Genomic DNA, 241,119 nt, shown 5'->3' on the forward strand with positions numbered 1-241,119 from the left:
TCCCAGCCGATTCTCCGCATTACTCCAAGAAGGCTTCCAGCAGCAGTGACGTAGAGGACAGTCGACATGCGTGGACAGAGAAAGGGGGACGGCGCATGATCACGGCCAGCTTTCTTTCATTTCAGAGGTTCTCTCAGAGCACAGGAGTAATTACTGCTGACATTTCAGAGGGACGTATTGCTATTTGTCAGGAGGTTGCTGTGGGAATGACACAACATGAAAACTGGGGTCAGCCATTCAATGGTCCTGAGTTATTAAAGTGAGTCACCACTGTTACCAAGCCCCCTTCTCATCTTTCTATTTTTTTCATCCAGCTTTCCACTCCTCAGTAATTAAGAATGAGAAGCTTTGCTGCCATCTTTGCACATGCACATTTCATAAAGTAGCGCTGGGTGCTTGAAATCCATGACAATGACACCAAAAATCCAGCTTCAATGTGAATGTCTTGTGCAAAATTTTCATTGTTCCACAGAAGGGCAAAATTTCCCTCTGAAGTTGAAACATCTTTGAAACAGATTTAAGCTGGGCAGAGAGGAAAAGGGAAGGGAAATCATGCAACGTACCTCTGTGCACCAGGCAGACATTTTGACAGCTTTTAAATGAAAACGTGATGACATTTTTCAGGCGGTTGGCTTGTTTTGCCACCGAATCCAATTAAACCGCACCCACACACTCAAGGTTTTTCTTCCCGATAGACGGTTTTTTTTTTTGTGCCATCTGTCAGAAAGGTGAATAGAACTGCTTTGACAAAGTTTTCAGACGCTTTGATAAAAACTTTAACGGATGAGGCTCATACAAACATAAAAGAAACTTTTTTTTTTTTTTAAACACCTTTTGGCTTCTACTACCACGAAGATCACCAAGTCCAGTTTTTTTTCTTCTTTTTTTGCAAGAGGGATACAAAACAATTTAGATTAGAAAAAAATACAAATATGTGGTGAGTAGAGATCTCACTCTTGTGCCATCCAGAATTGGTATACTTTTGTGGCAGAGAGCCAGTTGATCCCTTGTGCAAGCCTTCCCCCTGCTGGACGTCACATTAACACATAAGAAGCTTTTCCATAATTACTGTATAGCAATGTTATCTATCATACAAAACACTGACTGTACATACAATGCAAAATATGTGCATGTACTAAACTCCATAAAATATAAATTCGAGTCGGAGCACATCAGGCCACCAACTCATGTCACTGATTTCATATAAATTCAGCCCGTAGCACACGTTCTTCCATTTCTAATTTTTTGGAACAATAATGGATCCATTCACAAAGAAATATGCTGTGTATGTGTGTTAAGTCTTCAACAGAGGGAACTTGTACAGTAAAAAAAATAAAATACTGGGAGCATAATTTTGGGACGACAGTCACAACACATTCAGCCATTAGAGCAGACTGTCTGGAAGTAAAAGAAAGTCTCCAACAATGCCAGAATCTGCAGGTAACTCTTGGAGCTATTAGTGTCAAAGTGCTGCACCTGTGATCAGAAAGAAATGGACATTATTTGATCTGTATGTGAAGTGTGTGTGTGTGTGTGTGGAAAGAATCTTTTCGGACTGATAAAGAAATGAACATGCAGACAAGAACCAGGCCTTTTGGAGGAATGCCCCCTAAAGAGATTGATCAAAGGCAAAGTTGTATGGCCACAGTAACAAAGGGCCTATCTGGCGCAGACAAAGTCATCTTTTTGGGAGAAGAACCTCATTGTGGAAGCATGATGGTGGAGATGTTATGCCTTGGGGTTGCTTTGCTGCTTCGGGTACTTTGCAGGCTTTTTGTTTGTTTTGTTTTTTTTTAACTTTTCTTTTCTCTTATGCTATAGTGGGCAAACACTTGCCTCTAGACCATAGTGTTCTTATATTTTAAAAAGAAAAAGCCTCTTTTCTATTTTTGTTGAAGAAGTTGCTTTCAAGTACACCACCGACATCAGTGGGTGCTGTTTCTGAGACGATCAAATGTTTGTTCATCCACGGAAAGCCAAGAATCTCAAAGCCCTTCAGCTAAAATGTCAGGATGTACAGTGTAAGGTTGATCAATAGATATAGAAAAAACAAAGTGTTAGCTCGTGAACCTTTTAGAATTTGCTGTATTTATGCATGAATGTGACCCAAAACATCACTGGATTTTCAGAGAAGCCCTCCAAACTAAGAAACAAATGTACACGTGTTTTAAATTTCCTTTATTCAGCAGCTTTCAATGTGCATTAGTCTTTTTTTTTAATCTGGTATTATATCCTCTGTTTTCATCAATATCCTGCAAAGCTCTTTGAATTGCATTTATTTGACATTAAATATGCTACATAGATAGACTTTTATTGGATGATATGAGCCTCCAGGGTTAGCAGTTTATTTGACAATTAAAACAAGAATCTGGTGTTTTCAATTAATAGGATGACAATCAGTTGGGTAGCTGTTAGGATGTAACATAGTAGTTATTTTTGGTTTTAATTCAGCTGCATGTGCATATGTTTAAATTATTAATGTGTTGATATGAGATAATTGTTTTAGTGTACACAATGGGATGTAAAAATGTAGCTTAAAAAAGTGGAGACGGCTTCTGTGGCCCTTCTATCACTGACATCTTAAAAAAAAGAAAGAAATCCGGATTAAATTATAGTGAATTCTAACTTTTTAAATGATTCAGTCATTTCAGTGTTTTTATTGCATGTTTGTCATGATTTTATTTGATTTTTTTAACCGAATGAGGTGTGATCTATTCCTAAATGAACTCTTTGGGTCTGTTTTGGTTCATTCTTTAAGCGGAAACAGTTCCAGACATGACCAGTAGATGGCGCGAGTCACACAGCTCAGGTTACAGAGAACAGGGAAACTGGCTGTATGACGGAGCCTCAATCAAAACAGCTGACCTTTACTGTTGTGGTTGTATCCGGGAGACTTTCCCTTTGCCTCGTGGAGCTTTCCTCAGAGTTACGAAAACTTAAACCACTTTTTATGGACACATCGAAAAAAAAACAATAAGCAGAGTCCGTCTAATTGTAGATTTGCTCCAAAACTTTGTCTTTTGCAAACATATATCGCAATTATCGGGCAAAATAGGTTGTAAACATGGCCTATGATAAACCTGTTTTTTTAAAATTATTATTATCATATTAGGTTCATATTATTTTCCATGTTACTGTCTGTGTTTTGGTTATTGATGACCTACATTTCGCTTTAAGTTGGACCGCCGTCATTCCTTGATGACCCACCGTCTGCTCATTTCCGAAAGCTTACGGAGATTCACCGAGCAGCGACCTAGCCCCTCCCGCTCCCCCCCATCTCATCGGCGCTCCACCGACTCTCCCCTCGGCTTCATTCCGAGGAGGAACCCGGTGCCCCCGGCTGATCGTTTCCAATTACGTTACCCCAAGATGGAGGTCTGCAGATGGCAATGCTAACGTTTACGAGTCATCTCAACCATCCCCGTGGCTTTCATGACGCTTTTGACAGGATAGGAGTGATCCAGGGCCATCTTTTTGTCGATTTATTGGGGAATATACTTGGGAGACAGTGAGCTCCAGGTTTGGGTTGTGGCAGCCATGAGCTCCGGGGAAGGAGCGGAAGAGACGAAGAGGGACGCAAGCGATATAGAGGCGTTCTTCAAGACCGGTAAGCCCAAAAAAGAGTGGGAGAGGTCGGGCTGGGCTCCACTGAGAGCCTTTCCCCTTTGGTCCTGTTAGTGAGGGACATTGTTCCCATCCGTGTATTCAGGTTTGGGGCTCACACAGAGGGGATTGTTGTAGGTTTCAAGCCATGTCTTTTAGCATTGTTGTCCTCAGTGAAACACACGGTAAATAACACTGGGTAACGCAACTGTGCAAATCTTTAAAATGTGTTTCTGGAATCCATTTCTCTAACTAGCTGCACTAAGTAGCTGATCTAGCCTGTTCAGCCAATCAACGTTAGCTAGAACGCTAACGCTGATAGTTCCATCTCCGGACAACACCTTGATTTTTGCAGCGCTTGACTAGCTTTCCTATTGTGTTTTTTTTTTTTTTTCACCACAAAAGTAATCGTTTTTTCGTTTCGGCTTCAATTCCAACTACTTAATTTCACGTAAAAAAAAATTATCAACTGCTAAAACGAGAATATGGGATGTAGGTTTGAGCTAGGCGAATTAAAAAAAAATAAAAAAAATTAGCAAACTCATGTGTTCTTCCGTTCAGCTCTAGACACAGTTGTACCACAGTGAGTTGTTATTTGAATTAACAAAATTGTACATTGTATATGGGTAATTTGGTTTCGTCTGGAGATAGGGGAGTGTTTGTTGATAATATTCGCACGAGAAAGGACCCGCTTATACTTGTCCGATAATGGACTAGTCAGGGTTTCAACGTGTGCTTTCAGTGCTAGCCCGTGAGCTAATGAATCCTGGATAAGATTTGGTGAATCCTGTCTGCTAGCTAACGAATGCTAGGCATTGCTAGCTTGGCAGTGAGTTGACAAAGCTGGCTCATACCTTCACAGCTTATCTGTACATTAAGAGGAAATACGGATAATTGGTGTCTGTTTATATTAAGCATTCCGGTAACTCTTTATCTGTCGTTTTCAACGCTGTCAAAAATAACACAACCGTGCATGCTATGTAAACAATACATGGCGTGGCACATATAGCTTTGGGTGTGCACTGTGCAATATAAGCTAGCTTTGTAACAGCTATCAAGGCCAAGGGTTGCTTTTTCTCATTTTGCCCTCTGCCTCGATGTGTTGGAAAACCAGAATATCAGTGAAACTGGTTTAGTGATATACTACAAAGTTTTCTTCACACCTTGTGAAATACTCACCAGATGTATACATAATTGCTAACATTAGCCAAACAGGCTAATTTATAAGTCAGGACTGTTTTGAAGTCCCAACCATAGAGGGCCTACAGTGATTTTACTGGCTGGCTGCAACAATGGCTCATAAACGGTTAATTCCAGAGTTCCTAGTGGAGATTTAAGCGGTTGCATATATATATAGGGTTAACATTTATTTATTTTTTTTACTTAAACCTGCATACTTTGCATAAAGAAAACGAAAGATGATGGCACATGTTAGTAGTCTCCAAGCGCCCATTTAGTGTGCATATAGTGTCCAGATAGATGTTACATTTTTATCATAGATCATAGAATTAATTAGGGCTTATTGGAAGAAGGAATGTCTGCATGCATGTTGATCTTTGTCATGAAAAAGCTAGTAAGGGCAACTTGCTGTGGAAAGTGAGATAGATCCAATGCCTGATGTCATGTTAGTCTCATCCTCTAAATCCACTTGCTTTCATTGCTTATAAGAATTAAGTATGATACTTTTGGACTTTTGTGATGTAAGTCAGATTTTGAAGAACAGTCAGGGCGGCGTAAACAACAAGGAGAGTGCGGCGTATTGACACGAAGCCTCCAGCTCCTGCAGTTTAGAGTCTTGTGAGATAATAAGCCACAGAGGGAAGTTCAGCAGCCGTATTGAGCTGATCTGACGGCTTCTCTTAAAGAGAGAGGCGAGAAGCATCCTGCATCTCTCGTGCTACCACACTTTGTATCTTCTAATGATCCTAAACGCAGCTGCTGTCATTTCTGCTGTATCGCTCATCAGATCTGTTGTTAATTTTGCTGCAGGATTAAACTTTTTTATGTACGCTATCGTTGTCTTTTCACAAGCCCGTCTACAGTCCTGTTTGGCGGTTTAGAAATGGCTCTTTATGCATCAATAGCGCACTAAAAACCATTTACCAACTGCATTTCATTGAGATGAACAATAACACGGATGATTATCTTTTGTTTAATTTATGTCACCGCCACTGCTGAAGCAATTAAAGGAAACTTTGGCAACAAAGAAAACAAATTGGTGTCTTCAGATGGCAAAAAAAAAAAACACACTTTTGGGATCATGAATGAACATTTCGTGCCGCTATCTGCAGCTGGCATTGTTAATTCTAAGAATATATTAACACCAGTATCATTTAAATTTCAGCCCAATCTGTGCTTGGTGCAATCTCTTAATCATCACAGTTGTGGGCAGTCAACAAACTCGGCTACTGTCTGTGCCTTATTTTGTTTTAATGAGTTCTCCAATGCTTATGCCTTTAAAGCTAAAGATGGGCTACAGCTTTGTCACTTTTGTCATAACTAAAGATCCCTCGGAGGCATGTGTTTCTGTTTTCTTCTCACAAAAAGCTACCTGGGTGTACCTCATAATGATTAGAAACTGCAAGGTATATCCACTGTGTTGCGGCTGTTAATGGGTAACAGTAATGGTAACTACTAACTTCTGTTTTTGCCGAAAGCGTTAACATTTGTTGAGCCTGTGTCTTTGTTCCTCGGGTTTATCAAGCTTTCTCGGCCTCTGCTGTTACGGAATGAATTGTATGCATACTATCACACAATTTGTAGGTGGAGCATTCTCGTCTTCTCGTAAATCAGTCATCTCTGTATCTTCGAAGTGCCTTGAGAGGACAGTGGTTGTGATTTGGCGCTACAGAAATAAAAGCAAATTGAATTTAAATGAGTCTCTGTGGTGAACCCGACGTAGGCCCAATTATAGATACCCCGCCACTGTAGAGGCGAGTTGGGAGGCTTGAGTGTCGCCCCTCCTCTTTGTTTTGCTCGTGAACTTCTTCCTCGTAGATCTGGGCGTCTTGTTCTAACATGCACAGGTTTGAGTGTCTTGCCACAGGCAACACTTTTTTTTCCCCCCCCGTCCCCAGCTTCGTCCGCATCTCTTTTTCCGTCCTTTCAGCATTTGGTCGCTTTGTTTTTCCCGTATCTTCTGTCCTTGCTTCAGTCCCCGCTGTCTTTGCTTGCCGCAGCATTCATTTACCTAAATCTGTTTCGTGGTTTCCTCTCCCCTCATTCTAGCATTAGCTCGGGCTTCTTTGTCCTGATGCGAAATGACAACTTATGAGAAGAAAAAAAAAGAAAAAGTATGATTCCCTTTGTCTCTTTCCTGTGTCTCCCAGACTGGAATTAATACCCAGGCCTCAGAGCTCTGGAACAGGGAGTTTGTTCTGGTATGCTGTCAATCATCAACTTGTAGCATATCTTTGGCTACACAGACAATGACTAAGAGACTTAACTTAATGTTTGTGTCACGTATTACTTGTTGGTGTTATTCATAGCGTACAGTATTTAATCCTTTCCCACAGGCCTTTGTTGAATGGACGTTAAAGGGGCTCCAGCACGTCATTTTCTGCACGTTTTGAATGGGCACCATGTGTGTATGTGTGTTTGTGCAAGAAAACAAGTGAAACAGACAAGCAGGAGGGAGGGAAGTAGAAATCTGATCCAGAGCTGGCGTTTATGGCTCGGACCCATTCACACAGGATGAGGTCTGCACACAGGCACATGTGCGCATACATGCACTCAAAGACTAATGGATATTGATCCAGGAGATGGAGACTGATTGAGCTGAGCTCCCTCGGTTATAGGTTTCCTCCAGGCTTAAAGCTGCCAAGTCAGATGCAGAGCAGAGGCTACAGCCTAATGCTGTACAAAGCAGATTTCTGTTATCATCCTGTCTCCGTGAGATGGAAGTTTACAGATGGTTGGTACGTCACTGAACAATTCAGCTGAAGGAAGGGAAAGTAACCTGACACAATGTTTTGTTCCTTTTTTGGTAACAGATTCAGTCAGAATCCGTAATTATAGAGAAACTGTTCACAACATGACTACGGAGCTTGGTATTTGAGCCCAAACCTCCAACCAGCATGTCAAAGGGGTTTTATTGCAGTTGTACAAATTTTTTATAATACAGTGTGTTTAGATGAATAAATCAACTTGGCAGATTGGTTTGTAGAATTGGCAATAAAGGGACACGCTAGCAGTAAAATGAGACTCTTTAGCACATCATGACAAACATATTCATTCCGTGAGGTTTATGTAATTAGCCAGATAGATGCATTAACATTCTATTGATTTAGCAGAGGCTTTTATTTAAAGCAACTTACAAGCGAGGGGGACGTTGAGACTCAAATGTCGAGTTCAGTTTCTTTCCCAAGGGTACTTCGACAAGGAGACTTGGGAATTTGGGAATGAACCAGCAACCTTCTGTTTGACGAATGAATATAGCTACCGCTCTACCTACTGAGCTCCAACTGCATCTGTTAACGTGTGCTGATATGAGATTGGTTCTTAGCGTGAGCAGATGCAAATATTAGGCATACCGCTTATTGTTCACGTGATCAATTATGTGGGTAAGATGTCTTTCTATCAACTTGTAGCTAAGTGCACCTTAAAAAACCTTGATGGAAATGTCCATAATTTAAAATTTGGCGCAGCTAGTGTATAAAGCAATAAGTGATCAGATGTTGGCATCAGAAATGTTTTTGAACACAGTACCGGTGCTTTGGAAAGAGGAATTGTGCAGGCTCAGGCTGAGTGACTTGAGAGGAAGTCTTCTCTGCTCTCAATGATGATGGTTTTTTTTTTTCGCAGTGCAACAGGCTGTGTGAAACCAGTGTTCTTTGCCAACGGCTTTTCACACACACACACACACACACACACACACACACACACACACACACACACACACACCCACAGGACCACTTTATCCTATTTGCTGTTCTCACTGACACTGTTCTCTGTTTTTTAATGGTCACAATGTACCACTTTTACTCTTGCTTGCTTCTTTACGGTGAGCGGCTAGGAAATGGAAGCCAGCTCGAGGGACAGATGATGGGACTTTAGCCTTTTATTTAGCAACGCAGCTTCAATTGAAAGCAAATGGAGGACCGGGTGAAAGCTTTTTATGCAAGGGCTGCAGATGAGGCTAAAACACTGATGTAAAAAAAAAAAAGCTCCATCTGCTTGAACTGTTCCCATTATTGTGCCATTAAATTGTAATATTTTAGTCAGAGAGGCATTTATCCTTTAAAATGAAGCACAAATGTTGCAACTAAGCGCATGATAACTAGAACAGCTGCATGTGCAAGCAGAAGCCATTCATGGCACAAAGAAAACCATTTGATTTATATACGTGGATAAGGATAGAAACGGTTTTCTGCTTTTTGTAATATGCTTGTGTTTTCTGCTGGGAAAATGCTAAAATGTCAGTCTGTTAGCAAAATGTTGATCGAATAAATTGCTCTCATATCCCCCACGGCAAGTTAAGCAAGCACATGACCTCCCTCACTCACAAACAGGTGCAGGTACATTAAATTTTAAAGGCAGATTAGCAGAGCAGGCCGGGCCTTTTCAACCCGCTGTTGAGTCAGTCTGTGAGTGGGAGGATAGTAGTGTTTTTTTTATTTTTTATCTCTGTGTTTGAATTATCGTCTGTAGAAGAGCCCGGCACTATTATCAAAGATTCAGTCAATCATTAGCTTTGAAACGCAAACTTTCCCAGTCTCCTCATTCAGAGAGTGATCAGTTCGACAGCGAGGATTAGACTGCAGAACCTGTGACAGAAATTCTGGATTAGAAAGAAAACCAAATTTGCATTTGACAAAAAGTGACCCGGTATCTGCCACGTGGTCTCTTTAATCTTACACTGAAAAATGGAAGGGTCTCCAAAAAAAAGCAGTCACAGCGATCTCAACAGAGGCGAATTAACACCCGCCACTATCGGGTTTGAGTACTTCAAAAAATCTTGTTAGCATAGTTTCCTTGTACTTAGTAGTTAATGCAACAACGTTAATGTTGACGTGTGTTTCTGGTCAACTGGTTTCCCTGAGCCCTTTATTTGCTCTCCTGTTTAGTTTTGGTTTCCACTGACTCCCAGATTTTCTCTGCTAAATCCTCCACTGTCTTTGCCGACTTGCTGTTACCCACTGTGGGAAACGTTGTCGAGCTGGCACAGCACGTCATCTAGCCGAAGGCGTTTGCTGCCGATCTCCATATCACATCACTGATTTGTACCGGTCATCAGGGTTAGGTTTACTTTGACACTGCAGGGATGTATTCCACTGTAGAGTCTCGAGTGTTCCCTCTTAGCTTTATTCTTGGCGAAACTTGCTGTTGAATCATCATCATCGAGAGGTCAGCCGATTTTTTTTCCAAGGTGGCAGTAAAAGTTTCCCGTCTTAACTGCACCAAGTTAAGCTGAAGACAAACAGAGGATGAATGGGAACCATTTTACAAGGTCATTGATACTGATAAACCAACTAACACATACATACTTGAAAGGAATTGAGTAAAAGATTAACTTGCACAACATAAATAAATCTCTCTATATATGTAGCTTCTGTGCAAATGAAAAACACATGAATTTAGATAAAAGGCTTTGGAGACTATGATAGTCACAAAGATGGATTTGGGTCCACAGCATAAATGTTCTGTAGACCAGACTCGTTGGTACCCAGCCAGACTTCACGTGATTTTTTTTTTTTTTTAGATCAGAACACAGTGAGTGAAGCTATCTAAAGCCACGATGGAAAATGATCAGCAGCACTGGATTTGTTTGTAACCCAAAGCTCTTATGATGTCAGTCCCATACTCGCCAAAAAAGTAGCAGATTCAGTTTCAGCCGGAACAACGTGCACTTCTGATGGTTAGATGGTTGTAAACAGTTTTTGTCCCTCTCTCTGGATGCGCCGTACATGGCCGTGCTTAAAGCGGTCTGCGACCGCTCACTAATGAAGTGGGAGGGGTTTTACAAAAGCGAGACGTATGCCTGTTATGCTGCAGTGAAGTCATGTACAGAAAAGGTTTTCGTGTGATATTCTTGATGTGCGTGTTGTTATTGAAACTAGAATGTGATTGATCATGATCCTCAGAGAAATGGCACAGAGTGTGTGGGGAAGCAGAGTGGATCCGCGTGGCAAAAGTTCCTGTCCATGTTTTTGTGTGCGTGTCTGAGTGATGGTGGGATGCAGTCGCCTCTAACAGCATTAGGCATGTTTAGAGGTGAGAAATCATTGGATTACAAACGCCGACCTAATCTAATCTGGCGTTTATTTGTAAGGATTACCTTGTGTGTGCCTTTTTTTTTTTTTTCCTTCACTGTAAGGGCGAATAAAGGCAATTGAGGTGGTTTTGATGTATGTCACACTCATACTTGCACACACATAAACACACGAACACACGTCTGGTTTATATGCCCGTGGAAAGTGCCTTGACACTGTGCAATCCCTAACCCTAATCCTAAACCTAAACCTAAGCCCAAACTAATTCTAACCCTTAAAAAAAATGTACGTCAGGTCAAAATTGTAGACCTTATGTTTACAGGAAGTCCCCATAAGTTGGCGTCCAGTTGGGGTTTGGTCCCCATTATGAAATGTAAACAAGTACACACACACACACACATATATGTATATACACACACATTGACATTTGGTTGTTTCATAGATGGTATGTTTTGGAGGTGGCTGAAATCTTTATGGTAGTTTTTAAATTGGTTTGAAGCGACAATGTCAGCATTTCTAACCTGGAATTTACAAGTGATAAGAGAACCTCATAAACAACACACAGTCATTGTAGAGCGGCATGTCAGTGTCGGCTTAAGTATCGCTGTAGCACTCTGAAAGGAACCCTGTTAACATCTGTCTGCATCGAGGAATGCATGCAACTGGTGTTTGGGATCGTAAACTCATCAGAAAACACGTACAGGAAAAGTCAATTGAAATCTGAGCTTTGTTTTTTAGACTGGAGGTTACGTAGAGGTTCGATGTTGCAATCAAAGGGAGGATATGACTAAGAACTGCTCATATGGTGGCAGATTATGGCTCATTAGGTGCTCCTGCTGAAAGCATAGATTATTTTACGGTCTCTTTTACTCTAAAATGTGACAATAATCGACAATAACATTTATATTACATAAGAGTGGCTGCAGCTCAGAAGGTAGAAGGATCATCCTTCAGTCGGAAGATAAGGTAAGATACTAAACCCCAATTTGCCCCCAGAGTTCTTCACGTATACTTTGCTTTGAATATAAACTAAATGAATGTTATGGAAATGTTATTTAATGTGACAATGATTTATGCTGTTTTGACGACTTGCAACCAGCCATAGAGGACAACAAATCACAGAACACCCCCCCACACACCCCACTGGTCGTTTGATAGAATTAAAGTTTAAGGCACTTGGCATTGGGTTCATTTCTGGAGTCGATATTCCATCTTTTATATTCAGTATGTGGGTGGAATCAACCTTTTCCTCTAACCAGGGTTAAGTAATTGAAAAAGGTTATTTCCTAAAATGCCAGTTTTCCTTTTTTAAATTTATTCAAAAAACACAAGCAGATTTACAGACACTTAACTTTATTAAAAGTTGGCAATAATACAAATTTGACCTGCCCCCAAAAGAGCACTGAGAGACCGTTCCAAACTGTGCACCAGGACACCATGTGTCATTTTTATATTGCAGCATTTGTGTAAGAAACATACGGGGGAAAGAGCACCTTTGTTCATATAGCTGTGTTTCTTGGACCAGACCATGCTTTCAGACTGCCACAGCAACAACAGCTACCATGTCAGTCGGCGTCTGACCCGTGTTATTTCTTCAGAAACAGTCATGAGGCTTTACTGCTCACACAAACAGACACACAACGTGCCGCCTAGATACCGGCCAGATAAGACCAAAGGCCAGCTGATAAGAGCGGGTGATAGTCAGTTTCTATGGTCTTGGTGTAGACCACAGAGTTCAAGGGTGGATGACACGCTGCACTTGGCTGCATTATGAACCAGGTTTCATGGGTAGTGTAAACAAACACATGTGGTAACCGAGTCGTCAATCAGAACGCTTGTGAACTGGTGCAAACAAAACAAGGCAATTGGAGTCGTATTCAAAGTAGGTAACAAGGAGTTGGTCTTTGCTTTTCCTATTTTTCCATGTAGTATTAAAGCGAGTTAGAATTGTATTTAACATGTCAGCATGATCTGTGAGCCTACCAGCAAGGGAATTGAAACATTAGGATTTATAAGATTTGAAAGGAAAGCTTCTTGGCTTTTTTTCTTCTTCACTTTTTTAAATCCATACTCCGTCGTAACTCAAACACACATGCAACATACACGTGCACGCACACACACATATGCAAACCTCTCGCCTCCCTGTGTGTTTATAAAAAGGATCTTGTCCCACTTTTCCCTCTCTCCGCCGTGCTCCCGTTCTGTAATTTCTCCGGCGTGATAGCTAATTGGTGTGAGCTCGGGGAAAATTTGCCTCCCCGTCGGTGTCTTCTTAAAACAAACTGGAACGAGAGAGGGAAAAGAGTCGAGGCGGCAAAGAGAAAAATGGAGAGAAGATGGAAAAGAGGGAGAAGACAGGAGGTATGTCGGAGGGGGTGCATGTTGCAGGCGGCCGTGAGATCGCGCTTGCAGATAGCGATTTTTCTTTACATACTGAGGAGCGTAAACAAGAAGCCTCGGAGAGTGCGAACGGGGATGCTGTCCCATAGAGTGAAATTAGTCTGCTCGGTGCAGGTGAAACGGAAAGGACACAAAGAGCTGGGAAATTCAAAGACTGAGAGAAGGAGCCAGCGATGGGGGGGGGAAATGACGTGGGGAGGAATAGCGTAGTGTTAACAAAGTTCCAACTGGTTAATGAAAAGATTCACTAAAAGAATCTTTCAGGCTCATCTCTCAATTGATTAGGATCAGTGTGAAAGATTTGCCAGAAGGGTCTCTGCTCCTATTTTTGAGAGAAAAGAGATGGCGAGAGATTGAACCAAAGTAGGACAAGTCCTGAAAGACCATTGTACTCCTTTTTCTTTGGGTCTCTCCAGTGCATTCAAAACTGCTTTCTCACTGTTGCCCTCCCCATCATGCTCACTTTCTCGTTCCATCTCTTCCTCTCACCACTTTTCAACCCCCTTTTCTTTCCCTCATGCTAAGGGTCAGTAACCAAGAGAAATTGATCCACTGTAAATAGTCGCAGTCAGTGGCCTTTTGTGTCTTAAAGCAAAGGCTATGGAACGCTGAGGTCCTTGAGATTGTCCCAGAGGTCCTCGGGTAGAAAGAGGAGCACTTAAACGCAGTGGCCTTCGGTTCTGATCAGGGCAGAGATGGGCCTTTTCATCTCGGTTATCCAACAGGGACTCTTGTACACGTGGGATCCCACGTGAAGGCAGATAACGTGATTGGATCGAAAAGTTGCATCGGGACCAAAGAGTAATAGTTTAATGAGATGCTAAATAAAATATAGATCCCCTATAGTCATCCTGGACCACTTTTTTTTTTTTTTTTTCCCTACTAGTTAGATATAATTAGACGTACTGATGTTCTCTATATGCCTCACATAGAGGCAGTGAATGGCAGACAAGTGGGTGTGTTGCTGCTAATTACCACAAAACATATTAGGGGGGTATCAGACTAGCACGGCTAATGACAGTATATAGAAATTTTATCGTTATCTCATTGTCAACGTGTACAATGTCAGTGTCCCAGAAGACTGATTGGAATACAATAAACAGTACGGATGTAGGCTTTTTCCAGAATAGACCTTTTCACTGGAAATAGTTGGTTGGTCGACAGATTGAGAACGTGTGTGCAGCGGTGGGTGATGTGGCGAAAATTGTATTAAGAAGTATTATTACACAGATATCAGGCTCATACTATGATTGTGACATAAAATGAAGAGAAAAAGGCGTATTGTTATCGCTGTAGTCATTTGTAGCAGAACTAACTGTCAACTGAAATTACACGATTGGAACTGCTAAAGTACCAGAGCAGAAGCTGGTTTTCAAAACGTTTCCAGGTGAGAGCCTCAGTTTGAGTGATGCTTGGGATGTTTAAACCTTTGATGGGCTCCCCTCTCGTTCACTCCATACATTTGACTGCACAGAAGCATTCACAAGTTTGGACACAAGTGGGATACTTTTGGCTGGTACGTGAATGCCAACCTGTGCACTCAGGGTTTCTCTGAGCATCTGACCACGTGCACTTTCGATACCTCCACTTTGCATGCGAGCATGTACACAGCGAGGCCAGTGAGTCAGCGTTTGAAGCACCTGCAGACTGAATAGCTCAAACATGGAAACATTAACAAATGACTAACTTCACTATTTTTTCCTATAAATTTTATTGTATTTAGAAAACAAACGTGTAGCCCTGATGCGTTCTATTCAGCTCTGTTTCTTTTTTATTTTCTTTTTTAAATCTTTCAAGTACATAAACTATATACAAATTTTTACTTTCTTGATGCAAATTCCTGTTTCTCAAAACTTTGTTGATACATTGCACAACACCCGATCAGCAATCTTTTTTTTTTTTCAGTGTTTTGTAGAATGTACTATGTGTCGTGTTGTGTGCCAGCCAACAGAAAATGCTCTCGGATGTGCAATCCTTTGTTTATCATGCTGTCCATTGCCCATAACATTTAAACTTCAGTTCGACCTGTGCAGCTGCACTCTTATGAGGGCTCCGACAGCAGGTTCCTGCTCGCTGTTTTTGTGCCTCACATCTCAGTTCAGGGAGCGTGAGCCACACAAGAGGTATTTTTCAAATGAGAGGGGTCTTTCCTATTTGTGTGTGAGTCAAACGATGAGTGTGCCTGACGAGAAGGGGAAGGCAGAGGCCCACAGAAAGGGTGGTCTCGTGTTAATGCGGGCTCCGAGACAGAAAGTGTGTGTCGGGACAAGGGAGAGCTGTCTGTGGAAAGGAGCTTATTTTAGGATACTGTACGGTCAGTGTTCAGCAGCGCTGAAGTCTTGGTGAGTTAACCGTTGGAGAGTGGAGAGTTTGGATGCTTTATGGGATTGGGCCCGTTGAACCTCTGCTTTGTCGCTTCCTCGACGGCAGTTTTAATGTGCGAGAGATCTGTTGAACTTTATCCAAACAGTTCGGCTGACGTTTCAGCGGTTGGCTTATGTAGTCTCTTAACAAAGCTGGCTCAGTGTGCGTGTGTGTGTACACGTCTGTTTGTGTGGCTGGATTAACCCACTGCTCGACCGGCCCCATCTCAGTAGAGAAGGCCTCCACTCAAGGCTCCACGTGTCTCTTTATGCACACATTCATTATGTTTTATGTTCTGTTTTACCGTGCATGTTTGACTTCTGGCTCAACTGTAGGTCTTATTGTTTAGATTATGATAAGTTGTGGACAGACTCTACTGTATTTTGGTATTACATTGTTGCACACAGTGGCTTAAGCGGACATCTCTGGCATTGCAAATATGTGAAGTATGCGGGGTGTTTGATCTTTCTCCTGCCTTCCTCTTTTCCATTCTTTGCTCTTTCATCCCATTGATTCTCTGAAGTTTTCCCAGGTACAGGGCTTTGGAGAGCATTCCCATGAGATCTTAGTGCCTCTCTCAAGCTATGTTTTCCAATATTGTGTGTGTGTGCCTGTTGCACTGGCTCATGTTGCCAGCAGGTTTGCTCTTGTGTAGTTCTTAAATGTCTCATCTGCTGTATGTTCATCAATAGAAACAGCCACCATCAAAATGTGTTGCCTACTGGAGCAGTCAGGGGGGAACATCCATTGCATTATTAAGACTAATAAATGCAACCGGCAGACTGATTTGATATGCCACATTCCTGTGGGAGATTACTTTACGTTGTAATGGAGATGTACCCATAACGATTTATTTGGTTTTCTTTTTTCTACTCAATTTGGACCTACCCATTTTGGGTTTTGGCGATTTGGATTTTCTTTTGAAGATGATGACCAAATCTTTTTCCTACTTTTTGTTGCAATTGTAACTTTTACATTTAATCCCAACACGCAGCAGGTCACAGCGCTTCCTCCAGGTGCTCCGGTGTTCTGAGTAAAGTCATTTGTTCAAAATCTAAAAGAATAGAAATTACAGTATATCCCCCTCTATGCTTCAGATTGTAGGTCCTTGAACTTTTTTTAGCTTCTCCTAAAATATTGAATAATATTTGTGTCCTTCTTCTGTCTGCCTGATGTATTTCATTCACCTTGATACCTGAACATGACTTCTACCCTGAAGCTGTCTGCGTTATGTTGACAAATAGCTGTACTGTGCCGCAATGCTTGATCCTGAAGCTTATTGTTCTAAGTGGTTAACCCCATTGTTTGAGCATATGTGATGGTATTTTAACCCCACCAAGCCATAAACGCATCTATGGTGGGAATCTTCCTCGAGTTGATTCATTGTCTTGTTTTTTCATAAGTGCACACTAGCACAGATGTTCGAGTGTAATCCAGAGGTGAGGGATTTCCTGGTCAAGAAAACACTTTAGTAACACCCTTGGTTTGTATGCTTTCAGAGGAAATGCCACTTTCTTTTGAAATCATTCTCAACTGATCCTTTTGATTAATGTGTGAAGTTAAATTTAGCTTTTTTTTCCTTCGCTTTCGTGCACTTTAGCTTACAAGTAGCCACATTGTAGAGGAAAGAAAATGCTGCAATGTGTTTGCATGTACTGGAAATGGCTTGTGTTACAGTTTTATATCAATACCAGTCCATGTATAGCCTAGTACACATTGTTGGTTGTGTGATGATACAGATCCTGCATTGATATCAGTGTCTCTCCGTCTCTGCGCTGAACTCTGTACGATTAAAAAGGGAAGAAGTAATCCTTAGTTGGAGCCGAGGGAGCGTGTGTCGCTGACTCAGCCGGCGGAGCGTCCAGCCCGTTTACACGTTGACAGCACATGACACTGACTGTATCTTCCCCTCAGTCACAGCAGCAGCTTCTTTCACACAAGCTATAGGCTCCATCAATGGACCAATTGTTGTGTTGGCTGAGAAACCACTGGGCCTTGGTCATGAGTTATAGGGTGATGAGAAGATGAGTCCTGCATGTTCTGGTCCAGGCTGAGACGAGCAGAGGAATTTTTCTCACACCACTGGGTTCCAGCGTCCTCCTGTTTCTCAGAATGAACTGTGTTTCCTGCAACATAGACTATCCATCTACTGTTTTTTTTCCCCCTTTTCCTAACTGAAGGTGTTTTCTGTCATCCTAACTCATACAAACACGCTTCTTTTAAAGCTCCATTTACTCTGGGGGGGAGGAGCACACTCTTCCCTTCTTTGTTGCTGTACAACTCTGCAGCAGACTTCTATGTCCAGCTTGGTTTATTCAGTCATGTCTCAGGACAGTTTCAGCCATACTGACACTGCCTTTCATGAGGCGTCATCATCAGGACATCATTTCAGCTCTTCTGTTTGTAGTTGTGCATGGCATTTAATTGTAATCCACATGTTGGTGCGCTAATTTGCTAAACTAAAGTGGTAAACAAGCTGTTGCATGACTCCTGTACTTGTCATGGCATTTTGATCCCACCATGTCTTTGTTGGTAATGTCTCTTTCTCTTTTCTGTGTGTGTCCCCAGATGGATCCCTCCCTAAAGAGCCAAAAGGAGATGTGTCAAGCCAGATAGCAGGTAAAAAGCAATCCTCCATACTGACAAATACACTGTATTGTTACTTTTTGCCACCCATGCCATGTTTATGTGTCCGTCTGTGGCGTTGGTAGGAGAGAGGTGTGTATTTTATTGATGGCGGAGGTTAAAACGCATTAATGCAATAAACAATATTGATAATTTAGTGCGAAAGTGTCCGGTCGTTGTCATCGTAACGCCTCACATCTCCTTGATGTCCTTCCGTCCTCCCCCTACGTTCCCAAGAATCTGATTGGCTTTTCACATCTAGCAGCTATCTCCGTAGCGACAGCAGGCTTTACTTGATGGGTTCAGATGGACGGTGGAGTTGTCTCTTTCTGTTATGATTTGTTCCCACTGTCTGCCACTGTCTCATCCTGAAACAACCTTTCTTTTGTTTCCTTTTTATTTATTTATTTATTTTTTATTAGTTACTTTCTTTTTAAATATCACAGTACAGCTCAATACCTGCCAGACTGCGATGTGACATATTGGAATGACATTCGGCCAGGTTGATATTTAAGATTATTACTTCCCCGTACTTCAGTAAGAACTTTTATTGCTTCAATAATAGGGGGGGAGGTTAGACTTTGGAATATCAGAAGCGGAGTTGTTGTGATGCAGCCTTGAAAAGACAAAAACCCTTCAAACTGTAGCTATAAAGGAGGACAATGGGTTGGCAGGTTGCTTCAGAGCCTCAGGGGCCTTGATGGTGGCGGCCCCGGCACATACAGAAAGATGACGGCAACACGAATGCATTAGTATCCAGGGAATACTTGAATTCAAAGCTGTGCTTTTCTTATTACTTTCATTTATTTATTAGTGATGTATTTCTTAGTTTTGGAAGGGGATTATATAAAGGATTTGAATGGTTTTTGATCATTACAGTTGTGACGTAGAGTGCTATCCTGTTTATTTTTTCTCCATTGGTTTCTTTCCCGTGTAAAATACCAATGTAGAAGAGCCAAAAATGTTTTGGAAAGTGACTACAGTTGAAATCTTCTGTACTTGAGTGAATTGTGCATCACCTCTAGATGGCACGTTGGAGCAGAAAGGAGAGGCTGAGGCAGAACCTTTTCTGGGTTTCCGCAGGCAGACCTGGACGTGGCTGTTCACGGGGACATGCCGCCGAACACATGACTGCTTTGTTTAACGTATCGCAATCTGTTGCACGGATTATCAGCGACGGACGGAAGGAAGTCTTTAAGTAAAAATCTGTGCTTTTGGCTGTTTATAGATTGAAACTTCGTGTTGCAAACAGAGTTCCTTCTCTGTCTCGTCACGGTTTTTCTGAATGGGATTAGGTGGCACCAAAAGGTCCCGGAAAAATGAACGCTTGGCACCAATAACAAGCCGTCTTTCTCTTCTCTCTCTCTCTCTCTCTTGTCTTGCTTTCCTCCGTCTCCCCTCCTCCCCTGCTGTGTTTGGGTCGCTGGGGTAACCCTGGCCCGTTTCTCACTCGGTTAGCCTACCCTGCTATTAGAGGTCTGGATGGATGGAGAGAACGGAGAGAAGTGGGGGTAAAGGAAAGATGGTGTGCCGTCTCCTTCTCGGTCTTCCAGGCCAAGTGTCAGATTTGGGGACAAAAAGAGGAGAATTGGGACGGACGCAGAGAGTCTGAGTGGAACGGAAACGCCGGACTGGGCCGGTTGATAGCATTTGCTGTGAGCTCTGTGTCTTTCGTGTGTTTTTTTAGCTCTTGATTTTAAATGCGGCGTGAAATATTCGCCACACAAAAATACTTTTTTTTTTTCTTTCTTTTTCACTCTTTTAGTCCACATTCTCCCTCTTGGATCAGAACAGGCCTGTGAAATCTTTCTAGCAGTCACAGGAAAAGTTTTACGCAACAACCCCAAAGCTGTCAAGCTGTAAAAAAACACAGTGAAACTTCAATCTCAGCCATTAGAGAGTGAAGAGGGGGAGTTCCAATCTCCACTAAAACTTTTGCTACATACGAAACAATAGGTTGTAAATACACGTCCTTCCTTGTTAATTAGTCACCTGCTTGTTTGTGTGGGCACGGTCCCGGGTGCCAGCTGTACCCGAAGTAGGTTCATTGTTATAGTGGCACAGCTGTGTGTCATCGCAGCAGCCAATCAGATTGGCTCTGTGCATTCCAGTAAGGTCACCTGTGCGCCAACCAATCGGATTCTCTTCAGTAGGACTGAGAAGTAGGGCAGAAGAAGACTAATGACAGTTCAGGAGGAGTAGGATTAAAAAAAAAGACAACATTACTGAGCGTGAAAACGCTTGTGAAGAGAAATATTTGATTTTGATGAGTAGAAGAAGATGGAAGGTTTTCGGATGAAACCAAAATTGCAGACAGAAAGTCAAACAGACGGTGCTTTGGTCTCTTAAAGGGTTATGGAGACTAGGGAGTCTCCCAAAGGAGAGCATACTTTCAGGAGCGCTTTTTTTCTCTGCTTGTGTTGCACCTCAGATTGAACCGCTGATGATATGTTGCAGCCAGCTGGCACTTAGTTATTCCTCAACCACATGTAGGTTCTGTAAACCCGGTCTGTCCATTCCTCTGTTTTGTTCACACGTTTTAAAGACTTGTTGCTAATATGGGCAGTATTTTGATCTTTTAGTGATATTTGCAAGGTTTTTTTTTCTCTTCTTTTTTGTATTTGTAATGACGGGTTTTGTTGCGACATTCGTGTCTTAAACAAGTCAAACTTACACCCATGTTTTGTTTAGACCAGTCACCGTGTAGTTACGTCACATACGCTTCCCCTCCAGGAGCTGCAGGGGCCTGCAGTTCCTGCTGTTTGCACAGGAAAAAAGAGGGAGCGCTACTTCCAGCAGTTCCCCTGTTACAATGTTGCACACCTCACTTTCCAGGTTTCCATTGGCCTGCAAAAGAAAATCTGAAACAATCTTTTGAAAAGTCCCAATAATTAAATGTGAATAAGACGCAGCTGCTTTGCCTGGTTTGAGGTGGATAAACTGGGCTGTAGAGTGTTGCCAGAAGGTGGAGGATACAGGTTGTAATTCAGTGTGAGAAGTAGTTTTTCTCACAAAAACAAGCCCTCGAGGAGGAGAAAAAACTACAACCGCTGTGGACATCCACAAGAGGAAAATGGAGAGTTGGACATTTTTTTGATATCTGAGAATATCTGGGATACTTTCTTCATATCTGGGAAGACATTTGGGTTGATTTCTTCAACTGATGTGGCAAACCTTCTGCTCTTGTGAATTGTAAAGTGAGCAGATCAGTTGTTTTGCATGATGGGATTGTACAAAATGAAGCTAAAAATAAAGTCTGGGCACCACAAGTGCTTTGACTTCTTGTAACTTTTAATAAAGGCTCAGGCCTTAAAGGAGCAGAATGTGGGCTTTAGTAATGTCTAGTAGTAAAGTTATAGATTAGAACCAGCTGAACACGCCTGGCCTCACCCTCCCTTCTGTGTGTGAGTGAGAAGCTACAGTGGCTGCAAACAAATGTGAAAAGCCTGCTTCAGAGTCAGTGTTGTCCTTATTTCTCTTTGTTATGTTGAAACTGTAACAGTACAGTGTTTTCCGTCGTCCATTTGGCTTTGTAGCTCAGGAAATGCCACAGAGTCAACATTTGGACCTTGGGAACTATAAAACACCTCCCTGTTGAGGGAAATCATTCTCAACTGTCAAAATGAAATGAATCTCTCTCAGATGTTTCCCCACATTGAAACAAACTGTATTCATTGAGAAATACTACCCCTGCCCGGTGTCTATTCTTTCTAGGCAGGCGTCGGTGTCCGTGAGTAGGTCAGAGGGTCTATGTCATGGGCGCACTATTCCTGTCCACTGCCTCGGCCTCAAGAAATTCCTGCCATTCCCACACATCCCTCTGCAAGGAATGTCTGGCACGATGTGAACGTGGGAAGTCCAGCAATGTGGGGATGCACACATATGTACGCGGTTCTGGTTTCTCTTGATTTACAACAACTGGCTGAGAACCAGTGTGACCAAGTCAGCTGCTCGGGAGCCATTCTGAGCCTGAGCCTGTGTGTAACTGCTCTTTAATGAAATAGAGAAGATGCAGTGAGTGTCTCCTTTTGTTGGCATCTTTTCCCCTCCTTCCCTCAGCTGACTGCACCACCCTTCCCATCTGTCCTTGTCCAGACAGCTGTTACATTCTCAATCTTTTTTTTTTTTCTTTTCCTTAAGGCACTTATGCCCCCCCCCCCCCCCTTCCCTGAGGCATTTGTCACAATCCCTCTTGGGCAATCTTGTAGTGGTGTTGTTTGGGTAAACTGCTTTGTTGTATCGGCGAGTTTAATGCCCCCTTGACCTCTCAGAGGAAGTCTCTTAGGTGTGTGCTGAGTGTTGACATATTCTGACACACAAACATGACCCAGCAACAGGCACGACCCGGACCGATGAGCTGACTGCGTGGTGGTCGTCTCAGCGAGGGATGATGGACATCTTTGGCATTTCCCTCTCATCCCTTGCCCTTTCTTACTCATGGGTGTAGCCTCGTCAGCGATAACTATGCTTCATCCACTTCACACTGGACCAGTCAGCCAGGAAATCTGAGGACCTGTGCTCAGGGGAAATATTGTTCACGTCAACATTTGGAGAGCTAATTCTCTGGAATGTAGGCCTGGCAGTGGACACTAGTTTCTCTGAATTCCTGATTTTACACATCCTCATCAAGGTAATGATAATCTCTTAAGTGGTAGCTAATACTTTAAGCCACGTTCAGATTACAAGATTTTCAATGCCGTCAGATTGTTGTATTGTTCACACTATGCAGCGTGCTTCTCTTGTGAAGGTTAGTAGGTTTATGCTATGGTACACGGGTGATCTGCAGCAGAAAGCCACATGACAAGATTTTCCACCCACGACTCATGTGTTAGATCTTTATCAAGCAGCTCCAGCTGTCACACAGACGAGTATCTCTCTCTCATCACTGACATTACAAGTCGACACAAGACGCTCCTGGTGATCCAGTCTGTTTTGATCACCTGGTTGTTGAAGGGAACTGTTCCTCGCCTTCTTTAGGCCTTCGTGATATTGTGAGCTGAATGCATCAAAGGCTACCTTTACACGGAAACGATCTGAAACCAAAAACGCAAAAGTGGCGTTTCGTTTTCACTTTTAAATCTGCATTTAGACGAGCGTTTTAGGGTGAAAATCTGCGTGCATACGGAAACGCAAAAGTGTGTGACGTTTCATATTTATCGATGCAGTAAACACGCCAGATGGCTAGGTGGCAACACTACCAAGACCAAGTCTTTCTACTTTCTATGTGACAAGAAACGCAGTTTTGCGTTTTCATCCTTTACACGGTGGCGCGACAGTGGAGCGTTTTCAAGATTTCCACTCTGGAGGGCGGTGTCACTTTTTTGCGTTTTCATGCCCCCAAAACGCCGTTACCATCTAAACGATATAGTGCATCCGCAAAAAGGTTTTGCGTTTTTAACCCATTTTCGTTTCCGTGTAAAGTGCCCCAAAGACACGAGGGCGTCCTCGCCAACATTTGAGCAGATTCTGTTCAGTATCCTGAACAGACAGTAGTTTCTGTGCCATGCGTTCCGTCACGTTTGTTCCCCTCAAGTCACCAGAGTCCGTCGAGAGAAGCGCAGCTTGTTGCACGTCCTTCAGAAACGGTTTTCCATGTAACGCACAGTAAACTGCAGGGTAGTAAAATGTGCTCGCACTATTTTCTTAGCGGTGGCGGAGTAATATCAACGAACATCCAGTACAAAATGTCAAATAAAACACGACAGAAGCAACTTTTCGCAACGAAATTTGATATGGATTACCAGTGCACACCAGTAACCACTCCGGTGAGTTGATGATTTTAAAAACGGACGTTTATTGTGCTTTTACGGACCTTTTAGGACATGCACATGACTTGCCATTCTGAAGCAGGTTGAGAAGAATCAAAATTAGGTAAATACCGGAGACGGCAGTAAACATCAAAAAAGCGGTGAGGGGGGTTCTAAAACATTGCAGACGACTGAGATATAAATACCGCAGTTCCCCTTTAATCTGTCGGTGGGGAGCGATGAAGAGGGCCCGCCCACTAAGAGGACAAGTGGACCTAAAGCATACTGATAAAATGGCCCCCACAACATAAAAGAACCTCTGGATCCCCTCACTGCGGGCTTCCAGGGCTCAGGTTTTTCATCTTGTACACCTTTTGTATCTTCACACAAATTACAGTGAATGCACACAGATGTGCCCCGAACAGCTGTAGTTTGAAACTGTTGGCTGCTGAGTAAGGAAAGACCGGGGAGGAAAGGCTCTAATGGGTATTTGTAGCAAAGCCTGCCCGTTACTGTAAGCGTTTTCCCATCATTCTAAGTTCTCTCTTCTTGAGCTAAGCAGCTTCTCAGGGTTCATAAACGCAGTGCAGGCATAATATAATTGCTGCCCCTCCTACACAATGAGGATTACCTCCGGGAACCTGCCTTTCCAAAAGACGAGCAGATTAGCAGCTCACCTTATGCCACATGAGATGCACACAGATCCACAGAGTATGCTTGTGTGTGGTGAAACCGTCCACAGTGGTAACCCAGTTTCAGCGCGGAAATGTTTGCTCCAGCTTTTTTTTTCCACACGGACATGTAGACAGCACCAAAATGGGCGGTTTTGGTTGTCTGAAGGATTGGAATATCTCCCCTCAGGAATCCCAGGATTAGCCTTAATTGCTGCAACTCTGCCCACCGTGGATCGGGATCCCTTCAGCACATCGGCACTCCAATCTATCATTAGCTGACGGTGGCAGTGGACTGCATTTCTCCATCAACAAACAAGGCCAAATCCACAGCAATTCATGGATTCTTTTCTTGTATTTTATTTTTGTTGGAATAATTATCGAGCATGACTTGCTGGACAGGCACTCGCAAGTGGCAGTACGCACATACTGGCCCCGTCCTCATCCAGCTGACAGGTACAGTGCTGCCTTTGGGGTGTTGGGTGGGTGGCGGTTATTGATCTACCATGAGGTCATCACCACCCTCTCCTTTTTTTTCTTCAACCTTCACTCGATCTCAGTGGAAACGGAATGTGACTGCGCTGGCTTCAAATGACGTGAAAATAAAAGCCACAGTAAAACAGATGGGAGGAAAGAAGTTTGAGGAAAAGAGGACAGGAAAACCAAGAGACCAATTTGCCATGCTTTTCCCCGGGCTCACTCACTTTTCCCGCTCATTCGACTCTCACACGTTTTTTTTACCCTCAGCCTAGTTATGACTGAAAGATTTATCTCATGAGCTCACAGCTTTTCCAATTTCTTCTCTTCTGAGTTGGTTTTGCTCATCATTTATCCAGAAACCCCTCCTCGCCCTGTGCGTGTGCCACTGTGCTTGTGTGGGTGTGACCTGGCCACTCTATATTTAGCTGCTGTGCCACTTCCGTGGGTCCCAAAGAGCTGCAGAGTACTGGAAAGTGATGGGTGTGTGTCTCTAAACTTACCTTTTTTTTTTTTGTTGGGTGGAGGAGAAAATTTCCCCCAGAAAATACTCCAGTGCAATACCTCTGAGGTTGTTGCATGTTTCTCTGGTGCTTACCGAGGCATGAGCTTGGAAGTCGTAGGAAATCGCTCACGGAAGCTGAAGAAACGAGATGCTGACTCGCGGAACGCTTTGAAGATTCCCAGATTGAGCTTGGCATCTTAGATCATTATAGGATCGTTGTGAACGAATGTTTTTCTCTGTCAGATTAAGTACGTGCATTAAAATGATCAGAGTCTGGCAACGAAAAGTGAGGTTAACGTGTGTGTGTGTGTGTGTGTGTGTGTGTGTGTGTGTGTTTTCAGAGGGTGGTGTGTGTCTGGGCAAACCCTAATCCAGCGAGTGTTAAGTTTTACTGTACAGCAGAAAATTCACAGCTACAGAGCACTCGTTGTGCAATGCTTTGTACACACACACACAATTTAATTCAATAATTTTTTCCACGTGTCCCATTGTCAACATTAGGTTTTTCCTTGACCTTTGGTTTTCCTCCTGCTCGGTGGCAGCCGGCCAAGCAGACAGCAGCTTGGCATAATCAAAGATTGTCGCTGCTTTAGAAGATGAATCACTCTGTGGCGAAAGTATGCTGACTTATCGATTTGTGTCATCCGCACGAATATGTACGCCTCTGACGTTTCAAGTATCAGGTCGTATTTGCATAAAGCTGCTATAAATTATGAAATAAAATAATGACGTAGGTAAAGGTAAATAACAAAGCCACAAAGAGTTGTTTTTCGAACAAATGTTTTATCTGCAGAGCGACATTTTATTTTATTTTTTACGTTATCAGTTAACAGTTTAAGGTGTCTGATGCCATGATAAATACTCACGTCAGCAGTCAATAATGAAAACCCAGCCCAAACGGCCATCCTCACTCTTTCCATTGAAGGTGAAATCTGGCCCATGTGTGGCCCCCAGAACTGTTTGCAGCGGCCGTCATCATCTGTAAAGAACCACAAGCCCAGTCTCTACTGAGGCGCAGTGGGAGACATAGTCAGTCGTGTTAATTGTTATATATATTCAATTTTTTTTGCCCGAGGGGGGGGCAGGTAGGTGGTAAATGAACTGGAAAAGAAGAGCAAAAATAGAGCCAGGTCCTGATTCTCATCCATCTCCTCCGATGGTGGAAGAGAATAAACGTCTCTCTGTTGCGTTTCACTTGTAAATATGACGGCGTGCTGAAAGCAGAGAATGGAACATAATTCCCAGTCGTAGACTGGCATGTATGGTTGGTTGGTTCATAACGATTGTAAAACAACTAATACATAGTAACAAATTGTGTTTACGAGCGTCTCTCCAGTGGAGTGTGAGTGGAGAAGGAGCCCCTGCTCTGCATTATCCTGATGGCAGCTGAACATGTTGGCGTCGCGTCTGAGCGAGCACGCCGTTCCCTTATCTGTAAAAGCACAGGCAGCACATGACATGTAACATGATGTATCTGTTAGTACGGCACAAGTCTAAAGCACCTGCAGTCAGTCAGTGGGGGCTGGGGGTGGGGGGGTGCTTCATTTAAAGTCGGGATATTTTTTTCCAACTGTTTCCACCCACCGCCGCTATTTCTTTGTACAGAAGCACGGTGCATTTATTAGGCTGAAACGAAGGACAACGAGCTGTGCTGCATTTAGTGAAGTCTGACCTCGTGCTTTATACCTCACTTGATTTACTGTCCTGTCCCCCGTGAACGACAATTATCACCCACGATTGACAGCTTTTGCTGTCACCGCCTTTGGTATTTGTGAATGAAGATGTCACTGACATTGACGCTAAAGTGACACGGTGTCGACACGACTAAATCTTGGAGCTCCTAATGTTGGCTGGGCCGTGTCTATGAAGGGCTTTAGAATAGAATAGAAAAATACTTTGTTCTTTACTCCGATATCCAAGAAAAGGGAGAAGTCTGAAATACTCAGAATGTCAAAGACCGAACAAGAGAAACAGATACACGTCTGGGTCATCTGTCACATAAACCGGACCACCCTCTGTCTCAAGGACACAATCTGAACCCATCCCGTCCCCCCTGTGTGTGCGCGCTGAAGCTTCCATGTGAGTTCAGTCTCTTTAGGGATTCCTGTGTCAGTGTAAAGGACTTTTTTTTCTTCTTTTTTAAACATTTGTGCACTTATTGAATACCCCCTGACAGCCGTTCATTCGCTTCTGATAGAAGCTTTGCACAGGAGGCTCTTTGACACCATTGCACCCGAGGGATCCAGCGTGACATTTATAGGGCGCAAATTAATCGTGCGGGTTATAGCAGCAAGTCTTTTTTTGGCAATAAGTTTGATTATTTATTCCAGATAAAGCTGTATGTAAAACACATCTGTCCTTAAAGCGCTGCGTGCCAGAGGAGTTTCCTCCGAGGAAGAGTTGCAGTGTCGGAGAGCAACCAGTCAGGTTAAGTTCAGCCGCTGTTGTGTGATTTATAACACATCGGTGAATATAAGCGAGTAGTTTTTAATCTAACAGATGAGAGAAAGCGAACGGAGTCTAAAGAGGTGAAGAACTGGATTTCTGTCATGTTTGTGCTGACAGTTTGTTCAGGTTCACTAAAACAATGTCTCCTCTTCCTGAGGTTTCCCCAGAAAGCTGAGATGCTTCACTTTCTGAACTTATTCCACTCGTTCAGTTGGACATGTCCAGACTTTATTAAGGTGTGGTGGAAATGTATGCAAATACAACTTCAGCTACGAGTATATAAGATGCCTCTCTGGGTCAAGGATGCTTCCTCAGTAGAACAGGTCCTTCTAAGTCCCAATTTCTTCAGCTGGCCCTTCTTTTTATTATAAAAACACACGATGAAACAGTCATAACAAGCCGTCAGAGAGCCCTTCGTGTTGGCTGATCTTTGATGGAATGCATTACAACGCTAACAGCTGTGTGACCAAAACTAACGCAGTGAAAGAAGCTCCATTTGAATGCGTACTGTGCCAGCATTGATTCCCTCTTCTGTCTGCTGCACTGTGGATGTGCAAAAAGGGTTTTGAGGAGGCCATGGATAAACGGAAGTATCGCGATATTTGGAAAACGTGATATGCGCAGCCCTGTTGAATATTACCACAAAGACATGAAATGACAGCTACTGTCTCGTGTGTGTGTGTGAGTGTGAGAGAGGGAATATAAATGTGTCTCATTCCCGTGTGGTTAAAAGTTGCAGATCTCTACACCAAGACAGAGGGAGCCTCGTCTCATTTAGGACGAAGGGTCGAAGAAGGGCCTTTTATTCTCCCATTCAAAGCCTCATGTCCTTTTTTTTTTTCTTCTCTCCTTTCTTCTCCCTCTATTCAGGATTTAGGAGAAATGAGGAGATGAGAGCGATGGAGGTGCTGCCCATCCTCAAAGAGAAAGTTGCCTTTCTGTCAGGTAAGATTGTGTATTTGTGTGCCAGAGTCACAAATTGATCAGCCCCGACTGTCTGATCCCTGTAGATAAAAGTCCTAAGCTTCTGTACACACACACACACACACACACACACACACATATCCGTACAGTTCCCATGTATTAAACCATAGACGGTGTGCTGCAGCTTTTATCACAAGCGCTTTCTCAGTTTCTTATGATCACAAACACACACTCTCTGACTGTGAAAAATCGGGCTGAGGTCCAGACACTTAACCCTTGACCCATCTTCAAACACATTTGTGCACATGCAGACTACACAGAAGACACACACTGACACGCATACAGATATTCTTTGTATAATCAGTGTCAACCACACTTGAAAACACAGAGTTGCAGCTGCCTGCGTCTTTGCCCCTGTCCAAGAGAAGCTCAGCCATGTCCGACACGCACACACACACACACACATTAACACTCGCACACACACTTGAGTCATGCCAGAGAAAACTCACAGCAGGCTGAGCTGGAGCTGTGGACTGCCAAGAACATCCAGCAGGATTATTTGTACAACACACAAAAACATTGTTCATCCGGTTCGTATGTGTGTGAGAGAGAGCGGGTGTGTTATCACATATATCTATATGCATGTAAATGTTTCAGACAAACACTCATGCAGGAGATTAGCGGAGGTAATAACACAGGGAAATGCATTACTTTTGGTGTGCAAGACTCCACTTTTAGTCCTTTTGTGTTTGCTGCGACGGTCACAGGTAGCTACAGAGATGAGCACAATGACAAAAATGCCAAGACTGTGAGAGGGGAGATGCAGGGCAGCGTTGCCATGGAAATGACTCGCTGTCAGCTACTACATCCCATAGTAGTCGCTGGCACAGTAATTGGCTTTGAAATGAAGGAGGGAGGGATGTCGAGGAGGGGCCGCTGGTAAAGAGGAGGGTAAATGAGCTAAGCCTGTTATCCTGGATCTGGCCCCTTGATTAATCGGCCACGCTCGCCGTCTCTCATGTTTGCATGTCACCACGTGAACGTTTGATTTTTCTCCACTGAGGAGACTGGTGGAGCCCACAGGCACACAACAACCAGAGTGAACTCACTAATTTGCAGGCTGAACTCAGTCGGCCTGTGTTTACGAGTTCCCATGTGAGCGAAACAGCTCTCTGCTTCTGTGCGAGGTTATAAAGCCAGATACTCATCACTCAAGTCACATGACCGCGCGCGCTACTGTGTCCAAAGACATTATACTTAGAGTGCTGCATCCAGGCTAGAAAACTTTGGAGGTTGTACTACAGTGTTGTACAGATTTTCTTTTTTATCCCTTGATCCTTTTCACATCTCTCGACTGTTTAGACCCGTCATCCCGACCTCGCCGAATGTCTCTGAATAAGTTTTTACAGACATTTAGTGACTGTTTGGCCTTTCATCTAAGAATCGTCTAAATTCCCTGCAGTGGATAACCAGCTAATTTCCACAGACAAAGATGGAGATTCACCTCGTCCCATAGCAGCAGTCGGTTTTCCTACAGACAACTGGGAAACGTAGTGTTGTTTTCTTTTAAGTTGGATTTCATCTGCACGGATTTGGAGCACTTTGCTCTCGGACTCGTCGCACGGAGCAGTTTTGGAGAAAAGTAAACCTTCTTTCACTAAGAACACAGCTCAATGTTCAATTAAGACAAAAACAGCTACAAGAAAGATTTATTGTACTTTGATTTCTGGTTTATTATAGAGAAACTCTAAATTTACCAAAATCAGATTCTGCAGGTCGGACCGTTAAAGATGATTTAGAGAATGGAACTGGCAGACAGCTACATCTGTACATCGCTGGTTTCTATACTTTATTTCCTTCAATACTGGTAAACTATTTTGTGTCTCCATTAAGGTATTTAGATTGTAAATTTAAGAAAAAAAAAAAAGATGCATACAATGGGCAGAAAATGTGGAAATGATTTGCATTTTCACAAAAATATTACTTTCAATATTTTTGTGTTTCCATTTCTAGGAAAGAAACATGGCCGCTGCAGCTAACACGGCCAAGGCAACTGTGTTGCAATCTTTTGCCCGACACTATTTTCCAGCTCTCTGTCATCTGTCTCGCAGGACTTTGTAATGTTCTTTCACACCAATGACACGTCTTCGCCTAATTTCTTCCCTCTAAACAAGTTAACCCAGTGAGACCTTCCGTGCCCTCCTCATATGTTGCCTCGGGTCCTGAAGGGTTTGCAAAAATGTGTCGCAAAACATGTTGTTTTGTGTTAATAAGATGACGTGTGAAACTAAAAGCTGCGGCTACAAATGACAAATGTGCTAAACATCAGAAATGCATTAAAACTCTTCGCGTTTGGATGCATTTCAGGTGGAGATATTCCTGTTTCTTTTGCCTTTCCGTCTACAAGCACGTCGTTTCCTGATAAAGTTCAGCCTATCACTCATTTATTGGATCGCCTGCCTTCTTACTGTGATGCCTTTTACACTGCAGTAGACCTGCAGCTCTGTGCGTTCCAGATGTGTTTGAATTATTCTGCATGTATGTATGTTTCTCCTCAGGTGGAAGAGACAGACGTGGTGGTCCAGTGTTAACGTTTCCATCACGCAGCAACCACGACAGAATACGAGCGGATGATCTGAGGAGACTGATCGCCTACCTCGCCGGCATCCCCAGGTTACACATTGATCCCCCATCTTCTGCGACGTGTGTGTGTTTTGAGTCTGAATAGGAAAACGAGTGCCTCAGAACAGCGCAACGAAGCTGTTGGAAGCGAACATGTGACGGGGATGAGACGAGCATGTGAGCGGCGAGTCAGAAGTGGTTAGCTCGCAGCTTCTTTTCCTGCCAGAAGTCTGTTATAGAGACACAATAATGCTGAGGCTGAGGGGGAGAGCCTGAGTCAAGAGACGGGGTGGGGGAGGGACTATAAGAGAAATCAAATGCCAGAAGGAGAGAGATATCAACGGAGGGAGAAAGCAAGAGGGGGAGGGGAGGGGAGAGTAGGGATTTAAACCAATGGAGACTGAGAGCGCATGTGTGAGGAGGTGTGTGCAAGTAAGCGAGGGAGCGAGCAAGAGTGTGTGAAAGCACAACAAAGTGTCGCAGTAGCCGAGGCAGTGCAGCAGCAGCAGCAGCAGCAGCAGCGGCGGTTACTGTTGGCAAGTAGCTCCTCACCTCTCAGGTAAAACATCTGTCCTCTCTGTTCTCTTCATTTACCCTGTAACCCCCCCCTCCATGCCTTTGACCACCCATCACCGTCCGCTTTCATCTCCATTTGGCAGATGATCCTTTTTGGACCCCTCCATCTCCCCTTGCACATTATCTTCATCATCTTTCTGTGTGGTTTTTGGTGACCAGAGATGTTTCTATTCTGGGAAAGGCAACATCTGTGCACCGCTGCCTGCTGGCCATCTGCTGACAGGCTGGCACATAGAGGAAAGGAGGGCGGTGAGGGAGGGAAATAGCGGGAAAACGAGGAAGTTTATTTTGCAGATTCACAAAATAAGCAGGCATCGTGCAGTGATGAAGTAGCATTGTTGGAAACTGACAGCAGTTTGTATGTGTGGGAAGATTTTAGATGGTTTTCTGCTGATTTGAGTGTTGGGTGTGCAGATTTTGAGTGTGTGTGTTGGGTTTTGCTATAATAACGTTATCATCCAGGACATGGCACCACAGGGAGAAGAGGTTGCCGATGCACAAATGTGCTGATCTGTGCTTTTATATCAAAGTATATATTTGTGACTCATTTGTCACAGGTCTGTGTGTGTTGGGCTGTGCGGGCGGCTGTGTGGGATGCGTGTTTGCTGCGTAGGCTTCTCACAGTATAGAAAATGCGTCATCTCACTGTTTGTTTGTTTCTCTCTTCTTCCCTCCCGTTTTCTCTCGTGCTCTCCCATCTCCATCTTCCTCTCTCTCCCCTCCATTATCCCTCGCTCATCCTTTCCCACGCCTGTCATCTGTCTCCTCTTTTCTCTCGCTGGATTATATTTTCCAATCTCTCCCCATCCCTCCTCGTTAATTCCTCCCACTCCCGCTGACCTCCATCCCAGCGAGGAGGTGTGCAAACATGGCTTCACGGTCATCGTTGACATGCGTGGCTCCAAGTGGGACAGCATCAAGCCTCTGCTGAAGATCCTGCAGGAGTCGTTCCCGTCCTGCATCCACGTCGCACTCATCATCAAACCGGACAATTTCTGGCAGAAGCAGAGGACCAACTTTGGCAGCTCGAAGTTTGAATTCGAGGTAGGCTCACTCTCTTCAGGTAGCTTCTGTTACGTTAGCTTGTGGCACATTTGTAGTGCATGCCATATTGATATTTTCCAGCACCCCAGACTCTGTTTTATATATTTTCCATCTTTAATTAATACACCTAATAAAGCAGGAATAAACCCTTCTCTCCCAGTTTTAGCCCCCCGCCCCCCTTTTCTCGCTTAGCTGCTCACTGTCAGCACATTTTGCTATTTTCTTCTCTTCGCTGCTTTGCATGTGCACATCACCACCCAGTTGTCTGCCAGAGGAAAACTGTCATCATGTTCAACCTAAAAATGTCCCACGGCGGCGAGCATTTGTGACGCTGTCAGTCAAGCGTTAAACACATTTTCACAGCTCATTTCGTGAGGCAGTCTCAAAAGCAAGGCGTGTTTTTCACGGCCCCGCCTGTTCTATAGTCATGAACTGATGGCGGAATGTGCATCCATGTGCTCTTACATCAGAAGTTAGCCTCCATGTAGATGCCCCGTGATGAGGATTAAGTAACATCGTACCACCAGGTTGATCTGCCAATAAACAGCCTCTCCTACTATGGTAGCTTCATAACGGTGGAAGATTAGTTGTCATAATCTCATACGCAGCACCGTAAGTCGAGAACGTTTTTGTTTGTTTGTTTCTTTGCTTGGGTTCTCGTACAGTACGTTTGTGTTGGTCTGAGTGGATTTTTTTAAATTCTTATTTTTCCACTGGCTAAACCTTTGGACGCAGCGGTGTGGAAAGGACTTGCTCACATGCTCTTACGTACACAGATCCACTGTAGTCTGATGACATCGCATTGATCGTTTGTTAGGAAGAGGAGCCTCAGGCCAGGGTGCAATTATCCACAAGCTGTGCTGCCGTGCAGCGTGAGCGTTGACTGGATGCACTGCATGTGCCTGTCCAGAACTACAGGTGCTGAAAACAGAAGAATATTACAAATTATGAGAATCTTTAGAAATAAAACCATACGAATCAATTTGGCATAATAAGAATGTTTAAAAAGTTATTGAACTGCAGCAACAAAAAAGCTTTTATATAGTTTATAAAGGCGTCACTGCACTCTTTAAAATTCTTCTGCTTAATCTTTATTGTTTTAATTCAGAAGGCTGAGAGACTATTGCCAAAGGAGCTTGAAATCCCCGGTTCAGCAGTTTATAATGTTAAGAAGTTTCACTGTCAGAAAAATGTAAAGATGCTCTGAGAGAAGTCTGAAGTGTGGCGCAGATTTATTTTTTTTCCGGGAGAGAAGGAACCACCTTAAGAAGACCTCTGAAGAGCTTCAGCCATGTGGAGTGTCGGCTAGTACCAAACTGCACGCTCAACCATGTGCGAAGGCGAAGGATTACTCAGTGAAAGCACAAAAAGGCCAGATTAATGTTTGTAGAAACCTCCACGTATGGGCAACAATCTGTTTGGGGCACTGTTGTATGGACAGGAATCCACAGAGGAGCTCTGTTGGGACTGCAGTGTTTTTTCACAGGTGACTAAATGAAACACAGTGGAGGGTTTATCATGCTGTGGCACTGCTCCTGGATGGACTAAAAGTATCAAAGGAATGATTAAATTAGAGGATTACTAGGGAATGTGTTACCCAGTGTCAGAAATTTAGGTCTGAGTTGTTGGCGTTGGGTCTCTGTGCGGGACAGCAAGCACACATCGAACAGCACGAAAAAAACGCTGGTTGAAAATAAGAATATGGATTACCAACAGGACCTCCGTGGACATAACAAAGCTCGAACATAAAGCAGTGGAAGGGTGGCAGGAATGGCCAGCAGGACAGAAGCTTCTAGATGGCTGCCGCTGTCTGCAGCTGAATATCAGTGGAGAGCGCCAATAATTGTGCCCGGTGTACATTTGGTCCTTGTATTATTGCAAGTTTTTATTTCCTTTGCCTTGATTTTAAATTCAGGGATGACTCTGAAGAGGACAAACTGATCAGGACTGTTACTAGGACAACAGCTGCTTTGAACACATGTATATCAGCATGTTCCCTTCAGTGTGTGTGTTTGTTTGTGTGTGTTTGCCTCTACGTTTCAGGGTTTGTTTTTTTCTCGCTCGCCACATTTAAAAATAGTTACGTCGCTCCATTCCTCTCTCCTCCCCTTGTGTTAAATTCATACTGCTAGCCGAATCCCAGAGAGTCGAATTCAAGTTGAAACGAGGGAAAGAAATGTGCCCCGGCTTGCTCACCGTTCAACAGCTCGCGAACGAAGCAACACCAGCAGCGAATCTGACAGTGTCTGTGTTTTCGCCCGGTAAGAGCCGCCTCGGTGCTTCATTACCGAGGGAAGACTGTGCATCTCTGCATTGTTTAGCCTACACAAAGCCTTTCCATGCTATCACTTTGCCTCCATCCATCTCTGGCCATGTGTGTGGGGGTGTTGTGCGGAGGTGGCTCAGCAGAAACACAGAAGCAATGAAACCGAGCAAGGAGACATTGTAATATGCGGTTTTTTGGATAGAATTTTGATGTGTTGCATGTTTTTTCCTTTGAAGTTTTTGGGAACTCGGGCTCTGTCTTGTCTGTGAGTGTGAGACACTGAGCAGCACTGGAATATAGCAAAGACCCACATAGGCAGGGGGCGGAAGATGAGATCCACTTACCTCTGAAGTGGCAGCCATCACCTTCAGTCGAGCTAAACACCCATTAATCTGTCTTTCTGAATTTTCTCTCCTCCACCAGACCACCATGGTGTCACTAGAGGGCCTGACGAAAGTTGTGGACCCCTCCCAGCTGACAGCAGACTTTGACGGCAGCCTGGACTATAACCACGAAGAGTGGATCGAGGTAAAACGGGCCCAGCCAGAATTTTTTTTTTTTTGTCCAAAGACTGTCGGGGATTTAGCATAAGAAGTAACCGACAGTTAACTTGGGTGTTTTGTTCGTGGCTTTTTCCAGGTGCGGGTGGCGTTTGAGGAGTTCTCCGGTCATGCCACTCAGATGTTGTCTCGACTAGAGGAGATGCAGGAAACTGTGTCAAGGAAAGACTTTCCCCAAGATCTGGAGGGGGCCAGGCGGATGATAGAGGAGCATGCTACACTAAAGAAGAAGGTCATAAAAGCTCCAATAGAAGAGCTGGACACTGAGGGACAGAGGTAAAAACTATCGGCCTAAATGAGCATGCACATGTCCTTTTTTTACTCTTTTCCTACTTCAATTGTACTTGCTTGAAGGCTTTTAAAAAGTAAAGCTTTATGATGGTCTTTTTGCTTTGACTATCACACCTTTCATTCATTGTCTCGCCTTAAGTTATTTGCATTATTAAGGCGTATTTTCTAGAAATATGACATTGAAAAACACAGGTTCAGGAGTAGGAACCCAGAGCAGTAAATGTGACGCATGTCCATAAAGCTGAGATCACTGAAAACAAAGCGGAATACACTCGCCTTTCATGAAGACTTGGTCAGAGTTGGACCCGGGGGGCGTTTCTTTGCAGGTTCGCATTGTCGCACCACATGAAAGCGGTATTCCTTTCTCTCCCTCAGCTGTTTCTGTGACAGCTGAGGGAGAGAAAGGAATACCGCGTGACATCTGCTGCTGTGGAGGGAGTGCAAAAGGAAAAAAAAAACCCTGCCAGATGAAACTTTGGTAAAGAACATCAAAGGAAGCCTAATGAATAATTCAGTGTGCGTTCCTCAGTCAGATGAGATGTGACGGGAAATCCGTCCAGGACAGCGGATGTGTTGCTGTGACGGCACGGGGGCTGCAATAGTTCAAAGGGTGGAGGGGAGGCAGCAGTCGGAGATACCGCTCCAACTTTGACTTATTTGACACTTAAGATATATTTCAGCCTTTTGTTGTGTGCTGTAAATTAGAAATACACATTAAAAGCATTATATGTATATGGAAGTGTTAATTCAAGGAGAGCAGGTTGGCAAACAAAAAAACCCACGATGCTGTAAAGATTCTAATGCAGCAGCTTGTTAGGACTCCTGTTTCACTGCAACATTACAGCAACTAACAGGGTGAAATGCTCTAAGGATCGGCTGGAATAGTTTCTGGAATAGATCCCTTTCGTTAGGAATGGAATGACATTTTCTTTTTTCGCGCCGTGCTTCTGGTCACGTATCGACATCTCTCAGGCAGGTTGAAAAAAAGCTCACAAATAAAAACCAATAAAAGTGGATTGCAAATTCTGGCTCAGCAGCCGAGACGTTAACAAACACGTTCAATCCGTTTTTTCCAGGTTGCTTCAGCGCATTCAGAGCAGCGAGTCCTTCTCCAACCGCAATGGCAGCGGCGGCGGCGGCGGGGGCAGCGGCGGCGTTTGTAACGCCGACACCCAGGGCCTGGTGCCACGGATCACCCAGCTGCTGGACAAGCTGCACTCCACCCGGCAGCATCTCCACCAGGCCTGGCACGTCCGCAAGGTCCAGCTGGATCAGTGCTTCCAGCTCCGCCTGTTCGAGCAGGATGCAGAGAAGGTCGGTGCATTGTGGGAGTCGGGGGCGTCGTTAGGCGGGAGCTGTGATGTAGTGGTAATCTATAAGTACAGCTGGTGATCACTGTGGGGCAGGCATCTGCCAATAATAAGCAAAAGTTAATTACACCCACAGAGAAGCATTGATTGATGCTGCTTGTGGAGATGACATGAACTGGTGTCCTTTTTTTTTTTTTTTTTTTTTTTTTGTAAATTGTGGTCCTCAAACAGTGCATTAAACTTTATTATGCAAATACGATGCGAGGTTAAAAACCAAACGGCTTCATCCTCCACAACATCCCTGAATAAGAGGCTGGAAGATGGAGGAGAGGTTGTGCAGGTACGCGGGCGCCCTCCCCGCCTGCCAGCCTGACGGCTCAGGCGATGACAGCTGCGGCACAAAATAGAAAGAGACGAGGAGAGAAATTCAGAGATGGAGTGAGTGGAATGAAATAGCGGGCTGCAGCAGCACAGAGCGAGCTGCAGTCTTGGATACACTGCAGTAGTAGGAGCTTGTTGCTAGGACACCACAGGCCACAAGTCTTTCTCTCGGAGAGCCTGAGAGGATACTCTCTATAGAGGCAGTCCGTTTCTCTGTATCCTGGTCTGTAAAGATGACAACTGCGAGAACACTGCGGTAGTGCACAAACGCACACGTTTACCCACATGGCCGAGTCCCAGCTGTGTGTGTTTGTACCTGCTCTTGCAGTGAACTGTGAAAGTTACTGATGAGCCAGTACTTTGCGTGTGTGTCTGTTTTCACGAGGCCGGCTAACCGCTTCTGTTTTTTTTTCTCTGTGTGTGTGTGTGTGTGTGTGTGTGTGTGTGTGTGTGTGTGTGTGTGCGCGTGCACGCTCTGACATCCTCATGCCTCAGATGTTTGACTGGATCATGCACAACAAGGGTCTGTTCCTGGCAGGCTACACAGAGATCGGCAACAACCACCCCCACGCCGTGGAGCTGCAAACCCAGCACAACCACTTTGCAATGAACTGCATGGTAATACACACACACACACACACACACACACACACACACACACACACACACACATGCAGATGTGTAGCCGGAGGTAATGCTTTTCCACCCATTTGGATTGGAGCCATGCTCCGAACCGCAGAATCGTACAGTTAATGCACTCAGCATCAAACTGTCGCCCTGTTTGTTTCGAGCAGTCTGTGCTTCTGTGCACATTTTCTGCATAATCGCAGAAGCACAGCTAGGTATTAAGTAATCCTTTTCTCCAGCCACTGTCAGCCTTATATAACTATTATGAAACTGTTGAGGTGAGGAATCTATCTCGCTGCTCGATTCTGCTCATGGGTGCGACACAATGACTGATACCCTGACTGTAAAGCCACCCGTTTGCAATTTTCTGAAACCCATCTTTTCTGTCATTTTCTTTTTTTAATAGATTCTTACACAACCTCCCCCCCAAACTTACTGTCTAACCACCCCTCTTTTCTTTTCTTTTCCCCCCTACATCCTCGCCTTCAGAACGTGTACGTGAACATCAACCGGATCGTGTCAGTCGGCCAGCGGCTGCTGGATTCGGGTCACTACGCCTCGCAGCAGATCAAGCAGATCTCGGGCCAGTTGGAGCAGGAGTGGAAGGCGTTCGCAGCGGCGCTGGATGAACGCAGCACGTTACTGGAGATGTCAGCCAGCTTCCATCAGAAATGCGACCAGGTATCGTTGAGTTGCGGAAACCAAACAAATCTGAGGAGCTGAGATAACTTGAGCAGCTGCTGGCTTTAGCTTGTTATTGACAGTACAAATATGACCGCAGTGCTGATCGTTCCCTGTACCTGCTGTTTATTCACTTCCCCCTTTAACCTGGAGGAGCTCTTTGCTCTCAGACTCTTGGCTCACTTGTGTTGCCCAGAGTTTCCGGGGCTGGAATAGGTGGCAGAGCTTTTTGGCTCCTCTCCCGTGGACACGGATCTTAAATCTGTGGACGGGAAGCAGACACAAGCTGGAAGTTGCCGAAATCTTTTCCTGTATTTGCTTTTATGTGTGTATTGATAAGCTCTCTGTAAGGTAAACTTATTTTTGCACACGCAAATATTTTTCAGCTTTCTCATTTTTTTATTTATTTTTTTGTTTTGTTTTTGTTTCAGTTCCACATATGTTTTTCCAATTTTCGCGTGTCTGGGTGTTGCCGTACGTAATGGAATCACATTAAATGAAAAAAGACTATTAATCCCAAAGAGATGTGGTCGAATAGAGGAGAATTTGTTCTTTGCTGTAACTCAGACACAGTAAATCTACTTTCAAATCGCTTCTTGAAAACTTTCTTTTGCTTGTTACAGAAATGCCTGCTTTGGTTCATATTTGTTCAGCCAATCGTTACTTCCTGCTTTTACTTTTTTGTATTTTGCTGTTCTTTTCGCATGAAGAAAAGTGCTGTAGAAACAAAGTTGATGGAAGCTGCATTGAGAGTTGGATTCAGGCGAACTCACCCGGCTGAGCCGTTGACCTTTGCTTTCCTCATAGTCTGTGAAGCAGAGTATCTGTTATCTGCTGTTATTTCTGTGTCGGGCCACCGTGGAATGATTCATGGCCTGAAAAACACACACAAGCAGAATCGCAGCACGGAAATATGGGTGATGCAACTTTTTCCAACCTGGAATGCTGCCGTCATTAGACCAACGCTTCATGTTGGTGAGCTGTAATAGAAACGTTCCCTGAGGTGTCACTCAAACTTCTCCTTTCTTTTCTTTTTTGCGCTCCTCCCTTTGAAAGAAGCTTATTCAAAAACCTTTATTCAGCGCACGAATGTTGCTCCAGTTGTTGAGGCAGAGATGTTAAAGAGGCCGAAATCTCTTCAACTTTCTGTTCTGTTTTCTTTGAGGCCGGTCGGTCTGGTGGTTTTATTTTCCATCCCTCCTGCAGAGGGAGGTGCGGAGAGCTCTCGGTAGTCACCACAAGGCCAATAAACGGCACACTAGGCCACACAGGATTCCTCTGAAAACGTCTGAGTGCCCATGACTGCGAGCGGACGCTTTCTCGTCTTAAAGCTCGGGAATGACGAAGAAAGTTTTCTCCAGGCGATGCCTTGTCCACTTTGCAATGTCTGACTAAAGTGTGACTCGTGCAGAGAGCACCCCTGTCTGAAAACTCTGTGTGTGCTTCTCCCCCTGCAGTACATGAGCAACGTGGACTCGTGGTGTAAAGCGTGCGGTGAGGTGGATTTGCCCTCCGAGCTGCAGGACCTTGAGGACGCTATCCACCATCATCAAGGCCTGTACGATCACATCACTGCTGCCTACTCTGAGGTAACGCCACAGATGGTCCCGTGGAAACGCATGTGGTGCCCGGTGTCGGTGCTTTAAGGTTCTAGGATGATGCCTTAAAGAGGGAACACGGTTTTTAACAACAGCGTCAGTCTTTTAAACCACAGCTATTGGGAACAGCTGCATAGAAAATACAAAAGCTAAATATGAACCATACACCAAGTTAACAATAAGCTCTGCGGAGGCAATGAGGTTTAAGCATTGTTTACCTTTTTGTTTTGTTGAATTTTGTTGTCATGTTGACCAGGAATCCCCAAACACCAGGCTGGGAATATTTTGTCTGTCAAAAAAAACAAAAAAAACAAAACTAACCCTCTGAAATAAGCACACTGTACCAAACTGTAATTGTTCCACGGTGAAGTTGAACGCAGCGTTTTGTGCCCTAATGACACTGAACTCGGCATCGCTTTGGAGTTTGACTGGAACTTATTGTGCTGTTGATGCCGCCAGGTCCCTACTCATTTAGTTATTTTAGTAGAATGCAGTAGTTTCTGTGCTGTGTGAATATTATCAATGACACGTACATACAGCTGCAGCAGTTGAGAAACAGCTTGAGGAATGCTGTCTGCATCCATATGCTAATTAGCCATGTGCTAGTTACTCTACATTCAACATCTATCTCAAGATCCTGGCTAGATGTGTTTTAAAAATGCAAATACACCCCAGCTGTCGGACCTGAGGCGCCATGTCCGCCCTTTGCAGGTTTTAGAAACCTCTCTCTAAGTGGCGCTATCACGAGTACTCGGCTGAGTTTATTTCTGCTGCCTCGCTGTACTCTGGATATCTCCCTGCTGCTTGTGATATTGACATTATCACATCAGCGCAGTGTTTTTTGTTTCTATGACTTACTCGTGCACGTAATCTGACCTGGATAATAAACCCCTAATAGCTCAAAATAAAGACTGGTTACTTGACTTGAGTCCAGTTCAGAGTTCCCCTTTAACAGACTCTGCTTGAGACGAAAATCAACCCAGATTATTTGGGACATATAACGATCAGCGCCCAAACCGTTGGAGCACTCTTACTTGTGCATTAGCACAATAAGGGCTTTTTAGAATTCACATCCAAATTTTTTCCAAAAATTGTGGTGGTTTAATTTGCATACACATGTCAGAAGTGTCCGAACACAGCGAGCATATGTTTGTAGTACTGAGTAGTTCTCAGTTAAGATGGAAGGAAATGAAAATGTCTGTGAAATCCTTCAGGTGAGCCAAGATGGAAAAGCCCTCTTGGACAAGCTGCAGCGACCTTTGACCCCGGGCAGCGCAGATTCACTCACAGCATCGGCAAACTACTCCAAAGCCGTGCACCATGTCCTGGATATCATCCACGAGGTGCTGCACCACCAGAGACAGCTGGAAAACATCTGGCAGCACCGTAAAGTCCGGCTGCACCAGCGTCTGCAGCTCTGTGTGTTTCAACAGGACGTCCAACAGGTAAACACAAACGTTTACAGCATGTATCTTTTTTATTTTTATTTATTTATTTTTTCCCCCACACACACTCGCACGCTGGAACGCCAGCTTTCTACATCATTGTCAGGTTTTTTCACTATAACACAAGGGGCTGGGTGGTAATATGAAAATGACAGGTTTGCACGCTGTGTAGCAGCTTAATAAAGGCTTTGTTTGCAGCCACAGTCATGACTCCCGCAGAGATGTCCTTGAGCGCGTTGCTGGAACTTGCCGTGTTCCCTCGCCACGCGTTGCATCGGCTAATTGCTCGAAATTGTAAATGTTCTCTGCAGATTAAAGCGTCGAAAACGGGTTCAAGGAGCACGTCGTAATCAAATGGTGCGCTATAATAGTACAGTTGCTGTCCAAATATCATGGGCATTCTTGACTGTGTTGACATGGCAACTGTTGCTGTGGTAACGGAACTGGGTCATATGTCCATGCAGATGGTGTGCATCCATTCATGCCACGAAGGACAAAGTGCAGGGAAGGGAGTGTGTGAGGACAGGCCCAGTGCAGTGCCTCCTGCAAGGCTAAACATCGTCTCTGTCCCTTTGCTCTCACACACACTTTTAATTATCACCAACACTCGAGGCTCCGAGCTCCCCCTTGTGGTTTCCCCATTTCCCAGTGCCCGTCTCGCCTTTAAGGGAATGTGGTCTTTCTTCGCAGGTCTTGGACTGGATCGAAAACCACGGCGAGGCCTTCCTCAGTAAACACACGGGCGTAGGAAAGTCCCTCCACCGAGCGCGAGCTCTCCAGAAGCGCCACGAGGACTTTGAGGAAGTGGCCCAGGTATCTCGGCTCCCGTCGCTCTCTGAGAGGGAAGGTTCATACGGCTGTGCTGAAAGTGAAATTTGGATTTGATAGATATTCACAACTGCTAGAGAAAAACTGTAAAAATCTGCAAAGTAACTGTGTTTTGCCTGTATTGTTAGGTGATATATTGTTAAATAATGCCTTTGAGTTTTCCTCTCTATGTGACACTGATGGGTACGAAATGTAATGTAATTCAGTACAACCGATGGACCATTAAACATTCAGTCGATCTTGAACTAAAAGCAATTAGAAAATTCTGCTTTATATGTTATTGAAGTCGCAGTTGGAAGTTTTATTCTTCTTATTATGAACATTTTGTGACAGTAAAGGCAGAGCAGTTGTGTTCCATGACATTAAACCACTGAATGAAACATTCTACCTAATAAAATGACGATTTTATGAAAACACTCTCCCATAAAAAAGCGCTAAATAATCCTTTTTGGGAAGATAAATCATTTCTTCGAAGTATTTATGTAAGAACCAGCTGATGCTGCTGTTCAGTAAAAGTTATTTACCCTCCTCAGTCTCCTCTAAAGTTTGAGACTTTGTGAACAAATCTAATCTACTTGATACTACTTCTTCATCACATTCTGTTTATTTCTACATCTTTCTGTTCACCTTCATGTCACCTCAGCCATCTTTGTGCCTATTTGCTTTCACCACCCGTCTCTCTCTGCTGCTCCGCTATCGCTGACTCCATCAGCTCACTGTGTGCTCTGCATATCCTGTTCTTCATCTGCCGCCGTCTCTACAGTTTCCCTTTCTCTGCTCTTCTTTGTGATACATGTTGCTCGCTTTACATTGCCCTCTTGATCTAATCCATCGTGCTCTGCGTCTCTGGCCTCTGTGTAGAATACCTACACCAATGCGGACAAGCTGCTGGAGGCGGCCGAGCAGCTGGCCCAGACGGGAGAGTGCGACCCAGAGGAGATCTACCAGGCCGCCCACCAGCTTGAAGACAGAATCCAAGACTTTGTTCGCCGCGTGGAGCAGCGCAAAGTCCTGCTGGACATGTCTGTCGCCTTCCACACGCACGTCAAAGAGGTGGGCGGAGAGGATGACGTAATGCTGAAGTGGATGGTGGGCTGTGTGCTTCTGTGTTTGAGAGCTTTCACAGAGCGCTCGAAACATCAGGGAAATAATTACCAGATGAAATGGACTATTGTGTAGATGTTATATTTAATCCAATTAGTTAGTGAAAGATGCTCCAACCGCTCCGTGCTGTTAGGCTTACTACGAGCCACACTTGGGTTAGGGTATGTATTAAAGTAAGCCTGTGGCGGCGGCTGTCACAGGAGCGTCCTCTGGAAGATGATCGGCTTTTATATCTGCAAACACAGAGGCTTTGTTATGTCCTCACTCTGAATGAGACCCCGTCATGTAAACAGCAGTTTGCGTTTACCTTAAAATAAGTAAGGTCATGTTGAGAGTAAGCAACAGTGGAATCGAGCTATTTGGTGTATGTCAAACACCCCAGAATAATCTATTGGAGCTTACACAGCTCACATTGATTTGTGCTTGTTCTAAGAAGACTAAGTTCATTTTCCTGGGCTTGTGTTAATAGATTGGGTTGCTTGTGAGATGGCAACACCCTTATTTTGGGCAAACTGTGGGGAAGCCTTCTCACATCTGGAAATGTGAGGGAGGGAGCAGCGCTGTCTGTCTACAGGAGATCTGTGGAGATGTGCCCGTTGTTGTTATCAACAGCACATGCATCCCAGCATGTCCACAACAGCACGTACACTCACTCGTCCCGCTCAGCGCTGATGTTTCTGAAGTTGTGTTTGTGCAGGTGTGAAAAAGGGCCGGTGTGATGAGAGCTTTGAATTCACGCAAATATTGCAATTGCATAGGGGTGTGAACCATTAATCAGAATATGTCCTGTGACGTCTTCACGGGAATATGTGTGGAATATCCTGTCTGTAACTCATGGAAACATTACTATGGTCTTACTTGGATAAAGGTCAATAATCAGAAGATTGCTTTGAATAGAAGCGATGATATCATTGATATTTATTCTGTTTGCATGCTAACGATTTGCCGCTGTGCATTTGTGGGTATTCTAGCTTCAGACCAACAAACATGTACACTGTGTTTTTATTATGAACAGAGTGGATTTCAAATAAGCCTAAAGATCTAAAGAGAGACTGATATCAGAAAACTGCCATCGGAACGTCAGCACGCTGCATGTCGTAACTCGTCTAAATAAGTTGGCGGAAAGCCCTGACACCTCTCTCCCACTGCTCCCCCTCCAGTTGTGGACGTGGCTGGAGGAGCTCCAGAAGGAGCTGCTGGACGATGTTTACGCCGAGTCTGTGGAAGCCGTCCAGGATCTCATCAAGCGCTTCGGCCAACAGCAGCAGACCACGCTGCAGGTCACTGTCAACGTCATCAAGGAGGGAGAGGACCTCATCCAGCAGCTCAGGTGCACATTTATGTTCTCAGAACAGAAAAGACTTGCTCACATGTCCCCTTCAACTGTTCAGTGATTGAAGAGTGATTACACAAAGAGCTCTGTAGATGTCTTCATGTGGTTTGCATCCATTTGCGGGGGGGTACAAAGATGTGAGGATTCGTTTTATGATGAAACTGCTCTTCCAGGATGGCAGCATCCCCGTCCACAGGACACAAGGGAGGCGTTGAATAGTTTAATGATTGTGAAGCATGGTTTTCACCGGATCTCTACCAAGTGAATTCCCTAGAATCATGTTCTAGGCAGCACTATCCACAACAAATCATCTAAGCTACAAATACTGGAACTTTTCTTTTGTAAAGAAAGATGTTTCACTGCAGCAGCATTGTTCCAGATGATTGTTAAGGTGAGACATGGCGGCCCAACACCAAAGACACCTGTCAGGTTTAAGATGTTTAATGAGCCTGAGAGGGATTCCTCCTCTTTCCTGCTTGGTTTATTTGTTTTGCTGTTATAACCGTAGATGTGTTTATTTCAGCCGTGGATGCCTACGCTTTAATCTTCAGTAAAGGTCTTTATTCTTCAACAGACTTCTGACACTGAGTTTCAGGAAAAAGACACAAACACTTCATGTAGTCGCTCTGAAGTTGTGTTGCTACAGCATACCACTGTGTAATAACAATTCTGGCTTCCTGTAAGTGACGATGGTGATCTGCTACACAGAATTGATAAGATCAGTAAAATGTGGTTGAGAAAACCAAACGCATCATATGTCTGGTTACATAATCGCCTTTTTCTGGTCTTTTAGAGGAGCTCAGGCAGGGTAATTTAGACAGGCATGCATTTGGAATTTGAATCGATGTGTAAAGAATGAAGGGAGCTAAATATATGCAATGAAAGAAACGGGCATGTCATTCTGAAGACATCAGTGAGGTGCAGAAAAACCTTAAAAGAAGAGAGGTGGATGCAGTTGACCGGCTTTATTTTTATGCAGAGGATGTTCCAGCCCCTCTTTTTGCTCCCCCTTCGCACAGCCCCCTTTTTTCTTTTTTTCTTTTTTCTTTGTCTCCATCGCTCCATCCCTGGTGTCCTGGCCCCAGAGGGAATTCTCACGTAAGGCTGCCTTCACGAACACGTGTCTAATTGTTCGGCAGTCACTCTGGGAGCCAACTGGAGCTCCGCTCTCCCCCTGCTTAAGTCTGCAGGACTGTAATGTATGGGGGCACACGTGCACCCATCGGCCTGCGCTCGAGTGTGAGGGGGTGCATCCGTCACACTGATTAGTGAACCTGAAACCAATCAGGAGCCCACCCACCTCACCTGCGCTGTCGGCACTTACTCATTGTTAGCCTTGTGCGAACTCGCTGATGTCTGAGTGTGGACGCATCATGCATGTGTGCGGCGCTCACAGCGGTGAATCAGATTCTGTGCAGCCTGCTTCTCTTTTTTTTTTACTCTTGAAGTGCCCTTGCTCATGTTATGTGTACCAGAGTTAGAATTATGTGGGCTTTAATTCATTTCCGACGGAAGGAGCTTCGACTGCTTTTCACAAGTCTTCTCCTACATCAGGGTGGAGTATGATTGATTTTTGTTAATTCATTTAATGCATCTAAGACAGCTAAGCACACGTTTAGCAATGTGGGACTATTGACTCAAAAGAAAACCTTAAATGTGAAGGAGTAAAAATGAATAAGTTGTCTTAATCTTTTTTTTTTAAATGGGGGGGGGAATCCAGCCAATCGAAATGTGTTTGCCTCCTGAGCGGATCTCTTCTGTTTTGAACCACCGGCTCGCTGCTGCAGGATACACTACCGCAGCTTTTAGAGCAGCTAAAGCTGGCTGGCACAGAGCCCAACACTATCTTAGTAGCTGTGCTTTTTTGTTTTTTTGTAAAAAGTGCACAGCACAGCATCCCACGGCTTATAGCTTAATTGTGCGTTTCTGTTTCAGGGATTCTGCCATCTCCAGCAACAAGACGCCCCACAACAGCTCCATCAACCACATCGAGAGCGTCCTCCAGCAGCTGGATGAGGCCCAGGCACAGATGGAGGAGCTCTTCCAGGAGAGGAAGATCAAACTGGAGCTCTTCCTGCAGCTCCGCATCTTCGAAAGAGACGCCATTGATGTAAGCGTATAGTCGAAGCTACGGACCCTGCTGATTTGTTGGCTGCTGTCTTCAAGCTTCTGGGGTTGCATTTGGAGGTTGTTGTCCAATGTATGAAGGAGAGGAAGACGTTCTATGTTATCAGCTAATTGACTTGGTTGGCAGGATGGATCTGTGATTCACTTAATGTGGAATATTTCTACTTATGTCTCCCAGTTTGGGCAAAATATTTAAGAAGAACACACGAATATTTAGGGTGTGTTTGCACACATTCTGTTTAGTGCTAAAATTTCCCATGGAGATGTGGGAATCATCTGAGGTTTGTTAGTCCAGTATGATGGAGGATGAAACAGAATTCTAGTGAACAGCTTGCTGCTAACTGCTGAATGGTATCTGACATGAGTATTTAGTGAATGAACCTAGTGGGGCCCCAAACGTACATCTTTGAAAGCTACCTTAGGAACTAGGTGGGGTTGTGATTGGCGAGCCTTAAGACCCCTCCTCTCTGGCCCCCCTTTTTATGCTGGGTGACTGTGTCCTTCTTTTATCTTTTCTATGGTCAAAATTTGCATTTACATGGAATTGAGAGGTATCTATCTTTCAGTGCTGAAGGGACATTCTCAGTATGTTAACAAATGCAACAATGTGCATCCTGTAACGTGCCAACTGCTACGGCTGGGCGCTATACGGACTTTTTCATTTATACTGAAAAATATTTTTTTCAAAGGAGGTGAGAAAACAGGCCGGAACACACGCTGAGCTGGACTTATTTAACTTCATACTGATACATAATGTATATTGCCTTTCAGCCAGTTAATACCGGGAAATGAATTTTGGTTCATGTCATAAGCTTCTATCTTCATTAGCGCTTTAAAACCTTTCTGTGACACTAGAAACCTTATTTTTCTAAACTTGCCTGTCCTCAGATCATCTCTGACCTGGAGTCCTGGAACGAGGAGCTGACGGGTCAGATGAACGATTTTGACACAGAGGACCTTACGCTGGCCGAGCAGAGGCTGCAGCACCACGCCGACAAAGCCCTGACCATGAACAACCTGACCTTCGATGTCATCCACCAGGGACAGGAGCTGCTGCAGTATGTTAACGAAGTCCAGGCCTCTGGTGAGCCCACTCCTCTGTTCATCATCCAGCTGTGGGGCTAAAGCACACGGCTCATGTTCACTGCCACTGCTCACACTTCTGTGTTCTGTGTTCGGTACACAAGTTTTTCTGTGTAGGTGTCGCAGGTCAGAGTTTGTGATGAGAGGCACCTACTCACTATCCATAATAACTCACCTGTGAACTCGCATGCTAATAGGTGCTCTGTGAAACCACACAGGGAACGGTTACCTCTGCAGCGTGTGTTGAACACAGAGCAGTTATTAACGTGGAGATGAATATGCTTTTCAAAATGAGTCCAAAGGTGACAAATAGCACTCTGTGGAGTCTGTGTCTACCCAGAAGTAATACAACTTTGTGTCCTCTCTCCAGGAGTGGAGCTGCTGTGTGATCGGGATGTTGACATGGCAACACGGGTGCAGGACTTGCTGGAGTTCCTCCATGAAAAGCAGCGAGAGCTGGACTTAGCGGCTGAGCAGCACCGCAGGCGACTGGAGCAGTGCGTCCAGCTGAGACATCTGCAGGCTGAGGTCAAGCAGGTAGGACGCACAGCGCCATCTGCAGGCTGTACCTTCCACCTGCACGCGAAAGGTCAAAAAGAGATTAGAATAAAGTCTTGATTTCAGCGCCATCTGATGACAGCTTTCCTTTCTTTTTGAAGGTTTTGGGTTGGATTCGGAACGGTGAATCGATGCTGAACGCTGGTCTGATCACAGCCAGCTCCCTGCAGGAAGCTGAGCAACTCCAGAGAGAACACGAACAGTTTCAGCATGCCATTGAGGTGATGCAGTGTTTGATTCTAACTTCATCCGATTCGCTCTCCTGCTCAAAGTCTAAAGTTGGATTTTACTGTAATGGCTCACTAGTATGGTCATTGAATTTTTTTCCCCTCTCTGCCTCTTTCCCCGCTGCAGAAGACGCACCAGAGTGCTCTGCAGGTTCAGCAGAAGGCGGAGGCTCTGCTCCAGGCCAACCACTATGACATGGACCTGATCAGAGACTGTGCAGAGAGAGTGGCTTCCCACTGGCAGCAGCTCATGCTGAAGATGGAGGACCGACTCAAGTTAGTCAATGCTTCTGTGGCCTTCTACAAGACGTCTGAACAGGTAGAACATCCAATCCAGTTGTGTCCCAAATATTCCATTAAAAAAACACAAACTGTGCAACTTAGTGACTTGGTTTCTGCGTGCAGGTATGCAGTGTGCTTGAGAGCCTTGAGCAAGAGTATAAGAGAGAAGAGGACTGGTGCGGAGGAGCTGACAAACTGGGACCCAACTGTGAAACGGACCACGTCAGCCCCATGATCAGTAAGCACCTGGAGCAGAAGGAGGCTTTCCTCAAGGTATGTGAGAAAGGTCACATCACACACGAGGTCAGAGTCCAATCAGAGCAAAGCTGCAAGTCAGACATCTGATCTGAGGGTGTGTTAATGTTCCAATCAGGCATGCACTCTGGCCAGAAGAAACGCGGATGTTTTCCTCAAGTACATGCACAGAAACAGCGTCAACATGCCTGGGATGCTGAGCCATGTCAAGGCACCAGAACAGCAGGTTAAAAGTGAGTATCAGGAAATACGCCCAACGTTTTGTTGGTCAGTGGTGTTGAACTTAAAGTTGGGCCCCCCTTTGGAGGCAGGGTAGGGTGAATCACAAAGTGAACTGCTTTCTTGAAATCTTTTTAAAGTGGTCTTAAGCAGTAGTTCTCCAGGCTTTCTGGAGCTCAGACTTTGGCTGCTTTTTCAGTCGTTTTAAGTGCAGACCTTTTACATGACCATTTTCAGAGGAATGTGTTCTTTTTGTCTTAGCCACTCAACACTGACAAACAAGTTTAACCTAAAACTTGGCATATCTGAGCATGGGGTGCAGTGTATTCATAAAAAAATTGAAACTTTGGGAAGTCCTTCAAGAAGCCTGGAGAACTATTCCTGAATACTACTTAAAGAAATGACAGAAAGCTGGTCTGAGAGGGTTCAGGCTGTGCTGAAGAATTAAGGGTCTCGTACTAAAAATTGACTTTCAAGTTGATTTTGGAGCTTTATGTCTGAATTTTGAGTGTTTCTTTTGTGTGTAGACATCCTCAATGAGCTACTGCAGAGAGAGAACCGGGTTCTCCACTTCTGGACTATGAGAAAACGGCGGCTGGACCAGTGTCAGCAGTATGTGGTGTTTGAACGCAGCGCCAAACAGGTACATGAAACGCAACTAAACAGCTTCATTTAGGGCAAGAAAGATCCCACTTGTTTAAAAGACACACGCACGGAACTGAAATAATATATGACGACGTGTGTATTATTAAGGCTCTGGAGTGGATTCATGACACTGGGGAGTTTTACCTGTCTACACACATGTCCACCGGCTCGAGTATCCATCACACACAGGAACTTCTGAAGGAGCACGAGGACTTCCACATCACAGCCAAGGTTTGCCTTGCACACGCACACGCACGCACACACACACGCACACACACACGTTTCATGTGCGCATGCATGTGTAGGACTACGAGACTCAGTCTGTTCCTCTGCTGCAGCAAACCAAGGAGCGTGTGAAGCTGCTTATCCAGCTGGCTGATGGCTTCTGTGAGAAAGGTCACAGTCACGCTGGTGAGATCAAAAAATGGGTGACAGCTGTGGACAAACGCTACAGAGACTTCTCCCTGCGCATGGACAAATACCGCTCCAGCCTGGAGAAAGCCCTAGGCATCTCCTCAGACTCCAACAAGGCAGTAAGTGGTCTACAGACGAATCGTCTAATTCGCACCAACACCGTCTTGGACTGCCTCCTCTAACCCCCACTTTCTCTGTCAGAGTAAGGACCTCCAGTTGGACATCATTCCAGCTACTGCTCCAGGGTCAGAGGTCAAGCTCAGAGATGCTGCTGCACACGAGCTGAATGAGGAGAAACGCAAGTCGGCACGCAGGAAAGAGTATGTAACTCTTTCTGTCAAAAAGTATCAGCACTCTAAAGCACAAGTGAAAAATGGTTGTATTGGTTCCCAAAATGCACAACAGAGAAGCTTTTGTAAGATGGTTAACCACAAAGGGCTCCTTCATTGTCCTTGCCAACACTGAACTCTGTGAAGAAGACAGTTCAGTTTAATCGTACATAATGGATTAGCATGATTTAAAACTTCCCTCTTCTGCCATCATCCTCTCTGCTGTGCCAGCACAAGAACTGCAGACGCAACAGTCCAGCTCTAACAAATGGCTACATGTAGTGTGCAGGAAGAGGAGACTTTGTCATTTTATATGAGCACCACAAATCACGAGCATGATTTCAGTCACTCATGGCTGGTTTATGACCGAGTTTTATGGCCCGCAACGCTTTCATTATTCATTAGTGTAAATGGATGAAGCTGACAGGCTGAAAGGGAGCGATTGGCATGCAGGTTAATCATTGTGTGAAGAAGGAGAGCATGCCAACTGCAGCTTTGTGTGTCTGTTCATGCAGGTTCATCATGGCAGAGCTGATTCAGACAGAAAAAACCTACGTGCGAGACCTGCAGGAGTGCTTGGAAGTAAGCTCAACTCGACCCGCCGCTGTTCAGCACTGTCATGCTGCAGTTTGGCAGTGGCTCTCACACATCCTTTAGAACACAACGAGAATCGGATTTATGATTTGAGGTGTTTTTGCATAATTGAGCTCGTCTTCTTTTCTTCACGCAGACCTACCTTTGGGAGATGACCAGTGGAGTTGAGGAGATTCCTCCAGGAATCATCAACAAGGAGCGCATCATCTTTGGAAACATGCAGGACCTCCTCGAGTTCCACCAAAAGTACGAAAGGCACCATATGGTGTAACAGGCACAACTCAGAAATAAATAAAAATAATCATATGTAATTTGACAATGAATACTAATCAACCAAACTTTAAAATTATATGTTTAGATGCTACTTAATCTGCAGCACTTAGTGTTTAACAAAGCTTTTTTTCCCCCTTACATTTGAATCTTTCCTTCCTTGTTTTGTCAGCATCTTTCTCAAAGAACTGGAGAAATATGAGCAGCTACCAGAGGATGTTGGGCATTGCTTTGTCACGTGGGTATGTGTCATTTTTCCACGGGCATTTGTAGTGTGAAGTCAGACATCAGGAAAAAAAATATCTTGTACTTTTTCTGTGACCAATTAGATTTGTAGATTAAAATTCATCATGTTTCCAGAATTAGAGACTTTTCTTTTTACATATTAAGCTTTGCAGCAGTAGATTTGACATTTGTCACAATCACATGTTTCTCTCTCCTTTTAAGGCTGATAAGTTCCAGATGTATGTGAACTACTGTAAGAACAAACCTGACTCCACCCAGCTCATATTAGAGCATGCTGGGAACTATTTTGATGTGAGTAACTCCATCTGTTTTTACAGTGATACAGCTGCTTTTTGTCTGTTGCATCCAGTCACATCTGTGTGTGTGTGTGTGTGTGATGACAGGAAATCCAACAACGGCACCAGCTGGTCAACTCCATTTCTTCCTATCTAATCAAGCCAGTACAGAGAATCACCAAGTATCAGCTCCTGCTGAAGGTAACCCACCACTCCACAGCAGATCTCTGTGCTGCAGCAGCCGTCTCCACTGTTCCTGTTGTCATGGTTTCTGTGTGTGTGTGTTTAGGAGCTGCTGACGTGCTGTGAAGAAGGTAAAGGAGAGATCAAGGACGGCCTGGAAGTGATGCTCAGTGTTCCCAAGAAAGCCAATGATGCCATGCATCTCTCTATGCTGGAAGGTGGACATCACATTACTTGTTATTTAGCTGTCACACACATGTATCTAGATTTTTTAAATTTTTTAAAAGCTTACTTTTTGTCTAATGACAACTCGTTATATAAATACATAATCAGACAGTGTCATTCCTAATCTTAACTCCCACTGTATTATCCCCTTCTTCCTCCAGGATTTGATGAAAACATCGACTCGCAGGGCGAGCTCATTCTCCAAGATTCATTCCAGGTTTGGGATCCAAAGACTCTGATCCGTAAGGGTCGAGAGCGCCACCTCTTCCTCTTTGAAATGTCTCTCGTCTTCAGCAAGGAGGTCAAGGACTCAAATGGCAGAAGCAAATACATCTACAAGAGCAAACTCTTTGTAAGTAGACAGTGGTGAAATCCACACGTTGACATTTCCATTAAACGTTTTTTAATTTTATGTGCACTATTACCTGAAGAAATGTGTGACTGGTTAGATTGTTTGAGTGAACAGCTCATGTGGGCTTACAAGAAACTTTTAAATTGAATACTTCAGAGCGTTCTCTAGCAGGATCTTGCTACAACAAATAAAGGTTCTTCAGTTGGTCCAAAGGGCAGAAAAATGAAATTCATCCTTTACAACACAGAAGCACAAGTATTACTAATTAGGAATACCGTTATATCAACCTGACTCAGTTGTAATACACTAGTTTTTTCCTTCCCTGTAGGTTTCTGTACAGCGAAATGATCTAAGTAGCAGCTTCTTGGAATGAAATGTCCTCCTTCTATTGTTCCTTGAGGTTATTTCATCCTTTCTGTGGGCTGTACTACTATTCCACTGCAAGTTACTCTGATGAAGGAAATTATTGTATTCTTTCCTCCCAGACGTCAGAGTTGGGGGTGACGGAGCATGTCGAAGGAGATCCTTGTAAGTTTGCTCTATGGGTCGGACGCACCCCAACCTCGGACAACAAGATTGTGCTCAAGGTAAAAGAAACAAACAAAAAACTGATAAAGGCCAGTGGTCAACTAATGTATCTGAATCATCTATATGATCTGACCTGCTTGTCTCTTCTTCTCATTTTCAAACCTCTCCTATATTTCCTCTAACACTCTGTACTCTCTGGCATCTTGTTTGACTGCATGAGCTGCAAAGCTTTCTGTAGGCACTCTGTCTCTCGGATTTTTTTTTTTTCATCCCTCTCTCTGCCCTCTGCCCGTGTCTCTCTGCCAGCCTGTGTCCTCTGGTCTGATCCTGCTTTGTTCCATGTGTTAACAAACACGGGCACATCTGTGTATCTGGGGCTGTGTTTTCTGTGGATGTTTGTATCTCTAATTCTCTGTGTGGGCTGATATGCTTCCACCAACGCTGGTGACACTTTATCAGCTCCTGAACGCCCACGATCCACATCTTGGCTCTGTGCCACTTCATCAAAGTGATGAGTTTCCATCTTCATGTACCAGAGAGAAAACGCCCATTTCCAGACTTCTTCTGTGTGTTCTGCTGTTGAACTCGCAGATGGATTTAAGTTTGTCAGCCGTTGGAACAGCATGAAGCCAAAATCCTAACACGTTCGATACTGAGTGTTACAACTCTTTGATACATGTTGACTACTAAACTAACCAGTGAAAAGGAGTCATGCAATGTGTATATTGTAAATTGTCTCATTACTAACTCCACACATACACACACAGTTACCATTCATTACAATCTGATACGTATTTAATTGGCCATCGTTACACTGTCAAGACAAATTCTAAGTGTTGTTCGTTTTTGTCATTTCAAACCATTTTGTCAGCATTAAAAAAATGTCCCATATATCCTCTAAAGCCAAACCAGTGAAATTCTCTATTTTATATTTTGAATTCAAAGCTAAGTCAGGGATCCAAACATGGAGCGACGGTGAGTACAAACTATTCCACAACACAGCCCTAAACCATTTCACACAAGTCTGAAGCACTTCTTATCCTCACTCCCTTTAGATGGGTAAATGTAGCACGGGTGGGGACAACTTGAAACACTCTTTGTGACAATGCTGTTCCTGCCAAAGCACAAACTCACTGTCCCTGTTGTTTTGGTAGTCAATCTACATGTTTGCATATTAGTGTATACGAGTCACTGCTATGTAGTCCAGAACTGCAGAATTCAGATTTTCCTCCATTGAATCAACCACATTCTTCTGCTAAGAGAGGAATAAAACGCGAGCTAACCCAGAGATGGAGTAATCGGTGAGCTGCTTAAACAGTTCCAAGTTAGGTTTCACTTCCACTCTTGGCTGAGTTTGTTTTGGAACGGTCGTTATATAACTCTAAAAAGTCCAACGCAGCCTTACTGAACTTCAGCACAAGAGCATGGAGATCCGAACAATTTGCAGAGGGCCACATTTAATCATAAAGGCCAACTTGGCATGTTGCCATTTTATTTTTATTTTTTTTCAACCATACAAGTTTCATTAAAATGTGCCGTTACAGGGCAGCGTGTAAAGAATCCATTTCAAGATGGAAGCTGAGGCTCATAAAATCTGACCGATGGCCAAAATTTGACTCAAAACCAGACGTTGAATACTGCATTGGATCACCATCATCCCTTGAAGCAGCTTGCAGATATTTGTACAGCAGTAGAAAGTTAATAGTGGGTGTTGCTAAAGAAATGTGATAGGGCAGGTGGCTGTAGTACATCTGACAAACAACCGCTTCTGGAGAGAGACATTGATGTGAAAAATTAAGTTGTTAAGTGGGGAGAGGTCATTTCAGACTTGTGTGAAATAAGATTTTCAAAAGATGTTAGATTCTTCTTTCTTCTTTATTCTTTTTGGACAACTCCAAGTCTCGTCTCATTGAACGTTTTCCATTACTGCCCTTTCACAGGCTTCTAATATAGAGAACAAGCAAGACTGGATCAAGCACATCAGGGAGGTGATCCAGGAGCGCACTATTCACCTGAGAGGAGCACTGAAAGAGCCAATTCACATCCCCAAACCAACCACAGCCAGACATCACAAGGGACGCAGGTAAACATGTCAACTCCTGCTGCAAAGTCATTAAGGGAACAACTAAAACATGTTTCCACAAATATCTAGATCTCTAGAGTTTGTTTGTTTTATATCTTAATTGTCTCAGGATTATAAGAACAACTGACACTTTGAGTTTTTCTTGATCGTGTGTGCTTCTGTTAGTAATGTGGGAGAGGACTTGGACAGCCAGGGTGAAGGCAGCAGCCAACCGGACACCATCTCTCTGGCATCTCGCACCTCTCAAAACACACTGGACAGCGATAAGGTGAGAACACACACGCACACTTTCATGACTGGAAATGATGCCCTACCTGCAGGTTTCGAGCAGTTAAAATGAAAGAATGCGCTCAGCTTCTGTAAATTCAGGGGAATATTGAACATCAGTGTCCCGTGGAGGCCAGGTCTTTATGAGTTTCTTGTCCTCAGCTATCCGGAGGCTGTGAGCTGACTGTGGTGATACACGACTACATGGCCTGCAACAACAATGAGCTGACGGTGCGTCGCGGTCAGACAGTGGAGGTTCTGGAACGCTGTCATGACAAACCAGACTGGTGCCTGGTCCGCACCACAGACCGCTCTCCCGCCCAGGAGGGCCTGGTTCCTTGCTCCATTCTCTGCATCGCCCATTCCAGGTCGTCCATGGAGATGGAGGGCATCTTCAACCACAAAGGTATTAAATGTGGTGGGAACTGTGCCTCTAACGGAGTGTGGAGTATGTGTTCTGTATTTCTAAAGCATGGTTTTGTCTTTCAAAGACACTCTATCAGTGTGCAGCAATGACTCCATCATGCCAGGGTCATCTGCTACGCTCCAGCCGGGTCATGGAATCGGCTCCCACACCTCACCAGGACCCAAACGACCAGGTAGGGTCATCTGTGCCGTTGTGTTGGTTTGTATCTAAATCCTGTTAAATAGTTCTCCCAACCACCTCAATTCTAAAATTAGGACTTGGATCAGATTGGTGTACAAGTACATCCTTTGTTTCACAATGAGAAATCATATAGTGGTGAAACCCTGTTCTGTAGGCAAAATGTTGTATTCAGGACTAGGGATGTCCCGATCCAGGTTTTTGCACTTCCTATCCGATACCGATATTGTATTTGCACTTCCGATCCGATACCGATACCGACCGATACCGGCCTATCCAAGCATGTGTAAAGTTTAAAATTATTTAGCCTACTAACTTAGTTTTCAGACTCATGTTGAAAAGGGTTTTCCTGTTTATTCAGGGATAAACACAAAATTGACAAAATTATAAATAACAAACAGAAATGGCATCAGTTAACAGTAAAAAGTGCAAATAATACTGTCAACTGTATTAAAAAAGCAAATCACACAAACAACCTGAGTAGAAAATAGTCTATTAACTCAGCATCAGTACTCTGCTCTTGAACAAGTGTAAACCAAGGCTTTTAAAAAAATCAGTGCAAATAGTATTGTGAACTATTTAAAAACAAAAATGACTTCTACTCCCCAACTCCTCCACACTTTGCACTCCACCTCTTCATCTGTTTAGTCTTTTAGGGTAAAATAATCCCACACAGCTGACATTTTTACGTGTTGAAGGTGTGCTGGAAAATGCGGACCGGATATTAGGGAACAAACCAGAAAAAAGTGGAATGGATTATTTAAATCGGTGCGCTAAACACGGACCGGACTTGAAAAAAAACTGGATCGGGAGTCTGGATCGGCATTTTTCCATGCCGGCCGATACGCATTTTTTTGCAAATATCGGCGGCCGATCCAAATATCGGATCGGGACAAGCCTATTCAGGACGCTTTACTTTTAACACCATGTGGTATTAACCCATTGAGGCCGGGAAAGCGTTCTACCTTTAAAGCCGGGGGCGCTGTTGCGTTATTCTACCTTTAAAGCAATACTATGTAACATTTCTACCTTAAAATAACAGCTTGAAAAAATTTGTGCGGCTAGAATGAGTTTTAATATTACGATTGGCCTGTCTCCTATGCCCTTCGGGGGTCTGAGTTGGAAAAACTGCGCTATGTAACTTTGCTGGACACGCCCGGGAGCTGAGCGGAAGTACTTCGACTTGCTTTCTGGCACACCTACCGCAAAAACAAATAGACCCCTCTCACGCTCCCAGGTACATTTGATTACTCTTACCTTCTCGGTCGACATAGCTTGCACCTTCTGACTCCTCGCCGGTTCGTCAACAAACGTGAAAAGTGAAAGTGAAAGGGTGTTGTATTTACGACAGTGTAACCGTACATTACCTCCAAGCCTGTAGGGGGAGCTCCAGAGTGGGCTTTTTGAGAAGTTACATTGTATCGCTTTAAGGCCGGGAAAGCGTACACGTCTTTTTTCATATATAAGGTTGTTTTGCACCAATTATTGATCTCTGCGCCAATTAAATGCATTATAATAGACACGTGAGAGTGTCGTCATGTTCCTCGTGTCATTGTTTTGAAGTTAAGTTATATCGAACAAGCATGGAGGACTTTCAGTGGGAAGACATTTCAGACGGGAGCGATTGTGAGGAGTTTCTTGGCTTTGATGATGCTGCTGAACGTGCTGACCCAATTGATCGAGATTTATGGCTAGCACATATGTTTGAAGATGACGATAACGACGAGGAGAGATTTCAACCGCACACCAGGGGTGAAAGTGGATTTACCTGCAGATGCCACACCGTTGCAGGCATTTAATCAAATTTTTAGTGAGGAGCTTTGGGCGCATCTCGTTTCCGAGACGAATAGATACAGTGAGCAGGTACTTCTGACTCCAGCTCGAGCAAAGATGGCAAGGTGGTCCCACGTAACTGTGCCGGAGATGAAAACGTTTATTGGAATGTGTATGGGCTCCTTGTGCTGCCAGTACGAAGAGATTACTGGCGATAAAATAAATAGATAAATAAATAATTTAGACATAAAATTTAATTTAATTTTATTTTATTACTGTTTTCTAATTGAAAATAGCACTGTTCCTGCACTTTACTTTTTATTTGATTACTGTTTTTTTTATTGAAAATAGTGCTGTTCCTGCACTTTACTTTTTACTTTTTCTATTTTCGTGAAGGTGTATGTAAATAAACTCAATTTCCAAAGAAAGCCACAGGTGTAAACTCTCAAATACTTTTTGAATTTTGCTTCTATCTGCTACAGAGGCTGAGAAATCAATCGTTTAGTAGGCGTTGACACAATTGCTGAATTTCCAGAAAAACTTCAGGCTTTAGGGGGTCTCTCTGAAATCGGCCATAGGTTTTACAGGCATTCTTTTCCAGGCGTCTTAGGCCTAAATGGGTTAAAAGGATCCATTTCTATACTGTTTCAATCTGAGTTGGTTGTGACCATCTCATTTCTAAGGAAACACACTACGGAAGTGGCTTACCAGTCCAGTTCGTCGGCTAAGCAGCGGCAAGGCAGACGGCCACGTGAAGAAACTTGCCCACAAGCACAAGAAGAGCCGTGAGGTGAGGAAGAGCGGGGAGATGACGATGGGCTCCCAGAAAGACTCAGATGACAGTGCTGCAACTCCTCAGGATGAAACTCTGGAGGAGGTGGGTGGTTACAGGGATACTTTCTTCATCTAGAAGCTTTCTACAGCGATTGTGAAGTAATCTTTGCTTGCTCGTTGCAGAGGGTTCGTAACGAGGGCCTGTCGAGCGGTACGTTATCCAAGTCGAGTTCTTCAGGCATGCAAAGCTGCGGAGAAGAGGAGGGCGAGGAGGGTGCTGACTCAGTACCTCTGCCTCCACCTATGGCCATCCAGCAACACAGCCTGTTGCAGCCGGACTCACAGGACGACAAGGTGAGGAGAGTTGGGACATCACAGAGAGCGTCAGAGAAAAGGCAGGTTGTCCGGTAAAGCCGAACAGGAGGAGTGGGAGAAAGTATGTTACAGATCAAGACATGAACTGCATCCCAGTTTTGGGTTCTACAAAGAAAGTCACAGTTATCTGTAAAGTCATCGGTTATTAATACTTTTTGATGTATTATTTCCTATACAATGTGGTTATTTAATTGCGTATTAAATGCAGTGATTGTTAATACTCATTCCTCTAGTTTCCTACCTGTTTTTGATAGTATTATCAACTTTATCTTCAAATACAGGCAGTGTTTTGTGGCTACTATAGCTCCGTCATTAAGAAAAGTCAACAGACCGATACAAAATTGAACAGAAAGGTACATACAGGAAAATGTGCACAAAATAAAAAGTCAAGCTGTAAAGCTTCATGTGAAATCCATCAACAAAATCAAAACCATATTTGGTCTGTTACTAAAGTTGGTAAGAGGTTTTTTGTTTGTTTGTTTCCTTATGAGTTGAGTCTTTGATCAACTTGAAAATAAATCGACTCTTTCACCGTTTTCTTCCTTCTGACAGTTTTTGGTTTCTGGATTACTCTTTTGCTCATCTCAGTCTTGCTGTCTCTTTCTTTTTAAAGGGCGTTTACCGACGCAGTTTGAGTAGCTCTTTAGTTTCAGTTAAGCATAACATCTTAGCTTGGCATGTTGAATTATATTCTCCCGTCTCGTAAAGAAAGACTTTCACGCAGCAGCTAAAGCATAAACTCCTCTGACACTAATTTCTGTTTCTCTTTTGTTTTGTTTCCTGGTTGTTTTGTTTGCCATTCTGTAGCATTACCTTGATTTATGTCCTGTCTTTGCTTTGTCTCAGTTTCCATACCTCTCCATCTGAAAAAGCCCTTCTCTTTCCCGTCTGTTTCTTCCCCAGGTCTAATTTTTCAAATCTTTTTTCCCTTCCTCTTCAACTTTAAATGCTACATTCTAAAGCCTGTTTCTTTCTTTTTTTTTTTTTTTTAGACTTAAACAAAGAGAAGCTTACAGCTTTTTATAGACTTAGTTTTCTTCTTATAAAAAGCCATTCCTCCTAACTTTTGTATTTTAATTAACTCTTACATTCCTGAATTTCTTTAGTCAAGTTTTCCTCACCATCTCTCTTGTTTTGTTTTTCCTGTTTTAGTTGTTTTGACCTCTGCCCTGTTTCTTAAACACACTACTGAGATGGAGGGTCACCTGGCGTATGAGCAGGTTATTAACACAGTGTACTGTACATAAAGAGAGGACGCATGTAGCTCTTAACTCTAAATGGAGGTTTCTTTTCTGCAGTGTCAGTGCAGATCAGAAGGTTGCCTAACTTGGGCCAGCATCATAATACCGTGACCCTGCTTGGATTACTCACAAATGCAACATTTTTCTGCATGTTTTATAAGTCGTTGATTGGGATGATACTGATTGCTGAGTGAGGATTAAAAGAAACGAGTAGAGTGGAAAGAAGAAAAAAAGGTGTCTAGGTTCCCTGTCAGCTGAGCAGGCAGCTCCTCGGGATAATCTAAATATGACCCGCACCGAGAGAAGAGTCAAACCCCAACCCCCCCCCTTTTCCCCATCATCCCCTGACCTTTTACCACCCCCTCCGTTACCCACCCCTTCCCACTCGTCCTCATCTTCTTTTACCCTCTGTGCGTGAACCTCATTACCCATGCGAGTAATTGGCATCTAAATGCTGGCGAGGCCAGAAGGGCACGCAGCCTCACCCAGAAAACCTAATTGGGGAAAGTCTTGAAGCACAGCACAGCAAGGGTGAGAGTCTCTCCTGAACTATATTTACACACATACATGTACCGCTTTCATTCTCGCTGTTAGCAACCTTTATATCAGAGGCTGATCATCCCCATCCCAGAAAGCAACAGAATCTTTCAGTCAGATCACCTTTTTTCAACCTTCTTCCTATCACAATTTGAATGACTCTTCAGTTCCATTTTTTTCACTCAGCCTCATGTTTTTACCTTTCCATCAGTAGCTTTCTTTTCACTTTGTTCAACCTTTAGATGTAAACCCAGCAGTGCTGGTGTTTTCACCACTGGAAACATACCTTTGATGAACCTATTAAGGTTACAGCATTAAACATTTTTACTAAGTCATTGCTTGCACCGGTAACTAAAATAAAACATTCACATGAGAAAACTAATTATTAAATCAGAAAATTAAAAGCTGGTCTTGGAAATTGATCTCGATCAAAACTATGGCATGACTCTTAACCACAATATATTCTTTTTATTTGCGCTCTATTTTTGGAGTTGTATCAGTTCAAATCGGCTTGAGTGACACTATTTGAATCTATAGCAGAGCTATACCACATTTAGCAGAATAGATTAAGTTGAACTTGAATTGTGTACATCGTCATTTTCTCACACCTGTTTTTCCTTCCTACTCTGGTCTCTCCGTTTCTGCCCAGACGTCTTCTCGTCTGTCAGTCCGTCCATCTAGTTCAGAGACACCCAGTGCTGCCGAGTTGGTGAGCGCCATCGAGGAGTTGGTCAAAAGCAAGATGGTAGGACACAATTACTCATACCTAGATGTAGCCAAGGCTGCCTCGATAGCTATTTCGTAATGATAAATTTGAGTGAAAGTTTGAGCTTTATTTTAAAAGTTATCTGATAAAATCAGTTATCAGATAAAAGTTTATCTGAAAAGTTATGGTATATGTTCCTAAAACCATATTAGAAGGAGGAAATGTCAGCATCGCTGGTGAATAAATATAGTTTATACTAACGAGTCATTTCAGTCAAACAATTCTAATTTTGCCTTGATGCAGGCTCTGGAGGACAGACCCAGCTCTCTGTCAGTAGAACAGGGAGACAGCAGCTCTCCTTCCTTCAACCCCTCTGACAACTCTCTCCTGTCCTCCTCCTCCCCCACTGAAGAGATGGACGAACGCCGGACTAGTAGCCTGAAGAAAAGACAGTACGTACGCTATCAGCTGACACAAATTTTACACCCCAAAATCTGTTTTAGAAAGGACAAACACGGATTCTTATATTTACTTTGACTTGTACGTCATTGCAGACCATTTGAACCCCAGATGTTTTCTCCTTTCTCTTCAATTGTACTTTATTTTTTAGAAATTCATAAAAAACATTTTGATGAAGGCAATTTAGGGCTATTAATAAGGTTATTTAAAAATAAGTTTTGCAATTAGTTGATGTTAACAGATGAGTACATTTATAATTTGGTACAAAAGCAGTATCCACTGAAGGCTGAGTCTTAGAGTAGCAGAGGATCTCTATTTTGTCAACAAATATGTGAGAAATCTATTGAAATGTTTACTCAAAAGAAGGATTGGAAGGGATTTGCATATTTCCCCTTTACAGTGCATATTTAAACAGGGCATGGGCACAGGCCTAAAGTGGACACCAGAGCTCTTTGATCCTTCAGACAGCACTGCATCTAAGCGGTCATTCATCAATAGCTGCTGTGTAACCACAGTTAGACAGGATTACTGTGGGAGGCCTTTGTCAAGCACTACATTATGGAGTTTTATTCACAAATGTCAGTTAAAACTTCTCTGGTATGGATCAGAACACAAAATGTGTTTTGTTGTCAGGCCAATCGGTATTCCAGATCATCTCCAGGCTCTGTGGTGATGTGAGATTGTATCAGTGCCTTCATTTACACTTCCACAGCAGTAAAGTTCATCGACATTTTAGAGTCACTGCTTTTCCAGTGGACGTCCATTTTTCCAACAAGACTATGCAAAACCACATTCTGCGCCCAGTACAGAGGCACAGCTGAGAAATAAGAGGGTGCGGGGACTGGACTCTCTCCTGCTTACAGCCCAGATCTGTCCCTAATGAGGAATGTTGGACAATTTAAAAGGAAAAATGCAACAACGATGACTCCACACTCACTTAGTATCCCCGGTGCTGGTATATCTTGCGTGTTGTGAGAAGGAATGGCAACATTACAAAGTGGTGAAAGCTTTACTGTCCCAAGTCTGCAATAAAGTACAAGTCAAAGTGAATTAAAAAAAACTTTCAAAACTTTCAGATTTAGACTTGTACAAGAATGTTTAGTGAGTTAAAGATCTGATTTAAACTTAAACTTTCTGTGTGTCTCCCCTTTGATTAGTTACATTCTGCTGGAGTTGGTGGAGACGGAGCGAGATTACGTCAGAGATCTCAGCCTGGTGGTGGAGGTGAGTTCATGCTGCATCAGCGCTAACTGATAATTAGAGGAATATTTGCTTGTTTTCTGCCTCATAGCTGAACTTCTCTCCCATCATTAGGGCTACATGACCAGGATGAAGGAGGAGGGCGTCCCTGATGATATGAAGGGCAAAGACAAAATTGTGTTTGGCAATATCCATCAAATCTATGACTGGCACAAAGAGTATGTGGCACACTCATATGGGGAATACAGATGTTCCTTGTTTAGAATCGCCAGCAGCGTAACTTACTTCTCATTTGTTTCCGTCTCTCTCAGGTTCTTTCTCAGGGAGCTGGAGAAGTGTTTGGAAGACCCTGACAAACTGGGGCCACTCTTTCTCAAACAGGTTTGTCCACACTGAGTTTCATATTACTTCTTCTATGTATTCATTATTGAAAATTTGCTGAAACTATTATTTATTTAATTAGGAACGGAGGTTACACATGTATGTAGTGTACTGTCAAAACAAGCCCAAGTCGGAGCACATCGTCTCCGAGTACATTGACACCTACTTTGAGGTACGTGGCTGTTTTTTTTTTAATATATTTTTACTCTTTGAGTAACATTAGATATTTGCAGTTGTCATTACCTTTCAAGATACACTGTTGATTTTTGTAGGACCTAAAGCAGCAGCTCGGACACAGGCTTCAGATCACAGACCTGCTCATCAAGCCTGTCCAAAGGATCATGAAGTACCAGCTGCTGTTAAAGGTTAGTCTTGTACAGCAGAGGGCGCCAGAGCTCCAGCTATTCATTTCCCCCTGTCCTTTTATATGGACTTTAAGGGTATTTCTGCATAAGCTACAACAGTTTAAAAAAAAAAAGTAAATAGTTGAGTCTGATTTCTAATATGTATCGTTTTGCCTGCGTGTGATTCTAGGATTTCCTCAAACACTCTAAAAAGGCTGGGCTAGATTCTGTAGATTTAGAGGTAAGATAAGAAACATGACGCTTCTCTTAAATCCGTAAAAAGATCATCAGCATCTAACCTTTTCCTGTCTGGCTCTTACAGAAAGCAGTGGAGGTCATGTGCATCGTGCCAAAGAGATGTAATGACATGATTAATGTCGGCCGGCTTCAGGGATTTGATGTAGGCTTTGTTACGTTTCTTAATTATTCGATTAATAAAAAATAAAAAATAAAAAAAACGGCTTGTATTGATGTCTTTCCCTCACCTGCACCTCTCATCTCCATATCCAGGGGAAGATTGTAGCTCAGGGCCGCCTTCTGCTTCAAGACACATTTATGGTGTCTGGCCCAGACAGCGGTCTGCACAGCCCAATGAAGGAGAGGAGAGTGTTCCTGTTTGAGCAGCTCCTCATCTTCAGTGAGCCCCTGGATAAGAAGAAAGGTTTCTCTCTGCCAGGCTTCCTCTACAAGAACAGCATCAAGGTGATAATGAAGAGCAAGTGTGCAGTTAACATATCAACTTAAAGGGATAATCCGGAGTAAAATGCACTTTAGATCAATTTACGGGATGTTGGGAGTACATACGTTGAGTTGACATCAAAATCATGTCATTCGGATGTGTTTTGAGAATTTCGATTTGACCGTTTTTAGCCAAAAGTCGTTAGCCTGGAAGTGATGAGGGCATCGAGTATCGCCGCTACAAAATGCTATTTTTATACCTCTTCTACAGCTCCAAACAACATAACACTTACGTGGTAGTGAGTAGAGGGTCCCTAAAGCCAAACCGAAGTGTCCCGAGGTCTTCATGTGGTCGGATATAGAGTCCAGAATGAATTTAATCAAGCCTGTACTTTTCCGGAAATGTTGCTGCTGCAGCTGCCGCTACAGACTGTGGTGAAGTTGGTTTGAAAAAAAAGACACCTTATTTCCTTATTGTGAATATCTGTTGAATATCCAATATCAAACCAACTTCACCACAGTCTGTAGCGGCAGCTGCAGCAGACACATTTCCGGAAAGGTACTGGCTTGATTAAATTAATTCTGGACTCTATATCCGACCACATGAAGACCTCGGGACACTTCGGTTTGGCTTTAGGGACCCTTTACTCACTACCACGTAAGTGTTATGTTGTTTGGAGCTGTAGAAGAGGTATAAAAATAGCGTTTTGTAGCGGTGACATGATATGCCCTCATCACTTCCAGGCTAACGACTTTTAGCTAAAAACGGTCAAATCGAAATTCTCAAAACACATCCGAATGACATGATTTTGATGTCAACTCAACGTATGTACTCCCAACATCCCGTAAATTGATCTAAAGTGCATTTTACTCCGGATTATCCATTTAAGTACACTTTAAAGTGTTTTGATTATTATTATTTATTTATTTTTTTTTTTAATTGAGTCACTCATTGCCACCTAAAACTAAACATTTGTGGTTCCCGGTTTTCCTTTAACCTTTTTGCACACTAGATAAGCTGTTTGGGTCTGGAAGAGAATGTGGAAGGCGATCCCTGTAAATTCATTCTCACTTCTCGGTCGACCAGCGGCACTGCGGAGTCCTTCGTGCTTCACTCCTCCCACCCAGGGGTGCGTGAGGTTTGGACCCTTCAGATCAGCCAGATACTTGAGAGTCAACGCAACTTCCTCAATGGTAGGATATCAAATACATACAAGAAACAGACAGTTTTGTAGAGCAGGCGTTTTTGTACATGGCCACCCTTTGTTTAATACCTTATCACAGCTCTGACCTCACCAATAGAGTATCAGAGGAACCATGTAGGGGCGAACAGTGGTCCATGTGTACCCAGCATGGGAGCTCCAGGTGGAAGCAGTAGTTCGAGCGTATCCACTGGAGTCAGCGGTGGAAACTCCCAGAGTAGCTCCATCGCCTCAGGACCTCAGAGTGGCTCTCGTCGACCTTCCAGGATCCCACAACCCTCCCGTTTGCCCCAGCCCCAACGTCATCTCCAAGGGGGTGATGCAGATAGCCCTAACAAGATGTCAGGTACAGAAAATTAATCTCTATTAAATTAGCTTTGAATAGCACAATGAAAGATGTGACTGAGGTGTGAGTTTTGCTCGGTTATGATCCAGGTTTGTCCCCTCGTCCTGTTCCTGCTCCCCTGATTCCTCCCGGGGGTAGTCCACAGGGCAAGCATCCCATCCAGACCCCAGAGGACCAAGCACAGACCCCCACTTCTGCCGGCACTGTAAACTCTATCCCCCGTGCCACAGTTGGGCCTATGCCCTCCACACCAGCTTCCAAACCACGGCCTGGAGCCATGTCCCCTTTGGCCACACCCCTTGCCACTGGCAAGGATGCCCTTCCTCCCCCCCCTCCAAGCCCCGGCCAAAAGTCCGGATCTGGATTCTGGAGCTCCATCCCGGGCTCTCCAGCCAGCCGGCCTGGCTCATTTACCTTTCCCGCGGAGGTAGGAGAGACTCCAGTCCGTCAGAGCTCAAACCAGATCCAAACTGGTTCTGGGAGCCAAACCCACAGACACTCCACGCACAGCAAGGAAGCCGATCGCATGAGTACGTGCTCATCGGCCAGTGAGCAGTCCATCCAGTCCACCCAGAGTAACGGGGTAAGACTACTACCTGCTGCCTAATGCAGATTCAACTAACACGAAGGCAGCGGGAGGCCTGGTCTGTTCTGTCTGCCTATTGTCCTGCTGCAGCCGGCGCTACTAATCTGTTCCCTACTACGCATCTCTGAAAACCTTCACTGCTCTCCAAAGTCATCCTTTCTAGCTTTAGACCATTTCTGACGACAAAATCTTGCAAAGGTTTCAACTGTCAATGTTTTCAGAATCAGCCTTCCCAGGGGATCTTTTTCACCTCTTCACTGAATAATCTTTTAAGGCTTCTTCTAGATTTCTTGATTCTAACAAAGCTTATACTAACACCCAAACTTCTCTTGGCTGTCTTTCACCACGTTCCGGTCTTCATGGTGTGGAACTGAAATGTACTTTTTCAGCAATTAACCTTCAGTTACAAATGTCCTTATAGAGCCTTCATTCAATTTCACCCTCCTCCTCTCGTCTTTGCCTGGAGCTGCAAAGACGACTAAAAGGAAAACCTTCATCTTATTTCAGCCTTTCTTCATCCAGTTGCCTCTTTTCAAAAAGAAAATGGCAAAATCCCTGCTTTTGTCTTCCTTCCACTTGAATCTAACCTTTTAACAAATCTTATTTCCAGTGGATAAGTCAGTTATTTCTCGTGTTTAGCCTATATGTTTTTCTACTTCTTTATTCTTCCAGTCTCTTTTTCTCACCAGCCATATTACACTTGTAAATTTCTTTCCACTTTCAATATTAGAAAGAAAATGATTTAATTTACTGATTGCACTTGCTTTCCTTATGCCATCATTTTCTCCCCTTTGGCATAGAGTGAAAGTAGCAGCAGCAGTAGCGTATCCACCATGTTGGTGACACAGGACTACATGGCTGTGAAGGAGGATGAGATCAGCGTCATTCAGGGAGAGGTGGTCCAGATCTTGGCCAGCAACCAACAAAACATGTTCCTGGTGTTCAGGGCATCAACTGAGCAGGGCCCCGCTGCCGAGGGCTGGATCCCCGGATTTGTGCTTGGACACACCTCAGCCATCGTCTCCGACTGCTCCGAGGGACCCATCAAGTAAGACCTCTGGAAAAGTGTTAAGAATTGGGTGTAAAAATTGTCTTTTTACAGTGCATGGCATTGATCTTCCTTTTGTGAGCAGTCACATATAAAATTCAACAAATAATTCTTGAGTATAAAATCTTTAACTTGCACTTACAGGAGTACAGCCCAAGTCAAATTTGAGCTGTTACACTGTATAGAGACTTGGGGCCAGATGCATAAAAAAATGCACATGCATAAGAACGGGGTATATGCTTTTTACTCCACACAATCTGTCCTTTGTAAAGGAATAACGTATAGCAGAAGTGTTCACTTTACACATTCTTCATGCCATACATTAATTTAATTAACAATTTAACCCTAATATCAGCTGGAAATGAAAAAAAAAAAAAAAAGAGGCCTCTATTTACCATTAAAAAACAAAGCATTTTCACTAAACTTCCTCTGTATGATGGTGACAAATTAGGGTAGAGTTCACAGGTTTGGCACATGAGTTTAGTCTCATGATAAGTGTGATTCTAAAAAAGAAAAAAAAAAGAGAGAACCAGCTGTACTTAAGGTTTTATAAATCTGGTGAAAAGAATACATTTAGCCCCTGGACTGTTTTGATTTAAAACAATGTTTTCTGTGTGGACACACCAAGTTGTGAAGGCTAAACCCATATAATTTATTTCCAATTCATCTCTGCAGTTTAGCTCATCATCAGCTTGTTTATCAGATACTGACCTACCTTCTTTGTGTCAGTAGGAAGTCTTCCTCCTGGCATACATCCCTGCGCATACGGAAGAAGTCTGAGAAAAAAGAGAAGGAGACAAAGCTGGAAAACGGGTACAGGAAGTCCAGAGATGGATTGGCCAATAAAGTTTCTGTAAAGGTTAGTTTCAGATGACTAACAATCTACAGCAGAGGTCTTCAACAGGGGGTCCGCGGAGGTACTGCAGGGGGGGTCGCTTTTTCTCACAAATTGTGTGCAAACGTGTGCCATCCACAGATGGTTTGAGGATTCATTGTCCCATCTACATGCATGTTTAAAGTTAAAATCTGTGGATTATTTGAATAGCTCAGTGTTGTATGCAAGATGTTTGTTTATAAATGGCAGTGGCACGGCCACCCTGTACCTTGCACGTGTTTAAAATAAAAACATGAATATATTAACCTGTGTATTATTTGAATAGCTTAGTATTGAATGTACAATAACAGAGTAGCTATGTTTATACACGGCACTAGGCCCCGTTAAATATAAAACACAATTGTATGCCATATAAATAGTAGGGGGGTCCCTGCTCCAACTCTCCATCAGTTTGGGGGTCCCTAGCCTGAAAAACGTTGAAGACCCCTGCTCTACAGTGATGTTTGTAATGCATCGCTCTTTTTCCATCTGACTTTTTACTCTCTGTCCCACAGCTTCTAAATCCAAACTACATCTATGATGGTAAGTTCAAACTTAGTGTCTTCAATTGCCAATTAACAGCTTGGCCATCACAACCCCATATCGTGAGTTTATGACCACTGGATTATAAAACATTTCTCCTGTCAGCTCCCCCAGAGTTTCTTGTACCTTTGAGTGACGTGACTTGTGACAACGGAGAAAGCGTCACCCTCAGGTGTAAGGTTTGTGGTCGACCCCGCGCAACCGTCACCTGGAAGGGACCCAACCAGAGCAACCTCTTAAACAACGGACACTTTAGCATCACCTACAGGTAAGAAAACAAATGTGATATGCAGTTTATTGCATATGACTGCGGAATTCTCCACAGTGATGTATTTAAATAAAGGATGAAAAAACAAGTGTCACCTTTTAGTCAAACAAGCAAAAAGCTTAAAGTTATTTTTAGTAGAAAAAAACATTAGTGAACAAGTTGTATGTTGGAAGTAGATGTAAATCTGCATTTGTGCATTTCAGTGATACGGGTGAAGCCACACTGCGGATAATCGGTGCAGCCTCTGAGGATGATGGCGTATACACTTGTGTTGCAACCAACGAACTGGGTAGTGTAACGTCATCAGCAAGCCTCAGAGTTTTGGGTAAGGATACAAATAGTTGGCAATATAAACCAGCAGTTGTTTAATAAACCTGGTGCTGAGCGTGGATTTGTGTTACTTGTTTTAGCCGTGTCTGCTGATGGGATCAGAGTGAGCTGGAAGGACAACTTTGAGTCTCACTATGCTGAAGTGGTTGAACTGGGAAGGTAACAGCCACAGACATATCCCAATGGACAGACTGTACACTGATCAGCCATAATGTTCAAACCAGCTGCCTAATGGCGCTTTTCCACCAGCTCGCTTCGGCTCGGCGCGCTATTGCGTGTTTCCACTAGCACGCCGTACCCGCAACCGGGATGATTTTCCGTACCACCTCAGCCCTGGTTCCAAGCGGGCCGAAGCGTTACTAAAACGTGACGTCAGCTGACTGCCTTCCACTGATTGGGCGATGAGTGTCGTCACTGGGAGCGTCATAACGCGGATAATAAAAGCTAGCGTTAGCAACCGTTAGCTTACCTCCAAACGTCGTCTTTTTGAAGCTCGTAACAAAACTCTCCGGTACTTTTCAATACTTTTTTGTCTGGCGGCCAGGAGTCTTCTCTGGCTCTCTTCTCTTGCCTTCTGTGCGACAAAAAGCCGCAGGGTGAGCAGCAACACGCGCAGCCGTGTTACGACCACCCCGCCCACGTCGAGGAGGCACGGAGTATACTCGTTTGTAATGGAAACACAACCAAACCCAGCCGTGTAGAGGTAGTGGAAAAGCGCCATAACATTGTGTAGATGCCACCAAAACAGCCCTGATCCATTTTGGCCACAGATGTTTCGATTGTAGGGTGCATCCTCCCAGCATGGGGCGTGTTCCCGTGCTTGATCCGGTCAGCCATGTCATTAGTTTGGAGGTCTCCTCAACGCTTTGCTCTTTGTGGGTTAATGTTGTGACTGATCAGTGGTGGTTTTGCCTGTTACATACCTTAACATGTTGGTGCATCCAACATATAATAGTCGACAGATTTTGGATCATCAGATCATTAAAGTGATATTCATCCAACTTCCTCCTCATCAGGGGTCGTTTCTCTGTTGTCAAGCGCTGTGACCACCAGGGCACCAAACGTACAGTAGCTGTTAAACAGGTAAACAAAAAGCTAATGAGAAGAGACAGAGTGACTGAAGAACTCAATCTGCTCCAGAGACTCCAACACCCCCACATAGTGAGCCTAATAGACACGTATGAAACCCCCAGCAGCTACGTCCTAGTCCTGGAGATGTGAGTATACCACAACAACATTTTCTTTTGGAATTAAACAAGTCTCCATTTTATTACCTCGATAAGCCTTGACAAACACTCCAGATCTCCTGATTGCAGTTTTTGCCTGTGTTTCAGGGCTGACCAGGGTCGTCTGCTTGACTACATCGTGAGCTGGGGGAATCTGACTGAAGATAAAGTGGCCTGCTACCTGAGGAATGTTTTAGAAGCTTTACAATACTTGCACAACTGCAGAATAGTACATCTGGATGTAAAAGTAAGTAGCTGCACCTGACTTTCTACACTTATAGCAGCTAAAGCGGATACTATGTACAGTCATGTGAAAAAGAAGGTACACCCTTTTTAAATTCTAATGAGGAATGGGTGTCATTGCCACTGTTTCCCGAACAGACTGTAGACTCTTTTTCTTGGTTTCACCATGTCTTGTCCCTTGTCTAACTGCTCAGAGATGGCTCGCAACTCCATTTCTGACTCCTTAAACATGTAAAACAGGATATTCAGTTGTGGTCTGAGGGCCATTTGTCTGCGATGTTAAAATCTGGTTCAAAGTCTTAGTGTAGTGTGTGCTGAGCTTTACTTGATATCTAGAGTTGGTCATCAGAGCTGGTTTGGCTCTGTGTTGATTTGAGGAAGCAGTTGGGTGGTTAAAGCTCAAGACGTTTATCTAGAGCCAATATTGGAATAAATGTGTTCCACACGATTCACCAGTCACACTTTCCTCACTCTCGTTCCAGCCCGAGAACTTGCTGGTTGCCCACAATGCCAACGGCCAGCCAACAGTCAAACTCACAGACTTCGGGGACGCTGTCCAGCTCAACAGTGCCCACTATGTTCACCCTCTGCTGGGCAACCCCGAGTTTGCCCCTCCAGAGTTGGTCCTGGGAGAGCCTGTGTCTCTAACCTCTGACTTGTGGAGTCTAGGTGTGGTGACCTATGTGCTGCTGAGCGGCGCTTCACCTTTCCTCGACGAGAGTGCAGAGGAGACCTGCCTAAACATCTGCAGGTTAGATTTCAGCTTCCCCAGGGATTACTTCCAGGGCGTCAGCCAAGGGGCTCGCGACTTTGTCTGCCTGCTTCTAAAGACTGACCCAGGCAGAAGACCTCCGGCTGGGCTCTGCCTCCAGGAACCATGGCTGCAGGATGGCCAGGGTGACAGCCGAGCCAGAGCAGAGGGCTGCCTGGACACCTCGCGCCTCATTTCTTTTATAGACAGGAGGAAACATCAGACTGATGCCCGGCCAATTGGAGGAGTAAGGAGCTTCATTCAAAGTCGCCTTCAGTCTCGAGTTTGAACACTTCCATGCCCTGTTGCCTCCTTGATCTGATCATCGCAGACAAAAGCTGAACAAACTCCTCAGTTTGTTGGCAAGTGCTAAATTGTAAGGGCTGCAGGGTCCTCTGTAATGATTGTCCCTTTGTCTCGATGTTATACGTAGGAGAAACAATGAATGCTGATCTTATCCTCTTTCACAAAGCTCCTGTAGTCCTGTTAGTACTTCAAAAGGAGAATTGCTGAGGATTTTTTCATAACAGTTCCTCACCAATCACATGAGTTAATGGATGCCCTCATCTACTGCTGCTTGCTGGTTTTAACTCTAAACAGATTTTATAGTTAAGTGAACAAATAAAAATCTTTAAAACAAATAAAATAAAAAAAAAGTAACTTATTTTCTGTTTAAAAGGGTAAAAGCTGATCAGTGGAGCCGTTTAATAGAGCCTTGACGCCACTGCACAAATGCAGAGCTTTCAGGAGAAAGTGATGTCAGCGGAGCTAGCGACAGCGCTGAGAGCAAACCGCCCTCCCTCTTGTTGCTAACAGTACAGACATTGCGCGTTTTTGCTCTTTTACACTAAAACTGTTACTCCGATACTTTGGGAGAAGCAACCCTTTCTACTAGAAACAATATATAGAAAAGTACTGTCTCAGTTTTCAAATAAGTGGGAATAAAAATGTAGAAAATGCTCATCAGTTGAAAGTTGCTGTCCTGCTTTGGACTCTGTAGACAAATGGAGACAGTGACTAAGCTTTTTGATGGCTGCGCTTACAAAATGTACATAATCTCAGATACCATGATGACCATGTCGTAAGTAACAATGCCGCATTGTCCAATCTGAGAAGGAATAGACATCCATCCTTTACTTTCCCTTAGAACAAAACTTGTGTTGCGAAGATATGACATGTTTAAGCCTTACCTTGTATATAGACTTCTGCTTTCTGTCGCTTCACATTCACATTGGACTTTTGCCTTTGGATGGTAGGACACTTGATGGCAGCAGTGATTGCCAATCAGGTGAACGTGAATGTGGAGGCCTGGGAAGACAAATTACTGTAAATGCACTCATTGTATTTTATGTTTGATTATCATGTGCAATGTTGCGGCTTTAACATTTTATGCAACTATTTATGAAGACATCTGTTGTATCTGTAATAAATCTAGAGAAAAGCATGTACTTGGTACTGCAAGCACTGCTGGTAGTTTGTGTTTATTTGATTGTGGAGTGTTACAACTGCCAGGCCACATTAGGGTCACAATCTACAATCATGGTTTGATCAAAAATAATTTAACACTTTTTGTACTGTATGCCTCTGTAGTATTGGTACACCAAAGTTGCTCTAGCTTTATAGTACTTTAATAAAAAAAGGTTTTATTGTGATTATTTCACTTGAGTTAGATCTATGACCATGTGAAATGATTGTTTACACAAATAAAAACACACAGAGGAACTCTTAGTTTAGTCTCTTTTACCTTTAGAAAAAGGCAGGAGACTGAAGACAGACAGACTTTTACTCTTGTAATTCACATAATGGATTAAGAGCTGAATGCAAGATTTTATGTACAGATACTTATTGCCAAATTGTTTCATTCAGAAAGGAAAAAAAGATTAAAGTGTATAGCTTTCTTGGAAATTGCGAGTTACAGAACAGCTATGATGAAAATGAAAAATTGAGTTTGGGGTTTAGATGCGTCATGTTTATACAAAAAAGAAAGAAATAGCCCCCCCCCCAACCCACCCATTAGCTTTTTATTTATTTCGAAAACTTGTGCACAGGCCATTAAAAACAAGGAAACTTGGACTGGATACCTCAGTTTGGGTTTTTTTGTTTTCCTCCCATTGTTTTGTCTTTTCTTGTATTTGTTAACTGTTTTATTTGTTTGATAAATTACATGTTTCCTACGTTTTTTTTGTTTGTTTTTTTATCTTTGCATGTATATTTCTTTGTACAGATCATACATATTCTCTCCTGTAAATATTCTCGTTTTGCCATCAGTTATTTGAAAATTAAACATAATGAACACATACCCTGCTTGACATTTTTTTTTTTTTTTTTTTTCCCCAAAAAAGGATTTTCTGTTCATTTCAAGAGTCAGTTTTAGATGGCCATTGGCAGCCTGGTAAATGGACATCTTTCATTGTATTTTCTTGACATTTGCTACTGAACTTTTTTCTGTGAAAATACCTATTTATTTATCCATTTTAAAACCTCTTATGATGCATAACCATGCCAAAGGGAAAGTGTTCACATGTGGAAGCAGCTGATTGAGATTTTCAAAACCCAAGTAATGCCTGGAATAAGACCCCTTAAGCTGCGATTATGCTGGTCGTATTTGGTCGTTCTGAGAGCAAACTGTGACATCAACATAGCTCCAAACCACTTACAAAGCGCTTCAGGCATGCTGGACTCACTGCAGTTTTTGTCCGAAACGGTAGGCATCAGTATTGAGATGATGGCACCCCAACACTACACAAATAGCTTCAGAAGTTGTTGTACGGGAGGCGCAATATGCACAAACACAACTACAGTTTCAAGTTCTCCATTTCATGTTTAAGCAGTTTGTTGTTGTTTTTTTTAAAGCAATTTTTTATTGTTTTTGTAACGTTTAAAATAGTTGTACTATCTCTACAGACCTGCTCAAACACTCTTCCCTGTAGCTATTCCTGTTTTTCAAAATGCACCCCTCATGCAACAAAGGCAGAAATCAAGAGAAGCATCATCCAAGCACCCGGAGTGCCAGCACACAGCGACACTGTGTGCAAGGCGGCAACAACAAGCCTAAATTAAGCATTACCCAGATGAGTTGCATATGAGATGTCTACGATGCACAACAGGAGCAAAACGGAAAAGAGGAGGAAGTTCAAACCATTTCGTCACTCAGTTATGGGAAATACTATACAGGCAGACAAGGACTGCTGGCAGGTAATACTGCATTAATCCCCCATTATATTGTTGTGGTATAAATTATAGATAACTAAATTCAAATTTTTAAAAAAATCTGTATTTTAAATTGGTTTTCAACATTGTAGTGTAATGGGAGAAGTTAGGTTGGACTCTTCAGAGATCAGCATGAATTGATTGGGGTGTTTTGTAACTTAGCCGATGAGTACACACTTAATGGCAAATAACATAAGCAACTTTCAGTGGAAAAACATGGACACACTCAGCCAAACGTTTCAACATCCTGGTTGCAGAGACACTCTTCTGTAACATGGCCGTTATCACTCCTTCTGTTGTTAAAAGGCACTGCAATCACTCTTCCTTTACTGTTACCTTATTGTCTGCGGTGTAGACGCTTTGGAGTCGTTTCTGCAGCCATATCTTGGTGAAATAAATAATATTGCTTTGCTGACATTCCCACTGAGTCATGCTCAATTATCCAAGCTTTTCCATTTGACCTGCCAGTGATTTCCCAAATCGACCAAGGGAAGAATTGGTTTAAATTTCTTCCTTCTCAGATTTGTTCCTGCCATGCATCCTTGACTTTTCCTCTTACAAGCATAGATTTGGGGTCTTCTTCCAGGCATTACTTGGGCTTTGGAAAGTTAAATATGCTGCTCCCACAGTAAAGGACGAGGTGGTGCAGTGCTTGTTAATAACCAATAATATAATCCTGGACATGTCACAGTGGAGGAGTGTTTCTGCACCCCAGATGCTGAATTGTTGGCCGAAGTTCTTTCCATGCTGTTAGTGAGAGAGTTCAGTGCTGTGTATGACATAATCAGCTAAGTAGTTAAAAAGCTTAAAAAGAAAAAACACTAATCCATTCATGATAATCTCTGAAGGTTTCAACCACACACTCTCTCTACTATACTTCAACTTTCTAAAAGTTTGATTTTTGTTGTCGATACTGCTAACGTCTCTATAGCAATGATTTGTACTGCAGCAATACTAAACTGAATTAAATAATTCATTATTTATCCCAAAATGGGAAAGTTTGAGTTCAACTACTTACTGTTGTACTGGTGTGTTACTGAATTTAACTGATGATGGAGAATTAACAGTTTTAGTCAGATTGTTATCTCAACAATTGGCCAAAGTGCAAAAATAAAGGCAAAAAGTTAACATACACCAATTATCCATAACATTATGGCCACCTGCCTAATATTGGGTATAGTATTAAGTGTAGGGGAATCTCAGCATGTAAAAAGGACAAACTTTTGGACTGTTATGACCTTCGAGCACTACATGAGAAACAAAATCTTGTATTTAGTATGAATGTATACAGATATTTATACATTGGAATAGTTTATGCCTTCACTCTGCACTGTTCCTACTCTTATAGTATTTTCATTTAATTCTCAATCATATTTAATTTTTAGAAAGTAATGACAACTTTTATCCAGGTCTTGGATAAAAAAATAATAATAATAAAACCCTAGGTAATTCAAATTAAGTGTTTTTTTTAATTATTTTTCATTATTTCTTGATGGTAGAAGAGCACAGTTTAACACATCACTCAGCTGAAGGTCACACCATATGATTTACATAATGATAAAGCCATAAAATAAAATAAACAGTTGGGTCCTATCGGAAAACATGCTTTTCAACTCTTATATTCACCTTTTTTTCCCTTTAATCCGACACCAGCAGGCAGAACAAAACTCTTCCTGTACTATGCAGCACTGGACTGAATATCATTTGAATATTGCCTGCGACAGATTATGAAGTGGCCTATTTTTTCTTGATGGATTGGATGCGAGAAAAGTTTCTTCTCTAAATTACTCTAAAAGTGGCATCCTTTGTGAGATACAGTATACTACATGGTCTGCACTGCCCTCAAGTGGCTCATACCAACAAAAAGAAGGGGTTGCTTCACAAGCAATTTTATTTTACTTTGTCTTTAATATTTTAATAGAACCCATTTCAATTTTTTCCCAAACTTGTCTGGCATATTTAAACTTATACCCCATCACAAAGCCACAGTTAACAATAACGGCCAAGAACGTTTGCACAAGTGCTCATAACTGTAAAGAACTAGCCTACTGGGTGAAAAATGGGAGTTAATGAGTCAAATAGGAGTCATTAGAGCTCATCTACAAAGTGACTTGGGGTCCGCACCCAGCAATCTAAACTTATGCTCCATCCAAACCACTGCATTCCCCTCAGGAAGGTCGTCTGGCAATGTAGTCTCTAAAAACAATACCGTCTCAGTCCAGATAGTTTTCATTTGTGTTTCCATGATGGTGGAATGAGTGGCCACATGCTGTCAAAGCAGTGGTTTCCCACTTTACCTTCAGGAATCTCTTGTAAACTCATATCTTCTGAGAGCACTTTCTCCCAACACCCTAACCTGCACTTAGTTTGCACTTCTGTACCTGTTCTACTTGTACTTCTGTCATTTAGATAGAGTTGATACTCACTAATTACTAACAACTGGGTTTCTTACTGTACTGAAGGACTTTCTCAGTCCCTTTGGATAGGAGTGTCTGTTAAATGACTACATTTTATATGACTAAAACAATTTGCCACTACTGCTCCACTATATTTTGAAGGAATATTTTTTTACTGTTGTATTTTATGTGAATGTTTCAGTTAATACTAAAATAGGACTTTAAGTACAAAAACAATTAGTTAATCAAATATGAAGATTTGGTCAATCATGCTCATGTGACCGAAGTCAGAAATGGTCACAAACGCTCGTGGAGCTAGCTATCAACCGCAAGCATTGCAGTCTTTAAGCAACCTAATGTAAGCGCTTTTAAAGACATGCTATGCAACTTTTTCATGGTCATAAAATTGCTTGGCAATCATCAGTTTGCTTGGCTGACCCGTTCCGATGAAAACGGTGACATTTCCATCTCCATCTGGTGGCCCTAGCCCGTAGCCTGACTACGTCATACTCACGATTCTAGTCAGAATGTGAGTCTGATACCGCTCAATAGAGATTTGGGTATGGGGCGTGTTTCAACCGAACCAGATGAAAAAATGCCTCTTCACTCAATTGGATAGACCTACAACCAATCAGAGCAACGTAGTATGTGACGTAGATTAAGCAACACACACTTGTTGTAGGAAGGACGGCAAAAACATCTTTTCTATCGATAAAAGCCTTTATCACGTTCCTCTGTTCGTCTTTCAAAATGAATGCAATGTGGAGATCCTGTAGAACAGACTCGATGGCAGAATCTACACACCCTAGCTCTCCAGCGGCAGCCATGTTCAGCTCTTTAGTGACGTAGTCGATAATGTCCCTGTTGATCATCTGTCCATCATCGTATAAAGCCCGCCCTGGCAATCTGATTGGTCCGACCAATTCTTGGTCGGGCATAATGATTTCCCAACTGAGCAGAGCCAGACCGAACTTCCCGACCAAAACTTTTATGGGCGGGGCTAAGTTCGGCTGGCACCCAGGCTACCCAGAGTGGTGTAAAAAGAGAGTGGCGACACTCCCATAGACTTCTATAGAAAGAAAGGAATGCGGAAGTCACGTGGGTCACGGAGACGCCACAGTTCCAAACAAGGGACGCAGCTCCGTTAACCTCAATTGCTCGTCAAGAACAATTACTGGTAAGTTAATAAAATGACAGCATTTTAAACGTTTTTTACATTTTTAAGCATTATCTATCAGAAGTATACTCTCAGACATCGTTATTTTTACATTTGGTTAGCATGAAATGTCGATGTTAAAAATGGAATGGATTTAGGGGCCTAGCTTAAAGCTTGGTAACGGAGGCTAACGTGAGGTAATTAACGTGATCATTTCACTAAAGTCCGTTAACTTTTTATTGTCAGGTGACATTGACATTGTGTAAAGTTGTTTTGATTGTTAGGTTTTAAACCATTACCAAAATACTTTATATTTAATACATTTTTCGTATTTCTGACGTATTTTCTCCGGTAAATTGATTAAATTACAACATTTTTGGCATGGTGAGGCATTAGCTGTCTGGTCTTTAATTAAGTAAGTTTTTTTCAGCATGACTTTGCAGCTGTGATAATGAATTTATGAATTTCTCTGTTGTTGTTGTCAGGGAGGTCAGCAGATGTGGTGCTCGCTGCTGTCATGGATCAACCCTCATTAGGGCTTCAGCCGATTTCTACAATGTCCAAACCCTTAAATTTGATCAAATACAGTTCATTGTTGCAGATTAATCTACCCAACAGTATAAATAGCAGTAAAATAACTTCTTTATTAAGGCTTGTTTTACATTTTCCATGATGACATTTTATAATAAAATGTTTGGTTTAAATCTGTTTTGTTTATTTTTTTTCACAAATGACACATTTATTTTGTCATTAATATGGTTTTAACCAGAAAAAAAGTTAAATTCATATTTTAATCCATCCATCCATTATACCCGCTGAATCCGTCGATCGGGTCGCGGGGGGGGGGCTCATTGTCCATCTGACACCAGAGAGAACAGACAGACTGTATGATATCTTCTACAGATGGAGTGTTTGGGACAACAGGAGTAAATCCTGGGAACAGACAGTAACATCATGCTCTGTTGAAGGATGTAGATCTGATGCTAAGCTGGACCACTGGCATGATTCAGTATAAAGGAGGACAAGGTAGCTGCCCCCTGCTAGCATGCAGGGGTACCCTCTACGATTTAAAATGGTGATAAATGTGTCTCTGCCGCTCCAAAAAAGAAAAACGTTGATCAAATACATCGTCGGTGAAGTGATCAATGCACATTATGGGTCAATATTTACCGAAAATTGCGTCGTAAATGTTAAAGTTATCGTTTTTGTGCTCCGTCCCGCTAAAACCCGTTCAAACTGACTGACAGCGCTGTGATGTTTGGAACTCCGGAGGCTCACATGAACCACGTGACAGTCCTAGCGGCGACTTCAAAGCGTGTCGCAACTCTGTATTACTCTATAGCTCTGAGGCTACCTAGCCCGAAACAGCGCTTGCAACTTTGCCTGTGGCGCCGCGTGCTTTGTTTAGCTCTGGAAGTCTCGCGACACACGAGAGCCGAGAACTACTGCTTCACGGCAGGTCGTAAAGGGCTCTGAGCCGAGCCAGGTAGCCTGATAGACACACCCCCTCTCCATTAGCTGTCGACGGCTAAATTGAATGCGGTTAGCTTCTAGAGTTGTAGTTTGTAATAGATATGCTTTTAAACTGCTTTGATAATTACTTTTACTACATACCTTTGAAGACATCGCGAACCTCCGTCGTCTTCTCCAACTCTCTGCCAGTGTCTTGAAAAATAAACCGTAAATTGCCTCTGGTGGGTTTACGACAGTCTGGCTAGACTGTCGCCTATTTTCTACGGAGCTCCCCCTACAGCTTTGGGGGGTGTATTGCATGGTAAACAAACCCCGTATTACTGAGCCCTGCTTTAATCATTTTAGTAGTACTAAAAGCGAAAATTCACCACTGAAGTGATATCGGCCTTTTTCGTTGAGAAACCGCTTTGTGTGCTAAGCTACACGAAGTAACGGCTCGTAAAATACTATGTCAGCGTTTGTCACAGCAGACAACAAACACCCAGGTGTTTTTAATAACATTAATTGCGGCCGTATTCCATTTAGTTGGGTCACAGTTTGGTTTAAATATGGGAACGGGAGAGAGTTTTTGGGACACGAACTGGAACGCAGCCAAACCCCCTCAAAAAAAAAAGAAGTTTGCTATGAATAATTTCGCTTAACAGAGTCCAATCCAGTTACTCCCAAATGAGATGGTTATTTTTTTTTTTTACTTTTTAACACTTGTTGAAAAGAGTTGGCAACAGTTTTCAAATGCGATGTTATTGGGCAAAAATATGAAAAGATGCAGCCTAATTTTACTTAAATGCATTTTGTGGTCATTGCTGTAGCATACTTCTCTTTAAGATGAACTACAAATAGGTGAGGACACTCACTTGAGTGTTTTTACTTTATTTTTGCTCAACTAAACACTGTACAATTAATTCAAAGTATTTTAGATCCTTCTCCATTCTTCTTTAAAATTTAAAATGGTCTTATGTTGCATCCTTATGCCAAAATCATTAAGAATATCTTCCCATTCATCAACAGGATTAGTTTCCCATACAATTAAGGAATGAAATAAGATTTTTAAGATATTTACAATTAAAAGAAAAATATAATGTATCACACTGACAAACTTAAATCCTTCAGATCTTTTATTCAGTACTTTTTTTAAGCAAATTTGACAGCGATTACAGCAAAGTCTTCGTGGATATAACAGGACAAGCTTTGTACATTTGGGTTGTCTCTCCTTTTTTTTTTCTTTCTGGGATTCAAGTTTAATGAAGGCCGAGGCCACTAAACCACCGTCCTGGCTGTGTTTGGGGTCTTGATCGAGAGAGACAATTCAGTCATGTCAAAGTTGCTGAGCTCTTTGATTCAGGCTTTCATTAAGAACTATTCTCCATCCATTTGTTATTCATTCAGGATAAGGTTTGCAATCCCAACAACACAGCACAATTCTGCCACGCTTGGGCACATATCTTTCATAGAGAGTTCTCCTCCAATAGATAAACTTTTGAAAAAGTAAAGTTCTACTTTTACACTCATTGCCTCTCAAATCAGTCAACTTAACGTACCACACGGGAAGTATTTTCAAAATGTACTGTAATTACTAAAAGTTTTATAACAACAATATGTTTTAACAACATGTCATGATGTTATTCCATCGTATAACAAAAGTCATCGAACTTGGCCTAACTAAACTTACCATCAGTCACGGCTCAAGCTAGGATTCAAATGAGCCATTTCCTTGTTTCTTAATATGAAAATTCAAATTTAACACTGCTCCATCATATCTTTATTTAGCCCAAGTTTTCTTGTCTGTAGTACTGAACAAAATAATGAAGTTGGGTTTGCAAAACTCAAGAACAACCAAGAATACAAACCCGCTGGGCCCATACGCTGTGGCTGATGAGTGACATTTCACCCTTAGATACTTGAAACTCTGAAGTGCTCCAGTTAATTTGTGTGTTTGTGAGCAGAGAAACAGAGCAGCAGGTCAGCCATATTTGGTTTATAGCAATGTTGTCTTTTATTCTAATTTCCAATAAACAGAGAATATATCAGTCCCTTATTTGTACAAAAATACCTGAACAGGATACAATGTAGATCCAAGAGCCACATAGACAGAATGAAGCAAAGCATAGTGGGCTTACGTGAAAAAAAAAAAGAGAGATTACGGTTCATTTGTTCTTTTTCTTTCCCTGAAATGTTTATTTGACTTCAGCTTATGATGACTTCAAACCAAACGATAAAACATAACCAACACTGTGAGTTCCACTTGCACCTACACAGTCAGTCACCAAACTCGTTGAGACTTGTATGTAATGTTGACCTGACATGAGGATTTACTTCCAGTAAAATTTCACATTCACAACCAACTGTAAATAAATGTAGAGCATGGACGGATAGCAACTAAGGACATGTTACTGTTTAAAAAGAGGCACCTGCTGCAAGTAAAAAGAAATTAACTATGAACCTTTAAATAAGAGTATATGAACATAAAGAAATGCACAATCCTCTTGAGCTACAGCGTATAATTGCACTACTTGTGATGAAAAAGTGTACAAAAGATACTATGAATATCCCCATGGGTTAAGCATTAGTATGTGTGCTCTCAATGCAAACTCACTGCAACAGGTGTGCATTGAGGCAGAAAGTCAATAAATCAGATGTGACAGAGAGGGGGGATATTCAATAAATGTGTTTTAAATGGCATCCGAATGGGATGCTGAAAACTCTGACAGCCTGTCAGCTTATGCACACAACTGATGTTCTGAAATTTGACATGTGCCAACAATCCAGTTTGATCTTTTGAAATAATCGTAGAAAAATGTTTGATTTAATACTGCAATATAACTATATATATATATATATATATATATATATATATATAACTATATATATATATATATATATAAAACTATATATATATATATATATATATATAGTTATTTTGTGGCAAACCAAAAGCAAACAAGCAAACAAACACACAAATAATGAAAAAAAAGGACAAAATAAATCATTCTCAATTTTACATGGTATTATGAGCAAAAGCACAACACCCCATACATAGTGATCTGTGACCTAGGTACAGTGTTAGATCTACTTCTTCTCCATAGCTTCACATACTTAGAAAATGGATTATACTTTATACTGGTATATTCAAATAATTGGACTTATGTAAAAGATTGCATTGTAGCACAGTGATTGAAAAGGGAGAGAGGAGAGTCCCTGCTGACTGAAAGCGACGTAGCGTGGAGCCTCGGCCGAGGACTGGGCATGCTGGGACAACCTCTAAATCTCAACCCCAAACTCCCATCTGCTCTAAATCCATGGCTTCACTCGACTTAACCCAACCAACAATCGGGGTTCTTTTTGCTGTCTCTGAAGGGGAAGGTTGAATATAACAGTCTGGTCATCCACACACGCCAACGCACACACATATTCACAACAGGGTCATAGCTTACAGGCTGGACACAGGTGGGGGAGGTGGGGGGGTTCAAGCATTATCCAATTTCTAGCACAGAGCTGGTGAGTCGGTTAAGTCGTGTATTTGTTTTGATTGGTGGCAGCAGTGATTTGTGTGTCAATGTTAGTACTTGGAGGGAGTTTAGTTAAACAGGCAGGGAGTTTAGTGACCTCATGCTAACCCTCTTTGCTGTAAATCTGGCAGAGGAGGACAAAGCTAAATATGTCTTATGCCACTTGTCTTTTTCCCCACCTGTATATTCCTACAGGTACACTTAAAGTCATGTACAAAATGGGGTGGGGTGGGATCAACTCATAATCTGAAAGCCACTTTAAGTAGAATTGTTAAGGTTTTGCAGCATCTGAAAATATTCACTAATAAACAGCATACATTTTTTTTTTTTTTATATGTGCTGCTTCTATTCAACTCATTCTTAGTGACTCAGCTACATTCTGTTTTTCAATGCCACCACTAGAGGGCGCCTAAGAGGGGTGGTTTTTGAGAGAGTGACAGAGGGGTTAAATTTGTGTCATTAAAATCAAACAAAAGTAAATAAACTGAATGTGAATAAAAAATAAACAAACAGGACATACAATAAAATTACACAAGCATGCTACATATCATTATGATCGTCTCACTGAATGGGATTTCTCTTCTGTAGTCACTTTTTCTAGTTCTGTCTTTTACTTTTAGTGTTGAGCGGGTTTTTTTGTCGTTGTTGTTTCTTTTGTTTGTTGTTTTTTATTTTGGTGCTTTATTTCTCAGTTTAAATTTAGGCAGACTGTATACCTGCTCATGTGGTGTTACCACATTGGCCATTTGTTTTGGAGCATACTTTACTAAAAGCATACTTTACAACAAAGTAGCAAATCATCATGTGGTAATTTGAAATTGCAAAATGGATGGATTTCTTGTTTCATGAGAGTTGTGAAATGGCTGTTCAGCTAAGTTTCAAGAAACAGCCCTTCGTGCTTGATAGTGTTGCACAGACATCACCGATGTTTAGCATGCATGCTAAAACAAACCTCCCATGAAGCTATTGGATAAATCTGGATATGATGCTACACTTTACCCAGATTGCCCCACCAGAAAATATTCTCTATATTATGTTGGATTTAAATTTTTAAGAGCTTTTAAGAAAGAACTTGATCATGTGTAAAATATTTGCTTTCTTGCTAAGTTAGACGAAATTATTAATAGATACCACTGTCAAATCTTTTCTTAATTTTATCGGACTCACTGAGTCCTACAAGATACAATTTTCATGGATATCACATCAGTTCAAGACATATGCCAGCATGATTGTCTGTATGTTAAATATGAAGCTGCTATACTGCCAGCTAGCTTAGCCTAGCTTAGCTAGTCACTGCACCAGGTCAAGAGAGACTATTATGGTGTACTGTGCAGTTATGCTTGCCGCATTGGTCATTGCGTGAGTGAACTGTGACGTCAGCACAGTGCTATAAACGTTCATTCCAGGTGTGCTGGACTCACTGCAGTTTTCTTCCTAAACAGTAGGCGTTGCCTCTGAGAAAATAGCGCTGCGGCACTGCAGGAACATCTCTAAACGAAGTTGTACTGGAAGTACAATAAGCATAATACAAACATAACTACACATTTTCAACTTCTGTTTAATTTTAAGCTATTTCGGATGTTTTTGCAACATTTACAGTAGTTGTACCCTCTTGGGTTTTGATGGGTCATACAGATTCCAGTAAGGCTGGACTTGCTGGCGCACACTTCCCTACAGCTCTCATTTTTTTCCAAACATGCCCTTTGTGCAGCATGTGCCAGGTTACTAAAATCAGGAGGTACATGACCAGTCGAAACGGCAAGCGTCCAGAGTGTCAGTGGGTGCCGCAAAGGACAGAATGGCGAGTATAAACCAGGCCTACTACAACCAAGAAAATGATCCCAGGGGAGAGGGAAGGGGGAATCACAATTTCCAAGGCTGAATTTTCTTCAAAAGAACGGCGATTCTTTTGAAAATTAAGTGAAAAATCTGTGATTAAACCTGCTCTCAATGACCTAATACAGTTATACTTTGAAACTGGATTCAGCAATAAAGGAAACACTTGTGATTTCATCCCAGAATAACCACTGTACCAACATCCTACTGTGAACATCCACACTTTCAGGAGACACTGATGGAAATTGGGCCAATTCAGAAGAAAACAACATAAATGATTTCAAGTGCAGATGCTGCCATGTTGCACCTCCTTACTAAAGTGCATATGCAATGTTCCCTGTTTACTTGCTGCAACTTTAGCATGATGAGGTTAATCCAACACTGCAAACCAAACCTTATGGTTTTTGTAAATATGTAAATAGGTGACTTCAATCTCAGAGAATTTGAATCTCTTCTTGTGAATTTAAGACGTCATAGTTTCAGAGAAAAGTTTCAAGTTTTGTTTTTCTTAGTTGTTAATTTGCTAAATACTAAATGTTATAAATTTAACCCTTCAGTGTCATAATAAGTATTTTAAATTTAGAAGAGTACATTTATTAGCTTCATATTTAGCATACAGATATAAAAGTGGTATTAGAAAGCAAATAGGATCATTTCACAAAACTTCGCACCATCCTTCAACATAATAGTTCATATTATCACCCTTGAAGTAAATCCATCTCTTTAAAATCCCGAATGTGTGACTGTATGTGCATTTTAAGATAGTTTCTTCAATTTCATAAACAAGGCTCACAATTTTCACTAAGGCGAGTGAAGCTCATTTGACCGTTTATGCACCGTCAAAAGAGTTCACATTTCAAGTCATTTGTTCAAATTCCATATTAAAAATCTAAATAAAACAAAACAAAAAGGTTATGAGAGTGCTTTTGTTGCTTTGTACGAGGGAACAGTGGTCAGAATCCGAACTTGACAGTTCCAACCCAAAATCAAGATGATTAAATGTGCAAGCACTAAGCTCAGATCAGACTTAGGAAAAGAAAACATTCAAAGACAAATTCACAAACAAATATAACCCTTTAGATTTAGAAAAAAAAAAAAAGAAAGAAAAATAACTGAAATGGTAGAAGCTTGGGGGTGGACACACTTTTCAGGAGCCTATTATACAGTCTTCCTCCTCTTCTGCAGGCGGTTCGAGAGCACATTCGTTATTTATGGTAGTGTAGCGTTGTTGGTACGAGCCATACAGAGGTCCAAGATGTTCCTAAACCTGTCTGAAAGGCACTGCATAATCAGCTGTAACTCTGTGCTCCCACACCACCCTAATCCAATCAGAGCTGGTGGATATTCACATGCATGCTTTTCCGAAAGGGAGTGCAGTAGGAAGAGGAGGCAGCTTCTTGTAGCTAAAGAGCTGTCATTTGTCCGCCCGGGAGGGAAAAACTAGTTCTGCATTGAATCAACAGTAATAAAACAGCATTAAAATGACATCAAGTAATCAACTCTACAAGAGAGGCTTGTTACGGCCTTCCTGATAAACATTCCTCTGTCCTTTCAGCGAACCCTCGCCACTGCTCTGCTCATCTTGCCTTTAGATACTTCTTTCGTCTCCCCAAACTGCTCTCTGAGCTTGTGTGGAGGCGGGATCCGGGTTGCACCAAGGGATTGTGAGTCAGGATGTGGCAGAGACGCCACGTCATGCCCGCTAAGTTGTAGGAGGGACAGGGTGTCAGCTTATCCAGACTGGACTGCACAGGTTGAGAAACTCCTGGATCGAGTTTGATAGGACCCAGAAAGGTTCCCGTCCATCCCTGATGATAAATGAGGAAGTCAAAAGGTGGCGCCTCCTGCCCGTCTCAGTAGCGAGGTTGGGGCAGGCACCACAGCTTATCAGGCCTGGAGGATTGGGGGAGGTTGATGGGGTTTGAAGGATGAGGGATTCTGAGGGATCTATCCAAAGAGACCCGCAGCATTCCGGCTGTAAAGATGTTACTGCAGGGGTCTTGTGTTTTGAGAAAATACCGTGTTTCTCCCAGGATCAGAACGACAATGACAAATCAACCGAATCTCTTGGACGACATCATAGGAGTTGGACAACTGCTGAGTCAACAATCCGCAACACTTTCCTAACCAGTCTCATTCAAATATCCAAACAGCGGTAAGGCGGAGAAAAGCACAGCGTATTGTGGACATCAAACCTCCAATGCCGGCTGCTGAGTTGGTCGCATTCCCAAAACTTATTTCCTCAACCCCATTGTGATGGCGAGGGTGGAGGCAACGGGGTAGAGGGGATCTCGGGGTGAGAGGTGTGCAAAAAAAGGGGAGGGTGTTGGGTACGTGGAGTGTCACAAGGCCACAGCGGTACATGGGTGTTTGAGCTTGCAGGGCAGCACTCCTCTGTTGAGCTGGTAGAACTCCACCAGGTGGATCAGGTCTGTGAATTTGGTGGCGCCATCGTCGAGGCTGAAGAACACTTGACCGTCCTCCTCACACTTTCAGCCAAAGCAAGCGGGAGGAAAGAGGATAGTTAGCCACCACATTACAAAAAGAATAGCCAAAAACAAGTTCGCCATTTTCATCAAGAGCTGCCAAAGTAGCTGGAACTCATGTTAAATGAATGTATGAGGCTTGTTGGCAGGAGATTGTCGTAGAGATTTTACAAACTATGACCTAAGCTGCATCTCAGACTGCAAATAAAGGTGGACCTGATGGCGATGCCAAAAAGCTGTGATGTGCCTCTGTTTTTTTATTTAAATGGATTTTAGCAGTGGCAGAAACGTATATATCATTGTATGATTTGACTGACCGGTAGGATCTGGAAGTGCTTGATCTTCTGGTGGTGGCACAAAGTGAGCACGAATGCCTTGGGATTACTCTGACTGTCCCGCAACAGGAACAACCTGATACAAAGGAAACACAGAGAGAAATGCAAAAGCCATTCATGAAATACTTATCAGCACTATGATTTTTACATGATTACATTTCAAATGTTTGATGAAAGAAGTGTGAGAGCTAATCTCCCAAGTGAAAGCTGAGATGTGATGTTGAAAAGCTAAAAACCCTTTCAATTCACCAGCATTTTTTAGACCAAAGCCATTCATGACAGCAGTTTCAGTACTTTGACAAGATAATCTCCCCCTGCAATTAGTTTTTTTTCCTTTCTGCATTGCTTAATATCACATATCATATAAAAAAAATCCTAAAATTAGCCTCCAGACGTTTTTCCCCACTCACCCATCCACTTGGCCTTGTTGCATGATCATTTTGTGGGCTTCCTCTCTCATGATGCGACCATGGAACCATACCTGCGTCCTGTGGATCACTGGAAAATAGACATGAGTTTATTTAGATGTATTTGGGAGCACACAGCATCAGCGTATCTATCAATGTGGGAAGGTTTACTGGTCAGGATGTATGTAAGTGGTTTAAAAGGGAGTACCTGTGCTCAGAGAGGATGGATGCAGGGGGCTCGGACTGCCAAGGACATTCATACGCTGGCTCCTTTTCTGTGAGAAAGATATTTATCATTACATATATTCATATATACATACACACACTCATATATATATATATATATATATATACACATACATATATACTGTATATATGCATCCATATAAACAAAAATAAATTAGTTTCCCAGCTTTTTTCCCACTGTTTGACTCATCAAATTAAGCTAAAACACGACTAATTAGATTTCGTTTAGTTCTTCATTCAGTTTTTTTTGTTTTCATCACAGCTTGACAAGAAACATGCCCACGTTAGACGTCTTTTTTTTTTTCTACGTCTGAAAGATCCTTTCATCCAGCAGAGAGAGTCTCAAGCTCCACCTACTTACCCTCCACGTCTGTCCCTCCTCCAGGGCGGCGCTCTGAGCCTCGACGGGGTTGTCGATGACCCGACCAGTCCGTCCCGAGAAGTCCATGGCAACCAGGGAGTTCTCGGATACACTCCGCTGTTAGGAGGGTGAGGATGGGTGGAGGGTGGGATTGGGTGGGGGAGGGGTTACACAAGAAATGGGGTTGAGTGGTAGTGATTGAAAAAGGGCGAGGGGGGGGTTTATAAGGGTCAGGGGTCAAATAAGCCAGACACAGTCACTGGAGCATGACAAATCCTGTCTGCACACAGACCCAGTTTAGGCAAACCACGAATGCTGCTCTGAGGAAAAGCACAAGTCTTTTCTGGCTTTCTGGTTCGGCCGCTGGAAGCATTCAGGTTACCTTTGGCTCTGATTGATTTCAACTAATTTCTCTTTAAAAAAAAAAAAAAACATTCAATGAAAACACAGCTTTTTAGCTATATACACACACACACACACATAAATATCTACATATAAAACTGCTGAAGTCGATGAAATAACTTGAAATATGTCAAACAAAATATCCACAGGTGAATTTTCTTTCAATCAAATCTCAAACCTGGTCTTCCTTCACCATTTTGGATCTTTTTTTTTTTTTTCTTTCCCAAAATGCTGCTTTTTCTATATTTTGTACCCCAGTGAGCTTCCTTACAACGGTAAACGGCTTCACTGGATATCACAGGCTCAGCAAAAATGAGTTGAACTATTTCATTGACTAATCCAAAAAAAAGAAAAAAGGAAAAGTAACTTTGAGTTGAAAGTCTAAACTACTGCTACTTTATACATTAAGAATTAGGATAACATAATGTTTCACCCCAAAGTTGACACAAAGGCCAAGTCACTGCACAAATCTGTAATATTCAAGCACAAAGTTTGTATAGATTCTAGAGACTTGTGACTTAATTTAATTCACAATCTTTCATAAGGAGCTTATGACACCTTTTCCAACACCTCATGGTGTGAGGGGATTAGACTTGGTGAAACGGCACACTTGTCCTGCGAGTTAACGTATGAGCAGATTTCTGCATGTGTGCGAGTGTGTGTGTGTGTGTGTGTACATGGGTTTGAGCATTATGTAAATCTACTCAGGAATAAGATGTTATGTGTCAGGTGTACACTGGTGACAAATCCCCGGTGCAAATGGGAAACAAGCACTTGTGGCTGCAGTTTTCCTCTCAAGAAAAATGAAGAAGTGAGGCTCACAGCAGCCGCAGAGTGAACTGGTTTCCAATTCACCATCAGCTAATTATTGGGTCAGTCTTGGATTGATGTCGGTTGAGAGGGTGTATGTGAGGAGATGTCAGAGAGCAGATCCTCACCACAGGCGCAGTGAAAGGCGAAACGTTAGACTTCCTCTGCTGAGGCACGTTGTAGTTCTGATACAGCACTATCCCGTACTGTGGAGGCAGGGGAGAGAGGATGGCATCAATTGAGTTTACATGGAGCAAATAATCATTTAAAAGGGAACATTTCATTAAAAAAATATATTTTGCATGCATTTATTTATTTATTTCACACAGTTCAGATTTGCAGGGTACTGATACATCCCAAAGCAGCTCTGAGCAGGATTATGTAACCTCCCCATTTCTATTTTCACCTAACCTTAACTTCAAATCATGCAGCAACCACTGTACTTAAGAAGTGGGAAGTCGAAACTTTGTTGCTCCGGCTATTGGCTTTGTTGTGACAACAGATTTTCATCTGCAATTATGGAGTTAACTTAAGTTTTATATCTCGACATGTAAATCTGACTTCCAAATTGTGTTGTTTACCCCCCCCCCCAGTCAGAAGGTGGCATTTCCAAATTCCCATTTGTTTCTGAAAGCAGCATCAGCAGCCTCACAAGAACCTATCATTACAAAGAAAAACATTGCTTATATGGGAGAAAGGTCACCCATATGAGCAACACTTCTTAATGTTAGCCTCTAAAAACTTAAAACACAGAAGAATGCACTGACAGTGAAGCCAAGGGTTTATGGTGCCTGTGCGTCACCATGGAATTACAAAGTATTTGACTTGTGTAATACGTGCTGTTATGCTACTTCAGCCTTTTTTTATCCGTGGTCCGGTGTTTTAACAACCTGGGTCAGTTCAAGACATGACTTTTGAAAAGCTTCTGGGCGAGGGTTTTTTTCAGTTTTCTGTGTTGGCCACTGTGAGCTCTCAGGGTAGTTACTCCTTGGCTTCTCATACAGTGATAACATGCTTTATGGGCTACTGAGTGGAACTAGCATCTACATTTTAATTTGCGTGGTTGCACAAAGCTGCACTACCAATTCCCTAACCTTTACCCTAACCCTAAGACATGGCAGAATATAGAGCTGTCACTCTGTCTCTGTGGCATTTTGACCAAAGCATGTAACAGATGTTAAAAAAAAAAGAAAAAAAAAAAAGAAAAGAAGGGCATAATTTCTCTCCTTTCGTGCTCTTCCTTCAAGAAAAAATAATCTGCTCATTAACTATTAACCCAAGTGCCATTTAACATCAAAAACTGTACTGTAATATGACTTAAAGCTATGGATTTAGAAAAAGTAGAGGCATTACTTTGAATAGTCTAAAGGCAGTCATCCAGCAGGTCCTGCTCTGTTCGTCCTCCGCACACAGCATCTTTAGCTCCTTACAGTCACTCCTCACTTTACTGGGCTGTCAACCAAACAGAAGACACAGCGGGGCACTAAATTAATGAGATACACATCATGAACACAAACACAGCAAGGCCTCATATTTCTTTGTACACAGAGACCTTCAAACGTGTGGCGCTGCAAGAGCAAGACTTCCAAGTCACAGTCTTGCTGACACCTGTGTCATATTTTGTAACACAGATTACTGCTCTACCGATCTAGATTTGACATTTTAGAGGCCTCTGGGATTTCGACAGTGTTGGTAATAGCCAATAATATTCAATGATTTAGTAGTTTTACTTTAAGTACTATCCCAGCAATTCTGTGGCTCCCAGATCATTGTTCTCAGACAGACTGAAACTAAAATTGCTAATCGTAAAGGCATCTTTATTGATCATTTGTAAATTGAAAGTATTATTATCAGGGAGAAATTACATTAAAACTACAAGTAGAACCACTAGTAAGAAGGACGTCAGACACACTTAAGTGCAACCCTAGCAGATAAATTCATTCATGTCGCCATGGCAACAGTCCTTGACCCCTGCCTTCCAAATCACCAAAAGAAATCTGTTACCCAATCCTGCACCGTCACCCCCGTTGACAGCATCTTACATGCTAGGCATCTAATGTGTGTGTGTGCGTCAAGCAGAGAGGTGAGGAGGTTAGTCGGGCCAGATTCCCTGTACCATCCCAGCTTATCCCACCAGGCTTATCCCAGATCAGCAGGTGACCACCGCAGATAACGCCCGGAGTGGGAAACACAGTGCTGAGTGTGTGTCTAAATACCCACTGGGCAGTTAACCCATGTAGAGATGCAATGTAAGTTGAGAGGGAGCAGGCGCCTCTGTTATGAAGTGGTTTTAATAAATATTGCACCTTGGGTGGGATGGGGCTATAATACGGTTTCTTTTTCTGGACGTTTCCCTTAGTAACAGTGAAGTTGTGAGTTTGAGTTCCCAGAGGATGTTGAAATGAACAACAATAAAATAATTTAAAAAAAGATTGCTATACCCTAAAAACAACCATCCCTGTACTCCATTGCAAAAAGTAAAAATGTGTCTTACCTTAATGCAGAACTGGTAGTCTGTGGGGGCGTTGTGAAGTTTTCTGCCGGTGATGATGGTGAAGATGTTACTATCCTCCAGATCTGACAGCAGCTGCAGGTGTCTGGGTTCCTGTTCAGTGGAGAGGGAGAGGAACAGGGGAGTCAACAAAAGAGTGAGACAAAAAAAAAGGACAGACAGTTTTCAAGAGCTGCATGTAAGATTTAAGATTTTAATTAAAGAAAATGCATTTATTCAAAATAAGAAGTTTTAATTAGAAAGAAAACAAAATAAAGTACATTGATTCACAAGCTACACTACAAATTCAGTTTATTTTTACACTTGTTTCAGAAGAGCAAATCTGTTCATCACCTTTGATGTTCCTTTTGCCGAGTAGTAGAACCCAGAGCGTCGCAGGAACATGTAAAGCTTCTTCCAGGACCTGCGTCCAGGCTCCTTCACATAGAGATAGCCTTGGATCTCTGGACAGCTGCTTGAGTTCAGAAAGTTCTAGAAAAAGAAAAAAAGACAAAAAGTACAAAACATTATATATGCGGAATACTGACGGAAATGAGCTGAATGCAACCAAAATGCTTTCAGTTCTGCCTCTGATCACCTGGAAATGGCATGTGCGTAGATACTGTAAATGAAAAGGTTCTTATGTAAATTAGCCAGGGAATTTTTTTTTCTCCCCAATATTCCCGAAAAATCTGCCAGCGACGTGACTGTGTGAACGAAATGATCAGATTCCACAATTACACACAGTATATAAAAGCGGGATAACTGAAGCAACAAGTGTGAGTATTCATTAACATATGGAAAGAAAATTTTTGATAAATAAAATGATAAAGAAGATGAGGAAGATAATGATAAATAAGAATTGGAGAAACACATGTAACATCGTCACCATTGAAATTACTGATCGTTCTGGGAAAAAAAAATAAAAAATTTAGCACTTCACTTGAAGCCAGCATTGCAGAGGTCAAGTCCCCACTGAATCAGCTTTGCTGGTTATTTTAGCAGGTTATTTTCTGCTTCTTAAACCAGCATATCCTCAGGAGCAGGGCACCATTTTACACTTGTCTGGGTTAAAACTGGGGTTTCGGTGTAGGGGGAGGGGTTCTGTTTTATGCTAATTAATTTACATTCCTTGCAATTAAACTTAGATTACAAAGAAATAATGTAACGCTATTGTGAATGCCCCGTAAATTCACAGCAATTTGTTGCAGAGCAGGGACTGACTGTGTTTGAGCATGTATGTGCATACAGATTTGGAGATGACCATAGAGATTAAAAAAGAAAAAAGAAAAAGAACTGTACTCCAGAGCTGACTGAAACGCCTGCTGTTCTGCCTTTTTTGTGTCCGTTTTAGTGGCCAATCAGATCTTCAGGTCAGGTCTTTTTGGGAGTGGAGGACCTTAAAGAAGCAGGTACTAAAATGGAGAATTTCTAAAAGAAAGTAATAACAGATGCTGCAGAAGTGTATTGTGTGACGAAAGTAATGTGCTTTAGCAACATGAAAATATGCAATCCTCTTCTAGCTTTCTGTCTAATATAAGCACTTTAACAGAAATTGAAACATTACAAATTAGATTTTTTTACGTTACCCGTTTTAAAAGGTACTTTTAGGAAAAATTACTAAAAAATAAGGTAAATACTTTATATAACAGATCATCTGCAGTTGATTTACACACATGAAAACAAGGTTTAAGCATGCAAATTAAGTATTTCCCAATTATCTGATTTGCATAACTTTGCAGATGATAAATGTGAAGACCCGATGCAGCCATGTTAAAAATTCCAGTTTCATTGACTGATATGTTTAAAGCTGCAGTCTGCAAGATTTGTTGTTGTCATACGTAAAGTCCTACTTTTTGGCATTTTAAGAGTTTACATGATCTATCAGAACGCTTGAAGTTGAAAACAGTGACCTCCGTAGTCGCAAAATGCAAGAAATGCTTATTTTTTAACCGAAAAATAAAAAGTTATTCAACTTCCTGTTCCGCCCCTTCAAAACACATGAGAACTCGTGCACGTAGACGTGCACGCCAGATGCGCCTACACGACTCCTCATTCATCAACTCACCTGTCATTTGCGATCATGGAAGACACAGTAAGTAGACTAGCCCGTAATGAAGTTCAATAGTCTAGATAAATAAGCGTGGGGACGAGCCTACCTTGTATCGCGCGTGCACAATCGGTGATTGACAGGCAGCAGAGCCCAGCTCGTAACCTGATTGGTTACCTTTTACCGGTCCGGTCTGCAATTTTGTAAACAAACCTGCTGGCTTTGGAGGGACCTAGCGGGACATATAGGGGACCTAGAGAACTCATTTTTTTTTGTATTGGGGTATTTAATGTACTACTTTCAGAATCCCCGGACAGTTCCAGGCATTATGCTTGAAAAAGAGTTGCAGACTGCAGCTTTAAGAGTGAAGGATTAGAGAAGTGTAAAAGTGTAAAATCAACAGATCAATTCATAACTTGGGTCTTATGTTATGTGATAATATTTATATTAGATCAATAATTTCAATATATCACCCATAGGATCCTGAGAAACGCAGAAATAACACTGAAACATGAATTAAAGGTTAATTGTCACAAACTACTGCGCAGTTTTATTACCAGCATGATGCGTGTCACTAGCAGCCTCACGTCGGCACTTGTGTGCCTGCCATTTATCATGTAATATTTCAGGTTGATTATGGAAACAGACAATCATGCAGGAGGATTGGTAATAATACAGGGGAATCATGTCAATTAAGATGGTTCGGGTTTTATTTTCAATTCTTGAATAATGTGGTGGCCATCAAGCATAAGAGAGCTAGAGGGATCAAGTGTAGGATTAAATTAAGAGAATTAAGAGGAAACAGGCATGTATGTACATGGATTCACCTCCTCACCTGTAAGAGCTGTGACTGAGGGATTGATCCATCAGACTCCTGACACCAAGCCACCATCTGCTCTGGAAAAAAGTTCTAAAAGGGGGGAAAAAAAAAAAGCATGCAGAGTGACAATGAGTGACAGAGAAAGAGACAGGCACTAGAAACCACTTAGTGTGTGTGTGCAAGCCAGGAATGGGGTAGCATCTCTCTTTGCAAAGTACATCTCTCCGACTGTGCTTGTGGGGCTGTGTGTGCATGTGTGTGTGTGTGTGTGTGTGTGTGTGTGTGTGTGTGTGTGTGATGAGCACTGGGACACAAAGACAAAGTGGTGGGGAGGAAGCGGGCACTCCTGCCCAGGAGTAGATGCAGTATGATCTCACCCGCTGATGTAATCCCCTTTAGCCAGCAGCGCCACTCTTAGCGTGATTGACAGGACACGGCCAGCACTCTGGTGTTTTACTGTGCTCATTACCACAGAGCTGAGGTCACCTGCTGGCTCTGACACACACCTAAATCACCACGGCAGTAATGTCATCGTATACCAAGCCAGCACGCAACAGCAGAGCCCCAAGCTGAGTCCACATCACCAAAAGATGCCACGCAAGACAAGCAAATGCTGACTAGTTCTGGCTTTCCCGATAAAGAAGAGCTACATTTTAGCCAATTACCTCATCCAAAGAGACTTGAAATGAGCAAAAAATACAATGACTGTTTGCCCCTACGTCATCAGAAAGAAGAAAAGCAGGGATTGTGTGAAAAAAAGAAATAAATTAAACACCGACATGCTTCCTTATTTTACAGAATATAATGTGCTTTGAAAATAACAACAATCCTTCACTTTCTTTCATTTCCTTCCCTCAACTTGTGTGACTTTGCGAATATCAAGTGTTACTGAAGCAGTACAGCTGAAATAAAACGTCAAAAGTTGAAAGATGTCCAGTAAATATTGTTATTTATAATCTAAACCCCATGAAGAAGTGTCTTACTAACTCACTGTTTAAAAACATAAGATGGTGGACACTGCCAGTTACAAAAATGTCTTTACGCTACTCAGTGTTTCCATTTTCATTTTATTCTGTTAAACAATATTTTTAATGTAACTGATCACACACTGATGATGTCATCTGATGGGCCTATAAGTGTAAAGTTTTTAACGCAACCTTTTTATTTCATTTTGGCATGTCTAAAGACTACAACAGGCATAAACAACGGAGAGAAAGAGGTGTTTAACAGAGCACTGTGGGATTCAAAACTCTGGAAGTTGTTCATCAAACGTGGTATCGCACATTTCCAAAGTGGAAACAGAAAACCAACAAAGGTTACCCAAGTTTACGCTTTAGAGCCTTACAATTATTCATTCATATTCAATTTAAACTGTCCCCACCTAGACTTCATCACCCCTGCATTTGACCCATCAGGTTTTTTAGCTTAGATCTTCAGTATGCTTACACAGAACAAAAGCTTTTCTATTATACATGCACATATATTCTTAATAGTTTGTATATAGATTTAAATAGTATTATATTGTTTCTTTAAATATGCTTCCTCCCTCCTACCATCTATATTTTTTTGTACTGGGGCCTTGGGAATTTGTTGTTGGTTAGCAAATGAATAATCTAAATGAATCAAAAGCTCCTTAATAGACATGCCTTTTCTGCCACAAGTCAGCTACACACATGCCAAAGGAAGCTGCGATGCAAAGATGACACGAAGCAGACAAACTCTGCTGATAAGGTCACATGATTTCCTGTCTGCTGCAGTCCTGGCCACCTCAATCCTCCTTACCATCTGCATCCAAGACCTTATTGATTTCTAAACATTTCTTCGCTTTTGACCCAATAATGTTTCACATAACAGAAGTGAGTCATGTGATGGTTTTTTTTTTAGGGATCTTGAAAGTGTATTTTTCCAACAGCTCCATCGGCCTGAGCTGTAGTTATTCATTTAGTGCTTAATGACAAATGTTAGTCTGCTGACACACTGACCTAAGATGGTGAAACTTTATGCCCAACATCAGCACGTTAGCATTGATTTATCGTCATCCGTGAGCATGTAACATGATGACAATAGCATTAGCTCAAAGGACCGTGGTGCTGAAGTACAGCTTCACAGAGCAGCTGGAGTGACTGGGGACCGTGCTTTGTGGCTATAAAAGATTTTAAGGGGAAAAGTGATATTTTCGAAGAGTTCATGGGGGAAAAAAATTACCTTTCAGCAGCTTGAAAAATAGTCTGAGCACCTGCTGGGGTGAGTGTGTGTGTGTATGAATGTGTATGTGTGTGTCAGGCTGCGTGCTAAGCCAAGGCAGTCCCAGAAAGGTCATTTCAGGGATGCGAGAGACTCACCAGGGGGTTCCTGAAGAATTCATATTTGGCATAGTTCTTCCTGAAGAGGAATTTACTGTCGCTGCTCAAGGAGGCCTGAACCTGAACCACCAGCTCGTGGTCCTCCAGACATCTCTCTGCATGAGAACACACAGACGCACCATGTCAGCCACCTCAACTGTGTTATCTTTGGGCCGTTTCCTCAGAGATAATGACTGAGGCAAACCTTTTCAGTACTTTTTCTTAAGCCAGAAAATTACATTTATTTGTTCACTGCTCTTTCTTAGATTCATATGAGGGACTCTACATCTCTCTCTTTTTCTCAATTTTTTGACCATTTCAAAGATTTTACTCAAACAATTACAACGTGAATTACTTAGTCTGTTTTAGTGCTGAAAATGTCCATGTGAGAATAGAACCAAGCATGGTTCTATTAATAAAAACAACCACCGGGGGTAGTTTACTTCTATATTTGCCAGCAGATCTCCAGCTGTAGTATTGCATACAATGACACAGCAAGAAAAATGGCCGGTTACTAAGAGACGAGCAAGGAAGCAAGAAGTTAAAGGGGAGGGGGGGCAGAAGAGGCACAGTGAGACAGGGAGGGAGGAAGTGAAGGTGGAGATGGAGAAGAAGGGAGACAAAGGAGGATGTGAGGTTTGGATGAGGGGGGGCATTGCAGGAAAATGATGTCATGTGTTTAGGCTGATTGCTGAGAGCAGCAAAGCCATAAGCAAAGTACAAGCCACAGACAATAACACAAGCACACATTAAGAGCTCACAGAGGCCTATCCTGCTCACTGTGCGCCACACTTTCTCTGAAAGTGTGTGCGTCTTCTCTTTCTTAAAGTTGTGGCCATACGATCTCAGAGTAAGAGAGATTGGAAACTGATAGTGTCAGGATGTTCCAGTTCAGTGTATTCATATACACTCCTGCACAAGATATCTGCACCAAGGATTCTCCTCCCTATATCAACTCATAAGTCTTTATCGAGGCAAAAAGCACACATACACACAAGCAAAACAACAAAAATTTGTACATATATTTTGCTGAAAATGTGGTTGCTGTTTTAGCTAAAAACAGTATTCTGGCTGCACTTTAGGGGGTGGAAATGTCTGGGCTCTGTCTGCGTGCATGCATGTGTGCATCTGTGTGTGTGTGTGTGTGTGTGTGTGTGTGTGTGTGTGTGTATACAACTGCGTTGGCTGCAACCAGGGGAATTTCCTGTGGAAGGTTAAGGATAGATCGATTGGTTAAGAAGGCTAGGGGCTCGTCCAACAGAGACCCGCGATTGGCTACTCGCTGCTCTGGTATGACGCTTTAGTCCATGCCTCTCCGCCCCATTCCTCCCCCCTTCTGTCGTTTTTTCTCTCCTCCCTTCATCTGTCCCTCTCTTTTTTAGCCTCCCTCTCTCTTTTCACCTCACATTCCATCTCTCCAGTGCACTTTTCCCCCCCCCCCTTTTTTTTTTCTTCCCAGAAACGCAGATCAAGCAGGAAAGCACAAAGCGATCCTTTGACTCTAAAAATACAACTCAGGAGTAGGACTGCCTCACAGAGGACAAAGACTGACCCAGAGAAGAAAAAAGAAAAAGAAGAAGAAATTAATAAAGCTTCAAAGGGAGTCTTGGCAAAAGTGAAGAGGCAAAGCACGAGTCTTTCATGCTTTTTCTTTTTTTTTTTTTTTAAACTCTCCTTCTCTCCACTCCCCCTCCTGCCCACTGAGCAAATTATTTGGGAGGGAGCAGCATTGTAAGTACAACATGGAAAACGCTTAATCCCACAACTACCACACCTCCTTCTCTGGCTCGCACAGGCATACATACACTTGCGCTACGCTCAAGTGAGCAAGCCATACACACATATACACACACACACACACACACACACACACACACACACACGCACACAGCAGAGTGTATCCACTTATAGACACATAAAAAGGAATTTAGACCTAGATGATACACATGTGCAGAAAAGACAAAGACTCCTAAAAACACTCAGTGGTCACATGGTTACTCTCCCATAACCCAGTTTGCACACTTTTAAACCGCCAGGCTCATATTAAACTTGATGACATAATTTCACGACGGATGAATAAAGCAGTGTGTTTGCTCCTAAAAGACGTGTCTTGTAATACAGAGCAAGTAATACTCAATGCTCTCTTGGAAAACATAACAGTTAAAGAGACAAACTTTAATTCTGGCAACCCACACAGAAAGTTAGTCACCTTTTCATACACTGCCCGTGTCACTGTATACACACAAAATCTAAGCATTAATGTAAGGTTTGATGTTCATCAAATTTTAGAATAGATATATACTGGAACGCACAATGGAAACACATTCTTACCAATGCCGAGAATGGGGTGGTGTTCCACGAGCGTCCAGGTGTTGTCGTCCAGGCAGTGGCTCTTGTACACCAGCAGCTGACACACATCTCTGGCCGTCATGTCTGCCGGAATCTCCACCACTTTGCCAGCTCCATCCTCACTCCACACCTTCACTATCTGAAGACACACACAAGGATTGATGTATGTAAGAGCAGAGGAGGCCATGTTCTTGCAAGCAGGAAAAGGAAGGAATGGTCTGAGGAATGGTGCGTCCCGAGCTGCTCCCAAGAATTTTAATATGCTGAGAAAACCGAGATTATAAAACAGGAGCAACTGCATTTACCTCCATGACCAGGTGCTGTGTTAAGTCCGCCCTTACAAAGTCCTGGTCACATTATTCTGTCACTCAGACATGAAAAGGTGATTTTGACAAAAAAAAAAAAAGAAAAAAAAAAAAAAAGGAAGAAAGATGACGGTCCAGGAAACGTTGGCCTGCCCCTGCGCTTCAGTTCAGCCCTTTTGTCCACAGCACGGGCAAAACTTACTCAAACGCACCTCCGCAATTACGCATCTGAACCCAAAATTACACGTTCCATCACGTGCAACAATATCTACATTCGGACAAGTGCAAAAAGCGCATATTCACACTTGGACGGAGGAATAACACGGTGCAATTATACGTGTTGCATTTTGTCATTAAAAATGTCACCGCTGAGAGCAGCAAGCGGGTAGGGTTCAAAGCTGGAGTACCTCCCATTGTTGCGCCATTTTGAACCATCCCAGCCAAGTGCCCAAAGCGACATCTAAACCGGGGGTAATCTAGCCTTCTTCAAGTGTGTTGCTGCACAGATAACCACGGACCAGCTGCTTCACACTCCTGTATGAGCAGATTGGCATGCATGCACGCACATACACACACCACAGAGAGCTTGCTCTCACATGCAGCGCATTACAGAAACACACATAAATATGAGCAAATCAATATCAGAAACTATAAAGACGACACAGATCATCTCCCAAGCAGAAGCAGTATGAGTGTGCATGTTTTTATGTGTTACTCTCACACACCCTCGTGAAAACATTTTCTGTCCGCAGCAGGGATTCTGCACAGAAAACCACCGGAGAGCAACTGTTGAAAATTACATGAAACCAGACGCAAAACTGGTGGAGGCCGAGCGGCTGGGGAGAGGGGGAGGGCATGGAAAATCAAGCTGGACAATGCATCACAAAGTAGAAAAACACACCAACACGTTACAAAAACAAACAAAAAAAAGGAGACAGCAGCGGTGTCCTAGAAAAGACACAAAACATTGAAAGCACCAGCACGCCAACATGAAAACTCCCAGTGCAACCAGAAATAACGTCACGGCACTTTTCTCCCCTGCAAAGTCCGAACTCTGCCTCGTCTTTTCCCACATGCCCCCAGAAAAGGGGGAAAAAAAAAAAAGTTAATCTATGACGCATGAGTTTTGTTTGAGAAAAGTTATAGAAATAAAGAGTTGAGGGGGGAAAAAAACACGTCATGGTCCTCATCCTTCCAAACTGACAGTCTCACACACAGACAGACACACACACCTCACGACAGACATCCGGAAAAGAAACACACAAGTCTCTTACCTCCACAGCTTGTAAGAGGCAACAGTCTGGTGAGCAGGATGGCATTTTCACACTGAGACGCTCTCCAGTGACAAAGAGGGACAGAGAGGGAGGGAGGAAATGGAGCAGGAGGAGAGGAAGTCAGGAAGAGGGAGAGAGAGAGACAGAGAGCGCGGGGGAGAGGGAGGAAGGGAGGGACAGATTGGTGAGGCCAAGGCAAGAGAGGTAACGGGGAAAGAGGGGAGGGGAGGGGAAGGTGGTGGGTGACAGAGGAAGGACAATAGTGAAGGAGAGACGGAGCGAACGAGAGACAGCCTGCCCCTTCTTCTCGTACTGGGCAGCATAAAGGCTGAGCTGCGAGGAGCGGTATGAGCAGTCACTCCTCTCCTCCTCCTCCTCTCCCTCCTCCTCCTCTCCCTCACTCTGGATTAACCCAGTGTGGGATTTTTAAACGGTGAGTTGCTACCTGTCACGTACTCTCTTATCACCAGGGTTGTGTTCCATCCACCTGATCCCCCGATCCAAAAAAAAGAAAAAAAAGAAAATCTCTGTCATCTCCTTTTACTGATGGCGCCACACCAGAAGTAACAGTCTTTCTCCATAAAACACGCCCACAACTCCTCAAACACACACATACAGATAAAGAACCAGCCCAAACTACTGAAACACACATACACGCACATAAACACACATCCCTTTTTCGTCGGCATCCTCTGACATTTTGAGCTGCCTGACGGTTTCAATTTCAGCCCCCTCCCTCTTGTCCTCCTCCTCTTCCTCTTCCTCCTCCTCAGCTGTATGTGAAATACTGTGCAAGAGTGTTAGGACCATAGCAACATGTGTAATGCACACTGAGGACTCGAGGTATGAAGAATGGAGAAAAAAAAAGCAAAAAAAAAAAGCAGAGTGATTTGATCTGGAGCCGTATGGATCACATGCCAGGCGTTTGGGCTTTGCTGAAGGGGTCAAAGGAAAACTGGGGAGGGAGGGATGGATTGGGGGGGAGGGGTTGCTCAGCAAATCTGCCTAGCCTCAAGAGGTAGACAGAGAGAGAAAGAAAGAAGAAAAAAGAAGGGAGGGCAGCAGAGAGGAGTAGAGAAGGAGAGAAGATCCATGGAGGAATGTCAGTAATGCAATACTGAGTCATAATCAGGCTCATGTGTAGCGCACAGGCCAACCAAGCTGGCCCTTAATACAGTGTGAGGCGCTTGCACACACAAGCACATTCTCAAAAGAGGAAGACAAAATGTAAACTATGAAGACCAGCTCCAGCAGTTTTTTTTTTTTCTTTACTTTACTGCTCAACTTTTCTTCCAGCCTCATGCTACAGCTCATAAGCCACCTGGTCAGTAGTGCAACAAGAGGCTCTTACAGTGTATATGCTCAAATGTGTGCACGGACATTTAAACATGTATGAGTTGAACGTGTTTAGCAAGAGATAACACTTATGTCATTCTGAGGCAAAGTTCCTCTTCTTCCATCCGTTTCATTTCCATGATTTTCCACTACTCTTGCTTATTTGTTTTATTTGTTTTTCTTACTCGTCTCTGATTGTTTGAGTATGTCTTTAAGTTTTTCGAAAATGTCACTACCCCCAACAGTATGGTAAGTCTTGAAATCCCTGGCCAAGTCTCTACTTAGCAAGCTTCACCTTTACATGATGAAATCTACCTCACCTTGCCTTTTTCCTCCCCCACTGTTTCTCCTCCCCCACTTCCCTCTCCAACAGAGGAGGGTGAGGAGTGGAAATGTACAGGGTAATTTGTCTTCTACGCCGCTTATGCCCCCTACCCCACACACATACATACATACATACATACATGCACACAAAGAGGGCTTGGAGTCGCACCATAATGGACTTAGAAGTCATGGACAGACACTTGTAGGTGCACACACACAAACACACATGCACACTATGATCAGGGTCGAAGGGCAAACACAATAATCTGCATCAGGGTCAGACCCACTTGACCAAGAGGTTTATTAGCCCTTAAACCTCATACATACACAAGCTAACGCACACACACACACACAAACACATACACCCACGCGCCCTTACACGCGCACACACAATTGATCTGGTTGTTTTAAACCAGAGATTGACCCTTCCACAGTAACATGACCCTCAGAGTGTAAAAGCAATTTTCACTCAGAGTGGATAGGGCTGCACTTACTATCTGGTTTTCAATGTATAAACAATGAGACCTTGAAATTTCTATTATATTTTATATCATATTATATATATATATATATATATATATATATATAAATAAATAAATAAATAAATATGTATGTATGTACATATAAATATACATTACACACTACATGTGGTTCCCTCTTATTTTCAGAACTAGGTTCTAAAAAAAGCTCAGGAACTTATCGTCTTCATACCTAGGACTTCTTTCTGTTATCAGTTTCCAGAATCAATGGGGGGGGGGGCATTCTATTATGCTTCTCCCTTTCTATGGAAACGACTTCAAAATTGCTTAAAAATCACTAAGAGACTAAATTAGTGAAATTTCATCCAGTGGGTTTTTGTGGCTCATATTGCAGCGCCCTCTATGATTAAGGCCTGAAATGCTTTTTTAGAATTTAGATCATAGAATAGATCATTTTTAATTATAAGGTCCCTCATCAACTTCCAGTTCTTTTATGATCATTGGTGTAACATATCTGGTCATTGCAAAATATGTTTAAAGACTCAAATATCTTAACAAATGGCTAAATTCTTGAAAGATCCCACACTCGAAATTTGAAACTGGCAGAAACAAACCTCCCCATGACAGCTGGCTGCGTGTTAGCGGCTGTTGGAATAGATCAGCAAACCCATCCCTAATGCCTGCTTTTGAATATTGGTCAATGGTGATTCCACCCTGGGCTTTTACAGCATCGTCCGTCTTTCCTGTCTGTGAGGGGTCGTCAGGTTTCAGGCCAGACAGAGCTGATTATCTCTGCTGACAAGCCAAACTCAATTTCACCTCACTGGAGCGCCAACACAAAACATCACCGAGTGGCTCGCCTCCGCACAACTCAACACTGACACGGCACGCTCTTGCTCGCAGCCACTGTATCCAAGCTGCCATTATTTTCTTGGATATTTGCTCAACTTTAAACACAAATACTGCTTGCCTAATTCTAACTTTACAATATCAAACTAACATTAAAACATGTTTTCACCTTGAAATTTAATGGTTGACATTATGGGGACTTTATGTTTGCCCTCACAGGCTAGATTTGTCCCACAATGTAATTATGAGAACAGACACAGGTTCCGGAGATGCAGACGAAGCTATTCGGTGTTGTTCGACTTTAATTTAGCCTACAATAGTCAGAAAACACATTTAAGCGTTTATGTGTTTAAGACGCTCCCAGAAAAATGATAAAGTTGCATCATCACATTGCAAAGCGATGCAAAATATCTTGTACTTGGTAAAAGTTCAAAGTCCTGTAAATCTTCATTGAGCCCAAACACACATTAACCATGCAGAAACAGTTACTCATGTGTGCTCTTCAATCTCTGCTGAATCCTTTCCTGAAGCATGATGGTCTATGTTGGAATATAATAATATCTAACAAGCAGGCTTTCTTGCACTGCCATCATATTCTTGCTGTCTTGAGCAAGCTCTCACAGCTTTATGCACATACAGACACGTCCATGCACCTTGTCTAATTGCAGTGGGTCAGCAGACCCTTGCGTGCAGAAGTACATCAGGTGACCCAAAAAGGAAAGGGGAGGTAGAAGAGCTAAATAGAGAGAGCGTGACTTAGAACCTTTTTCTTAAATTAGCTTTCGTGACACTGCCACAGGAGATCAATCAAAACTTCAAAATACGTCTTTTGGAGGCTAATTAAAAAAAAAAAAAATGTGTGAAAATTAATTGATACAAAAGAAAACGGTGTTCATTCACCATTACCAAACCCCTAAACCAGACCAGATGTTAGCTCTTAGAATTATTTTTAAATATTCATTAGAATGACGACAGTACACCCTTTAAAGCAACACAACCAGAGAGAATAAAGTTTAAAGAGAGGCAAGACCATCTCGTTTAGTGTGCGGCACAGTATGCATTTCTTTAACAACAACAATTCTTTGTAGTCCTAAGAAGAATCCAGCAATTTCAAGCAGGAAAGTTAAACCATACAAATCTGAAAAAAATCTTGACAACATTAGCTCCGGACATGCATTTGACATTAAAGACTTTCAAAATAAATCTACAATCACACTAGTAGCTGCAGTTGAAGACAGAGGTTCACATAGCTTGAAGGCAGTTAGCTAATTATTTTTATCCACTGGCTTCATGTCAGCAAACTACAATTAAAAAATTCTTTAGGACAGTTACTTTAGGAATACCATGAAGTCATTGTTTTGACAGTTGTTTAAAAGCAGATTATTTCTTTTTTTTTCAATTCCTGGGGGTAATGAGTTTACATACACTAAACTGATTGCCTTTTAACAGTATGGAACATTCCAGGAAAATTACGTCATGGCCATAGAAGCTCCTGATAGACCACTTGACATCATCTGGAGGCCCCGTAGATGTGTTGTAAGGCCAACCGTAAGATGTTCAAACTCATTTCCTCTTTTCTTGACATCAAAAGAAATCAGCCGAGTCCTTGGCATACAGAACTTCCACGGACATTTAGAAAGCAGAACTTAAAAACTGTGTGAGCAAGTAGTCCTACAAAGCTGACTGAGCTTCATTAGTTTCTAAAAGGACAAATGGACCAAAATTACAGCTACTTGGCTGAGTAGTGTATGGAAGGCTATCGAAAACATTTGACCCAGTTCCAGCAACTGAAAGGCAATGCTATCGACAGATCAAAACGACTCAGAATGAAGGAAATGCAAAAATGTTTAAATGTATTTAGCTAAAATGGAAGTGCACTTCAGCTTCAGATGAGGTTGTACTTTGAGCTAAAAGATAACAGAACACTAACACGATCACACAAGCATTTCATGCTAACATTTGCTAATTGCAAGAAGTATAAAGTACTACTCAGGCTAATCGGCATGAGAACTATAAATCTCATGAAATTTTGTTGCAGTTCAACCTGTAGTTGTTAGTTCTCGATTCAAAGGTGGTGGGTCAACATCACTGAGCAACAACCTTCCTATTACTGGAGCCCGACACCTTGGATGGGTAAAGACTGAAAACGACACAAAAATATGATTTTTCTTTGCACATATTATGGTTCAACTTTTGTCAAATTTCACAAGCAGCAACTATTTCAGTCATCAGACCACACGGTTAATAACAAACCATGAGAAACTGACTTTTTCACATCCCATCGCATCCTTCCACAGGGCAGTCAGGGGTCAGGCTGAGTTAAAAGAGGGGGCAAAGCCAAAGCTGGAAGAAGTTCAACGTCTTGCTCAAAGCTACTTCAGCAGAATGGAGGCTTGCCAACATATAGGGCATGAGCCCAAGTCCTACACTTGCGACTGAGAGACAGTATCTTTAACCACTGGGGCTCCCTGCTGTCCCTGATGTTCGTAATACTGTCTCTGGCCACAAATAAAAGCAGGAGTTGCGTTACAAACACAGCCATGGTGCCAAAACAAACTAAACTGCCCAGCGATGACAAATGGGATCTTACTGAATCCTTGTGAAAGCAGAGGGAGCATGGCTGAACTGAATGGTGTAAGACAACCACAACTTGCCCGTAAAATGGCCCTTATAAGAGTTAATTAAAGTACAGAGAGCCTGCTGAAACAACTTTGTAGCAGATGCCAAGATCCATTTAAAGAGTTAAATATCATTCATCCTACACCCGTTTCTAAAATCTGTCAGATATCTATTGTCATATTAACTGTTCATGGACGTCCACACAGTAGCCTGAGGAAAAATACATTACTGTCATCACAGGCAATGCGGGCCATAAAACTGTTAAGTTATATACAGTTTTACTGCCTCACGAGCCGTATATATCTTTGAGGAGGACTTAAACATTGTGAAGAATGCTCATACTTCAGCCGTCAGTTTGGTAAATATGACCATCCCGTCTGCATCCATCCTGTTGTATTTTCACAGCTCCTCAGACTGCATAATTCAACAGTCCAGTACATATTCATGCATACAATACATGTACTCCAACATGTACTCCAATTTCTCAAACAGCCTATCCTTGCCTTTCTGCAAGCTTACATATCAAATTACACAACATAGCGTAGCTGCAATAAAAGGCCTTGGCGGAGACAGTCTACCAGTCGTGCTGTATTTTCGTAATGTTATCAGTTATGGCTTTATTCAATTAGCTAAAGACTAGCCACAGCTCATTTAGAGCGTTAGCGTAATAAATTGCATGACTGTTGCAAAGGCATTAACCAAAGCAGGCCAGTTAATACAGGGGATGGTTCAGTAAGATGTTACACAATCTGAAGATCATCATACAAGTAAACAGCCATGCTAGTACAGTAGCACCATGTTCTGCTTACCATGCTCACAGTGACAATGCATATCAACATATTAAGCAACCATATTCACTATTCTAGTTTTACAAGTTACCATTCTGAATAGCACGCACAACAATATGTAAAATGATGTGAATAATTGAAGTCCTAAATTTATTTGAAAATATTTTTCAGACAGAAGCATGTTTACCCCTATTTTTAACCGCATCTGGAAACAACTTAGTGTCACTCAGCTCCTCAACAGGTCAGCTCTTCCGTTTGTCTTATTTTCTGTTTCAGAATGCACTACCGGGTTCCAGAGTGCTTAACTGTCTGCAGTCAAGACCCCTCACCCACTGGAGACTTCTACTACAGAGCCATACTGTTAAATACATGCAGAGTGCGGTTTGGTATCATTTTGCTTAAATAAGCAATACCTTCCCTGAAAAAGATATTGTTTGGGATGGTTGCATATCTTGTTTAAAAACCCGTCCCTCCTCTCTTTAGTCCAGTGTATGCTGCGTTTCCAATTAACGATGACGGCTTTCTTCACCGACTGAGCATAGTCCCAGAGAAAGTATTAGCAATATTGGATTTTGTTCATATAGGGTTTTTTTTCATCGCACAATGCAGTTTTAACTTGCACTTCGGAAGGCAGAGACAAACCAACCCTGAAAATGGTTTTCAGAAGTTATCCTGATCCCGTGTAGATTTCCACCACAAAGTCATTTCTTTTGTTAATGGAGTTCTGCCTTAGTAGTGTCCAAAAGATGAGGATCATTCAGTGGTGGTTTTCATCTTGTGACCTACAAACTGAGATTTCAAAAGATTCTTTGAATTATTATGAAACTTATATTGTAAATCTTCAGTTTCTTAAATGGTGGTGTAGTGTACTTCCCCCAATATTTTCTTCTGAAAGACTCTCTAGGATGTTTGAAACAAGTTATAACTAAATTAATTAGTTGTGGAATGCTCCACCATGTTTTTTTTGAGCATATTACACATCTTTTCAGGTGTTTTGTTGCTTCCGCTCAAATTTTGGAAATTGGCATCAATTTCTTTTTTAAAAAAAGCATGTATTTAAAAACACCATTTTATTATATGATGCTTTCTCTTTATACTATTTTCAATCAAATATAGGGTTTATTTATTCTACAAACCTGTGTTTCAATTATTTGGGTAATGTGGCTCTATGTATTTAAGAGCTAAAAGATTAATGGAAATCTTTACCAGTATATAATTTTTAACTCAAAAACACAAATTCATTGTAGGAGAAGTAAAGAGATCATTAAAGTGAGATTTTTTGCATGGGAACCTTGAATGTGTGCAAAATCCTATTACCATCCCATCTGACACTACCATCCCTTTATCAATCAGTCATGTTAACTCTGATTACAGTGGAGATGTTTCCTTAAATGGGTGGTTTCCAGTTCCCATGATCCCCATCACCTCTTGGCACACATTTATCAGTCTTGCTGCCACCTCTTCTGGTTCTTCAGCCGAGAGATTTTCCTCTTTTGCTCGCAGTGATAAACATGATGGAACACTGGAGGTGGTTGTTCCACGTGCCTTTAACTTCTTCCAGCATGAGCCTTACCTTCCTATTTCTGCACCAAATAAGTAGCGTTGAAGAATGTCCCGTCTGACTTAACCTGATTATACTGAGTGCAAACTCAACTAAAGAAGAAACGCTGCAGTCAGACATGTCCCTGGTGTTCCAAGAACAACAAAATACACATTTATCAATAAATGGCAGATAATTTGGATACACAGGACAACAGTGAAATGGAAAAACTGTGGAAATTAATGAAAATGATCCGAGAAGGAGACAAGGAACATTTAGTCAGCTCTCACAGACTCACGCTCACACAAAAGATCCTTTGTACAAACTGCAAACTTGCTTTGTGACTCCAGACCTTGTGAGATGATGTCAACGAAACCCAAAAAAAATAATGCTTTGCCTTATCACATGTCTGTCTGTGTGTGTGTGTGTGTGTGTGTGTGTGTGTGTGTGTGTGTGTGTGTACACACCTGTGCATGTATGTGTGTGCATCGATGTAGAGAGAAAAAGTGAGTGAGAATCTAAAATAACTGATAGTTCAGGGTGGGCGTCCTAAAAACAACTTAGAGAAGGATGGAACATTCCTGGAACAGGAGGCTTAAGAGGAGGAAGGAAGGGCAAGGCTGCGAGACACACACACAGTGACGTTAACAGCCTGGGCCGAAGCGTGTGAATCGGAAAGGATTGCCTGTCCTGCCAGAGCCAGCAGACGGATTCAGAAGGTTCAGAGAGATCCGACCTGAAGACGTTCCCAGCCGTATTCCCACCAATGGCACGGAAGTCTGCACTATGTCTGCAGCATCCTGGAAACCTTGCTCACCTCCTTCCACAGCAAAACATGAGTGCATGTGTACGTGCACATGTGATTGATAATGATGACTCCGCAACAGCGAACACACCAGATAACCCAGGGCGAGCTGTTGTGTAATGGAAGAAAAGGCTGCGCAGTACACGGCCAAAGTCAACACATGCTAATCTGACCTGAACATAACAGGCCAGTCAGCTGGTTTCAAAACACACGCATATGCAGTATGCACACACAAACTCACTCTCAAACAAAGTAACCCAAATGTTACATGGAATCTATCTCAACCACAACAAAACTAACTTAACAAAGGGGGGGTAGCAACCCAGTCAGCACTTACGATCTTTTCAGTGATTTCAGAAAGTGTGTAATGGTGTAGGTGGCATGGTTTAGGTGTACTTGCATGGCTGTCGTTGGTCTGTATGGGGCTGAGAACAGGGGATCCTGCTGGGCTGCAGAGCTCTGGGAAAGGGTTGGGGATGGCAGGCAGTGAGGCCGGACGCAAGTGCTGCTCTTCCTTCAAGCACCTGCAGAGGGAGACAGACTGCCTCAGCTGAACGGTGGGAGACTTAATCATTTGAATCATTTGTGCATGGAAAGGTACAGCAAGCATCTTCCTTTTTTTTTTTTTAACTAAAAACTTAGTCTGAACACTGATCTTTGGTCAAGCAAACGTTATTGCAGTTTAATGAGTACAAAGCTATTTATAGTGAGAAAAGGAATTGCTGACACAGATCAGAAGAAATCCTTAAAGTTAGTTATCATGCCGTTAAAAAAAAAACATGCAGCACCTGCAAGTGCTACTAAAAAAAAAAAGGTCTGACAACTTTTGTAAATTGGATATTTCAGTCTCAAATTCTGATTAATAAAAAAAAAAACTCTTAAAAACACTTTTTCCCATTAATGAAAAAAGAAACTGAACCCACATTAAGACAAGTCAAAAGAACGATGGTTATAGTGCCACTGCTGATTGTTACATGGTCTTTGTTGTTGTTTTCTTTATATATAACTGGGCCAGTTTTGAACAACAGCGAACAAGTGCAAATTACGCTTTAATGCCACTCTATGAAAAAAAAAATGTAATAAATAAAAATGATAAAAACCGTTAAGTTAGAAAAAAATAACTTAACTGGCTTGCAAAAGCATTCGCTCTTCCGGGCTTTTTTTCCTATTTCATTGCACTGAAAGCTGTTATTTAAATGGACATGTTTGGGGATTTTTTTGTACAGGACCTACAAACAAATAGTCTAATTTAATGAAGAGAAATTAGAGTGAGCCAATCATTTTTCAGAAGTCTCAAAATTTGTTTAACTGAGTCCACTGCTATGACATCAAAGTGTTATTATTTAAACACCTGTTGTGAGAAGGCCCAAAGACAAGCAGCTCAATGAGGATCAAGGAGCTTTCCAAACAGTTCAAAGACAACATTCCAGAGAAGTACAGATTAGGATTAGATCATTAAAGAAATTAACTTAGAAATTAGAGAGAAAATGGCTAGACATTGGCATTGGAACAAACCTGCCAAAATAGGGAAAACCATTTAACTCAAAGAGGAAATAAACCAAGAATTAGCTGCAAAGCTCCACAGTACAGGTTGGAGTGTTCAGCAGAGCTGTGCATCGAGGATGAGTTGCCGGGGGGGGGGGGAGCCATTGTTTTTAACAAAAAAAAGCAGGACAGAACAGAGAACACCATCTCCACAGCACGGTGGTGACAGCATCATACTGTGGGGATGCTTCCCTTCATCAGGGCCTGGAGAATTGGTCAGAATTAAAGAAGTTGCAGATGGTGCCAAGTACAGGCAAATTATCAGAAAACTGAGACTGCGATCGAGGTTCACTTTTCACAAAGACAATGACCCAAAGCATACTGCTGAGGCAAAACTCCAATGGTTTACAAAATTTGTTTAAAAACTACATGGTTAGGGTTAGAGAAGGTAAGAAGAGCTATGAGAGCACCATAGAAGGCCAGGTCATGTGTGTTTACCTAACAGCCTGGATGTGCATGGGTTGAGAGTGTCTCAGCCTTTCCCTGAAGGGGGAGACGGGGGGAAGGGGCGGAGTGTGACGGCGGTGAGCCTGGCTGTGTCCCACGGAGGCAGAAAGGGGCTGATGGTGGAGAGGGGTGTGTGCATGGCCGTTGTTTAGGAGAAGAGCTGTGTCTGCCTGTGTAGAGTGCACACTATCCATGGAGGAGTTCATGTCATTCACCAGTTGCTCCAGATCCACATCGTCGTCTGTAGAGGCAGCTGGGATGACGGGGTGTGAAATGGGGACAAAAGGTGGAGGAAGGAAGTGAGTGACAGTGGAAGCTGCGGCTGAAACCAGCTGATTGTCATTAAAATTTACCTTTATGGTACATGTAACTCTGTACATTTTATAACATTTCAAATGATCAGTCTGGTTTACTTGTAGCAGTCAAGTGGTGAAGAAAAACAAAGCCACAAAATCAGAAGTTTTCTCTGAGGAAACTAAGCATTTGCTACTTTACCCACAGAAATGACTATGTTAGGGAAAAAAACTACTGAAATTGTGAAAAGACAGAAAAAAATGCAGATATGAACTTTGGATTTGATGGGCAGGCCAGAAATAGGGAGGGGTGGGGATCAATGATGCACAGAAACACTTAAAATGATTCCACAACCGATACTTTAAAGCCACTTTTCCACCAAATGTACCCACAATCCCTGCTGGACATAAGGAGTGGCTCAATGGTACACAGAGCCACATAAATCTGCATTCTGACACCTTCCTACACATTTGCACTGAGATGTGGTTGTTTTATATGTGCTTCTGGGCCATGAAGTAAAGTCACTGACAAGTGGTCAGTCCTCCACACAACTGCTGCTCCCTCCTTTTCATTCAACCTCTTGCCCACTTAAACTGAGCTTTAATGCTGCGTTTACAAACAGTGACAACAATTCATCCATTTATATACATATACATATTTTTATTTTTTACTTTTTATTTATTCCAGGTTAAATATTCCAGGTTTACGGATTCTAAAAGCCACTGTGGTGATTGAAGCCGGAAATAAGACATGCCTATGTGCTTATTTGACAATCCTTTTATTTGGAAAAGTTTTGAAGTAATAACAAAAAATAAATAAATAAACCTGTACACATATTACATCATATATATATATATATATATTATATATATATGTGTGTGTGTGTGTGTGTGTGCATGTGCATGTGCGTGTGTTTGTGCATGTAAAGCCCTTTGGTCCTCTGTAAGTCCCACCCCAGCACCACAGAAAAAATTCCTAACATTCCTGTTGGAAGAAATTACAGCACTCTGGAACATTAATCAGCCTGTTCATGGCACATGGTGGCTAAATGATCAGCATAAAGTGGAACAGCAAAACAACATACATGTGCACACTTACAGACAAGGATGGGGCACCGCGTGCTCTCTGCAGTGCACACACGAAAATGTGAATTTGATAATACAATTAAAAATGAAAAACAAAACTGTGCTGTAAGTACAAACACACAAACCTTGAACAAGGAGAGCGGAAAAGTTGCTCATCTGAACACAAAGAGGCGTGCATGACATGCCAACGCACAGATGCAGGCACACATAGTCTGGGACACGGGATCAAGTGATGTTCAGTTTCATGTGTGGGACATGAATTGGGCGCGTAGGGGGCCACAAAGGAAAAGCAATAGTTTTTAGTGCAGGCTAACATACCGGTAACCATATTGTAGACATATGGCTTGTCATAGCAAAAGTTCACAACGATTCAATCCAATTCAGACATTAGTTTTATCATTTACATCTTTTTTTTCCCCCCAATCATTACATGTGAAAATGATTTACGTGAAGTAGACTCTCTGGTCGCCTTTCAATTGCTTTTACTTTTCAGGGCTTCATCACATTCAGAAATCATGTGGAAATCAAGAAAGATAAAAATCTCTTTTCCCACAGGTTCGGCATTCGGTAGCTATGATATATAAAAAATGCATGACTGGAAAACAGAGGGCGGATTCAGTGAAGGTACCAAAAGCTAACGCAATGTCAGTTTGTTGGCTGTCTTACTTCTTTGATACAAACTAAAATGTAAGAACAATCACCTAGACTGACATATAATTGTGATGGCGTTGTCTTAATCGGGTAGAAACCGACCAAAGCTGATTATATCTCCAACAGCCTTTTGAACACAACAAATATTATAGCTAGTAGATTTCTTTAAATTTAATTCCCATAAAGGTGCTGACATTAAATTTTACTTTAAAAACACGTGATTTTGTAAAGTAAAATTTAATGTCAGAACAGAATAGCTTCTACAACTTACTCTTGCCACAACTTCATGTTGCATTTGCTGCATCTCAGAAATGGGAAGTTCTTTTGCTGTTGCCGTTTGGCTTTGCTATAACTGACACATTCTCATCAGCACTTATATAGTTCACTACAGCCTAGAAATAAATTAGGCGATAATACTGTTGGAGTACTCCTTCAAATGTCTTACATCCTGACAAAGAAAATTGGACATCTTGTTGCCGTTTTCTTAGATTTTCTTTGTCCAAGTAGGAAGTTGGAAACTTTTCAACTTGTCTTTAAATGCACCATCACTTGAGTAATATTTCATTTTGCAATTACAAAAGAAAACAATATCGATGAAAAGTTGCTCATTTTCTAAACAGTAGCCCTTTTAAAAACTTAAAACAACAGAGAAGTTTAGAATTTATCAGGACCATATGCGATGAAAAAATTACTGTGATTTTTTTACTATTTTTTTTTTTGTTACCTCAGCATTCCTAACCTTGTTCAGTTAAAGACGACACTTGCTGTGAGCTTGTACCTAAAAGAAGAATCAATATAAATAATTCACAGTTAAACTACAGTTGAGGGTAGATATTTGAGAAAAGTGTCTTTTCAAGTATTTGGTGTGTGCTAGTGTGAGCTCTCATGCTGGGTCTTGTATGCTCTCTCTAGGGTAACAGCATGCTACAGGAGGTATTCTGTGTGATTTGTGTCCAAATTTAAGTTTGCATAGCCACGCAAAGCTGTAATACCCATCGTAAAGAAGGCACAACCCACAACCCTCCTTCACACTATCTCATGAAGCTGCTAAAATGTCTGTCAAAACTGAGTTTTATTTGCAAAGTGTTGAGCAAACTAACTTGACCGTCAGAGAGTAACCATGAACCACGAACAGAATGCATATCAATGCTCTAGCAATGGTGCCACATCTATCGTCAATCATGATGGGAAGGAGAGAAACCGGGGGCTAACCTAACACATCCCTGTTAAAAATCCAGTGACGTCAAGATGTACAAATGTGTTGTCATGTTAAAAATACCATTCAGTGGTCATCTCCAAGAATAACCACACTTATGTCTATTTTAGTGCACACACATGGGATAATACAAACCAATCCTAGTTAATCAGTCTGCAACATCAAAGAGCACCAGTTAATGTTTGTTCTCCATGACAAAAAATTCTAGTAGATCTTTATCGATTTAGTCCTGTTTGGAATGGCAAAAGTCCCAGTTCAAGATGGTCGTGTGTGACTTGAAAAAGCTCAAGAAACAAAACAAAACAGTTATCACTGACAAGTCCAGATTTCTGTGGACAGCCTGAAAATATGGAATTCATTGCTCTCTTGGCAAAGCTAAGTAACTACATTTAAAACAGCATTTCATGTCTACTAATAGGGAGATAGTCGATGAGTGAGTGTGTTGAATGAAGGTTTTCAGTTTTTCTCTTTCCTATTGCAGCAACCCTTTATCATTTAGGCTACTGGAATTATAGATAAAATGTAGCTTTGTGTAGCTTTAAGAGGATAATGATGGTTTCATTGGCATTCCTCTCCCTCCTCCTGTGGCTGGCTTGGCCCACACTGCGCTGTTGGCTTCAGACAGGGAACCCAGAGAACATATAGAAAGAAAATATCTTCTCGCTCTCATCCACTAAGTATGACTTGCAACGTCGAGGACCCACTGCAGCAGTTTGGTTAGCATATGACGGCAAAACATGCCATACAAAAGTGACAAGTTCATTCCTCTAAGATCCCAAAATACATTGAATGAGTGCTCTCTTTCCCTGGCAACAAAAACAAGCAATTATTGATCTCTAACAACCACCTAGAGGTCAGTGAAGAGAGCTGGATGTTCAGGCTTTCAAGGGCAAAGTGGTAGAATAGAGGCTGATGAATGTCTATGCCTCCAGAAGCCTCTGCTTATCACTCTATTGAAGAAAGGCAGGGTTAGGCTTAGCATTAATCCTGCAAGTTAAATAAGGGGGGGAAATGACAAAACATGGGATCTGGTACAGTGTACCGGCTGGCTAACATGAAAACAACAAGCTGTAGTTGGAATTTATAAAGAAAGAAAAAAATAAACCGGGCTAGCATAAATCAAGGGCATGCAACCTGAGCCTGCCATGATCTAAATATACATCACATCCATCAGTGAGGCTGATGTAAGGTTTCTCTGTGCTGCAAAGTCACAAAGAAACTGTAGCTGAGTGACTTTGACTCCTGCCTTTTCACTTAAGTCCTCCTTTTTAACATATGAAAGACTATCAAAGAAGCTTTAACTGTCTTTGTCCATCTACTGTATGTCTAAGTGCTTAAATAACAGGTGTGGAGAAAAGTAAATCAAGATTGAAACTTAGATTCCATGGAAGATTCTGAATCGATTCCCAAATGTCAATAAACAATTTGCTAAATTGATAAAGTAATGTTGTAAAGGGATAGTCTATACAGCATTCACTACAAGCTTTTTACTTGCACGTCACAGTTCAGGTTTTCCTTTCTTATTCAAATTCTCCAGGCACCGTGTGCCCATGGGAGATATGCGAGCATTTTAAAAGTGGAAGTTGTCACAACACAAGGAACAAGTGATCCACAAAAAACTTTCAGAGTACAATACTTACTGATGTACATTGTTCTGCTTCAGACATGTCTTCAAGGAAATGTGTTTTTCGTAGGGGCAAGTTGACCCATTTCAGCATTCTTGGATCAGTGGCTGTTTGGCTCAGACACGTATAAGCTGGATCTCATTTGTTGCCATGCTCAAAAACATAGTATGTTTCTTTAAAGGGGAAGTTCGGTTTTTTTAAACCTAGACCTTATTTCTGGCAAAAAATACATTCATCTACTCAACGATAACAGTTTGGTGAAAGTCGGCGTCCTTCGGACGATATTTAGATTACTCGAGAGCCGAGTATATCCATATAACGGGAGAGAACAGGGCAGACAATACAGCCCTCTAAATAAGACATTATCTGTCTTTATTTCCCCAATACTTTAAGACGACTGATTGAATGAACACTTATTATTGCACTGTTAGTTCAGAGCTTCCGTGTTGTTGTTTTTGTGGGCCATCGGGGGCTTACTACACACGGGCCTAGTGGGATGACGTCATCAAGGCGCGCCGCTGCAGCACAGCTCATTCACTCCGGTAAGGACGTCTATCGTACTCAAAGTGGTCAAAATCTGATAAATATCCTGCCATGTTGCACAAAACTAGAAGTAGCAAACTCTGTGTGAAGTTAGCTGACCGTCACAGAGCACGGAGTAAATAATCTGTGCTGCAGCGGCGCGTGTCGATGACGTCATCCCACTAGACCAGGGATGTCCAAAGTCGGTCCTCGAGGGCCGCTGTCCTGCAGGTTTTAGATTTTGCCCTGCTTCAACACACCTGATTCAGATCAACGCATCATTAACAGGCTTGTTTAGAACTTAACAATCTTTTGAAGTGATCCATTTCATCTGAATCAGGTGCGTTGAAGCAGGGAAACATCTAAAACCTGCAGGACAGCGGCCCTCGAGGACCGACTTTGGACATCCCTGCACTAGACGCATGTGTAGAAAGCCCCCATAAGCCCCCAATAAGCCCCCCGATAGTACGCGTTCATTCATTCGTTCATCTTAAAGTATTGGTGAAATAAAGACAGAGAATGCCTTATTTAGAGGCTGTATTGTCAATGCCCTGTTCTCTCCCGTTATGTATGGATATATGCAGATCTATCGATTTTCGGTTGTCACAGATGAAAGATGACAAACTTGAAGGATTCATGGCAATATCTGTGATCTCGGCTGAAAATGGTAGTCTTCAGGTGAGAGAGGTTAAACATCAATCTGACTCAAAGAGAAACACTTTAAAATCTGTTGCAATCCTGACGGGGACATAAAATGTTGTTCGTTAAGAGAACGGGTTGCCATCCATTTTTCCTGTTCCTCAATCATCGATACATACTGCAGTTAGTCCTTTTATATTTCACACAATTGCCTTTACAACTACCAAAAAGTGGATGTGAAACTGAAACAATCAGTTTGCACCACTTTATAACTTTTTCTTGATATGATGACAGATTTTAAAAGTAGATCTTTCCGTTTTTGTTTTAGATTGACTAGCTACGCAAATCCGATTATTATTACTGAACTTTTACATCACTTTAACACCGCATTTGAATGGAAAAGCAGTTAAACAAATCAACCTGCATGTAGAACATCGCTGGTTATCTGTGGGGACTAGAAACTGCTCTCAGCAGTAATAAACTCAGCCAAGAATTCTAAGGATCTGAAGCACATAAAGGCCAGGTGATTGGCGAAAACCTCTTATTCTAGTAATGTTAGTACAGACTTGCATTAGCCTTTACCATCTCTACTTCTGCCTCACAGACCTGTGCCCTACTTACTATAAACTCCTTTCTACCCTGCACCGGTTGACCCAGAAGCCTCTATAAAGCCCCCATCCACTATCTCCATTCATGTGAAGCTGTATTTATTTACAGTATCGTCACATGGGCATGACAGCCTCAAATCAGCAGAGTGGACCCATCCAATAAACTACCCAAAGTAGAGAAAAAAAAAAAAAAAAAGAGCTTTCACCTCAGGTTGGCTTCTTATAAGATTTTCCACAGTAGCTGGCAGGATTTATGATATATCAGTGTGTGTGTGTGGTGGAACAGGAGTTTAATACTCGTCAATAACCTCTCCATCTGGAGAGCAGAGCATGGAGATAGAGGGAGACAGTTTCTTTGATGGAGTGGAGGACAGAATAGCGAGGGGAGGAATATCTAAGCAGTAAGAAGAGTGTCAAGAGGGCCAGCAAATTGGTTTGGGCTTTGGAGGGATCCCACAAGAACAGGTATAAGAAGCAGAGATGATGTGTGACATATGAATAGAACTGGAGCTGCGCGATACTGGAAAAAACTGACAGAGCAAAAGATTTTCCTCGTCATTAATATATACTGCTCTATGAAAAAAAAAAAAAAAGAAGAAGCAGTTTTAACCAGATGACATGAACATTATTTGGAAAACATTAATAATTTACTATGAGTGTGTATGGGTTGGTGGGGGGCTTTAAGAGGATGGTTCCGTATGTTTTTTCTGGGAGCCATCGTTTCTTGAACTTTAAGACTAGTTTCATCGTACAAAATACCAGAAGTTAACTTAATATAGTCTATCAAGTGACAATCAAGTAGTTCTTTCAGAGAATCCAGAGAATAAGTTTTGTGTGATGCATCAAAAAATAGCTGTTGAGTAAATGTTTGAGTAAATTTGACACTTGGCATAATATGTGACTAAGGCTCACAGAGATGTTGCATTGTTAATGCCTTAACAATGCATATTCTATATATACACTAATGCATTTACTATATTCCATATGATTCTATTGAAATTACTGAATAAATCTGAAATCGTCTGGATAAGAATAAGGCAAGTGAGTTACCATGGTGATGTGGCAAAGCTTGACTGGCTGAGCGCTGAAAGCCTGAAACAATCAGCTCCTTAGGCCTGCGAGACGAAGTGCGCTCCATCCTTTCCTGTCAAGAAGAAAAGAAAAAGGTTAAGGCAAAATCCAAGTGGCAAAAAAAAAAAAGATGTCAGATATTTAAGCGAAGGGTGAGGCAGCATGTTACTTTCAAGGTTCAGATGGTCAGACAAAGGTTTTGCTTGTGCCTCTGCTTTCAAATAACGTCAAGTCATATGTTGATACTTTGTGACCCTGCTGGCCTCTCTCCCTTTCACTCACCCAAGATGTCTCTCTCTGTAACCAACACCCCCCCCCCACACACACACACACACACACACACACACACACACACACTCCTCTCATGGGAAACACATTTTATAGTGTTTTTTGTGCATCAATAATGTTTATGAAAAAAAGGCATAACTAAAAGGACTCTCTAGCACACTTAAACAACGACACACGTCTGGAGACACACTGTCAAATTCCTCACACATTGTCTAATTTGAAGCAGCCTCCAGGCAAGAAAGCTGCAGAGGAGAAAGGGAGGAAAAAAGCCAAATTCTAAATCTTTCCTTTTCCAGGAAAAAGAAGAACACGGAAGCATTGCTTCCAGGAACTGCTCATGGCCAGAGGTCCTGTTGTGCATGCATGCACATACACACCCACTCACAGCTCCCCTCTGTGCTTCGAAAACATCCATAAATGCCCAGAGTAAGATTTACAGCTCTGAGAAGAAGCAGCCAAAAGCTCTCCAAGGAAGGCAGCTTGGCTGCAGGGCCTGTGGGCTAACTGCAGGCCTCAGCTAGGGCTGCAAGCAAGTTAGAGTATTTACCCAAACATCCAACCATCTGAAGACACAAGGCATCCTGAAAATGCAGATAAAATGACCCACTGACGTGCCCAACGATATAGAACTTATGCTAATACTGATCACCTCCGTCTCATTACAGGTCTAAGATTGAATTTTCTTTGGCACAAGGGTAGAAGAGTCAGCATTGAATGAAAACATTGCCCATTAAGCCTTTCCACAAACTCAGATGGGCTTTCTTTGACTCTACAGTCTTAAAAAGTTCTTACGAAATCCAATTCAGCCTTCTGGGATACGTTTTCCGCTATGCCTCACAGAACCACCAGTTCTTGAATGACCAAAGTGTCTTTCAGCAGGTATTTAGTAGGCCGTAGTAGGTCTGACTCATTCCTAAGAGCTATGGCCCGTTATCTGAACAGATGGATCTATAGACAGACTGACAGGTGGATAGACAGATATTAGTTATGCAATAAAGTAATTATTTCACTGTCGGCGTAATGCCTCACTTCCGCATGTGTGTTTGTCGCATCAACCCAAATCTATTCATTCTCACGGTAATTCCCATAATCTCCCAACAGGTGTGTGAAACTCCACCTTCACTTTTTCTTCCCCCTCGAAAATTTGTCTCAAGTACGTTGAAAAGTTCTTGCGTCGTTGCGGATTTCAGTGAGAGACTGCACAGTATGCCAGGAAGTCGGATTGTCCAAGTAGCGAACAGGCCAACAAACTAGCAGCTCCACAGTTGACATGATCCCTACGTTTTTTAACGTTTTTCAAGTGAACACAACATCTTTCGAAAACCCAACTCAACAGCTGGACAAACCTCTTTTAACTTACCTCTACACTTGTATTGTTGCTGTTGTTAGGACATATTTTTTAACCCAATCTTTGTGGAAAAATTCCTCTGGTGACTTCCAGAATGCAACAGCTCCAAAAACAAGTGTGAAACATTGAAGCGCAGTCTCTTAAGCAGTTTTCACACAATTTACTCATTCAAATTTGAATTCTGTGCCTCACAGACTAACAGTTATACAGCATTTGAATGGACAAATGTGACGTGTCTTGACTCAGCAGAAATTGTGGAGGAAAACTTTGGCCTGGAGTTTCAATTACCCTAACGTACTGGGGTCGCTATGCACAGGCATCCTGTAACTTCCAAAGACTCCTCTTTCAATATCTGAAAACTTCTTCCCTTCCCCCTCCCACAACAGCCCACAGCATCATCTACATACTTTCAACATACCTTCTGTCAGAGTATCGGAGGCTACGCTTCCTCGAAAGCAGAAACACATCTTAGTGTGCCCACAGCCCCTAACCTCTGAAGACATGTAGATACAAGAAACTGCAGTCGATCCTCTCAGACTGAGCAGATATGTTCAAGAATAAATGATCCAAAAACTGACGTTGGGGAAGAGGAGTTGTTAAATACTTCATTCTTTCCGCTCTTCCGGACAGCTAAAGTCATGAGCCACAAGTCTGTGGACTGTGGTTTTTTTTAGTGCCGTGCTGTGTGTGCGCAAACACATTTATGTACGCATACTCATAAACGAGGAGATGGACGGGAAAAGAGAGAAGGAGAGCAAAAATTGTTGGCTGCTCAACATGAGACATCTTTGGCACAGATCCGCGGTTTTCAGTAAGATAGACGGAGGTGCACGCGCACAGACACACACACACAAATTGGAGACGAGCCTGAAATAACGCCCAGGTGCCCAAACGTGCGCCGCAATATGTACAGAGTAATGCAAGTACTCAGAAGAGAGGGCTCATTTGCTCTTATCTACACACACTGAACCTACAGAGAAACTCCAAGTTTGTGTGCGTGTGCCAATGCTGCCTCATGGCAAGCTTCACATAAGAACACACAGCAAAGCTGGAACCCACTTCTCTCCGTCTAACGATCAAACTGTTTTTTCTCCGCTTGATGCCGGGTGGAGGAATGTTGTTTTCTATGGGGATTCAATTCACTATTCACTGCAGTCTTACTGGTGCAAAACCCCTTCCTGGAAGCTAACGTGAGCCAATCCAACTTAATGTCAGCTCAACAGGGGCCCAACAGTCCCACGATTTTAGCAGGGAGCTTCGTGTTTTTACCTCCGCAAAGAGGAAAAAGGCAACTGAGGCTACGTCATCTCCATTGGTCCCAGTGAGAAGTCACGCCATCAATCCCATGCTTGTCACACAACAAAGTCCACAGCTTGTTATTGTTGTTTGTTTAGCGCCCTATTTATAGAGCTCCATGACGCTCTTTAGCCAAATTCTTTAGGTTACTGGAGAGTTGGAGAGGAGAAAATCCAAGCTGAGAAACAAAGGGCTCATTCTGCAGGAGTTGGACACTGGAAGTGGGTCTGTTGTGTTGCAGAGGCGCCATATATCACCTAACTTGGCTGGGAGTCACTCGTTCTGAAGCAAGTGAAATCACACAAGCAACTGCGCACATGTCTATGCACAGAGAGAGGCTTGTATATCTATAGCTATGAGGGATGTCCACTAACGAGGACATTTTTCTACTTTTTCAGGGTTAAAGATAATTCCAAACATTATACATGGCCAATGAAATGTGATGAGCACGTAAATAAAGTCCACAATGTGTTTTAAGTCTCTTTTAGCTTACCGTTTTGTTTTTTAAGCTTTATGATTCACTGTTGGATTCTTATCAAACTTGTGGCCAATCATAACAGGTTTGCATGAATAAACAGTGTCTGGAAGTCTACTGGAGGAATGAAACACTATTGTTGAAAAAGAAAAGTTCCCCCTTTTTTTCCTCCCTTCTTCTTTTTATGATAGTTGTGGAGAGTGGCATCTAACACCTTGGCCCAAAAATTGCCCAAAGGTGGTCAATTAGGTTGAACTCTAACCCATTCCAGCTCTCTCCAAAACTGTTGATAAAGAACTGAAACAAAAAAAAGAAGGGATGTTGCTGTTATCACCCACACAAGTCCAAATCAATGATAAATCAGCTTTGTGTCAACAGAGAATTAGCAGTTTGCTAACCCAAGATAACAAGGTTATCATTTGTTATACTGTTCCACTCTCTTTTTTGATAACACATGTCTTTATGAGAGGTTCTATCCATCAGGATAGAGTGGAGAACCTCACCTGCGAGGGAGTTTACAAGTTGTGAACAAAAGAGTTGGTTAACTGCATACTTCCTAATTATAGAGGGAAGTTTGCTAAAATTTGCTCCACAGCTGAATTCACATGTCAGTTTGTCTCGGTTATAGCCAATGTGACAACCTGAAAACAAATGCCAGCAGTTGAAGACCAAAGGTAGACTACCATTTTGGACAAACTATCTCTAATCACTGAGGCTATGGCTAGCACGTTGTATGCTAAGGCATTAGCATTCACAGAAAAAAAAGAAGTTTTTAAACTTGGAAAGATGCCTAAAAAAAAAAATGTTTTTTTTTAAAAACACTTTACAAGTTGTCAGTAGGCCTACCACAATTTTTGTTACGATTGAACAAAAAGTCAAGTAGTAAACAAATTCCTCAACGTTAACATTTTTGTTGACGACAAATCACTGCATTTTACACCAATGTTAGCCTAAAATGAATGAATTATGAAATTTACAGGCGCTTTGTCTACTGTGAGACCAGCTAAGTCTACATGCTCGTGTTCAAGTAAGCATTTTTCAGTCAGACAGACATTTAAAAAAATGCCTGTTATCACCGATTAAGATTTCGTAACTTTTCAACCAGGTCAAAAGTTAGCTTTAAGGACAGTATTTGCGTATATTGATTAAACATTTCCATGAGAACTTATGAGACACAAATTCAGACCTTCATATTGTCAGAGCCCATTGAAACCTGTTAAACCGTTCTGCTGCTTCTAAACTGCCAAGTTATTACTACTGTGCCCATCACAGCACAATATTATTCATACTAGCAAGATAAAGAGGGAGTGTTCTCCTAAAATTCGAAGATGTAATTCCTAAATTATACTAAAAGCACCACTTGCCATCTTATAGGTACAGGTAATAGACCAGCTTCAGCCCATAGAGATGTCAAAGTTCCATATTTTCCCAACAGAGCACTTTGCTGTCAAACTGCAGAGTTACATGCGGTTTCTAAGGTTCTTCCCAGAATGGAATGAAAAGCAGCCTTCTCTTATCAGCTCCCTCCCCTCTGGAACCGGCTCTCACCTCAGGTTCGGGAGGCAGCGACGCCTCTCTACTTTCATATTAGGCTTAAACCTTTTATTTTTGAAAAAGCTCATCGTTAAGGCAGGGTCAGGTGACCCTGAATCGTCACTTTAGTAATGTTACTATAGGCCTAGACTGCTGAGGGACCTCCCATTACACCCAGCTCTCTTCACTTTTTACCCTCCGAGCATGTACTGTATATGCCATGTTTGTTTGCAACTTGTTCTCTCTTTTTTCTCTATCCCGCAGCAGGTCTCCCTGATATTTTTGTGTTTGTTTGTGTCCATGTCCTGTCCTCTCATTCCACAACCAGTCGAGGCACATGGCCGCCCTTCCTGAGTTTCTGGCTTTCCAGGAGTTTCTACTGTTGCCCGCTGACCTATGCATACTCAGTACAGTGGACTGAACACATGGTACATAATCAGTTTCCTGATTCATGTGCTACCGCACACTTCTAACAGGCACACAAACACAGGGCGCATAAAATATTTACCTGATAGTTTGAGTGACGTAAGAAGTAGTCTGGGCATCCCGCTAAGGCCATGATGCTTTCTTAGAGTCCCCTCTTGCAGGGATCCCTCTGGTCTAACCAGCACCCTGCACATGAAGGAGGAACACAGCACAGAGATCAGGCAGAATAAAAAGGAGCACCTAGAATCCTTAAACCGAGTGGCTAAAGATTTTAAAAAGAACAGAAAACGGGTGAAAAGTGAATCATTTTTTCATTTCTAACATCTAACATGCAATCAAAGCTCATTAGCCATCCAACATGAGTGATCAAAACCGACATCCGACAAGGACAAAACCCTACACTCGTGTCTTACTTAAAGAGAAAACAAAGCGTCCATGCGCGGATGAATGTGCACGCTTCGACAAACATGTGCGCGCCGAATCCAGTGTAAACAGAGCTATTGTGTACAACACACACAAGTCAGCTCCCAAACAAAGCCTGGAGTTTAATGCTAAATAAGAAACCCTCCCCAAAGCATGAATCACATGACCGCTCACCACACGCAGCCTGACGTGGAAGAAATAAGGGGAGTCTTTCTTAAGCAACTTGAAATAGGAGTCAGCTATTTTCTTATCTGCTGAGTTAGCAGCTGGAAGTTGTGTGTACGTGTGTATTCAACTAGTGGACTCTCACATGGACAGTTTTAAAACCTCAAAGCTCAAAAACTATCCTTCAACCTTTTTGGCAGACCCAGCACGAGTTCCAGTCTCATAAATAGGGAAGATCTTCAGCCCAGCATAGTGTCATTTTGGAATCAGATTTCTATCTCTGCTTGTTTAATTGTTTTGGCTAGAAAGTCCCAATACTCCACTGTTAGTGGAAATCACAGATGACCATCAAAATCCACTCAAAGAAACCCATCCGACTGTCTGATTTCAAAGAAAGTTGCAATAATGTGGCAGAGTTATCCATCTCACAAACCGGTTCAAGAACAACATGTCTAAGGGAGACATGACTTGATGCAGCCTGCAAGTAAATTTCCAGAAAGTGCTGCCTGCACTGGACACTGCTTCCAGCTACAAGGTTCAGCAAACTCAATCCACACATACACAGTGAGCCTTAGATCCAACTAAACTGCTTCTCACACTTCTGTTGATTCTATTCCACCTTCTCTCCCAGCATGTCTCCTTTGTACAGATCATTATATAACAGATATCAGATGGTTCAAACAACATCTCTTCCACCACCTCCTCCTCCTCCTCCTCCTCCGCCTCCTCCTCGCTCTCCTCCTCTTTTCTCCCCCCCTCCTTCTCCTTTCACCCCACTAATTACTGTTTCCACTGGGGCTCTGCTATCTTTAGGCCGCTCTGCCGACTGAGAATGCGTGTCTAAATGTGTATGCACAGTTGGACACACATTGAAAAAGACACCCTGATAATTGCACACTTTTTTTTTCTCCCCCTTTTCCTTTTTTTTCAGTCAGGTTTTGTATCTCACATGTTCTTCTTGCATGGGCTGCCCGCATAGTGCTGGCCAAAAGGGCAAACCCTGCTGATTGTATGCACGGCTAATAAGCCTGAAAGCAAAGCCAAAGCTCAGAGTGCTTGACATTTACTGACATTTGTGGTTGATCCTGCAGAGAAAGGGAATAATTCAGCTTTACTGGTCATATGGGGAGATCTAGATGGGCTAAATGGGCTACAGCGCAACTTAATAATGCCACATGTGCGTGTGAGTCTTTTTTCCATATTGTACACACACTCCTACATATCCTCTTAAGTACAAATGGACTTTTAGATACAGCTTGATTTCTAGTGAATATGAATCCCCACCCTCCTATATGTTACTTGATCCAAAATGAAGCCTTCTTTATGGACCAGGAGGGAAGAAAGCAGCAGCATAAAGAGATTTGCCTACATTAAGTAACAGCCAACGGAACCATATGACAGACCATCATCACACACTCAGCCGGCTTATCCTCCATGATGCAGTGGCTCATTAACTGGTTCGCATAACTGTCTTTCTAATTCAGAGTTGGCATTAACAAAGAGTAATAACCACTGCAGACACTGATAGAGGATCTAGGCTGACTGATGTGTTGAGGTATTGTGTTGGCTTTCGGCCGTAAAAGTGAATCTCCTTCCACCATTACCAACCACCAACACATGTGACACGGTTCAGGTACTTTCACAGAACAACTTTGTGTAAAAGCTGGTTATCTCAATGAAGTGCGTCGTCTTCCAGAGATCAGTGCTTTGTATCTTTAAAATGTCTACATGGACTAGATTGCATAGATAAGTGTGACACTGTTAAAGGAGCATACAAAGATTGTGAGTCTAGAAAATAAATAAATAAATAAATGCCTTTAAAGTCTAATTTCTGACAATAGAATTGTTCCTAAAAAGGCGTCTCTGAGGCTCCTCTCCACGCCCGTGCATGACAAACAAGGCAACATGGTTGTTTAGTTCCTAAACAAATACACAAAGTGCTTACGGCAAGGAAAGGGCAGGACGCAGCTCAAGATCGTATCCAGGACGCACGACGTCGCAGCAGCAGGTACGCCTCGACTATCCTCGACTGAATGTCCGCACAAACTGCTTCCCCCAAAAACTCTGTCCGCGGCTGTGTTGTCTTCACCTTATCCCCCCGAAGTGCTTTCCTTGCACACGCACCCGCCGCACAATCACGCTCGCACACATTCAAACTCACGCACGTATTCACCACGCTCACCCAGCACTTACTTCGACCAGCTGACTCACCTCGGTCTCTCGCTACTCGCGCGCACCCACACACACACACACACACGCACGCACGCACGCACGCACACACGCACACGTACACGCAAGCGTGAGCGCGCGCTTTCTGACAGAAGGAAACCTCCTCTCTCTCCCCGCCCCGCCCTGTTCACAACGGCACACTGCAAAAAACTGAACGTATTCCACAATCAGGTGGTCAGTGTCACAATTGTCAAAATTATTGAAGACAAATCACAAGAGCTTTCTCCTGTCTTTCAGAAGTCGGAGTTGCCACTTTATTACGACAGAAATTACAACTAAGGGCACAAACTATTGACAATGAAGAACGTATAGCTGACGTCATGTGGCGGTTTCTTGCTCTGGGGGTGTTACATGAACAGACCCTAAATTCTAACATCAGGATAGTGCCTCCACACTCAAATCTTAATGACAACCTCTAAAATCATGTGTCAGTCCTTTTCTGCTATGTTAAACATATCTGTCCACTACATGCTTTTTTAAAAAAAGCAGAAATCAGATTTCGGCATATTTCCAGCCTGCTAAAAAGCAAATCTTGCATTCAGGGTCACGATTCAGTTCCTCTTGGTAAGGTCTATATTCTATCTTTTCCTTTCTCCATCTCTTCCCTTCTCCACTAGATTTGGTCGTTTTTTGCCAAACAATACAAAAAAAAAATAGCCAGGCAACATGTCTTTAACGTCTTTAAAAGATGTAACGGAAGACCAGTCCTTAAAAGAGGGCGCTCCCATCCCAGCATGCAACATGGCTGTATTTTCTCGTTGTCTATTTTTGTAGAGTGTGATAACTGCGTGTCACCCCTCAAGAAGTCAAACTTGTGCGCTAAAGTGTCTCAGTAATAAGTATCAAACCATCTATTTGTTGTTACATGCTGTAGCTTTATACTAAATAGCCTATAGCATACGCTGTAGATGTCAAATCTCATCACATGCCACCAGCGGTGGGGGAAATAAAAACAATGGAGGATACCTCTTTCCTTGTAGGCATTTCACACCCTTACCATAGTAGCTAAAAATAACAGCGCATCAAGGTCACTAACTGCTAAGTACAATAAACAGGCTGTAGGTCACGATGGGATTTAACAACGTGCTTATTAGCGCAACATAAGCAGACCTTTTGAAGTACATGGTTAAATCAGTTTTGAGCAAGGTATATGCTTTTTTTTTTTAAAGGGGCTGTAGAGCTATTTAGAATGATGCAGATGTGAGACCCCCGTCTCCAGAAAATGTTAAAAGCTGTAGGCCGCAGGGCACTACCCAGAAACAAGTGTGGGAGCGATCAACCTTGGCTGTGAGTCGTCTTTGTGAGAGCATCTGATTCTCGAAACACTTGATGACGCCAGGAAACATCAGCGATGACGTGTCCAGGCGTATCAAGGTAATGCATGGTACAGGGTTATCCCCTTCCTCGGGAGGCGTTTATCAGAAGTATTGCCTCGTTTGAATTTTGGTCTGTTGCACATTGTTTGTCCCTTCTTTAAGAATATCTTTGCTGAACCTATCAAGAAGTTACTCTACTCTCCTAATCTGCTGTTGAACCTGCTAGTTTTTCTGTCAGTCCTCTCAAAAATTCATTCTGACTTTTGCTCAGGAGACTTGCAACTTCTTTTAACCCTTGAACTGAGCATGGAACATAATGTTGAGGCGCATTTCCTTGAAGTCCTTTGGCTTGGATTGTCCCTGAGTGAATAATTTTGAGGGAAGTTCTTCATGGATTAACACACATAACTGACTTTGTGTCCTCTACGGTAGTGTAAATAGGCTACAACGGATAAACGTAAGGGTGAAATTAGCAGGTATTAGTTTGTAACCAAGCTATGGACATAACTCTACAGATGGCTTTGTTGGTTTGTCCACCATTGGCCCAGACTGAATTTAGCTCAACTACAGGTTATCCTTACACAAGCTTTCGTGGGGCCCTGTGATGGACTGGTGACCTGGCTAGAATGCACCCGGCCTCTCGCCCGATATCTTGTCAGTGCAGCAAATCGTGGTATAAAGCGCTGAGCTATGCACTTCGATGTGTCTCAGTGCGTCAGAGCCCATGAAATTGCCGTTGTCAGGCTTGGTGACAAGAGGAGTAATATTAATGAATTTCTTATTGATTGTTTACCTTGCAAGGTGGATTCTCACAAAAAAAAAAGCAAGCACAAGAGAATCTATAGGTATCCAATACTGACAGCTTTGGGCAGGCATTAAGCGTAATGACTTCATTACCTAATTACTGTCAGGGTTCATGAGTTGCAATTATTGATCTGCCTGAGAAAAGTTTGTTTGTGTTTGCCAGAAAGAAAGACGCTTCATCAAGTCAGTCCCCAGTTTTTGAAAGTGCCCACCCTGTTCAAAAAGGTTTCTGGGGAGGGTTTCCTGACTATTCTGTGTGAGGAACAAACTGGCACATCAGGTTAATCTGGCATCATCAAAATAAAAATGTGTTGAATAGCTAGTTGGGTTTATGACCATATAACTGCAGAACAAAATGCAATACAGCATTTAGTTTTCCTTTAATCTATGTGCTATTTAAAAAGCTACAACACCAGTTTGCATGCTAATACTCTGAGCTAACACAAAGACCACTTAACTACCCACATAATTAAGAATCATCAGCCCTTTAGCATTGATACAGTGAACATATTTGCACTCTGATATTAGCTTTTTAGCACAAAGCACCACTGTGCCTAAGTAGAATCACATAAAGTTGCCTATTCTTTTAATATTGTTAAGTTTCTGTGTAAGCTATGATCCTTTGTGTATGGCGGAAATCAAGTGAATATTAGGGTTATGTCATTCCAAAATGACCCTAGGGCCAAACAACTCCTCATTGCTAAACAAGTTTTCCAGATAAGATAAATTGTCAGTACTTGACCTAAGTGGTTCAACATCATTTCCACACAACCAAACCACAGCAAATGGAAATAGTTAGAGCAGCAGCAGCTACGACAGATGCTACAGATGCCAGCATTAACACAGCTTAACCTCTTTCACAGGCCATACATTCTTTGTGCTGCTAGATAATACTTCACACGTTCTCTAAAAATACGGGTTTCACCCACTGACAGGTTAGCTAAACCTTCCACCTTATCTGTTTCATGCCTTGAACACATGTTCAATGCTATGACAGCCGATTGCTTGTAGAGATATTTTATTTGAAAGTAGTTGTTCGTTTAAAAGCACATAATTCACTCTATTCCTCAAAGTCAGACATTTATGGACATCTAATGACACCTCCTGCACCACACATGCAAGCAAGCAACAGCACAGATGGGGCGGTGAAATGCTTTGCTGTCGCTCCAAGCAAACGCTCTCCTGTGGCTTGCCCAAAATCATGCATGAACCTGCATATGCATGATCCAAATGCCACATCTCTGTCAGACTTCACGTTTCAAGAGAAAAGGTCTGCTCTGTAAATAGATTATAGTGTGCAGGCTATTTTTAAAAAAAAAACAGGGCTCCATGTAGGCTTTTGTTTACAAAACCAACACCAGGAGCTCCATTGGGAAAACACATGGACCTCAAAATCACATGTGAGTGTTTATACTCAGTTGCAGAGGTTGGCTGAACTTCTCTGACATCTGTGGCAATTCTGTAGCAATTCAAGTACAGATTGCAAGTGCTTATCAGATCGAGCATTTCAAACAGTGTGTTGTAGTCTTTTTGAGGTCAGATATTACTCTGTGTTTACAGCATCTGGAGCAGAGTAGCTTCACTCACAGGAGCTAATAGTTGGCAGCACAATCAGTAACCTTAAACCCAGTCCAGAGTCTAGTCTGAAAGGGATTTGTGATAAAGATGACCCTGTGAGCTTTAAAGCAGGGCCTGAGACGTCAAAGGTCAGTGCACTGCATGGCCGCATATTTTAGCAAGACAATGATTGTTTGGAACATAATGGACAAATGGATGGATGGGAAAAGTTTACAGATTATGATGTATTATAATTTTAGGGATATTTTGATACAAGCCACTTGTATTGAAAGCCAAACAAATGATTCATTTTAATAGGTTAAGCTCTGCTGTTTCTCAATCATATCTATCATTATTCAAGTTTTTTGCAGTTCTCAGCTACTCTGTTCTGGAAATACTGCTTGAAGTGTGTCCTCCAAGGAGGAACCCATTACATATTACACATACAGTATTTCTATTGTTCATTTGACAAAAACTAAGCTAAAATGCAGAAACAGAACATGAAAAACTAAGTGCATCCCATGATTCAGCAGCCTATACAACCACATTTAACAGCAATAACTTGAAGTAATTGTTTTTTTAATGATGTTATCAGACTCTAACATCATCGTGGCGGAACACTGGCCCACTTTTACAACGTTGCTTCAGCTTCACAGAGGCCATTTGTCCGTGCACAGCTCTCTTAAGGTCCCACCACAGCACTTCAATCAGGCTGACGTCTGGACTTTGACTGGACCATTGTAACACATTTATTCTTTTCGTTTTCACACTCTGTTGTAGATCTGCTGCTGTATTTGGGATCATTGTCCCGTTTCATGACCCAGTTTCAGCCAAGCTTTAGCTGTGAGACAGACGGCCTCACATTTGACTCTCGAATACTTTGGTGTACAAAGGAGTTCATGATCATCTCAATGACTGCAAGGTGCTCAGGTCCTGTGGCTGCAGAACCAGCCCAAATCATCAGCCCTCCACCACAATGTTTGACAGTTGGTATGAGGTGTTTGTGCTGAAATGCTGCCTTTAATTTTCACCAAACACGGTGCTGTGCATCATGACCAAACATCTCCACTTTGGTCTCATCTGTCCAAGGCGCCTTGTTCCAGAAGTCTTGTGGTTTATTCAGAGCCATCCTTGCAAACCTAAGCCGTGCTACCATGTTCTTATTAGAGAGAAGAGGCTTTCTCCTGGCAACTTTGGCTAACATCATGCCAACTGATTGCTGTGGAGTCTGAGATGCAGCTCTTGGGTTTTTTGTAGTTTCTCAGAGCATTGCACAGCCTGAACTTGGGGTGAACTTGCTGAGACGTCCACTCCTAGGAAGATTGCCAATTGTATTGAATGTTTTCCACTTGTGAATATTTTTTTTCTCTGTAGAATGCTGGACTCCAAATAGTTTGAAATGGCCTCATAACCCTGCCCCGTCTGTTGGGCAGCAACAATTGCTTCTCTGAGATCGTTGCTGATGTCTCTCCTCCTTGGCGTAAACACACAACTCCAGACCAACAAACTGACAAAACTTCTGCATAAAGAGGTGCTCACACTTGTGGGTGATCAGTTTTCCCTTTTTATGGAAGTATTAAAGATGAACATAGTTTTTTTTTACACACTGATTATGCATTTTGGCGTAGTTTTTGTTAAATAAATGAGGTTGTGCGGATTCACCTGATTTCAGGACCTGATAAGGGCCTAATGATATTTCATTGTGTCTCATGTTTCTTTATTTATTCTATTTTGGGTATTTGACAGATTTTTTCTTTGTCCTGCATCATTTGATCAGCAAACAAGTTTCTTCTTTAATACTGGCACATAAATTAGCAGGTAATAGTAGATATTTTCAACACAATAGGAATCAATGTGTCTTGCTGAGCCTCTTGAATGGCAAAACAAATTGCCAAATGCTGTGTATTTAGACCAGTTTTGGTTGTACTGCTGTGTTATCCAAGTGTTCGTGATGAAATGAACACACAAATGTATAGCGGAGAACAAAGTTATACCGTAAGGACGCTGGATTTTTCTGTTCATCTTTAGTTATTTTACTGGATCAGGAGTGGAATTTACAGTGACTGGTTTCGAATCAAAGATGAAACTACTATACAAATGTAGTAAAACTACCTCTACCTTTCAAATCCACACTGGCAAAAATATAAATTTTGGTGTATTTTGGTTAAACTCTTTGGTAAAATGAACCCCATTTGTAGCTCCCTCTTTCTGATTAAAGAGCACTTTTCAGGATTGTATGACAGCAGAGATAAGTTTTCTCCACCCTGCTCAGGGCTCAGTGATCACAGACAAAACCCTGCACCTGTCCAGCCCCTCTAATCAGTAACACGAAACTGCTGAGCACATGCACACGTAGACACACTTGTTGCAACTTTTTAAAAGAGGTTAAGCAGTCAACTGGATAACTGAGATTTAAGTGTCAACTGGTTATCTCAAGGAGATTTACTCTGTATTTCACCCAGGAAGCTCTTAGTGTTTTCACTGAGGCACCATCTGTTGTAATGAGTATCTAAAAAAGGTACACACCACGAAAAATGCATTATGTAACAAAAGGATCTACAATTGTCTTGTTTCAGCAGCATTTTGTTGGTTTAAATGCAAATGACCTTCAAATTTGTAAAAACTGAGACTAACTCTGTGTTCAATATGGTTTTAGTGCTATTTGTGGTATAAATGAGTCACCCTGATTCACTGATGGATTCCACCATGGAGCCTTGTGTGTTGCTACAAATCTTGTCTTTTGACAAGGAGACCATCTCCCACTTCAAAGCACAAGAACTTCTAGGAAAGCCAACAAAACTTGAAAGGCTGAGGCCTGGCTTGGTCCAATGACCGCCGGGTTCCACAGCTCTGTTTGTTTGCGTTTATAGGTAAAAATGTAACGGGTTACGCAATCAGCTGTGGCAGCAGAAGCAGCTTGACGCTTCCCACCAAAATGGGTCAGCCGCACAAGCACATGGACGAGCCTAGTGTTTTGAAAACATAAAAGAAGCATGGCTGTTACATAAAAATTCCACAGACCTTTCTAGGAAAATCGTTATGCATCCCAGATGTGGTAGAATAAGAGTCTCTCAGGAGGTAATTTCATGCACATCCAACCCGCTACTTACAATAGCACCATGGGCTACATTTTCCTCAGTAGAGAGAGCAGTGTATGGATGTATATCTTATATATGTGAAAAAGCAACATCAAAGCATGTCCCCGTCTGAGTGTATTTTTTTCATGTGTGAGACAATTAACATTCCACGATGAGTTGTGTCACACACTCTGTGTGTTGTCCAAGCACATGGAACCAGGTCATCATGACACTGTGAGTCTTTGTATGTGTGTGTTTCTCCCAGAGTACAAGATGTATGCTTGTGTTCAGCGTGCTTTACTGGTGATTCATTGTGTGAGTGTGTTTGTGGGTGTGTCTGTGCGGACAACTTGTCTGTGGCTGGGTGGTCTGAGAGCTGTTGTTGACAACTTACTGGTTTTTATTGATGTTCACCTCTGAGCTGGAATGCTGCTACTTCTCCAAACATAATACAGCACAGAGGTGGGATTTGGTGCAGAGAGATGGAAAATGTGGCAGATAGGGCAAAGATCTGCACAAAGTAAAGTTGGAAAGATGTTCAGTTCTTTTTTGGGGATGGCAGTATGGTCTGTCACTCCACCAGATTGATCTAAAATGAAAATTTTCAGTTAACTGGATAGATTGATGTGTAATTTCACTCTAACGTTTTAGTTAAAACCCATTAATGGGGTCTTACATTCATAAAGACACACAGTCCGCTCAAAATTTCCGTCAGACCTTGCCTCTACTCCAAATGGTTCAAGAACAGCTTTAAATCTACTTTGGATAAATTTACGATAGAAGGTTGAAGCACCAAAAACAATAAATAGCAAAGAAGTATGGGTGAAAAGATCACAGATAAACCAGACTATTTATAATTTAAACATTTTATTTCACTCTATTATAAAGCAGATCTTTGTCCCCTTGGACATCTCTTTTCCACAGTGGAGCAAAGCTAAAGCACCAACAACAGCACAACAAAACTAAGAGTGGCCCACACCTCAGATTGTTCCACATACTTCAGAAACTGCCGCCAAGTGGCAGCAAAATGTGATAACATCTAGAAGTACATTTATGAAGCCCCAGTGCAAAGAGGTTGCAGAAGTGTGTTCAGAGCTGTGGAGGAAACAAGGCCACTGCAATGCTTTGGTAGTTGAGTAAGCACCAGAATATATTGGTAGAGCAGTAATTGTTATCAGAAAACAGAGAGTCAGAGCGATAAAACATTTTGCCTGTGCTTAGATTACGAGAAAATGTATGGCACATGTAAAAAACACCCATGACCTGAAGAAATATCGAGCATTATCTGATTTGTTGTGAATATAGCTGAAGCATACTTCCTCACTTTTAGGTTGCTATGTGACTGTCACAGGGGAGGAGCAACACACTTCTGGACTATGGTACCACCTTTATAACTCAATGGATATACAAAAGTCCCAAATGAATAATTAATCTTTTAGCTTTTCCAAAAAAGGCCTTCAAAGTTGAAGACAGTGAGCTTTCTCACAGACACATTTCAGAGTAAGGCAGGCTCCTTACTGGCAGTTAGTTTACTTGATTGGATTTGAATGCTTTTGGGATCAAGATTATGCTATTGGATTTTTACAGGCCCTCTGAAAGTAGCCAAATGTTGACTACACTATGAATACATAAAAACAATCTTTCCATAGGCATTTATTAGTGTCTCTGGAAAGTGAGAAAAATAACAAACTAACTAATCTCTTTGAAATCTCGAAATCTCTTCGACCAAATCTCCCACAGTTAGACAACTTGATAATTAATGTAATGATTAATGTAGTAAATCTTCACCTCCATTTACTGTGAAAAGGGACAAGTTGCATTGCATCTAGAGTATCGCTGCTTTGACTGATTCTCACAATCCTTTGTTGTGTATAACAGTGGATGAGTTGAAATTCATCAGTATCAAAATGAACATTATACTAATTATACTAATCCATAATGTCAATATGGTAGCATTCTGATATGACTACTTTTTTATTTTTGAGCGCAACCCATTAGATCTGTTAATCTTGTTTCAAATACCTTAATATAAGCACTTCATATCAAGCATGGGAAATATTTGTTTTTTTATCTGCAAAAACCAAAACTTTTATAATGTAAAATAACATTTTGGATTCCTTACATTTTGCCTTAAATGAACCAATATATTCTGATTTTCAGCAGTTCCCTGCTTACTAAGCATATCTGGAAAGGGCCCTCTTGACTTTACTTTTGCTTTACAAATTATCCTGCTGAGTGCTATAAATTGGAGCCTTAATAATCCCCAACACCTGGTTTTATCATCAAATCTATATTAGTCACAAAAAATGTTTTCCATCACATGGGATTGGGATATAATCAGGCATCTACATTACAACCTTAAATCTTATTAAGAGCTTGGAACACTGTGTCAGGTTTCCAAGATTTTGGTTCCTCTCGGTGCTAATAAGCCATTAATTGAGGGCATGCACATGCACATGCACACACACACACACACACGTACATTTTAATCATTGTATTAACAGTAAATCTATATCCAGTTCAAGCACTGAAAATAAAAAAAACTCTCGTAATCTCAATGTCAGGATCAATTGAGCATTTTCATTGCTTGGGTTTGGAACTATTTTAGCTCCATTTGTTTTTAGGCAGTTTAGAATAAGTGTCATTAGTGACAGGAGTATTACTGTAATCTCAATTTTTGTTGATTAATTAAACAACAAGAAATTGGACTTATTTAGACTCTTTTTGAAAGAATTGGCAGTGGTTTCAGCCGAGATTATGTTACTCATGATGGACATTGTTCTGAGCTTGTTCACTCTGTGTTTTTTCCGAAATGTGGGCAGGCCCCCGCTCCCCTCCAAAGTCGCTTAGACTAAGTTAGGAGATCAAAGTTAAAGCTGTTGATTAATCCACATAACAGGAGCTTTTCCACTAATAACAGAACATTCTTTTCATTCTGGCTGTTCTGTACGTCAGTCCCACGGTTGCACTAACAGTTTTTTTTTTTAAACCACACTTCAAGATTTTACTTTTAAACGACAACATACTGTAGTCTGTGACACTTACTGGGAAGTTTGGAGAAAACCTCTGATTCTGTGAGGAGAATCTAAAAGTTGACACAGCTTTGGAGGGCTTTCAAGTCATTTCAAGTTACAGTCAGGAGAAAATTCAACTTCCAAGGTTGTATGTATTAGGTCATTACAACTTCAGATGAACAACAACACATGACATATCACACCATGTCAATTTTCAACAGAAATCAGGTCTAAAAATAAAGAAGCATTCTAAAGTCCACCCTTACTGCTTCAATAGAAAATCGATTAATATAAAATGTACTTGATTTCATGATAATCTACGAGTGTGACCCCCTCTAAAAAAAAAAAAAAAGCCGTTTTGGCAGTTTGCTGGTCTGAAACATTTACAGTGATCTTGGAGAAGCAAGTGCTGCTGACCAACAGTCGGGGAAGGGTTATGAGGCCATTTCTTGTGTTTGTTGTTGTGTATCGTCCACCTGGCCCTTATTCTGAGTTTCTGTCTGAATTCTCAGAGTTTTTATCCCAGTTAGTGCTGAGTACAGATAAAGTCATTGTAGTGGGTGACTTTAATATTCATGTAGATGTTGAAAATGACAGCCTGAATATGAACTTTAATTCTATATTAGACTCTATTGGATTTTCTCAGAGTGTTCACAGACCGACTCACTGCCTTAATCACACCCTTGATCTTGTGCTGACTTATGGCATTGAGAGTGAACAGTTAACAGTGTTCCCTCATAACCCTGTCTTATCTGACCATTTTCTGATAACCTTTGAGTTTACATTACTTGACTATACAGTTTCTGAGAAGAAATTTACATATAGAAGGTGTTTATCAGAGGATGCTGTAACCAGATTTAAAGAATTAATTCCATCATCCTTTTCTTCACTGCCATGTGCAGATATGACAGAGGACGACTACCTAAACTTTACTCCAGCAGCACTTGACTCTCTTGTTGACAGCACTATAGTTTCAATGCGTACAGCACTGGACAATGTTGCCCCTCTGAAAAGGAAGGTAATCAGTCAGAAGAGGTTGGCTCCTTGGTATAATTCACAGCTGCGTGCTTTAAAGCAGACTGCAAGAAAGCTGGAGAGACAGTGGCGTTCCTCTAATTTAGAAGAGTCTCAGTTAGTCTGGAAAGATAGTTTAATAACGTATAAGAAAGCCCTTCGTAAAGCTAGAACTGCTTATTATTCATCATTGATAGAAGAGAATAAGAACAATCCCAGGTTTCTTTTCAGCACTGTAGCCAGTCTGACTAAGAGTCCGAGCTCTGCTGAGCCAGTTATTCCTTTAACGCTCAGCAGTGATGATTTCATGAGCTTCTTTATTAATAAAATTGTTTCTATTAGAGAGAAGATTGATGGAGTCCTTCCCACTATTGTCAGTGATGTATCATCAAGTACAGCAGCTTTAGAAGTATCTTTAGAACCTGATTTATATTTAGACGGCTTCTGTCCAGTTGATCTCTCTGAACTAACAACAGCAATAGTCTCTTCTAAACCATCAACTTGTGTTTTAGACCCAATCCCAACCAGACTGTTCAAGGAGGTTTTCCCCTTAATTGACACTTCCATATTGGATTTGATCAATCTGTCTTTGTTGACAGGATATGTACCTCAGACGTTTAAGGTTGCTGTAATTAAACCTTTACTTAAAAAACCTACTCTTGATTCAGAAGTGTTGGCTCATTATAGACCTATATCCAATCTCCCTTTTATGTCTAAAGTTCTTGAAAAAATAGTTGCAGCTCAGCTTTGTGATCACTTACACAGAAATAATCTGTTTGAAGAGTTTCAGTCAGGATTCAGAGTGCATCATAGCACAGAAACTGCACTGCTGAAAGTTACCAATGATCTCCTCTTAGCCTCTGATAGCGGACTTGTGTCTGTGCTTGTCCTGTTGGATCTCAGTGCTGCATTTGATACGGTCGATCACAGTATCTTATTACAGAGACTTGAACATGTTATTGGGATTAAAGGAACTGCATTAGGCTGGTTTAAGTCATATTTATCTGATAGATTTCAGTTTGTTCTTGTAAATGAAGAATCTTCCTCACACACCAGAGTAAGTCATGGAGTTCCCCAGGGTTCTGTGCTTGGACCGATTCTTTTTACTTTATACATGCTTCCATTAGGTAACATTATTAGACAGCATGGCATAAATTTCCATTGCTATGCTGATGATACTCAGCTGTACTTATCTATAAAACCAGATGAACCCAATAGGTTGGTCAGACTACAAGCATGTCTTAAAGACATAAAGACCTGGATGACTCAGAACTGTCTGCTTCTAAATTCAGACAAAACTGAAGTCGTTATCTTTGGACCTGAGCGTTTCAGGGAGAAATTATCTAGCTATATAGTTACTCTAGATGGTATTTCCTTGGCTTCTAGTTCTACAGTGAGGAACCTTGGAGTTATTTTTGACCAGAACTTATCATTTGACTCGCATATAAAACAGGTTTCTAGGACTGCCTTCTTTCATCTTCGTAATATTGTTAAAATCAGGAACATCTTGTCTCAGAGTGATGCAGAAAAACTTGTCCATGCATTTGTTACTTCAAGATTGGACTACTGTAATTCTTTATTATTGGGCTGTCCCACATATTCTCTGAAAAGCCTTCAGTTGATCCAAAATGCTGCAGCCAGAGTTCTGATGAGAACTAACAGGAGAGATCATATTTCTCCAGTTTTAGCTTCTCTTCATTGGCTCCCTGTTAAATTCAGAATAGAATTTAAGATTCTTCTCCTTACATATAAAGCTCTTAATGACCGAGCTCCATCATATCTTAAAGATCTCATTGTAAGATATTTTCCTAACAGAGCACTTCGTTCCCAAACTGCAGGTTTACTTGAGGTTCCCAGAGTTTCTAAAAGTAGAATGGGAGGCAGAGCCTTCAGTTATCAGGCCCCTCTCTTGTGGAATAAGCTGCCAGTAAATGTCCGGGAAGCAGACACCCTTTCCACTTTTAAGACCAGGCTTAAAACTTTCCTTTTTGATAAAGCTTATAGTTAGGTCTGTTGAATCTGATAGTGTGTCTGCTAGTGTGTCTTGTTCTGCCTCCACCTCTGGCACCCTCTATACTTTCATTACCCCCTACCCGAACCAGGGTTTGAATCCCATTCCCGCTTATCTTACCTCTTTTATTTCTCCCCCTACCCGAACCAGGGTTTGCATCCCCACCCCGCTGTGACTGGTGTGCAGTTGGTGAGAGTGAGTTGTATGGCTTTGTTTTTGCTGGTATTTTTTAGTGATTATAGGACTGTTTAGGTGAGTTTGTCTGCTGAATCTGCTAGTGTGTCTTGTCCTGCCTCCACCTCTGGCACCTTCTATACTTTCATTACCCCCTACCCGAACCAGGGTTTGAATCCCATTCCCGCTTATCTTACCTCTTTTATTTCTCCCCCTACCCGAACCAGGGTTTGCATCCCCACCCCGCTGTGACTGGTGTGCATTTGGTGAGAGGCTGAGGTAGCTTGTGGCTGTAAAAAGATGGTTGTTGTGGTGTGAGGAGCAGATCTATATAGGGAGTATAGGGAATTACTCACTGAGTCTGGTCCTTTATTTATTTATTTTTTCGTTAGCACAAGTTTCTTGTGTTTACCTTGAATAGGGATGGCTCAGGTGATCCTGAAACATCCCATAGTTAAGCTGCTATAGGCCCAGACTGCTGGGGGAGCTAATCTGTCACACCTTTCCTCACTTTACTCTCTTTATGTATATGTGACATTATTGTGGTCATTAACTCGTGTTTCCCTGTTCCAACAGATATCCTTTGAATGGTGTTACAGTGCCGCCGCCGCGGCCCCCTTCCCCCCCCCCCCCCCCCCTTTCTGTCTTCTCAAACCCCAGCTGGTCGAGGCGGATGGCCACCCCTCCTGAGTCTGGTTCTGCCAGAGGTTTCTTCCTGTTAAAAGGGAGTCGTTTCTCTCCACAGTCGCCTCAGGCACGTCGCTCAGGCTGGGAGATTGGACCGAAAAACAAAAAGTTTTCAGTGCAATCTGTTGGTTTTCTTAGCTAGGAAATTGTTTTTGAATTGGCTCTATATGAACGAATTGGATTATTTTATGAATTATGATTATTATTAATTAATTGAATTCCAATTGGCTTGAATTGGACTTACTATCTAAGTGCCTTGAGATGACATCTGTTGTATTTGGCGCTATATAAATAAAAATGAATTGAATTGAATTGAATTTCCAAACATTTTGGAGTCCATTATTCTACAGTGAAAAAGATTATGCACAAGTGGAAAACATTTAAGATAGTTGTCAATCTTCCCAAGAGTGGATGTCCCAGCGAATTCACCCCTAGATCAGACAGTGGAAAGCTCAGAGAAATTAGACAAAAAACAAGATATATGTCAGACTCTACAGGCCTCAGTAAGCATTTGTAAAAGTTCAATCAGAAAAATACTTAACAAGTTTGACTTGTTTGGATGGGTTTCAGGAGTAAGCAAAGAACATGGCAGCACATCTTGCAAAATTACATCTGAATAAACCACAAGACTTCTGGGACAATGTCGTTTGGAAAGCTGAGACCAAAGTAAAAGATAAATATCCACATTGGAGAAAACCAAACGCAGCATATCAGCACAAACACCTCATACCAACTGTCAAGCACGAGGGTGGAGGGCTGATGATCTGGGCTTGTTTGATAGTCACAGGACCTGGACACCTTGCTGTCATTGAGTCCGCCATGACCTTCACTGTATGCCAAAGTATGCTATAGACAAATTTGAGGCCATCAATCTGACAGCTAAAGCTTGGCTGAAACTGGGTCATGAAACCAGAAAATGATCCCAAACACAGCAGCAAATCTACATCAGATAAACCAAAGATCAAGGTGTTCCAATGGCCCAGTCAGAGTAAGATTTCAACCCGATGGAAGTGCTCTGGTGGGACCTAAAGAGAGCTGTGCATAAACCGATAGCCTGAAAACTTGTAAAGAAGAGTGGGCCAATATTCCGCCACAACAATGTGAGAGTTCTGATAACATTATACCAATAACAACTCCTTCAAGTTATTGCTGCTAAAGGTGGTTCTACAAGCTGTTGAATGACAGGGTGTACTTTGCTTTTCACCAACTGCTTCTGCATTTTGGCTTAGTTTTTGTAAAATGATTGACATCGAGTGATATGCCAAATATTGTTGTTAGTCTGAAGTTCTATTTACCAAATTTTAAGACTCGGTAAGGACCAGATATCCATTTATTCTTTTAATCATGTCCTTATATGTAAAACCTGAGAATTAAAAGAGGGTGTACTTTTTGTTTCGCATGACTATCTGGCTGAACTCTAATGGCAAGTGTTTTAGGGATTTTGTCCAAATCAAATAACTTGAGAATCCCTTTCTGGCAAGTTGATTTGTGGGTGAGGCCACAGAAGCTTCTATGCCCTTCTATGCTCTATAGAAAGCTGAATGACAGCTGATTGAGGGATGAGTTGAGGCTAGGGACTATTTGTCTGAGTTGAAACCTACTTCTCTCTGCCGGAAGCAGGGAAGAGCAGCTATTCTCCATCAAACAGGGAAATCATTTGTAATGGTATCACATAGAGCAGGCCTGTGTTTTGTCTCAGTGAGAAGGCCTCGGCCGTTGCCAGGCAGATGTTTGGGTTGGATCGCTGTGTGGTGAAACACCACCCTTGCATCTGGCTCGGGCTCTGTAGGCTACAGGAATAGAGTACTAAGAAAGCAGGGAACACAACTCCCCTTTCAATAGAGATTGCATGATAGAGGAATGTTCTTCCTGCATCTCCAACTATTTTATTTTATGAGCATACCAGAAGAAAAAAAAAAGAAAAAGAAAAAAAATCTTGAGGAATTTAATTTTGCTTTGGCTAAATCACTTGGAATGTTTGCATTGCACCTCAGAAACTGAGTCTGTTCCGGCTCCGGAGTTTTTTATTATGTGCAGAGCAAATGAAGCCTGAGAGTGAGGCTGGCAGGACATATCAGTTTAGCCAAGTAAAAGATAAATATAACAGCAAACACTCTCTGTGGAGTGTAAATGAGATCTCAAGGGGGAATAAACGCGGGTTTATATCTTCTGGTTAATCTTTCAGCACTCACATTCTTATGTAGTTAACATCTCTCTAGCTTGATACATAAACTGACACGATCATGACTGCCAAATAACTGCTAGTAATGGATACAAATCTACTCTTTGCTCTACTTTAGCAGAGACATACAGTTGTTTAAACTGTCTCTAAAGAGCCATCTAGACAATAAAAAATGAACTGAGGTTAGTGCTCATCAACTCTAACTGCGGCTAAACCCTTCATAACCCTGGAAATGCTGCTGTGTAATTGCAGATTCCTGATATATTAAGCGTCTGACTGTGAAAAAGATTAAAAGAATACTTTTCACCAGGCAAGCAGGCAGGGAGGCAGGCAGTTCCCTCCCATCATGCCTTGCCTCTCTCTTTAAGTATCAGCTATCTGCTGCCAGAAGACTGACTGGATATTAATAGCAACACACGCAGAATCTAAACCACATTTGTTTAGGTCAAGGCTGAGCTCAGTGTCCATTAAACGACAGTGAGAAAGTCAAACGACTCTGGGAGCGTAACGAGGAATAAGAGGTAAACTAGATAGATCTCCAATGTTCTGACCTTTTAAGACTAAAAAGTCAGCTGAAGAGGTTGAATCTTTAAACCTAGCTGGGGCGAGGGAGCTTTCCTGTTTCAGGCAAAACTATAAGATGAGGAAGCCAAGAGCTTTTTGAGCTAGTACAGGCACATGTGTTTCTATAGAAAACAGTACCATTTGCACAAGCCTAAGCAGTCATGAAAATGTCTGATTTGTCTGTGTTTCTATTAATTTCGGCCTCACCAACAACTCATTTTAATGCCAGATATTGATATAATTGAAGGGTACACATTGTTTGTCCTTTGCAGTTGGGCTCTGGAGCTGACTGTTGGCCAGGTGGGTCTGGGACTTCTCAGAGCCCTTACAAAGTAGCTGAACAGCCGCCTCTTTAGTTTTGGAACTAACGTTATTTCAGAAAAAAGTCAAGATTTATTGCTATGCCGGGGCCCAGCTGGACTTTTTTGTTTGAGGCAGCACAGAGAGTTTAAAGAGAGGCAAACCTTGAGAGTGTGATGTAACACATAAGACTGTGAGTTACCAGCTGACTGTGATGGGATGACTGGTACCAAAAACCTGCTGACAAGGACCAGAACATTGCCTTTTAAAATTCAAGCTTTATTCTTTTAAAACAGCAGGAAAAACTCCAACAGGAAGAGGGGGGAAGAAGGAGCAAACGAGATGTGTGTGTGTGTTTGAGTTCATATGTGTGTCTGTTCTGCTGGGTCCTGTCTGAACTTCTAATATCTGTGGAACTGGCTGTCTCCCAAACCTTGACACATCTGTTCAGAATCTGAAAGAAAAAAAAAAACAAGAGGAAAGCAAGGGCAAGCAACAAAAAGTCATAATGCGTGTGTTTATGTGTGTGCACGTTGACATGTCCCCATGAGTAAGAGTTTAAAAGTTCAGAGCATCCGACAGTACTCATACTCCGGTGATCGGTCCATACAATAACAATGATACACTTCATTGTACGCAGTAAGCAAAGCCCGCTGGAGCTGCGACCATGCGCACACACCCACAAGAGTTCAGTATCTGTGGTGAACAGGGTTAGGTAAACAGTAGCGCTGATAACCCTGAGGTTAACCTGGCCACTCTGATTGGCTTATCTCTTCATGATGGCTTCAGAAACCTAGTTTTCCAGCCAATAAAAATAGTGGAGGGAACATGCTGATCCAGTCAATGGCAAAAAAACATGTTGTGTTGAGACATGGTGAAGGAGTAAACGTGAGATGAGGGTGACATGCTGTGATCTTGGTTACTGTACAACAGATATGGCCTGTCAGGCCTGTCATTACTTGCTAGTCTTTTTCATTCCTTTTTGAGGTGTTTATTCATGCATAGACCTTTATTGTGACTGTTTTAACTTAAGCTGAAGTTGGGCGGACCTGTGCTGGAATCATGTTGGGGTCACATACATCCAACGTACAAATGGTGCAGTCACACAAAGGGGGAAGCAAAAGCGTGAGCACTCAAGCTCTCGTTACAGATTTACAGGCATGAAGGCATAAAGATGAAACATTTTTGTTATATCTTTATCATTTATAGCGACAAAGAATAACACAGGTAAAGCACCTGAGGCTAAAGTTTGGGCACCCTGCTTGGTCAGTACTTCAAAACACCCACTTTTTTAGGTATTTTTTAAGTAAGGGGGGCTTTGTTTTGCTAATTCTTCCTGCAGAAGGCTTTCAGTTCTGTGAGATTCTTGGGCTATCTTGCAAACTATGCTCTTGTAAGGCCTATCCACTGATCTTGTTTAATACAAGAGACTATGAGGGCCGTGGCTACACATACATATATACACCACACCCCCAGAAAACTTCAAAACTTGGTAGAACTGCAGCATCAGTATCACTGACTCCTTACATTCACTGTTTTAATGATTCAGGAATTTCTCATTCTGACACGTTGATAAAGATCTGTACTTCAGATTTCATACCATGTGTGTTTTATCCACAGAACCTAATTTTTGTCCAGCTTGGCCATATAGTGGAGCTTTTACTGACTGAGTTGGAATATGTCTAATAGGTGGGAGTGTAATGAAATAGCCAAAGATTTGAGGGACTAATTGAACTTTCACCCAAAACCAAGACATTCAGCCAGCACACAAAACACCAGGGTGCATTGAATTAAATTGCATTCATCATTACAATGTAAGAAATTATGCATTTGGTTTTCCCACTGGAACAACACAGCATTTGTGATCAAATTTAGTTTGTTTTTTTGTAGTCTACTGAAGCTCCTCTAGTACATAGTGACATTATGATGACTGCAGATTCTGTAGAGCTCATCGCTCGGATTTACTTGACCTTACCTCTGCTTTTGATCATGGAACACTAATCAATAGGCTTCATAATTTTTTTTAAGGACTTCTGGATTTCTTTTAGATCTGTTCATATCTTATCTTTCTGACAGGAGTTTTGGTGTTCACATAAATCAGATCAAGTCCGAAAACTCTTGGACTGTCATTAGGGGTCCCTCAGGGTTTCATTTTGGGCCCTATTCTCTTGTCATATATGCTCCCTCTTGGACAGATTGTTAGATTCCACAAATCACTCTTTAGGTTCCTCTCTCGAGCCTGAGAAATTTATTTGTTGTGTTTTTCAAATCCATGCCTTTAGTGTGTCATTCCAAACAGCTGGTTCAGAATTGCCCTTTCGTACATAAGGAATATTCCGAAATGAAGAAGGTTGGAGTCAAATGCTGAATTGAAGAAGATTGTTCATACTTTTATTTAATCTCGATGTCATGACTGCAACACACTTTTCACTTCACAAAAAGCAAAAGGAAACCCCGATTGTCTTCAGATTCTAAAAGACATTGCTGCAAGACCCTTTAAGGAACTGATGGAGAAGCACCCATGACTCCTGTTTTGTCGTCCCTTCACTGGTTACCTGTTCATTTTAGAAATAATATGAACTCTTGGTGCAAAATCCTCAGGCTCTGCATGGTCAAGCCCCTTTGTTTATTTCAGCTTCATTAAATCTGCACTCTTACAATCAGAGGCCATCAGAGGCCACTGTTTGTGTTTCAACTCAATTTTAATGAGCTTTCTTTGTTTTTACAGCAGCTGAAAACGTGTTTATTGAGACAAGTTTTTGTTTTTTGTCTTTTATGTCTGATTTATTACCTGTTTATCTATGTTATTGTTTTCTGGAGCACTTTGTGATTTTTACTTGAGAACGGTTCATTTTTAATCACCTCTGCTTAGTTGCTATAACATGATTATATTTCCCCTGTAATGTGTAGTGTACATTTACCTTTAAATTGAGTTTTGGTACATAGATTTCTTTCCTAATTCTGATTTAACAGGGGAAAAAAAGGGGGAAAACTGTGGTGTGGGTGGGGAAAAAAATGTTGGGGGCTTGTATTTGGAGTATAGAAAGAGAAAACAAAGTAGAAGAGCCATCTTGCACCTCCTGTTGATGCATCAGCTGGCCTCAGACATGAGTAAAAAATCCAGAGAAAAGTCATTATTCTGCTTTCAGGGCTGGAGATGTTTTTATTGGAAAAAAGGGCATGGTGGCAAGCTCTGGTGCTGGTTTAATGAGAGGTGTACTTTGGACTGAGAATGTAGGGGAAAGGCCACGATGTCCCTTTTACAGAAAGGTCAGCTTTAAAACCGTGAGAGGGAGTGTGTGTGTGTTTATAGGGCTGACAGTGATAGCAATCCGCCATACCCAGAATCAGATCGACACCTATTTGACATGAACGGTGTTATTCAATGCACGAAGATGGTTTTAAACGGGACAAGCTTGCAAATGAAGGTTTTGCTGTAAAATTAAACTACCCACCAATGTTTTTTTTATTTGACAGCACATATGTCTGTTGCAGAGGGAACTGCACACATTAGTGCATTTGAAAGTGATTTTACTGGCATGGTTAAATGATGAGCTGTTGTAGAGCTGCATAGCTCTGTGTTCTGGGCAGCCTGGTGCACGCTGCCACTGAAACACACACAAACACGCTCCTGTTTCCATCCCTTCAGAGGACATTGCACCGACTTATATTCATTTCTTTGAAATGTAGCCCGTACTTCTCACCACAGCTACTAATCGCCTTATCCTAACATAAACCCAAACACAGTCTCGCGCTAACCTTAAACCAACTCTTCAGCCTAAAATTTGGGTGAGCTGCAGCACTGCGATGTGACTATGGGAGGAGATTTGTGTCCCCACAACATGAACAATACAATCATACACACACGCAGCAAGCAATTTTATCAAAGAGTGCCCCTAAATATAGCCGTGGCAGTGTTATTATCGCAGCAGGGGCAGTGCTCTGTTATCTCTCACCCTTCACTCCCATTGTTTTACTACTCCAGCAGATGACAGCTTCACCAAGGCGGGGGCCTTTTTGCTCTGTATATGGCGTGTTATATAAGATGTAATGATGCTGGTTAGCTTGCTCTGTTTTCCCCAACAAAAACACTTTATAAATATTTGTAATGTTAGGTTTTATATGCAAAAAAAAAAAGACTTATTTCTCTCTGTCCCAAAAATGGAGAGAGGTTGGCCAATCATGAACCATTTTGAAAAATTTAAAAGATGAGGATGGGGTGGCTGTGGGGGGGTCCTACTCAGGAAACAGAACCCCCCCCCCCCCCCCAGCAAGTCTGTGTTGTTACTACAGTACAGCTGATTACGTTGCCTATAACTCCCTCTTTCTCTTTATTAGAGACAGTCTAAGCAACACCTGGACTCCGATTGTTGGCGAAGACCTGACTCCTTCCACCCACACAGAAAGGGGGAGCACTGTGTTTGTTTTCACCCTTTGTTACGAAGCAGTGTCATGAAAATCTCCAATCAGAGCTGGCAGAGTCACCTATTCAAAGCTAGCCACAACTGAATGGAATGACTGGAGGTGGTGCCTCAAACCCCCGACTGAGCAGCCTGGCCTGGGACTACCTGGCAAGTCTGGATACTCCTTCACACAAGCTATTGTTAGTCAAGCTGGATGTGTGAGGCAAGCACTGGGCTGATTCAAAATGTCCCCAAAACAACAAAAACAAATAACTTAATATGCAGCACACCGTACAGCACACCGTTCTAAGCTAATCAAAGTTTATGCCCAAACAGGGTTTTTTAGGGCGACTGGTACAAACCTGGAAGGGCTTAGCATTAGCACTGTGAACAGCAGTGTGGACAGAGAACGCAAACAGCAGCTGCATTTCTGAGAGAACAGGATTTGATGTGATGGCCTAGACTTTTTTTCAACAGGTTTATAGAGAGCTGTAGAAAAGATCCAAATTGCGTCGCATCAGACGCAAAGTGGTCATGTTTTGGAAAGCTGAAACAACACCAAACATAGTAATCACTTTAAAAAGCTAAAGATTAGAAGTTGGATTTGTTGCATTTTCTTGGGAAGTCAGTGAAGTTTTTTGCCATTCCGGTTTGCCTTCGCTTTTTAAAATTCCCCTCCTAATGGATGGAGTTAAAAGAACGACCGAATGAACTAAAAATTAGATCACTTTTTTAAAAAAATGAACAGGTACTCCCCCCCCCCCCCCCACGTTAATCATACACGGGCCCACATGCTGTATATGAACACAGTGATGGCGATGTGTGTTCATTTTCTGAGCGTTTGTTTTTTTCCTCACAAAAATGTCCGAATGCATTACAGGGTGATTAAAGAAAGCTTTCATCAGATCAGAGCTGATTTTTCAAATGAGCATGACTCAGATTTTCCAGACATGAAACACCACGGGCTACTTCAGTCAAAATATTACAGTCTAACTGTAACCATCTGTGTGTTTGTGTGCACGCGAGCATGATGCACAGTTCAATACTCCCGTTTTGAGAGTCCAGCCAGGGCATCCGATTCCAGGTATTCATATATCTGTTAAGCATCGAGGACTGTCTGTTTACCGTTCGCACACAGACAAGAGCCACAAATTAAATTTGGCTCAAAGGAAAATTCCCCATTATGCCTCTCTGACGTCACCAAGTGTCAGTGTTTTGATCAGCCCAGGCTCAGAGGTCAGACAGGATTTCCCTCTCTGGTAGCTGTTGGCTACACAAATATAGACCCGAAAACAAACATGTTATTGGAGAGAAGGTCACAGGAAAAGCCAGACAAAGCACCTGTGACGTAGCAGCTGAAAATAAATCTTATTTCCCATCACTCACCAGACGTGAGAGCTTTCCTCACCAATGGCATTTTGTTTGTTTCTCAAGACTTTGAGTTCAGAAATGCCATCGTTGGCACACAAGCACAAACCGGCTGGAGGTTAATAATTAGTTTGTTCTCCCCCTTATTACTTTGTACAGTAATCCATATTAGACTAGAATGCAGTTTTATTTTGTTTATGTGGTTTTACATCAGAGTCTTGGGTAAGTTGAATATTTTTGAAAGTTGCACTTTGCTCAGCAAAAACTTATAAGATCTCATAACAGGACACTTCTATGAGATCCCCCCCTTACAATATACAGCATCATTATGTACTGTCTCTGTTTGGTGTCAAAGAAACCTGGGGTCCGTTTCACGTAGCAGGTTCAACCAATTCTGAGTCTATTCCTGATCTCTGAGTTGATCTACTCTGAGATAGAAAACTCTGAGTTTTCGGTTCCAGAAACGCTGATTTGAGTGAGGTTAATCAACTCTGAGTAAGTTCACCTTGAGTTTAGCGCGTGCACCACAACTTTAAAAAGCCAGCATCAATGGAGCCCCGATTCGACGAGTCACCTTGGCAACGGGGAAGAGGAGGGGCTACGATTTTCACCAACCTGGAATTGGAAATCTTAATGCGCTCATACGGCGAGTTTCAATACGTTTTTAGAAATAAGTGCAACACCACTGCAGCAGCAAAAGTGTAAGTTTAAATGTAGTCCTTTGCAATCACAATAATATTACAGGGAAACTGCTTGAATGGTAGCCCATTCATTTATTTCATTTAGGTGCAATCCCGCAGGGGAGAAGCGCTCTTGGCAGCAGTTTAAGATGAAATATAAAAACATTGTTCAAACAGGTGAGACCTCGGCATGGAGGTACCTCATTTTGATCATGTTTTACACTGTAAAATAAATATTAAGTGGCTATTTGACTGTGCAGTTATTTTATTCCCAACATAATGCTGTTTTCACACACATAAACTATGTCTTCTCATCTATATCATCCATCCATCCATTATCTATTCCGCTGAATCCGTCAGTCAGGTCGCGGGGGGGCTGGAGCCTATCCCAGCGGTCAATGGGCAAGAGGCGGGGTACACCCTGGACAGGCCGCCAGTCCATCACAGGGCCACATAGAGACAAACGAGACAAACAACCATACACACTCACAGTCACTCCGAAGGACAATTTAGAGTCATCATCTATATCATGTTCTGTGAAATAATTAAACTAACACAGACTTCTACTGAGCCAACAGAAAGAAGGCAGATGCCCGTAAAACGGGTGGTGGCCACCACCTCTAACGGGAGGGCAGTGGCTGAGGGAGTCCACCCCCAAGACACGAGTGCCTTTATAAAATATAATAGGCCTATATATGTCTTTTTTTAAGCCTATTCATACAAATATTTATTTGTCTTTTATGTCTTTTTTTTTCTTTTGTCCCAACACATTCTGATGGTGCCGCTCAAAAAGATAATTGTCTGTCAATGCAAAAATCTATGCGCGGTCTGATAACCATCTCCGACGAATATTTATTTCTCTGCGCAGTAATGCTGCACCTTCATCCACGCGATTGTTGTCAAAAGGACACGTTCGTGAAAAAAGTCGTCTCCTACTATACCTAATGGACTTCTAGAAGTAGAAGAACTCGCTCTGCTGACTGAATGAATGAGGAAATCAAATGGCGTGTGTGGCTGAAAGAGGGCGGAGACAGAAAGAAACTCGAGGTTTCTTTAGGAAAACCTGGTCCCGACCAGGTTAGGTTCAGAGAGTCTGTTACTCCGGTAACTGACCGAGAGGTTAAGTTACCTCTCTTTGTGAAACAGGCTAGAGTTACCCCTCTTTCTCGGGGTTGAGTTACCTCCCTTTGTGAAACGGAAAACTCAGGGTTTCCCTCATTTCAGGGTTAACCTACTCAGAGTTTTCACTAAACCTGCTACGTGAAACGGACCTCAGGACTTTGAGATGAGAACAACTGAAGAGGTCAGCTGAAGATGAGCAGAGGGCCCAAACTAACACAAGACTGAGCTGTTAATTAGTTCTTCTCAATTTCCTCCGTCCAACCAAATCTAGGGTGTGATGAGATAATGTGATTGGACTCAGGCTGCCACAAAATGTATGGAATATAGTTTAGCAGCTGCTAGAATAATGACTGAGTCGTGTCTTTTGGCAGATCTCACCTGAATGTGGCTGTGCTGCCATCCAGTGGTACATCTGTACACAAACGCCACCACAGAGAAGCGACAATAATGGGTGCAAAAAAAAACTGTTTGCAGTAACAAAAATCAAAAGTAAATCACGAGTTTTGGTCAGCATCTCATTCTGGTTTTATTGTTAACAACATGAGCAACACAGTTTTCATTATGTCTTCACGAGTCACTTAAAATGTGGACATACAAGCAACTACTACATGCACAGCAGATTACAAAAAGGTTGAGCATAAACAGTTTGAAAGTGTAAAGCGTCTCAAGATGACTTTGTGATTGTAGCGATGCCATGCAACAGTGGAGCATCTTTTCTTAATGAAGAATCAGATGAAAACATCAGATTGTTAAAGACCACCAACACTGCAAAGTATCCTGCAGTCTTTCAAGACTACAGGTTACTGTGCTGTGTAGAATTCACCTTTCCATGTTTTAAACTGAATCATTTTTAGCACCTTCTTAAGCTCCTCATGGACACTAGCCATGGCTTTCTTCCTGTCGCCAGGGTTTTTGCTAGGTGTTGGATTTACTTTTTCATTGCTAAGCAAGTTGCTCAGACTCTCAACTTCAGCACAGTTGCCATAGGACCATTCTTTTTCATCAGGTGTTTGCAAGCCAAACAGATTCCCACATGATCTACAGGGGTTCATTTCTCTTCCACTGCTGATGTTATATGCCTGGCACGTGACTTCTGCAGGCAGTTGGATGGTTCCATCAAAGTATGGCTTCTTCTTATTCTCCGGATAGTAGGTCATCACTGCACCAGCGACGTAATATTCCCAGGCACTCAGACAGGAGCAACCAATCACAATTTTCCCAGGATTGGGACCCTTCGTGGACATGGAGACTCCATAGTACTTGTCTGATGTCTTGGAAGTTTGACCACATTTAGATTTCGGGGATTTGATAAATGTGGAGACACAGAGGGTTGAGGAGACCAAAAAACCTGGTTCCAGAGTGTTGACAAGATCTGATAAACTCTGCTTTATCTGGTTTTCATTCTCCGGTTTCTTCTGCAGGACAATCTGGAAGCAGTAAACAATCATTCAGTGGTGGAACGAACGCGAGTGCCTTCACTTAAGTACACATTTCAGGTACTTCAAGTACTTCAACTTTACTGGAGTCTTTTCCTTAAATGAGTATGTAAATGTCAACTTTACTGCATCTCAGGAGGCAACATGGGACCTAATACTTTACTACATTTATCTCTGAGCTTACGTTTTACTTTATAAATGACAACATTTGTTCATTAAATGCTTGAAAAGCATATGTTGTTATGGACTATTTCAATTTGATTTTTTTTTTTGTTAGTAAAAACATTTGCTGTTACTGTCCTTAAGTCAATTCTTCATAGAAGGCTAACTGTTAAACACACTTTTCAAACACATTAACTGCAGTTATGATTTCTAGCCTGTTGCTACAAAGAAACTTTTACTTAAATCTGCCTCAATCTGTACAATAAGCCTATAAAAAAAAACAACAACGTGTGAGCTTCCTCAGGGACCCTATTTAGAGAGCTTGCAGGGTCGTTTCTTGCTATAGGCGAACTAGGCGAATGCTTAGGGTCCCGTAGCCACCAGGAGGCCCCAAAGCTACATGTTCAGCCTCATCTGAGGAGAATTCAAATGTCCTGTATTAATCTGTAGCTATCTCATGTATTTATTACATCCCTGATATTCTTCAAAAATAAACATAGGATACAAATAAAATAAACTACAAAGATGAACTGTGTCTGGTGTTTTTGTGGCATTATTAGGTCATATTTGTTGGACAGCACTGTCACACATTGAGTGGTGTAGCGGGCCGCTGACAGGTATGACAGGTAGGCTACTGTAGACCACTTGGAGTACGGATTGCATCGCCTGACACAACATCTGCCATGCAGAAAGAAAGTGACACAAAGAGATTCTCACTGTTCTTAGGTCAAATATTTACATGATTAAAAATGCGATTCATTTCGATTAATTAATCACAAAGCCTCTAATTAATTAGATTAAATTTTTTATCGAATCCCGGCCCTAATAAAATGAATATGTCACATGTGAATGAACAGTCTGTCCTACCATGGGAATGACTGTTGTTGTCCTGCTCTGTCGTTTTTCAGTGGAAGTTGTGTCTCAGATATTCAACACTTAACATTATTTTAGCATTGCTTAGGATTAATTTACTAAGTTTGGTGTGTATTGTATAGGCCTCTAATTAGAAGTGTGCTACTGTTTATAATTTTAAAAATATATTTTAAGGTTTTACAGTGATATATAAATATTAGACATCATGCTGATTATTTTAGAATATTGTGGCAGTGGATAATCTTTCTTAGTTTTATTACTTTAACTAGTACAATGTGTAAATTAATGCAGAAACTTCTTAAAAGTGTTAAAGGGTCGCTGTACATTACAATGTTTAATATTTTTTTAAAAACACTCAAAATCTGTTTTATTTATATCTTGTTGTTTTCTTTGTATTATAGTTTTTTTTAATCGGTTTAACTTGCCTGAGTGGCTCAACTTAAGATGTTTAGTTTAAAGGAGTAAAATGCACTTTAGATCACGTGACATTTCTAAAATTCCAACCTGTTAGTAAGCTAGGCTTTGCTGTTGCATACAACTTCATTTCACTTTCGAAAGAAATACTGGACTATGTTTGTAAAAAAAACGGCAACGAAATTGTGAATTTCCAGAGAGTGTTACTCCATACTCGGCAATCAACTCCTACGGACTCACGTGACGTGATGTCTCGCGTGAGATAGCCTCATGTTGACGGAAGAGGCTTTGATTGAGTAGCAGAGAAGAGCAGGTACTGGCTTGATTAAATTAATTCTAGACTCTCTATCCGACCACATGAAGACCTCGGGACACTTCGGTTTGGCTTTAGGGACCCTCTACTCACTGCCACGTAAGTGTTATGTTGTTTGGAGCTGTAGAAGAGGTATAAAAAAAACGTTTTGTAGCGGCGAAAACGATATGCCCCTCTGACTTCCAGATTAACGACTTTTGGTTAAAAACGGTCAAATCGAAATTCTCAAAACACATCTGAATGACATGATTTTGATGTCAACTCAACGTATGTACTCCCAACATCCCGTAAATTGATCTAAAGTGCATTTTACTCCGGATTATCCCTTTAAACTGTAGCCTGTTTTTCTCATAAGGTGTAATAGATCCTAGTGTACCATCTAGTGTTAGGAATCTCTTCATTGTAGTTTGAAGAACTAGGGCCCCCCCAACAGCATCTTGCTTAGGGCCCCCACAAAGCTAGAAACGGCCCTGCTTTCTTGGTCCTTGGGTGCGTTCACCTCTCATCCGAAAGGCTGCTTCAGCAGAGGTTTATGCTTACCTCATGAATTTGTGTTAAAGATTCCTTTTAGAAAGCTTTTTAAAATGCACTAGAAATGTGTAGTTGCTCATTTCCCCTGTTTGTTTACTATACACACTATTCATTATGTGCAACTTAGATTTTTTTTCTTTTTAAACACATTTGCTTATTAATTCATTCATTTATTGCCAGCATGCTAACTGCAGTGCATTTACCATCTAACTTAGGCTAACATCTTACCATATCCAGCACCCATGAAAATGGACTTCGCTTGGGAAGGTGAGTCAGATAGCAGTCGAAAGCTTGGGAATATTTCTCCTTCAAGATGTTGAGCAATTCCTCATCAGGGATAATTTCACTTGGAGAAAACGGGACTTTGTTGATTTCCCCCAGGAAGAAGATGCTGTGAAGCATCTGTTGGGTGAAAACACGTTTAGGCAACCAAAAGAATGACTGAAGATGTCTGTTTAAAACGCCCCGTTGAACCTACCTCATCCACCAAGTGTTTGCTTCCACGGGTCTTATTGCACCAATCAACCATCTGGGTAATAATCTTTAGAGCGTTTATTTTAAAGGGCTCTTGACTTTTCAGGAATTCTTCTCTCCTGAATGAATAAATAAGGGAGGTTACGGGAGACACCAGTGCGCGACAGCGCCTTTACGCAGAATTATCACTTACCTTTTTAGCTCTTCTCCCTACATCAGTCATCGGACAAAAAAAGAAAAGTGCATGATAAGTCGATATTTTACTGACATTAGAGTTAAATGTATGAAGCTGAACATATTTAACAGTGTCTGAGAGTAAGAAAGCTAACTCACCGTTGCTGCCATGATTACTAAGAACAAAACTGAAAGCTGTTTTTTTTTATTATTCTTGAGTCACTTCCTTCTCAGAAATTGTCACGTGGTTTCCAGTAAATCCACTTGAACCCGTGGACTGACACCCACACCCTTAAATCGGACAGTTTCACAAATACCAGACCTCACTTAACGTTGGCAAACTTATAAAAGCAGTGTCGCACAATTCAATTTTCCAATTCTCAAATCTCATCACTTCCACCTCCAGAACCAGAGTTTGGCGCAAAGTGACAGCCTTTTGATGAAGTTCCCTGTTGGTAAACGTCTTCTTTAAAATTATTATCTCACCAGAGCTTTAGTCTTTGATGAAGTATTGTTATGTTGCTTCATAAATGGTTAACTTTGAGAATGAGGAAGCTCGGGTCAAAGGCCTTACTGCAGAGTGCAGAGACGCGAGCGTCTGTACGCAACAACAAAATGGCAGCAGCTGGAGAGGATATATGAGTACTTTATTAAGCCAGTATGAACAAGTGCGATGGTACAAGTGGTTGATGTGGCTTTAATCAAATGAGAGCAGGAGTTAAACACATCACTTCCTGATAAACCTGGTAGACAGTTACTTAGACATAACAATGACATTTTCAACTGGATGCAAGTGAAAATGAAATGTCTCTTTTGCTTGCGTGACAGGAGCCGACAAGAAAACCAGTACAGGCACAATCTCAGAGGTTTCATGTTACACATGCAGCTTTGCTTAAAACATTTAATTAAGTTGAAGGAGGAAGGTTCAGTAAAGTGTTGCTTTGGTGCATGTTTTCAAAATGGTGGATGCAAGACTTTTGGAAAGCACGTCTTTCTTCTGGGGCACACCAGCATCTGCGAGACAAAAAAAAAAGAAGAAAAAAAGCCATCAGGAAAGTCATCCCACTACAGATCAAGCTTCTAATCTTCCACAATAATTAACATTTAGAGACATTACAGCCGTAACTTTATGGTTTTGTCAAGATCCTCAAAGGCAGAATCTGTCTTTGGTCAGCGGCTGCATTTGCGCACGCTGGAACAGGTGGGACATCAAGATCCACCCCGCATGTAAGTCCACGTTAGACAAATACGCACCTATTTTTGGGATTTTAAGTTTTGCAAGAATGTTGACTTAATTGCTGCCGTCAGTTTTTGATGCTCTCGCTCCAAACTCCTCCCCACAGGTCCCTTCTTCACTTCAGCCCAGTCCTCCTCAGTCTACACAGATCAGACCACAGTTTAACAACAGAAAGAAAGAAACTGTTAGGTACCCCAGATCCTGCTGGTCCTCATTTAAGACTAACGTCTCACCAAATCTTGGAAGGCCTCTCCGTTGTAATAGCTCTTGTCTGCTGGATAGTCTATTTTCTTGTTACCGAGCTGCTCCAGACTTGAAGCCACCACATGCAGCTCATCTCCATCATAGGCGTACAGCTTTTTGTCTTCACATGTCATCAGCACGAGCTGGTCGCACGGGCACGATGTGCCTTCCACCACACCTAAAACCTGCATGTTTACCATCTTGGGGAGGTAAAATTTCCCCCAACCCTCCACCTCATCTAGCTTCGCTCCGTAAATGGTGTCCTCGAGCCCTGCTATCTTCAAAATGGCCCCAGACGGATACTTAAGGGCTAAATGTTTGTGTCTGTAGGTGGACACAAACTTTGAGATCCATTCCCGGTACTTTGCACCTGCAACACAGTAAAGACAACATGTAGAAATATGGATAAACATGTCACAAAGAATAAAAGGCTAAAAAATAAGGTTTTATTTTCATGTAGGACACAAATGTGTTGTTGACCTTCTGCTATTCTGCACTGCCCCATATCTGGCAAAACAAGCGGATCAGCCACACTGGAAGATGGAAAAGACGGGATGTTAGAAAAATTGGCAACGGTGACATTTCTTATGTGAGGTTGCAAAACATCAGCTAAGTTTCATCTTACAAATACATAATTCACTTCAGAAACGTGAAAACATCTCTTTCGTAGATACCTCATAAATGTAGCAGCCGCCATCCTGGCTCTCAGTCACCTAAAAAAAAAATGTTTAAAGAAGTTCAAGCAAATAAAGAAACAACTGTGCACATTCATGAACAGGTAGTACAGGATTTGACTACTTTTCCATACCACAGCAATGTGATGTTACAAAGAATCCCGCTGAAAACCAACAGCGATCCATACAAAAAGCTCTTAACGGCCTCGCCCCATCATATTTATCTGAGCTTTTAACAGTCTGCAATCCTGGTAGAGCTCTGACGTCAACAAATCAATTTTTGCTGGAAGTGCTCAGGTCAGAATACAAACACTGGGGTGAGCGAGCCTTTCCCAGCGCTGCCCCCAGGCTCTGGAATAAGCTCCCCGTTGAGCTGTGTCTCATTTCTGACCTCGGCATCTTCACATCTAGGCTAAAAACCTTCTTATTTAGGATTGCTTTTAATGCCCAGTAGTATGATGACACGTTATCTTATTTGATTTTGTTGTATTTTATTGCTTTCCCTGTTCTTTTATTGTTTTTATTTGTTTTTACTTATTCTTCTCTTTATTTTTTACCCGTTCTAAAGCATTTTGGTACATCGTAAGGATTGTCTGTAAAGGGCTGTATAAATAAAATACATTTACATTTACATGCAGACTGCAACACACTTTATAGCTATAAACGGATCTGTCTCATTCCCCTTTGTCTGTAATATAGATCAGTAAAGTAGTTCATGTGTTGACTGATTTGTGTTTAAAGCTTGCTAAAATGACAGGTGTCTGTATTAAGCCTGAAAGTGACAATTCTTTGTCAACATTTAGAAAGCACTTTGAGGCGCTTTTGGCAGAAAAATCAGCCTTTCTTTAATGTTTTTATGTTAGAAATGTCTGCTCTTTTCAAGTCTCTTAAGTTTGTAAATAATAAGAAAAATGAAAGACTTTTGAATGTTCTTTAATGTATTGCTCTAGTTTTGTTTATTGTTTGTTTTTCTTTTAGTTGTTTAATGTAGCCTAAGCTAATCTAAATTGTCCTTTACATTGTTATATCCTTGTTTTGCCTTATTGTCACACCATGTCTCTGTCATTGTTCTTTAATTGCAATAAAAAATAAAATGAAAAAAATGAGGCACTTTGAGGCGCTTTTAACTATTTGCTGCGACATGTCACGTGACCAGACCCTCGCTGCAGTTTTGATAACGAAACCAACATAAAGGCGACCGACAAAGTGCAGTTACCGTTTTCCATGACAAACAATGACAACAACTAACTATGAAACGGCAATAATGCCAGCACAGGGAACAAAAAAGAGCATTCATAATATCAACCCAATACTAACGTGATACACTGTGTCATGTCCGCGGCTAACGAAGCTCATTACATACCAGAGGTTTTTACGGAGCCCTCTGACAAGCCTACAGGCATTCAGCGTAAAAGACTACACGTAATATCAAACAAATTCAACTGAGAGTAGTTACCGCTTATACACACAGCTGCTTGAATCGGCGTGTCTTCTCAAGAACAAGTTTATCATCAGTAACAACGTCATTATATTTCATTTGACGTCTAGCTACTCCTCCCCTGTGCTGCCTTCACTTGCTCAGAAATTATTTAAACTTACGTGGTCGCTTTTTGTCAAACGTTGTGGACTGCAAGAGTAACATATGCTCTATAACAGCAAAAATGCACACAAATAACAGCGAGAAGAGATTTGTACAGTCACATGTGCTCACTTTTACCTTGTTAAAGAAAAAAAATGGTATATGGCGGCTTTTATAAGAAGTGGATTTATCAGTTGTAGACTGCAACAGTCTAAAATTACAACAGTCTTGTACGTCCTTCGTTTCCTGGGTTACATATGTTGGTAACTTGTGTAAATAGCAGCACGTGACTTTTTATTTAGTCATGTTTTGTGAACTGATTCTGACATTTCGGTATGCCTTTGAACGCAACAGGAGACCATAACCACACCGCTGGGCGGTGGAAGCTGTACTGTCTTCTTTTTCTTTTGGTCCGGGATTTACAGAAAATCAACGAAGTCGACCTCTTTATAAAGTTTAAACAAGCTAAAGCAAAACTAGAAAGAAGTGAAATAAAAAAATAAACGAGGATTTATCTACTATTGAAATTACATTAAACCAGAGAATAAACTAAAAAATAAAGAGGTGACAAAGTTTCTTTGACTTTTAAAAGATATATATATTTTTATGTTGTACTTTGTCAGGGAATCCAATTTTTTTGCATTTTTTTCAAACAAAAATTCAACAAGATGCTCATCAGAAGTTGATCCATCAGCAGCCGGTACTCAGAAGTTACTTTTCACTGCATTTATATTTGTGGATGGTATGCAGTGCGTTCATGAAACCTTGACATTTTTTTAAACAGTTATGTTGTTCAAAACTTGATTTGTCTCTGCTGGAAGATGAATTGAATGGCTGTTCAGAAGCAAAACAAACACTGTGCAAATACTCCTTTACATTCTATGCAATATTTAGATTAGATTAAACTTTATTGGCATTACACATGTATAAATACAAGGTAGCGAAATACAGTTTAGCATCTAATCAGAAGTGCAGAGTGCAGCAAGTGGGGTATATAGGCTGCTACAGTATATGCAATATCTAAGTAAGAGCAGTCACGTGCAGATGATGGCAATATAGAGATGTGGGAATAGTTTAGCAGTATTAAACCAATGGGAATGAATTAGCATTAATATACATAAGGGTAATATACAGATGTAGTATGAACAAGTATACAGATGTGCTATATTAATAAACAGAGGGTCAATATACATTATATAATGTAGACAAATATACAGGTGTGCTATATACATATATATATATACGGACAAACAGATATAGACTATGGCCAGATGTGAGGAATCCCTGAGAATACTGCGAGCCCGGCACAGACATCGCTCCTTCTGAACGTCCTCAATAGCAGGTAGTGGAGTCCCTGTGATGCGTTGGGCAGCTTTCGCCACCAAGTCAGTGCAGAAGTACTGAAATGGAGGCGCATTCACACATTTGTGGAACTGTGAAACTTCACACATTTACATGAATGACAAACAACTTAACAATAATCAATCATAGTTTATAATTTGGTGAAACACAACCATGCATTTCAGCTCTATTTCTATGGAAGGTTTAATCTCCAACAGATTACACAGTGCCTTATAAACTCCAGATATTTTGTGTGTCAAAATGTTATTTTGAATGTAACTAAAGCTCACAGTTGAACATGGTAAGGTAAAGAGTTAAAAAAAAAGGCAAATCAAATCAGATCGAAGTATAAAGCACAGGTACTTCCTACAAGAAGTAGCTTTCTATTCAGAAATCTCATGTATGCGATAAATAAATTAATCTGACCGTAGTTACCACTGAAGAAACACAAAGTGTGTTTTTATTTTGTCTTTATAGTTTTTACATACTCTGCGGCTGCGTTGACCCATACAAGTGATTGTTTTCCAAAGTGGTACAGGGTCGACAATACATAAACAAGGAGGAAGCAAACGAGGAACAACAATTCGCCAGCTATGCGCACATTATCATGAATGAAAATGAGTGCCGACAGTCTCTGTAACTAAATTGGATTTGTGGTCGAGCACTCGTAAAGGTTTGAAGATGAGTATGCTGAGTCTTAAGTTGATAAGCAGGTGCACCAGGAACTCGTATGGAATCAAGACTGGCTGTGAGGAGCAGGAGCATTCGGGGCTACATGGGAAGACATCAGGGGCCAAACAGACATGGTTTTCTAATACGGTTTTATTTAACACAAAATAGGAAATATTCAATCAGTTGAACAAGTCATAACCCTTTTTCACATTGAAACAGCCCCACACAGTGAAAAAGTTGCTTGGCTATAAAAGACTTTACATAAACATAATAATTTTTGTCACATATTTTTAGGCACCAAACAACCATGATCAGTTGCAGCGAATGTCCAGGAAGGCAAAATTGTACATTCATACATTCACCGCAAAAAATCAGGATCAAATATTGGAGACATTTGCAAGTCCTCTTGTGGAACATCGCTTGAAAATTTCATGACTGTAGGGTGAAAACAGCATGTGTAAAACTGTACCATAAACCTAACTGAGGCATGTGTGACCTCAACACAAGCTTGTGACTCGTGCCTCGGTCAAAATACCGCAGGGATAAAGTTTCACTGCTCTGTCTCAAAGGGGACATATTGTGAAAAAAAAAAATCACTTTTTTTTGTTTGTTTTATTTGGGTGTCTGAAGTCAGTATCAACCCAAAAAACACAGAAAAACACAATCCTGACATTTTTTATCATGTAAACATGCTGAGAGATGTTTGTAGACAAACAGAAACCACAGAAAAATGCCTGTCCCCCCTAAAATATCCTCTTTAAGAACTGCATCTATAGTCTAGGAGGCAGTGGGAAATAAAATAATATCACCGTAATATCACCATAATATCACAATAAGTTATATCACCATAATTTTTGCTTAAAACTTATTTTTTCAGACAGAAGGTGACATAAGGCTTTTTTTTTTTTAAACAAACATTTAAAACATTTAAAGCAATTAAAACCTTGATGAACAAGCAAATGAGTCTACTCAGTTTCCTCTTCCTCAGTTTCCTCTTCCTCAGTTTCCTCTTCCTCATCTCTTACACTTTCTGGGCAGTAGAAGACACCATCCCAGTTGAACTGGACTTGATTTTTCAGCAAATTTTTAAGATGCTTTGAAACCTCGTCTTTAGCCCTCTGCCTGTTCTCTTCAGGTCTCGGTTGTACATTTTCTCTAACGCGGTTTTCATTTTTAAGCAAGTTGCTGACACTCTCAACTTCAGCACAGTTGCCATAGGGCCAATGCTTTTCTTTTTCAGGTGATTGCAAGCCAAACAGATTCCCACATGATCTACAGGGGTCCATTTCTATTCCTTTCCTGATGTTATATGCCTGGCATGAGACTTCTGCATGTAGTTGGAAGGTTCCATCAAAGTATGGCTTCTTCGTCTTCTTCGGACAGTAGGTCATCACCGCATCGGCTACATAATCATCCCAGTAGCTGAAAGAGGAGGCAGCAACCATGATTTGCCCAGCAGGACGACCTTTAGTGGACATGGAGACTCCATAGTACCTCTTTGAACCTGGGATGTTGATTCTAGAGATACAGATTGTGGAGGAGACCAAAATCTGTAATTCTGCGTTTTGCATCAGCTGATGGCTGAGCGTTTGCAGCTTAAGTTTTATCTCATCTTCATTCTCTTGTCCGACCACTTGGACAATCTGCAAACAATCACAAATAATGTTATCATTACAACTCTATAGTTGGGGAATTATAAGTCAAATTAAAGACACTCTCACTAAAGGGTGAGTCAGATCAATGTTTTTTTTATCCAAACCATTGGGCACGCTTGGGGTTCAAATAGATTGAAATGACTTAGCATGCTGTTCATGGGGACAGATGTGAACGTGGTCTACAAGGTTTGACACATTTTAATCGTATTTCTGTCAGATACAAGCACCCAAAGTTTTTCCTGAACAGTTCGCTGACAGAAAAAGGTGCGTAATGATGGCTCTGCAATGCAAATTAGACATTTTACCTATAATAAAAAAGAGGGAAACATTTTTTTTTAAACAAACCTTTGTATAAGACTATCTGACTCATAAAAAAGGAAAAACTAAACATTCACTAATTTTAGCTTTATGAGGGAAATTATTGAGACTCCTGCATGTAATCAAATGTTATCAGTTATTTTACTACTGCTCATTTCCTTCTGTTAAATGTCCAGACAGCTTTCCACAGAGACGCTCAACAGCAGCACCGCTGCAAAAACATTTAGGTCAAGAGGAACAAAGTGTGTTGTGTTGTTTGTACAGATTGTGCATGTTTTTATTTGTACTTAAGAACATTAACAACCTGTCACGCCCATGGGATTTCTCCCCATGTTTTTAGTTTGGTGTTTTATGTGTTAATCATATCTTAGTTTTTAAGTCCATGTTTAGTTTTTAGTTTTGCCATGTTTTAGTTTTCCCTCATGCCTTAGTTTTCTAGTCCAGGTCCGGTATTTAGTTTAGCCATGTTTTCCCCATAGTTTCTGTTGCTTTGCCATCACCTTCATTCACTTCACCTGTTTTTCCCCTCAGCTGCACTCACTCACCTATCACTCACTCAGTATTTAGTTTCCAGGTTTCCTCATTGTTTTTGTGAGATCCTACCCGTCAATATCCTTCATGCCATGCCATGCCATGCCATGCCATGCCATGCCATGCCATGCCATGCCATGCCATGCCATGCCATGCCATGCCATGCCATGCCATGCCATGCCATGCCATGCCATGGCAAGTGGTTTTCCATGTTATGTCAAGTCTTTTGTTTTGTTTTGTCTAAAGTATTTATTCCACAGTTAAGGTTTTTTTTTTTTGTCATCTGGCTCAGCCGCACCTTTTGTTTGAACTTTGTTTTTTGTGTAATAAAACCCTGTTTGCTTTTCACATCTCTGAGTCCGCATCTGTGTCCTACCACCCCAACCTGACACAACCTCTCTGAAACAAAAAAAGAGGAAAAGGCCTCGTCTTTAACTGACTCGTCCATGCAATGTAAGAAGCTGACTAAAAATGTCTTCTTGTGGTGTTCAACCTAATGTAAAAGTGACAAACCAAAAATGTTTGTCTTCCTTTGTCTCTGCTGTGAAATAAGTGATCTGAAAGGTGTGCCACAGCCACACAACTTATTGTGCTCCTCTTGAGCTGAATGTGGTTGTAAAGAAGTTGCTAGCAGCAAACTGTTTAGAGATGTCGCAGATGGGTATAGAGTTTAGCTATCAGCACTGCTGTGATTGTAAACAGAAGTTTGTCAGGCCTTTGTTCAGATTTAAGTCACTTCTATTTACCTCATTGTATTCCTTTTGTGGTGTGCGCCACTTGCTACAGTACTGTTCTCAGTCAGTTTTTATGCCCCGAGGTGCTTTTTTTTTTTGCTATTAATCCCATTTATTTTGGACCTTAACTTGACCTAATTTAGCCACTGGGGAAAACTGAATCTACCATGGGCAAAGTTAAAGCAACAATATACGGGAATCACTAATGTCAGTGTAAAGATAATTCAAGCTGAAGCAGTAAGTCTGTACAACTTAACAAGAAAGGATTGCATCATCTTTTCACACAGCACACTCTTACCATGTCCAGCACACATGAAAATGGACTCCGTCTGGGTATTTGAGAGGAATAGAGGCTGAAAGGCTGCGGGTAACGGTCTCTCAAGTGATCATAGATCTCTTCATTATCATCCAAGAGACGTTTTGGGGAAAATTTCGGACGGTTGATCTCTCCCAAAAAGAAGATGCTGTGAAGGATCTGTAAGGTTCAAATACACACAACGATGTATGATATTCTATCTCGAATAAGAGGCATCATATGTTCAAATTACAATTAATGTTACACCTGATGTATCAGACATACCTCGTCCACTAACACTGAAGTGTCTTCTCGAGTCTGGTTACTCAGCTCCACCATTTCAATAATGATCTGGAAAGCATTCCTTCTGAAAACCTCTTCATTCGACAGATGTTCACTGTAATGATAAACATCTATTATTGTTAAAGAACTGTGAAGCAGAAAGTCATAACTAATGTGTCAGTAAATCGCTTCACTCACCTTTTGTTCGGCTCCTTATCCTGAAGGAATTGTAATGATAAATTAGTTATAAAGTTGTAAACTTTTCCTGCAATAGATACTTTTACAGCAATAACATTTAACATAGAAAACAAATCATCAAGATGTATCCGAAGAGGATGACAAAGAAAACCAGATAAACACTGCTACTCACCATTGTAGTTTCCAGATAAATGAAACTGAGAATCAAACGTAGCCCTTCCCTCTGACTCAAAGTGCCTCTCCCAAGATGATTCGCTTCAGTTTTGCTTCACAATCCAAACTCGTGGTTAAATAGCAAAGAGTTTTGTAGTTATCCTTCGATATGAGCACTACACTACACACAACACGCTTGTTTATGGTAATTCTCCCACTGAACACAACAGTGACAGCTTTATACAACACTATAAGTTTGCTCACGTCCGAACAGAGCAGGAAGTCTTCAGACTGTCAAATAACAGGCGCTGAAATGGAGAAACAGGAAGAGCACACACGAGCTCCAGCCTCTAAATTTCAGTGAGTAATGTGGCTCTGAAATTACAAGTTGCTCAACTCAAATACACACAGACCGCTTAGGAAAATATGTTAAACCATTAGAGTGAATTCAAACTACGGCAACTCTACATTAGCTGGAGAATGGTTTAACTCTTGTGTGGTTTACGGGACATCCTGGCACCGACAGTGCAAATAATGTAAGAGGTAATCTCCAAAGTATCTGCAGAGCATGAATAGTCCTTAACCCTTTACTTGTAGGCAACTGAACCCTGTTCTGTCGAAGCTGAAGTCAGATGATATCACCATCTGTGTAAAAGCTCGTTAATATCTCTCATAAGGTACATGTTTCTAAAATCTAGCCACAGATGCAAAGAATGACCAACAGCACTGAAGTATGAAAATGATTAATATAGCACACAGAACAGCCATAGCATTATAACCAACGATCCAACACAGATGTGTTCCTTCTCATGCCACTAACAGCTCTGTCCAGTCAGGGAATGGGCAAAGAACATCTGGGGGAGTGTCTCGTACTAGAAAGTTAGGAACGTTTGGGCCGTGTAGCTTGTGGGAGGGCTCTTTGTGGATTGACCTTGCATTTCAGAGCCCATCAGATTGGAATCTGGGGAACTTGGGTGCCAGGCAAACACCTCAAACTCGTGTCGTCTTTGAGCCCTTCCTGAGGAGTTTTTGTGAGTGACTGGATATCTAAGAACCGCAACAGGCAGCCCCGAGGTCAAGAGTCAGCACCACTGAACACCCCATGCAAATAGATGGAACGTGCTCCGGTTTGATCTCTTTGGGAAACTTTCCAAGTCCAAGTGTATTCTATTATGAGAAATCATACGCCTGCATGTACCCTGCACTAGCATGTAGGTGGAAAAAAAAAAAAAGGAAAAAAAAACACAGTAACATCTATGTGAATGTGAGGAAACAAGTTTTCCCAGCTGTGGTGGAAATTTTAGTAAGGCATAGAGTCAGTTATTTTCTTCTGAGGAGATAAGAGGCTTTTATAATAATATCTTGCAAGAGAGAACAACACAGTACAAAATACAGAGCTAAGGCAAAGACAGTTATATTGCCCATTGTCATGTCATCACTGATTGGGTATCTTTGTATCTTTCCTCCCCCAACTATAGTTGAGGTTAGCCAGATCTGTCCCCCTTAAAGTTCAGCTACCTGATTCTAACAAGCCCACCGCTGTAAAACAGGAATTAAAAGAGAACAGGACAGGGTGGTATCCTGCAGGGATGACTGTGTCATTTGCAGGTTATAACACTCAATACAATGCATATAAGAATTCATTTTCCATAACACCAGCAGAGCATTTTATTATATATACAAATAAATAAAAAAAGAAATGAGGAGTCATATTAATTTAATGTTTCATTTAGGATTTTTATTTTCATGTCATTCATTTCTTTATTTAGAAAACAAAATACAACACACAGGAACAAAGTGCTTTATTTTCCAAGTCTGATGTGTGAGACACACACACACACACACACACACACACACACACACACACACACACACACACACACACAGAGTTCAACTGTATATTAGAGGCATTAAGCAAATCTAAGGTTCTATTTTATAATATTCATATTTACAGTCTGAGAGCAACTTTTTAGGATTTTAGAATTTAACAAGTTTTGCTTTAAAATGTTTTATTTTGCTTTAAATGTAATCTTATAGTATATTAAAAAAGTAATATTTAGTCTTTAGCCCCTTGTATTGTACCTATTGTACCAAGCTAACTGCCACACAGAGCAGGATTACAAAACAATGAATTTCACCATCTGAACTCGGGCCTAAAAAAAAAAAAAAAAAAAAGTTTTCTGACTTTCTGAGTGAGCAAACGCTGTTTTGTGTCACTTTTGCATCAGACATATATTCACTTAAGGCTCTAGCATGGTTGCCGCATCTGCTCGCGCGAGCGGTGTTGATGACGTCACGAGTTCGTGCCCGCCATAGGACCCTATATAGTGGCGCAAGTCGTTGCGCGAGTAGTTGCAATTTTCTCCGTCACAGAGGTGTCGCTGCTACGTGAAGGTTACCGCTACTCTACAACCACGAAAGTGGAGAAGAAAACAATGCCGCTGTCAAGAGCAAGAAATTAGATTTAAAAAAATAGATTTCAGGAGAAACAGGGTCAGATCAAACCCTGTTTCCATCATGGGAGAAGAAGTGGAGGTGGTTGAGGAATATAAATACCTTGGTGTTCATGTGGACAACAGACTGGACTGGACACAACAGTGAAGCCATCTACAAGAAAGGACAGAGCAGACTGTACTTCTTGAGGAAGCTAAGGTCCTTCAAGGTTTGCAACAAGATGTTGCAGATATTCTACAAGTCTGTTGTTGAGAGCGTCATTTCCTCTTGCGTCATCTGTTGGGGCAGCAGCATCAGAACCAGGGACCTAAAAAGACTCAACAACCTGATAAAGAAGGCTGGTTCTGTTCTGGGGACGACTGTGGAACCTCTGGAGACAATAATGCAAAGAAGGATTTTGCATAAAATCAATAGAATTATGGACAACCCTGAACATCCTCTCCATGAGACTGTTATCAGAAAACAGAGTCTCTTCAGTCAAAGGCTTCTTCAGTTTGGATGCAAAACGGACCGCTACAGGAAATCTTTCCTGCCCACAGCCATCAGCATCTATAATAACTCTTTGATTTAATTGAGCTACATCAACATTTAATTTCCCTCTGGGATAAATAAAGTATTTTTGAATTGAATTGAATACTGTAATTAATGATACTGCTGCAGTTTTCAGATCATTTTAATTTTTTTAATTCAGTCAATAGAGGTAAAGGTCTGAAGCCCTCGGCATCAACAGAGTCTCTGCCCTCTTCTTTGCCTTCACGTATCTGTCCCGTAGCTTCTTCCACACATTCTTACAGAACTCTCCCTCTTTCCCCAAAGTTCTGCCCATCTCTGTGCACCAGTTTTGGGAGTTTACGTGCTCCCTGTGCTGTTTCACTGCAGTTTCGTACAGCTGTCTGTACAAACGCACCTCCTCACTGAGCCTGGTCTCACATCGGTCCATCCGGTTCGTTGTGCTCGGCGCCGCCAAGTTACAAAAAATCGACTGGTGCACGACACCGCGCTGCGCCGTCTTTTCAAGGGAAGCGCCATGCCTGAAACGTCATTTTGACGTCACGGTGCGACACCGCCGTGACAGACGCGGCAACCATGCTACCGCCTTAAGTCACCATTTTTTCCACAGCCTTAGCCTGCACAGGTGTGTATACACAGTATACGTAGCATTAACAGTTGCACGATATTAAACATGTTCAACTTCCACCTTTCTGCACAAACTGACTGAGGATGTTGTCAGGCAGGGATTTGCCATATTTCTGATGACACCTGGAGAGGAGATGAGAAAAGAAGGATCAGATGCCAACAAAGCACAATTCCGAACTGCAGCAGTCACATCAACAGACCACGTGCGGTACTGATGGCTCTGAAGTTCTGCCAGACTAATCTTACAGGCTGTTCCAACAGTTTGGAAATATTTTGGTTTTAAATGTCGAAAAGAAATACTGTAAACTAGAAAATTGTGATCAGAAGATACGATGTCTACCTCTTCTTTTGACTGCTGATTTTGAGATTGGCCAACAGCCTGGACTTCTGCGACTCCACCAGTTTGTGATGCTCCGCGTCCAACCTCTTCCCCACAGGGCCCTGCCTCACCTTCTCCCAGTCGTCGTCGGTCTGAACACAGTAGACGACAACAAAAATTGGCACGTGTTTCAAGATGATCCCTTAGGCAATCAATTACAAGGATAACAAACCAAGCCCAAGGTTGTGGAACCCTGAATGTGCCCAGCTGAAGACTCACCATGTCTTTGAAAGCCTCCCCTCTGTAAAAGCTCTCGGATGCTGGATAGCAAATTCCGTCACAGTGTAGTTTCTGCAGGCTGGAAGCAACCAAATGCAGCTCCTCGCCATCGTAGCCGTAAATCTTCTGCTCCTCAGATGTCATCAGAACCAGCTGATCACATGGGTACGGGGTGCCCTCCACGTAGCCGATAACTTGCATCTTCACCGTTGTGGGAAGATAGAATTTTCCACAGCCGTTCACCCTAGCCGGATTATCTTTGTACATGGTGTCCTCAAGAGGTCCCACTGTCAGCGTGGCACCATGTGGACTCACAAGGCCGAACTTCTTTCCTCTGAGCTCGGACAACTTGTCCGACACCCATTGTAGGTAGTTGGGACCTACGACACGTAGCACACAGAGAGGTTGTGGGAAAAAAATAAAATATATCAAGTTGTCTTTTGTTTAAGTTTTTTTTTCTAAAGATGAGGCACAAATGTTTAGCCTACCTCTTAATCCATTGCACTGAGGGAATTGAGACATATTAAATGTGCACCTGTGAGACAGAAAAGAGAATGCTGTTAATAAAAGAAAGTTTCAACTCTATTCTCACGGTTACTTCTGCACGTTTTACCATTATCCATCAAGTCTCAATGTACGATGTGTCAAAGTTACAGCAATCCATGTCTGTCCTGCCTATGAGTGTCGTTTTTAACTTCCTGAAATCCATGGCATCACAATTATTCTATTCGTGTTCAGTGGTGATATGCTGCTGTCTCCTCACACCCTGTTGTCAGTATCGATGTTCCTCCGCACTGAACCGTCTGGTCTTTCGGGTCCTCTCTCATCTCGTCTGAACGTGCCAGCTTCGGGTTTTTAAAAATCAGACAGCGTGCCAGTGTTTGCTTTGTCTTCGTTCTGAGCCGTTGTTGCTTTACCCGTATACGTCATCTGATCCAACCAGTGCTGGAAGTTGCACAACATCCGTCTTGTGGCAACATTCTTCAATCCATTTACTCCCTGAAACTTCAAATTTCCATCAATCCAGTTCTTTTTGACACGCAAGCACGACGTTCAGATTTTACAACCCTTCGACTGCAATTTCTCTTTTTGGATTATACTTGAATTAGCTTTGCTTGGTTTTTTTTGGTTCTGTAAGCAACACTCGCAAACATTCTTTCCAACCATTAGTTGAGGGCTTGGCTCCTCAGGCCTCAAAGGCAAATATCTCAAACAGTCACCACATTAAGTACCTACCTGTGTGGCCGGACGTCTCGTTTTTCAGTGCTCCCAACATAGAGAGCACCAAAAAACAAGACTAGAAACTCAGGCCGACGCTGCCTTTGCTAATGATGAGAAAAATAAATCAGAGATTCAAGACGTTTATTGTCATGTCAGTTATACAAGTGCAATCTTTATAAATTCTTCGGCTGTGGGTGTAAGTTGCACCTACCACACACACCGTAACACAATACAAAGAGTACAATATGAACCAATAAACACCACATATAACCAGACACACGTACGTACACAGATGTAAATGAACAATATTTACAATATTAACGGCTGCACGGTGATGTGATGGTTAGCGCTGTCGCCTCACAGCAAGAGGGTTCCTGGTTTGAATCCCGGCTGGGGCCTTTCTGTGCGGAGTGCAAGTATGCATCGTGCCTCGTCGTCCAACAGCAGCGGGGATAGGCTCCAGCATCCCCGCAAACTAAGTGGCAATAGCAATAATAGTAACAACACTGAGTACAACTATATACACACAGGCTCTGCAAGGCTATTAGTGTACTCATGTGTGTGTGTTTATCTGATAATTCTGTGGCTTTGGTAGGACAAAAGGAAAAAAAACAACTTCTCTGCTTGCGTGCGATGCATCTTCAACAAAATGGCACCAGGGGGAACAGGCCACAGCTTGCGCAAACACGTGTAGGCGGGTCCAACATTTTGACATAAGCAGCCAACTGAAGTGAAAATAAATGGCGACATTTTTTCTCTCCTCATTTTGTGAAAAATTGAAAGTAGTGAAAATTGTTAAGCTGTGCAAACTTAACGAGAACACGACAGCGATCCAGTGCGCTTGCTGCGCAAATCTTCATCCTCCGGGAGGCTCTTCACACGGCTCTCTCGTATCTCTTTAAATTTCGTGTGTATACAGCACACGTCGAGTGTCCTCGTGTTATGGAAGGCGTTTTGTGGGTTACGTGCAACCGGCGCTCGTCAGCCGCCGAAAAAATGCTCCACATCTTCTTGACTCGCATTCTTCACCCCAAACTTTGTCTGCAGGCACTCTGTTGACAGATTCTATTTTCACTGAATTCATTTTTAAAGTCTAAGTGTATTCTGTGAAAATGTATATTCCAGAAATACGTCAGGTTCTCTCTTTATTTACTCGATTTTGGACAACAAGCGGATTGTTGCTCACCTCATCGCCACATCTGTGCAAGTGTTGAAATATCTTGCTGCCGTTGCAGAACAGGACTGAAACAGAATTGGTGATGAGAGCAGGGCGTTCCTTTACACAGAATACACATAACTCAGGCATCCAGTCACTTCTGCTCACCTACGGTTTGCAGGTTATTCTAAATATTTCTCCTCAGCAACATTCTTTAGAGATCCTGGGGCATTCCCTGGCCAAATGGGTCAAACTCTGGGTCTCCCGAATGGGAATGTCTGGAAAAACCTCCAAAGGGTGTCATCTAGGAGACATCTGAATCAGATGCCTGAATCCCCTCAACTGACTTCTTTTGACATGACGAAGCAGAAGCTCTATTCCGAGCAAAACCGCATCCTATTCTCTAAGGGTGAAGCCAATCAGTTCATGGGGCAAAACTCTATTTCAGCCACTAGCGTCCACGATCTCGTTACTACCGATATCTTGGCCACTCTGTGAACCCACCGCCTCCAGGGATCGGAGTCACGTGAGGTGCTTTGGCAAAGGTGGGGGGCCTCCCCAACTAGAATTCAGGGCCAGCCCTGGTAAGATGACTGGCTGTGCAAATGAAACCAATTTCTCATCCAGTGTTTGATCAAACGGCAACATTTCCCACCACAACATAACATTGGGAACCATAATGTATCATCTTTACCTAATTTTAATTTACAGGGCTGCTGGTTGTGGGTGGAGCGCTCATCCTCAGTCAAAATAACAGCTGCTGAAATATTATTATTATTATTTTTTTTTTAAAATGCCCAACTTTTAAGTAAACGCATGAAATCCCCTCTCATCTCCATCATCCGGGTGTGGTTTCATACCGATTCTAAAACGATTCTTATGACTCACAACAGCTGACGAAGGTGAGAAAATAACTGGGGGATTTTATGTGACAAACATCTTTGAGTCAAATCCGGAAACTGGTACTTACGAGTTACACTCCACTTGATCTTTCGGCATCATGTTTCCCTGCAATCTAAAACAAAATAAATAGATTGTTAAAACTACTTGTCGATAGATATTTACATCTCTTTACTGAAGAATCGACGGCACTGAAATTACGATAAAGCTGGAAATTAGGAAAATGGAACGTTTTCGACAACTATTTTGTCACTGGTTTCCTATTCAGTTTTATTTCAATTCAGTTTTTTTTCTTATTTTTAAAATGATTATTTACGACATTGCTCGACAACATATTACGCAACTAAGGGATCGGCAGAAAAATAGTTCGCCCTTTGTTTCCTCTAAGCGCGAGTCGACACACTTCCGGTCCCCTAGGCCTTCTCGATTCGTGAAAGTAATCTTAAATGTTAAAAACAACGACCACATTTCCTCTTCACCTTAAAACATTTTAAAGAAAAGTTCTAACAAACCATCTTAGCACACTGATTATTTACGAAATCTTCCTAAATGTTATTAAATAGTTCCGACGCTAGCAAAGGCTTGAAACAGCCATGAACAAGTTAAACATAATATATAGGTATTCAATATCCTCTCTAAATAACGCTCATCGAATAAATTGAAATTAAAAAAGTTAGTTACCACAGCAGTAGGTTTGAAGCTCTTGCTGTCTTTTCGGAAAAGTCTGACTTCCGCAGTCAGGGTTTCAGTTAAATTTCCACTTGCGCCACACCCAGCCGCTGTGCTGCTTTCAAGGACCAATGAGAAGTTTTTTTTTTTTTTCAAATATGACGTGTATTGCAACAGAAACTATGTTGACTTTCTGGTTTTACTATACAAGCTCCATTTAGTAATCATTTCGATATAGATTTGTTTTACTAAGTTGCTAAGTTCCAATCTCTTTGAAAACATGTCCTCTTTATTTTTCATGTTTAATAGTTTTAATTTGGAGCTGATTCGATTAACTTATTTCCGACAATTTAGAGGCTCCGTGAAGGCAAAAAAAGAATGTGACGCAGAAGTTTTTATAAAGCCCTCCGCTGCATATTCACACCAATTCATCACCATATGAAGATTAATTTGTTGATAGCTTCCACATTTTAAACAGTTTTAACAGCAAGAATATATAGGTTGATATCTATGGGATGTTTTTGACGTAAGATGACTGCGCATGTGCAACGTGAAAGCGGAAGCCGTAATTGCGCGAGGCGGAAGCTGTAACGTCCTTTCTGCTCCCGGACTGCCATCATGGTGAGTTCGCCATGAGAGCTGTAGACTTTTCTAAGTCTAATTTCTAAGCATTTATCTTGTCGTTGTAGAAAAAACAGTGATAAAACGTATTGCTAACATGCTTATACTGATACTCGTTAGCTGTTCTATAAAGTATCGTACATCCATTGTAGGTTTTAACGATGTTTTAGCATGTTGTCGGGTACTCGCCGTACCACAACGTGGTCTATCAGGCCGCGAAGGCCGAACCGCCGGCTCTTTGAAGCAAAACTAGTCCCTCAGTTATGTCCGAATAACATTCACTTTATAAAGTGCGCCTGGGTTTGAGTTATTTTTAAGCTCAATGGTATATAGTTCTGATGTGTAAAAGGCCCGTACAATGTTATGAAAATGGGCTAGGTGACGTTAGCTAGTCGTTGCTGCAAACCGTGTGTGCTTCACAACGATAACGTCTTCCGCTCTACTGACAGTCTCTTGAATGTTAAAATTTTAGTAAATTCAGATTGTGCCGTTAGCGGCAGCTCAGACAAGGGCGGCCAACTTTTTTTTCAGATGCACTACTCTGTAACGCGCTCCTCTCGTGTGTTGGTTCCAGGTGTTCACCCGCTTCGTTGAGATCGGCCGAGTTGCCTACATCTCTTTCGGACCCCAAGCTGGCAAGCTGGTGGCCATTGTCGATGTTATTGACCAAAATAGGGTGAGTGGTCTAAAAATTGTCGACTGATAAATGATAGTCGTATTTTGAAATTGATGATATATATATATTTTTTTTACTCTGTGCTTGCCAGGCCCTTGTTGATGGTCCCTGCACAGGCGTGAAGAGGCAAGCTATGCCCTTCAAGTGCATGCAGCTCACAGACTATGTCATCAAAGTACCTCACAGGTGAGTATGGATACTGATGTTTGCGAGGCTGAGGTGTAGTCCTAACTGGACTCATCCCTGAGATTATACTGTTAAAATGGGTAGTACAGTTTAAATTAACAGAATTGCACATGATGTCAACATCAATTCTGGTCCTTTCGGTTGCTAACAGTTGTAATTAGTAAGTGGTTGCTTGGAAAGAAACACAAGATTTTTTAAAGATAAACCAGATCTGCAGGGAATTGGTCGGCAATAACGTGTGCTGGTTAGTTTGACGGGCCGTGGGTAATTTGCTCGTGACGTGCAGATGAGATGGAGGGTGCCGCAGGTTTTTGAAGCCAAAAGCTCTCCTCCGACAGCGTGACATCACAGGCTGATGGAGCTTGTAGTTCTCACTTGATCTACCGGCTTATTTGTTTATGTTGTCTCATGAGTGTGATCGTCACTGGCAATTTTATTTGTCGTATTTTTATTTTTTATTTTTTTTAGGGCTTATTTTATTCATCAAAAATGTTTTGGCATCACAACTCTTTTCCATCCCTTATACATTGGACCGATGCTCTATATGTTTCTGTTCTTTGTCGATTATTTAAAGATGAATGGGTCTGTACGGCAGTAGTTTTTTATTTTTTAATAAGATTAAGATCAGATTTATTGTCATGCACACACACGAAATTTGTCCTCCGCTTTTAACCCATCCAGGTTGGCACAAGTTGTGGACTTGTGTGTTGCTGGTTTACATTAAATTTTATGTGAAAGTGAAGGGTGAACCACACACAGAATTTTCACACATCTTCTGATTAGAATTTTAGGTGGATACAGTTTCATAAGTGTTTCTTTTAGCAAAGGCTGTGTCAGTCTGACTTCGCCACAGTTTTTGCCTCCGCCTGCTGTTGCCTTCAACTTTCTTTACAAAAATTTATAATGATGTACACCCCCGTAGTCTCAGTACTTACTGTGTGTGATGGTTCACAGTGCCCGCCAGAAGTTTGTGAGGAAAGCCTGGGAGAAGGCCCAAGTCAACGAGAAGTGGTCAGAGAGCGGCTGGGCCAAGAAGATCGAGGCAAAACAGAAGGTCGGTTGGTTACAGTTTCTGGTCATCAACAAATTAGAAGTGTACTGTCTGTGTGTGTGTGAGTTTCTAATTTGAATACCATGTTTATTTTGCAAACTAGATTTTTAAAAAAAAAAAACTGTTCAGGTATTCTGGAAATATCTCATTCTTGTCCGAGCTAAAGAGATTGTGGGCTCAAACTCACAGCTTTCCATCTGCATTTATGGTAGGAGAGCCTTCTGATAATGTGCTGGTTGAAAGCCTCCCTGGTGCAAAGGTGCTGTTCAGTGAATAGTTTAATTTTGATACTAAACCAGCGCACACTTGGGAGTTTTCATGTTTCTCAACGTAGTACCAAAAGAACTGTTTTCACTGCAGGGCCCCTTTTAAATGAACAGGAGAGATCTGATGACATTTTGTGATGATGGATAAATCCATTAAGTTTACAAACAATGTTGGAACCGCATTTACGTGTCGAGAAACTGCATCGCAGTATGGATTTAGGTCACATTTCATTCCGTTTTGACTAAAAGCCTCCAGGGCTCGACACGAGTTAGACAAAAAGCAAACGCATCGGGTTGTGTCGCTGACCTTTTTTCGTCCGATTGTCTTCACAGAGGGCCAAGATGTCCGACTTCGACCGCTACAAGGTGATGAAGGCCAAGAGGATGGTAAGTACAACAGAAACGGTTTCACAGGTTTCACTGATGCAAGACAAGTTAGTGAGCAAAGCATGTTGAGTTTCCTCCTAGTTTAGAGCACAAAAAGGAATCTCAACTCCCATGAAATAAAAGACGTCGGTATAGTTGTAGAGTCACGTTGTCTAGTTCGGTCTGTGTGGAAATTCTGGACAAACTGTTATCACCAATATTATTGTGCCAGCGAGAAAGTCAGCAGATGAGTGTCATCCCACAGCAGTCACTGAATGTGTTTTTTAAATAATGCACTTTGTGTGTTTGTGCAGAGAAATAAGATCATCAAGCACGAGGTGAAGAAGCTCCAGAAGGAGGCAGCAAAGAAGTGAACAGTTTTCACTGAATAAATTTCATCTTCAATTGGTCTTCTGTGTCTTTGCACCGTTATTCATTTGACAGAAATGTGTGTTGCTCTCTTGGAGAACTTCTTTCTTCTGGCATCTCTTGTTAAATTAAACTTTGATCAGTGGGTAAATGCCAACATTGGTATGCATTTCATGCATAAAAAAGAATGGTGAATATAAGCAACTCCATGTTTACACAACGGCTTTGTTCCGCCTGACGCACTGTCATCACGAGTGTTGCTTTTGTAACAATGATGACAAAAGCTTATTCCGGGTTAAATAAAGAAATCTAAAAAAAGATCCCGACTCGCATTTAGCTGCACTCGTCCTTCACGACTACTTCACGACGTATTGGCAGAAGGGATGTACCATCTGAAGGTATTGGTGGGTTGGTTGTGTTTCACCTGGGAGGGAAGTCCATGAGCTTCTGCCTCAGTTAAAATGTTTCTGCAAATTAATAAGACAAGAACAGGAGATTCTGTTACACAACTAATAAGCAGGTTCTTTAAATGATCCACTTTTAGGTAAGCAGAGTATAACTGAGCCAACCATGAAATGTTATTTATCTGTATGCGTCGTATCAACGTGGATGTCAACATAAGCGTACTCCTGATTTATTCCTACTCAATATGAGTTGAACAAAAAGTATCCGCTAGGTGGCAGCCTCGGGTAATAATGGCTTTTTTTTTTTTTATCCCTTTGTCTATATAACAAACAAAAAAAAAAACATTGTTTTTCAGACCTGCATGTAGTTTAAATCCCCTGTGTCCACGTGATCGACTCTACAGAGAAATTACTTGGAAATGCTTAGGGACGAGTAATAACCAACCTAAAACCATGTTGCTTTTTAAACAGACTAAATATGTGTATGTATATATATATATATATATATATATATATATATATATATGTGTATATATTTAAACAGTTATATAGAGCGCCTGCTGTACAGTCTTGGATGACATAAGCCACTATAGTGGGAGATGTTGTCACCGGCCGAACAGGTTCCACTTCAAATCCCTGAGAGATAAATATTGCATAACAACGAACTTGAACACTGGCCAGGTGGTTTAGTGAAGAGAACAGGGACACAGAGCGGTGCCAACACACACCCTTCGTCCCCACCACAACCCAGGCAGCCTGAAAAACGTGGCCGACAACGAGCGATTGTTCAGGGAGGTCTGCGGGCTCAGACGGCCCAACAACGCGTCCGACTGTCTTCTATTTATTACATTTTTAAGGAAGCACAAACGCTCATTAGTCACCCATTTTTTTTAAATAATCATTTTCGGTTTAAATATAACACAATTATTAGATATTTCACCCTGGCTTTGGATGTCTTTATGGTGGACCCTGACATGTAAATGCGGTTCGGGTAAGAAGAACCGAGACAATCTGTGTTATTATCGTGAACCTGAAAAACACGCCGCTCTCTGAGCGTACCTCTGACGTCAGAGATGAACGATACCGAAGCGCAGCGATCACGGAGCTGTCATTCACAGATACCAAAGCGGAAATGGTATTGAACGATCATTCAAAATAAAAGCACAGTCCCGTGTAGAAGCACCGCGGGTCGTTTTCATCGGGCTTGAAAATACATTTAACGTAGCAGTTTCTTTCACTTATCGTGAGAGAGACTCAGTCAGTCTTTTTCTTTCACTTATTTTCTTTTACTTACAGTTATAAGCAGTAAAAATGAGTACGTTTTCGAAAGCATCTATCTCTAGCAGTTGTTAATGGTGCATGCCAAGCCACAAAAAATAAGAAATGCACGAATAAGAGTTGGCTATATCACAAGTAAATTTACACTGGTCTTTGAGTAGGGTCTTTGATTTTGAAAATGTAGGTTATTTAATTTTTTTTTTTAAGATTGCCATCTGTATGTCAGATAACTAGGACTAAGTTTTTCATTGCGTGTTGAAAATGTTATCAAATCGGGCACCTTCTCACAGACTACTAAAATAGACGTTTCACCATGTGCAATAACAATAATAATTAGCTACTGAGTAGCATTGTAAATACTGTTTATTGTTTATTGTATTTTTGTACATATTGATATTCTTATTTTTATTTTTTCCCTATCTTATTCTTATTAATCTTTCTTTTCCTGTAATGAGTGCACTGCAACATAAGAATTTCCCGCAAGGGATTAATAAAGTTATTCTGATGCTGATTAACTGCCCGAGGCTTTTCTTTTGAAAGCTCTAAGACCCGCATCTTCCTGCTACCTGTGTTTACTTGGCGCAGCTAGTAGCGCCACAACAAGAGCGAATGAGAGGGCTTGGGTTGACGGTGTGACAGATTAACAGAGGGACTCTTTTGGGATAATCTGCAGCCGGTTTTTCCGTCATCGTTTGGCGCGTTGACTCGAGCGAGTGACGGTGGATTTCAGCCTCTTTAAAAAGCCGCCCGGAGCCCCGCACGCTCCCGCAGTTTGGAAACGGAACAGACAGGACGCCTCGCGCTGCTTCGGATTCCTCTGTGGTAAGACGGACTCGTGCAGGGCATGCGTGTGCAGGCTGTGCTGGCTGGTGGCGTGGGCCCGGTTATTGTGTTGAGTTGGCCGGGGACTGTTTGGATTTCACATGTTTCTTAAAATGCATCCTGCCACCGCTCTGCCGGTGAGCTGTTGGCGCAGGCTGCTCCTCTCTGCGCTGTCATGTTATTGTGGATGCAGCCAGCAGGCATGTTGGCAGCAGAGGGGGGGCTGGGCTGGGCTGGGGGGGTCCCATATGGGCAGTCGCAGGATGCTGTGAAATGATAGCTGATACATCGCAGGATGATCATTTACCAGCTTGAACATTTCCACAGCTTCTTGATATTCCCGTCACTGCATTAAATGCAACATGATGCCGTATGACATCCATCTGGGGACACTAAAGGGTCTCTCTATCATGGAATAGTAAGTTTGCACGAGCTGCTCGATGCAACTTTATTACCGCCCTACAATGTCGTACATACATAGAGATAATGATATGCAATACGCTGTGGTTTATGGTTCTGAAGGGACACTGTTGTGATGCCCTGTACTTCACCGCCATATTCAATCCTGGAGGGAAGTGGGCAAAACTTCCAAGTTGAATACAAAAGACAGTGTTAGTGAATCCAGGGGCATTTGATCTGTGTCAAAGCGCTTGCATGTGAGCTAAACTGGGCATCTTTTGCCCATCAACATCACAGTCAAATATACAAGGAAATAGATTTGACATTTAATCAGTTCTTATCTTGGATATATGAGAACAGAGCAGCTATTAAAACAAGCCTTTGACCTCATGTGTGCACTTGTATACCTCTGTGTGCAAACACACACACACACACACACACATGCAGCCACATCAGAAATCAATACAACCAGCTCGAACAGTTATGCAAGCAGCATCGGAGCATGCATGACTGGTAGGTGGCCGTTCTGCTTGTGGCTTTGTAATTGAACTAGCAAAATGTATCCTCAGCTCGTAATTTCATCCCCTGCCTGCTTTAAACTGATCAAGCGCTTTAATGCTCCCTCTTGAGGTAAATAAGACGTCTAGATTTAGACCAGCAGATCAGTCATTTACAAATGATTACCAGGTTTGACTGAGGCCGAGCCAGCAGCTCAACGCCCCACCACGTCTCACCTGGCCTGCCCCATCATCAGAGCTGTGTGTGTGTGAGAGAGTGTGTGAGAGAGAATTGCCACAGGTGTATGTTTCAGGGCTTCGGTGTCGGGAAGCATCAACACCTACATGTTGTCAGCGTCAAAGAGGCGAAGCATTCAGCACAGCTGATGTTGCTTGTGTTTCTGTGTGAGCCTTGCGCCTGTGTGTAAGAGGGAGATTTCAGTCTCATTTAGGGAAAATTACCCTTTTCTCACGACTGAGGACCTCGCGTAAAGTTCTTTTCAGGATTCCGTGGTGTCATTTAGGCATGGGCGTCGCACCTGTGGGGGATGGGGGTGTTTTGACACCCCCACTTTTACAGCAAGATGATTTCACCCCCCAGATTTGAGAAGTGTAACTATTGTAGTTTCCATACAGGAGGACCTAGTTTAGGGTGATGAGAATACAAAAAAAGCCGTAAAATGGCCCTGTTCTGCATTTTCACAAATCAGAAAAAGGTTTCACAAATCCCAAACATGGTTTTAATTAATCTATAGCCCCTTTAGAATAATTCCATCCAGATTTGAGCAGTGTAACTATTGTAGTTTCCATACAGGATCTAGTTTAGGGCGATCAAAATGCAGTGAAATGGCCCTTTATGCCCATCCATTTAATTCGCGAATCGGAAGCCAACTTCAGCGTCGTGTCTATTGGCTTGATGTGGCGCTCATGTGCCCCCCCCTGGAACACCCCCCACATTTAAAATCACTGCTCCACCCCTGCATTTAGGGGACCACTTTCATCAGATGGGAGGTGCGCTTGATTTTTATTTTATTTTCCTGCAGGTATGCAGTCGTGGGCGTGCTCCTTGGCAACCCTTATTTACTTTTGCGTTGTCTTTGTGAAAGCAGGTGGAGGGGGCACACCCTTGTGCGGAATGTTCTGTGCTCGCACGTTGTGTGTTTTCAGCCGTTGCCGTTTTCTTTGCACGCAGGTCGATTCCTGGGAGGTGGAGTGGCATTCCTCCCCTGCAGGCGTTGATTCACCATCAGGGCTGTGAAGCAACATGCTGGATGACGGGAGTGCATGGGCTGAACAGAGTGAAGGGTCAGATGTGAGAATAGTAGGGTTTAGTCACCCTTAAGGAGTCAAACGTGTTCAAATAGTGTAGCGCGATTACTGAGAAGGTCCAAATCTAGCAGAAACCCATTGGAGATGTTATTGGAAATGAAGATCACGGCATACATTGGCTTAAGAGAAGTTAACTGACAGAAAATGAGTTTATAAAAGCTCTGTTGATTAATAACTGTCTGAGTTATTCAACCAAGAACATTGGAAGGTATTTATTTGTAAATTGGGTGTCTCAGTTTTGAACTGAGGTCACTTTGGGCAATCAGAACTTCTTTTTTTTATGTCTTTAAACATTCTCCTGAAACAAAAACCGGGGGAAAGAGTAACAGTGGTCATTCGGAGCCTGAACTTTAACAGCTTTTTCTTGGAAATTGTGTCACTGTCCCAGCAGAGCTACTGAAACCTCAACCCCTAAGCAGGGGTGGTGTCGAAATGTAAAAAAAAAAAAAAGACCTCCAGAGTGTTTTCCTAAGCAGTTTTCTTTGACCTGGTTGGAAAACGTTACGAGGTGAGCCTTCACAAAGGCTTTAACGTTGAGATCTTATTAGAATAATTAGATGTGATGTGAAATATTATGTCATTGTCAAGGTCGGTTGATAGAGAAAGTTACTGAAAAGCCGCAAAAACAAAGTTCAAGTTCAAGTTGACTTTATTAGTACCCGTAGGTAGATTTGTTCTGCAGAAAATTTGGCTATGAGTCCCTGTTATTAGGAATGCAGGATATTAATCAAACGTTACATTTCAGGATGAATAGGTGAAGTTTAACCTTGTGTTTTACTCTTCTCCATCTCAGATCATGCAAAGATTGGACTGATTTGAGCTGAACACTTGCAGCACAGCAGGACCACTAACAAGCAGGAGATCTGGCCTCGAGCTCCCCAAAGCTACGTCAAGAAGCTGCACGGCTCGTCTGGAATCGCCACCAATTCCACCACCAACTCCACCACCAACTCCACCACCATCTTCATCGAGCTTCAGCCCACTCGGGGAGGGAGGGGGGGGAAGGGGAGATGGAGAACTGACAAGGGAAGATCAGCAGGCGACAGAAGGCCTATCCTCCCACCCGTCTGCCAGCAGATATGGCAGGGCTCAAGCGTCATCACGATGGGAAGATTGCTGGGCTGTATGACTTGGACAAGACGTTGGGCCGTGGTCACTTTGCCGTGGTCAAACTGGCCCGTCACGTTTTCACCGGGGAAAAGGTGCGCTTGTCCGTTTCTGCTCGCACGTGCAGTGTTTGGTGCCAAGGACTGAATGTGCTCATGCTTAAATAGCCAGTTTCAACATACTGTGAAAGAGTTTGTTCCTCCTGGCTCCTGTAGAGGAATGTGAATGGTCTTCAGCCGTGTCACGTGAAGACTGAATACTTCTGATGTTTTTGCTTGATAAACATCGACGTAGCTTTAGTTGGCCACGGAAGTTCACTTCTGCTTTTTTTTTGTTTGTTTTTCTCTTCCAGGTGGCAGTAAAAGTGATAGACAAAACCAAGCTGGACCCAGTGGCACGGGGTCACCTTTTCCAGGAGGTGCGATGCATGAAAATGGTGCAGCACCCCAACGTGGTGCGCCTCTACGAGGTCATCGACACGGCCACCAAGCTGTACCTCATCCTGGAGCTGGGCGACGGAGGAGACATGTACGACTGCATCATGAAGCACGACGGAGGCCTCAGCGAAGAGGTGAGAGGGCTGGAGGCAGCAGAGTGGCCAAGAGCCTGCCTTCCTTTTAACCGGCAGATAAATGCACGTAATACCTGCAGCAGTGCAGGGTCACCGTGTTGTGACATCACCTAACCTTGAACTCGCCTTTAGATAAGATAAGACAAAGGGGATTCATAAAAGTATCATATCAATGCTGATTATCATGGGACAAGATGATAATCCTTTTTCCTGGGAGCAGCATGAGGAAGCATTACTTTCATTTGTTTGTAGGGGGGGAGGAAAAAAAAGACGTTTTGGGGACGCACGGTGAAGGACAGTTCAGATGTAGTTACTGGCTCACCAAAGCATCGCGCATACAGATTCATGAAGTTAATAAATTCCAGACACCAGGGGGTAAGTGTGTGACATTGTGAAAGTTATTACATGGCAGGTTACTCCATAGGCTTTTTAGGGAATATTTAGGTTTATTCACTGCTACTATATCAGTTTTTTTCTCTGATAATAATGTATGACCTCAAAAGGAAGAATTTGCATAATGCGCTTAATTGCCTCCACTTTTTTTTCCATTTATCTTATACTGGCCATCTATGCAGCTTATAGGTACCACTTCTATCTTAAATTGGCCATTTTTGTTCTTGTCTTTTTAGCATCACGCTCCGTAAAGCTCTCTCCTCTGATTGGGCAACTTCCAACAGTTTGCTGCTGCACCTGTACTGCCTTTATCTTGTTAGAAGGTTGTACCCTGAGCAAATAGCATGAATTCTCTGACTGGCTAACATTAGGTGGGCGTGAAGTTGGAGGAAGTAGCTGCAAATGTTGTACTTGTCAGTTATTTTTAATCTTTTTTTCATTTGAACTTTGTAGCATGAACGTAAAGCTAATGTGGTTTGACGATGACTCCATAGATTCTGTCAAGTCTGAAAATGTGGTAAAAGCTAGCTTATTTCTGTGTAAAGGCGACAACATGCACAACCATAAGCATTGATGAACCAGTTACTGTATTTCATTTCACATTTTTTGTTCTGTTTCTACAGAAAATGTACGCTGCAAACATGTTTTACTATGTTACCTTTTTTTTTTTTCTCCGTGTACTTCGTCTTGTGTCATATTTGTGGTTTTCTGGTCACTTGTAGAGAGCAGACAGAATTTATTGACACAACAAGGTTCTATATGCAGTTATTAGGCCAAGTTAGCTTTCATTTTGAATTGAATTTGAACTCGTGCTTGAAGTTCAGTTTTTTTAGTACCTAGCTAGCTTAACTGTCTTTAGCATTTTTGGTTTGCTGTTCACGTCTGGATAGGTAAAACAAGTCCAACAAGTCCAACGAGTACATGTCCTCTTGGATCTTGAGATAAAACCAGAGTGAATGCTTAAGTTAAACTAACACAGTTGTGATCATGAAATACAGAAAAATGGTGACTGATACTGACACTGTTTCTGTCTTTCCCCTTCTAGGTGGCCAAGTGTTACTTTGCCCAAATTGTCCACGCCATCTCCTACTGTCACCGGCTGCATGTGGTACACCGAGACCTGAAGCCCGAAAACGTGGTGTTCTTCGAAAAGCAGGGTGTCGTCAAGCTCACCGATTTCGGTTTTAGCAACCGCTTTCAGCCTGGGAAAAACCTGAACACCTCCTGCGGCTCACTGGCCTACTCAGCTCCTGAGATACTGCTGGGGGACGAATATGACGCTCCCGCTGTGGGTAAGTCTGGAAAAACGGACTGAGAGTGGATCTTGGGTTGCACAGTGGGAAGATGCCTGTGCTGATTGAACTTGGGTGGTTGTTACAGCTTCTTTAAAGTGTGATCCCGGCAGCAGAGCATGAAACACTCAGCACTGTCCTCTTTTTTACACCAGCCTGGTTAAGTGATGCTTTATGACCTACTGTACTGTACGTATGGACCCTGCAGACAACTTGGCTCCCTTTCAACATTGTCAGTCTGCTGATAAAAGAAGGGGAGCTGTTCAAAGCCCAGAAAATGCAAGTGTACTAGGCAGCATGGCACTAAGGTGATCGACAGCACTGCAGTCTTACAGCTGCTGCGGTTCAGTCTTAGCCTCAGTTTACTTCTACTGACAGACGTGGCCTTTCTTTATATGGTAAAATCTGATATCAGATCAAGCTGAAATTGGTTTCCTCTGCCTCATCAGCACTCTCTTCGTCTGCAATTGGAGCGCAAACACAGCTGAGGCAGCCGCACCATCATTGTCTCCTCTCACCCTCCCCGCCTCTGCCAGAGAGACAGCACTGCTTAGATATCAAATTAGATTGTAAAGGGAAAATAAATCAAAACAGAAGCATGCAGATTAGGGGAAGGGACACATGCATAGAGAGAAAAGGCATCAGCAGACCCTCTGTCTACCCCGAGGCCAGAGCAAAAGCAGGGGGAGAAAATGCTAAAGCAAGAGAGGAGCATTTTCAGTTTTTCTGACTGAGTGGATATGCTGGAGCTATTTCCATCTTTCTCTCCTCGTGCTCTCTCCTTTGTGCCAAGCAGCCTCCATGTTTTGAAAGTGAAGTAATCATAGTCCCGTTTGACTGCCTGTGTGCTCTTCTATGATTGTGTGAGGTCTGTCTGAGCTCTTGTTTGTGTGTATTTTCGGTGTGTGTGTGTGTGTGTGTGTGTGTGTTCTGTTCTCCCGAGCTATTGCTCTGCCCCAGTGTTATTGTTCATTCAGTTGAGATGATGATGTTTTGATTGCTGGGATTATCCACCCGGCCAGGATGTTATGTTGTGCAAATGTATCTGCAGTGCAGTCTGACGGGGAGCAGGCCAAATGGAGGCCAGCCGTCCTGACGCTTGGGACTCGGAGGTTACCTGGCCTGGGGCCGCACCGTACGTGCTGACAGTGCGTAGGGCGTGGAGGTTTTTTGTGGAGGCGCGCCAGGTGGCGGCCAGCCCAGTTTGTCGCAGAGATAAAGAGGCTGTCCTCGCTCAGTTTTCTAAGCTCTTTTAAGGAGGTGCCGAAAATAAATTGAGATGTGAATCGCTTGTTCACATATTACAGGAGTTGTTAAGCACAAGCACAAGATATACATTCATTAATGATTTCTAATCAGAGAGTAGGATCCTGAAATGTTTTCAGGGCATAACAGGAAAGGAAAAGTCCCGGCCCTGATAAAGGCTGGATGCCATGTGTTTGCAAACTGTGTTTAGTGTCTGCTAGATATATTCCGGTGTAGCTTTAAGTTGGCAGCTCGTCCCAGCTCCGTGGAAGTCCCTGTCATTGGAATGATTTAATCCTCACCCTGAAGAAATCAAAACTCCAATGTAATAACCACAGGCCTCCAGCGCTTGCTGCTCGTCTTCTGAGGTCGTGTGAGAGGATGGTGAAAGAGACATTCTTGAACACGTCACGAGCAGGTTTGGACTGGTCAGGAGGTGGTGATGATGATTCATCAGGCGCAATGTCATTCATGCGTCTGTTGGATATTAACTTTGCTTTCATGGTGTTCAGCCTCTTGGTTAAGTCGGAATGTCTTTTAGCACGACTAAAGCTGATGTGAGAGACCTCTCATCATTATGCTCAACAATGATTCTTTCATTGTGCCTCACCTCAGCAGGGAGGCTTCTTATGATGGCCGAGCCCAAAACAAGTTGTCTGATTTTGACATTGCCGTGTCCACAACTAAAGCGATGAAAATAGAGATTCGTTCTGAATAGGCCCCAAACCATTGACTGGTACCGTGTACTGGAACTGACATTTAAGTCTCATCTCTGTGTGTAGAAAACCAGGTTTGTCGTGGGAATTTTGTCTGAACTCCCTATTAAGATTTTGCTTACCTTCCTATTACATCTGATGAGAAGTGAAATAGAGACTTTCAATGTTTCTGCCGGCCGGCCACGTGTTTATTTTCTTCTGCAAAAGAGGTGAGTCCTCACCAGTCAGCGTTCATGGTGAAGAAAGACCCAGAACAAGGGGAATCAAAAGCATTTATACAAGAGGAAGGGGCTTTGTTCTTTCAGGTGTGTATTTCTTCAACTGTCTCCTTGCCACACCCCCTGGGGGAAAGTCTCGCAATTTGGGGAGATGCAGAATCCGGAGACAATGGTCATTTAAATGATTATTGTCTATGTGTTAATCAAGAGACGAATGGTCTGCAGATATTGGATTTACAACAAGGTGTCATCTAAGAGACAAAAGGTTAGCAGACATCGAATTTACCATAACAGGTTCTGTAGCGAGTTTTGGGAATTTGTTGATATTTTCATCATTACTTTGTAATGGCTATTTATATATTATTCTTTGAGATTATGTGGTTACCGCAGAGTATTCCAGAATTTTCCACTTGACTCTGTCGGTCATAATGGAGAGTCCAGCTGGACTTATAGCTGTAGCATATCCGGGGCACATGCATAATTCAGAGCACATCCGTGTGTAACGAACATGCACAAAATGAGAAGATTTGTTTATTTTTAAACATGTTGCATAATGATGAGCAGGACAGGATGCTGAGCCAGGCGTGGGGTTAAGCATGCCAGGACACAAGGGACTGCTTATTGGTTTACTCAGGAAAGCAACTGGGCTGAAATGCAGCCAGCATGGCTGCAAAAAGGGATGTTTACACTCTCAGATGTCACCACTGAGTGACCGGCGTCGTCAGCGCAGGGGACGCTACCCCGGCGGTGACGTGATAAATGCTATCCAGAGATGTGTCAACCTGGTTTATAAATAAAGTTATCGAGGAAGGAAGTTTGGCGGGTGGCTGACGCAAGTGATGAGGGAGCAGGGTGTCGGTTGCTAGGATACACTGTTGAGGGGTAAAGAGGCGGCGGGGACTGCAGCAGCGTTGCTCCCTCCATCAGCAGAATGAAACAGTGCCTCGCAGCCTCGGAGCAATAAATACTCACCACACACAGTAAACCAACACATTTACTCTAACAGATTGAATTCTCCCGCACGGCCCCGGCAAACTGAAGTGATATGAAGAAATATGAAGACCGTGATGAGGACAGTGCATCCACTGGAGCTCTATAATTTGTAGACCGATCAAAGTTGCAAATGCACCGTTTTTGACGAGGCAATTATCGGCGCACGTGCCGTTCTGTCTATGCAGGAAATGCAGAAACTCCTCTGTTTGTGACCTTTTGGAAGAACAGTTGCCGCAACGTCTGAGTGCCGGTATCATTATTTGCGAGGAGAGGGAAAAAAAGGCCCACTTTGTTTGATTAAACTATCATCTTTGCAAAGCAGCAGCAGCAACCCTGCAGCTTTTAAGCTACAGTAAATCAAACGAGTGTCCACTGTGAAAGGACGTCGAAGTCTTTGCCACTTTCCCCTTGACCGTGCAGTTTGCACTATCTCCACCAAGGAACACTACATCATTTATTAGCATCTCTCGGCTCTTGGTTTTTCATTTTACAGCTGGCACCTTGACTGTTTTCAGTTGTTCACATCATCCGCGCAACCTCCAGCTGCAGGCAGTCGTTTTTCTTTTAATCAGATAAGATGAATCGTTCATACTCACAAACACAGCAAGCTAAGATTGAACACTGTGGGGTCAAAGCGGTGACACACTGCCCTCACAGTTTGTAAGTGCTTTCTGTAACCACCCGGGAGCGTTTCAATTCTTGGGAATAGGAATTGGACAGGAGAGGGGTCAGAAAATGGGGGGGGGGGGCACAGACTGAGAATCAAACCTGGAACGGCCTCAACGAGGAGCTTCAGTCTCTGGACACGGGGCAGCAGCTCCACCGTTACCCAGTGCCCCATCTTGGGCTTTTTGTCAGGGTTGGATGTTTTGCGCCAACAGCTTTCTTACACTGTAGGTACTCACCTGAATCCATTGTATTAGTCGAGCACTGGGCTTGTGTTGTGGCTCCAACACGAGCCCAAAGCATCATCAATCCACCTCCGTGCTTAAAACTTGGAGAGGTGATCATTTTATGAAATTCTACACCTACGAACATGTTTGCTCAGTGCGGTCATTAGTTGGCAAAAGTTGTTTCCAAAGCGTTTTTAGCAATCTGAACTTCCGATGCCAGATTGTGTGTTAAGGACGACGTTTTTTTTCTGAAGACTGACTCCTTGTGAGGTGCATTTGTGCAGGTGTCCCTCCACTGTAGAAGAGTCCAGTACCTCTTCAGAGTCTGCTAAATCCTCCCGAATGTCTTTTGTTGTCAGATTTAATAGGAATTTGATTGCCCTGTCATGTATCCTTACAAGCATGTCTCTTATAATGAGTTTTTGATGCTCCAAACCTTAAGTTCACCTTCACATTTCTATTGGGTAACTGCTTTAAGTTTATGACGGTGCAAAGTGCCAGTGAATTCCTTCTCATAAACTTGTCCTGCTTTGTGGGCATCGATTACTTTAATTCAGCAAGTGATGGACAGCTGGTCAGTGGCACCGATGGCAGCTGCTTGTTTGTTTTGTGGAGTCAAACATTTATAAAGCTTTGAAATTTGATTAGACACAGACTCCTTTCCCCTTTATCATTCGAAAAAATTACACAAAACAGAAATGAAGCACGAGTCTTTCTAAAAACGTTTTAAAGAATGTTCCTTGTTGACTTTGTCTTTTTGGAAATCAATTCGTCTTCCGCTCAAATAACTCAACCCTTCACAGCGAGAGACATTTCGACCAAACATCTGCATGCTGTTGTGGATCTCATCAATGATGCGTCAATATCATGCTTGTTCCATTGTTGCTAATGGCCTAAAAAAAATTGATTATTGCAGCTCAGAAATCCCAGTCAGGTGGTAGTTTGCATTTACTTGCGCAATGTGACGTGTTTCAGATCAAAAATGGAAAATAGGGTTGAGGGGTTGATTAAAAGAGATGTTTTCCTCACCAGCGTTGTTGGATCAGGGGAAAGATGAGAAGAAATAAATAGCTAAAGCCTCATCCACATTCTTAAGAAACTCTTTCACAGGCAAATAGGAATGTACGGGGAGAGATCACACTTTACTTGGTCATTTTAAGAGATAACTAAAGAATTTCTAGAGGCAGCGAGCATTAAAGCCGGGTGTTGTACTTCTGTCGCACTGGTTCCTTCAAAGACAAAAAAAAAGCCAGACTGTAAATGGAACGACTTGCTGAGAAAGGGTCAAAACACTGACGAACGAGACCCTGACTGTGTGTTTTAATGGGACCGTGTCTCTGCTCGTAGTCGGCACATGAGCGCAGAATGTGTGTCAGTGGAGCATCCTGCTGACCAGAGCAGCAGTCATAAGCCCTGAGCAAAAAATAAATAAAATTGTACTTTCAGAATAATCGGACCAAAAGAACTGTTCCAGAAGATTAGCATTTGTGCAAAGCTTTGAGGGATGAACACGTTAACCCACTTTTGCTGCGACTGTGTTTGTTTGAGCGGGAGTGCATGCGTGCGTGTATACGCGAGCGTGGCGCTGGCGGCAGGAAGCCGTGCAGAGCCTCATCCTTGGTTAGACAGATGTGTCCCAAGCTTGCACATGGTTATGGAAATGGCTCTGATAGAATGTGATTCACGCCTCGTTCAACTCGGGGAGGGGGGGGGGGGGGTCATGTCTTTCTTTATTTATTTATTTTCTTTCTTTATTTTCTTTAAATCTAGGTCACTAAGCAGTGAGGACATTTGTGCTTTATTTTGTTGAGCAGTCACCCTTTTCTTGTTGTTGTGGCCTTCCTCTTTTTGAAAAAAAAAAGGTCACCTTTCATATTTATTTATTTTTTGGCTTTATTTTTGCTCTCTTTGTGTGACCTGACGGCGTTCCTCTCTGTGCCTCTGCAGATATCTGGAGCCTGGGGGTGATCCTCTTCATGCTGGTCTGCGGTCAGCCCCCCTTTCAGGAGGCTAACGACAGCGAGACGCTCACTATGATCATGGACTGCAAATACACAGTGCCTCCGCACATCTCCCATGCATGCGGAGAGTGAGTAAAATCCAAAGCACACAAACCCACACAGATGGACGGAGTACTCTGCAGGTGCTGCATATTTCATGTTTATAGATGTGTGAAGAAAAGAGAGCAAAGAGAGAGGGTGCGGTCTCCCTTCTGCTGCTCCTCGTTGTCCTGCTTTCACTCAGTGCTGCAGTCAGCTGCTCCACCAGAGATGCAGCGCTGCGTTAAGTGTATCTAATGCACCCTTCAAAATCGGCCCCTCTATTTTTAACATTGTGAGGGTTTAACGACACGTCAAAGCAGAGCGGGCACATATGCTTGCTCGATACATTTTGAACGGCTTTAGCTCTGAGAACACTCATGGTGTTTGGACATGACTTGATTAGGCGATGTCGACTGTCGCACAATACTTCAAATATTGGCACGTGTCCGGGTTCACGTGTTGTTTATTTGAACCCGTGTACAAGTCGGTTTCCCTTGTGGCCTTGAGGAAACAGCACTTCCTCTTGTTTGTGTACCCATTTAGCCTGTGGACGTCTGCTAACGCTCCTGAGCTTTTTCTGGACGGATAGCAGTGTTTTTTGCAATTAAAATCCTGTGAGGAGAAATGTTTCGCTTTATATTTAACTCCGTCTTCTCAGCAGAATCTGTACAAACACACAAACCGGGGATTTGAAGCAATAGATGCCACCTGCCTTTCGAGGAATAAACACGTGAATTGGCCGATTAGCAATAACAAGGGCCTCACAATCCCCGGTTTATTCATTAGCTGTGTGGTTATGCTAAGACTCAACAAATCCTATTCATCTACATACAGCCATGGCAGTATGATAATGCTGGTTTGCCCCCCCCCCTTGTTGTAGTAATAGTAATTGTTATTATTTCAATTTGGTCTCCTAAAACCTTTCTTTTAAAGATGTCAGTGATAAATGTAAGACTTGTCCACTTCATTTGCGTTTGGAGGGCTTCTTGCTGGCTGGGCTATTGCACAAAGTTTAAATTGCTTTCTGCTCATTGTCCTGTTGGAAGATCCAGTGCTTCCTAGTGCAATATTTTCTGCAGACTGATGAATTCTTTCTGCAGAGCCTCAATGTTGCCTCTTTTCCGAGGATCAGCCAACAGCCAAGGATTCCTGGCTAAGCCATCCTGCTGATTGTGATCAATTTTGAAACCAACATCTGAAAGTAGACGCTCCCCTGGACCCTGGCCAGTTCTGGTCTGCATAGAGGGTGATTTAAAAAAAAAAAAAAAAGGATTCCACTTCACTTAGGCAGGCACCTCAAGACCCACCTAGCCTTTGCATAAGCTCATCTACTCTGTGGCTGAATGAACTGAAAATTAAGAGTTCTAGGAAGAGGGGTTCAGGAAGTGTTTTCGGGAAGAACACCAATCCTACTAACAAGCGGAGTGGGCAATTTTGAAAAAGGGTAGGGCCTACAGAGAAAAGAAGGGTATGTTTGAATGGGGAGGGGTCGTATCAGGAAATCTGCATCAGAGCAGCGCCTGAAGTTCCAATCAGGCAGTGATCAGAAACATGCAGCCAGACTCTTCAAAAAAAGGGTTTGCAGGAACAGTATCAACATTTTGGAGTGGTGCAGAGCTGAATCTTATCCAGGATCTGTGAAGAGAGCAAAAGACCAGCATGGAGGCCCTCCAATCTCTTCCAGTCTCAAAGACCATGAGAAAACTGCAAAGAAGGATAAAAAAAAAAAAAGATTGTTGGCATTGATTGAGGGGAAAAAAAAAAAAAAACATTGTCACTTGGGTACTGAAAATGGTCTGAATATTTTTTGAGACTTGTCCTACTGTCTTTTCTCATTTGTGTCATTTCCAGCCAGAAAGAGAAAAAAAAACTGATATTGGTCAAATAAAGATTCATTATAGATAAAAATGAGGCAAAAGTTACAACTGGTTTGTTATGGATATTTGACCTTTATCCTCTTTTTTTTTTTTTTACCCTCCTTTTCGAATAATAAATTTGCCCAATTTTGACTTCAGCTTAGTGTACGCATGGTCTAACTGCTCGCCTTTTTTGATGGGTTAGGGTTAGGGTTAAGTCTGTATACAGTTTTACGGTTTCATATATGGAAAATGGGCAAATCTATAAAAATAGAACCCGTATACCTTTATCCTTTTACAGAGTTTACTGTTCAAAAATAGGATTTTAGTGAACACAAATATGAATAAGTAGTGAATCCATATATTCCTAAAGCGATGAGTAGATCTTTCTTAGTTGTGAATGTAGTTTGTCACCCAAACTAATTTGCCCTGTAACTCCCTCCAGCCTTATAGGCCATATGCTGCAAAGGGACCCCAAGAAACGAGCGACCCTAGAGCAGATCGAGGGCCACCAATGGCTTCAAGGTGTTGACCCCTCTCCGGCCACCAAGCTGTCTACCCCTCTGGTGTCCCACCGCAGCTTGTCTGAGGAGGAGCACGGCTCCATCATCCAACGCATGGTGCTGGGGGGCATCGCAGACAGAGATGCCATAACTGAGTATGTGTCCCCTTCTTCTACTCGCACACAAACCGATGCATAAATTACCAAGCTGCTATCCTTTCCTGCGTGAATCTCCAGAAATTTGTCACAGTTCGGTCATCCTACTGAAGCTTAATTGACCGTCGTAAACAGTTTAATTGCCATTAGCAACCAGGTGTCAGTCAATTCTGAACTGTTGAATGTGAATGTTGAATTCAATCTACACCACCGTCTCTTCCCATTGGATCGCGGTCAAGTCTGGTGCTGAATTACAGAAGATGCTGATATGTTTTGTGTGATTCAAATTGATCTCAGGGCTCTCGAGTCAAACCAATACAACCACATCACAGCCACCTACTTCCTACTGGCCGAGAGGATGCTGAGGGAAAGACAAGAGAAGGAACAGCACAGCCAGACGCGATCACCCAGCCCCAGCAAGGCCCAGTTCAGGTACACGCGCAGCCCAACACACCACACACATACACAAACATTTTACAGAGATAGACAGATTGCTGCTTCTGCAATGTTGTATATTGTCAATCTTAGGAAAATAAGTCTGACAGAAGACGGACAGGCAGAGCCCTTTTGTTGAGCAGGGGATCAAGGACAGACTGAGAGGCTGCAGATCAGCAACACTGTCAGAGATGTACTGCTAAAAATATCTTGAAATATACGGGAAAACAGTTTAAATTCTACTGAGGAAACAAATTCCTGGTGACGAGGTGTTGATCTAAAGTCAAGCGTTCCAGCTGAATTAGGTGTTGCTTAATGTTTTAACTCAACATTTTTACCAAAAGGCTGGGTACTTTTTTATTGGAGTAAAATTATATGTGCCTGTGTCTAAAACCACCTCTTTCATTTTTTGCTGGGAGCTCTCTTGAGTGTGCAGTAAATGCTAAGCTACAATCAATAGCCAGTTAGCGTAGCTTAGTGTACCGAGGTGGAAACAGAGGTGGGCAGCTGGCCTAGCTCTGTGCAGCAAAAGAAAAAAAAACAAAAAACAATTGAGGACGCTGAAGCTCACTGATAGACATGTTTGCATTTGTGTTTTTATATAAATCAGACATTAAAGAAAAGAGCTGGAAAGAGCCTGAAAATAGTTAGCCTAGCTCTATCAAAATGCTAAAAATACGGCAAAGCAGCCACCAATTTGGGGTTTTCGTTGAAGATGTACTATGTTTTTTTCATTATAAGGATTATCCTTATTATTGTTTAATTTGTCTGTAATTATTGCTATTATTTTCATATCAGTAAGCAACAGTTGCAGTTCATTTGTGTTGGAAGTATAAACCAAAGCTCTTTTAATGTTTGTCACCATTCAAGTGTGTGCAAATGGTATTGTTAAGTATGGTTGATTTAGTTTAAATCACTGAATATTGTATGCAACTGTTCACAGGCAATCTTGGCCCACCAGAGTGGATGTTCACCAGGATGTCAGCGATGGATTAGGGGGTCCTGCGATATCTCACCCTGGGGGGCCCCAGTCCCCTGCACGTAGCGCTGAGAGCCTCCACAAAGGTCCCAGGCCCAAAACGGCTCTGCTTGACCTCAATCAGCGGCTGGAGAACCACCCTCCAGCTTCAAGCCTCGAGCAGCATGCACGACAGAACCAGGAGAGAAGTCTTTGGCCTCTAGGAAAGCCCCACTCCAACTCCCTGAGGCTGGGCTCTCTGGCTTCAGTCGGCCCTTGCAAACCTCGAAGTCCCAGTCTTTTCAGTGTGGAAGAGGATGAAGAAGAAGAATGGGGAGAAGACAAATGCTTGCCTCCATCTACGCTGCCTTCCCAAGTAGTGCTTCGTTGCAAAGCCTCCTCCTCCTCATCATCTATGACTTCTTCGAGCAATCGTATGACATCTCGGATGAGTGCCCCAGTTCTGAATCAGATCCATGAGGAAGACAAAGAGGATGAGGATGAGGAGGAGAGAAGAGAGTTGTATGGACTTTGTCCGCCCAAACCCAGTCTCAGCCTCAATCTGAACTCTAGGATACCATCACCTTCAACGGTAATGTCATCGCCTAAAACTGTTGGCGTTACAGCACCGGTTGCCACTTTCACTCCCAGCTCAGAGACTAGTGACGAGGACACGGAAAGTCACTTTATACCACAGACATTAAGTATAGGTGGACGAGATGATGAGAGAGAAGGGACGGAGGACGATGGAGAGAAAACGGGGACAGGACAGGACAGTCCCTCCAACTGTGCCAGTCCTGGATCTGGCTCAGGCCAAGGTAAGGGCACAGCCAAAGCAGCAACTGGACTGGTGGAAAGCCTAAAGCTGATGAGCCTGTGCCTGAGCACTCAGTTCCACAACCTGACAGGGGGGGGAGGAGGAGGAGGGGGAGGAGGAGGGGGAGGAGGAGTTGGTGGTGGTGGTGGTGGCGGCAGTGTTGGGGGGGACTCTCAGGACCGTCCCATGTGGAGGATGTGCATGGGTGGTTCCACTGGCAGCTTGGATAAAGTGTCCCTGCTCGGTGGCCCTTCACCCAGGGGTAACCTTTACCACCAGCCCCCGCTGGGAGATGCTTTAGCTGACCCGCTGCTGGAGGGCCCCTGCTCGGGAACTCTGAGGCTGGGAGAGCTGGACCTAGCCAGGGAAAACCATAGGAACATGAAGAACCGGGCACTGCAGATACCTCTGAACGAGAAGACTCTGTCTGTCAACATTCACCGAAGCCCCAAAGAGGGTCTGCTCTGCACCCCCACCCCACACAGCTGCTGCCAGGTCATATAGAGCACAGCTACAGCCCTGTGCACCCCCACACTCCCAAGTCTCGCATTCACACATCCCCTATTCTCCTGCTTTTATTTCAGTTGTGTCATCACAGTCTCGAGACTTCCTGCTGTTTTTTGTACATTTTTGCTCTTCCCTTTAATCTTTTTTGTTTTTTGTTTTTTTTTGTTTTTTTTAATACTAAACGGTGGAAAGCTGGGAGAGAATCCAAATGCCTAAATTGCACATTTAAAGACACAAAAAGTCTCCATGGAGGAGACCGGGTGTAGGTATGTGAAGCACTTTGAGCAGATTAAACGGAACATGAAAGTGATATTTCAGCGTGCAGGAGTGTTTGAATAAGAGACATTAACAGTGGAAGTGCCCACAACCACACTCATTAACTGTATGTGCACAATGTCCACGCCTGTTTCACTGAAATGGAGCTGAAAAAAAGGGAAAGGTGAGGAGTTTTAGTGGCACGTTACATATTTCCTTTTGTTCCACTCTGATGTTTTTTGCATGATTTCATTTTTTTAAATTATTTTGAGACAATCATTTGATCTTTTTTAACCTGATTGAAACATTTAAGTTATGACTGTTTTCATTCAAATGAGGACAAATACAGGGAGAAAACAGACAACAGCACTTAAGCATGATGGAGGCACACGATATTTTGTAGTCTATCACTGTTTTATTTTTTTATCTTGAACATGCTCTGCGGAAAAGAAAAATGCACACTCATTTGTTAGACCTCTGCAGTTGGACAGCAGCGTTTGTACATATGTGAATAGCTTAGCAGTACTCCGTACCTGTAGTATTAACAGTAAAGTTGTATTGCAGTAGAGAATGCTAGATCCTTATACACCATTATTCTTCATTCCTACTGGATATTCAAGGTTTCGGTTGAACCCAGAGCTCGAAGGTGTTTGATGGTTGGACAAAGATTTAAACAGATCTCCACTGGCACATGCCCAAATTGTTGAAAATGCAATGGCAGCTCTTTAAATTAATAAAGTGGCCCTTGATTTATGCTCAGTGGGAATAAAATCAAACACTGGGTGGAACCCAAACCATGTACGTCCCGTAGTTTTCCAGGATCACAGTAGCCACTGTTGTAGCGTATTCCAAGACGACAACCGAGGGGTTTAACAGAACATGACACCCCGCCCTCCCCTTCAAGTGATGGTCTGTGTAACTGGATGTATGACCCACCCTTAGTGGAATATATAACTTGACAGTGCATGTGTTTTGCTGTAGCAACCTTATTCCTAACCCACCGAGGTCAAACCACCTGTTGTATCAACCTACGTAACAGATTCAAATGGTCACTTTACTGTAACCTCACAGCAATACCAGCGACTGCAAAATGTACAACAATGGATGTGCCATAAAATCTGTCTTGAGCATATTGTACTGTATGTATAAGATAGAGATCTATTACAATAAAATTATGTGAATGACGTCTGAGGCCTGTTGAATTTTCTCAAGTGACATTTGATGTGAAACTACTTTTTCCTGGATTAGTGATCAGGTTCAGAAACTGCAGGGCGTGAAATTAGGTGACTTCTTGTGCAATCTCATGCTACTCGAGTTGCTTAAAGTTCCTCATGGCATTTGTTTCCAGAAATAGCGATAGTCGTGGCTAAAGAATGTGAGCCTCAGCAGTCAAAATGATTTAACATTTGAAAATGGTCACATTATCGGTGGGTTGTTGAAGCTCATCTTGGAGTTCAGGAGGCATATTGGTTGCCCCTCGGTTGGAAGGTTGCTGGTTTTAACCCTCAACATCCCCAGTCTGCATGTTAAGGTATCCTTGGGCAAAAAACTGAACCGCATTGACCCCTAATGTGTTGCTCTCTTTTCTTTTCTTTTGCTTTGGATAAAAGCTAAATGAGTGAATGAATGCGATGAAGTCACAACAAAAGTTGGGATTCCACCAGTTCACAGTCAGATAGATCCAAGTCCATAACTACCCTATCCAGAGGAGGTTTGATGAACAAATCCATTACTCCAAAATCAAGATGTGTACTAGTCCTTAGGATGACCAAAGAAGCCACGGTAACTTTTAAGCATCTGATGGCCACTCTTACATTGGCTATTATGTTTATGGGTGCATGAGGATAGTGAAAAAAATGGCGTTTAAAGGAGGGCTCAAGGGAGAAAGAAGCTGTTCTCTAAATTAACTTAACTGCCTTAATCTGCAAGTTGCCACAAGTCAATGAGACAGTCCAAAAGACTGTCAGGAAAGTGTTTTTGGGGAAAGTGAAAGCTGAACTATCTCAGCGCACCTTTTTGGTGTGAGCCGCAAAGTCCAGTAACAGAGAGCCCGCTGCACTGTGGCATCTGCATGGTTTGGCCGTTTGACAGTACAGTGCTAGTTAATATCCCCAATAATCAGCTATGGTTTTGGTTTGGCCTCCTACATTTTCAAGGATCACTTTTGTATCAACAAATAAAAGTTGCTTTTCATCACGAGGGGTGCAAAACTGCTCTTTCAAAGGCACAGATAGAAGGTACAGAAATATTCTGATTTTTTTTTAAGGTACAGCAGGCTACAGGCTGCAGCTGGGGTGAATAAGCATATGTAGCTTTTTGGCACTAGTTTTGTTGAATGATTTCTTTGTGTATATCGTTGTGTTTTGGTTGTGATTTTTCTACATGTTTATCCAGAGGGTAAGTCCAAACCAGATTTCCAATAGGGTTAAAGAAGCCAATCCCATTTTAATGTTTCGTGTGGGCAAGTCAAAGTCCTCCTGATCCTAATCCACCCTCATCCCAGAGGTAAACCTGCTCTGTATGGAGGAATGGACTAAAATTCCTCCTTGCTGATGTGCGGAACAACAGGAAATATTTAGATAATGCTCTTATCTAGTTTGTCAAAATGTTCAGTTTTTTTGTTTTGTTTTAGGAGACTATTTAAGGTAAATACAACTGTTAACAACTAATCATGATTGGAAAAAAAACCCAAGACAAAACAATTCTTTTGGAGAGTATATTGGTGCTACATTGTTGTCCCACTGCTGTAAGGCTCCGTTGGGTTTTTATCCATCCATCTGGCTGTCATTTAGCGGGATGAAAGGTAGAAAAAAAGTTTGTCACATGGCCAGCACAGAGATTCACCAATTAACCTAACATGCATGTTTTTGGACCGCATAAATAATCCAGAGGAGGTGGAGAAAACCCACACAGGCACAGGGGGACAAAAATGCAAACTCCACACAAAAATGACCCAGTTGAAACTTGAACTTGTAACCTTCGAGCTAACCAGCACAGCGTTGTAAATTGTCACACTCAGCGAAGTATCATTTAACCTTTTGATTTAGCTCACATGCTCCACTTTCCACACAAAATTGCTCAAGCTCACACGTAACATGTATTGTAAAGGGTATGGCTTTAAGTGCTGCAGATGAAAACAGGCGTGATTTCCAATGCCTTGGCTCTTTTAAGATCGGAATGATATGCCACAAAAGCTCAGAAGCCAACAGAACACAAGCTTCTGAGCTTTTGTTTATCATCTGAAAACTGTCCTGTTGTGTGTGTTTCTTTTTCCTGAATGGTCTCAATGCTTCCCCCTCAGATACAGCAGGGAGCTGTAATCTCTCGAACATCTGGGCTACTGTTCCACATCAGCCAGCTGGGGGGAAATCAGATCAGACCAGATGAGCTCTCCAGTCGTGGCATGAACCTGTGTGACCCATGGGCTTACACAAACACACACACACAAACTCACTCACATGCAGAGGCATGATGCCAAGTGCAATCACGGCTCCACCCAAATAAGCTGTGGCACCATGTGGGATAACAGACGTATATATATGTGCACGTGACAAATTTTGGCATGTGGATTTCCAACGGCGAATGGATTGCTGAGGATAGTGTGTCAGAGAGAAGATGTCACGTGCTGGAACCGGCCATCCACCCACAACTGTCTCACAGCAGCAAGATTCAGATTCAGATTTTTATTTCATAGTGAAATGAAATTGCAACAAACTCCGTGCACAACTGTGCAAAATAAGATCAAATGAAATATGAAATAAAGATAGAAACAGAATAAAAACAGAGAACAGAGTCTGATCTCACAACGTCATCCTGTGCAGCTCTCACTATTTGTCGTTTCGTTTGCCTCTCAATGTGAAACCAAGTTTTGTAAAAGCTGCAGCAAATCCATGAATTAGAGTTTGTGGTGTTCATGCAGGGAGGTGCTTGGTATGCAGGGGATCAGTCTGGCTCAGTGGTCGGGAGACACCGGCAACAATAACAGCAGATTATCTGACTCAGACAGGTCACAGTGTGTTTTAAACTATTGTTACAAAACAATCTCTATTCATTTATTTTTATCACAACACTGCTTCTGAAGACATTATTAAAAAAATTGCTCCTTGTACATTAATTGTGGTCGAAGAATGAGCAGATCCAGCTGTATTCAGAGGGAAAGCACAATAAAAGTTCACCTGACTAGCAGCACATAAAGCAACATGTGAATTAAGTTTTTTTGCAATTTTTTAAGTCAATTAAACCGTCTTTTTTTCTTATTCTACATCATTTTTTTTGTAGGCTTTTCTTTTGGCCAGATGAGTAGATGGCTTTAGCAAGTATTTTTTTGCCAGCTTCTTGAAAGCCTAAATTTGTCCCTTTTGCTGCGCCATAATCTCACATCTGTCTCTGGGTAAACACTACAGGCATATATCCATCTGTATCACCTGTTTCAGAGACTATTTTCTTCCATTAGCAACTTTAAGCAGTGGAGACAAAATGATCAGACCAGTTGATACACTGCAAACTCACTTGCACGACTGACGACAATTACTGATTGCCCCGTGACTACACCACGTACACAAAAATGATCCAATTATAATATGTACTTATTGTTGCAGCTTTCAGAAGCTGCCTTTTTTTTTTTTACCGATTTATTTTTAAATGTTTTTTAATCTTCTCCCATCTTTAACCACCAGTCCAAACAGCATGTGCTCTTAGATGACAAAATTGAGCATTTGGTGCTGCACAGCATGGACTGATTTTATCTAAATGAGCATTTCCACACAGCAGGCAGAGACTTCATTATGCAGTAAATCTGAAAACAATTATATTGAGGGAAAAGTCTTAAAAAAATTAGTTGTGATTGCCAGTTTTAAATAGATATCTGCATATGGTAATTTGATTCAATCTTAAATCTAAAATATATATGAGTGAAGCTACATAAATAGAGCTGCATATAGTTTTCATCCGGTTCAGGGATCTGAACACTGCCTCACCAACGCCTATCCTCACATCAGGAAACATCAGGAAACACTGGGATCCCCTTTGCCACCCCTTCCAGCCTGTCTGTTTCCGGTCAGTTAAAGAGGAAGCTGGAGAGACTGCACGCGAGCAAGGCTGCAGGTTTCGTTGCCTGATTCAGGAGAATGTTCCAGTATGGTCGGAGAAGAAGAAAAAGCTGCAGAAACTCACTGACAGACCACAGTTTGAAAGGACGCTGAAAGGATGTGTGTTTGGGAGGGTGGTCAGCAGTACAGGAGCACCACAGGGGACTGTACTCTCACCGTTTCACTTCACGCTTCCAGAATTACTCAGAGTCCTGTCATCTCCAGAAATTCTCAGATGAGTCTGTGGTTGTTTGGTGTATCGATGCTGGACAAAAAGCTGAAAACAGGGAACTGGTTGAGCACTTCATGGCAAGATGTGGGAACAATCGCCTCATCTTAAACATGAACAGAAAGAAAAAAGAGATGATTGTGGATTTTAGGAGACTATGAATGAGCTGAATACTATTTCCATCCTGGTAAATGAATGAGGTGGAGGTCTTATTAGCAGTGACACCTGACAGCGATTCGTCTTGAACGCGATAAAGTCAAAGAATGCTGAGCTAACAGATTCCCACCAATGAGAACATAACCCCACAGTTTTGTGAAATAGAGCATGTTTATAAGGCAAGCCACCAGTACTAATGCAATTTGTCTATAAGTGAAATGTTGACGGTGCGGGGTTTCCGTGTGGTTTAAACTCCAGCTGGAAGTGTGTGTCTGTCAGTGGGACATTAAATCGGACTGTCAGTGGAGCTGAATGTGGAAGGTGAACTCCTGCCACCAGACATTCATCGGATTGCTGCTGATTTAACTGCTGGAAGGAGTAACGTCCCCCTACACACACACACACTCCATGCTCCCAGCCACTGCCACACACAAAAAAAACACACAAGCATGCAAACAGACAATTGATCTCCGGGAACACATATTGTTTGAAAAGAAACTCACATTGTGAGGTGAGTATGTATGCTGTGTTTGTGTTTGTGTGCATTTGCTTTCACTTTTGGTTTATTCAGAGTTTAACGGAAACATTGTGTTTGCTCATGTTACACAATGAGAGCTCAAGGTCTGACAGAGATAACAAGCCAGAGCGGGAGGCAGATACACGTACAGACTCACAAAGAGAGATGGCAATGCAATTAAAGCTGGTTAAAGTCAAATGTCATGAGCTGCGACAGCCTGAGACAAGTGTAATAAGAGAGGAAGAGGACAGAAACAGAACAGGTACTGACGTCGAGCACAAGGTGACAAATAAATAAGGGGCCGAAACTCACACGAAATGACCAAGAATAGAAGAAAAAGATTTGCAGTCTTGTCCCTGACACATCCTCTGACTATTCAGTCTCAATTCAGTTCAGTTGATTTATTGATTCATCTATTCATTAATGCCCCCTCCATCCACCCATTTTCTAAACCCGCTTAATCCAATTCAGGTTGGACACTATGTTAGCAACTAGCTATAAGCAACCATTGGTTGGTGTAGGGTACATAGTTTTTTGTGGCTTTAATTTTTTCAGCCTGTGAACTGCTGGCAGAAAAAAACATACAAGAGGAGTAGTAGAATATTTATACAAAAAATATTTAATGAAAGACTCTAAAGGGCAGAAGAAGCTAAGTTGTGGATAAGCTTTTGACTTAATCGGGATGAGAAGTTAATCTGCTCTAATATTAATCTGTTGATTTTGAAAATCCAAATGCTTCTTATATATCCCCCAACTTCATACTGTACATGTACAAAACATATAGGAACATGGGTGATTAGTCTGTAAACTAGCCATTTGAGAGGTGGCTAATGGAAGCCATGCGGTTTTAAATCTTTATCAACAGCTGGGACCAGTATGGAAATTTGGTTTGTGACAGGAAGGAACTCAGAGGCCAGATTTAGCTCTGCAGGGTCAATAGTTTCCATGAAAAGAGAGAAATTACCAGCTTTACATGATTTTATGCATCGGAGGCACTTCACTTCAGCATCAGTCACCGTCAAGATGCCCCCCCCCCCACAATTCCTAATGTGAAAGTCTCTATGCCTCCTCAGAGTCTTTTCATTCCTCCTGCGAGATGAAGAGAAGTCATCACACCAGAAGCTTTTCCTGTGCTGTGTCTGTAGAGAATAACCAACCAGCTGGCAGGCCTGAGTCTGTTTAGTCTTTCCTGATGCACCCAGTCAGAATCTAAATGCTGTGATCATTAGGGTCTGTCGCTTTCTGTGTAATTTGAGAGCTGTGAGGTGCTGTGAAGTGCTCTCGCTGCATAATAACTGAGAACATCTTGGATGACTGAAGCCCTCGGATTTGTGGTATGATAATATGATAATGAGTCACCATTCCAAAGAGGTAGACGGGAAGAAAAACAGTCCCTTCTTTTTGACAATAAATGCAGACTTCACATAACAAATTCTTATAGCGCAAATGCCAGTCTGGCTGCTACCTTTGTGGGTAAAAATAAATCTCTGGCATGTAAATATCAGTCATTCACAGGCAAAGTGTGACTGTTCAGAGAAGAGGGTAGTGGAGCTGCTTTCGTATGATGCATACTTTTGATTATGCCAGATGATTCACACGTGAAGAATGAACTGCATGGTCTGTTTTTTCTACAAAGTCATGATACTTATCTCTAGTGGATACCCGACAAATGACTGGAGCTCCTCCAGCTCAGCCTCCTGAAGGACTATAGCCGCAGTAAATCACAGTGAAGAAGTCACGATTGTTACTTTTGTGGGGGTTAGAATTAAAAAATACTGAAAGTAGTGAGTGAGGGACATCATCTGAGTCGTATAACTGTGAAACAGATATCATTACCATTTCAAACTGAGCCCCCCAACGCTTTGGCAGTACAGAACTGTATGCAGATATGCTGATTAAAGAAACGGTAAGAGCTGAGAGGATACCAGCAGCAGTACAACAGTTTTATGTGGAGTTATTTCAGGCCCTCGGGCTTTCAATTATGTCCAAACCCAACATGAAAGCTCCTGTCACTTCTCTCAATGTTTTCTGTTTCATAATGAAATGATTTCACCACCACGTGACTGAGTGGGTGACAGGGAGACGCGATGAATAAGCTTGCAGGCTTATTAAGTGACTATTATGGACTGAGGCCTGGGCACACTTTGTGCTTATGCTTTCAGCCCCAAGAGGCCGTGAACATGAGAGCTCCTGCCGAATTTTCTTCACTGCCTTGACAAACAGCCAGCAAGCGTTTTCAACAGCCCATAATTACCCCGTCCAACTACAGAATCACTTCCTGCAGGTCGGCAATCCAAAAGACTCAGTCTCCGTGGCTACCCTGTTGCCAGGAGACAGCTGGGTTGACGTCTCAGAAATGACAGAGATGGGCAGAGGTAACAGAGGAGTGCTGGTAAAGGCCAAGACACTATGTACCCAGAAATAAGACATCGCCCGCTCAGGTTTGCTCAGTGAGTTTATCAAACTGCCACCTTAAACAAACAGCTTTTACTGTGACACACATTTCCAACAAGGTGCACTGCGTTCCAAAAGTTTAGAGATGTTAAGCATAATCACTAACTTGTAGATGCTAAAAAGAAAAAAACAGCTTTTCTGTATACTTGTTTTAAATTGTCCAAAACCCACGAGGACACCTTTAAATTGAGACAGTAATGACAACAGTTCAGCATTTTCACGAGGCCACATGGCAAAGTTTCTCTGTGTAATGTGGTGCAAACATGTCTAATTATTCGGATGTTCAAAGTTGTCAAGTTTTAATAGTTTCAGCGGAGAGTGTAAAAATGTCAAAGGGCCACTGAAAATTTCACAACAAATTCACGACAAATTTCCATGGTTCATTTATTTTTTGCAGACGTACAAAATCAATGTCTCTTCACGAAGTTCTTTAAATAACTGTTCGACGCCTCCTCAAACATAAGGCCTATTCTTAGTCCAGCACGCATCTTTGACCCCATTCTGTCACTGCAGTTGTGACTTAGCAGTGAGCTGAGTTTCGCACCCCCTCTCAGAGCATCACTGTCCAGGTCTCCTGAGTAGGTCACTCAACTCAATATGCATGCAAGGGCGCTTTTCGCCGGGATTTGCTGTTGGGCGTCCTGCAAAAACAGAGGAGAGGTGAAGCGTGAACGCAGTTAAGGTGCTGCCATCTGCTGGCTGCTCTCGGTCAGAGCGTTTCTGAGGAAGTGAGCAGGTTTCATGAGAATCACAGAGGCCCTTTGTCCTGTTTACTTATGCCTCATATCTCAAAGTGGGTGAGGGGTCAGCAAAAGAACATTCTGTTTACTCTGCCAATACCAAAAAAAAAAAAAAAACAACATATTCCTTTAAAAACAAGAGTTGCACAACTGTTTAAAAGCAAATCTGTGGCACACAGCACAGACTGCATCTCACCTTTATTTACAAAATGTATCCATGTGAGTCTGGAAACCTGTGAATTAATCTGAACCCAAGACTTAGGGAGTGTGGAATGATAAGTCAAGTGTTGTCCGTCAGTGATAGGTCTCTTGTAAGAGTAAAGTGCATTATAAAGAGGCTTACTGCGGCGGTTGTGTAATGGGTTTGTCTTTGTTAATCCTGGTGCTACATTGTGTCTTTTTGGTGTCAGAGAACTGTCACTGCTTCGTTCCCTCATCCTTGTTTTCCCTCCCCGTCCCCGTGAGAATCTGAAGGACCGCCTGGTTGAAGTCCTCTGGTTGGTCAGCAAACACGTAATGACCCGCTCCCCTGATCACCTGATGAGTTCAAACACACAGAAACAGAACGGCAGACATAAGGCAGCAAGCTCCAAAGGGCAGGAAAACCTTCAGCGGTCACAGTGACTGTACAACAATGAGAAAAAGAAAGTACACTCTAAGGTTTTCATGTATCAGGACATCCCGGCAAGATTACCCCGGGTTTACGACATGTGATGCTGAGAAAGATTGCAAAAAAAGAAAACAAAACTCAGTGAGCATTTTAAATGCTAAAGTTCATGACAGTACAATTACAAAAAGGCTGAACAAGTAGGGTTTGTGTGATAGGGTTGGCAGGAGAAAGCCTCTTCTCTCTAAAGAGAACATGGCAGCACGGCTTAGGTTTGCAAAGCTGAATCTGAACAAACCACAAGACTTCCGGAACAATGCCGTTTGGACAGAGCAGACCAGAGTGGAGATGTTTGGTCATAATGCACGGCAGCACGTTTGGAGAACTATCAGCTTTCTTTAGTAAACCAAAGTATTCCAGAGTCAAACGTGTGGCCATTTGTCTCGCAGCTGAAGTTTGCTGAAACTGTGTCGTCACCAGGACAATGATCCCAAACACAGCAAATCTACAATCTACAGCGTCTGAGAAAGAAAGGAATCGAGGTGTTGCAATCGTCCCGTCAAAGTCCAGACCTCAGCCTGATTGAAAGGACCTGAAGAGGAATGTGCATGCAAGCCTCAATCAAATTAAGTAACGCTGTAAGGAGGAGTCACAACAACGTGAGAGTCTGATAACGTCAAACAGAAAGTGACGACTTTACGACCGAAGTTACTGCTGCTGAAGACAGATCTACAAGCTGTTGAATCGTGAAGTGTAGTTAGTTTTTCCACGCGCTACTTCAACGTTTTGGCTCTGTTTTTTGTCAAATAAATGATGGCACGAAGTGATATGTGTTGCTGTTCATCTGAGCTTTATTTCCCGATAGGACCCGATGATTTTTCGTGCAGATACGTGAAAACCTTTGAACTGAAAGAGGACGCACTTTGTACTTTCTTTTCTTTTGTCGTATAAAAATGTACACATAACAACATCCTTAAAATTGGTGTATTCCAGAGAACCTGTGATACATCAACCAAATGCAAATGAAAAAAAAAAAAAAACTTACCATGATCTGTACATCTGGTCTGATTGTCCTGACTCCGTGTCCAGAATTGCTGTCGATGCTGGATCGAGATCCATAAATGAAGGAGATGGGAATGTCGGCTCGGACCTGGCCGATCCGCTCCAACATGGGCCTCTTAGCCCAGCCGTAGGGAATGGTCATGTTCCTAAAGGCCGTTTCTCCACTGACACCGAGAAAAAAATCACATTGAAGCCTGTGACGTGTGTTGAGAATGAGCACCGTCCGTGCATACTGACTTGGAAAGAGTCCTCACCTCGGCGTCTGGGCGTTCAGGTGGTATATGTAGTCCGACACGGTGTTGTCGTCAAACACGGAGGAATATTTCTGCTTGAAATCAGACCTGATGGTCTGGACCAGCGTCGGACCTAAGAGAGGAGGGAATTACAAAACAAGGAAATATATTTCATAAGGTTTCTCGTAGTGCTTGCCATTATAAAAAGGGATCCAAAATCGACAGAACTGGTTTAAAATCATCTTCGGCTACTCAAACTTTAAAATAAAAAGTTTACTGAAACAAAAAAAAAACATAAGGAGGTCTTATCTAATTGTGTCTTAGTGCAAGTATGGTTTCTAATAGTGTGTTTGTACTGACCCAGAGGCCCAGCCAGCCTGAGCCCCGCTAGAGGGTTGAATGGGCTCATGACGGCCCCGATGGCTCTGATCCACATTGGGATGGAGTGATGGTTGGGGTTCTCAGGGCGTGCTGGGAATCCCCACGGCTCCACCAGCAGCAGATGTTTCACCCTGCGGACACGGTCAGTTGATCAAAACGTGCAGGTTAAAACACACACCGGTACTTTTATCATACAGATAATCTGTCAAACAAGAGAGAAGCTCCTGAAGCTTAAGAGAAAAGTCGGGTTTTTTGAGATCTACAAGTTAAATCTCCTCAGGAGTAATTTAAAAACTGAGGGAGTTTAAAGTTTTTGGTGCGACAGACTTTATTGTTATGTTGTGGATGTCAGATTAAAAACTAAGTGGCTTTAAAGCTTGTTGAAACATTCTCAGAATAGGCCAGAATTCAATCGGATCTAAAAATAAATCTTGGTGCAAATCCACTTTAAGATTTTACATAATTGTCTCCAATATCAAATGACAAGAACACAAAGAATATTACAGCAAAAACTGTTTCCCAACTACACAAAAGCTGGGATGGTATAGAAAAAAGCATTTAAGTTACTTTTTCTTTCTGGACTTACTGTCATTTGTTGCTACGCATCAAGTTTTGCATTTCAGGCCTGCAACACCAAAAAAAACAACAACAGGACTAAGGCAATTTAAAATAAAGACTGGAAGGGATTTGCATAATTAACCCTCTACAGCGCAGAAAAACATTAAATAATTTGGGACATCTGGAGGGATTTCACTTCATCTAGGGCAAGGGGCTCAAACCTAAGCAGGAAACCTGGGATCTCACCGGATGCATATACTTCTCTGGACTCGAGTGTATCTGGGATGGATCATAACACAGGGGAAACATGCATTGTGGTCACACCAATCAGTTTTCGAGATCTTTGTTGGAGTAAATGGACACCATGGGTCCATGGACCAAAGAGAAAAGCACCGTCCAGACAGAAGCCAGGTTGTGTGATGGTACCGGTGCCCTTGTCAAAGCTCATTTACACTTCAGTGATGGCAGCATTAGCGCAGGCCCAGAAATGCAAAAAAAGGCATGTATACTGACAAAACACCCTGTGTTTTTTTTTCTTTTGCATTTTCCGTACCATCCAAGCTTTTCATAAAACTTGTATTTGCTCTAATTTGACCAAAACAGATCTCAAGGCAGATAGAACTGCCCAATGATTTGATGAGGTACGTCTATGTGACGATGTCTGAACGACTGTGATTAACGTTGCATTAATGTTGACGCTGCATCTTCTCACAGATCTACCCACGCACACAAAAGCACCTGTTTGGGTACTTGAGTGTGTAGGCCGCAGACAGATATCCGCCAAGGTTGTGACCCAGCAGCACCATCTCCTCCAGTCCAACCTTCTCCCTCCACTCCTCCAGGGCTGTCACAAACTGCTCCTCGGCCGCCTCTGGGTCTGTGCTGAAGAGGGGACGACTGCTCCTGCCGAAGCCCAGCAAGTCGAGAGCGTAAACGGGTCTGCAGCTGGAGAGGGGGTCCAGATTTTGGGCCCAGAGGGCAACCCCGCCCCCAAAGCCGTGCAGGAGAACCAGAGGAGTCCCGGGAGAGAGCTGAGGGGAAGTCGGGGAGCAGGGGTGCAGCTGCGTGGAAAAAGCTAGGGTCCACAGGTAGTTGCCGTTGGATATCCGGACATGCTGTCTGGAGTACGGCCTCTTCACAGCTGCGACAGAAAGGGGGGATTATGACACGGGGATGGAATAAGAAGTCTGACCAAATCTGGCACTTTTAAAAAAAGAAAATCTTCTTTTTCAGTGTTGTATAGCAACGAAGTAAATTTTTTGACAACTTTCACTTTTACTTCACTATATTTCCGAACTTAAAACAGGCTGCTTGCTCTTTTTCCAAATTAAAATTCCAGACTTTTTCCAAACTTTTTTAAAACTGATACTTTTTTTTCCCCCAAGACCTAAACTTTATGTACTTGTAACTTGTGTGCCTACTGCCTACTTCATTGGTTGAGATTGTACCAACTGTGTTTATTAGAAATGTTAATTATTATAGGCTAGTATTCAATGAACAAATGCATTATTCACAGTAAATTATGCTTTTACTGATGAAAACGTTTCAAAACATGAAAATCACAAGTAAATGAATTTCACATCAAACAAGTGTCACAAAAACTATCTATAAAAATGGATGGATGGATGAATGTATGTAGAATTCAGTCTCTTCACTCACATCTCATCCCATTAGGCTAATACAGTACGTGACCAGTTAGTAAAATGATAGTTTTATAGCCTACCTTCCTATTTCTCATTTCACAATGCCTTTGAGCATACTGTAACATTCTACCATACATTTATTTTCCATACTTTATTAAGACTTTCACACAAAATTCAAGACTTTTCAAGGTCTGGAAAACAGTGCTTCAAAATTCCATACTTATTAAGACTTTCAAGACTTGCGCAAGCACCCTGTTAATAGCATACTTTTACTCCAATACATTTGAATTGTTTGGTTTAGTTACTCGTTACAAAAAAAAGAGAGAGAGAGAGAGATAGAAAAAAATGCATCAGTGTTTTGACCCCATGCATGTTATGCCTGCCCAAAGATGTGGAAATTCTATCTTACAGAAACTCCCCTTTTTTAGGTTTTAAGGTAGTTTTACAAAAAAGGTTTTCCTCTTCAGATGCCAGATAAGCTTCAGTTTTCTCCTATTTTTTTCTTTAAATTGTGTTTATAATGATGGCAATAACAGTAGCAGCCTCTTTTGTTTCATTTTTTTCTTAATGGTGTAATGTACGCCTCATTTTCAGCACTGACCTTACTTGAAGAAGAAAAACTTAAAGGTTCACAAAGTTTGTATTTTCTGTCTAAACCTGGTCTAAATGTTGCCTGCACTTGGTTGTGTGTAGACTTTAAGTGTATTTGACCTTCAAAGTTTACCAAAATATAAAAAATGTCATTCAAACTGCATTTGCCTTGTTTACTTTTTACTTATACTTTTCATTACATTACTTAAGTACATCTATTTTTTACAGTAATTCTCATCCTTAAGTACAAGACGTTTCGGATACTTTAAGACTTTAACTCAAGTAACATTTCAGTCAGTGACTTGGACTTTTACCAAAGTCATATTTTGGAGGGGAACCTATACTTTTACTTGAGTGTGAGATTTCAGTACTTTATACAAAAACTGATCTTTTTAATGAATCACAAAAACATCAGACCGTTTCTGTTTTGTTTTTGGTAATTTACAAATGATTAATCAGGTCTTTCACTTACTCTTGAGCATTTTTTCTTCCGCAACTTTCAGCTGAGAAGGAGAAGTGGGGCACCAAGAGGGCAACCAGCTTGATATCCATGAGCTGAGGTCCAGGGAGCAAACAAGCAGCCAAACAGTCAGACAGGACGCATAGTATGCACAAACACATATACGTTGAACTTTGACCGTGCGTCATTTGCTATCAGTGTACAACATCGTGTACAGATTACAGTATAATCTAATGAAGCCCAAACAGTTTGGGACTCCGTGTTCGGTGATTTTACTGAGATATTTGATTTAAGTTTAATGTTGACTTGCTTTAAAACACACATTCAGTCGGTGAAAAGTGTCCTTAAACCTACAGGATTCCCTGAGGCTAAATTCGGCGCACATTGAATGTAATAACAACGGCGTTACTATCACCAAGACAGGACTTGTAACATGAAACAAGCGGAGATGACATTTAGGAACTACTTGTGGAGTTGTTTTCATACAATAAACGTTTGCGAGCCGAAGTTTAGACCCTGTACTAAAAAAAAGAGTTGGGTGTTTGCATGGAAGCGGTTACAGTTTTAAACAAAAAAAACTTGGTTTTGGGGTTGCGGTTTGCGTTTGTCAGTGTTAGTCCTTAAAAAAAAAAAAGGTATTATAAAACTAAACAAGAACGCGATGTTGGGTAACGTAAAGCACACTCTGTCCTGGATGTAGCGACGGGGAAACTTGAACAAACCCCACCGCCGTTTCAATTTACAGTAGCTAAATAATAGTTTTTAAATGTTAACGAAGAAAAGAGATCAAACCTCTGCTCCGTGTAAGGCTGTATCTCCTCCGCCATCCTCCTCATGATGCACTGCTGAGCCGTTACGAGCTGTTAGGAGCTGTTATGAGCTCGCCGAAAGTAGTCAGAAATTGTTTGTGATGCGTTCAAGTACATCGCGTACAATTGTTTTTTTTACAAAAGTCAAACTAAAACGAAATAAAAATAAATAAAACTAACACGAACACCAACTATGTTGGTGGAGCGTGTATCTTAATGAGACCTGAACAGATAAAGAAATTCGTGAAAAACTCGCTTTTCAGTCTTTAATACTTGGTTGAATCTTGAGCTAATTGTACGTTTGTCCGGCTGTACTTGAAGGCAGCAGCATTGTGTAAATATCATTTCACAGGTGGGCCAATTGTGACTTTCAAAGCAAATTCAGAGAATATAAACCCAGCAGAGCTCTTAGATCCAAGGACTCAGGTCAGCTGGTCCAGACTAAACATGGAGAAGCAGCATTTAGCTGTTATGCTGCAAACAAGTGGAACAAACTGCCAGTGGAGATTAAACTTTCACCAAATGGAGACATTTTTAAATCCAGGTTAAAGACATTTCTGTTCTCATGTGTCTATGCATGAAATATATTTTAACGTATCTAGACTGTTGCTTGTTTTTAAATGAATTTAAATGATTTTATTTGTTTCTCTTTATATTCTATTATGTATTTTTAATGCTTCTTACACTCCCTGTTGCAATGCTTTTATTTTATGTAAATCACTTTGAATTTTTTGTACATGAAATGTGCTATATGATTAAATTTGATTTGATTTGAAATTAGTTGTTGCCTGACGACTTTATGCTGTGTGTTGTAGTAACACAGTAGAGGAGACCCCCGATGACTTCATACAACAAAGGGAAACAGTTCAAAATGAAGACGCCTCTACAATTAAAGAGGTACAGTAATCATTAAAGTAGAACGTGGGGCTTTTGTTGGGCTAGCATTAGCATGTCATTTAGCATAAGTCTTAAGAATACTGTAAATCAGCCACAGAGCTGATGCACTGAACTGATTGAATGCACAAAATGAGCCACTTGTGCCATTTTTTTTTTATTTTTTTCAGTTTTCGAGAAATCTTCTCGAACATCATTGGTGTGAGAGCTACCCTTACACAACTTTATATATATATATATATATATTTTCAATATTGAATAACTTGGCATATTTCGTCTCTGAAGGCCTCTAATTGTAACCCGACTCCTTGAAGAAGCTAATGTAAAAGGGCGCCTTTGATAAGATTTTTTTTACACCAACAGACACTTTCCAAACACAAGACTCCTCTGTGTGAAACTATTTTAATACAGTACATCCATTCATGATTTGTGGAGTAATGTGCAATAACTGAGCGAGGGAGAAGACAGAGTCTACAAATAACTTCCCTCCAGGTTATGCATACACAAATGATGGCACCTCACTTAAACCTTTTCTTATCTTTGTGTCCTGTTTTAATTTAAGATAAGGCAGAGATTAAATGGAAAAGTTAATTTAGCTCATTATCTTCGGGCACCTCGGTAACGGTGTGATCATGTCGCCATAGGAAATGCACCTCTGCTGTCGTGCCTTACTTAATTTCTACTCTTGCTGTGAATCTCATTAAATCTTAAAAGGGGGGGGGGGGGGTTTATCTTATAGATTTACGGACGTGTTACCCTTGAAAAGCTTGGGAGTATCCTTCAAGGAATTATTCTGCAGTCAGGGGGTGCTGACTTTACATTTAAGAGTAATTTGTGTCTTTTGGAGACACACAATCAATTCGTCAGGATGTTTCGGGTCTGAATTACAAAACACTGAAATCACTGGTAGGAGAGGTAAATACGGTCGTTCATCTCAATACGATGCAATGGTTTTCAAGAAAACCGCGGGTCCTTTATGCAGATGTGACTTGACGTATACCACAACCCACCTGACAACGACACTCCCCTACCGCAGGACGATTTGTCCAGCGCAAACCACAAGATCTGCGTAGGCAAGGCACTGATCCGCCCCCCGGATCCTTATCAGATAAAGCATCCACGGTAGGCACCAGAACAAGCACCTCTTAGTCATATCATAGATGGATTTCTGTCCAAACATCGTCAAAGAGGTTGTGTGTGCCACCAGGGGACAGAAAACAGAGCTCACCCTGCTTTGTTTGGCTCCTTAGCAGAGATGAGATGAATAAGATAGATGAAAGTTGTTCAGTACTCCAAGTGAATCGTGGCCCTTTCCCAAGAGCTGAAGGAGCCAGTAAAAAGATGGACCTGAGTTCTGCGGGTTCCAGAAACAGAGGAACTCTATGCAGCGCCCACTTTGTGTTTCAAAATGCAAAACTCTGATTCCTTATCACGAGATGTTATCGCTTGTAATTACACAGAGAACATAATTGTATGCATCCGAGGATTCTTATGCAAGCAGATTTTTCCTTTGTGTGAACGCCGGACTTCTCAATGACACGTGAATCTTGCTGTATGAAAATGTCTAACCAGTTTTAGTCAAGATTAGTACTGGGATGTATGTACAGTATGTTTACAAGAGGTGGCATTTATTTAAAAACTTTAGCCTTAACTGGGAACATTTTTACTTATCAAGCCCAGTGAAAATGGTGTTGACACCGTGTTCTTAGTCAGATAAGGAGAGCAGGAAACCCACAACCCACATCAAAACTCTGAATTGTGAAGCCACAATTTATGCTTTTGTTGTTTCGTTATTGGGTTAAAAAGTGTGTTCAGTACAGAAGTCTTACTACAATTTCGTGACTGGCAACTGTGGTTTTGCCCCGTGGATATGCATGCACCCAGTGATGTTTGCAAGCAAGAAAGAGTCTATAGGACACCTCAGAGATTCCTAATTACTTTGAAGGCTCAAAGCTGTTGTGATGCTATGAGGTGGCTCTACGTGGTAAAACCCAGGTTTTAGTATTGTGGCTGAAACGGTTTTATGATGCAAAAAGGAACAAGTTCTGCTTTTTCATTTCACCAATATGTGCCGAGTGCTAGCAAAATGACCGTCTTTCGGTCACAGTGATGACTAACAAAACAGTCATTTCTCTCCGTGAAGGGATTCGTCACTCCCCCCCCTACTGATGAGGGATGGCTTGAAGATAGCCCTGTCAGCTCTATTCCACAAGGTGGCATAGTTGTGCTCTCGCAGTGCACACACTCTTGTGCAACTTTGTGCTTCATTCTTCAAACACAATTTTCCTCTCATAGCACTTCTAGTGGCTCTCAGACCACCAGGTTGACTGAGTGGTTCCTGAGTGCCTCATTTCCTTTGCTCCTACAGATGCACACGCTAATTCTCACTGTGCGTCCGTGTCCGTTCACCCTGCTGAGTACTCAAAATTTCATAAGGCAGCAGACAGCGAGGCTTTAGCCAAGCCCACAGACAGGCAGAGGTGGTGTAGGGCTGTAGCCGTCTGGAGACCATTAACTGAGTGAAGCTTTTAGTGAGGAGACGGCATAAAGCTGCAGCGTTGAGTCAGCCTGTTTATTGTGTCCCACTGCTAAATGCTAGTCATGCTAGCTAGAGGTTATATGCATCATCCGGGGATCAAAATCAGTAACCCATGGTCTGGAAGCAAATTGACTTAAACAAAGAGTCTGTTCAGTCTCATCAGTCCTGAGACAATCAGGAGGAAATTTCACCAAACAGGCAAAGCCATTACAATCTGGTCTAAATTATCTGATTGTCCGTATAATCTGACTGATTGTGCCTGGAGTGTGTACTAAAGTGTCAGCTGGGGTAGCATGCATCCTGTGGAGCTCTTGCACGCAGGAATCTGTGGAGTAACAAATGGGAGATTATCGCAGTGCAGATTTCGGCTGTTATCCAGTGACCTTCAGAAACAATGCCATGTATGTCAAATTTGAGTTTTCGCCGCTCTCATTTGTTTGGTCACTGATGTTTGTGCTTAAAACCAAATGCAGCTATCTCCTTTAACCACCCCAACACACACACACACACACACACACACACACACACACACACACACACACACACACGCGCACACACACACACACACACACACACACACACACACACACACACACACACACACACACACACACACACACACACACACCCTTCCAAAGTTTGCTGAGTTAAACCAGGAAGAAAGGAAAAGAGGTTTGCATTTGACGTGATTACAGGAAGTCAGCAATGCCGTTTCCTTAATCAGCTCTAACTACAAATTTTAGCCCGATTACTTACTTCAGCAACATACTGAAATGTCTTCTGTAGAAAAAAACTCCCCCTCAAATTCTTGTAAACTATTCCAACAGCATATTGGCTCGTAACTGTAGGGAAACCTGGGTGCAGCAAACTGCAACCCAAGCTCAGCTGACCCCTTCACAATAGTGTTAAACATCATTCCTCAAACGCTGATTTGAGAACAAATTAAAGTATGTTTCTGTTTAGTTTTTTTTTTTTTAACCAGGGGTGTCAGGTTATATTGGCATGTGATCGGTATCAGGTGTTGGAGCTTTGAAACGGGTCCAAGAGGAACGATGACGGACAGATGAGACGTTGCTGAGTAATGCTTGGTGTGATGCTCCCGATGGGGTGGTGTGTGTGCACAGGGCCAAACATGATGTCACCACTTCCCTGAATTTCAAAAAGGGGGACACTTTCTTCATTTCCTTATTTTTAATTTTATTTAAATGTCTTTGAAATATATAAAACCAACTGCTTGATGAATTCAACAGTTTTAAGGAGAGCACCATGCCTTTTGTCTTCTTTTAGAGGTTTCACTCACTGTCCACATGACTCATGTTAGCAGAGGTTACATTTGTTTACATGTTTTGCAGCTTGAGTTGCGGTTATCATTTATCGTTGGGATTGTCTGATAGGGAGGATCCTCCAGCTGGATTTACGGTTTGTTTAAGAATATCACTAAAACAAACAAAGAAAAATCTAGAATACTTTACTTTTAATGGAAGTAGTATGCTTATTAAGCCCTGTGATTGTGTGGCTTTAAAATATTTGTACTTTATGTCTGCATCTGCCAGTGAGCCATCACTGTAAGAGTAGGCGTGATAAAATGTTAATTCCACCACAGGAGGCACTTGATGTTCTCTGCAATTAGGTGGAAAAATATGTGCATATATTGGTATCTGCAACTGGATAAACTGAGTTGGAAAATATCGACATGTTGGATATAAGCAAAACTCCAATATCATGCACCTTTATCTTTGACATGTTCAGTAGTTGAATATGTAATTTCCTGCGAGTTTCAGTAAAGACTTTTAGATTTGTGGATGTTAACATGTCTATACGGCCAGGATACACCCACGCGGGTGCTTTCACTATGCCTCAGGATGCTTGGTGTCTGGGTTTGAGTGATCTGATGACTTCCTATTACTTTCCATGATCTGAATTTGGTGTCAATGGATTAGTATGTTGGTGGGTGAATGAATAAGATCACACTGACAGAGAGAGATAACATTTATGTAATTCTCCGTCAGAGTGAGCTAGCATCCAAGGAGGAGACACATCAGGGTCTGCTCTGTGTCCGTTACCTGCAGTGTTGGGGGGGGGTCAGCTCCTGGTTGGTTTGTTTAGCACTAACACTGACTCCATCAGTCATCGAGCTGTAAGCTCAAACCGAACTCTGTCAGGAGTTTTTGGGGCATAGCCCAGAGCATCATAGGTAATAAGAGTGACCAGGCAGTTAGTGGAAGATGGAGAAGGCGATGGAAGAGAGGCGGAGGGTCTGTCTGGTTGCTAGGATACGTGGTCGGCGCCAACAGCGGATATGATTTATAATGGCTAGGCTTACTGTCTCGCTTTCTCGACTAGTTTCATTCTCCCTCTCACTTTTCCACTCACTCCCTCCATCCTCATTTCTGTTCTCAGTATCTCCATAGATCTATTTAGTACCCACTACTAGTCTGGGTACTTAATGCTTGCATTAGTAGTTTTTTTTTTTTAAATTTTAGGTTATATTTTGGGTTATATCTTCATTTGCATCCATCTTAATCCCACTGAAATATTTCCGAGGATAATTTGGTAATTTGACGACAAAACTTGCTTTGAGCTCAGCTCTTTTCAATCGCATGTCATTCGGTGTAATTATTTACAGTGGACGCCGCATCCATTCGCGAGTGTGCACGTTCACATGATAATGCATGTTCATACAAGCACATGAATGGATGATATTGATTTGCTGAGACTCGATCCAACTCAGGATGTGAAAGTCCCCCGGGATAGTTAGAGTGTAAGGACGGAGCACGAGGCCATGACGGGAAGGGAGACAAAGGCTCGGAACGCAGATCTTAACACCAGTTTTTTTTTCTTTATTCATGTTTTTTAGATTCACCTTATAATTGTCTTTAGGACTACCACTAGAGGTATCTGCTGAGGCTTTTAAATCATTGACATCGCTTCAGCGCAGTTAATTGCATTTCCTGGACCACATTTTTTTTTTTAAACTTCTTTGTGGTGGGGATTATCTAGTTTGTTAGTTTTTTCCCTGGGGACTGAATAATTCCCTAACCTCACCGACCAGTTTTTAGAGAAGCTGCTATCACAGGTAGAAACAGTGCTGTGATTTATGTAGCGTGACAGGAACACCTTGTCGTGAAAAACATGTTCCTTTTTTGTTCTAATTTTCAAAGGCAGATAGTGCCAATTTACCGAGAAAATCTGAGAGGCGTCAGAGAAGCTAATTTCACAGCTTGACAGCAGTAGAGAAGAGAGAGCTGAATTAGATTTTCAGCTTTAACAAATGGTTAGTAGTTGGCTTGCTGTAAGCTACTATGGTGTAGGTGCTGGTTTGTGCTTCTCTGTTATGGTTCAAAACTTGAGAGATTTGCAGTTAGAAATTAGGCCACGCTATAATTTGATCACATTCGCAACAACAGAAGGGCTTATTTTCCTTTTTAAATCTGTGTTTTAAGTCAGTGTTAGGTGCATACTTAATAACTGTAACACCATCTAGACAACTTCTATTTTGACATGTGACAATTAATATGAGACTGTTGCTGTAGAATACATGTATGGGATTTGTTCCTCTAATGGGAGATGGCTTTGTATCCTCCGACGAGGAGGATGGAAGCAGGGAAGAAGGCAAAGACGTGCATTAGACCTGCTGGAGAGATGCATGCGCAAAGGAAGTAGTATGGATCCACAACATATTCCTTAAGAAAGCAAGATGGTGCGTAGACCTATCTCACATTATTTCTAAAAAGACCACTGAATCTTATTTTCAGCCTTCACAAATGATGTTTTCACATTTTTTCCATTTTATCTCAAACTACCAATTTTACGCCTCACCTACGGTGGGAAGCATTAGAACTATGTTCAGACTGGAGGCAAATCAGATTTGTCTCTCAAATCAGATCTTTGAGATGTACTGTCCGCACTGTTATTTGCAAGAGATCCGATTAGTTTGTGTGTCTAGGCATAAGCATCACATCTGCTCGGGGATTGTATTAAACACGTACGTGTGAGTAAGAAGGTGGCTATGCTGGCTGGCAGCTTTACAGTGGCAGTTTCCTTCCAGCTTTGTCTGAATAGAAGCCCTTCCCAACCAAGCTGTGCAAACACGGTTAATGCTGTCACCACATGGTACTGCCGGTTGGAGCAGAATAGCGTATGGTGTAGCTGTGCACTTCACAGCTGCACTGTGACTGCTTAGCAACCAGGAGTTGAGCCGCCGTGCTCGTGTCACACGAGCAGTCCAGATGTTTGGTTTTCCACTTAGCTAAAATGTTAGCCATCATCACTTTTCTATTGAAATTCTTCACTGACCTGCGCGGAATCAATTGGATTATTTGGCGAAACAAGCAGTCAGCTCGTCGCTTTGTTCTGCTTCAGTAAGTGATCCAGGAAGACATTCAAACTAGTGTCCATATTTCTCTTTCCCTCTGCCAGTCCACTGTCTTCCAGTAAATGGAGGATAATTTTAGAGCGATAAAGAGCCCAGAGGATATCGAGGGGAGGGAGCATTCAAACACACATACACACCCTATAAGAAGGTCCCTCATTCCCTATTGCACCTGCTGACCCCACAGGATCCTCTGAGATGGGCTACTGCTGAATGTGCGGCTTCTGCACACACTCAGACACACACACATACAGGAATGCGTACGCACTTTGACTAATAGGCCTAATGCTTCCTGAAGAGGGCCCAGCACTGCATTAGCTACGGATGTGGGATTGATTTAGAAACTGAAAGCCTTCTAGTGTGTGTTTGTGTGCGTTAGAGTGTGAGAGAGAGAATAAGTTGTGTACTCATCAGTGTGTATTTTTTTCCCCTCAATTCCACTTCTTTGGCGTTATCTATTTACTGACAAATGATGCACGCAAACACAGAGAGACACAATAACGCATATAGGGGGGCTTTAACCAATATTAATAATAGATTTTCAAAATGTGTTCTTATTAGTATTCCACAAAATCATAAGAATACATATTTTCCATGACATAATAGAGTTTATTCGTTGCATGAATGTTTAAACTGACGTCCCACCGTAAAAAAACTCCCCGACTAATTTCAGACTTAGCCGAAAAGCTAATGAAGACAGTTTGACCTATCACACCAATTACATTCTTAGTGAAACTCTGAAAAAAGGGTCCTTCTAAAGTCAGATTTATTTCGGGCATCACCGTTAAAAGAAATGAAATTCAAACCGTGGACTATTTGTGTGGGCTTTTCTACAGCTGAGGACAATGAACAGGTGTAGTATTACAGACTGGTTTGCAGTGCTTTGGTAACACGAAGCAAATGCAATAACAGGCAACATGAGAATTATAGATGTGGCGTATGTGACAAGACAAGTTTGTACAATGTATTTTTAAATATCTGCTAAGCAGGAAAAAAAACCCAGACATCATAGTTGCTTTAAAAGCATGCATTCTGGCGGCGCATGGATGAGAAACAAAAAAACTAAATGAGTTGAAGTTCATAATGAAGCTTTGGAAGTTTAGTGCAGCCAGATCAAGTGTCACAGTTACTGTTCCATAAGAACTAAGTTCTTTCTCTCTTTTTTTTGGCATGAATTGTTGTTTTCTCACTAGGAACATCGTAAGGTATTTGTATTTGTTGTCAGGGACTACAATAGATGATGATGAACCTCCCCTCTTGATTTGTTCGAACTGCTGAAGCTTCACATTTGGCCTCTGCAGAAGTATTGTTATTAATGTCTGTTTGCCTTCATCTCTTTTAAAATGGATAATGGTAACAGCCACTCAGGCAGGAGTTGCACACAGGCAGCTGTGTACACCATCGAGGTGTAGTTATTCTCACATTGTGGAGTGATGGTTGGAAAAAGAGTTCATTTGAGTCCGTTCAACAAAGAGTCAGGATCAAGAGTTCTTTTGTTCCAGAGTTTCTCTTAACCCAGGGAGTGTGCTTCTTAGAATTCAGCCATCAACTCTTAGCTCTGGCTGGTATGACAAACTTGTGTTCGGTAGTCATGGGCAGAAATGTTCAGTCTCACCTTCCAGCCAATTTCACTCATGTGGCCCAGACTCCCACTGGTCATATTTCATAACTGGTTTTAGACCAAGTTACAGACAGTATTATTTATTTGATATGATATTCATTACTTTGTTTGAATAGTTTACATTCATGTCAAACAAAAATAATGTTTACATCACCTCAGAATGAACAGTTTCAGTCCACAGATGACAGCAGTAACACTTTTTGCCTCTTTGCCACGTTAAACCAACACGTCATTACAGTAGCCCAGAAAGAACAAACCAAGCGAGACAGCAGTAGTTTAGGGATATTCAATTGTCTGTAAATGTTTTGCACAAGCATAAGACACCTCTGTGCTTAATGTAAACTGAAAAGACTGGAGGTCAGTCACTTTCAGTGCTGGTCAGATTATTGACACGCCTGAACTGTAAATATACGGAGTTTAGAATATCTGTCAAAATAAATGCAATCAAATCAGTTTTATATGATCAGAATATTCAAATAAGAAGTCAAAAGGTACTGAAAGGTTTTCACATTTTGAAATTAATATTAGCAAAAGGTCTACTCCGGATATGAATTCACTTTACAAAAGGCCTTTTTATGTTGTTCAGTAATTTGCGAATTTGAATATTCTTATGATATAACTTTGGTTCATTTACTGTTACACATGAAGATGAAATTCTGTATATTCTGTAGATTCTTATATTGCAAGGCGTCCCAAAGATTCTGACCTTTTGAAAAAAAACAATGTTATGTGAAATGATGCATATTATGCTATTTTTTCCACGACTTTGTGTGAATTATACTTCCATTTCATCATTGTCACATGTCACACCACCTCTGGCAGTGAGTTTCCGGTATATGCATTATAAATCTCAGGTGTGCGGCATTTAATTGTTTTACAGTTCCAGTGAAGTTTGTGCAGTAGGCCAAGTGCAGGGCTGACAATGACGAGGAAGTCAGCTCAATCCCTGCTGTGGCAGCGTTTTAATATCTTTATCGCTCACTGCATTAAAACCATAAACATGGAAGTAAATGTCATCCATGGGCGTCGCACCCGTCCTTCTACAGTAGGATGATTTCACCTTTTTGAATTTTCAATGACCAAATAAAGTTTTAACAAATCATAAAATGTGTACCCTCTTTAGAATAATTCTATCCAGATTTGAGCAGTGTAACTATTGTAGTTTCCATAGAGGATCTAGTTTAGGGTGATCAAAATGCAAAAAAATTGCATTGAAATGGCCCTGTTCTGCATTTTTACAAATCAGAAAAAGGTTTCACAAATCCCAAACAAGGTTTTAATGAATCTATAGCCTCTTAAGAATAATTCCATCCAGATTTGAGCAGTGTAACTATTGTAGTTTCCATACAGGACCTAGTTTAGGGTGATCAAAATGCAAAAAATGCAGTGAAATGGCCCTTTATGCCCATCCATTTAATTCGAGAATTGGATGCCAACTTCAGCGTCGTGTCTATGGGCTTCATGTGGCGCCCATGTGCCCCCCCCTGGAACACCCCCCACATTTAAAATCACTGCTCCACCGCTGATGTCATCAACACATGGGTGTGATTTAGACATCCGCTGAACTCGTCACCTTGAATAATCTTTAACCTTGAATCTAGACTCAAAGTCTTAGGACAAAAATAGATACATAACGGGTATCAGTTGCTGTAAAGCTCCTGCTAAGACTGCGTTCATGAATGCGTCAGCTTTAATGCTCGGAGTGTAGATTTCTATCTGCCGAAACACACGTTCCACTCACAGTAAAACATAGAAAACATCCAGCACTGAAATGGAGGAATTTTTACTGTTTCGTGAAAAATATTAGCTTATTTTGAATTAGATGGCAGCAACACCTCTTGAAAAAGTTGGGACATCTTCATGTGTAGCCCAGTGTAGCATTCTCTCTTATTTTAACAACAGTCTGTAAAAGTCTGGGAACTGAGGAGACTAGTTCCGGACCCTGGGGAGAGGAGGGTTGTCCTATTCTTGTCTTATATAGGATTCTAGCTGCTCAGCAGTCCTGGGTCTTTTTTGTTGTATTTTGTGTTTCATGGTGCACCAAATGTATTCAGTTGGTGACAGGTCTAGACTGCAAGCAGGCCTGTTCAGTATCCAGACTCTTCCCTGGCAAAAATGATGTCAATACCACACCCGGAGTATGCTCATTCAGCTTTTATATATTGAAAAAATAAATAAAACAAAACACAGATATGCCACAAAACAATTTTATTTAATAGCAGAACATTCTGGCTTTGTAAAACTTACCTAAAAAAAAATATATCAAAAATGTATCAAAACTTTTTGTATTCCAGACGTTCGTACCTTGTTGCACTTCTTCTGGCTTTTCTAACAGAATTATGTGAAGCATTTTTATCAAATGACAAGCAACATTCTTCATCAATCATCTTCCAACCATCTTATACAGCAGGGGACAGGTGAGAGCCTTTTTTAAAATTTTATTTCCACCATTGATTTTCAATCAGATTGAGATCCAGACTGTTTTCTGGTCATGTCTTTCCTGAAGGAAAGTTGTTGTAGGATGCATTATCATCCGAAAGAAATGGCCTCAGCATCACCAAATCTCCTTTTGACTGATGGAATGAGAAAAGTGTCCAAAATGTGCGATTACTCATAATGTCATAATGACTGCCGTCTCCCCATGTCCCTCTTCTGACATCATCCTCACATCATCAACGATTTTGGAAATTTGCTTGTTTTCCTCAGGCGGTCATCTCTATATATTACATTGGACATGCCGTGGTATCATCTCCCTGCCCAGTGCAGACTGGTGATTCATCGCCGAATGTCGCTTTGATCCAATCATCCACAGTCCACGACTGCTCCTCTTTAGCCCACCCTACCCTTGTTTTCTTTTCTTCAGGTGCTAATGATGGTTTCTTACAGCTCACTCACAAACACTGACTCCTGTTTCTGCCCGTTTATTTTTCTGTACTGACTCTTGGATCTTCTGTTCAATTTCACAACGTTTCCCATTTTGTTTTTTCCAAATTTCAGACAAAGCTGACTGGGAACAACCAACTTTGGTCACACTCACGAGCTGAATTACCTTTTGGAAGGAGTTTTCTAATCATTTCCATTGTTTCCACTGACATTGCTCCTGTTGGGGGCATTTTTCCTGTCAATCAGCCAGGTGCAGCAGCTTGTTATATTCTCTTCGCTCTTTTAACAGCAGAATCATTTACATATTTACACTTTTGCTGGTATTTAACTTTGAAATGCAAATTACAATTCCCGTTTATTTTTCATTCATTTGGGTTTTTTTTTGCTAACCATTGAGCGATTCCATGATTTCTTTCCTTCACTTCATCTGAAAGAAGAATGTAAACAGTTTTTCGAAATTCTTTTTCAGGTATGCTTCACAAAGCCAGAATGTTCAGCTACTAAATAGTTTTGTGTCATATGTGGATTCTGTTTATTTTTTTTACAAAGTACAAAAGCAGACTGAACATCCTCCAAGTGTGTTGATTTCATCGTTTTTTGCCAGGAGTTTTTCTACAAAGCCCTGCTGGTTGTAATTAATGTGGTTTAGTATCTTTATGCTAAAATATTCAATGCCTTGTATGAAAAAGATGTCATCTGAATGCGAGCATATGTTACTCTGAAACCTGTTTATACCTTCACTTTCTGCAGATCATTGGCATTCGGTACGGATTTCCAGCCGTTTCCCTTGTGCGCAGAGATGTTTCCAGATTCCCTGAATATTTTAACAATCATTTCTGCTGCAGATGATAGAATATGCTAAGTGTTTGCTGTTTTACGTTGACGAACATTATCCTGAAATTGGTCTACAATTTGGAGACACGTTTTTTGCAGGTGCTGAACCTCTGCCCATCTTTACCTAAAACTCTGCTTCCCTTAGGTGCTCTTTTTATTCCCAGTGTGTTACTGAGCTTTTAGTAATTCATCTGATTTGTTGCGGCATGTTCCTCCAGCTGTTTCTTTTTAGCACCACTTATTTTTCCAGCCCCCAGTTTACCCTGACCCAACTTTTTTGAGAAGTGTTTCCATAATCAAATTCAATACGACCTTTCATGAATTTTTTTTCATTAAATATTAAAACGTCTCACTTTCAACATTTAATGTTTTCTATCTTTAGTTGTGAATTGAAAATATATTTATGAGATTTGCAAATCATTGCATCCTGTTGTATTTTACATTTTACGCAGCGTACTAGCTTTTTTGGATTTGGAGTTGTACATGGACGTCCACACAGAGCCTGGCGTGCCATCACGAATAACGGATACCTGTGGAACCTAGAATATTCGCAGGTGCAGCAAATATAAAACTGGCCCATATCTTCGTACATAATGTACATGCCAGTAGTCAGTGCTGCAGTAAGATGGACCTTAAAGCTCTATATGTCTTCCGAATAAGACGTGATTTGCCATAGTCCGGAACCTTCAATCAGTCTGCTTTAACAAGTTGGAAAATACAACATCATTTTGCACATATTGCATATATAAAGTAGCATTTATCTCCACCACCCTCTGCAAATGATGCTTAAATTCTTGGAAACTGGGATATAACCATAGGGGAAAGCCACATGGAGCTTATTGGAGAAACAAGGCCTTAGCGTGAAGGGTGGTATTGGTACAGAACCAGATGAATGGCAGTAGATGCTGGTGGAAACGACGAGAACAAGAGCTGAAGAGGAATGAGTTAAAGCGTGCTGAGAGCAGAGAAGAGGGTGAGGTGGCCTGGGGGGAGGAGAAAAGAAAGCAGAGAAAGAGAGAAGCAGACGTGGAGGAGGTGGGGAATTGATGAAGCAGAAAGCTGGGTTAGTCCTGCTGTGAATCTGTGTCTATGCTGTGTGTGTGCGCACGAGTATGAATGGCAGGCTTTGGCAGTAAATGAAACTGTTTATCAGATCAATATGGCCATCATCTCCCAGATGACTGTGGCCTCTACTGAAGAGCAACCATAAATTACAACCAGATATGAGGGACGTCGATCTATATTGCGTGCGTTGCTTTGTGTGTGCGCACGCACAAGCATGCGCTGCGCGAGGATAGATGCACCTCAGTGTTTTTTGTCTGTGGTAACTCGTAGGTGTTTGTGTGCTTGTGTGAAATAGTCGTCTTTCTCGTGCTGCTGTGGAGCCGAGAGTCCAGATGAAGCAGTCACAAAATGGAGACACACGAAAGACAGACCGCTCCTCCTCTTAGGCCAGTGTGCAAAAATCCCACCTTCACCAAGAATGAATTAAGGATGTTCGGCTAAATACATATACATGTATTGCATCGCAAGTGTGACAGCCTCTGTCCTTCTCCGTAGGGTTAACAACAGTGCTCTTGTTCTGTGTCTGACGGCCCCCAGTGCTCTCACTCTGAATAATGTAGCCTCCCAATATCAGTGACAAGAGTCTTGAAACCAAAATAGCATCTTGAGCTCTGATAAATATAGAAGGTAATTAAATCGGCAGCAGGAGAGAGACGGAGAAAAGCCAGGAAAAAGGGAAGGTCTGTTTTTATGTGTGCGGATGAAAGTCCGCTTTGCAGAAAACTACCGGGGATCGATTGGAAGGGAGCAAAACGCTGTTTTTACTTTCCCGTAGCTTCACATAACTAGTGACTAAGTGATTTAGTTTGTAATAGATTCTAGTTAACGCACTGGACATGGAATTTAAACTTGGTCCATTTTTTTGGGCCTGCTATGAGCACAGTGAGTCAGCAGTATTTTGCCGGTTAGTTCTCAAGAGACTTGGCTGTATGGGAGCACTCGCTGCCATCTGCCTCTTGCCACACACTTTCACTGTTTGCTGCCTTTCTGTGTGTTTTGTCCTATTCTACCTGCCCTCTTTTTGTCAAATGTTTTCACTTTATACGGGTGTTCTGGAATCAGAGGATTGATTCTAACTCTGACACCATCGGCAGGGGAGTTAGAGGAGTGGGGTGAAAGGTTATGAGGAGGGAGTGGGGGTTTGTCAGATCAGCCTGGCCCCTGTGTTGACACGATCGCCTCTGGGAAAGTGTGTGTGTGTGTGTGTGTGTATGTTTTCAATGACATGTTGTGACAGAAACTGACTGACAAGCCCTTTTCCAGCTCAACACCAGCCGCCGCAGAGAGACTAATGATGACAGCTCTCAGGCCATACACACTGCCTTCTTTTTCTTCCCCTCTATCATTCACACAGACACACACACGCTATGTCTTCCTATCCCTCGCCCTCTTTGTCTTGTGTCTCTCCCTCAACTACCTCTTCTTCCATCACACGCCCACACAGACAATGGCATCCTGTATATTGTCTCCCTGACGCAAAGGCGCAAACACACACATTTTACACAAATGCTCCGTCAAACACACGCGCGTGCTCGCTCATAGTCATGCGTACGACCATCCTAGTCTGCATCAAGTATTTATCAAATACACACATTTCATTTCTCTTGCATTGTCTCTCTTTCTTTTTGACACACTCTTTTTCACACACACATATGGACACACACACAAACGATGCTCTACTCTCTCTGTCTTGGAATTTTACATTTTGATGAAGGAGGAAGCGTGTCGTCCAATCAGATCAGCGGCAGCAGGGAGAGACCATCACAGCGCAGACAGCAGGGTGGTTCAGAGACAACAGACTGTTATCAGGACCCTCCCTGCTATCTCTGCCCCCCTGCGTCCCCTTGTCTGAGTGCGGCTGGTGGTATGATCCGACAGGCTCGATAAGAACCCCTCCTCTCTGTCTCCCCCTGTTCTGTCAGTGCTAGGGTGTAGCTACTGATCCTGTACTACAGCAGAAAGAGTGAGAGTGAAAGGGAGGAGGGACATCAGGTGTCACAGCTCCGCAAGCCCAGTTGAGGCTGCATTGCCACGACAACCATCTCCCGGGGTGCCGCCAGGTGAGTCCGAGGACATGCACGCATACTCACTCTCACACACTCTTTGACACTCATGCTTCACGTTCACACAATGAAGTGACTGCACATTGCTTTCACACAGGGATGTGTGTTGAACTGACAGTTTCACTGTGCACAGGTGTACAGCTACTGATGTGCTCCGGGATGTTGGTACTGTCACTTTTAAATCTTATGATCATTGCACTAATAATGTGTCAGTGTAGTGTGTGAGCGCTTGTGTAGTTTGTGTGTGAGTGTGTGTGTGTTTTGTAGCTTTGCCAGAATGTACAGTATGTGTGTGTACGTACTCCATCCCTCCCTGTGTGGTGGTGGTGGGAGACAAAGGGTCCCCTCCGTCTGGCACCGTAGCGCCGCTCACACAGCCGCTGATGGGTGGGAAAGTTCTCTCCGTCAGCAATCGTATCCGATCGGTAAAGGAAAAGAAGTCAAATACGATCCCCCTCCCCACCACCACCTCCACCCCTGTCGAACACTCCTGACTCACGATGATAGGAGCACACGGTCACAGCAGATGATCACCCAGTCAGTGGGGGTTGGGCTGGGGTGGGGGTGGGGGGGGTGGTGTGTTCTGAGGACACGGCGTCTGAGCGGAGGGGGTGGTAGGGTGGTTGGCGGTCATGACACTACTGTAATGTGCGATAGACGCACCATACAGAATGATGTTTAAACATGTGTCCATGGCAGGGTCATCTGCTGTGCACATGACTGTGTGTGAGAGTTTGCGTGCGTTAGAGAAGAAACGGCTGAGGGCTGGAGCATAACATGTCGAACTGTTGGCCATTACTGACCGATGAACCTAGACAAAGGGCTGCTGGATCATATGTGCAGGCTCTTGCCGTGTTTCGAGTGAAAATGAGTGAGTGAGGAGAGTAGGGGAAGGGTCGTATGTTGAATGGCATAAGCGGGTGCCCACACAGGCATGAACGCACAGGAATTCCGATCATCGCATTTGAGCTCGTCCTATAAGGTATCAATTTATCGCCAGATGATCATGTGCGCATTGCGCTGCGGTGTTCTTCTCTCCCCATCAGCCCCTGACAACCTCATTCAACCTGTCCTGTTTCACAGCCGGTTATGATGCCACCCTGACTCTCCACCGTCTTGCTGCCACAGCAGAGTCTCTTTCCGTCTCCATCTCACAAGGCTGTGGACTGGTTCAACTCTGTCCATATGACGCTAAATTATCAATCCCTTCTTTGTGTCAGCTACTGTAATAGTTGTGCTCTTATCCTTAGGTGGCCTTTGTTAAATCCTGCCCATGTGATTGCAGATTTTTGTAGAAGGGAAACTGTCTAGTCTAATATATTACAGTAGTTTTCCAATAATGATAACATTTTGAATAAAATCATTTTTAGAAAATTGCACGGTCCTTTCTCAAAAATAAAGAAAATTTGCATCTGGAAAAAAAAGACTAATCACCTTGGGACAAAAATAACTCATGTGAAAAGCGTCGAGTCCATCTTTTTCGCATCGGGTTTGTGGCATTTACTGGTTCGCAGTGTGGGGGCGACACAGGACAGTTAGACAAGATAAGGTCTACATGGGTGGAGAACTGAGCTCACACTCATGACATGTAAGTGCACAGGTCATACACCCACTGAGACTCAGCAGCATTCAGTCTGGAAAGAACGACACGGTATTTGGATTATGAAAGATTATGATGCATGTGGGCTGTCATTCACCTTCTACCTACGACTATTTTATGATTATTTTGGGGTTATCTATGCTCTTGGCCTCGAGGGCTAACCGCACTGTGTATGAACAAAAATGGTGGCCACAAGAACAAGCCGTACATTTAATTCCCTCCCTCTGTTCTGTCTCCTTTCCATTTCCTCTCTTTTTTCTGAGCTCTTATGCACACACTCATCCCCTCCTCCACTGACAAGCTGTAGGGCGTGCCCCCCCCCCCCCCCATCACCACCCCATACATTTTGAGCTGCGTGGCGTCCATACATACATGTGCAGATCACACATGTCTGCTCAATAACTAAGCAATCATACATGTCCTAGTTTACACTGTGAGAGGCAAAAAGACTTCGAAGACACACAGTTAAGGACTTCCCTTTTATATATTTTGGATACTGCCATTTGCCACATTCACTTAACTGATACTTTGTTGCTTATATGAAGCCTGTGATGCTGAGAAATGATGGCGTAAGCAACAATTACCCTAATTGAACATTCCAGAGCAGTCCTGCAAAATGGCTGCCGAGCCAGCATGCAATCTGTGATGGCCGACAAGAGTGTGTAGGTCTGAGGCGTGTGCATGTATAGCTGCGCATGTCTGTATACATAATCATTCCGTTTGTGTGCCTGTTTGTACAAGTGTGTGTGTGTTCTGCCTGGGTGTTTGTGCTAAATCTGAGAGTAATTCTGCATTTGCTGTTTTTAGAGACTGCTTTGTGTCAGGGGAAGTCTCCGCTCACTGGAGATCTCTGCTAATCCATAATTACCCACCTTAGTATGTCCAGACTTAAAGAATCGTTAAGTCAAACTGCCTTATTATAAAAGTAGATCATTGTATTTCCCTTAGCCTATCAAATGGGTGTCAGCTTCAAAAAGAAAAAAGATGGCTCTTTGCTTTAGATAGTGATGGCACCTTTTAGCTTCATGACCACCTTCTTCAGAACGCCAGCATTTTCACAGAGCAGCAGTAAGGTGCTGAATGTGTTCTGCCAAACAGCTGACCTTGTTGTTTCTTTACAGCTCTCTGCCTCGCCAGCACAGCACCCAACCGTCCGTCCAGCCAGCTATCCAGCAATCCACCAATCCATCCAACACGGCCAGCCCTGCCCAGAACTGGCAACCTGCAGGAGTCATCAGGGTTAGTGCTCCTCTGGCACGCCTCTGTGCCAGAACCATCTGCAAGCATCTGGCAGGAACTTGTAAATTTATATATCTGCACTTAAACCAAAGGCCAGACAATCAAATAACATTATAACAAAAGACAAGGCAGAAGTGGGTGAGCGAAGAGCCATCTATAAAACACAGGCTGATTTATAACAGTCATTGGGATAAGTCAAGAGATGTACTGTGGTTTTATTGTATGTTTCTTTATAATCTTAGAGGAGATACTGCGTGACAGACATTTTTTTCCTGCTCTTTTGACACAAAGACTACAATAACTCCTCTAAGACTAAGTAAAATTTCCCACATCAGTGTCCTTACTGGTTAATTGTTCAGTATGACTCATTAAAGAACGCAGTTTTTGAGGTAGTTACCTTCTCATACATACACACACTTTCTTACCAAGGTAGAGGACATTCTTTATTCCACATCCCCGTTTTTCTACCTTTCTTATTAGCGTACTCGTTCTTCCACAGATCACAGATTATAACCATCGCTGGATTAAGTTAAAGCTGTGCTGTTTTGCTAATAATTCAAACACTGCAAGTGCTTGCATTTTCTGCAGTTCATCAGGGAGACGCAGCGAAAAGACAAAGCTGAACTAAACGACTACCAGCGCTCAGGCCTTATCAAAACTGTGTGGGTGCGCGGCTTGTGTGCTCATGTCTAAGAGAGACACGGCATGCGTGTGTGTGAGTGTGTGTGCGAATGCGCGCACGCTTTGAATGTGACAGTCGAGGGTCGGGCCTACACATAAAAATCGCTGTTTCTAATGCATTTGTCGAGGGATGGTGTGGTCACACCGTGTAGTCGAATGGTGGAGATACAACAGCGAGGAAAGACGGCGGCGGTGGGACACGGCGCTGCACGTTCACAGGCAACAGACCCGGGAAAAGGGTGTGTCTGCGGATGCGTGGATTAAAGTGTGTGTGTTGGTGAGACAGTGTGTATGCAAATGGGGAATAATTCTGCTCTTCACGAAATAACATCGATTGAATTATTGTCAGGGAGATTTTTTTTTTCTCCCTTATATTAAAATAAAATTAAAGTTACAAGCAGTAACTACCCCTCAAAAATGTAAGCAAATACACAATATGATCTATAAAATGACCTTCTGTTTTATGTGGATTTTCTTTGAAATATGGGAGCATTAACTCGGTTGTAGTGCCAGATAATGTTCACACTATTAGCAGTAAAATAGAGGCCAACCAGAGGCCCATTTAGACGGTCTCATTTAAAAGGGCTTGTGGTGTTCATTGCTACACCAACGTCAGTTTAAGAATAAGACCATAAAATACACAGAGTCAGAAATGTCAGGGTGAAGGCATACTCTTGTTTTCTTAACCCATTTAAATGGAATGATTGGGATGTGCACCTTTGTGTAAAGGGGAACGGGAGGACATCCCCCCCATATGTGTGTGAGTCCCTGTGTTTGGCAGAGGGCCTTTTAGACACGAGTAAAAAGGAAATGGATGCCTGGCAAATGCTCAGCCAGCATCTTTATCGCTGCTGCTCTCAGACCTGACCACCGCATCTCCCTAATAACCGACAGAGTCATTTCTTCTTGTGCACTCAATAACATTTCACAGCCTTCCTGCATGTTGCTGAGAAGATATTTAGCCCGAAAATAAGTGACCATCATTCCGAGCTGTATGTATTAGCGCTGTCATTTGTCACCTGATTCGAAGATCGCCAAAGAGGGGCGAAAGGCGAAGCAAACGCGCAGAACATCGGGAAAGAAGAGTGTCTTGAAATGTAAAAAGATTCCTCTGAGTTTCCTCCCACCCTGCCGCCCTGCATGAGGTGATGGGGGCTAACAGAAGTTAATGTTAGACGCGAGCGGAGGCCTGATTAACACCGCAGGTCTAAAATGCACAGGGAGCAGGCTGTTCTCCATAGCAAAGCTTTTCGCCTCCCTGGCTTCCATCTCAAGTGCAGACAAGAGACGTCATCATTTTCCAACTCGATTTACAGACGCATTAGGAGATGCTGAGACGCGCCCAGCTCACTCAAATGCAATCAGTGTGCCTCTGTGTTTTAAGAGGAAATTGAAGGGGCCATCTTTATCGACTTCCCTTTGACTTCTCCTCCCCTGTAGACCCATTTTTCCTCTAAGATATGCAACATAAACAGCTGTATATTGCTGGAAATCTGAAACTAATTTCATAAAGCTTAATAGCTTAAAGATAACATTTTGAGGTAAGTCTAAAAGGCATCCAGCTACTTACATTAATTGGATCTAAATCGCAAAATGATGCCTGTTTGGGTAACATCGATACACTTACAGCATTTGTCAGAATACAGATCTGTCTGTCAGTTTAATTTCATTTCATTCAGTTTTTAAGTTTGACTTTTTTTCTTTTGTATCACCATGTTTACTAACGGTCACATTTTTATGAATTATTTAGAGTGGGGATAGATTTAGGATGAAATACAACAGAGTTATGTAAGACGATAGTAAGTTTAATGCATATATTAACAGACTAACACAGACTTTATCGGTGTATTTAGTTTATTTAGTTCATTTTCTTTATCCAGACACGATCCAGTTTGACGTGTTTAAGTTATGCGTTTTAGTCGTGAAATTGATCTTAAATTCAGTCTCTGGTAGCACTAAAAACCTCTTTACATTTGGCTTTGTGAAACCTGCTGATATCTTGAAATATCCGCCTCCTCTTAGAATAGATTTCACACCTTTGAGCTTTATAGTAGCTTTCCAAGAGAAATTTTCAGGACAAAGTCAGTTTGAGAGGTACATCCACATGGTTCCTGTCACAGCTGTCTACAACCCTGTTCTGTTCGTGTCCTGTTTGATCCTCAACTAAACTTATGACTAATTGAGAGCACGGATAAAAAACTGAAGAGAGAAGCAGGATGCCAGACAAAGGATGGGGGTTGGGAATGGTAGGAGTGAGAGGAAGAGATGGGAAAGAGCTGCTTAGGTTGAATACAGTGAGAAGAGAGAGCTATTAGGAAAAGAAAGGGATGTCTCTGAAAAGGTGTTACACTCTCCTGTCTGCAACTATTTTTCAGTTCTTGTATTATCTAAAAAAAACAAAAAAAAACATTGCATCATATCTCTTTTTCACCATCCATTTCTCCCAGTATCACCTAATTTCTCGTACCAGCTTTTCACTCTTGTTTCACTTTTGATCGCCATTCCTCCAGCCTCAGATTTTTTAATCATATTCTTCCTCTACCTTAGTGGCGTATTTTCCCCTCCTATATCCTTAAAAAAAAAACCCCTCTTTATTTCTTTTTATTAAACACTTTTTCTCGGGAGGAGACAGCGGATTCATCTTACACAAATGCATCGCTCCAATATTCATTATTTCTCACTCCGTACGTGTAGAAATGGATTTGCTGAATTTATATATGCCGTTAAGCGGCTGCTTCTCTTCAGCAAACCTCTTTTTTTTTTTGCCAAGCAGCAGCGTAGATCTATAGTGCTCAGGTGGAGGGGGTCTCTCTGAGCATGTGGACGTTATCTTGAAAAGAGGGGCTGGCTGCCATAGCAACCATATGATGAGGCAGGCAGGGCTATTTAAAGGAATTCAGCTGCTGCTCCCGTCAGCTTCACACCGGTCCAGTGGAAGACAAAGAAATAGACGCGAGGGCAAAATGAATATTGATGCTTTTCTTTTCACTTAAATGTCTGGTTACAATTGTCCTCTCAATTAAGAATAACATAACACAGCTTTTAACCCCAATTTTAATCTCCTACTTCTGAAATTTTGTCGAAAACGCGACAGCACAAAGCGAAATATGCTAATGCATATATTTCTTTTCGTGACAACACACGTTTTAAAGGCATTTACATGAAATGAACATGGGTGCACAGACACAAAGGCAGCGCATGTTGGGGGAAACAGAATTGAACGAAGGCTTGCTGTACAACTGTGGATTTTATTTGAACAGGGTTTTACATAATCTTGAAATATTTTCAGAAGGGGTCACTTCAGTGTCTGATGCCTCAAATGTTTACCGTCTAAAAAAAAAAAATGCATACTTTTTCTCCCAAGAGGTGTTTCTCTGTGGTCGGCTGCGCACGAGGAGACGAGTGAGACTCAGAACTACTGCACCGCCAGCGCTTTGCATGCCAAAAACACACAAAGAAACTGTGTGTAGACAAAGCAAAGCACCGTGTTAGTGAAAACTCACTTCACGCACTTGTTTCTCCATCAGTATATGCAGTTTTAAGGAAATCTGCACAGTTCCTGTTGCCCACTGAAAAAAGGACAGCGTTTAAGCTCAGCTCCTCGTGTGCGTCTCAACATCTGATACCTGAGGAGAAGCGCAGCCTTTTCTATTCTGTAGCTGTTAGTGTACATCTAAACCTCCTTTAGTATCCATGTCACCCTCACACCAGGTAACCACCAGAAGGAAGCAAACTGTTCAAGGTGGGAAAGTTGGTATATACAACTCAGGGTGACAGTTTCATTGGTCACATTTTGTAAATTATGATGATTTTCTGTGACGCTTTAGCCATTTTCTGACATTCTAACTAAACAATTAATGAATGAATTTATGACAACAATTGGAAGACAGCCCCGAACTGATTTCTGCCTTTTGGTTTGTCCCAGAACAAGAAGGAGTCTTTTCTTGCTTTCTAAATTAGATTTAGCCAAACGCTTAAAGTGAAAACATTGAATGATTTATCAGACTCGCTGGTCGGGGCTCACTGGGTTGATAAGGTGGTTCTCCCTTTCCCATAAATCTCTTTTTATCATGCTGATATTCTACATTTCAATCTGAAGTGCGCAATAATTGCTTAAACTGCCAGCATACTTTTATCCCTCCGCCGAGCCCAGCGTGCCGTTCCAGTGCCTGTGAGCACAGTCAGAAAGATTTAAAGAGCTTCACAGAAGCAGAATTATGAGTGACCTCTCTCTTAACGCTCCCTCTGCTCTTCACTTTGCTCTTTATCTCATTCTAATCCCAACTCATTTCATATGCTAAGTAAAAGCTTATATTCCTCTTCACTGTACATACACACACACACGTTCTTCGTTGCCCCGGTGTGATTATGAAATTAGCATAGAGGCTGTTATTTAGAGCTGTGGGGAGCAGAAGCAAAAGGGGTTTGTGGGTGCTCTAATACCTGGCAGGTGTAGAGAGGTAATGCAGACTCCCAGAATCTCTGGTGCCTCGATTGTCCACTAAAGGAACCCAGAGAAAAATTCCCTTATGACTGCGTGTCTATGTTCACCTCTAACGCTTTCCTCAGATCCTGATTTGCATGTTCTCTTTCCACAGCTGCCGCAGATGCAACAAAGATAGGAGAGAGCTGAAGAGGCAGAGCTGACTCTGAACCCCGAGGGAGGACGCAGCGAGGTGGAACCACTTCTCTGCTTCCCCGGTGGAGAAAACACTTTCACCACCAGAGCGCCATCTGCTGAGTCGGTGGGGCGGGACAGCTGGTGTTGTGAATCAGGCCGCCACAGTCCAGGGACCGGCTACTTCCCAACACCAGGGTCTCACCCTCACTCCTCGCGTCTCACTATCCTCACACCTCTGGCATCAACGTAACATCCGAAACTGCTGCTTTGTGTTTTCTTACATTTGTCTGCAATGATCTTTTTTTAGAAAACCACCTCTCATGGTCTTATTTGTGTTGGATGTTTTTCTGCTGCGTTTCCTGATAAAATGCTTATTAAAAAGTAGTCCACATTAAAATAAATACTATTCTCTCATGGATATAACAAAGAGGTGGCTTAATGGGGAAAATGGTTGTTTTGCAAAGTAAATGAATAAATGTTCTAGATTCCAAAAACTGCGTTTGTGGCTTTATTTTGATGACGACTCTTTAAAATATGAACAAACTACATGTAGAGTAAAATAAGCGTATGTGTATGAGAAATAAATAGTTTTTTTCCAGGCAAAAATATGAAAGAAATTCAAAGGACCAAATACTCTAGTAACCATCTAACAATTTGATCCAACATAGCTCCATTTTGGGGTCTGATTTCCTCACTCTGGCACGATGACATAGTTCAAATTAGGTACATCTCCAAAACAGGATATTTAGTGCTCCATTTACCGTACCTCAGTACTCTCCAGTTTCAGCACAGACATGCCGAAACACATCCTCCTCAAACACTTTGTTCCCAGCAGACATAAAGGAGAAATTCTGTGAGTACACACAAGACTGTTATGTTGAAATAAAAATCTTTCCATTTTCTAGATCTCAACTCTTACCACTACAGAGAGGCTCATCTCAGGGGTGTCCCATCTCAGTGTAGCTGCATGCACACATGCACTAATATACCAACATGACTGTATGATTCCAGGTTGTTTAAGTTTGTCCGTTGGAGACTTTCAGATCTCGAGTTCAGGAAAATGTCATAAACTTTGTGCTTTTTTGTACATC

General features: G+C 42.2%; 7 protein-coding genes and 1 long non-coding RNA gene across 18 annotated transcripts; 3 read left to right on the forward strand and 5 right to left on the reverse strand.

The window, feature by feature from the left end:
- Positions 1–3,289: 3,289 nt before the first annotated feature.
- LOC142367635 (triple functional domain protein) lies at positions 3,290–73,948 on the forward strand. Of its 4 annotated transcripts, none has more exons than XM_075449657.1 (63): positions 3,290–3,607; positions 18,147–18,197; positions 28,922–28,996; positions 31,534–31,648; positions 33,025–33,217; positions 35,907–36,011; positions 36,123–36,319; positions 37,411–37,648; positions 38,521–38,643; positions 39,142–39,333; positions 40,791–40,922; positions 42,146–42,376; positions 43,067–43,189; positions 44,066–44,257; positions 45,469–45,638; positions 47,577–47,751; positions 48,657–48,852; positions 49,222–49,388; positions 49,511–49,630; positions 49,764–49,955; positions 50,042–50,191; positions 50,292–50,406; positions 50,920–51,035; positions 51,146–51,268; positions 51,376–51,570; positions 51,653–51,771; positions 52,296–52,362; positions 52,511–52,620; positions 52,817–52,886; positions 53,092–53,181; positions 53,274–53,366; positions 53,455–53,566; positions 53,735–53,925; positions 54,411–54,512; positions 55,399–55,428; positions 56,394–56,536; positions 56,702–56,804; positions 56,966–57,209; positions 57,295–57,402; positions 59,864–60,057; positions 60,138–60,308; positions 62,757–62,852; positions 63,117–63,265; positions 64,430–64,496; positions 64,587–64,690; positions 64,784–64,853; positions 64,936–65,025; positions 65,126–65,218; positions 65,388–65,438; positions 65,520–65,597; positions 65,708–65,899; positions 66,889–67,069; positions 67,160–67,423; positions 67,513–68,006; positions 68,810–69,057; positions 69,787–69,916; positions 70,447–70,474; positions 70,580–70,742; positions 70,946–71,067; positions 71,153–71,231; positions 72,089–72,289; positions 72,407–72,545; positions 73,024–73,948. In XM_075449657.1, exons 1-63 carry the CDS (start codon positions 3,538–3,540, stop codon positions 73,579–73,581), a joined length of 9,300 nt encoding a protein of 3,099 aa, XP_075305772.1. In that variant the 5' UTR covers positions 3,290–3,537; the 3' UTR covers positions 73,582–73,948. The 4 variants fall into 4 exon arrangements, with proteins under 4 accessions (XP_075305772.1, XP_075305773.1, XP_075305775.1 ...); XM_075449659.1 differs by lacking the exon at positions 3,290–3,607 and adding an exon at positions 15,462–15,556; XM_075449658.1 differs by lacking the exon at positions 55,399–55,428.
- rpl14 (ribosomal protein L14) lies at positions 51,990–180,445 on the forward strand. Of its 4 annotated transcripts, none has more exons than XM_075449669.1 (6): positions 51,990–51,994; positions 178,064–178,166; positions 178,258–178,352; positions 179,307–179,406; positions 180,003–180,056; positions 180,350–180,445. In XM_075449669.1, coding segments are annotated over exons 1-6 (414 nt in total). In that variant the 5' UTR covers positions 51,990–51,992; the 3' UTR covers positions 180,410–180,445. The 4 variants fall into 4 exon arrangements, with proteins under 4 accessions (XP_075305784.1, XP_075305785.1, XP_075305786.1 ...); XM_075449670.1 differs by lacking the exon at positions 51,990–51,994 and adding an exon at positions 68,786–68,790; XM_075449671.1 differs by lacking the exon at positions 51,990–51,994 and adding an exon at positions 107,122–107,127.
- Positions 87,958–130,131, reverse strand: LOC142367638 (growth factor receptor-bound protein 10-like). Of its 3 annotated transcripts, none has more exons than XM_075449662.1 (17): positions 129,889–130,131; positions 127,438–127,541; positions 121,969–122,062; positions 114,270–114,531; positions 112,687–112,810; positions 101,951–102,107; positions 99,620–99,735; positions 97,293–97,367; positions 94,762–94,899; positions 94,411–94,521; positions 93,270–93,368; positions 92,045–92,122; positions 90,705–90,821; positions 90,306–90,372; positions 90,101–90,188; positions 89,673–89,766; positions 87,958–89,358 (listed from the first exon to the last, which is right to left on the reverse strand). In XM_075449662.1, the coding sequence occupies exons 2-17, from the start codon at positions 127,486–127,488 to the stop codon at positions 89,212–89,214; spliced, it is 1,818 nt and encodes a 605-aa protein (XP_075305777.1). In that variant the 5' UTR covers positions 127,489–127,541; positions 129,889–130,131; the 3' UTR covers positions 87,958–89,211. The 3 variants fall into 3 exon arrangements, with proteins under 3 accessions (XP_075305777.1, XP_075305778.1, XP_075305779.1); XM_075449663.1 differs by lacking the exon at positions 129,889–130,131 and adding an exon at positions 127,953–128,071; XM_075449664.1 differs by lacking the exons at positions 112,687–112,810; positions 114,270–114,531; positions 121,969–122,062; positions 127,438–127,541; positions 129,889–130,131 and adding an exon at positions 103,548–103,885.
- LOC142367643 (uncharacterized) lies at positions 154,947–158,481 on the reverse strand. Its single transcript, XR_012767140.1, has 2 exons — positions 158,403–158,481; positions 154,947–155,872 (listed from the first exon to the last, which is right to left on the reverse strand). It is a non-coding gene; the product is annotated as an uncharacterized LOC142367643 (long non-coding RNA).
- On the reverse strand, positions 165,472–169,065 carry LOC142367467 (uncharacterized). Its single transcript, XM_075449436.1, has 5 exons — positions 168,754–169,065; positions 168,582–168,601; positions 168,387–168,498; positions 168,105–168,281; positions 165,472–166,211 (listed from the first exon to the last, which is right to left on the reverse strand). Exons 1-5 carry the CDS (start codon positions 168,754–168,756, stop codon positions 165,534–165,536), a joined length of 990 nt encoding a protein of 329 aa, XP_075305551.1. The 5' UTR covers positions 168,757–169,065; the 3' UTR covers positions 165,472–165,533.
- On the reverse strand, positions 172,292–176,978 carry LOC142367639 (uncharacterized). Of its 2 annotated transcripts, XM_075449665.1 has the most exons (6): positions 176,882–176,978; positions 176,271–176,315; positions 173,412–173,458; positions 172,924–173,303; positions 172,666–172,796; positions 172,292–172,448 (listed from the first exon to the last, which is right to left on the reverse strand). In XM_075449665.1, exons 2-6 carry the CDS (start codon positions 176,300–176,302, stop codon positions 172,376–172,378), a joined length of 663 nt encoding a protein of 220 aa, XP_075305780.1. In that variant the 5' UTR covers positions 176,303–176,315; positions 176,882–176,978; the 3' UTR covers positions 172,292–172,375. The 2 variants fall into 2 exon arrangements, with proteins under 2 accessions (XP_075305780.1, XP_075305781.1); XM_075449666.1 differs by lacking the exon at positions 176,882–176,978 and having other exon boundaries at positions 173,412–173,768; positions 176,271–176,288.
- Positions 180,446–182,653: 2,208 nt separating the features above from the next.
- On the forward strand, positions 182,654–201,273 carry LOC142367294 (SNF-related serine/threonine-protein kinase-like). The gene is made up of 8 exons (XM_075449292.1): positions 182,654–182,908; positions 185,927–186,335; positions 186,593–186,811; positions 188,250–188,496; positions 194,509–194,650; positions 196,905–197,117; positions 197,415–197,549; positions 198,496–201,273. Exons 2-8 carry the CDS (start codon positions 186,213–186,215, stop codon positions 199,829–199,831), a joined length of 2,415 nt encoding a protein of 804 aa, XP_075305407.1. The 5' UTR covers positions 182,654–182,908; positions 185,927–186,212; the 3' UTR covers positions 199,832–201,273.
- A 7,330-nt stretch (positions 201,274–208,603) lies between these two features.
- LOC142367267 (1-acylglycerol-3-phosphate O-acyltransferase ABHD5-like) lies at positions 208,604–215,683 on the reverse strand. Of its 2 annotated transcripts, XR_012767053.1 has the most exons (8): positions 215,600–215,683; positions 214,820–214,902; positions 212,852–213,254; positions 211,535–211,686; positions 211,196–211,307; positions 210,925–211,105; positions 209,616–209,809; positions 208,604–209,173 (listed from the first exon to the last, which is right to left on the reverse strand). XR_012767053.1 is itself a non-coding variant. In XM_075449255.1 (7 exons), the coding sequence occupies exons 1-7, from the start codon at positions 215,641–215,643 to the stop codon at positions 209,690–209,692; spliced, it is 1,095 nt and encodes a 364-aa protein (XP_075305370.1). In that variant the 5' UTR covers positions 215,644–215,683; the 3' UTR covers positions 209,385–209,689. The 2 variants fall into 2 exon arrangements, 1 of the variants encoding a protein (XP_075305370.1); XM_075449255.1 differs by lacking the exon at positions 208,604–209,173 and having other exon boundaries at positions 209,385–209,809.
- Between the last annotated feature and the right edge of the window lie 25,436 nt (positions 215,684–241,119).

Source organism: Odontesthes bonariensis, chromosome 18 (assembly GCF_027942865.1).
Source record: "Odontesthes bonariensis isolate fOdoBon6 chromosome 18, fOdoBon6.hap1, whole genome shotgun sequence".
Classification (NCBI taxonomy): Eukaryota; Metazoa; Chordata; class Actinopteri; order Atheriniformes; family Atherinopsidae; genus Odontesthes; species Odontesthes bonariensis.

Bases quoted from the DNA above. Each gene is read 5' to 3' on its own strand.
- LOC142367467 (XM_075449436.1), bottom strand. The intron at 168,282-168,386 runs GTATGTCTGATA...TGAACCTTACAG, and splicing joins CTTCAGTGTTAGTGGACGAG to ATCCTTCACAGCATCTTCTT. The intron at 166,212-168,104 runs GTAAGAGTGTGC...GATTGTTTGCAG, and splicing joins TTTCATGTGTGCTGGACATG to ATTGTCCAAGTGGTCGGACA.
- LOC142367638 (XM_075449662.1), bottom strand. From the start codon at position 127,488: ATGGCCTTAGCGGGATGCCCAGACTACTTCTTACGTCACTCAAACTAT. The intron at 112,811-114,269 runs GTAAACACACAT...CTCCCTCTGCAG, and splicing joins ATGCACATCCAGGCTGTTAG to GTGCTTGAAGGAAGAGCAGC. The intron at 102,108-112,686 runs GCAAGTACACCT...GTGTGTCTTCAG, and splicing joins TACAGACCAACGACAGCCAT to ATAGTGAAGGTGTGGAGTGA.
- LOC142367267 (XM_075449255.1), bottom strand. From the start codon at position 215,643: ATGAGGAGGATGGCGGAGGAGATACAGCCTTACACGGAGCAGAG. The intron at 214,903-215,599 runs GTTTGATCTCTT...CCTGGACCTCAG, and splicing joins CAGCCTTACACGGAGCAGAG to CTCATGGATATCAAGCTGGT. The intron at 209,810-210,924 runs GTAAGTTTTTTT...TGAACTCATCAG, and splicing joins GACCAGATGTACAGATCATG to GTGATCAGGGGAGCGGGTCA.
- LOC142367639 (XM_075449665.1), bottom strand. From the start codon at position 176,302: ATGATGCCGAAAGATCAAGTGGAGTGTAACTC. The intron at 173,459-176,270 runs GTAAGTACCAGT...TCTGTCTCACAG, and splicing joins GATCAAGTGGAGTGTAACTC to GTGCACATTTAATATGTCTC. The intron at 173,304-173,411 runs GTAGGCTAAACA...TACGTGTCGTAG, and splicing joins TCAGTGCAATGGATTAAGAG to GTCCCAACTACCTACAATGG.
- rpl14 (XM_075449669.1), top strand. The intron at 178,167-178,257 runs GTGAGTGGTCTA...TGTGCTTGCCAG, and splicing joins ATGTTATTGACCAAAATAGG to GCCCTTGTTGATGGTCCCTG. The intron at 180,057-180,349 runs GTAAGTACAACA...GTGTTTGTGCAG, and splicing joins TGATGAAGGCCAAGAGGATG to AGAAATAAGATCATCAAGCA.
- LOC142367294 (XM_075449292.1), top strand. From the start codon at position 186,213: ATGGCAGGGCTCAAGCGTCATCACGATGGGAAGATTGCTGGGCTGTAT. The intron at 186,336-186,592 runs GTGCGCTTGTCC...TTTCTCTTCCAG, and splicing joins ACGTTTTCACCGGGGAAAAG to GTGGCAGTAAAAGTGATAGA. The intron at 194,651-196,904 runs GTGAGTAAAATC...AACTCCCTCCAG, and splicing joins ATCTCCCATGCATGCGGAGA to CCTTATAGGCCATATGCTGC.
- LOC142367635 (XM_075449657.1), top strand. From the start codon at position 3,538: ATGAGCTCCGGGGAAGGAGCGGAAGAGACGAAGAGGGACGCAAGCGAT. The intron at 33,218-35,906 runs GTAGGCTCACTC...CTCCTCCACCAG, and splicing joins GCTCGAAGTTTGAATTCGAG to ACCACCATGGTGTCACTAGA. The intron at 69,058-69,786 runs GTAAGACCTCTG...TCTTTGTGTCAG, and splicing joins TGCTCCGAGGGACCCATCAA to TAGGAAGTCTTCCTCCTGGC.